Source organism: Anser cygnoides, chromosome Z (assembly GCF_040182565.1).
Source record: "Anser cygnoides isolate HZ-2024a breed goose chromosome Z, Taihu_goose_T2T_genome, whole genome shotgun sequence".
Lineage (NCBI taxonomy): Eukaryota > Metazoa > Chordata > Aves > Anseriformes > Anatidae > Anser > Anser cygnoides.
This window is the reverse complement of record NC_089912.1, coordinates 83,979,743-84,242,883: the sequence shown is the minus strand read 5'-3', so window position 1 is coordinate 84,242,883 and position 263,141 is coordinate 83,979,743. Positions and strand designations below refer to the sequence as shown.

At 38.7% G+C, this 263,141-nt stretch overlaps 6 protein-coding genes and 1 long non-coding RNA gene across 27 annotated transcripts; 2 read left to right on the top strand and 5 right to left on the bottom strand.

Annotated features, from left to right (window-relative positions):
• Positions 1 to 18,630: 18,630 nt before the first annotated feature.
• On the bottom strand, positions 18,631 to 39,706 carry LOC106046391 (uncharacterized). The gene is made up of 8 exons (XM_048050774.1): positions 39,674 to 39,706; positions 38,783 to 38,947; positions 37,456 to 37,570; positions 36,684 to 36,818; positions 34,349 to 34,396; positions 32,053 to 32,150; positions 30,638 to 30,730; positions 18,631 to 27,794 (listed from the first exon to the last, which is right to left on the bottom strand). Exons 1-8 carry the CDS (start codon positions 39,704 to 39,706, stop codon positions 27,615 to 27,617), a joined length of 867 nt encoding a protein of 288 aa, XP_047906731.1. The 3' UTR covers positions 18,631 to 27,614.
• A 21,992-nt stretch (positions 39,707 to 61,698) lies between these two features.
• On the bottom strand, positions 61,699 to 62,039 carry LOC136788935 (uncharacterized). Its single transcript, XR_010827564.1, has 2 exons — positions 61,924 to 62,039; positions 61,699 to 61,839 (listed from the first exon to the last, which is right to left on the bottom strand). It is a non-coding gene; the product is annotated as an uncharacterized lncRNA (long non-coding RNA).
• A 409-nt stretch (positions 62,040 to 62,448) lies between these two features.
• On the top strand, positions 62,449 to 122,077 carry BRD10 (bromodomain containing 10). 3 transcript variants are annotated; one of them, XM_013197366.3, is made up of 8 exons: positions 62,449 to 63,134; positions 65,698 to 65,898; positions 72,492 to 73,924; positions 87,684 to 87,760; positions 94,423 to 94,512; positions 110,418 to 110,533; positions 114,279 to 114,466; positions 117,867 to 122,077. In XM_013197366.3, exons 1-8 carry the CDS (start codon positions 62,683 to 62,685, stop codon positions 121,502 to 121,504), a joined length of 6,195 nt encoding a protein of 2,064 aa, XP_013052820.2. In that variant the 5' UTR covers positions 62,449 to 62,682; the 3' UTR covers positions 121,505 to 122,077. The 3 variants fall into 3 exon arrangements, with proteins under 3 accessions (XP_013052820.2, XP_047906683.1, XP_047906684.1); XM_048050727.2 differs by lacking the exon at positions 62,449 to 63,134 and adding an exon at positions 71,788 to 71,820 and having other exon boundaries at positions 65,793 to 65,898; XM_048050726.2 differs by lacking the exon at positions 94,423 to 94,512.
• An 11,790-nt stretch (positions 122,078 to 133,867) lies between these two features.
• On the bottom strand, positions 133,868 to 138,422 carry MLANA (melan-A). The gene is made up of 4 exons (XM_013197371.3): positions 138,301 to 138,422; positions 136,619 to 136,715; positions 135,092 to 135,193; positions 133,868 to 134,135 (listed from the first exon to the last, which is right to left on the bottom strand). The coding sequence occupies exons 1-4, from the start codon at positions 138,372 to 138,374 to the stop codon at positions 134,067 to 134,069; spliced, it is 342 nt and encodes a 113-aa protein (XP_013052825.1). The 5' UTR covers positions 138,375 to 138,422; the 3' UTR covers positions 133,868 to 134,066.
• Positions 138,423 to 141,844: 3,422 nt separating this feature from the next.
• Positions 141,845 to 151,980, bottom strand: LOC106046378 (monocarboxylate transporter 13-like). Of its 2 annotated transcripts, none has more exons than XM_048050719.2 (4): positions 151,501 to 151,980; positions 147,370 to 147,513; positions 145,427 to 146,227; positions 141,845 to 143,665 (listed from the first exon to the last, which is right to left on the bottom strand). In XM_048050719.2, exons 1-4 carry the CDS (start codon positions 151,709 to 151,711, stop codon positions 143,439 to 143,441), a joined length of 1,383 nt encoding a protein of 460 aa, XP_047906676.1. In that variant the 5' UTR covers positions 151,712 to 151,980; the 3' UTR covers positions 141,845 to 143,438. The 2 variants fall into 2 exon arrangements, with proteins under 2 accessions (XP_047906676.1, XP_047906675.1); XM_048050718.2 differs by lacking the exon at positions 151,501 to 151,980 and adding an exon at positions 147,636 to 148,014.
• A 13,940-nt stretch (positions 151,981 to 165,920) lies between these two features.
• ERMP1 (endoplasmic reticulum metallopeptidase 1) lies at positions 165,921 to 215,314 on the top strand. 14 transcript variants are annotated; one of them, XM_066987664.1, is made up of 19 exons: positions 165,922 to 166,322; positions 166,568 to 166,869; positions 170,625 to 170,752; positions 171,097 to 171,202; positions 172,090 to 172,236; positions 173,751 to 173,843; positions 177,117 to 177,329; positions 178,261 to 178,481; positions 181,130 to 181,304; positions 181,533 to 181,723; positions 182,329 to 182,481; positions 183,051 to 183,253; positions 183,991 to 184,106; positions 184,595 to 184,758; positions 185,812 to 185,941; positions 204,957 to 205,052; positions 207,904 to 208,008; positions 208,276 to 208,504; positions 208,616 to 208,752. In XM_066987664.1, the coding sequence occupies exons 1-17, from the start codon at positions 166,006 to 166,008 to the stop codon at positions 207,966 to 207,968; spliced, it is 2,820 nt and encodes a 939-aa protein (XP_066843765.1). In that variant the 5' UTR covers positions 165,922 to 166,005; the 3' UTR covers positions 207,969 to 208,008; positions 208,276 to 208,504; positions 208,616 to 208,752. The 14 variants fall into 14 exon arrangements, with proteins under 14 accessions (XP_066843761.1, XP_066843760.1, XP_066843765.1 ...); XM_066987662.1 differs by having other exon boundaries at positions 208,586 to 208,721; XM_066987665.1 differs by lacking the exon at positions 208,276 to 208,504 and having other exon boundaries at positions 208,586 to 208,697.
• On the bottom strand, positions 192,792 to 241,600 carry RIC1 (RIC1 homolog, RAB6A GEF complex partner 1). Of its 5 annotated transcripts, none has more exons than XM_048050722.2 (26): positions 241,202 to 241,598; positions 230,645 to 230,752; positions 225,484 to 225,560; positions 216,555 to 216,662; positions 215,718 to 215,860; positions 215,284 to 215,420; positions 214,100 to 214,188; positions 212,765 to 212,853; positions 211,669 to 211,813; positions 211,140 to 211,188; positions 209,870 to 210,022; positions 209,358 to 209,561; positions 207,985 to 208,023; positions 207,589 to 207,699; positions 206,994 to 207,083; positions 206,283 to 206,443; positions 205,127 to 205,265; positions 201,300 to 201,416; positions 199,722 to 200,450; positions 199,243 to 199,401; positions 198,999 to 199,132; positions 197,808 to 198,094; positions 196,818 to 197,012; positions 195,399 to 195,588; positions 195,067 to 195,255; positions 192,792 to 194,709 (listed from the first exon to the last, which is right to left on the bottom strand). In XM_048050722.2, exons 1-26 carry the CDS (start codon positions 241,340 to 241,342, stop codon positions 194,424 to 194,426), a joined length of 4,269 nt encoding a protein of 1,422 aa, XP_047906679.1. In that variant the 5' UTR covers positions 241,343 to 241,598; the 3' UTR covers positions 192,792 to 194,423. The 5 variants fall into 5 exon arrangements, with proteins under 5 accessions (XP_047906679.1, XP_047906678.1, XP_047906677.1 ...); XM_048050721.2 differs by having other exon boundaries at positions 214,100 to 214,191; positions 215,284 to 215,417; XM_048050720.2 differs by having other exon boundaries at positions 214,100 to 214,191; positions 241,202 to 241,597.
• Positions 241,601 to 263,141: the final 21,541 nt, after the last annotated feature.

The following is a 263,141-nucleotide window of genomic DNA, read 5'->3' as shown; positions in this document are numbered from 1 at the left end:
GATTCCTGTACTCTACAATCGGCTTTGAGAATTCTCACTGCTGTTCTGAGCGATGAACTTCAGTCTTGAGTATGTGCAAAGGCAGCTGAAACAATTAAAAGTTTCTTAACTGTTCTGAAAATCCCTTCCTTTCCTTTTTATCCTTGCTAGTCCCTTTCCGTTTTTGTGATAGCATACAACTTTCTTTTACTTGTCGCTCCCACAGCAAATTGCCAAATTGCCCTTTACACAAATCCAGAGTTTGGTTTATAGTTTGTGGTTGTAATGCAAGCTCAGACTCCACTGATGAAGTATATGCAATCGTTTTGAATCTTTTGGCCCCAGCCTTCTTGAATTCCCTGAAATATTAAATTATTATTTAACACAGAGGTTGAGTGTGGTTTTTGAAATAATAATTTAAAAAAAAAAAGTTGTCTTCAGATTTACCTTAGTTACACACCACCTCTGCAGTAAAAGAGTCTCATTATAAATCCATTTGTAGAAAATGGTCTTTTCAGTTGAGGTAGGCACTGAAATGTGTCTCTCTTGCAACAATCAAAAAAGATCTGAAAGAATTCTGAGATGGGATATGTTTTGCCACATTAGAAAGAATAGTGCCAATTTGTTCTAGAGAAACTCTATGGAAAGCACTTGATGGACATTTTGGAACAGAAAACATTTTTTCTTATGGAGAGAGAAGATGAAAGAGGATCAGTTTGTTAAAACTCTCTACCTGGAAATATACTATCTGGCAGGGATTGCAGAGAAAAGCAGATCAGGTTGCTGGCACAGGAGTTACTGATTAGAAAGAGTCCTGTTTTATAATACGTCCTATGGACTGGAGAATATAATATAAAGGGAAAAATGGTGAGTAAATAATATCTGACTGGTAATCTGCAAGTCAGCGTGAACAGGGGCAGTTACTGAGAAGGTTAGAGTAAAGGATGGTAGTTTTTTAGAAGTCAGTTATGTCCTCTCTGAGGCATGGGTATGCTGATGAGAAAATTACATAATGGTAAAGCAGAAAGTGACTGAGCAGCGCAGGACAAGTGATGGACCGGAGTGACATTGGCAGAAGAATGACTAGAATGAGCAGAACAGAGAAAAAGAGTCAAAAATAAGAAAATAAAACACGGGGTTAGTGAGGAAAGTGCAAAGATCTAATGGGAAATTAAACCAGAAATTAGTAGCAAAGAAGCATAAAGGTGTATAGAAAAGGAAAATTTGAAACAAGAATTTAGGAGAGAAGACCATGCTGTTTTTCTCAGGAGAAAACTGAGGAACAAGAGTGAGAAATTAAATGAAGATTTAATAAATTGATAACTGTAAGCATGAATTTGTTTTGAAAAATTGAGAATTTCTTTACCATGTTGCCGGTGATTTTTGGTGAGATAAAACAGCCAATCGTTTAAAAGTATAATGTGAAGTTTGGGAGTTATTAGAACGGGCCCTTTGCATATGTTGGCATTTTCATATTTTTCCTTAGGTAGCTTGCTCTAGAATGTAAATAAAGATAATTAGTTGCTTGAAATTTGCTTTGTTTTAGTATTTGAAGTCCTTTCTAAAATAGTAAAAATTCTGGAGATTGCCCTATAAATTTTATATTTACCTGTAGGAGACCGCTTATATGGCTGAATGGCCTTAACAGGGGTAAAGTCATGGGGATAAACAGGAACACCCAGAGATGAGCTTGACAGAGAGACAGATGTGTGAGACGTGTGAGGCAGGGTTGGAAAAACAGAAGTGTAATACGAAGCAAAGGAAGCAGAAAGAAGCCAGCAGAAGAGGGAAGCACATGCCACTGAGTTTCAAGGAGAAGCTGTGTGAGAGGAGCAGCAAGCCAGGAAGGAAAAGACAGGAAATCTTTTTACAGGCTTATTTTTCTAGCAAACTTTACACCTGGGTGCCTTCCAGTGATTTGCAGGCAGTGCAATAACCTGTAGGGCTTCTTCATTACTGTTTTGCTCCGACATGCTCATCTGTCTTCCAGGGAAGAAGAGCAGAAGAAAATTGAAATTGTCCATCAACTGAACTTAGTAGAAACGTATCACTCAGCTCCCATGAAGTCAATGTGACTATTTTGGCATAAATGTGTTGGGGGAGAAGACCAGGCCAGCTGACTTAATTAACCTGATTTAAACTCGATGAAGAGAGAGCAAATCAAATGCAATATATTTTGTCACAGATAATGCAGCACATACGCATGGGAATGATAACCTGTACATACATCTGACACTTCTTTCCGTCAATATAAAGGAAGTTAGCAATGTTGCGAGTAGGTATTCCTAACATAAATTCTCTTATTGGATTATGATAGGGAAAAAACTGCTAACACATCTGTCTTACTAAAGGTGATACACCTAACAATGTTTCTTCTCTTCTGCCTGAAGGGCTGAGACATGAGAAAGCGTGGGTTCTGTGGCAGCGGGAATAAGAGACTTACCCTAAGCAGGAGTCCTGGGCAACAAAGCAGTGAGTGTTTTGTCCTCACTGAGAAAGAGCAAGCGTATATTTTTATTTGCAGTGGGAAAAGTCCCTGTCCTCAGAACAATACAGCCCAGTGCAGATTCTACCTTTTTCTTTAATATGTTGTGCATGTTTGTGGACGGAGTTACTTAAAGCTCAGTGAAGTGACAGGAGCCTTAAATTATACTTTATATAATTTGTATTTATATAATTTTATTCATTTTCTGTTGTGAAAAAGGTAATGAGAACTAAATATAAGGATACTATGTCATTTTAATATTCCTAGCTAGAGCCAAATTGGAAGTCTAAATTGTTTCCTCACATAATTCAGCTGATTCTAACAAAGTTGCTTTAAGAAGTAATTTATTTTATATGATTTTGTCTTTTAAAAGCTATGTGATTCATTTTATTAAGATTGTCATCCTGTGTTTTTTTTCAGGTGTCAGTAATTTCTAAAGTGAAGGTTAGTACCTGACAGGATCACAGCCTGTACGTGATTTGATGCTTTTTCTTAGTTTGTTTTCTACAAGTTGGATATCAACATGTGAAAGCAGCTGATTTTCTCATGGCAATGCAGTGATTTTATCAAGACTTATTGTACTATAATTGTGTTACAAATCCTACATTACTGAAATGAGACATTATGTTTTAAGTTTTTATTTATCAATTCTTTGTTATTTTTTCCACATCTAAGGTATTGCATCCATTATGTGCATCCTTCTAAAAAGATACTTAGCTTATGAGCAAAACAATGGTGTTGAATATAGTGTTTATAGTTACAAGGCTTATAGTTATGATATAGATAAATATTTTATGTGCATGATAAAAACAACCTTCTATAGCTAGAAGAGAAATGTTAAATTATTTAATAGCTACTTGAGAAATTTAAATGCTAAGTAATGCTACAGATGCTCAGTTGGGCAACCAGGGGTTTAGAGGTGTGAAAGATGAACTCCCAACTCTTCATATAAGCATGGAAGCTTGAAAATCTAGAGTAGACCTGATCAAAAACATTCACATTGTGTTATGCAGAAAGAGAGATGCTTATCTAGTTTATGCTTTATTGTCCTTTCTTGCTCTGACTCGGAAGTGGCACTCCTCGCGGGGTTCAGCCTCTATGCTTTTTGAGAGGATGTCAAAGGAGGGCACTTTTGGGGCCATTTAATGCTTTCAGTAGTACTGTTATTGCTTAGGCACGTAGGGATGTCCCTGTAAAAGACAGAGTGGTGTAAACACAGTGTTATCTTAAGTTGTATCCAGTCCTCAAAACTTCGAATAAACGTTAGGAATAAAACAAAGTAATCAACAAATAAAACTTTAGGGAACAACAAAGCCTTGGGCTTTTTTAGGAGTTTGTGTGTTTTCTCTCCATGGCGTTAGCGTTATGAGATTTTTTTTCTTACAGTTCTTCTTACATATTTTCTTAATTTTTTCTCATTGTAACAGACTGCCTTCCAAAGTGATAAAACTTTAGAAAGGAATAAACAGTGGTAGGTTTTTCTTGTTGTAGGTCTGGAGTTAGGGCAAATAAGTTGTCTTGTTTCCAAATAACGTGGGTAAGCAATGCTATTTGAATTTGTAGCTGGTGGTCTTATTAGATATCTCAGCCCAGCAAAACAAATAAATAAATAAATAAAAAATCATAGCAGTTAATAAAGTCCTCATGTGACTAAAATTTGAACTTTACTGTAATCTATTGTTCAATTGCAGGATTTATTAAAAAAACCATTATTTTCTTTATAAACTCCTATTTCCGTTTACATTTGAACCTATATGATTCGCATCATGGATTTTCATTTTTCTACTACATATTTTGCTTCAGGTGAGAAGCTCATCATCTTGTGGTACCAGCAGGGTATATGCCACTGTTGTTGACATTACACAAGTAGGAGAGATGCAGTTGTGATAACATAACTGATTCAGGAGTATGAGCAACAGGAAGTAGCACTTGTAAAGCTCATAAAAGTATTATGAATCAAGTTTTCCATTGGTTTTGCTTGAACTTTTCCAGTAAGTCAGGAATTAGGTTATTGTGTTAGGAATCTTCCATTAATTTAAAAGGAAAATTGTATTGCATCTTAGCCAAGGAGTATGGAAAAGCTCATGTAAAATTAGTAGAGCATTCATAAAGCTGTCTTATCACTCGATAAAAGTCCTTCTTGTAAACCATTCAAGGCATTCCTATTGAATTGTCACAAGTAGCACATCTATTGTTCATCTCCTTTAATTTCATATATAGGCTGGGTAAAGCTGGATTCATGAGGCAGAAGAACTTTATAGCTAAATTCGTTATATATAGGACATGTAGAAAAGTGGAGGTTTGAGCTTCAGTTTCCCAATTGTTTTAAAAGATCAGTCCAGATCTTTAGTTCAGATTAACGAACTACATCCTGCAAAATTGCGTGGAAGTGATCAATAAAACCTTTTATGGTCTCCTTTGTGTTTCTGACATGCCATTCAACTCTTGTATGGCTAATGAAAACACTCATCTTGCCTTCAACAGCTCTGTCATGAACTGTACTTCAGATAGTTAGTGAGTTGGCAGAAATGGGGAAATATATTTCTGGTTTGAGAGTATGTGTAAAATAAGCACTGGGAGAATTTTTACTGCAAAACAAGAAGCCTACACAAACAGGCTAGCAGTAGAAACAGCAAAGTAAATGTAATTGGCTGTAGTGAGAACCAATGCTAGTGTTATTTCTCAATAAATTTTAAGAATTTATCTCTTATAGGCTGTTGCAGACTTTGTGCATAATTACTGTTTCATGCATGTAATAGGCGACCCCTGCATTCTTCTATGCTCCTAGTAATGCAGAAAAAAAAGTGTGCTTTACCAGTTTTGCAGGTAACTTCTAAAGAAACAAGTCAGAAAATAATCTTTTAAGTGGTTATATTAACAAAAACTGAAGCATGGTAGCACTGTCACTTGCACTGCTCAGGTAAAGTTTCCAAAGGTTGGGAAGGCATACTTGTAATAAATAAATCTTACCTTTTCTGATAGAGCTATTTTTCCATGCATGCAAAAGGACTCAAGTGGGGACACCACCTCTAAAAAGCTCTTACGAAACTTTATCTAAAATACTGTTTACCGTTGTCAGGAGAGCTTAGTTTGACTAAGGAATAGGTAAAGAAAACTGTTTCTAGAATACTGTGCAGAATAGAGGACCTGTCTTGGAAGGCTGGAAGGGTTGGCTTCTTCAAGGATAAGCACAACAGGTAAACACAATGAACAAATGATAATTATGTGAGTTCAGGTACAGTGTTATACAAGAACAAATAAAAATTTCAGAAAAATTTGTATCAATTATAGGCTGGAAACTAAAAGGTAGTTTGTAATTACCGGAAGTTGGAAGTGCATCTGGGCTTTATTTTTAGATTATCATACAGCAGTAGCATTCAGTATATATTTTTTTAACATCTGTACTTTGCCAAGGAATATGCGACAACTTCATCTGGAAGCTAGTTGCATGATTGGTGGCTTATTTACATCAAACAACTGGATCGGCTATCAGTAGATAATCTAGAAATTTATGCTGGAGCAAAACACAAAATCGAATCATTTCTTCATGGCAAAACACTTCTCACCAGAAAATCATTATTTCCACTGACTTCTGTTTCATTTCTAGTCTGAAACTGAAATGTTGCTTTTTCTTTAAAAATCTTCTGGTAGGTTGAATGAAGCCTTACTACAAAGATACCACCATCTCTCTATGAAGTTATCACTGACTGCAGGACTGAAGCTGTCCAAACTCAGCATAACTCAACATTGTCAGTTTAGAACATTTCAACCCCCCACCCATTAAATTCAACATGATAGCACCACATTTAACCCAACTCAGAAATTCCGTGTGGATCCAGGTAGGAATGTAGCTCAACCTGGTCTTTTCAGCCAAAACTAAAGTTTTAACCCTAACTCCCAGTAAACCAAGCACTAACCCTAGCTCCCCAGACCCAAACTCTATTCCTAGATTAATAGTACAATAACCCTAGTACACCAAACTCTAAGTGCAAGCACTAGCAGTAACACGTCAGGAAACCATTTCTGGGTCTAAACCTCAGCCTAAGAACATGCTTCAGTAATTTTTAAATACGTAAGGAGACTGTCTTAGCATGGATCACATTGGTCTAATTCTAGGTCTTTCACTAGCTCAGCAACGCCTGCCAATCCTCCTGAATCCTCGGCCCAGCAGGGTCAGCTTCCAGCCTGACTCAAACTTTCATCTGTACCAGACCCAGCCTTAACAGTACATCATCACCATCCATTTCCTAATGGAAATGCTAACCCTAGCCCTCATTTTACTGCCTTAAATTGCATCATTAGGAACAATTGCGTATGTTCTGGTTTTGCAATTACATTGGTGCATATCTTCATCTGTGAAAATTAGTGCTGCTGTTCCAAGAAAAAAAATATATGGACTGAAGATGAAGTTTATCAAAAAATATTTTCAACATTTTACCAATTTACCTGGAAAAAAGCGTACAAATACAGGAAAAATAAAGGACTGATTCTCTCATCCTGTTTGTCTAGCAATTTATAAAAGTAAAAAGTGCATAAAGGAAGACTATTTCAGGTAATTATGTCCTAATTATAAAAATATGTATTTGTGAAAGCTGAAGCAATTAGTCCTCATTAGGAAGCTCATGTTTGCCAAATTATAGTGTTTTTTTTTTTTAAATACAGTTATTTTTTAGTTGCATAACTAAACACAAGACTCAATCTGCTGAAATTATATTCACTTATAAGGGTCTATTTCTCCATATACAGTGGTCAGATTATTAATAAAATGCCAGGGAGAAAAGTTTTTCAAAGCTGAAACCTTGGGTACCCAGGCCAGAAAAGACTGTTTGTCTCAGCATTGTAAACTCCAGAAAATGTAAGTTACTGTAACGTCTTCCATAGTCAGTTTGCTGCTACTGTGTATTGTTTCAGTATAAGGAAGTGAAAGGCAACCAAAACGAAGAGGCTGTATACTGAAAAAGACAAAGTACTGCAAATCTGAAAACTAGCAGATTATAAAGCGTAAAGAATCTGTATGACTCTCTACCTCCTAATAAGATTTATAATTTTGTCAAGTAGTTTTTAGTGGCAATAGTGGCTATATCTTTCTATTAATATTTCTAATCCTGACTGTCCATCACAGCAGCGATTCATGAACTATACACAACCCAAACATACAACATTCTTGTACATTGTGGCTATCCTAGGGGCCTATGAGCAAGTTGGAGGCCCCTACTCTGCCAGTAGTTCAGGAACCACTGAACAGCACAGAACGCTGGTTAAATGTAGCTAGACTTTCATAATGACTTGTGGGGTAAGTTGAAGTATTCTCACAGCAATGCAACACCTATCACTTCTGAAGTAGAACCTAGACCTCTGAGTGAAGTATTTAAGTTTCCTGCACATCATGTGCTAAAATTAGATGTCCTAGTTGGACATCTGAAAGAGGCAGCATGATGCATAGGGAACTGTTTAAATTCTGTGTGGACAGTTTGTATCTGTCTAGAGTTAGGAGCACAGAAAGAGTAAGGGAAATCTTAAATACTGTCTTGCGGAAGATATAAACAACTCAAACAGCTACTTCTGGATCCTCAGTTAGTTACTGGAACTGATTTCCAAAATCAAAGGCTGATTTCTTTTTTTTTTTTCCCAGACATGGACAAAACTCACCTTCTTTAAATATATATATATATTACATGCATATATTAAAATATCTATATACACATACTAGGATGGCAAGAGATGCTGTTGTTTTCGATATCATTGTTCTGAGATATATTTTGCAAGATAAAATTTCCTCATTATCTATGTAATGAGTTTTTATGTATATATACATGTGTGTATTTTATGATCTGTTCGTTGTATCCAACTGTAGACCAGTATGAATTTCCCTCATTTAGTTGCACAATTTTTGCAGCTGTGAGCCAAAGAACATACCTTACATGCAAAGCCAAGAATCTACTGCTAGTCCAGGAAAAATCTTAGTGGGATGATCAAGAATTAATATTATCAGTCCACTTAAGTTGGTACCAGCACTCATAGTTTGGATTACGTACAGTTAAAATTGATAAATGCACATTTTCTAGTATACCTTTCTTTGACAGCATCCTAATGTTTCTACTCGCCCTCTGAGTCTGAAACATTAATGGCTTCAGTCTGGGGGCTTCATCTTGAGTCTATCAGTGAGAGTGTTTCTTCCTTCTTGCTAGCGGGTGTGAAATATTGATGCTAATGGTTCCTTTCTCCTCACCTTAGGGTGTGTTTGGAATAACTTTTTATGTTTGTTAACATTCAATGCATTGCTTTTTTTTTTTTTTCATAAGAAAATCCAAGGAAATCCAAGGTAGATTGAAATTTAATACAAGGTGTATTTTACATATGTTGGATACTTATTCTTTCATGGCCATTACTCCTTTATTGATCAGTAATAGACTAGTGACTTGTTTATATCCTGAGGACCCCAGTATGATTCTGTGACCAGACTTTCAAGGTGTCTGCTCTCGTCTGATTTTTCTTCTTCACTATACTGCATTTTATTGTAGGCTCTCAAATATTTCTTCCTACAGAAAATAGCTACTTCCTGTTGCTACCTATTAATTCCAGAAGGCAACAATTAGTTACAAGAGGCATTACAACACATGACAGTGCAAAGCTAAGCAAAAGGTAAAATATAGTGCAATAAGAGGTAGTAGGGTAGTCATCATCTACTTAAAATATAATAATAGGGAATAGTCACCTATTACCTAATACTAGATAATTACCAAAACAGTTAGGTAATTGCCTATAGTACAAAGCAAGCTAAAACAGAACTTGAAGTAGACCAAGATAAATCCAGAAGACCTAAGGCTGGAGTTCCTAGCTTAACATGAAGTCTGTGTCCCATCACAAGCAATGGGACATCACATTTACCCAGCTTTAAGGGTGTAGCTTGGATGTAACTGAAAGTTTAGGCGAGTACATGAAACAGTGCACATGAATTAGAGTAACATTCACAGTTGCTCAGACTAGAGTCAGCATTAGGTGAACCTGCAGGCCTCACTTCTGCAGGAGGCATGTTTTCAGTCAAGAAGTAGGACGAGGATCCTCTGCCATGTTCATCGTTTGTAAACACACCAGTGGCCATGAACATTGAGTTGGGCATTATCTTTGTCTGAAATGGCAAATATAATTGAACCATATTTCTTAAATATTTAACTGTCATGGTATTTACAGCACATTGCCATGCCCACCATGACAGTCCATTTTAATTCTGTGAGAGAGAAAATTAAGCACCCTGTTTTGTGTAACAAATGACTATTCTGATGTCTGCTTGCACATAAGGTCACTGTACTTAGTTCCACTATTGGGTTATAAGCTTAGATATATGAAACTTTCATAGCTGTTATATTATTTACATAACTGGTATTCATAGCTAGAGCCACAACAGACCCAGCCCTACAAAAAAAAAAAAAAAAAAAAAGGTGTAGTATAGTTCATAGAATCACAGAATCGTAGAATATCCCGAGTTGGAAGGGACCCATAAGGATCATCAAGTCCAACTCCTGACACCGCACAGGTCTACCCAAAAGTTCAGACCATGTGCCTAAGTGCACAGTCCAATCGCTTCTTAAATTCAGACAGGCTTGGTGCAGTGACTACTTCCCTGGGGAGCCTGTTCCAGTGTGCGACCACCCTCTCGGTGAAGAACCTCTTTCTGATGTCCAGCCTAAACTTCCCCTGCCTCAGCTTAACACTGTTCCCTCGGGTCCTATGACTGGTGATTACGGAGAATAGGTCACCTGCCTCTCCACTCCCCCTTGCGAGGAAGTTGTAGACTGTGATGAGGTCTCCCCTCAGCCTCCTCTTCTCCAGGCTGAACAGGCCCAGTGACCTCAGCCACTAGATAGCCAATAGATATTTGAAGCCTTTGAGTAGAATGGGACAGTATGGGACCATCCTTGGACTCATTCTTGGACCTCCTCTGCTTTTGTTCTGCGTGTGAACCTCTCGGATTTGGTCCAGTTTCATTCCAAAGTCTGTCCACAGTGGAAAGTAAAGGATTTTATTGCCTGTCAGAACCAACGTCTTGCCTCATATGTCTTCCCCTCTAGGCCCTTCACCATCTTTGTTGCCCTCCTCTGGACACTCTCCAACAGTTTATGTCCTTTTTGTACTGTGGTGCCCAGTACTGCACACAGTACTCGAGGTGAGGCCGCACCGGCACAGACTAGAGCAGGACAATCACTTCCCTCGACCGACTAGCAATGCCGTGCTTGATGCAGCCCAGGATACGGTTGGCCCTCCTGGCTGCCAGGGCACACTGCTGGCTCATATTCAACTTGCTGTCAACCACAACCCCCAGATCCCTCTCTGTAGGGCTGCTCTCCAGCATCTTGTTGCCCAGTCTGTACGTACAGCCAGGGTTGCCCCGTCCCAGGTGCAGGACCCAGCATTTGCTTTTGTTAAACTTCATGTGTTTGGTGATCACCCAGCTCTCCGATCTGTCCAGATCTCTCTCCAAGGCCTTTCCACCCTCATCCAAGTCCACAACTCCTCCAAGTTTGGTGTCATTGGTAAATTTGCTCAAAGCACCTTCTAGAACTACATCCAAATCTTTTATAAAAACATTGAAGAGGACTGGCCCTAAAATGGAGCCTTGAGGGTCCCCACTAGTGACCATCCGCCAGCCAGATGTGGCCCCATTTACCACAACCCTTTGAGCCCTGCGCGTCAGCCAATTGCTCACCCATTGTATGATGTTTTTATTTAGCTGTATGCTGGACATTTTGTCCAGTAGGATCCTGTGGGAAACCCTGTCAAAAGCTTTGCTGAAGTCCAAAAAGATCACATCAGCTGGTTTCCCTTGATCAACTAGATGGGTGATCTGATCATAAAAGGAAATCAAATTTGTTAGGCAGGACCTACCCCTCATGAACCCATGTTGGCTGGGACCAATGACTGCATTGTCCCCCAGGTGCGCTTCAATAACTTCAAGGATCATCTTCTCCATAATTTTACCAGGCACTGACGTGAGACTGACAGGCCTGTAATTGCCAGGGTCTTCTTCCTTACCCTTCTTGAAAATTGGCACAACATTTGCCAGCTTCCAGTCCGATGGGACCTCTCCAGATTCCCAAGATCATTGAAAAATAATTGAGAGAGGTCCCGCAATGATGTCAGCCAGCTCTTTAAGCACCCTGGGATGAATCCCATCCAGACCCATGGACTTGTATGGATCCAGGTGGAGCAGCAAATCCCGCACACGTTCAGGGTCGATTGGGAGTTTGTCATTCCCACTGTCATGGTCCTCCAGCTCAGGGCACCCTGGGTCCCGAAGCCCATCATCAGTGTTGAAGACAGAGGCGAAGAAGGCGTTAAAGGTCTCTGCTTTGCCATGTCATTGTCTGTGAGGAGACCCTCCCCATCTAGTAGTGGACCTATGTTTTCTTTGGTTCTCCTTTCTCTGTTCACATATCTAAAAAAACCTTTTTTATTGTCTCCCACAGACATGGCCAGCTTCAACTCTAGTTGGGCTTTAGCCACACAAGTTTTCTCCCTACAAACATGAACAGCATCCCTGTATTCCTTCCTCATCGCCTGACCCTCCTTCAGTTTTAATGACCTTACATTGCTTACAAAAGCCTTAGTTACAAGTGCAAGTATCATATCAGTCCCTTGCACCAAGATAGATATTTGAAGCCTTTGAGTATGGCTTCATACTCAAGCTTTGAGTATGGGACCATCCTTGGACTCATTCTTGGACCTCCTCTGCTTTTGTTCTGCTTGTGAACCTCTCGGATTTGGTCCAGTTTCATTCCAAAGTCTGTCCACAGTGGAAAGTAAAGGATTTTATTGCCTGTCAGAACCAACGTCTTGCCACTGTTACTGCAGCTGTTCTGTACATGCATAGACTAAGATATTACCTCAGTTTGTATTCAATATACATTGACAGAACAGTAGGCAGGTAGACAAGATTTTGCCTTTGTTCATATTATAACAACATTGACCTTCTGTTTCCATCTTCGGTGCTTTTATTCTATAAATGATCCACTCTGTTTATAAGGGAGCTGTGAAGCAGGCTGTAGTGGGTTTATGTGGCAAGGTTTTGGTAGTGGGGGGCCATAGGGGTGGCTTCTGTGAGGAGAATCCAGAAGCTGCCCCATGTTAGATAACGGCCCTGCTGGCCAGAGCCAGGCTAATAAGCAATATTGTTTGTGCCTCTGTGAGAGTAGATTTAAGAATGGAAAGAATAAAAACCTGGTGAGGAACAGCAGCTAGGCGAGAGAGAGGAGTGAGAAGCAGCCCTGCAGCCTCCCAGGTCAGTGCAGCAGGAGGGCAGGAGGTGCTCCAGGCACGCAGCAGCAGTTCCCCTGCAGCCTGTGGAGAGGCCCCTGGTGGAGCAGGCTGTCCCCCTGCAGCCCACGGGTCCCACACGGAGCAGATCTCCACGCTGCAGCCCCCCCGTGGAGGAGCCCCCGGTGGAGCAGGTGGATGTGGCCTGGAGGAGGCTGCGGCCCATGGAGAGCCCCCGCAGGAGCAGGCCCCGGGCCGGAGCTGCAGCCCGTGGAGAGGAGCCCACGCAGGAGCAGGGGGTCTGGGGGGAGCTGCCGCCCGTGGGGGACCCGTGCTGGAGCAGTTTGCTCCTGGGGGATGGACCCCGTGGTACGGAGCCGTGTGGGAGCAGTGCTTGAAGAGCTGCTGCCTGTGGGCAGCCCCCGCAGGCTCAGTTCGGGCAGGACGGCATCCCGTGGGAGGGACCCCGCGTGGAGCAGGGGCAGGGAGGGACCGTGAGGGAGAGGCGGAGACGAAGCGTCAGGGGCTGACCGCAGCCCCCATTCCACATTCCGCTGAACTGCTCGGGAGGAGGGGGGTGGAGGAGGGGGGGTGGGGAGGAGGTGGTTTTGGTTTCTTTCCTTTGTTTCTTACTTCTCTAGCTTGGTAGTAATAGCCAATAAATCTTGCTGTCTCCCTACTTTGAGTCTGTTTTGCCCGTCAGGATAATTGTTGAGCGATCTCCACGTCCCTATCTCAACCCTTGAGCCCTTTGCATCGTATTTTCTCCCCCTTTCCCTTTGAGGAGGGGGATTGAGAGAGTGACTGTGGTGGAGCTCGGCTGCCCACCTGAGTAAAACCACTCCACAGGCTCAGCCTAACTGTAGCTGAGCTGGCCCCTCAGGCAGCTCTTCTCTCTTTGTGTGGAATCTGGCAGTTTGCAATAAATAAGTTGAAATTTTATTCAGCTAAACTCTCTGCCTGAGTACAATCAAGTATCAATTCCTAAAGGCGGTATAAGACAGTTCTATCTGATAAATTGACCTGGCACAAATGATTATGACACAGGAATTGTTTTAGGAGACATTTAGGAATTTTATGACACATAGGTGATTTTATCTGGTAACAGACTTTGCAATAAAATCCCATTAGAAATACAACTAAAATGCTACTGAAGTGGAAAAAAAAATGAAAATTACTTTAGTTTTACAACAGAGAGGATATGGGTTTATGCTACACTTTACCCACTATAACTACAAACTATCGCTTGTGATATATTGTGGAGATCATATAGTCAGATTTTACCATCTGATCTAAAACTAGTACATCAGAAAAATTCGGTCTAATCAACCTGTTGATCTGACATATCCTGCATATCTAACAGTTGTTAGATCTAACTAAAGAAAGGAGTAAGCAGGGCTGTCTGTTTTGGGGTCAACCTGCTCTTACAAGCAATGTGAATCCACAACTGCACACCTGAGTGGCTGCAAAGAGCGAACTGTACGCTGACCCGTACCTCTTTCTGTCATTCTAGACGCACAGAACCCGAGCGTCTTCAGCATGCCTCCATTCCAGATTTTTCTTTGCTGTATGGCCTTTACAACGTTTTCTCAGTGGGAAGGATTACGTAGTGGCAGGATGACTGTGTCTGTCCTTGGCTGTAGTGCATTATAAGAGCATGGTAGTGTCAGAATCTACCCCAATTCATTTTAATTGTTTTCCAGTATACTCCATGGGTAGTTGTTGTTGTTAAACATATCCGTTCCAGTTTTATGTAATCAGAGATTTTCAGCTCATCTTTTTTATTTTTATTTATTTATTTATGTTTCCCACAGGAAACTGAAGTTTATTGCTTTGGGAGAACACCTTGCATTTGCAAGTTCGTGGACCACAAGTGGAGATACTTTTTCATTTGTTCTAAGGGAAGTTTCCTCGGGCCGTATAACCTGCCTCATGGTCAACATGGTCAATGAAACAGCAACACACAGTGGTACGGGAGCCATCCAGTGGACTACTGTGAAACACACAGCCAAGACAAATTAGAAACCATCTTGGAGGTTTTTCTGCCTTTTTGATTTCAAGATGTTGGGTTTTGTCCCTTTTGTTCAAAACCTGCTTGTACTATTAAATGCCAAATTCCTTTACTTCTTGCATTCATTTTAAAGAACTAATTTTCCCAAAGATGTGAAATGTCTTTAGTTTAAGATAGTCATAATAGCTTAAGTTATGGAGCTGCATTTTTTACAATACTCGTACAACTAAATTGTGAACACTGGGCTCCATTTTTTTCAGTTTACACAAAGGAAATGGAAATGTACAGTATGAAAATGAATGATCGTGAAAGATACTCATTTATCGCCTTGATTTCTGTTTTGAAATAAAGTTTAGTCGTAATGTATTTTGTTTTAAATGTGTGATATTTTAACTGAATTTTAAGTGTTTCCAAATTATTAATTGGAGATTTATTTATATTTTTATCACAGATACTTACAGATGATTTATGGATGATTTAAATGTGTTTTGTTCACTCACTAGAGTAAAATGAATAGCAATGGAAAATTAGCCTTTTTATGCTTATAGCAGCACAAGATTTACAATCCAGAAAAGTTTAGATTACAGATAAAGGAGTAAAGAGAAATTGCCAGTCATTCCAAGGCTTGGAAAAAAATGTTAATTGAAAATAAAATGAAAATTTATCATTATTCCCAATAACATAGCACTTACTGGATTTTTCCTATCATTCTTATTGATCATGGATTGATTTTCAGTAAAAACACTTGACTTTGTTTCTTAGTAAAGAATGTATTAAGGAGTTGTGATATTAGATATAATCAAAAATTCAGCAAAACTTGCAACTGAACAACTGTTATTTGAAAAGATAAGATGAATTCAGCACAATACCAAGGATAGCTTTCAAATTTTTATTCCTTCCTGCATATTATGGTCCACTGAGATGTCTGTCACTCTTCTGTTTACCATTAAAATTGTCAGTACCATTAAAAACTGGATCTTTAGCTGAAGCTCACCTGACATAGCAGCAGATGTAGTTTATGAAGTAATCATGTCCTTTTCTTTCTATATGAGGCAGCTTCAAGTATTCTGCTGGGTTTTTATTCACCTTTTACTAAAAGGTAGACTACGCAAATTAAGGGTAATTTTCATGAATATGTAAGTATGTGAAAAAATGGATTTAGTGAGGTTACAATATCAGAATATTGATGATATTACACAGTGTATAAAAATGTATCAAGATCTTTTCAATATATTTAACATTGGATAATGATAATTATTTGATATTTAATAAAGATATTGGACTATTTTCAGGGCACCTGTTTAGTTTATGAAAGAGTGTTTGCTTCCGTTGCATTCAAAGTACAGCTAGTTACTGCTGGTTAAATGTCAGACAGGAAAGGAGAGAAAGACTGGATTGAATAGCTATTTTTACTTATGGTAACATTCATAATTACATTAATAATTTGTTTTCAGTGAGAAACTAAAGCTCTTGAAAGTCATATTTTCCAGAAGAAACAAGTCTCCTGTTTACCTTTTTACTGTCCTGTGGTTTGGGGAAGGTTGACTGGTAACAGAACTGAGCAGGTGCTGTTCTTAAAGGAAGATTGATCCCTTTTCTTTACGTGACCACCAAAGGAATTCCATGTCCAGCTCAGGTGGTTTGCTGGTACTCTCTAAGTCCAGGCTGAAAACTGCCTTCCTGTAAGAAAGCTAGAGTATGTAGGCTGATCTCTCTGATCAGAAAAAGCAATGCCTTCTAAACTGTTGTTCCAGTAGGTATGGATTGTGTTTGGACAGTTGTGCATCTGTTGATGTGGACAATCCAACCCTGTACTGAATTCTCTAATTTAATTTAAACAAAGTGAGGTAGGAGTCATGGATCAGGATCCTTTACACCAGGGACAGCCTCCCATAGTTATCTAACTATACTGTTAATCCAGGATCTCTTGAAATGTGGTGCAAAGTGGATAAGCATTTCATTGACATTTTATCTGACAGGAAGTCCAGTTCTGTATTTTGAGTAAAACAGTACCATTTTATTTTGTTATTTCTTTCTGTTAGTCCAACAAAATCCAGTTTATGCTGTTTTAAAATATGTTTTCTGCTGTTTAAAATGTTTTCACTTTTAAAGCAAACATTAAAGAATTTTGAGTACCAACACTTAATTAAAAGGAACGATTTGATAATTTAATTAATGCTGGCAAAACAGTTTATGCTATAACAAGATATGAGGCCATCAGACCTGGTATAGCATACATTGCTTGCCACATTTCCTACTAATTCAAACCAGATAGAAAATGGTGCTTTCTCTTTTCTCATGATTGGTTGTTTGGTTTAGGGCGTTGTTTTTTGTTTTGGTTTGGGTTTTGGTTTGTTTGTTTTATTATTGGCTAGAAGAATATAGTTTCTTGCCAAAGCTGGGCTTTTTGGGTTGAGGGAGGAAATATCAATGAATAGACTTTCTGTATTGGTTTCCAGCAGAACTGAGAGGAAGTAATCCCAAACCCATCCCTATTGCATTTGTTTGTAAAGGTCTAGGCATGGTGAAGAAGTCTGACTGTATTGTAATAGTTCATAAAAAAATGGTAATTTAAGAACATATAGTCATTTTCCACAATGGAGCTGATAAATCAAATGCTCAAAATAAAATGACTGCTCTGTTATAGAATACATTTTGTTGGCCTTGTTTTACTATCGGAAATATATCAGCATAAGATTCATGGTTACTAGTTGAGCAACTCCTGTATAGAAATTAAACTCCCAGATAAGAATGTAGAACCCGTCCTTCTTATAGTCTTGTCCAGCATCTAAAGCAAAATTGGGCACATGTTTCCATCTAGGAATTCAGACTTTGTATCATCTCCCTGTTCAGTTGTTAACAGTGAGGAGGAATAGCCGTCTTTTCCTAGACTTTAAGTGGCAGTACCAAGCTGTGTTTGATTCACCCATTTGCTGAATTTACCAGCTACTGGAGAATACGAAGCATGTTTATTGTGTACCTTGAAAAAGGGACACTTTATTTCTGAGATTAAATTTGCAGCCTGTGAAATCATATTCCACTTAGGCATCAATTTTCAAAGAAAACTGATTGCAAAGCAGCAATTAAAATTGCTGTCAGGTTTTACATCTGCCTCTGACCTGCTGCCAAATAGAAGGCTTTAGCATTGTATTTTCTTGTTTTAAGCAAAGTTACTCTCTTGTTGCTGTATTAGAGATGCATTCAGACAGAAGAGTGCTGAAGTACAGTGTTCATTCTGCAGCTGAGCTGGCACAGCGTTTAAGAAACAGAGCGGTTACTAGGAGATCTAAGAAACCGTAATTCAGAGCAGTGCTTAAGCCTTTCTAGAGCCTGCCTCTGCCAACATTAGCAGGTTGCAAGTGGAAAAACTCAGAGTTGCTTTCTTCTTAGAGCCAATTCCCAGCCCTGCGACCCTACCCCTGGTCACTCTCAGGCAGTTGTACATTACTGTTGTGCACTACTTGTTAAGAAGTGCAATTGGTTTAAAATATTTAGGCCAAAGTAAGAGTAGCACAAAAAGCAGCAGTGTTCAACATTCAGACCGAAGGAAACTGGTGGCAGCAGTACCACTGCATTCAGCAGCAGTGCTGGACTTGGTATCTTTAAATGTAGCTAAACTGTGCAGCTCAGCAGCAGAAGGTAGAGGATTCAGTGGCAGCTCTTCTATTACAGACAACGGAGTTTGTTACAACCATGATTTTACCAAATGTCACCTTGGTAATATCTTTATTTTCTTTGTGCTGAACGTAGAGAGAAGCAGTCCAAATGCTTGGCATCGTAACCACAAAAAAGTACTGTGCTGTAGGCCTCTGGGAGGTGGGGACCAGCTAAAAAGCATCTCAAGTGCCACTGTTTCTTCTCAGATTGCAGATCACATTGGAATCTCTCTGTCTTCACCCCCAAATCAGCTTTCATCTACAGATAAGTAACTTGCATGATAAATTTTTGCAATAAGATTATTTTAATAACCGTTTATAAATTAGCATCTCATTGTACAGCCAATAATTTATTTTCTTTGCCGACTGCATATCCCAGTATGGTATTACTGGGTTTAACAATGGAGTTACACTAGTATTTCCATGGTTTCTGATATTGGCAACTTTTTAGACAAACAGTAGCTGTTCTGCTCATTAGCGCTAATACTACAGGATTGCCATAGAAATATTCCTGCACTAACTACATGCTGGGAGTGGGAGAATTGCTTGTCAACAGCCTGCTTCAACCTTGTTGTTAGAAAACATGATTAGAGTTCCAAAACCACTAAGTAGTTAAATTTGTTCTTTGTATTTATTTAGTAGTTAAGGGTCTGTAGTCAGAACTGGAACCTCACTGAGATGTTATTCAAGCACATTTTGTTTGGATTTCTGTGTAAGGCTACATTCTACAAAATGGCAAGAGAATACAACAAATGATAAAGAGATTATGGGCAATAGAGGATAAGAGTTATAGTGTATTTCTCTCTGACCTGATCTTTTCTGTAGAGCCTTATACTTTCTGCAGGTTTTGATGCGTTTTGTGATTTAAGAGAAAGCATAGGGAGAAAAATCCTTCTGGGCTAAACATCTAGAAACTAAATGTCTGTTGAGCACAACCAGACTTTAAAACTCAGCTGATCGCTTCCATTTCCATAGATGTCCTATTTCCACACAGCTAGTGAGTAACTTTCAGCAATCCGTGATAAATTCCCACCCCACTGAAATTCAATTGCAAAGTCAAGTTAAAGTCATGCTACTAGGTTTATGGTATAACCAGACAGAAGCTGAAAAATGATGACAAATACATTGAGATTAATCTTAGATTATAATAAAAAGATTAATTCATCATTATGAATTAAAGCAGTGCTTTCAGAAACTGAACAGATGGCTAAAATAAGACATTGTCATATTGTCTATTTGCCCATAAAAACACTAGAACCTGTCCTGCCATTAAGACAACAGGACTGAAGCATAAGATACACACACTTCATTGTGAAGCTAGTATACTGACACTTAGATTTCCAGATGGTTTATAATGAAGACATGATGTGTCTTTTTTTCTAAATTGTCAATTCAAAGCTATTAAAGCCTTAAATGTCTTTTGAGTAGTCAAGAGGAAAGCTGCATAAAGTGAGCTCATTTTTCGCTGTCACCTATTAAAAAATCTACTGGAACAGACTTAAATATATGATGGTTAAATCCTACGGCTAAAATTAAAGCAAAATAAGATTAAGGAAATAGAAATATGTCTAATAATACAAAATGCATTAAATATGCTTGCACATAATCAGCTAGCTGTTTTATAATAAACCTTTTCTTTGTTATGTCTCAGTAAGGAAGATTGTGGCAGGGCCTTGAACGTACCAGCAGGCTCTAATTCCCATGAGAATCCTGTAACCATCTCTCTCTGTAGCTCCCCTCTGCAATCTCTTTCTTTCACTGAGTGCTCGACTGCTTTCATTTAAGGTCAGCTCATTTTCCCAAGCAGAGCAGACAACTCTTGCTGCTCATTGGTAGGTTATCAGCCATTTCTTCGTCCAAATATCTATATTATTAGTGCCTCAAAATTGTATCTTCACTTTTTAATTAAAAGTAAATTTATATTCCAGCAAGTTCTTTTGTAGGTCTCACAATCAAGTCAACCTAAATGAATCGATCAAGATCTTTCTGAGTAAAGGACTAATGATAAAGTCTTGCAATAAGTTCTTAGTCTCTGAAACTGAAAGCTACATTTGAAAAGAGAGATCAGGTTTACTTCAATCGTGTTTTGCTGAATTGCTGAATAGATTATAATTAGAACACTGACAAACACTAATTTGATCGGTTGCCTTCTGAAAAACATTTGTGAATCTTGTGTTAAACTGTCCAGTTCTCTGGTGTCTGAATTTTTTATATCTTAATTTCTGCATTACAGGAAAGGTAGACATTTTACTGGCTTTAAGCTGTTTCTGACAACTATAATCTGTGAAACCTTGCAGTACAACGTTGGCAAGTCCACGTCCACAGTTAAAAGTTACTAAAGTTTAATAAGTTAATTAAATTAATAAAATCTTTATTGATATTTCTGTAGTGCACATACACATAAGCACTCTATATCATCTCATCCATTAAAAATCAGTTACAAAAAACACTCAGGTTAGAATCATTTCAAGCTTCCTATCCACAAGTTGTTACATTTCATTTAGGGAAAAACAACAAAAAAACCTAATTTATTTCAGTTTTGAAAAAATAAGTAAATACTAAAAGGTCAAACTCGATCCTGATCAATACATTTGCAAGGCACTTAGCTTTGTTTTGCAGTTCATATCTGAAGTGTTCATACTCTGGTAGGCATGGAAAATACGTTGGTGTCTTACTTTATTCTTATATTTTTTAGTGATGAGAATGTGTACGGATGTCAGACATACCACAAAGCTGCCATTACCACAATACTGGAGGGATGTGTGTAGGGCTGGGAACCATGGTTTAGAGTTCTGGCTTTGCCATTTGCTATTGCTTGGTTTTGGCTAATCCTTGCTCTGTCTAAATTTCTCTGCTCAAAACTTACGCAATCAAAGTTGCATTCATCTTTACCGCATGTAAATGTTTTACAGAATTTTGACTTTGTAAAGTACTTTGGGAAGGTGAAGTGTTATTGCAGGCTATAGCAATGCAAGCTGCATCACTCTTCACAATACCACACCTTCAAACATTTTGCTTCTTGACGGTTCTGTGATATGGAGTGAGTAGAAAAAGCACGGTGGTTTTCCACCTAGTCAGCACATTTGAAGCATGATATGTATCTGTGGTAGGTTAACCTTCGCTGACCAGCAGGTGCCCACCCAGCTGCTCTCTCACTCCCCATTCTCAACAGGACAGGAGGAAAAAATACGAAGAAAACATTGTGGATCAACATAATGACAGGCTGATGATTTACCAGTTACTGTCACAGCCAAAATAGACTTGACTTGCGGAGCATAAATAACTTAGTTCCAATTAGTAACCAAGTAGAATAGTGAGAAATAAATACAAAACTAAAACCACCTTTCCCCCAACCCCACCTTCTTCCCAGGCCCAAATCTACTCTTGATTTTTCCACCTCCACATCCCAGTGCAGGGGGTGGGCAATTGGCACTGCAGTCAGTCTGTAATCCTTTTTGCTGTTCCTTCATCATCACGCTCCTTCCCCTCCTACAGCATACACTCCTTCACAAACTGCTCCGCTGTTTTTTGTAAACTCTAGTTTCAAAAAACATTGAGCAATTATCCCGGTTTGCTATCAGACTCATTTAAATGATAGCTAATTGATAAGAACAAATACTGTGCAGATGTTGAAATGCTTTTTGACTTTTAGTTCTTTAAAAGCATAGCTGGTTGCTACCATCTCAATAACGTGGGTTTAGAAAACAATTTGCAGCAAAAACACCTCAGTATGACATGATAAAATACTGAATATACCAATATTGGAATTGGTATTATCTAAGATCTTAGTTGGTGACATGGACAGTGAGATCAAGTGCACCCTCAGCAAGTTTGCTGATGACACCAGGCTGTGTTGTGCAGTTGACACACTGGAGGGAAGGGATGCCATCCAGAGGGACCTGGACAGGCCTGAGAGGTGGGCCTGTGCGAACCTCATGAGGTTCAACAAGGCCAAGTGCAACACCCTGCACCTGGGCTGGGCCAATGCCAAACATGAATACAGGCTGATGAGTGGATAGAGAACAGCCTTGAGGAGAAGGGCCTGGTGGTGCTGGTTGATGAGAAGCTCAACATGAGATGGCAGTAACCATATTCTGGGCTGCATCAAAAGCAGCATGGCCAGCAGGGAGAGGGAGGTGATTCTCCCCCTCTACTCTGCTCTTGTGAGGCCCCGCCTGGAGCCCTGCATTCAGCTCTGGGGCCCCCTGCACAAGAAGGACATAGAAATATTAGAACAAGTCTGGAGGAGGGTCACAAAGATGATCAAGGGATTGGAGCACCTCTGCTATGGAGACAGGCTGAGGGAGTTGGGGTTGTTCAGCCTGGAGAAGAGAAGGCTCCAGGGAGACCTTATAGTGGCCTTTTAGTACTTAAAAGAGGCCTAAATGGAAGGTGAGGAATGTAGTGACAGGACAATGCGTAATTCTTTTAAAATGAAAGAGGGTAGATCCAGATCAGTTATAAGAAATTCTTCACTCAGAGGGTGGTGAGGCCCTGGCACAGGCTGCCCAGAGAAGCTGTGGATGCCCCATCCCTGGGGGTGTTCAAGGCCAGGCTGGATGGGGCTTTGGGCAACCTGGTCTGGTGGGAGGTGTCCCTGCCCATGGCAGGGGGGGTTGGAATTAGATAATCCCTTCCAAAAACAATTCTGTGATTCTGTGATTAATCTCTCTACTCATAAGTTTCCAAACCCACAAAAGTGATGCTTAATAGTGATGCTTAATCATCAGCAAAGATTGCCTAGCTATAGCTAAAAAAAAAAAAAAAAAAAAACAAACATAAAAAGAACATGTATTTTGATATGCCACTTTAGAGAGTTAACATGATATCTTCCAAGGAGCTAAAGCCTGCAAACAAAAGGCAATAGATTTACTTTTTGTCATGTCTGAGCACATACCTGCTATTTCACAAATACACCACAGGGCAGCATTTCAGTTATTTGATCTTATTTGCAGCTCCCTGTAGAAATGTAGAATAACCTGAGTCCAGAGTTGTGTATCAGAGTAAAATAAGATGTTTAAACATACCCTTATGACTTCTTTGAACTGTGGTTTGCATTCATCCGGGAAAGTATTGGTGCTGTGATGAAAGGGCCTAGGGTCTGATCCAGAGATTTTAAGACATTGTCCCTTTCTCCTTCTTTCTTAAAGTGGATGTCTTTCTTCCTTATATCTAAAAGTATATTGACAAAATCTAAAAATGGGCATTGTATAATCACAAATCTTGTTCCAATTCCTACATATTCTTGTGATTTTTTTATTGCAGACAGACAAAATTTCCTTTGCTACAACTTCTGATTCCTGCTTATTGTCCTTTTTCTGCACACCTCAATGGAAATTTCGGTTCCACATTCTCTTGTATCCTGTTCAGCCAGGTGCAGACTTAACCTTCTCATATCCAAGCCTCTCCTCCTTAAATGCTCTCTCGCCCTAGGCATACAGTGCCTCTCCCTTCTCTTTATTCCAGTTTGTACTGGGAAGCCCAAAACTGAACAGAGTGGCCAGATGTGGCCTTGCAAATGCAAAATAGGGAGGAAAAATTCCTTCCCTTGACCTGCTTGACTACAAGTGTACGTCTGCTCGCCCGAAGTCCACTAGATGGTGCTGGAGGATAATGAATTACAGTGAACGGCCTGTCGGTACGTTAACAGCTGCTGTCTTTAGCACAGGAAATTTGGCAGAAAACAATGAAGAAATGAGCTAATAGAGAATCTGCTCATCTGCAGGTGTTCCCAAACGAAGGAATATGAGGATCAGCGTTTAAAAGACAGGAATTTGGCCTGCCTATGATTTCTTCGGTAAGACAAATTATGGACAAATAGACACAAAACCAAGTTGACATTTAAAAAAATCTCTATTAATACAAACATAGTTCAAAATACATGCCACATGTATCTAAAAACAATGTGGAAGATAGAATAGTGTTTTGTCACAATAAGTAGAGAAATCTGTGGTATATATACTAATATACTCATTGTAATGGTAATGTCATGAAATCATTTTATCTAAGAAAAAGGGTGACTTCAGACAGGGAATGACTGGAGGGGTACGAACTTTACACCAGAGAAGAGCTATGAGAGAGTCTTTGTCTATTGGTTTATTGTATCACTAAATAGAAAGAGTAGAATTAATAGAAACGTAGTATTTAATAGATTTCATTTAATATAAAATGGGTAATGAATTACAAGTTTTAGCACTATAGTAGCTGCATTCAAGCTAGGTTGTTATATTTTGTTTAATCTCTAAAAGCGTTCATTAGACTAACAATTTCTAATTTTGATTTCTAGTTCTTTTGGTTACCCATAATGAAGTTGGTATGTAACAGCATTAGACGGGCACACACTTCATGTCTAGCAAGGTTGGGTATCAATCTCCTGCTAGAATATACAACAATTGTTCCTAAACAGACACTTCAATGCAGTGACTCTTTTACCAGTCTTCAGTGTTTTTTCATTGTAAATGACCATTCCTTTCTCCAAGGATGACAGAACTCTGCTCTTTGGAAAAAACTAGCAAATAGATCCCAGGAAGATATGGTCACTTCTTTTGCATACATTATTTGGTTAGATTTTCTCAGATTAAATAGCATAAGAATCACTTTCTTTAGAGTTAGTGATGTTCTTTTACAAGTTTTATTCTAACAATTTGCAAATATGGTCAAAATAATAGAGGTCCATGAGACTACATATGAAGAACACTTGCATTAAATTGTTCCCCATCAAATAGAATGCAGTATTTTATTTAGAGAGCAGCTTTAGAAGAGCAGAAAAAAATATATATATATATTTCTGTTAATACTGTAATATTTATCATATCTTCAAAGTAAAATTTAAGAATATCAGTACTGTTTTGAAAATAAACTACAAAATTATATTTCATATTCAACTGTTAGACACCTTGTATAAATGTTTTTCATACTATAAAGTGTTAAGCGGCTATATTTCAAAAAACTCACTGGCTTTCGTTTCCTATTTCTTTTTAAATAAAACTCATATATGCTTTCCACTTCACAAAATAAAAGCTCATCTGCCACTCATTCAGATTAGTGGGAATTTGAAAATGTCAGTTTACAGATTTTTGTATGTGCAAAATAGGAGTCCAGAAAAGATTAGTATCCATAACCTGTCAATCTGATTTTCTATATGCTTTTATAGTTACAGAGCTGTCTGAATTTACCGTTTTCTGGAAAAAAAAAAAATCAAATGACCTTTTTACCACTTATCTCAAATCTAAAACTTTACAAAACTACCACTGCTACTTTCCACAAGGGCTTCAGAGTGTTAAAAAGTTCCTACTTTTAAGGTAGATGGTAAAGTACAACAATCTGCATGTAACCATAATTTCAGTTAACTACAAAATAGATTCATTGTTCACTGAGATCACACTTACTTTTTTGCTGACGTCAGCAATGATAACGTATTTGCTCAGTATGCTTTGTACACGTTTTATGATGAGTTGTAGTAGTTTAATCAGCATAACATCTGGAGGTCATGTTCTGCAATTGAGTAATCACAATCATCCATTTACTAATTTCCAAGTGTTAGTATCTCAGCTAGTGAAATTATTGTACCTGATAGACAGTTCAATTTATTCTTATATAAAGTAATAGATCATTCTAAAATAGCTTAGTTCTAGTGTAATGTATGCTGCAGTCAATACCTGGCAGTCGATATCTGGGTAGGTTTTTTTTTTTTTTTTGTCGTTGTTTTTTCCCACCCACTTCAGTGAACACTTAACAGATCCATAAAAATAAGTATTATTTAAGGAATATTCAAAAGCTCTCTTTTGTCCAATCAGCACTGGAAGCAGCAAAAGGATTTTCACTATTTCACTATGAGTATATGAGTCCAGCACTGAAATTCTGCACTGCTATTGACAAAAAAAAAAAAAAAAAAGAAATTGCCTTGCTGTAATGTGCATTGGTATGATTGACTGACATTAGGATTCCTATTTCAGACATTTATCGTCTATTATAGTTACACATAACAATTCCTGCAATTGTAGTATTGTGTAGATTGTACACTGTTCCACTGCAACTTCTTGGCATAGGTGCGTAGTGCCTATCATTCGTACACATACATTCACAGTATGCATCCATCACAGATGCAGTGCATCAAAGAAAAATGCCACCAAATCACAGTGTGACTACATGTACAGCAGTGGAATACCACATTTTAAACACCTAGTAATCCTGTGCATAGTTTTGGCTTTATTTCCTCTTGTACTTCAAATGTTTTGTGCCTTGCAGAGTACAGTGTATGAACTTTAAGGGTCAACATCTTTCCTTTCACACTGACAGAGCCCATTACTGCTCCCTCAGTGTCCCTGATGTAAGCACCCAGAGGTTTATTATTATTATTATTATTATTTCTTTAAGTCACTTGGAACACTGAATTACTTTCCAGATGTTGTTATGCCTCTGCTTTGCAGCTGAAAACTTGACGGCATTTCCCCCTAGGACTCAGTATGTCAGCCAGAATAACTCTTTGCCTGTGTCCACAGGCATCTGTTTTGCCCAGTCAGTTTCACCAGTCCACCGTGACTCCGATGCTCCGTGCTCTCAGGGAGCTGCTCTGCTGCACAGATGCTGAAATTGCAGGGTGGAGTAGGGGCTTACTGCGACCTGCAGAGGCAGACACGTCGCCTGCCAAACCGTAACCTCCTCCTTTGCTCTCCTTTAGGTGAGAGATGCCTTCCTCACTGCCTTCCCACAGTCAGTCAGTCAGTACATGTATGTATGCATTTAATGACTTCCAAGTGTTTTCTTTTCAAGTTCAGGCAAGCTCATAAAAGACATATGTTTTTAAAAAGTAAAACTTTTACAATATAGAAAACTAGCTGCTCTTTATATTCCATGCCTGTGGGCTTTGTATTCCATGACTGTGCATGATTCCTTTTTCTCCTGTCTTTGAGATACGCCCTGTGTGTTTTTCCCCTTCAGGGAGAATTCAGCTCCCTAAAACTATAACTATGCAGGTAAGATATGAAGAGACTAATTATTTAGTATATTTTTCAGACGTCACCATTCTCTCTTCCTATTATAAGTACAGAAATATGGGATATTACTCATGCAGAAGGGTGATTCAAGAAATTACCCCCTCCTCCCCCCCAAAAAAAGTGAAAAATAAGGCAAAATGGAAATTAGTTTGTCTCAACCTTTCTTCTTTCCTGTTAAATTATTGTAGGAGCTGTACGGACACTTAGACCACTGAAGGGTAGAAGAAATATTTTCTCTATAAGTATGACACCCTGAAGAAAAAATTTTTCTCTCCATTGGGGTCTTTGTGATCTGGCTTGCGTATATCAAGTGAGTCATCATTCACATGCAGAAAGTAATTTGTGTCTTCATAGCACTGGAATTTCACTGACTCTCCTTCACAATGCATGATGAAAAAGTGATTATCTTCGCTCAGCTATGAAAATACACAAAGTAAAGAACATATGTTATTTTTTAAAGCCTCTAAGTTATGTTAGAAACATTCATATGTTAGAAAAATTCAGGGATATTGCTAGCCTTGTATATTTTGACTATATTTTCCATTTTCTATGATAAATTTTTAGGAAGACCTAATCATTTTGGGACAGATTCTATGGGGACTGTAAACAAAATAATACCTGCCTTCCTCAGAGGACTGACTGCTTCCAGACCCATAGCTGTATTCTCTTGCTTTCCAAAAAGACCAGTACGGTTTTGCTCTGTAATGTACCTGCTACTGGGATAATTTAGGATTTTCATCTGGCTATTTTCTTCTCTCAGACCTTCCAGGTCAGCTGCCACTAGCAACAAAATACGAAGTCACAGTTTCTGTTGCCTATGTTGGAGTGAAATCAGAATATTGCAGTACTGAGTACTCTTAAAAAAAAAAAAAAAAAAAAGGCCTGTTACATACAATTTTCTGTACATCTCAAGTCCACAGTACACCTTCTTTTAAGATCCATCTTTGGGGACCCTCCGAAGCAGGGGAGGACCCTCTGCTCTGCAGTGAGCCGCTGGGGCTGGGTAACCACCGCGTGGCATACTGTGTGGGCACGTGCTGCGCGAACAGTTTTCTGCTATTACCAGCACAGTGTTTTAATAATTATTGGTTGTGAACTGTTACCCTCCCGATTCAGTTCCCTATCATTATAAGCTATTACTATAAACCATTATTTGCCGTTACAAGCCGTTACTATTTTATTGCGTTAATAATAGCCTAATTAATAAAGGATCTTTTAGTAAATGTTGATTGTGAGCTGTGTCTCCGTAAGCTTTGGTTACAGAAATGGAAATTGACAACACTGTATGCAACTCTTTCTGATGCTGTAACAGCAGGCACCACAGATTCTCATGTTTCTGGTAATTCTACCAGCAGTCTTCCAAAACTAAACAAAAATTCCACCTTTTGAGACTTCTTGTTAAAAGCTAGCAGACAAAATATCACACTGCAACACCACATAGTTTTGTGATTGCCCATGAGAAGTACTTCCCCACCTCAGTCAACCCCTCCCACACTTCTTTGTCCTGTGGACAATAGAGGCTTAATTAATCACACCAGAAATTATTTCTTGTTCACTGCATTCTTTCTAGAAGGTTTATAAGAATCCCACAATTCAGGCTTGACTATGGTTTTGCCTCTTTGTCTAATCGGATGTGACGCAAGTGCAGGCTACTGATTTCTCCTCACTGAAATGAGTAATGTATTATTTTCTACTTAAAGGCGTCAGCAAGAAACTACGGTGAGTAGTTCACTAGTTTCCTTGTTAGGTTTGTAGCAAATAGGTTCTCAGAATTAATTTTTAATTTTAACGATCTGTTTAAAAACCCACAGTGATGACCAGGTCTTGACAGGCAACAGCTACTTTTTTTTTTGTTTGTTTCTAACTATCCCCCAAAACTGGGATCTATCAAGACTGATCCTTTTCCTATGAACAGCTCTATAGAAAAAAAAAAAAAGGCATATTTCTTATAAAAAGTTTATGATAAAAATTTTAGAAGAATGAAAAATGACTCTGATATTTTTATCATATAAGGAGAGGGGCTAGAAGTTGTCCTAAATTTTCTAAGCCTCATTGCTTTCTGCTTCTAGGTAGAGCCAAAGAAATTTCTGAAAGGTACCTCAGCAGGAACATAAACTGAAGGACCCAGCTGGATTTTCCAGGTTCATAATGCTAGAGACTGGTTAATAAATTATACAATAAATAAATAAATAAATAACAGATGTGTAGCTCATACCTTTGAAAAAACATTACAGAATGACTTCGAGCAAGAAAATCACTATAATTTCAAATTACCAGAATTCCTTTCTGACTTAGGAGAAATGTTAGAAATGATAGAAGTATGAGGCTCTGAATTTTAGGTTTTTAATGTTTCAGATCTGATATTATGAAGTTGTGAAAGCCATCTGATCCCAGATAGTTTTAAATGTACTTCCTGAAATAGGAAATACTGTCTTTTTAATCAGTCTTGAATAGTATGTTGGCTGGAGCATAACCCTAACAAAAATGATTTTCTCAACATTTTCTCAGTTCTTTATTTTCTGTGGGTTACAGTATCTGTTTAAAACATACCATATAACAATTAAAGTAATTTCCTTCCTGTGCTCACAATGTTTTGTCATTTAGAGAAGAGCTAACAAAATCAAACTTTGGTCACCAAAATGTGTGAAGAATCAACCTGGCTACCTGTATTCAACACACAATACATTTCTCCAGAATTATATTGGTTTGCTGATACAGAATTCATTCTGAAAGTACTTCTGGGACTACTTACTTTTAAATTCTAATTTATATTAAATGTTTAGTACTCTATACTTTGTGGTTTTATTAATATAGTAAGTTTTTGACTGATGGATTCACTATTCTTTAAAAACATCATTATTCTTGTAATTTGGCTCTGGATCTGCTAATATACTCATAAAAATTTTCTAGATCTTGTCTAAGGAGTTGTACCAGATAAAAAGTACTTCGGATCTCCCTGCATTTTACAGAAGCACAATAATGCTGGAAACATATCTCTGTCTTTCATGTTGTAATGTAACCTCAGGTATTTTGCCTGTAGACTGCAGGATGTACTGGTGTACACAAGTCAAGTCAAAAGCAAGGAAAGGTTTTTCTTATTTTTCCTTTTCTGAGAAACATACTAAAAATAAGAATGTAAACAACTCATCATTTAACAACTAACAGCAGAACCGCATCTAGTTGCACTTTTTGTACAGCTATGTTTGTATCTACTCTCCCTCGTAAATACGTTCCTATTTGGTTGATCATGATTGTATACCTGTTTGAAGTCAGGATCTTCGTGCTTGCATGTTTTCCTGTTGCGTCTTCTCATTGAAGGATAATCTGGCTCTGAACAACATCCTTTTAAGACCTGTGTTTACAACCACACAGATTGGTTATTTTGTCTTCACATTTTGCACTTTTAATCCACCAAATGTAGTACTAATTCCAAAGAGAACTTCCTTTGTTTACAAAGCCCACTAATGATTAAATTTGTGTTATCTGAGACGTCTAAATTGTTATGTTCTGCGGTCAGTGATCTTTCCAGATTTTTTATGTATTTTGGACACAGTAAATATGTGTCACCTCATTTTCAGAAAAATTGGTTTTAAACATGCCAAGAAAAATAACCTTGTATAATCCAGCACTTTCAAAATAGGTGATTGGGAAGTAAAATCTATTAGGGCTCAACACTCTGTTCTTTCTCTGATTTGGTGGAACACCTTTCAAAGAATTTATGAAAAAATAACCTCTGAATCATATAAAATCTTTAAAAATAGTTGTTCTTCCAAGGGCAGTAATGAAAACTCCAGTGAGATAATGTACTGTAAACATAATATATCTTACAGCACACATTTCCCCAGATAATTTCAGGAAACTGACTCTGGAAAGTCCTGAAAAGAAAAATAAATGAAAAATATGAAAGACTTAATCTGAGGAAACATTTAGTGATGCAAGGCCAAGATTAGATAAAGTCATTCTTAATCTCGATATGACTTGTTGAAACAGAGCAGCTTGGACCTTTGCCCTATTTTAGAGGGTGAATTCCGACATAAAGTTCTTCCTCAGACAGATAGTAGTAAAAATGTTTATATATATATAAAAAAAGTTATATATTTTACATATATATAAAATGCCTATCACCATATTGATAAACACTCTTTGGAACCACTTTGATGCTTTGATGGCAGGGGTAAGAACAGGAAATTGGCCTGTTAGTACCTTAGCACTTCTGTTTCCAACCAATTTAGAAAAAAAAAGGGGGGGGGGGGGGACACTGTACGAAAATCTACCCTTGCCTGCTCTTTCCACTATAAACAAACCTTTGCAAGAATGTAGAAAATGAGAATGTTCTGACAACAGATGCAAATATTCAGAGCAGGTTAGTACATTCAGCTGTAATTTCTTTTCATCACAAATATTCTTTCATTATCTTGTAACTCAGATTGAGGAAGAGTAAATAATTCCCCTCTTAAACTCATTTCTTTCCATGGCAGAAGTCAGCTATGTAATCCAATTTTTGCAATAGCTTATTTTAAGTTTTTCCGTGGACATCATAGAGGGAGGCAGTCAGAATTTGTGAAATGTGAAATGTGATACGTGATGAAAAATGCATTTGAAAAGGGCTGTCGGGAATTGTTCTCTAGTGGGAAAGAGCACCCACAAGTTACAAATTAAAAAACTAATTCTTACCTTCAGACAGAGCTGCTTTTTACCCTTGCACAACAGGACAAATTCGTTATGCTTTGATCTCTGTGTGAGGACCACCACATTTTTAGAGCATGTTTTTGCTAGAGGAGAACATTGTAATAAAATTTGTATCACTTTGTAAAATGAAGCACAGCTAAAAGTATTTTGTAAATAGACAATATTCAGATTCACTTTACATTGACAGGCATAGGAATAGAAGCAAATATACTCACTTGATACAGATCTCTTCTGCAAACTGTTTAAAATCTATGGCTTTTTGATGATTTAAGTTACTAACAAAATATACCAACCTATATTTTTCTATGTATATTTCTGATTATATATGGAATATCAGATATACATGAATATATATAATATGAATGATGAATACATATGTATTAGTACTTAGACATACATGTAACGCACATGTTAATATAATACAGGAAATACAGGATTTTTTCTATTTTATCTCCTGTGTGCTTTGTAAATCTTTCCGCTGTCAATGGGTGCAATGGATTTAGTCCCATTGGAAATAATATTGTTTTTTCATCTACAGGAAATAACAGTATATAACACAGTATAATGCTCAGCCTGATAAACTGAAAATAATCATCAGTTTTTGGTACTTTGAAGCCTCAGACCCATGTAAGCAAAAAATAATTAAAGGTACCTCTTGTCAATTAGCATGGTATACAAGAGCATCACCTAGAAGAGCCATTGGTATTAATAACTATCTAGTGATGCCATATCTGACCGCCTTGCAGATTTATTTCAAACAATATCAGCTGTGCTCTTGAAAGTATTTCAAGGGTACAGATTAAGACAAACAAACAAACAAAAAAGTAGCAGTTCATCTATATGCCCACCATTGCAACAACTGAAGACAAATTTAACAGAGGTTAGGTAATTGTTCATTGAAAGTTGCAGTTGAAGATACTTTTTTTTTCTTATTACCAAGGGTATCTTTCAGCCTTTGAAGTACGTTATGAATAAGCAGAACTTACTCATTCCATCTGGCTGTTTTCGGGTCCCTTGATCCTGTCCCTTATTTTAGTTACCCTAACTTATCCTATCTATAATGCTTTTGTGGAAATTTTTCAAAAAAAATTTGTCTGAGCCAGCTACAGCAAGAAAACAGCATAAAAATCCATATTAAAATCCAGCATAGTGTGCTTTACTGTTTACATATTTATTAATGCATCAGATAAATGTGGTAGAATGCAGGAGGTTTACAAGCCTTCATTTTACCTGTGTTATCAGTTCATATTGTCTCAGCTGCAATTGTCCAGCTTCAGCTGTAGCATGTAAGCGGCACATTAGTGGCAAGAGATATTTCATATCTCAGTCATAACACTGTGCTGACTTAGGGGACTCAAACTTTCCAAATCACCTCTGAAAAATGTGGCAAATGATCTGTCAGGCATGCAATTGCTGGTAAGGAAAGTAAGGAACCTTTCCATGTTTTCAGAAGTGTTGCTTCTACTCTTTGATAGCCTTTGGATGAATTACCTGACCTCTTGGCTTCTAAAACCAGAGTTTCAGGGGCCTTTTTAGACATTCATGCAAATGAAATGTTTTGACATTAATGAAATACAAGATGCCACTTCTTGTTTGGGGTGTCCCTGAAATGCAAAGTGTTGGGATTGAGGTAAATATTGAATGATCAAGATTTTATACTCTTCTCTATAAACCCCCATTTGACTATTGTTCAAGGTACAATCCTGGACCTTGCAGCAGCCCTTTCTGGTTGAAATTGGACTAGATTTGTTTTTTACTGGAATATCTTAGACCAACATATCTTTGTTCCCACTCATTTCTTATGCTTACAATATGAAAGTTCCAAAAAAGCGTCTCCTCTTTCTTCACATCCTTTCTTTTTATTTTCTCTCTCCTGTTAAAATAGGTCTTTTCTAACTAAGAGCCAAATGCCAGCGATATAGCACATATGCTTTTCTTCAAAAAATATTGGTTCCAGCTTATATAAACTCTACTTCCTCATGTACATTTGTCTTCAGTCCAAGACCTTACTCGTAACTTGCTAAGGCATGTTTTGTGGCTTTTAAAATCTCCTCCTGTGGAACACAGGAATTCACAGATCTTTCATTCTTAGCAGCCTGTCTAAATTGTCCATTGTCTAGCAACATGATCTAAACGAAAATTTGGTGTTAGATATCACTTCTAATATGATGTATATGAAACATTACTAACTTCTTTTCCTACCTTCAAAGACCCCTTCAAAACCAGACACTAACAAAGAGAATGATATATTTTGCTCCCACATGAGTCATGCAAGTCTTACCACTAACTGCTGGTTCATTGCTTGTGAACATGCTTAACCACGCGATATCTAAAACAGAAGACATTTAACAAAGATTTGGAATTAGACAGTAACATTCTTCAAATTAAAAAAACTTCACTAACAATTTAACGAATTGCTTTAAAGTATCATCTGATAAAGAGTGTGTAATAGCAACTGGCGTCAGACTTCATTTTTTTGCAGGTCTCTGAATTCATGTGATCCTACTAAGACTGTACAGTTAAACTTGTATATATATACCCTGAGGTCTGAATTCTTAGTCTAATAAATGTATTGTTTGATTAATTATCTTTTACAAAAGAGAATTCACCTGCCAAAATAGAGATGAGTAAGGAAACATAAGATATTAAATGCTATCAAAGAGAAGCCCCAGAATTGTTTGGTAACAAATGTGAGGACCCTGACACAAAATAAATCAGACTGGAAAGTAACAGGCAGCCACAGCATGGATGTTCTGGCTTTTCTCACATCAACCTGAATTAAGTAGTCAGCTCTGTTGAAAGCATTACTCACTTCAGCTCAAAGCCACAAACATGCAGACTAAAGCTGGCTCCTAACAGGATGCCATCTTAACTGCATCATCACGAATGTATGTTTGTGTGTGGTACTTGTGTTTATGAAATAGCATTTCCTTTTTTTTTTTTTTTTTTTCTCTCTCTAGGAACAGCAGTATCTTCTATATCAGAATCTATTGATATCTATGAACCTACTTACAAATTGCTTCTTCTAAGCAAAACCAATAGAGATTTTGCTTCTGTTCACAAATTAGAAGCACTAATTGTCTGGGTTACTTAAAACTCAATGAAGTTATTATACGTGTAAGAGTCACTTCAAAAGATATCACTTAAATATCTTAGTTATCAGTGTAGCTGTCATTATTCACAATTTAATAGAATAAAAATTATATTAATCTAGTTTACAAATATATCAACCAAGCCTTTCTATGTCTGAAGCATACATATTAAACTTCTAACTCCTGTAAAAAAATGAGTTTCTGTAAGAAAGCTTCAGTAATTTAATAGTTATCCTACAAATTTCTTCTTTTTCCAGTATTTTGGTTAGAAGTATTTTATCTGTTTGTTTTTCTCCCTTCTATCATGTCTTTGGAAAATATATAGCCCTAGGATAACTGCAATTGTTATTTGCCTCTTATTCACCAAAAAAATACCCTCTAATGACGATTTCTTTTATGCTAGTTGTGATAACATTTGGGAAGTCAATTAGAGAAGCCCCACTTGAAATAAGAGAAGAGTTACATGAAAAAATAGAATAATTCTACAAATTCCTAAATTTTATCTATTTTTCTTCATTTTTCCTTGTCTCTGATGGTTATCTTCACAAGGTGCTGCACCTGGGTTGGGGCAACACCAGACATAAGTCCGGACTGGGAGAAGAACTCATTGAGAGCAGCCCTGCAGAAAAGGACTTGGGGGATCTGGTGGACGAAAAGCTCAACATAAGCCAGCAGTGTGTGCTTGCAGCCCAGAAGGCCAACTGCATCCTAGGCTGCATCAACAGAAGGGTGGCCAGCAGGTGGAGGGAGGGGATTGTGCCCCTCTGCTCTGCCCTTGTGAGACCTCACCTGGAGTGCTGTGTCCAGGTCTGGGGCCCCCAGCACAAGAAGGATGGGGGGCTGTTATAGTAGGGCCATGAAGATGATCAAGGGGCTGGAGTACCTCTCCTAACAAAGAGAGGCTGAGAGAGCTGGGGATGTTCAGGCTGGAGAAGAGAAGTCTCCAGGGAGACCTCATTGCAGCCTTCCAGTACCTAAAGGGGGCTTAAGAAAAGATGGAGAGTGACTTTTTACATGGTCATATAGTGATAGGACAAGGGGGAATGGTTTTAAACTAAAAGAGGGTAGATATTAGGAAAAAATTATTTATTCAGAGGGTAGTGAGGGACTGGAGCAGGTTGCCCAGAGAAGCTGTGTTCAAGACCAAGTTGGATGAGGACCTGGGCAACCTGATCTAGTGGGCGGCATCCCTACCATGGCAATGGGATTGGAACTAGATGATCCTGAAGGTGCCTTCTTACCCAAGCCATTCTATGATTCTTTCCCTCTAATAACAGGCAAATATCTAGACTTCCCATTAACTCAAATTGGAGTGAACAAAATAATCTTATTTTTGTTTAAGTATAGTATGTACCTACTGTAAAGCAGAATACAAGTCTTCTTATATCACTGTCAATATATTGAGAAATATGCAATAAAGTGTTGTCTCTACTTGCTGATGGACGGAAAACATAATAGTACATTCAACATGTTGTATGGTACTATACATGCATTTGGTGTGGCTTGGTATAAAAAGTACACTACCTTCATGGGACTGTGAATCTTTGGTTGATATTTCATGATGACCATCTTCATCTAAGTCAAAATGCACTGTTTTTGAATCTTCAGTCAGTAAATAGCACTTCACTGTTTTTCGCAGTCTAAACACTGGCAATTTTACTGGCAACAGAAAAATGGTAAAATTTCATAATAAAAATAAATCAAGTGTATTTTTATATCAATCTTTGCTTGATAATTACTGTATATTTTACAGAAAGTAGATTTACCTTAGAACGGTATAAGCAACGTATAATAGAAATTATACAGTGGGCTTAAGCTGCTGTTTTGGAAGCTTGGTGGTGGTGTCAAGAAGGAAAGCAAAGATTTCTTTGCTTAGAAGGTTACCTCAGTGAGAAGATGAGATTTATCCTGAGCCTTCTGCAGAGTTAGCATGTGCAAAAACTTGATCTTGTAAAAGTGGCTTCCAGCTCAAGAGGTGCGTGTAAGCCTGAAGGGTGGGGTACAAATAGGGGTTGTGGACAACCTGCAGATAGCTGTGTTGGAAGGAACTAATGGGGAAAGGAGGAATTTGGACAAACAAAAAAAAGAAAAAAAAAGAAAAAAAGAAAAAAGAGCGGACCTGAGTTAGCAATTGGTTGGTGTAGAGGGGCAGAACAGAGCAATGCTCTGTACAGAAGCCTGCACATGGAGAGAGCAGCAAAGAGCACATGGTTAAGCTATAAGTTTTTGAAATAGGAGAAACAGTTCTGCAGCATGCTGTTTCTAGATTAATTTCCTTCCTTTCATAGGTAAGTACCTGCCTGTCTCCCAAATTTCCACTTTGAAAATTGGATCTGCATACAAACAAGAGTTTTAGGGTCCATCTGTTTACCTAAAATAGCAGCCTTCTGGGCGATACCTGGCATCTCTTGCTGGAAAACAACAACAACAACAAAAACAAACCAACAACCCCCCTCAAAAAAATAAAAGCCAACAATAACAAGAAAGCCACCACCAACTACAACAACAAAAAAAAAAACAACAGATATTTGTAGGTAAAAGGTGTCAGTAAGGAAGTTGAGCCAACTGGGTGTCCAACACCTCCAGAGTATCACTATAAAGCGTAATTTGGATTATGCTAGACTGAGCATTGTTTTCCTGGAATGTGTTTTCTGCTTACGAATTCATTACAGAATTCAAGACATTCCTGGAACAACACAGACCTCTAGGATAAACAAGTGCTGTAAGACAAACAGTCCTTTCTTGGCCAGAAAACTTAGGCAAGCAAATCAACAGGATACTCAAATGCACTAGCAATGAGATAATACTCTGGAAATGTTTGACCTCACTGAAAGACTTTATTACTCCTTTTATGTTGATATAGACCCTCTGAAAAATCTGTTTCAGCAGACATTTTGAAAAATAGAGCTGTTTTGGGGAAGCTTACTTTCTGCCCCGATTAAGCTGCGCAGAAACTCTGCAAGTTCAGTGAACAAAAAAGATAAAGGAAACATCCTTGACACACCCTGACCCAAGTCACACATTCCAGCACTGGCAGGTCTGACACATCCTGTATTGGACCTTTGGCACGCACATGATTGACCCATTCATGGGCAAAGGCCTTCTCTGCACAGGTCTGGCAACCTGGGCTATCAGACCTCCAGAAAAAAGATGGGTTTTTCTAAGAAGCAACAGGACAGCAACTATCATAAGTAATGGAGAAAAAAGTTAAAAACAAAACCAAAAACATTATGATATATCACAACACTTACCTTGTAACAATTATGGTATATTATAAGAACTAGTACAGTACAGAAAATAAAATGGTTGGTAGGCCTGCTATGACATTCACTGTCTTCAACGGACGCATACATGTAGTTTAGAAATTGCCAGTCTGCATTTGGTCATATGAAAATTTTAATATTGCTCCTTTGGGAAGTATTTTTTGCTGGTTGTTTTAAGCCAGCTTTTTTTCTTTCCTTTTTTTTTTTTTTTTTTTTTTAAATTCCTTCAGGTATTTTTGTTTTTGAGCTTATTATCTATTAGCTGTTCTAGATACTTGATTTAGTTGAACTCTGCCTTGGGTTGGCATCATTACCTTCCCAAGATTACAACCACACTTTTCAGTCACAGGAAGGAGTTACCTGACTTTTCAGAAGCTGCTGCTGTATTGCACTGCAGAGATTTGCCTTTAGCCAGTTGCCTTCCAGAGGCAAGCACTTCGTACGGCTTTTGGCGGCCTGAGCGGAGCAGCATTGTCGAAATCCTTGAGAAAACCTGATAACCTGAGTTGCCTCACCTTCCCAGTCCTGAAGCAGGAAATAGAATTAGTCACAAAACTTCATAATTCAGTTGAGAAACAGGTTTACAAAGTGTATCGTTCTGATATGTGACATTCAACAGAAGTAAGATAAACTCAATAAATGTGTGATTGCGTGCATGATTCAAGCCTGTGTCTTGAAAGGCAAAAATGATGTGTTTCCAATGGGGGCGATTCAGGTGATATATCTAAACTTAGGCTAAGATGCATGCATAAAGTTTTGTTAAAGGAGCACATTGTAAAAGACTTCCTCCTAAATAAAACATAAGGAGTTGGACTCGATGATCCTTATGGTTCCCCTCCAGCTCGGGATATTCTATGAGTCTGTGATTCTATAACTAGTTTAGGTGATTACTTTTTGTTTATTATTTATTTATTTACACTTCTCAGTCATAGGAATCTAGCCATAGTTTGCTAGCTGAGTTGAAAAATCATATTCTTTTTCTCCCTCAGAAGTCCTTCAGTTGACAATTATTTTTGAAGCATTCATAAATGATAGAATATGATGCTAACTTCAACACAGTGTAACCCGGCTTTCAGTAAAGACATGCAGATGCAGCCATACTGTAATCTTAAAATGAGGTTCAGGAATGAGGACTGGAGTTTGCAGATTTGAGGTGTATATTAGAAATATTCATTCATTAATGATACAGGTGACTAGAAAAAAATCAATCCCCAACCAGTCATATTTTCAGATTACAAATGTCTCATTTACAATTTGATCATTTGACTTCAATGTGTTCTTCATTTTTCAAATGATGCTGCATTTATGACCATATTTACAAAATTCATAGAATCATAGAATTATTAAGTTTGGAAAAGATCTTCAAGATCATCTGGTCCAACCATCACTCTACCACCACTATCACCCACTAAACCATGTCCCTAAGCACCACGTCCAGCCTTTTTTTAAAAACCCCCAGGGATGGTGATTCCACCACTTCCCTGGGTAACCCATTCCAATGCCTGACCACTCTTTCTGAGAAGAATTAATGCTCTTTAGTTTATGAAGGCTAGATGAGTAAAAGGATAGATATCTAGGCTAGATATCCTAAAGAAAGGTTGCTGACTAAGAATGGGAGCTACATTGACTGATGAACCACCTGGCCAGCTAATAAGATATACTGAGGACACAGCTTAAAACACTGCATGTCAGAAAAGCTGAGGACAAAACTTTGGTTTGAAAAAAGGGAAACTGGACTTCTTATGTCTAAGCACTCTCCTAAAGTCAACCATTTGTAACAAAGTGCAGATCAAAGAAGACACCTAGCTTCAATTTTTTCCAGTACGCTGGGTGAAAGAACTAAGTGAAGACAATTATAATATTGGCCCTATTCAGCTTTGCACAGAGTAACTGAATATCAGCTAGGTCAGAAAGATCATGGCTCTCGTATGTGTAATAATTTATGAATGAATTTGGGAAGGGGGGTTCTGTCTTCTAGCTTGATTCAGTTCTCTAATGCAGAATTTCACATTAAATATTTATGTGAAATGGTAGAAATGAATGACTTCTTTCACTGGCAATTCTCCTGATACTAATTATGAAGGCTAACTAAGGCTCTTTTTTGCTTTCTGTCCCAGATAAAACTGAATGTTGAATTAGGCTATTGGAAAGTGAAACATCTTTATTGAAAAGAATTAACTTTTTCTAACCTACTAAAGTTGTTTCATTTTTCAAATGTCTGATAACTTGTAGTCAGAAGGTAGAAAGTAAAGGTAGGGTCTTCATCTTGCTGACACTGCTTTATCATTGAAGCAGGCTAATCAAAAGAGAAGACTCTGATTTTGTGCAAAGACCTAACCGGGACCTGACCTCTGCAAACTTCTAACCAAATCAGGCTCTACAGAGTATGTGGGAAATAATACTAGCTTTTGGATCTTGAGAGACGTTAGTGTGCAAGGTGTTCAGCATTAATAAAGCATTGAGACTTAGACCTGGGGATCCTCAAAAACAGGCATTTAATCTCTTATTGAACATTTCTGAGGAAAATATAAGTACAATTCTATTTGGCTGCAGTTGATCAGAATTCAGAAGATCCAAATTCCTGATTTTTGTATCTAGTGAAGCAGTCAGGGAATTGTCTTCCCCTGTTTCTGCCCTTCATATACCACAGTTACTAATGCTACCTTATGTTCAGTTAGTCCTAAATGATTAATGAAGTGAAAATTATTTTTATAGAGAACCAATATGGTATCATGCAAACCCCCAAGATTCAGAGTCCTGCATCTGTGTTATTTATACCCACCATCTCTGTAAGAAAAGAAAGATGATTACAAGCTAGGACCCTGAGGAGGGCAGGGCTGTTCCAAGGAATGTTCAAAAGCATTTCTAGTAAGTGCACAAATTCTTAGAAAACTATCTTAGAAAAGTTTTGAACTTAGAAATAACTTTTCTAAGTTCTGAAGGACTGTACATAAGTTCAGTTATTTTGGGCTATTTTAACCAGCAGACACATCTAAAATGGAGAAAATATAAATGCTTATGTTAGACCTTCATGTTTGTTAGCTCTCTAGAAAAAATACAGCTCTCTACAGTAAATTAAAAACACACACTTCCAAGCTTCCTTAGTTTGAATTTCCTCACGTGACCCCTAAGATTGTGTGCAATATAAACACTCCCATTCTAATACCTTTCCTCTCCCACCATGTTCTTAGGTACATGTCACCTGCTCCTGCTTTTTACATTTTTACTTACAGTTGTTACTGTTGCGTGTTTCTCCCTGTGTCTGTTTCTTTGTTTTAATGTCTTTTCATGCCAATTTCTTCAGCTCATTTCTCTTCCTCTTCTGTAAGGTATATGCAGCTCGAAGAATGCTAGAAAGAACAGCATAGTGTTCTTGGCTGCAGACCTGGTTAATCACTGTTTGTTTTGGAGATTTCTGTTTCTTTCATTTTGTTTCACATCTACGCTAGGTGCAAGGGAAGTGGAAAAGTTGAGCTCTGGCTCTTTACACTGCTAAAATCAGATATACCTGAGTACGCTGCTGGTCAGTTGTAACAAGATCACCCTGAAAGCATACAAGGTCAGAAAATTTTTCCTGTTCCATAGATCATATCAATTTATTTACATGAAAGCAGCAGAGAAAATCTGTTTTTTATATATATACATATACATATATAAAATCTGTATAACTTTTTTTGTTCCCTTAGTGCTCTCTTTTGTTCTTAGCCTTTATTCACTCTTCCAGCTGTCCCAGACACTTCTCAGTACATATAAACAGAACTTTAAAAATGTGGAGTTCATTCACACAGCAGTATGATCCATATATTATCCCATTCTGTATTGGTACATTCACAGCAAGCTATCTCTAAAAGATCAGATCTGTCTTTATTGAGTGTACTGGGTTGCAGCTGACAGTCCTGCTTCCAAACAATATAAGTAACTCCTCAAAGAGTCTTACATGTTCACAGTAGATTAAAAGGAACTGCTGCCATCCCATATAGCTAATAAATAACAGGATCATCATTTCTTTCAAATCAGCCAGTCTTAAAAAAAATCTACAGACTATAAACTAGATATAGGAATATATGAAATAAGATGTAAAGTAGACTAAAGGAAGAGCCCTCAGAAGAAAAATTTAAAGTCAACTGAAAAAAAATCTGTATTTGCTGGACTCTAAACAAGCAGCATGATAAATAAAATCTTAATTTGAAGCATTGGAACCCATTTAAAAATCTGCTGCAATCTTCCACTCTTGCTTACCTTGTTGTGCCTGCTACCGTCTCTGTTGGGATACTTCCACCCAGCTGAATGCTAGAAGCAGCTCCGCTACAGCCAATTTATTGCCTGAACACATGGCAGGAAGCCAAACCTCATAATAAAAGAGAAGTCTGACGTAGACCCAATCTTTTAGATCTTTACATCCACTCAATTAAATCAATATTTTTTCTGTCTTTCACTGGAGAGGTAATTCTAGGACTCTGGAAAACAGCAAAAACAAATTTTTAAACTTTTATTTCTTTAAGGTGCTGTAGAAGCTGTCTTTGCTGAAACTTCATGCAATTTTTTAGCCAGTATTTCTGCATAGTGCTTGAATATCTCCATAAACACTGTTCAGATGTTCTATGTCACTGGTGTTGTTACTATCTACTGTTCCTTCAAGGGCTGACTGAAGGGCAGATGGTGGGTTTCTGACAATATTGACATATTAAAAGTAGGAGTGAAGCCTCAGTTTCAGGCAGCTTAAAACAAGTTAACTGCTTAAATATTTTCCCAGCTATTAAAACGGATTTGCAGTTCATTGTGCCAACTGCAATAACTGGACTGCTTCCAACATAGGAGTGAACTTGCTTAAAGCGGATGTGCTGTGTTTATTTGACCATAAAATCCAGATATTTTTTGTCATCAAAGAATTAGCTCTATCAATTGTCACATCAGTTACGTGCAGTAAGTTTATCTTTCTACATTCCTATCCCTTCACTCACCTATCAGTCCTCTCTATCCATGCACATATATTTTTCTTAATGTAATCCTTGCATTTATAAAGGAGTGAATCAGACATTTATATATGTCACTGAAGTAATGAAACTCGTCTAAAAGCAATTGCTACTTCCTTTTTGGCAGTTTTCTTAAAATCAAGATTGAGCAAATCTGAACAAAGCTACTCTTTTCATCTAGAATTTGTATACTGTGTCAAGAAAGTTCTCAATTTTACCTGTATTTGGTGTAGCAAATACCTTTCTTAGTTCATTAAGCCCCCACCAGACTCTGTAACTATACCAGGTCAGTAGAAAGAATTTGCTAGAAGATATACTTACAACAAAGCAATGTGAAAATTCAAAATCTCAGGTCTTTGTCTATCACTCAGGCAGACATAGAAATGTAGGAATGATTCTAAATGTTATCACGTAAGACCATCATTTCAGTGCAGGGTAAACACAACGAAAAATATAGTAAATGCATTTTTTTAAAAAATATGGTTTTTTCAGAGGCTGCATTGTGGCCGGATCTGATGAAGCTTGCAGCAGCTATGTTTGTTGTTATAGAGTAGATGGATCCAGGTTGCAAGATGCAGACTGTATGTCATGAGAGCTGTTCTGGCAGGCTGTGTCGGACTCTGGGCCCCAGGGAAACGTTATGGGTCCAAGTGAAGTGTTTATGCTCTCTACAGCCACGGAATTGCCAGAACAAATCTTAATTTTATACAAATGAACGTACAAACATCATCATGCAGTACACCAACACTATTGTAGAATAACTGAATAATAACATATGAGATCAGCAGCCACTAAAAGAAACTATTTTAAATTACTTGTAATTGATACAAGGTAGATTAAGTCATATAGATACTAAAGATGCATCAACATTGCAGCTGATCTTAGCCTTTGCAATTCATTTTAAACTTCTTTTTTCTTGTTTAGTCTGTAATTGGCAATGCTATTGATCATTTCTGGATCTGAAAGACTCTGAAGAGACTTGCTAAGTCCACATCAGTAAATGTGTTTAACAAGAAACTAAGGTTTTAGTTCGGTCTACCCCAGACCTTTTGCAACAGTATTTCTGCTGTGCTGTTCTTATGCTCTTGTTAATAATCTCAGAGACTTGCAACTGAAAACCCCAATACTGATGTTGTTACAGCAGGCCTCACAGAAAGCAATTGCCTTTCATGTTGGAAACAACCCTTCTTCTCCTCCCTTTACCTGTCATTTGGCTGCAGCTTCTGCTTTGCACTGCATGGCCCAAAAAAACACGTTTGCAGGAAGCTCAGCAACGAATCTGCCCTGCAGAACCTTTCCCACTCCACACATGCTTCCATCAGCAATGACTATCATATCATAACTACCATACCAAATGCAGAAACACCAACAGGGAATTTGTGCAGATCCTGATGAAAACTCTTGAGTTATTGTGGGGGAAGTACTACGAGGAGAAACACCTGCTCCAGTGGGAAGGGTGCATAGGGCAGGATCGTGCAGGATAGTGCAGAATGGTCCATAGGGCATCTGGGTAGCCCCTGGGGAGCATTTTTCTATTCTCTCTCTGCCCTTCCTCCATCTCTCCCTCTTTCTCCTCCTTGGTGCCCATGTCCCTCCCCCTTCCTTTCTGTCATTCCATCTCTCCCTCTTCTTTCTTGTTCTCTTATTTTCTCACAGCTGTAACTTCATCATTACAGTCAATGTGGTTCATCAGCTGTGGACCCCGCTAATAAATCTTCATTCACATGTACTAAGAACACTTTTTGTATCCCTACAGTTGCAATACTATGTCCAGTCCATCACTAGACATATCTTCAAATTCAAATGAATACTTCAAATTAAATTATATTTGAAAAAAATAACCTTTAGTAAACAGTTCATATTGAGGCAAAACTTCAACAAGATTACTATAGAGTCAATATGAGTCAGTATTAATACAGTTATTAGCCCTCCCCCCCCCTTTTTTTTTAAAGTCTTTTAACAAAAGTTCTTATAAAAACCTGTTAAAACTTTTCACTATAATTTATGTTATTAGGCCAGGTAATGCTAACTTTTTTATGGTTGCCTAAGACAGCCCTGAAAACAATCTACTACTTTAGTTTTAGCTACATTAATGAGATAGAGGAAGACATAGGACGATAGTATGATTTATTTATTTATTAAGGTAAAAGGGCAATCATCTACAGAAAGTCAATATTTGCTGTAATAAAAAGGAGGAAAAAAATTCTTGCTACATCATGCTTGAATAATACTGAGCATAAAGTAAATATCAGCAACTACATTTTAACAGCCAATAAATTGCAAAGAATTTGCAGGTGAAATAACTCAAGGTCTCTCAAACAGCAACAAAACTGAAACATAGCCAGTGGACTGTACTAGAAAAAAAGATCAGATATAAAAACTTATTTTTAAACACGACTATAGTGTATTGACATATTTACACTGGGGAAAAGTTTGATGGCAAACAGTGCCATTCTAAATAAAGCCTATCCTAAATATTTTCAGTGAAAATGATTGAAAAATTCCAAATAGATGTGAAAGACAGCAATTTCAGATTTCGGAGACAAGAGGTTAAAAGTACTAGCTCTAGTTCTGAACATAGAATTTCTAATATAAAACTTAGTGACTTATCAGAGAATACAGGTTATATTTTCATTATACTAGGACATATTAATATTTGTATCAAAAGTCCATGTTTTTCTTCACATTGAAGTCTTTTCTCCCCCAAAGTCATGAAGACACCAAATTCAATATATTTAGCAGCTTACTGAAACAAACTGACAGAAATGTAGAAGTACATTATTTTTTTCTTGGAAACTGTAGTTTTTTTTTAATATTCTAAGTACATCTTTGCATTAGCATGTAACAGTCAATTTTATCTTACTTCATATCCTGTTCACATGGCGTGCTAAAGACATATATAGGACTTAACTGAGTCTACTGTCTCCTATCTATTGGTTCCAGTACTTCCAAACTGTCATTAAGTAATTCTGTTTTACTCTACGGTGAAATTTTCTACTACTCAAAACTTTAGGCACTTATTTAAGCCTCTGTGTGTTTCTCAATAGAAGAAAAGACTACAGACTTAGCAATACCTACACTGAAAACTGCTACAGAGAAAACTCTGTTCTTAAAAACACACAAAAGTGAAAAACAGCATGGTATAAATGGAAGCTATTTTTGCTCCAATGCCATTTTAATATTTTAAATATTTCTCAAAGTCTAGAGTTCTTGTACTGGATGTAATTGCAATTGATTTTTACTCATTATACATTATTATTACATCATTTTTGGTGCTTTCATGAATTATAGAAGGCTGACATCGCTTGAATGAGAGATCATGAGAACTACACTCTAGTCAATCCTTAGGGACACACAGGTACACAGATGGGTTTGAGCAAAAGTGGTTCATTGCACAGTAATGTGCTGCAATACAGAGCAGCGAAAGAAGCCACATGCTTTCATTGTAAATAGAAAATGTGGAGGCCGTCAGGACATCTCCTTGGACCACAACAGGTTCTCTTTCATGAAGGCAAAATTGAGTAACATCAATTTTGGCTTTAGCCATTCTCTTCCTAAGAACGCTGAGAGTGGCAAAATATTAAGGGACTTTCCAAAATTTCGCATGTTCATATTAAATGTTACACAAAGGGAGACCATGTTGCATCTTTAAAAAAGGTCAGTTCTTGTTTACATAGTTCTCTTGATTTCAATGAGGATTTTCAATGAGCAGCAATGAAGACTTCTCCTCAGTACAGAAGGAATCCAGCTGCGGTACTTTTAAAACAACAGGATATAAAAAAGACATTTGGGAGCCAACAGGATGCATCCAAGAGTGCTGAAGAAGCTTGCAGATATCATTGTGAGGCCATTCTTTATTCTCTCTGACAAGTCATGGCAACTGGGAGAGGTTCCTGAGGACTGGAACAGAGCAAATACCACCTTCTACCTCCAAGAAAGACATGAAGACAGATCCCGTGAAGTAAAGAACAGTCAGCCCCATGTTGATCCCAGAGATACTGATGGAGCAAATAATACTAGAAACCATTTCTAAACTATGAAGGACAAGGAGATGATTGGGAGTAGTCAACATGCATTCATGAAGAATCACAGAAATCACAGAATGGCTGAGGTTGGAAGGGACCTCTGGAGATCATCTGGTCCAACCCCCCTGCTCCAGTAGGATCATGTGGAGCAGGTTGTACAAGACCTTTCCAGGTGGCTTTTGAATATCTCCAAGGAGGGAGACTCCACAACCTCTCTGACCAACCTGTGCCAGTGTTCTGTCACCTAAACAGTAAAGTGCTTCCTGCAGACAGAACCCCTTGTGATCCTGTTTGTGTCTGTTGCCTCTTGTCCTGGCACTGGGCACCACTGAAAAGAGCCTGGCTTCATCCTCTTTGCACCCTCCCTTCAGGTATTTATATAGACTGGTGAGATTCCCCCTGAGCCTCCTCTTCTCCAGGCTGAACTATCACAGCTGTCTCATAAGGGAGATGCTCCAGTCCCTTGATCATCCTAGTGGCCCTCTGCTAGACTCTTTCCAGTATGTCCACGTCTTTCTTGTACTTGGGGACCCAGAACTAGTCATAGTACTCCAGGTGTGTCCACACCAACACCGAGCAGAGACGAAGGACCACCTCCCTCCACCTACTGGCAACACTTTGCCTAATGTAGCTCTCTTTACTGCAAAGGCAAGCTGTCTCTCGTTCAGCTGGGTACCCAACAGGAACCTCAGGGCCTCTTCTGCCAAGCTGGTCTCCAGCTGGGTGCCTGGGGTTGTTCCTGACCAGGTGCAGGTCTTTGCACTTCTCCTTGTTGAATTTCCTGAGGTTCCTCCTGTCAGCCCATTTCTCCAGCTGTCAAGGTCCCTCTAGATGGCAGCATGACCTCTGGCATGTTAACTGCGCCTCCCAGTTCTGAGAGGGTACACTGCAGCCATCATCCAGATCCTTAATGATGATGTTGACCAGTATTGCCCCCAGCATTAACCTGTGGTGTGTACCACCAGTTACTGGCCCCCAAGTAGACTTCGTTCCGTTGGTCACCACCCACTGGGCCTGGCCATTCAGCCAGTTTTCAGTCCACCTCACTGTCTGCCCATCCACCCCACAAATCAGCAGCTTGTCTCTGAGGACCTTCTGGGAGGCAGTGTCGAAGGCCTTCCTGAAGTCCAGCTCGACAATATCCACTGCTCTCCCCTCATCTGTGAAGCTGGGCATTTTGTTGCAGAAGTTTATCAAGCTGGTCAAGCGTGACTGCCCCCTAGTGAATGAATCGTTGCTGACTACTCCCAATGTTTTTTTTTTTCTTCATGTGCCTGGAAATGGTTTCCAGGATTAGCTTCTTCATTAGCTGCCCAGTGACCAAGGTGAGGGTGACAGGCCTGTTATTCCCCAGGTCTTCCTTCTTGCTCTTCTCAAAGTTAGGAGTGACATTTGTTTTCCTCTCATCTTTGGGCACCTCTCCCAGCTGCCACTATAAATCAAAAATAATCGAGAATTGCCTTGCAGTGACATTTGCTAGCTACCTTAGCGCTCACAGGTGCGTCCCATCAGGGCCCATGGACTTCTGTATATCTATTTAAGCATTCTCTGGCCTGATCCTCTTCCCCCAAGGGCACATATTTCTTGTTCCACTCTTTCCTCCCACATCTCTGGGACCTGGGATTCCTGAAGGCCAGTCTTGCTGGTAGACTGAGGCAGAGAAAGCACCCAGTATGGCAGCTTTTCCCCTGTCCTGTGTAACCAGGTCCCCTGTATCATTCAGCAATGGGCCCACTTTCTCCCTAGTCTTCCTTTTGTCATTGAGATACTTACGCAAGCCTTTCCTATTGTCTTTGACATCCTTGGCTGGATTTAACTCCATTAGGGTTTTATCTTTCCCAGCTTCATCCCTGGATGTTTGGGCAAAGTCTCTGTGTTCCACACAGGCCTCCTGGCATTTTTGCCTTACTTCCTCTTTGTTGGGATGGATCTCTTGTTCTAGGAGATGATTCCTCAACATTAACCAACTTTCTCGGGCTTTATCCGATGGGAGTCTTCCAAATAGATCCTTGAAGAGGCCACAGCCTGTTTTCCTGGAGTCCAGGGCTGTGAGCTTGCTTTTCACTCTCCTCACTACCCTCAGGATCCTGAACTCCATCATCTCATGTTGGAGGCAGCCAAGGCTGCCTTTGACCTTCACAGTCCCAACATGCCCCTCATTGTTGATGAGTATGAGGTCGGAACACTTCTCTTTGACTCCTCTAGCACTCAGAGGTGGAAGTTACTGTCAATGCATTCCTAGATTGCTTGCACCCTGCTGTATTGACCCTCCAACAGATATCAAGGTGGTTGAAGTCCTCCATGAGGTCCAGAGCCTGTGAACTTGAGGCTGCTCCTATTTGTAGAGGGTCTCATTCACTTGTTCTTCCTGGTCAGGTGGCCTGTAGCAGACAACCACTATAATGTCACCTGTACCTGACCTCTCTTTAACGCTAACTTTTAAGCTTTCAATCAGCTCCTCATCCATCCCCAGGCAGAGTCCCATGTACTCCAGCTACACTCTCACATAGAGGGCAACTCCCCAGATCGTCCTTCCTAATGAGCCTACACATTGCAACACTTCAGTCATGGGAGCCACCTCACTAAGTCTCTGTGATCCCAACAAAATCCCCACACATACTCCAATACTGCTCAGGGGCAACCCAGCTGGAAAGCATCTTGGCAGAATTGGAACAGGTTGTCTAGAGAGGCTGAGGAGCCTGCATCCTTGAAGATACTCAAAACTCTATTGAACAAGGCCCTGAGCTGGCCCTGCTTTCAGCGTGGAGATGTTGGACTACAGACCTCCAGAAGTCTGTTTCAACCTCAGCTATGCAGTGGTCCTGTGAAATCAATATTCCAGAAATTTTTAATTGTTTTATTTATCTACTCGAGGATTTCTTTGGAAGTAACTGTATTTTTTCTCTAGATATAGAGTCAAAACAGATATACAGACAAGATGTGATTGGATGAGACTGAAGATTACTACCTTTTAAACAAATTTTACAGGTTGTTTCCTACAACTTTTAGAAAACACACCAGAACAAGCAGCAATAGTTGTACTTATTCAGAAATAAGTATCTTCATTTTAGTTCTTACCTTTCAAGCATTGTGAATTCTGTCCACAACCCTTCATTGACAGCCTGGTACAATAGGGATAGTGCCATCTTATACTGATTTTCAATGTGTCAGGTGCCTAAACACTGCCACAGCTTCTTTTGTTTGATACACGCCACCAGATAGACACAGTGACATAGAGTGCACACTGTATAATTGTTGATTTTGTGAACATTTTGGGAGTTCTCTTTTCCCCTAATTGAAGCAGACATTCATATCTAGGCACATGAAGTTTTAGCTCTGGTGCATAAGTGATATGTCGTCTCAAACACTGTAGAACGTGATCTTTATAGCTAATGATTAAAAACGAACGAAATGGCCAGTGAACAGATCAAATGTTTTAGTCATCTAAATATTACCTTTCTGTGCACATTTAATGTCCTTTCTACACTAAAAATTATATCTTTTCTTTTTTTCCCGTTGTTCTGTTCTCTGCTCTTCTGCAATAGAAAAGGGAAATGACTGCCATTCCTATAATACCAGGACAAACAAATTTCAGCTCTGCAATAAGACATTGAAAGTAATAACTGTAAAAACTTGAATATAAATAAATGGTGTGTATGAAGCAATTTTGTAGCTACATTTCTCATATTGCACAGTTAGAGTGGAAAGATTCAAAATGTTGGAGATTACTATTAATAAATTCCCATTAGCCTGATTTCCTAAAGAACTGAGGATTAGGCAATTGTGCTGTCTGTCCTTCTGTGGTGGTTTTACCTTGCTAAGCAGCTGAACTCCACCAAACTGCTCTCTCACTCCTCCTCCTCCGAAGAGGAGGGGAAGAAGAAAAGGGAAGAAACAATTCACGAGTTGAGATAAGAATGATTTAATTAAAGGAAAAAAAATAAATATTAAGGAAGAATTATTATTAATTAAATAATTTAACTAAAGGGAAAAAAGGGAAAGCGGCAAAGGGAAACAAACAAACAACAAAAAAAAACCAACAACAATCAAAGGCCGTGTGGAAGTGCAGAGGAAAGAAATTACTCTATACTTCCCACCATTGAGCGATGCTTGACTGTGTCTTTGAAGCAGGGCCTCAATGCACGTAGCTGTTGTTCGGGAGGACAGACATTTTCACAACAAGAGCCCACCCCTCCCCTATTCTTTCTTTTTCTACCTTTTATTGCTGAGTGTGACACCACATGGTGTGGAATATCCCTTTGGTTGGTTTGGGTCAACTGCCCTGGTGATGTTCCTTCCTCACCTTTTGCCCACCCCCAGCCTGCTGGCTCTGGAGGGGTTGGAGGAAGTCCTGATGTGGTGCCAGTATTGCTCAGCAGCAGACACAACACTGGTGTGATACCACTGCTGTTCCAGCTACAGGTGCAGAGCACAGCACTGTATGGGCTCCTGCAGGGAAAGTTAACTCCATCCCAGCCAGACCCAGTACACCTCTCCAATCACTTTTGAAATGCCTGGATTATTTTGACCAGGTTTGGTGAGAGCACAGAAGAAGGAGCAAGCTTAACTGAAAAAAATGCACGTTCTTTCATATTTTATGAAAATTAGAAGCTGAATAGCTGAGAGGGAGAGTCTGAAATGTATTGCTGAATGAAAAACCGCAGTCTGATCTCAACAGGCCTTCTCTCTGACTAAGGAGTTAGTTATTCAGCTTGTATGTACTGGCTGGCCAGGTGCAACAGTAAACGACAACCCACAGAGGACCTGAACAGTGAAGGTGATTTCAGAACCAAAGAGATTAGAGCTTCTATGTTACTTGATCATCTGACATACTGACTCACTTGCTCCCCTTCAGCATCACCATTCCTAGGTCTCAACTTGTTTTCTCCACAGAAAGGTCTCTGCCATTCCAGGATGATTTGGCAGAAAGTCATGTTGGTTCCTGCTGTTTTGTTTCTCACAGGTTTTGGATGTCACTGCCCAAGGTTTAGTCCAGCTACTATCAAAATTTACAGCCAGCCTCTATCAACTGCAGTGAGCAAATAGCAGGCTTGTGCTTCAGAATTTCAAAGATCAGCCTCATATATTCACATACCCCCAGCACACAGACATTATCTTCTGCCTTTTAGCATGCACAACGTAAACTATTTTTTCATCTGTGATGCCAAGGCATGTACATGCCTGTACAAGTCACAGCACTGGGCCCTCCCTGTCAGTTGAAGGTATGGGAGGGAATGAGGATGCTGGAACAAACCAAAGATACTGTAGCAGAGTAACTGGGCACTGCTTACCAGTACACATCAGCACACATGAAACCAGCTGAGATTAGACTGACAGCTCAGAAGCCATTGTTAGAGCAACATGTCTGTTCTGCCCATCACACACTTAAAAAATAATTCTGCTACGCTGCTACGGAGAAAGAACAGCTGACACTAGGTAATTGAATTATAAAATGTAGAAGTATATAAAATTTTTATCTTTCATATAATATTTTGTATATTTATATAATTTTATAATTAATATTATACATTTTACTAAATATATATTAAAATTATGAAATTATAATATTTTAGCATAAAGATGACAAGTTCCATCACGCTGCTCTTCAGGAGGAGCCTGGTTTAGCAGTCTAACCAGAATTAGATAGCTCATGGAATAAGCTTCAAAGGTAATCTGGAATCAAGAAAAAAAAATATGAAAAACAATAAAGAAAAAAATTATTTTGTTCAAATGTTTTATTCTTTCTTTAGTTCTAGGAAGAGATCATAATGGAAACTTGAATCACAACACTTCATATTAATAAAATTAAATACTTATTCTTGATCTGTTTGTGAGATAATGGATCTTTGGTGTATTACAACACATAGTAAAATTCACTTCTGCTTTACTTTGAGTTGCTGAAAAAGACTTACTTTAAGGATAATTGTAGTTTTTCAGCCAAATATGCTGCATAACTTTGTGTGCAAAACAGCTTACAGCTTTGAGAACTCAGAAAAGGAGAATGTCTCTAAAGCTTAAAATTCAAGGACACATACTCTGTTTTCTGTCAGCTTATGTAACTAACTGGCAATGAGGATAGTATTAGCAATAGACAGCAGTACTGCATCCCTAAAATGTAAGGTCCCTAATGGTGGTGTGATGTGTGAGAGGATTAAAAATCAGGATTCGTCTGGAACATTTCAAAGATTGATTATTCTCCTCACGTGCCAGTTCCTCAATAATTCTTGCACAGCTGATGGAAAGAAAAACTCAGGCGGCAGATCCTCAGAAGAAAAGACCTTTGAGAGTGCTTTCCAGAGTTTGGTGTTGTTTTTATTTACCATTATTTTATGTTAATAAAAGGAGAATGTGATTATTTGGGCACACAGCTTAACTGTTTCTGCTGGTAGTGTTAATTCAGTCACCTCACCACGGACCCTTGGTGTGTGGGTTGTCATTTATGTCACTGTGGGGATCATCAGTAGCAGAAAATTTAATTTTTTGACCTCTGGATTTAATGTATGAACTAGAAGAAGCAGAATTAAAGTAACAGTAAGATAATCTGTCACTAGTTATGACACTGCCACTATAGAAGGAGAAGAAGAAAATGATTCACTCAGTGGACGTGTGCTATATGAAAAGTGGATTTTTTTTTTTTTTGACATGTGGAGATTTTTATGTTCTGGCATAACATAAACTTGAAGGTGAGGGATAATTTTAGATTCTCCTTTCCTAGAAGCAAACAGCGTTATATCACAATTTGGAATGTCAAGGGATCGCTCAGAAAGAAATAGAAAACTTTACTCTTCTGCCTGACCCGTTTCTGTATTGCTACTGTAGAAATCACCCTTCTTTCTTCATCCCACGCCCTGACACAGGCAGCTTCTGACCTGCAGCACGATCTCCTGGTGTCCTTATACACGTATTTTAATTCTGCCAGCCTAAATGATGCTTTGACTGTGGTGGAACAGTGATATCATACAATCATGGAATCACAGAAAGGTTTGGGTTGGAAGGGACCCTTAAGGATCATCTCTTTCCAACCCCCCTGCCATGGGCAGGGACACCTCCCACCAGACCAGGTTGCTCAAAGCCCCATCCAGCCTGGCCTTGAACACCTTCAGGGATGGGGCATCCACAGCTTCTCTGGGCAGCCTGTGCCAGTGCCTCACCACCCTCTGAGTGAAGAATTTCTTCCTTATATCTAATCTAAATCTTCCCTCTTTTAGTTTAAAACCATTCCCCCTTATCCTATCACTGCACTCCTTGACAAAGAGTCCCTCCCCAGCTTTCCTGTAGGCCACTTTAGGTACTGGAAGGCTACTGTAAGGTCTTCCCAGAGCCTTCTCTTCTTCAGGCTGAACAGCCCCAACTCCCTCAGCCTGTCTGCACAGCTGAGGTACTCCAGTCCTTTGATCATCCTCATGGCCTTTCTCTGGACTTGTTCTAATAGGTCCACGTCCTTCTTGTGCTGGTGCCCCAGAGCTGAATGCAGTGCTCCAGGTGGGGTCTCACAAGAGCAGGGCAGAGGGGAAGAATCACCTTCCTCACCCTGCTGGCCACTCTGCTTTTGAGCCCAGCATACAGTTGGCTTTCTGGGTTGCGAGCACACATGGCCAGGTCATATCCAGCTTCTTGTCAACCAACACCCCCAGGTCCTGCTCCTCAGGGCTGCTCTCAATCCATTCTCTGCCCATCCTGTATTCGTGTTTGGGATTGCCCCAGCCCAAATGCAGGACCTTGCACTTGGCCTTGTTGAATCTCATGAGGTTCGCACAGGCCAACCTCTCAAGCCTGTCCAGGTCCCTCTGGATGGCATCCCTTCCCTCCAGTGTGTTGACTGCACAACACAGCTTGGTGTCATCAGCAAACCTGCTGAGGGTGCACTCGATCCCACTGTCCGTATCACCAACAAAGATGTTAAACAGTGACAGTCCCAGTACTGACCCCTGAGGAACACCACTCGTCACTGATCTCCACTTGGACATAGAGCTGTTGACTGCAACTCTGTGAGTGTGACTATGCAGTCAATTCCTTACCCACCAAGTAATCCATCCATCAAATCCATGTCTCTCCAAATTTGAGACAAGGATATAATGCAGGACTGTGTCAAAGACTTTGCATAAGTCCAGGTAGATGATGTCAGTTGCTCTTCCCCTAGCCACCAATACTGTTACCCCATTGTAGAAGGCCACCAGATTTGTCAGGCACAATCTGCCCTTAGTGAAGCCATGTTGGCTGTCGACAGTCACATCCTTATTTTCCACGTGCATTAGCGTAGTTTCCAGGAGGATCTGATACATGATCTTGCCAGGTACAGAGGTAAGACTGTGAGAATAATTTTCTTCAGACAGGATCTTTTGTGAAGCTATTTTATTCATGATTGCAATGGTGGGTGTCCTGCAAATAGGAACACCGCATAGAAAGCATATCATAACCTTATATTCGCTATTACCCGACACTTGATTTCTCCTGTTTTCTCATTGGCTGAGTACTACAGGTTCACAACCTACTCGACACCCATCTATACCATACATGTACAATTTTATTTGATCAATCCTTTAATTTCTCCCTTTTCTTTTCTTTTTTCTTCTGTTTTCTTGTGATTAGAGAACTTGTGATTTTCGTTTTTTACTGTTCTTGCACTGCTTGTCCTGTTTTTCGCAGTCTTCCTCCTTACTTTGGAACAGTGAGGCCTTCTACTGTTCACTTATCTACTTAGCATTTCCCTTTGTTATGACTACACAACTACCTTTGAATACAGAAGGTTGGTTTTCTACTGCAGAAACACATTCTACTTCGAAAACCTGTTGTACTGCAAAAACACAATTTGGTTCCTCACAAGACTGGCCTACAGTTCCCTGGGTCCTCCTTTTTTCCTTTTTAAAAAATGGGATTTACGTTTCTCCTCTTCCAGTCAGTGGGGACTTCACCAGACTGCCATGAGTTCTCAAATATGATGGATAGTGGCTTTGTAACTTCATCTGCCAGTTCCGTCAGGACCCACAGATACATCTCATCAGGTCCCATGGACCTGTGCACCTCCAGGTCGCTTAGATGGTCTCACACCTGATCTTCTTCTGCAGAAGGTGGTTCATCATTCTCTGCCTTTGCCTTCTGGGGCCCAGGCTATGCAGCTGGAGCTCTTGCTGGTGAAGACTGAAGCAAAAAAGTCATTGAGTACCTCAGCCTTCTCCATATCCCAGGTGACCAGGTCTCCCCTTTCCTTCCAGAGAGGGCCCACATTTTCCCTACTGTTCCTTTATCACTGGTGTACCTATAGAAGCCTTTCTTGTTGCCCTTGATGTCCCTCACCAGATTTAATTTTAGCAGAGCATTAGCTTTCCAACCTGATCTCTGGCTGCTTCGACAACTTCCCTGTGTTCCTCCCAGGCTATTTGTCCTTGCTTCTACCCTCTGTAAACTGATAACTTCTTTTATAAAAAGGCTATTGTCCATTAAAAAGGTTAGGACAGACAACAATTGGAGCTGGAGAGAGCCTGTGAATTCACAAGGTTTGGGGTAGTTTTTATAAACTATTTCACATATTTTCTGATAATTATGTATAGATCTGTGAGAGTGTATGCATTATCTGTCATTAAAGACAGACAATGCCAGCAAGTAAATTAGGGAGTTAAAACTTTTTTCTATGTGTCTTGCAATTCATCATATTGTACAATATTAATAGCCACTAGGTGTTCATTCAGTTTGAGACCAAATTTGAAAGCAAAATATCAGCTTAGGGCGCACAATGAATCTTTGTGATAACTCCCAAATCAACTTGCAGAAAGTGCCCTTATTTCTAAAGAGACCAAGTATATACACTGTCAGTGGGTGTCTATAGAAGTTGTGGATCCTTTCACACTCTGCCTAAAATGCTCTCTTAAATTCAGATCCCTGAATTTGACCTACCTGACTTGCTATGGTTCCCTTACCCAACAGTTATACCACAGGTAGGGGACATGGTCACGTCTGATAGTTGCCTCTGTTCCTTTGCAAGATTATCCTATCCTTTGTGAACTGTGTATGGAAGATTATTCCTTCCCAAGCACATACCACATTTCTCCCTTTTATAGTATACCTTTATCCACCGAATATTTGAACTTTTCCATAACAACTTCATGCACTGTGGATAACATTGCAACTGCAAATGTTCTTGCCATCTTTGTATGCATGAAGGTAGACGGGCTCATTTAGTGTGCCATTCTGTCTTTTACAGATCATCCAAAGTCACATTTTCAGTTTTTTTAATTGTTAAAATTATGTAAATCTACATCACGATATATTACAAAAAATGTATATGTAATTGAGATGTTTTGGAAAGAAATCAGTATACAGCCCCTTCAAGTGTTCAATTTATAAGTGTTATTAAGTGTTCAACTATATTTATTCTGAACTATGTTATTTTCTGTTATGTGGGTGATAGCCCTTATTCTTAATACTGGATGTGGCAAAACACAACTCCATTTTATCACTCTTACGTATTTTCTACAGTTTTTGTTTGCTTTTGCTGGAAATGGAGTCCCAAGTCTAACTTAAAGTAGACAGAGGGTGCGGTTTTTATACAACAGTGCACTCATGTGGCAAGATTTTCAAGTGCATTGATGGTCTATTTTGTGATTCTTTGAATGCAATATATTTTTAATTACAGAAGACAAAAACAACACATTAAAGTTGTTATGGGCAGATACTATAATCTGTTCTCCAGTATAATTCATTTCAGACAGCTTTTCACAGAATCACAGAATCACAGAATTGTAGGGATTGGAAGGCACCTCCGGAGATCATTGGGTCCAACCCCCCTGCCAAAGCAGGTTCCCTAGAGCAGGTTGCCAAGGTAGGCCTCCAGATGGGTCTTGAATATCTCCAGAGAAGGAGACTCAACAACCACGCTGGGCAGCCTGTTCCAGTGCTCCGTTACCTTCACCATGAAGAAGTTCTTTCTCATGTTGGTGCGGAACATCTTGTGATCCGTTTTTTGGCCATTGCTCCTTGTCCTGTCCCCAAAAACCACTGAAAAGAGGTTGGCCAAATCTCTGTCTCCCACACTTAAGATATTGGTAAACATCGATAAGATCCCACCTCACTCTTCTCCAGGCTGAAACGACCCAGGTCTCTCAGCCTTTCCTCATAGGGAAGATGCTCCAGGCCCCGTATCATCTTTGTGGCCCTCCACTGGACTCTTTCCAGGAGATCCCTCTCTTTTTTTGTACCGGGGAGCCCAGAACTGGACACAGAACTGGACACTTTGTCACTCTTTTATCCTACTATGATTGCTTACTCTGAAAAATTTCTCTTTTAAATGGTTTTGGTTATAAAAGTCACTGTTCCCAATAAAGGGTACTATCCTGATTTGTGATCTCTGCTTCCTTAATCTGCCTCCGTTCTTTACATCCAATTTAACCTCAGACTGTAATCTTGACATTTATATTTCACTCACCACCACAGACTAAATATCAGTTTTCTAAGTGATACTTGACTATGGTTGAGATGTTATCACACCACAAATGGAGAAAATTACTTGTTGTGGCATGGTATTTGTTCATGAATTAAATGTGAAATTCTGACTACAAGTTCTCACAGCCTGAAGGCAAGGCCAAATGTGTAGCTACGAGCAATAACTTTTATTAGGTTACCTGGTATTGTTGGAGAATGTATAAAGGAGCTTCCAGGCAAAAAAGCCCTTCTTCAAATCCAAAAACAAAACAAAACAAAAAAACAACCAACCAACCAAAAAAAAAAAAAAACTTACAAAGTTGAAAGCTAAACATACATTGAAAAAAACTGCTCTTATTTACTTAGACACACAGAATATGATATAACCACCCAATTTTGTCTCAGTCCTTACTCCCAGGACAGACCTACCAAACACTTTGAGAGGAGAAGCATTGAATGAAAATTTATAACTTGTAGGAATACAAAAACAAACAAACAAACAAAAGTGGAAAATACTGAGTTTGTAGTTCATTACAGTCTCTCTTCCCAACACAAAGATGCATATTCCTTAGCCTAACAATTCTTTCTTATTTCATTAAGAGAGACAGCCACCTCAAAGAAATCATTATAGGCACCTGGGCACTGAGATGTTTTTGGCAGCTGGAGAGATGATCGCTGATTACCAGAAACAAGTCAAATTCACTTTATTTCTAGACAAGTTTATCTCCATTAGCTTTACTTCTAGTCTTTGTGAAGGCATTATCAAGCCAGGAAGAAAGTAGCCTTTTGGAGCACATCTGCCACACTTTGGGCAATCACAAGAGGATATAGGTTGGTATAATGCAAGAGCCAGTGAGCAGCAGGAGTGGCAGCTCCACAGCAGAAAATTAGACAGGAATCGAGACACTGCAAGGCACAAAGGGCAGAGCCCTCGCCAACAGGGGGTGCAGTCACACAGTACCCTAACAAGAGGAACATGATTCATAAATCCCATACTTTTATTTTTTTGCAGTTGATTTAATCTCCATGTATCTTGCCGGAAGACCTTTACCACTTCTGTCCTTGTGATGCTGACCCTGCACCTGCAGCTTGGAGTGGGAACTAGACATGCTGAGCACTCTTACCAAGTTAAGTTATCAGAGAAAACATAAAACAGCATTCCCTCCATTTTTCACCGGGACATGCTGGTCCATTATGATATTTATTACAGTTAACACTATAAAGTAATAGAGAACAGTAATCTTGCAGCACTTCACATGCTGGGAACCGTGATTAGGGTAGCCCCAAATGGGCTCCCAGTTAGAGCACATCACACCATGCAGTCCCTGTCTGTGGAAGAGTTGCTCCATATTTGGTTATCCAGGTTATAACAGGATTTTCTTACAAGAAAATATCTCTATACAGCGTTTCTGTTCTGAAATAAGATACTGGCATGGGAACTTGTTGCTGCAGTTTTAGACAAAGGCAAGGCCATGCAGGTGGCATAGCAACTGGTACAAAGTAGGAGCTGCCAGCCGTTCTCACAACGGGCTGTCTGGGTTTATCCTCAGGCGATGGGAAACGCACAGCACAATGCAGGCCCCAACACGGCACTGTGCATGGCTACGCTCACCTTATCTGATCTGTGGATTGCTAAATGCTTGATGAAAAAGGGTCTTCTCGTCAGGGTCACTGCATCGCCCTCCATGTTGGAGGTACGCCACTGCCTCAGCTCCACTACCACCTCCTGAATTTGGGGGTGTCTGATCTCATTCCATTCAAGTTTTTAATTCAAGAGGTTTTGGAGGATAAAGCTACATAGCTGTAATATCAGCTTCCATAAGTGCTCAGGAGAGATGGAAGGACCGAGGCAAATCAACCTCAGTGCACAGGTTGTACCAGAGCTTCACAGACTGGGGTTGGAAGACAAAGCTAGAGGGGGCTTTTGCTCATCTTCTCAGTCCGAAAGTCCCATCCTGTAGCCTAAACCTGCATGTAAAGTACATCAGTGTGAGCTGGGTGCTGTACCTACTGCTTCAGTCCTTCTAGAAAAACAGCCTGACAGGAACACTTACGAAAGCTGGCTCTGACCAAACACGGGTGAACAGAGGGAAATTTCTTGGTGTCCTTAGAATGGAAAGGGCAATAATGATAGAGGAATGGTGCTGCATTACTTTGTCATATAGCATGATTTATTCCTGTCAAGAGTGTGTCATGAGCATGGTTTCTGCAATGACCTCTGCAGAAAGTTACCATTCGGAGAAGACAGTAATGCCCTAAAGGTGCAGTGGGCTGCACACAGTAAACATCCTTGATTTTTTTTTTATTTTTGTGCAGTCATTTTCTCTCATAACAAGGCACCCTAAGCTTTTCACATAACCATTTATGTTGGAGGGGATTATCCTGAAACTGTGAGTACAGTAAGTTTCTCACAAACACTTGATAACAATACTGCAGGGCCCGCTGGAGCCCAGGCAATGTTCCTCAGTAAGTTGCTGCCCATCGTTGTGGTGGAGTAGGACTGGAAAGTGTCTAAGGGCAAATATGAAAAGATCATAGAATCGTATACTCACTGAGGTTGGAAAAGACCTCAAGGATCATCTGGTCCAACCATCCCCCTGCCACCACTGTCACCCACTAAACCATGTCCCTAAGCACCAGGTCCAACCTTTCCTTGAACAGATCCAGGAATGGTGGTGACTCCACCACCACCCTGGGCAACCTGCTCCAGCGCCTGACTGCTCTTTCTGAGAAGAAATGTGTCCCAATTTCCAACCTAAACCTCCCCTGGCACAACTTGAGGCCATTCCCTCTAGACCTGTCACTGGTTATCTGTGAAAAGAGGCCGACCCCCAGCTCCCGACACAGCAACCGGACCCTTGGGACAGTTCCATCTTTCCATTTATTGTTTCTAGCAGCCTCTGTTCCTGAAGCCGCAGCTGTTTCACACAGCATCTCTTCAAGTACTTCCACACGTGGAACCGAACGCTTTTACAAACTCCAGCTCGCTTCAGCTGCGGAACACCTTTAATGAGACACACACAACGTTAACTCGGGACACGCGCTGGGAGGAGGTGGGGGGGCGTCCTCAGAGGGCGTCTCTGCACACCGCTCGCTGTGGAAGCCGCAACCTCTGGCAGAGCCCGGGGCTGCGAACCCAGCGGAGCGGCGACGCCCCCGCGCCGAGCCATCGCCATCGCCACACGCCGGGACCCGCCCCTCCCCCTCCCCTCCCCTCCCCTCCCCTCCCCCTCCCCCTCCCCCCCCCCCTCCCGGCGCGAGCACGCGCACCAACCCCCGCCGCGCGCGGTCGCCCTCTGATGACGCCACCTCACCTGGCGCCCATAACACATCCCCCCCCCCCCACCCCTCCCTTTTGCGGCTGGTTGCGCACGCGCGCTAGGCGAGGCGCCGCGTCCCTTTCTCTCGCCCCCCTCCCCCCCCTCCCGCCCCCCCCAACGGCCGCGCGGGGCCGTTAACTGCCGGCGGTGCGCGCGCGGCCTCCCCTCACTCAGCGCGGGGCGGGGCCGGGGGAGCCCCCTCGGGGCGGGCGGGGGCGGCCGCCGAGGGCGAGGGAGCGGCCGCCGGGCGGGGCCGTGCGCGGGTCCGGGCACGGCAGGGGGAGGCCTCCCCCCCCCCCCCCCTCCTCCTCCTGCTGCCGCCGCCCGGCCGCGGCTGGGGGCAGGGCTGAGGCCGCCGCCGCGGGGGAGCGTGGCGAGGGCCTGACGCGCGTCTCGGTGCCTCGGTGAGGCCCATGCCGCCCCTCCGCCCGGCCGGCGGCCCCTAGCTGCCCCCCGGAGCCGGCCCGGCGCTGGCGGCCCGCCCCGCCGCAGCCGCCCAGGCCCCGCGCGTGAGAGGAGCGGGAGACATGGACCCGGAGCGGCCCGCCGCCGAGGAGCGGGGCGAGGATGGAGACGGTGCGGGAGGGAAGAGCCTGGGCAGCGGCTGGGAGCAGAGCCTGAGCCCCGAGCTGCAGCAGGGGTACCGCATCCTGCGCGAGTTCCTCCTGGAGAAGTACCGGCCGCTGACAGCACCGTTTTTAAAGCCGCTCGCGGATCAGGCGTCCATAAAGGAGGAAGGAGGGGGTGGCTCCCTCTCGGGTCCTTGTAGCAGTCAGTCCTTGCCGCCGGCTGGAATGTGGCTGCTGAAGATGGAAGAGAAATTCCTCGGTGGGCAGTACGCAGGGATAGCAGATTTCGTGGGTGACTTCCGGCTCATGCTAGAGACATGTTACCGGCTGCATGGAGTGGATCACTGGCTCTCCAAACAGGCCCAGAAGCTGGAGATGATGCTGGAACAGAAACTGGCGCTGCTGTCCCGGTAGGTGTAGAAAACTCTATAGCGGCTCTGGCATCTGCCGTATGCATAAAGTAGAACAGGAGGGTATGGTGTTTCTTTTTTCTTTTTCTTTCTTTTTTTTTTTTTTTTGTAGAACATAACCTTCTGTTTCTCTTTATGTAAAAAAAAAAATACTATCTGAATCGCTTATTTAAAAACAAACAAAAAACATTTGAATGGTTCCCGGTAGGATCAAACATTCAAGCTTTCAGCACTTCTACAAAGAGGAGTGGTGCCTACTGGGACCATTCAAATATTAAAAATGTTTTGGAAACACCAAAGCTGGACATGCTGAAATGCAAAATAGGGGTTAGCATTTCCTGACTAAGATTTTACTTCTGAAAGAAGCCTTTTAAGACTATGGAGACACAGTTGTTTGGACAAGATGTCAAATGCTCCTTTCTTTCCTTTATGCTGGTAAAAGCAAGTGACGCTGCCCAAATTCTGTATGACTGTCTCTTTAAAATTAATACCCTTCTCAATTTAAAGTAGATGATACATTTTATATAGTTACTGTAGTCTGTGAATTTCTTTCTGCCTTTGAGTAAGAATAAAATGCTGAGCTGAAGCGCTTTCGTTGAAATAGATAACTTAGTGTCAGAATATATTTTGGAAATATACATGATAAAACAGAAGGTAACACCTGGCATATTGTAGTTACAGGCTTACATGGCAAAATGGAAATTCTGATATGTTTAAGCATAAATGCCTGGCAGGAGCTTGTTTCTCAGCCAAAGCAGCTGACCATGGAAGGTTTTCAGGCCATATTGTACAAAGCCCAATTAAAGTCACAACTGAAATACATGTTTTCTCTTGAATTTGACATAAGCACAGCTTAGTCTCATTAAAAATATGGTGGCTTCTTACAGTGAAAGGTCCAGTAGTCTTGCATGTAACTTAATGTTTCTCACATTAAAGCTGAGATGTTTGTTTTTTTTTTGGGAGAGGGTGAAGGTGAACAAGAAGGAATGGTATTAGGAAGTACATAAAGCTGTCCATGTCCATCAAGCTTAAACTTGCTAGCAACACAGAGCCTTGCTGCCAGCTGGTAAGAAGAACCTTGTCTGTACAGTGGGAACACTTGAGTGCTGTGCAGAACTCAATTGAATAAGACTCTGTGAACATGTACTGTACTGCTGTTTCAGCCACCATGCTTTTGCATAACAGTAGCTTTGGGACAATTTGGGAGTAGATGCGAAGAGCTGAACCTGTGATAGGATGTGAAGTTTTACCTGAGAAAATTAGCAATATCAATTTTTAAAATGAATAAATAAATCCTTGCTTAAAGGAATTACTGCTGGAAAATAAATAGCTAATCAAGCAGAGCTTGAAAGATTCGCCCCAAGTTCATTTCTGTGTTGCGTGATGGCAGTGTCTCAGCTGTGCTGAAGTGAAGGGTGTTTTGTGGAAGCCTTTGTTGAATGAAATGAATACTTACTGGACTTGATAGGACATGAGAGTGCTCAGTGCCTTTTTATTAGAAATCGCATAAGTCAATTTATGTGACGTGCCGTCAAATAGCAATATGTATATTTACTGAAAGAAAATTGCTGTTGTCATTCTTTCACAAAGACACATTCTTTTGTTTTAATCAACAAGAAATATTAAACAGCCTAAAGGTTATTCTACCTTGATATATAGTGAATCTTCTATTAACATTTCAGGGATTTGTAAGGAGTGCTTTTTTTTTTTTTAAAGTCTGTGTATACTAGCTTGGAACAAGTCTCTAAGAACTGTAGGAAATGGAAAGGATTATGGAATCTAGAAGTCTCAAATTTTGTATCAGACAGATTTGTTTAACAGAATTGGTTTATTTGTAAAATGAAATACCAGAAGTAGTTCTTGTGATGATCATCTTTGCTTCCTTTCAGATCAGTGTTTCACTCAATGTTCCTTAACAGCAATAATGTTGATTGTATGATTCTCAGATATTACAAACCACAGAAAATTACCTCAGAGGGGAGGTTGATTTTTTGGGGCTGGATTTTATTTTTTTCCATCCTGTTTTCAGAGACTATGTGGTAGTGTCACTTCTCATAATGGCTGTGCTGCTGTACTTTGAAACATTGTATAAGATGAAGGGTAATTGCAGAACCAACTTTGTGGTGCGGTGGCCTACATCTTTAAATTTTCCAATTGAAATAAACTGTTTAAACAAAGCAACAACAATGAATGCATACATTTTCCTCAGTATTTTTAGGTATCTTCTGAAAATTCTAGTTTCTTATCTCAAGTCTTGCGGAAGTATTTTCTTTCCAAATATTTATGGCTTGAAGTGGGAAATCAATTTCCAAATAATATTTGGTTAATTGAGATAGGTATCCATCATTCTTAACAGATACGAAAATATCTTGTTAATTTATTCGTTTTAAGGTTTACAATTTCATAATGGAATTTTCAAAGTCAAAAAATGGCAACTCTGGTGAATGGCGGGTGAACAATAACTGTTTTAGTCCTGAGTAAATATGTTTGATCTATGGATGACGTTGAAGTACAGTTGGTAAGGGAAACAGTAATTGTGAATTGACTTGTATTTCTCTTGTAGGCATTTAAGAGAGAAAACATCAATAGCAGTAACATCTAGAGGATGCTATGGGCAGGAAGATGAGAAAGGAACACCATGCACTTCAACAAGACGTCGTTCCACACCTCGCAATTTAGTAGGCTTGTCAGCAGGCATGTTCGAGTCTGTGATGGTTCAGGTTCTAAGGCAAGAGGAACAGCTGAGAGCAAAAGAAGAAAAAAGGTAAAAGGGAAAACTATTTTGTTCCGTCTTGAAATAGCCATATCATCTTAATTCTCTAACAGAGGCAGCTCCTCAAGGCGCCTTTACATCACTAAACTTTGTAATGTTCTTTGTCTTTAATTCATGAATGAACCCAGACTTCAGCACAATGCATCCACAAATAAAGGAATTTGTTTTTGGCTTATTACCTTGTTGAAAAAAAATAATAAAGCAATATAATCTTTAACGGTGCCATAATATAATCTTTAAGGGTGCTATTATTTTCAGATTTTGATACTTTAAATAGTAACTGAAAGCATCCACAGCAATATTTCTGGTTAGCTCAGTTGTGATTTATTGTAGTTCTTCAGCTGTTTTACATGCAAAAATTAGATTAAAAACTACCAAAATGATCACAGAACTAGACTGTAGCATGTCAGTGCTTCTCTCTCTGATAGCTGGAGGCAAATTATCTTTGCAAGTGCCATTCCTGTTATGTCACCAATGTGGCACTTCACCTTGCCAGTTAGGTAGCAAATTTACAGTGTGTACATAGTAAACTCTGTGGGATTTTGCAGTTTTCAAATCTCTTAAATTTAAGAGGTATGTAATTCAGGCAGTGTTTAAAGTTGTTTGTGGCGTGCTTTGCTTTGAGAAGCTCATAAATGTGTATACCTTAATAGTAATTTGACAGACTGTTTCTGAATGTGGAGCGTGATGATAACTATTAGCTTTAGGAAGCAAAATGCTCCAACTATTTCAAACTTTACAGTTTTAGAGATTTTTCCCATATATAACCAACGCACGCTCATTTTGCAGGCAATCATCATTTTCAACAGATTTGAAGCAATACAGTTTGGCTGAGTTGAGTGTGAGACAGTACTTCTTTCCTAGATACGATAGTGTCTTTCTTCTAATCTACCTCATGCTTTGTGAAAAGCAAAGATCACTAGGGTTGTTATTTCTCTGGTAGAGTTCTCGTGAGCTGTGTTCAACTTTGTGTTCAAGATATCTGAATTTGGTCACACAGCAATGAAAGAGGACATCCTGATAGGATTTCAGTTAATCCATACAGTCAATAGAACCTATCTACTTACGTTTTTTCCTTTCATACACCTGTTTTAAGCACATTCCTACAAAACTGTAATAATTACTGGTTACATCCACGGATCTGAATATACTCAAAAGTCCCAGATCCTGTGGGAAGGATGCTCCATGGCACTGATCTTACAGAATCTTCTACAAGAGCAGAAGAAGTTCATAACTAGCTTGCCTCCTTACGCCTTATGATTTTGCACTATGGCACTTACTAGTAAGTAAAAACAATGTGTCAGTAAATAGCTGATTGGATATTACTTGGAGTATATTGATATACTCAAATAATCATGCTTTGGATATCTTTTTTTTATTTACTAACAGGTTGACCCTGTAGTTACTTACACCTCTCTGTACCAGTTGCTTCTCAGCTCACCATAATGCTCACCATAATGCAGGTGTTCAGCAAGTACATTGTGAAAGTGTTTTATGAAAAAAGATTTGGAAATTGTAAGGCCTATAAAATTAGCAGTACATCATTTATATCCATGTACTATTGACAACATGTGTAATTTTCCTTAGTATTTTTTATATGTAGATGCACATTCTTGCAACACTAAGGTGAGGCACTGTTTTCCTTCAAAAATGTATTGCAACTTCCTAAGCGTATTTTGGATTATTGATAAAATAATGGATCATGTTGAATATATTTGTATCCGTTATAAGGAAAAAACGGTTAATCAGTTTATTTTTTAGAAATCTGATACACAAAGGTTAGTACAGAACAGGTACTTTTCAAAACAGCATGCAAGGTTGCAGCCTTGGGTAGCTTACTGGAGTTTTCAGTGCCTTCCTTCTAGTTAACCCATGCCAGCATTCCATAGAGCTACAGAGTTCGTCGGTTGGCAGGTGCCCGTTTTCTTACTGAATTTGCCTTTCAGTCTCTCTTCATTTTTTGTAATGAAGTTGAAGTTTGCTGAGCTGAAGTTATTTTCATCTACTTAAAGCTTGTCCTAAATTAGCAATGAAAACTTAAGCAAAAATATGTGATAATTAACAATTATCCACCTGTTCTTCAGGCCACAAAATGTTAATGAAGAATTTATAGTTGTTTTAATGTATTGCAGTAATATTTATGGTGTAAACTATATTCTTAGAAGTAAAGCACTACTTGTTTGGATGCAGTTTATTTTATTGATTATTAGTATTGGTTGTTTCATTGAGTCTTTTATCACAGTTCCTAAAAAATGGAATGTCCAAATCTATTGCTGTAATATAGGCTATCCCATGTCTGAGTATAGTTATGAATGAATGTGATGCTCAACTCAGGTGGGTGAAGCATTTAAGTTTTTAATTTCTAATGTACTGAACTTTTCTTTCCTCCCAGTCTTCCTGTGCTGATAATTTTTTCCCATAATATTGTGTGTAATATGGTAGTATAACTTGTTTGTGTGTTGGCAAATTGGTTGTGTTTGGACAGGAACACCTGTTGTTTACCCCGTTTGAAAGTGGGCAGCTTGGCATACAAAAAAAGTACTTACTTTCTGGCTATGCAGCTGACTTGTCAGCATACACATGCTTTTTAGCTAATAAGCGTCTTATTAGCTAAATAGCTTAGACTATTTAGCTGCCTGAGTTACATACTTCTAGCCCCAGGTAAGCAAGGTTGCTAATGCTGGAGCCTTGCTATAGAATTCAGCCTTGTTGGTAAAGAAATTGTCAATTGAGGTCCATATTAATATGTAATCCTTTGCTTTAGATACTTCCTCTCATAAGGCACAGGAATCTTATGATGGTTTCTGTTGTTGTTGGGTTGTGTTTTTTTATATAGCAAGCTTTTCTTCAGTTGCATGTTTTGGAAGAAAATCCCAAAGTGTGATTCTTCTGTTCTTTTCTGTAGTTAATTTTGTACAGATCCTGCTCTGAATCTTTTTGTTATTTCTTATATAGGTATACTTTGTAGATAATTTTTTTTTCTTGTTGTCTATCCACTTCTTGCACAGTTTTAGTTATTTATTTATTTATAACCTCCCCCAAATGATACATTCATCATGGTAGATCCAACTTAGAAGATGCCTTTGCATTTCACTGTTTTGCAGCTGGTAGTTTCTATATGGCAGTAAAAGCACTTTTTTTCCAAGTACAATTATAAAAACGTCTGATTTAGTTTTCTTGTCAATCTTACTTAGGAGCTATCTTTTTGGTAAATTGTTCTAATGATCAGAATATCAAATATCTTCTTTGAATTATTAGTTACATTTCTCTGAGGTTCTACTCAGCGGCTTAGTTACATGATACTTTAGTAGCATATTAATACAGATACTGACTTACATATTATTTAACAATAATTGAGGAATTACTACATAATTGGAAATGCTTGCCTCTTAAGGGGCACTTATATACCAAAGCATAGGTATGGGTTCTTACTGAAATAGTTTAAAAACCCTAGTGAATAATAGAAAGTAAACTGGTTTATTTCAATGGGAATTAAGTTTCTGTTTGGCTTTGGATTGTTGAAAATTATATGAGGCACCTCATTGTCTTTATCACCTCTGAAAATGTTGTCCTTAAGTTTCACACGTTTGCTAAAACATTTGAAGAATGCAATTTAGGTTGCAGATCAATCATTTAAATTAGTAAATCTTTGAATTAGGTGTACTTATACAGTCTCAATTTTGCCTTTTATGAGGATGTTGTGAGCAAGGAATGAACTGGGTCCTGTGGAAAAATACTGAATATGTGATAATGTGATGGAAGACTTTACGGGTGTAGAATTAAAGTAACAAAGGCATCCCCATATTTGCGTCCTCCTAACCATTAAATGTTAATTTAATTTAGAATAACGCCTAATATTACTATTTTGCTTTTACCTTACTAGTTTGTTTTTTAAAAGAATGTTTGGAGAAACTAATTATTGTAGAATTAAAACAACTTCCTGTACCTTGCCATCCAAGTTTGAATGCGTTACCTTTTAGCATAAAGCAGTACGTTTACCGTGTTTGGAGCTGTCAGACAAATAATATGGATTCATAACCGAAAAGAGAGTTATGAAAAATGATTCAATTTCTTAGTGGTTTTAGGAGTAAGTGGGGGAAAAAGTGTATCTATAATCTTGCCTTCTTTCACATCCAAATGAAATTTGTTGCAGGTGAGAATTAATTAGCTGTTGAGATGTGTCCGCTGACTTAAGGTAGAAGATGGTAAGAAATGAGGGGAGTTGTATCTGGACTCTGTTATAGGTAATCCCTCTACTTAGGGAGCATGACTGCTGAGTTTTAAGGTCAGGTACTATGCTTTTATCCACTCAAGAGCTGCAAAACAACTGCTGCAGATGTGTTCCAAGAATATTTTGTCTTCTGTTCATCTGGAAATGTCAGCCTGACCTTAGGATGGTTTGTGTTATTATTATAAACACAGTGTAAGTCTGCAAACATATTCCTGATAAATGTAAATAAAACTAGGAAACAACAGTTTATTAACAATTGCTGTCAGCATAAAAGCCAAATGTTTGTCCAGAGGATTTTTCAATGTAAGGATGTTTATCCTGCTAAATATCAAATGTTTTTTTCTCTCTCCCCCCTTGCCCCCCCTTTTTTTTTAAGGTGCTCACTTTACCGATGCAAGTAGTATTGTTGACTTTACTCGTTTATACACCTAAAATGGCAAGTGAGATTTCTGTCTTTAGGTCACATTCATTATATTTTTAAATCAGTACTGCAAAGTGGGATTTTGCCTTTAGATACCATTAGTTATATGGTTTGATTAGTAATGTATTGGGAGAGTGAAGGTGGGAATTTACTGACCTATTTGCATTTTAATTTTGTTTTACATGAATCCGTCTTAAGCATTTGATTGGTACATAAACAACAGGGATGCACATAATTCGTATTAAAAATTTCTGACCAAGTTTTGGTAACAAGTCACTTGAATTTTAATTATTTGTAGTAGATAAAACTGTTAGTGGAATCTTTCTATGTCACTTTAAACACACAGAGGATGAAAATTTTTATAGTTTGTGGTCATGGCATATTTCTCCTGCATGACACCAAAATGTGCACCAAACTAGTTTTGTCACACTACTTCAGATTGACATGTTTAGATATTACTTTGAATGAGAATATGCTTATTCTTCATGCTAGAAAACCACTAGTAGGTTCACATCAAAAGAAGGATTTTAATATACCATTATTCTTTGGCTGAATTTGGAAAGCATTGCTGCTTTAAATGGTTACATGACATTTATTTGATACTTACCTATGAAGAGAAGTAATTGGAGGTTAGCAATCTGGAAATGAGGACGTGAATTCCAGTATTAGTTCACATCAGTGATATGCATAGGTGACTGTTGCTAGCAGTGGACAGTGATAGAAGCTTTAGAGGAAAAGATATGAGAAGTTTTGGAATAGCTCTGAAAAAAAATATCCTGAAAGTACAGATGTATGCTAATCCTATCTGCTCTGGTCATGCCTTGGGGCAGAAATGTTTGTTTACCATTTAAACACGGAAGTAAAATTCCTCCTATTACTAGTAATCCTTGATACTGTTACAATTAATGCGGATGTCCTATTTGTCACTTTGGAACTAAATTAACATATCCTGTGTTCTAGTAAGTTAATTACCTTTAGCTTACTATCTGAAGTGGCAGCATTTTTTCCTCTTAAACTTGTTGTTTTTGAATGTCATGATGAATTTGCAAATAAAAGTAAATAGAAGTGCTCAATTAGTCTTTTCATATTAGTTTTGTATATTGCTGTCATGTTTCCTCTTGCTAGTGTTTTGTATAGAGTCCAAGATTTTTCAGAAGTTTTATGGGACTCTGATTACCGATAACCTCTTTTTCTGAATACCCACTATTTCTGCTCTATCCTTTTTTAGATAGGGGGACCAGAACTGAATACAGTTTTTCAGGTGAGGGCAAACCATTTATTAATGTAATGATGTTTTATTTCTAGTGTTATTTTCCATCACATTCTTCATGCATCCTAATATTTGTTTCCTTTTTGACCACCATTGCACACAAACTAGTAACAAGCCTATTCCTTGGAGAGAAATTCACATTCTTGTGTTTGAATGAAGCACTTAAGTTAGGCATTCATATTTGTATACTGAAGAAGGGAGTTAAAAGGTAGGTGACATGACACAAGCCATGGGGCAATAATTTGAAAGTAAGTTATCTGGCATTTGTTTTAAGAGATTTTTATATGGGTAGGTGACTACTAAAATACTGGTTTTTGGTGATACTGAATCCTGGCAAAAAGGAGAGATGTGGGGACTAAAGGGGATACATGTTAAAAATAGAAAAATGAATAAATAATTCAGCACATCCAAGCTGTTGCTATCTACCAGTTTTTTCTTATGTTTTCCCCTTTTTAAACTAGTGGTGATGAGAAATAAGGGTCTATAATTTCCCATTTTGGTGCAGTGGTGCATTGTGTAATACAAAACTAGATGAAAATTTTATGTATTGTGTTCTGTATTACTTTAAGATGTGTTTGTCATGCTGTAGTTCTGATCTGTTTTTCTTCCAGTTTCTTTTAATCCACCTGATACCTGAATTTTTGTTAACTTTCTCCTAATAGGATGAGAGAGCAAGAAAGAAAAGAAGCAGAAGAAGCTAGTCAGAAAGAAATAGAAGAATGGGAAAAGTCACTTTTAGCTCAAGCAGCACCTACAAGGATGGAAACAATGTGGGAGATTCCAGCTATTGGTCATTTCCTTTGTTTAGCACAACAGATTTTAAACCTACCTGAAATAGTGTTCTATGAATTGGAACGTTGTCTTCTGATGCCTCAGTGTAATGCTTTTTTATCTAAAATAATGACTTCTTTGTTAAGTCCTCCTCATCGCAGATCTACATTACATCGCAGGCCAACACTTTCTTACAGGACTTGGGAAGCAGCACTTAGACAGAAAGTTCAACACTGGTATAATGTTGTAGGGCAGACTGACAATCCTAATGGCTCTGCAGAAAAACTTGGATTGTGTCCCCAGTTTTTTAAAGTCCTTGGAGAAGTTAATCCCTTACAGGAAAAACCATTTCACGAACTACCATTCTACCAAAAAGTGTGGCTGCTAAAAGGTCTCTGTGATTTTGTGTATGAAACACAAAAGGATGTTCAGGATGCTGTTCTAGGACAGCCTATCCATGAATGCAGAGAAGTAATTCTTGGTTATGACTACTTGGAGAATGCTTATGTTCATTTTCCACAGTTCTGTGGTGCAGATGTTCGGATTTACAAACAAAAACCTTTTCGGGCTCCTGAATTCCCATCTCCTCCCATCAAAGTTAAAAGAGTGCCACGTATTAAAGTGGAGAAAGCAAAACATGAATATGTAAGGAAAAGCAACGGGGATGTCAGCTCTGGTGGTAGAGAAGAGCTGCTACCTCGTTCCAAGACAGAAGCAGGGAAATGTGTGGATTCCACTGTTAGCTGTCCAGAAAAAGATAAACGTTTAGATAGCTTTAGTGTCACTACAGAGATCAAGATTAACTGTGAAATGAAGACCTCAGGAGTCAGTGACATCAAAAAAACTGGTTGTTATAAAGAGAACTTGAGGAATTTAATTAGTTCAGGAGAGATTGTTGGCATGGCTGGTGACTTTAGTTCAGGAGAAAGAAAGCCTGCAGAGAATGGACAAGGTTGTGCTGAAATGGCCAGAGTAACAGTTGAGATCAGTCCATTCAAAGAGAACACGCTGAAAGCTTGCCAAATGCTTGTCAATGGCACTCATAATGACAACCAAGAAATAGATTACCACAAATCTGCTAAAGAAACAATGCTGGAGAACTCACTTCAAAAAAATAAGAAAATAAGTAAGTTGCGGGCAAAAAAGAAGAAAAAGAAAAAAAAGAAGTTGAAGGATATTCTAAATGAAAATCTACAGAAAAAAATTGATGATTTGCAAAGAAGGCGTGAAGTTCATCTTCATCCATTCAAATCTTACAAATCTGAGATCCAGAGCAAGTTGTTCATAATCAAAAAGAAAGCAAAACACAAGAAGCACAAGTCTGGTAAGTTGACACTTTTTACCCGTAATAAAAATTAGGGGGATACTGATTTGTTTTGAACTTTCCTTCTTAGCAGATTTGTCAGTATTTTGTTTTGTGAAATGGGACAGCATTATTGTGTGATGTTGTTCTGATATTAATTTTAGTGTGAATGCTTCCGTTCAATAACACAAGCATATAAAACAGGCTCATAAGGTAATTAAACCATGATTCATTTCTATAATTTATCTAGAGAGAACATAACTCATTGGAAGAGCTTCAGAGAGTAGTGTCAAGTTATTCTATATTATGTTATATCACATCAATTTTGGCAATGTCCTTCCCCTTTCTGATATTAGTACTTTATCCAAGTTACAGAGAAACGTAGAGTAATTGCATGAGATCATGATTCTAAAGTTGTTACTGCTAGAACTGTGCAGTCTTAGGTCACCAAACAACACTGCGTTGACTGTGGGCCTGATAATATTTCTGCTAAGTCAAACAATTGAGATTAAAATGCTATTTGCATAAATTCTCTATGACTGATGTGGACAGTATCTTGTTAAGTGTTTTAGGTGGGTGATACATAGTCCAGATTTCAGTTAACTTTAAAACAAATAGTAAAGTCATGAAGTTGTTGAGTCAGTTTAAATTGTCTGTTAGCTGCTGTGTTTTTGATGTCATGTGAACCACCATAAAGCTTCATCTGCTATCCTCTTGAGTCATGGTTTAAGCTACCTGTTTAAGGTTTTAGCAGACTGCTTCAAACACTGTATTTTAGGATGCAACAGTCCTGGTTTCAGAACAGTGTAGACTGGAAGGTGAAATACTGTTTCTAGCTGTAGAACAAAGAGACAAAAGCAAAAAACTGTACTTAAAAACCGTCTTTTAAAGAATAAGATAATTCAGTGAACTGTTGCCAATGCATTTTAGCTAGAGCATGAGTGGAAATTTAAAGCTAAGAAAACAGGTTATATTTTAGATGTCAAGTATTTGTGCAGAATACCCAAACAACTGTTTTACCATCTAAATCATGAATTCCTCCTTCCAGAAAATGTCAATGCCCACATCTAAACATAAATTTTAAGAGTTACAATTTATTTTCAAATATGTAGTATTTAGGAAAAGTAATGTATTTTGTATTCAATTTTGTGACTGTTAGCTCTCCAAATGTATTACTGTTTTCATCTTAAAAACAGACAGCAAAATAAGTAACAATCCAAATTGCAAGTAAGAGCCTTTTCATTTAGAGAACTATTTAAAGGGGAAAAAAAGGGAGGGGCACCATTTTTTTTTTCTGAGGAAGTATTTAAATCATGTCACCTTCACTGGAGGCCTTATTATATGTTGCATGCTTAAAAGTCTACTTTCTATGAATTATGCAGTCCTGAGAACAAATGGAATGTTTATTTTTTTAATAGACTATGTTTTGAAAGACTACTACCGTTAGCAAAACAATGTCATATTTGGAAGGAGCTTTTGAAGTTAATTGTTAGAGGTGAGGTTTACTGTGATAACTGCTTTTCCTATGTCATTTACAAAAATATGGAAGGTTCAAAAAAGGTTCCTGTTTTCCTCAGTCTTGTTACCTGATATACTTAATAGCATGTTAGCAGAATTCTTTTATAGTTAAAAGGTTTTTTGTTATTAAGGATGAAGAGAAAAAAATTGAAGTGCTGCTGTTGGATGAACTGTAAATGCTGACATGACTTTTTTTAAAGAAATGCATAATTAACAGTTCTCACAGAACAAATGTGTTTATATATCTGGTATATATTCGACGATGTAATTTCTGAATACTTTCTTATTTTAACTTCTAATTTGTGGTCTCTAACATTAAAGAATTCTTGGTCTTGAGTAGATCAAAAACTTAATCTTGCACTGCTGGTGGAAACTGTAATGCTAATTCTAATATAGTGAATAGCAATTCCTGAGTATAGACACGTCTTTCAGTTCTAATTTCTGTCTTTAACTGATACTCTCTCAAAAGAGAACCTTCTTCCAGTCAGTTTTCATTTTTGTATGTTGCGTTTGCTGCATTGGATAGTAAAAGTAAAGATGGAAATCCCTGGCTTTTCCTTAATCCTTACATATATTTACCAGTATAGCTAGAGCTTGGATTTTACAGTTTCTTAATTCCAAGACTTATCTAAAGTTGGTCTAATACTGGCTTGTAATGGAGGTGATTTATCCAATTGTCATTTTTGAGCTTTGTGCTGAGTTTTATTAGAAAGTATTTTCATATTCGCATTTCACACACTTTACACCACAAAAACTGTGTGAGTTAAAACAGTTGTTCTTTCAATTGTAATGTGTGTCTTTCATGAATGAAGAGTAAATTCAGAGGTAGGATGCTATGTGCTTCGGTTTTTCCAATTCCATATTTTGTCATAAGGAGCTTAATGTCACCAGAGGTAACTTAATGCAGAAAACAATTCCTGTATATTTTAAAGTTTCTGTAACAGTAGACCAGTATCTACTGAGAAATAATGCAGTTAGTCATCTGAGCTTAGGTTTTAATTATATGTATTTTTGTTGTCAGAGAACACTGTGGTTGTAGAGTTACTCCCTTTGATTGTCACTTTCAGACAGAAAGAAAAGTGTGTTAGTACAGGAGGAAATCCAGAAGAGATGAGCAAAGCTTTCTGCCATGTGTTCTTACGGTGCTTGCTTGGAGTTTCGCAACCTTAACACAGAGCTCTTGTGTCATTGAATGACAAATGATGGAGATTCCTCTTCTCCACTTTGACTTTTCCTGTCTAACGACTTGATACACTGTATAGTCCCAAATTATGCTGACATGACATCTTTGTTTCCATTCCAAAGCAGAATGTGAGACATTGTTTGTCATCTGTAGGTGACAAGCAGTTCTGAGCATGATACGAAAGGTCCTACAAATTTGGTACTCATTTGTCTTTTCTCTCTTAATCTTCGGGGGATTTCCCTTGTTGTTCTGACCTTGCAGGAGGAAAGTTTTCTTAGAGGATTACGGATCTATGTGATAGTTTACCTTCCTATGCTTGTGAAATCTCCATTAGTCCTACATGTGTTCGGCTGAACTGGATAGGAGAGGATTAGGTTGGAGGAAGGAACTCATGATAATGCCATGCAACAGAAATTGCTTCTTACTGTTTTGTCATTTTTAAGGTTAAATAGTATTCCTCAAAGCTCTTCTAAAACTTTTGTTTTCTTTGACAATATTCTTTCAGTGTAGAACAGTGAAAGTAACTTGGTAAAACCTCTTCTGAATTCACAAAAACACTGATTTAAATACACTCATAGCAATCATTGCTCTTTTTTCTCTCTTATACTTTTAAGGAATATAGTACAGATCATCAGGAATGGGGAAGTGAGTACCTTTCCTTAATTTTTGACAAGGTATTTTTTTTTCAGATGGATTTTCTAAGGCAGCTAAATTTGAATTACAGTTCATGTTTCAATTAACATGATTGCCAAATTACTGGCTTGCTGTAGCAGTGGTAAGGGGATACCCAAAACATGGTGTTTATGAATATAGATTGGCTGGGTAGTTTTTAGCTGAAAACTTTTCATAACTACTGTGAGCAAAACTTACTGGAGAATATGACCATGTTTTAACTGTTGCCACAGATATGGAACTTCTTTAGAAGTTATGAAATGGAAGATGTAATCATGTTACTGAATCTGTATCTTTGATACAAGGTTGTGATTATTACTGTGCCAGTGTTCTGAGTCAGTATTGCAGACAGTAGTACTGAATATGTGAGGGGATGTGTAATCAAGGTCTAACCTCAGCATAGATCAGAGTGTTTAGTGTTCTGAAGTCAGACTTTGACTTCCCACATCTTCACACCTAGAAGGTAATAACATTCTTCTGGGAAGCTCAATGTTTGTCTTGCTGTACATGTAGACAAGGAGTGAAAAGGCATCTGAAGAGCAAACATTCTTATCTTTCAAGAAGGTGATGAGTTATAAACGGTTAAGAAGTGAATGTCTGTGATAGAAGGACAGACTCATGTGAGGGTAGTTCTGTAAGCAACTAGCATACTGGATATCCATTTAAAATAGATGTTATTACTGGATTTAGATGAACTAGGATGTAAAACCATGATTCGGATGGTGTCAATTGTAGTAGGCTTGATGGATCTTAACAGCTACACTGAAGCAGATCATGGGGAACAGCAAAGTTTGCAGTGCAAAGCACAATATAAAAGTACAAGAATTTTAACTGTGTACTTGAAACAGGGATTGTATGAAATTCAAAACATCCAGGGGGTTGAGAAAACAGGAGGGATGAGAGGCTGCTTTGATGTGCCTGAAGCAGATGTTGAAGTGTAATTTCAGTCTCTTATATTCCAGTTGGTGTAGAAAACCCCAATATAACACACATCTGCTGTAATTTCAGCAATTTCTTGAAAGATTATCCTTTAGAAGAACCTTCATGAAAATTCTATACCCTATACTTGTGCTCGAAAAGGTTAATAGCAATCTATCTGTTTAAACTTTATTTTACAGTATTTTTATTTCATCAGAGTATTTCTTTAAGTATTTGGGTATTTTTTTTAATTTATTTTTTCAGTTTTGTGTATGAGATAAAGCTCTACCTGAATGTGAATGAATGAATTTAACAGCCTGGCAGCAGTTTTGTAGTATCTGGTATACTGTCCTTGGGGGTTTTGTCTTCACCTTTGTCTTCAGAGTGGAAAAAACTTTGTTGTAATGGTGTCTTGCCTCTGTATCTGGAACAGCCCATTAACAATGTTGAAAACTTTAAAGGAGGTGTTCTACAAATATTTGTGGTTTCTTTTCTTTTGCAAGTTGTAACAGTGTTCTTGATGCATCAAGCCGCAGTGTCTGTCAACTTTAATAAACCTGGAAACATGTACAATTGGATTTACTTCCATTGTTCTGTAAGTCAGCATTGTTAATGCACTTGTTCAGACCTGCATTGCTGTTTTAACTATATAAAAGTATATGCAAGGTCAATGTGGAAGATTCAAAAGTTTGTAGTAATGCTTCATTTTCCAGATCACTGCGTGTTACGTTTTATGAAAGGAGAGATGCTGGGGTCAAGATAGAAGATCAGGAAAGCAATAAGAAAGCAGGACATGTTCAGATCTTGCCAAACCTTTGAAAGACGTGATATTTATTACAAATTTGCAAAGAGGAAAACTCTTGCTGTTTTCTTGATTTGGGAACAGTGGAGTTGCATCTAGAATGCAATGAAGAAGCAGGAATTTTTGCAGTTTAATGTTAAAACCACCTTTCTTTTTCTGGGGAAATAAGGCTCTGCTGCATATGCTGCAAAAATTGAATTACTACTCTATGATATTGTCATTTTATAATTTGAAGCACTGATTGACGTCTTCAAACAGGAGCCATAAGGTCTTGAACATTCATAATGAAGTTCTACACAATCTTTAGAAATATTCCCATTTTCAAGGCAAGATGATTTACATTATGATAACTATAAATGGGTTGTATTGCTCTTGCTGAGGTAATTTACAAATGTCAAGAGCATTTCCAAGAATTTTCTCAGACCTGGTTAAAGGGCTCTTTTCTAATAAAACGTTGATTTCCAATAAATCTTAAAATAGAAGTGTTCAGACAGCATACTATTTAAAAGGAATAAATGTAAAGGGTCTGTGAACTCTTTTTTCACTCTCAGCAATGACTTTGTTAAACAAATGTCTTGATTAGAAATCATAAATCTGTAGAATCATAGAATGGTGGAGGTCGGAATGCTCCTGTGGAAGACGTCTTTTCCAACATCTGTGCTCAGGTAGGGTCACCCAGAGCAGGTTGTCCAGGACGTTATCCAGGCGGATTTTGAAGATCTACAAGAAGAGAGACTCCACAACCTCTCTGGCCAACCTGTGCAAGTACTTGGTCACCTGCACAGTTTAAAAAAAAATAATTCACTGATGTTCAGGCGGAGTCTGCTGTGTTTCATTTTGTGCCCACTGCCTCTTGTCCTGTCACTGCACACTACTGAAATGAGCCTGGCTGTGTTTTTTTTTGCACTGTCACTTTAAGGATTTATATACATTGGTAAGATCTCCCCTTACCCTTCTCTTCTGTAGGCTGAACAGTCACAGCTTTCTCAGCTTTTCCTCATAGAAGAGGTGCTCCAGTCCCTCCATCTCTCTGGCCCTTAATCTGACTCTCTTCTCCACATCTGTGTGACCAGCACTGGCTCCCACACTCCAGGTGCAGGTTCACCAATGCTGGGCAGAGAGGAAGGGTGATCTCCCACCACCTGCTGGCAACCATTTGCTGCAAAGGCAAGCTGTGTCTTGTTCAACTGGGTATCCAACAGGAACCTCAGGGCCTCTTCTGCCAAGCTGGTCTCCAGCTGGGTGCCTGGGATTGTTCCTGACCAGGTGCAGGTCTTTGCACTTCTCCTTGTTGAATTTCCTGAGGTTCCTCCTGTCAGCCCATTTCTCCAGCTGTCAAGGTCCCTCTAGATGGCAGCATGACCTCTGGCATGTTAACTGCGCCTCCCAGTTCTGAGAGGGTACACTGCAGCCATCATCCAGATCCTTAATGATGGTGTTGACCAGTATTGCCCCCAGCATTAACCTGTGGTGTGTACCACCAGTTACTGGCCCCCAAGTAGACTTCGTTCCGTTGGTCACCACCCACTGGGCCTGGCCATTCAGCCAGTTTTCAGTCCACCTCACTGTCTGCCCATCCACCCCACAAATCAGCAGCTTGTCTCTGAGGACCTTCTGGGAGGCAGTGTCGAAGGCCTTCCTGAAGTCCAGCTCGACAATATCCACTGCTCTCCCCTCATCTGTGAAGCTGGGCATTTTGTTGCAGAAGTTTATCAAGCTGGTCAAGTGTGGATCCCTGCTGACTGGATTGCTAGATGAGGAAAGTAGAAAGAAATGAGAAAGGTCAAGGGAGGTGATTGTCCCGCTCTACTCTGCGCTGGTGCGGCCTCACCTCGAGTACTGTGTGCAGTTCTGGGCACCACAGTATAAAAAGGACATGAAACTGTTGGAGAGTGTCCAGAGGAGGGCTACGAAGATGGTGAAAGGCCTGGAGGGGAAGACGTACGAGGAACGGCTGAGGTCACTGGGCCTGTTCAGCCTGGAGAAGAGGAGGCTGAGGGGAGACCTCATCACAGTCTACAACTTCCTCGTAAGGGGGTGTCGAGAGGCAGGAGACCTTTTCTCCATTAACACCAGTGATAGGACCCGAGGGAACAGTGTTAAGCTGAGGCAGGGGAAGTTTAGGCTGGACATCAGGAAGAGGTTCTTCACCGAGAGGGTGGTTGCACACTGGAACAGGCTCCCCAGTGAAGTAGTCACTGCACCAAGCCTGTCTGAATTTAAGAAGAGATTGGACGGCGCACTTAGGCACATGGTCTGAACTTTTGGGTAGACCTGTGCGGTGCCAGGAGTTGGACTTGATGATCCTTAAGGGTCCCTTCCAACTCACGATATTCTATGATTCTATGATTCTATGAAGTAATGATGAAGGAAAATCAATAACAGTCAGCACTTAACTATCAGTTAGAAATCATCCTATCTATTGGAATTGAGAATAGAATAGATGATAGCTCAAAACAGAAGTAATTCACAGAAGTTGTATTTCTTCTGCTTCATTCACTCTGATGATCACCATTAATTTAGAATTTTAAATTAAAAAGCAGTGATGTAAAAATTGTTCACTTTTGAGTTATTTTTGTTCATTTATTCTGTTGGGGTTTTTTTGTTTGTTTATTAAATACTGTCTTTACCTAAGGGCTTGAGTGATACATGAAACCAGGAATACATTGTTTCAAGCAGTATTTCAATGAGTGCCCTCCCATAGAACATTCAGTTACTTTGAAATCTACTTTTCAGAGAACAGCATTTATTTCATATTTACTTTATTGCTTTCAGCTACCTCTGTTACTGGCTTATGCTGATACTCAATGTACAGGTTTCCTTCATCATCCTTCAAACTTCAAAACTTGTCTAGTGGGACAGGTATCTAGTATCCAAGTTAAGGTATCCAAGTTGTCCAGTATTCAAGTTAATGTTACTTGTGTGTGTTTAATACAGTTTGAAGCTTCTAGGGGTGAGCAGGGGCTTGCTCTGTGGGGAAAAAAAAAGGTATTTTCCTGCATTCCTGCTACAAGATGGAGTTTGTTTTTATTTTTAAAAAAAAAAAAGGGTGTAATAGCTGAAGTGTTACACAACTGCACTGTCCTTTAACGTAGATTGAAAGCATATTGACAGTGTACTTGTTTCAGTTTGATATTCAAGTCGTCGTGTCAGCAGGTGAAGTCAGGAAATGTACCAATTCAGCTTTTGTGCTGTGATGCCACCAGCCCTGGATGTAGGTTGGTATCACATTATTGGAGAGAAATACTATCTCAAATTCCTAGAGTGTTTTTATTTTCTATCCATAGATATCTGAATTATAGTTTAATTTAGGTTAATATGTTGCAGTTTGCTTGAAAAATAAGATGTTTGTTTATTTTTCCCCTTTATTCTCTGGTAGAGAATGAAAGGAGCACTCATTTGTTGCACATTCTTGATGTGTTCACTGAACACGGAAGGGCACTTGCCTTAGATGTCTGTAGTTGTCCCTTCCCTAATCTCACAAATGGCTTAACTCTGGAAATGGAATACAAAGAGCTGATCCTCTGCTGCGGTATGGGAGGGGAAAAGAGATGAGAGTTGCAATTTCTGTCCAAGTAAGATGTCTCATATCCTCTTTTCGTCTGAACTGAAACCCAAGTGAGATATGGAGCCTGTTGGAAGAATCAGTGTGGAGACATACTTAGTAATCATGGCACACTTGAATCTTTGTAGTGGGTGAATAAAAGTTTATACAGGAATAATGTAGGCTGACATTTCCTAGCTTTAGAATACTTCCATTTGTAGCAAAGTAGAATTATTTTAACGTATTTTTGATCTGTATATATTTGAATACAAATCAGTCTTCCTTATTCAGTAATGTTATGGTATAATTCCATTAAGGGGAAATAATGCTTTTTTTTTTTTTAAAAAAAAGGAAGTGCTGACTTTATCACAGAATCACAGAGTCATCTAGGTTGGAAGAGACCTCCAAGATCACTGAGTCCAACCTCTGACCTAACACTAACAAGTCTTCCACTAAACCATATCACTAAGGGCTACATCTAAACATCTTTTAAAGACTTCCAGGGATGGCGACTCAACCACTTCCTTGGGCAGCCCATTCCAATGCCTAACAACCCTTTCAGTAAAGAAGTTCTTCCTAACATCCAACCTACACCTCCCTGGCGCAACTTTAGCCCATTCCCCCTCGTCCTGTCACCAGGCACGTGGGAGAATAGACCAACCCCCACCTCACGAAAGCCTCCTTTAATGTACCTATCGAGAGCGATGAGGTCTTCCCTGAGCCTCCTCTTCTCCAGGCTAAACAACCCCAGCTCCCTCAGCTGCTCCTCTTAAGACTTGTTCTCCAGACTCCTCAGCAGCTTTGTTGCCCTTCTCTGGACTCTCTTGAGTGCCTTGATGTCCTTCTTGTAGCGAGGGGCCCCAAACTGAACACAGTACTCGAGGTGAAATTGAAGTTGAACTTTATATAAAAGAAAAGTACAGTACAGTGTTAATCTTCATTATAAGTACTGCCATGTAGCAGAAACAGGAATAAGACTACGCTAGTATCTAATTATTAATCTTTATAAAACATTTATTGAGTACTTGTCCAAATAAGTATTTCTCTACCAAACAAAAAATAACTTGTAACTATTGGAATGGAAGGCCATTGTTAGCACCTCCAGATGGTAGGTGTAACAGTAACTTCCTTTATGTAGTTGCAACTACTGAAGGAGAAGACCTCCTCAGTATTTCAAGATCATCATCTTCTTCAGTCTTCTTGTTTTGGTTTGGGAAACTCTTGGTTTATTTTGATGGGCAGTGTTATCATTTCATTCTTATGTGATTAGGGAGGAGAAGCGTGAACAAATAGATTGGGTGAAAGCATTGTCTGATTTATGTTCCATCTCTGCAGTGCAGCCTAGAGTTACTGATTACTATGCGTTTGTTACTAATGTACGTATACCCTGCAAGGCAGTCTTTCAAAGAGCCCCGGGCATAGAAAAGTTGGTTGGAAGGAACCTCTGGAGGTCACGTAGTCTGGTTCCTTGTTTAAAGTACTACTGTCACAGATGCCAGATCATGTCAGCTGTGACTTTGTCTAGCTATGTCTTGAAGACCTCTAAAGATAGAAATCTATTTATTGAGCCACTGTTCCTCTGTTCCCCTATGAGAATTTTTGTACTGAAATGACTGGACATTCAGTGGCACAAACTGCCCAGAGAGGCTGTGTAGTCTCCCTCCTTGGAGATAGTCAAAATCTGCTTGGACACAGTAGTGGGCACCCCACTCTTGGTGTCACTGCTTGAGCCAGGGAGGTTGGACCAGATGACCTCCAGAGGTCCCTTCCAGCCTCAACCATTCTGTTATTTTGTGACTACTTTATCTCTGTGTAGAACTACTATTGAATGGTTTCTAAATTACAGTTAGTAAAAACAGGAGACTGAGAAATGGGAAACAGGCAGGGTATGTTGTGTCAGTACAAATAACATGAAGAAAGGATGCATATCAGCTTCTTTATTAGGATTTATTTTTTATTTATTTGATTATTATTTTTTGTTGTTGTGTTTTTCTGGGTCTGATTTTTTTTCAGCAATTAAATGTGTACATTGAGTATGCTCTGAAAGGTACAGTGGGCTATGGTTCAAAATACATCTAGTTGCTCTCGGTAACGTCACTTTTTTTGTTAAGTGAGTCATTTAAGCCCTTTTAAACAGTCTCTTTACCTAGGTTTATGGGCAAGAAAGCTCTAGCAGATTTCAGTGGAGTGGTTTGAGAAATTGCCACTCACAGGGTGCCTGTTCAACCCCTTACTCTACATACAGGACTGGCGGTTTAGCTTAGTGACTGGGCTCTGTGGAGGTAGGGCTGACGTGTTCGCATGGCCGTGCTCTGTGTGACAGGGCCGGTACTAGGCAGCTGGTGGAGGCTGACATCCCTTGCCATTGCTGGTTTTGCTGAACGCGTCTGCTTGTCATTTTAGAATCTAAACTCCAAGATCTCAATAGATGTTTACTGTAGAAATCTAATTCTTCATAATTTTATTAAAAGACATTCCCACTTAAAACTATTCAAATTCACTTACTTGTAGGTACCAAAGTTAGTCTGGAAACTGGACACAGGTGAGTTTATCCCAGGAAGTACTAAGTAAAAGTTTCTTTAAATCATTCCTTTATCACCTTTGTTTTGTTTTGTTCTATTTTGAAGCAAAAGAACTTGGTGAATGAGGAAAACCATGAGGAAAAATAAAAAAATTACTTTTTTTTTAAGAGCTTATCAATACTATTGCTATAACTTTTCTTCTTTTGAATTTAAATATGTTATTTTACAAGGATGTTATTAAGGTAGAAGATGAGTTTCCCAAAGTTAGTTTGCTATATATATATTAATTCTCTCTAGTAGTGCAAATACGTGTTGTTTTCTTTTTTTTTGTTTTGTGATATGTGGTAGCACAGGACATAGGACATCTGGTGTGTGTATAGTGTTAAAGTGGGAATGAGACTGCAGTGCTACACTGTACACGTATATTATTAGTTCAAAGAGGATGTCAGCTAGGGAGCTAATTATGTGGGTCTTATGGTACATATATTCTATTAGCCATATTTTGATAATTCATAGATTGGTCTATATTTCATTTCTTTTTTTTTTACCACTTTCTTTTCTAAAAAGACTTTTTTTTTTTTTTTAAATCTTGATTCAGATTACACTGTAGATTGGGCTCAATTTCCTTGTGCTTCTAATCAGTTTTTCTGTTCTTCTTGTTCTGTCTGTTACCCCGTATCTTTCCTACTGCATGTACTTTAGGTGTTGCTGCAAAGGAAGAAATATTTACTTAAGCTTTTGGCTATTAATTCTTCATTTTTCTGCTGTTTCAGAAGGGAGTACTGGGGCAAAGAGAGAACACGTGTCTGTTATCTACATTACATTTTTCAAACTACACTGCATCATACAGCACCTGAAGCTGAAAATATGAAATATTTGTTTTAAAATATGTTGAAAATACTGAAATAAAATTTTCATTTTAATTTTAATCATATTGAGATTAAAATTCTTTCTTTAAAGATGAAGCAGGATAGTATGGCAGTCCCATGTTTTTATTTCTTCATGTTCTTGCCAGATAACATTGTTTTATGGTTAAGTAACCACCATATGTCCAGACTTCTTTTTTAGTCAGTTTGTCAAGAAAGTTTGTATTAGATGTCTGCTTTAGTTCATTTATGAACAGCATTATTCTTAATCATAGCAAATATGTTTTGAATGCAGCTGATTCCTTAAAATATATAATAAAAATGTTGATAATTCATTTTTTTCATGTTGTCAAAATGTTTGGGTCATTGTTTTAGTAAAACATGTTTCTTTATTTTTATCACTTTTCCTGTAATGTGAAGTCTGTGATCACTTATTTTTGGTAGTTGAGAGCTCTTTAAATTTTGTTACGTGTTCAGTATATGGAGTTTCAAATCAGGGTTGACACCAGCAGTCCATCTATCCCTGTGCCCTGTCTTAACAGTGTTTTATTTCAGATTCAGGTACAATGTTCAGGAAACCTCACAATGTAATAAGTGGAAAATAAAAATTTGATTCCTCCCCTCCACCCAATATTGGTTAATGATTGATTTTCTATCTTGAGATATGAAGAATTTCTCAATGTGTTTTGTTTAATTATACATGTATAATTGTGTGTGTGTGTATGTACGCACATCTTTGCACACACAAACAAGCATCTATTAGGAAAAAATGCAATCCATGCCTATTTTTCATAAATACAAATACCAAATCTGACTTTATTTGTGTTAAAGCAAGTAGTCTGTGATGATTCTATTTGACAATTAAATCAGCATAGTTTGTATGACTCCTTAGGTTTTTAATTACTGCTTAGGACTCCAGAATGTGAGTACTGGAATAATCTCATGGTGATGGTTTTAATCTAAATGAATAGGTCAAAGTTTGCCATAAGAATGTAGAAATAACTATAAGAATCTCCATTATCTTGAGTTTATATAAGACTGGGTGATGCAGCCGCTTGTTTTGAGAAATGTGTGTAATCTGTTAATCCTGGTACTTTAGGCAGTTGACCACTTGCTTTGTCTTCAGGAAGTTTTGTTGTTACATCCATATACAGCATAATATAGCATAGCTAAGTTGGAAGGACCTTAGTAGGAAGGTGTTTTTTTCTGAAAACTTTAGGCTTTGCCACTACCAGAGTAACCATATCAGTAATCCGATTTCATTGGTAACTAGCATATCCGTTTAGTGATTTCTAGATATTGCTTGTGCTTTGAGGGTATTTTTTACTGTAACATAAAGAGGTCCCAGACCCTAATACGTAGTTCACTTTGCAGTGTCAGAGAACATACCTTGCAGGTAAGATACTGTATTTCTTAAGTTTGTGGCATTGTGCTTGTTCCAGAACACTGATGTGAATGTTTATTCTGTGAATTAAATTTCTTGCAGTGTTACCTTAATTTTTTGGTGGTGTATAATGAGCATTGTAATGGATTTGTTCTTTTTCTTTATTTTATTTTTTTTTGAGAAAAGACTTCCCCACAGATACTTGTAGTTTAATGTTTGCTATTGCTGCGTCTAGTTCTGATTCGTCATGTTTACGTGACTCACCGTCAGCCATCTGTTAGTTATAGTTTAACTTTAAAGTCTGTATGTAATTTGGTTTTATTAATGAAGTACAACAGCATTATGAAGCTTTTCTCTTTTAATCTTAAAAGGAAAAAAATCGGTATCTAAAAAAGCAATCACAAAGAAGAGGAAAGGTGTCACAAAGTCTGCCATACCAGAATTTCAGGTAAATGATTTTAATTTTTGTTTTAAATTCTTGAAAGCTGAATGCCTATATATTAAGTCCTTTACTGTCTTACACAACTTGGAAATCCTAATCAAAGGTAAATTTCCAGATTAAAAGGTTTAATTTAATAATGTTTTTAAACATGCATTTCACATTTTCTGAATAGAAAATATTTCAGCATTTTTTATTCTATGCAGCTTATGTAGTGTTTCACAGTATTGTTTAAGGTCCCAGATAAATATGATGCAGGACAAAACATGGAAAAACAGTAGTTGTTCATGGAATTTATAAGGTAGATATAATTTTCCAGGATAAAATTACTTGTGTTATTTTTTTGTGTTGTCATTGTTTTTTGTTTTGTTTGTTTTGTTTTTGTTTGTTTGTTTTTTTTAGTGAGGTGTTTCATTGTGATCCTTGAATTGAATTCTAGCTTAACTTACTGAAGGCTTTGAAAAAAAATCTGTATGTCCATGTGTTCATCCTGTTTGTAACTTTTACCTCTTATCTGCACATGACCTTTAGACCAGAGAGCACTATGCAGAGAGTGGTAATTATAATAATGTATTTTTTATGGTACTGTAACAGAAGTATTAACATAACGTAAGTTGTAAGTCACCATTTATGTATGCATACTTGCTTGAATTGAAGTTCTCCTTTGGTTTTAAGAATAAAACTTTTTTTTTTCAGAAAGCAGTCTGTGCTTTTCTGAGTCAATAGAATCTCATTAAGCTACGACTGTTCTGTAAAATCCTCACAATAAATTATTTTCATCCATTATGACAATGTGTTTCAGGTGGAGTTACTAGAATATCCGGTGATAAAATTGGTTAGTAGTCAATATTGATTAAGGACTGATATTTAAATGTATTCTGACTTTCCTCTGTGTATCTGTGGTAGTGGCTAAAATCATTCCGGAGAACTCCAAAAAGTAGGTAGTGTCTAAAAATTTCTGTTTTTTCTCAGCACATGTATTGCATGCCATGGATGTACATAGTTAAGTTAGAAATGGGTTTTACATTATTAAACTATTGCATTTAAATAGCCCATCTAAAGCATTATAAACTTAACCTAACTTCTTGTCTAACCAAGGTAAAGTGTGTGTTTCTGTATCTATTTAAATGCAAAATTAACATTTTTACATTTACCTATGTAAAATGTTAATTAAAATTTAACAAAATAATCCCATCTCTTTTAATCAAATCTAGGCTTTAGATCTGGTTTAGGTGAAGGTAAGATCTGTCAGTATGAGCAGTTTAATCTTATTAGGGAACTTTTCAAACATTTAACTTTCCTTTTTCAAGAGGACAGGCGGGACTATTCTGACTGTGTTACAAACACTTGCAAATATTAAAACATTTCTATTTGCAATGCTCCTAAAACATTTAGAGCAGCGTAAAGCATGTGTCTTGATACTTTGCATACATAGATTGCCAAACTTCATAAGATCATGTAAATATTTGAAGATGAGACTATATTTTTAAATATTTGATAAGACAAGTCTTTACAGTGAAACATGTAAGGGAGGGTATAACCATAAAAGATGTTGCAATTCATATCTAAGCGTTAGCTCTTTTAAGGAAGAAAGCAAAAAAATGAAACCTTTTTGAAAATTTATAAGGGGTTTTACGTGCCTGCAGTCTACAGATGTAAGAAAGAGAAAAAAGTAAAAGCCATAATGTACTTTATTTCGTAGGAATAGATCCCGCACCTTAGTGTAAATCCTTTAACTGAAAAATAAAAAAAAAATCAAATCTGAGAAAATGAATCTTATTACATCTTTTAATATATGCAGTCACAGAGACCAAATGACCCAAGTTGTACATTAAAATTAACAACAACAAAGAAAATTAGGATATAAGTGTGTTTAATAATCCTAATGTTTATAATGCCAGTTTTAACCATCCTTTTGAGGAAACATCACACAGATTTTCTATTCTCTCATAGTTTGAATGTCATGGACAAAACAGTGAAAGCACAGATTAGTGAAGGTCAATGAACATCACTCACTACTTATATGTAATTTCAGACCTTATACCAGGTTTTTAAGGCTGTTCTTAAAAAAGCAGTTGTCAATTAAATTCTCTTTACCAAATAAAAGCACACAAAACATACGCTGTTTTTAATATTTTGTTAATATTTTTAATGTTGTTGCACTTCTTTTAAAATAAATTCTGATTTACAAGGTTATAGTTACTGTTTCTTGTTAATGTTTGAAAGAAATGACAATAATTATACTCCTGTACAGCAAGGATACTAAGGTGTTTTTTTTTCTACCTCTGTCCCTGTTACAAAGTACCTTTATGTCCAGTAGTGTTTCCTCCCAGTCTTTTCCCATCCCTGTATACACATGTAGCTATACAGACCTGTGTGTACCATAACTAAAGAAGGAACACATGTTTCAGGGAACTGGGCTAACACTTTGGCTTTTCTGTAACTGTGTCTAACAGTTTCAGCTTTCATCAGCAGTGGTCTATATTAAATACAGAGCTCAAAAAGGAGGTATCTAGATATTTTCCACTTGGAAATTGTGGTAAGAAAAGAACAGTTTCATGGGAAAGTAACTTAAAATCATGCAGATAACCTGAATTTAGGCACAAAACCACACTGAAGTGTTCTATGTTTACAAAGCTTGGCTGAAGTTCCAACTGGTTAAATAGGGTCAAGGAGGGAGCATCCATGATCCAGGGGAGCACACTAGCTGTGTATTTATGAATAGATCCGCAGATTCTTTTTTTTTTTATGACGACAAAATTCATGTATTAATTCTGAGGGATCACTGGAGAGTCCCAAGTTGGAATGGTGCTTGTCTTGCCTTAGAAAAATCTGGAGAGATTTCTTATTCCTGTCTTTCCTCCTTGGGGTTGAAGGAAGCAGTGAGGGTCTTTGAGAGATTACCAGGATCTGAGATTGTATCCTAATGGGAGAAGTTCAACACTGAATTTGAAAATTTACTGGAAAACTCAAAATGTAAAGCTTCCTTTGTGTTCAGTTGAAAAACAGAATGCTTATTGCCTGTGAAAGTTCAGCCCATATGTAGTAAGTCCCATGCCTGATCTGAAAATGCCTGTGTATAGTGAACATGTACATGACTGATGTACGTGACTTGTACATTTATGGAAATACTGACAACCCAGATCTTTAAGTCACTGTGTAATGTTTTAGAGAGTAGGGAGTAATTTTTCACTCCCTTTAAGTCATGATGGAAATGTTTTTTTTCTCTTCAGATTCTTTTTCTCGTGATAGATAATTAGAACGCGTGTTCCTCAAGAGCAGTGTGTGAAACGACAGTGAACTATCAGAATGTGACAGGAACATTAGATTGTAACATCAATACCTTTCTTTTTGCATTCACTTTCATGTAACCTGTTTAAACATATAAACCAATTTACAAAGGGAGTATTGCTTGCAGAAAATTGAATTGCTAAGTTCATGCAGTTAACAACCATAAGCAAAGAACCCTGAAACATATATTAGAGTCTCATTATGAGAAATACCTGCTAGATTATATATCAAGATGATCTAAAGAAAATTTTCTTTTATTGTGTTTACTGACAGTCCGTAGATGTAATGCAAAAGAAAAAGAAAGTTTTAAATTCTGTGCCTAAAACAATAATGATGTAAATAATTGAAAAGCATTATTTTTTCTCTTGCAATATATTGCAAAATAAATGAAGTCATAAGCTAAGCTTGTTGAAGTAAGATAGTAAATAAAGGCTGAAATAAGCTATTACTTATTCAACACAATTTTAGAAATTCTTGATAATTTTACTGATCTTAATACATCCTAATGGTTGAGTCATCCTAATGGCATCCTTAAAAGGCAGAGAGACCTGGGGCTGTTCAGCCTACAGAAGAAAAGGCTCCAGGGTGACCTCATTGCAACCTTTCAGTACTTGAAAGGGACTTATAAAAAAGATGGAGAGCGACTCTTTGCACAGTCAGGTAATGACAGGACAAGGGGGAATGGTTTTAAACTAAGAGAGGGGAGATTTAGATTAGACATTAGGAGGAAATTCTTCACTATAAGGGTGGTGAGGCACTGGAACAGGTTGCCCAGAGAGGTTGTGGATGCCCCATCCCTTGGAGGTGTTTAAGGCCAGGCTAGATGGAGCCTTAGCCAATTTGATCTAGTGGGTGGCGTCTCTGCCAATGGCAGGTGGGTTGGAACTGGGTGATCTTTAAGGTCCCTTCCAACCCAAACTATTCTATGAGTCTATGATGAAAATTTGACCGTAAGTGCATTAGAATTTTTAGGCCAGTTGTCTAAAATTTGAGAAATTCCCAAACTACGTATCTTTGTAGCTTTAATTCCCTTCTGTTTTACATACAGAATGCACTCCACTCTTAAATCACTGTTCTTCTCATCTTTACTTCAAAACGCTGGCTTCATTATGTAAAAAATGTTGGCCAAATGATAGAATTTTCAGAAATAGCTCCTTCCCAAGCAGTGTATATCTTTAATATCTTATCTCAAATCCTGCTTTTTATAAACAAATACAGATTTCTTCATGAATGCTTTTGTAGTGTTTTTCAGCATAGTGTTGCAGTGTTTCAGACGCTAAACTCATTTTGACAATAAATCCTGTAATCTGAACTGGTGCCACCTTCATTGTTTTACCAGTGGATAAGTGGTACGCAGGTATTAGCCTTAAAGTACATCTGTTCTGATGCCAAATTGAGACATAGATTTGATTACTCTTCCCTGTCACTACCAGCCCCAAGACAACTAATTTTTATATATTAGCTGTGTTTTTTTTTTTAATGTTGATGTAATTTGGACTGATACACACTGACCATTTCGCAAATCGGATTCTTATGTCTCAAGTGACTGTTCTGAAAATGAGAAACAGGACTAGGACCTGTGACAAGTTTGGCAACCTGAATTGTCCGATGACATGTGGAAGCTGTATGGTAAAGATAAAATCGGTATTTCCAGGAAAGCATTCAACTAACATGATACTGAAGGCATCCTTCTTAAAAAACTCTTGCCTTACTACAAATGATCTTTTAGAGAGAAGTTCATACACTTCAGCAAATGAAGTACAGAGTTAAACGGATAGTATCTTTCTTTGGCTCATAGTTCTTGCTTTGTCTTTGATCAGTGAATTAAACACATTTGATATGAGAAAATAAAAAGCAACAATACAATTCAAAAACTGAATTGTCAGTTACGTATGGAGTTGTATGTGGTTATAAAGGAGTGGGTTATAATTGTGTAAAGGGAAATCTCTACCTATGGCTTTTTTGAGTTACATCAAGGGCTTGATGTGACAAACTTGCACATTTTTGGATAATAATGCTGTATCATAGGTTTGTTTGCAGGCCAGATGGGAGAAGAAAAAACATTATTTGGCTTTTCTTTTATGTAATTGGAACTTCTTTACATGTAAAACAGATGTGCAATATTGAACCTCATAGAGTTGCCCATAGCAATAATATTTTCTGGATCAAGAGAGAAACGGTCTGGAAGTTAATTTTTACACACTTCGTCTACAGCAACACAGTGAAAATTTCCTTATTCATTCTCGATTTTGAACTTATGAATGTGAACACTGTAATCTTTTAGTTGAAGTTGCTCCATTTCCCTAATGCTCTTAAATGTACACAAATACTGTGAAAATAGTTACATGTATGATACTAGAGGCTTCTGAAATTTGTTTTGCTGAAATTGTCTGTTCTGTGTTAAAATAATGAAACAACTTAGTGTTTTTTGTATGAATTTACTCCAAATCTAGAACATCATGTGCAACTGAAGTAAAGATGTATTGTTGTGAATTACTGATTTGGCATGAAAAAATGATAGCAATTTTATCATAAGAGTGTATTTGTGGGCTTCTTGTGTTTAGTTTTTTCCTACTTTTTTTTTTCCTACTTGGATTTAATTTTTTTTTTCTAAAGTTACTTCAACATGTTTTCAATAGTAATGAAAACATTTCCACCTAAGGGTGGAAAAGTCTTTAGATGCAGTGGCCTGAATGAATCTAATAGCTTAATCATTTCCAGGTTAGTAAGCCTGTAATTGCCCTAAGTGACAGTAAGCCAAAACTTAAAGGTCATTTGTGTTTCTTTGAAAATTTGTTCAAGCAAATAACATCCATATTGTGGAAGGAAAAATGTAAAAAGCTGTTTGCTAAGAACAGGAGTAAGAAGGAAGTCCAGTGCATTAAATATAGTACCTTTGCTAAAACAAAAGAGATTTGATAGACATAGATAGGTTTTCTTTCTGGAATACTTCATATAAACCTACAAGGTTCTGTGCATAGAAAAGTTGTAACAAGTGCAATAATATTATAACCACAGCATAGTCCAAAGCTAGCACATATTAATTCACCAGGTTATTGTTTGGTACTCAAGCCTGTTCTGACTCATTGCTATGCTTGAGATAAATTTGGTAATTTGTGTCATTCGCTGCAGTTTTGAGAAAATACCTACATTTTGGAATGGAAGCTCACATGCAGAAATACAATTTATATCTGAAGTGAAGTACTTTCTTAGTAATTTGATTTGAAGAGGTCCTGGTTTTTTTACATTAAATAATATAAGAAAATAAAAATCACATGGTTGGCACCAAGTAATAGCATGTGCTTTTAGATTTTATTTGACTTCATTGTGCATTTTCTAAGTCCCACATTACCAAGTGTTTATGTTCATTTGTTTTTTAGCTTATTTGCACTAATCTTGATGAACTCAGGGAATTAATCACAAAGATTGAGAATGAACTCAAAGATCTGGAGGACATTAAAAAGAAATCGGTATGTGACATAAAAAGTTTTCTCTTGTATGAGTATAAAACTATGCCAGTTATTTGCTGAGGCCTGTCGATTGAAGATTCTATGCCTTTTCAGTGATTGCATGAAACCTCATAAGGTCGGAGACCATAATCTTCATTTTTTCTGTGTGTAGTGCGCTGTTCACAATGTTCTTTTGATAAGTAAATTCGATAACTAATTGTTTGCACTTTTCACTGCCAGAATAAAATGTGAGTAGTGGTAATACCTTAGAAGGAGCAGTTCATTTCTGTTAAATATGTTCCTTGAGAACAAACTCTTGCCAACAGGCAAATACAGGGCAGGGTTCTCTTATCTGTCTATGCAGGACTGATCAGATCTTCTTGTGCCGTGACTGTCAAGATGTTTATTAGGATTCCTAACTTTTATTTTGCAAATAAGTTACTAAAATTGGCTTTGCTTATGTTTTGTATTCAAGTAGGTTGTGCAGGAAAGCATGCTATCTGGGTTTAGATACAATATTGAGATAGAAATTTTCCGTGAAGTACCCTGAGAGTCTATGCAGCTGAAAAACTTAAAAGAGTAACCATTAGAAAGAGAATCCACTACGTTTGGGGTTTCATTAGGAGGCACTGATTCTCCCCAAGCTGCGGGCTGGCTTTAAATACATAAATTGTGCTCATTTAAATGTCCCTGAACAGCCAACTCTTGTTAGTAATGATTTTTTCACTGCAGTTTTCTTTATTAAACCTTTGGTGGGCATTTCTGTGTCTTTCCTATGAGCAGTAGTAGACAAAATTGTTGCTTTTTCTATACTTTAGAAATTAGGATGATAATTTATGTGAATATCCTTAGTCTCATGCAGAAACATTCTTTCTTTCTAATTTTTTAAATACAGGAGAGAGACACGGTATAGGAGAGGCACTGAAAGACAAATTTCAGTGAAGACACTTAACATAATAGTTATCTGTCTTTCTTTCTTTGGATATTGTGACTTCACTTGAAGTTATTTTGTAGTTGCTAAATTGCAGATTGGTTTTAAGATAAGAATGTCAAGAGGTTATCAGAAAGGCTATGTCAACAATAGAAGAAAAAGCCAAAAATGAGAGTACACATCAGCATATCAATAATCCTAGTATAGGTGAGACTTTTTGTACTAGTAAAACCATACCAAGACTTCTTCAAGGGTAGACAAATGCTAAATATGTCATAATTGCTCTTTGAACTGAAATCTGATAATGTCATTATGTAAATAAGTTGCATGACTTCAGCAGGAATACTATGTTTAGTTCTAATCACACCATCTTAAAAACCAGACAAACTCTCAAGTACGGGGGAGTTGAGATACAACTCAATCAGTGGTCAGAAGTTGTGAGGTAAGGACAATCTTTCTTTGTGCTTGTATAGCTCTATCTGATTATGATTCTGGGTCTTTAAACGCTTGTGATATAGAAGTACTACATAAAGAATAAAGACTAGGATTAATTGCTGAAGAAGTGATCATAAAGAAACAGTGAAGTATTGATTTAAAACATTGGGAAATTGCATACTTCTAAAAAATACAAATAAAAAGATGTTAAGTTAGCAAACTTGGCTAGACAAAATGTGGTTTTACTTTGCAAGGGAAGTTATTAGAGTTGCATTTTTGATGCCAGTAATGCCATGCATAATTAAGTTAGATAACTTTAGAAGAGAGGCAGACTTTTGTCTGTCAGCTCTGACACAAATGGCACTGGCAGTTCCAGAAGCATTCACAATTTCTTTCAGTTTTCTGTAGGGTCTCACATATTAAGTGAAACTGATTTGACAATGCAAATGTGGCCTAATGTGAAAGCTCATTTTAATATGATAAATGATGATAATTTTGAGGCTGTTCATGGCCTTTTCTTGTTTGGAACTGAAGGTGGTGGAGATGGTGGTGTTCTTACTACTTCATGGTATCTGTCTTGATGGCTTTTTTTTTTTCATGTTGAATCTTCTTCATGACTAGCTGTCTTGGTAATACCAGTTATAGTATTTGTTAACACATGTTACTGAGTTAAACTGTCATAGAAATCTTTAAAGCTCATGGTAAATACTAACATGTATTAAAACTATAGCTTTTCTAATTTACATTAAGACTTTAACATACAACCTTTTTCTTTATCCTAACTGTCCTTTGTTTCCAAGGAAATCATTCTAGACTACATAAAAGGAATTCCTTTTCCAGATTTTGGAAGTACTGGAGTCTATAATGAAAGAGCTGAACTATAAGACTTCTTTAACATGAGTAAACATACTGTTTGCTGGCATTTTTATAGATAGTTGGACTCATATCTGACACTTTTCAGAACATCATCTTCAGCCAGCAAATGACATGAGAGATATTTAGCTCAAACAAATTTCTTTGGCAAGTTAAAAGCAAATTAGAACAGGGTTATGTAAAGGAAAGACATGGATAATTTTAAATGTAGGCATTACTACCAATTCCTCCCACAACAGTGAAATAATAAACATATTTGAAAGAATTTTCACTACTCTTTTGTACATCTGCAATACCTTTTGAATTAGCTGTGAATAGAACTTATCCATTTCACTTCTGCATCATTACTGTTGAGTTTTTTATAACAATGATGAGATTTGCATTAGTGCGAGTTTGCAGTAACTGTTTGGAGAAAAAAAATGAAATTTGACCTCAATTCTTTAATGCTAAACTAAAATTCAGTCTTAGTATTACTTCTTCCCAGACTGCTCTCCTGTTGAACGCTAGCCACAGTTCAGATGTGAGGCTGCATTTTCACACATGCTTTCAACTGACATAAGCAAAAACTGCTGCCAAAAAATAGTTCCTATTCTCCATCACTCCGGCAGCTTCTGTTTTCTCTGCCACTCCATAAGAGAGGGCAGCAAAATTCTTTGTTCAGCTGCATAGTGAGATGGAGTCTGCAATAAACCAAACATTCTTTTCTACAGCTGGTGAGGTGGTTTTAACCCAGATCATTTTCCTAGAGCAACTTATTGTGCACTTGCACAAATACCTCTCTGCTTGTCTTCTGCCACAGCTTGAAGGGTTGCTGTAAGGACAAGAGTGAGCATCTGGGAGCGAAAGAAATGGGACTGCTTTTGTCATGAGAAGTGCTCTTTTGTGGCAGCTGAAGTTGTCAGGGATATTACAATCATCTGAGGCAGGGGTGCTCTAAAATTCTCTATCCGTTCAGCTACTAAATAATTCATATCCTCACGGCCTTATGAATTTCAAGATGGAGAGAAGAGAATAAGTTAGGCAGATTTGTTATTTATAGAATATTTAGATGGAAAAAAAGAAAGCTGGAGACGCATAAAGGGGAGTTGAGGGATTTGCATCAAGTGGAGGAAATCTCATCCCTGTGCACCATCTTGTAAAACGATGGTGGTTAGCTCCATCAAGAGTGTCTAATATAGAATGACTTCTGGCTCTGGTGCATGTCCTAAAGCATGTGTCCTGGCACATACATTGTGTGAGGAGCTGTAGAAGGAAAACCAAAGGGAATTTGGCATACTGTGACTCGAGAGGAGACTTCAGGAGGTGACATCGCCTTAGGTGAAGTCTCCTTTGTACCTTTGAAAGGGATGGAACCTTTCCACAAGGCACCTCCTGCAATCTGGGCAAAGAATCTATCGCCATTTTCTGAAATTACGTCATTGTAGCTGTAAAGAATTCTTTTTTTTGACTACTAAAGATATTAGTCTTTATTTCAGTCTGTCTTTACAGGAAAGTACACAGTGCTAAATCTCATTTTTTCCCCCTCATTATTCATGATTCTCAGAGAATGTCTTAAAGTTTTCATCAGAAGGTCAAATGCAGCATACAGTGTGGAAGTGTCAGAAAGGTGCCAGCACTCAAATAGTACCTGCCTCTATTCAGTAGCCTTGTGTGCTGCTGAAATATAACTGTAATTTGCATCTGTCCTCTATTGCATTGAGTGCTGGGTATTGTCAGAATAGTATCTTAGATTTCTAGTTTGTAAACTGTTCTCTGATATTGCTCTATTTGACATCATGGAGCACTATGTTTTTTAATTATGGAGTTACAGTAGGCCAGACCCTGATGGATTGCCTTAAAATTGTCAGTGTAATCTGAAGGCTAAAGTTCTTGATTTTATTTTGCTATGTAGAAAATTTTATATCCTTAAAGGAAATCTAAGATCTAAAATCTGAGATAGGCTAATAGGAACCAAAAAGAAGCCAAGTAAAAAATGGCAGTTAACAAATGACACCTTTACAAATTAGCATATGTGAAGAGTCAGGAAGTAAGGAACTTGTTTTAAGTGAGGAACTTCCATTTTTTTAAATTAAAAAAAGTGTTACTCATTTTTGTGTATTTGTATGTGTGCACACTCATGTACATTGCACATATTTTTAAAAAGTATGTTTTGCTGTGCTTCTTAACGTTTCTGTGTATCACATTTGAAAAGTGATGTCCTTTCATTTTAAAGCAATATGAATAAAAAGTAGAGTAAAAATGGAATGAATATGAAAAGAAAATTTACAACAAGAAAAATTAGATTTTAATAAAAATTGTCTGTTTTGTTGCTAATACTATCATAGGTAAGATGCAGGGAAAGTCATCACTAGTCAGTAGACAACTGTGAATCTGAAATAGAGTGTTGGCTAAAAATCATTCTCTTGACATTTTACTCCATTTTTATTTCATGTTTGCTGAGAATTTGTATATATAAGCATGACAGTTCATTTGAATGGGAGCTTTTAGACATTTGCTCTAACTAGTAAATTGATTAAGAAATGCAAAGTAGCACCTTTTATCCTGATCAGTATGCAAGATAACAACTAACAGTCTGAAATTTTTAATCAAATTTTTTTTTGTTTTCTGCTGTGTCAGGTAAAATGAGGGAGAGTTGCAGAGTGAATAGAAATTTCTTTACTGCCATCCAGATCATCGCCTTCTTTAGTCATCTGAAGTCATTTTTGCATGAAACTGTTAATTGAGCTATTCTTTAAGTCAGTTGTATGTATTTAACTGTTGTATAGTACAGCAGAACTTGAGTATTTTTTAATCTCTTCTCACCGTTGTGTAGTATGAAGCTGTGACAGGATTGTAGATGCTTGTATCAGATAGTAAATTTGGGGCTTTTCTGCAGATGTTATTTCTTAACCTGACTTTATAGTGAGCATATTTGTTGTAAAGTGAACTGGGTTGCGACATGATTAGTTAACTCTAGACACTGTCCTATGTCTATGTTAGAGCTTAGGTCATCCGAAGAGAGCATAAACATTCAAAGATTCTTTGTTTATTGAAATGCAATACTTGGTTGTTAGTGCCATTGGATTTGAATCATTGCATGCAAGTCTGATTGGTAACTGCATAGATGTCTGCGGAGGGAGAAGAGAGACTGGAGCCCAGGATTCCTGAAGTTAAGTACACAAGGTTAAAATGATAAAGGGCAATATGTTCCAGAGTAGGAAGCCAGACTCTCCCTACAGGAAAAGTCAGACAAAGGTGAGGGGAAGGAGAGTTAGCTAGCTATTCAAAGGACACTAGCCAAGTTTACAACTAACTAGGGTTTGTAGGAAAAAGATTGAAAATTTAGCTGTTTTGCAAAGGTGTGTAACACTTTAATGTTCTTGACGTGATAATAAGAAAGATAAAAAACTCCTTCATAAAGGTTTTGGATTTTGCTGTTTTCTAATGTTGTTCCTGAAAGTTTAAATTAGGTAGCTGTGTTTCCCAACCCAGGTGAACATCTTGGTCTATTTTTAGGGGTGGATATATCTTCCAGGGCAGTATGATGGAACAGTGTCTTTTTGTTGTTGTTAAATTTGTTCATAGGAAATGGAAGTATCCAAAGTAAGAGAAGAGACTGACTTTTTTTCACTGCCACACATTAATTAAAAAAAAAAAAAAGAAATAATGCAAAATGGCTAATTCACTAAATATGTTTCTAAAATACTTCCTCTGTTTATAGTAAAGAAATGGGCAATATTGCCATCTGTTTGAAAATGTTTGGTAGGGGAACTGTGTTTGAACAAGACTGAACAAGTATTCCCAAGAATGCTTGGCAGAAACATATGCAACCACCAAAAATAGATTACAGCTTTTACTAATATTTCAGTGATTCAGACACCAGCTTTACAAATTGTAAACTGGAAAAAAATACAGTGTCTTCTCATTTGGGTTCTGTGGAAAATTTGTTGGTACCGGGTTAAATTTTCTTCACTTGTTAGCATGAGGTGGACTTCCTTCTCCCAATTCTTCTATTCCCTCCTCAGTGAAATATGCACTGTGCTTGACAATTTGGGATGTAAGGAGTTCTCTGTTATACATATTTGCATAGTATTAATATACATGCAAACAGATAATTCTACAGTCTGAGAAATCTGTGTATGCTTTTGATTTAAACTTCAGATGAGGAGATCCTTATCCTAAATCTTTAATGGAATAACATAATTTTAATAGATCTAGTCTTGCAGCTGAAACATAATATTTTAATTTCATCCCAGGTTCTGTATCACTATGCATCTTCTTCTGCAAAATATCTAACATACTCTTTTTCCATTCTTTGTCCTAAAAACTTGATTTGTGCTTTACTCATTTTCAAATAGTCTGTTATTGCTTCTTTCTGGCTTGTCTGCATCTTTAAAAATACTGCTATGATTCCAAAACATAGAATTTGGAGTCTGAAATAAGGTTTTGAAATTCACATTTATGTTTATGCTATTTCTTATACTCCTGAGGCAAGAATGAGCACATGGAGCTTTTGGAAATCCAAGCAGCTAATTAATTGCTTGCCATGAAGGAATATAGCCATTTATAGGCTTCAAATTTTGAAAGATTTCCTGCAACAATTACTTCTCTGCAATTTCTGTCTTGTGGTTATTTCATTAGCTTTTCATATTTTTGTCTCAGTCTTGAGTTTTTCATAGCTTCTCCAGTACTTCTTTTGCTTCCTATATCAGGTGTATTTTTTCACAGCTGTTTTCTCTTAACATCCCTTGATTTTTCATGCCTTTCCTAGTTTCTAGTCTAGTCCTCCAATAAATGTTTGCTAAGATGTTTCACCTAAGCCACTTCTATCATATATGTTTTAAAATTCTAGATGTGAAGGTGTGAGTTCTGCATCAAAGATATGAATAGATACTCATACATTTAATATGGAACGTTTTCATCAAAGAGTTACTGCTGTGTATTCGGGACATTTCACAGTGCTTTGGATTTTGGTCAGTTAGTATGTTATTTTGAAAAAGCATGCAAGGCATTCCTGTCAGCACACAGAGTTGAAATAAAACAGTTGATTTTAAGGTGTTAAGTTGAAGAATAGTGAAATATATATATGTATATATATATATCTCCAGAGTTAAGAAAGATGAAAAATTCAGCTATATGAAAGTCTGATGAGATAATTAATTAAAAAGAACAACAGCTTTTTTAAACAGTTTAAGATACTGCATACATCCCATTTCTTCATGAGTTACAGAAGTATAAGTTAATTAATATCTTGAAGTTCTTATAATTAACAGCAAAATGTGACAGTTCAGTGGTATATAATTTGTCTTCTGAGTTAGTCTGGCAAAGATAGTAAGATAAATACTTAAAGGGGTCTTATAAAAAAGATGGAGGAGGACTCCTTACTCAGGTAGATAATGATTGGACAAGGGGGAATGGTCTTAAACTAAAAGAGGATAGATTTAGATCAGACATTAGGAGGAAATTCTTCACTATAAGGGTGGTGAGGCACTGAAACAGGTTGCCCAGAGAGGTTGTGGATGCCCCATCCCTTGGAGGTGTTTAAGGCCAGGCTAGATGGAGCCTTGGCCAATTTGATCTAGTGGGTGGCGTCTCTGCCAATGGCAGGTGGGTTGGAACTGGGTGATCTTTAAGGTCCCTTCCAACCCAAGCCAGTCTATGATTCTATGAACATGCTGATAATAAACTTTATCACGCATTTTTGTGTTTTATAGCTTTAAATGTGGGAAATAATCGATGCAATGATAATCATGTAGTAATTTTGCCCAAGGAAAATTAGGACATGGCTGAATGTCTGAAGAGTCATTTAATAGTAATGAGCTAAATCATGAGATAAAGACACATCCTGTAGCAAGAAACTTATTTTTGTGCTCTTGGGTTGTTGTGGGCTTTTTTTTTGTTTTGTTTTGGTTGTTTTTTGTGGTGGGGTGGTGGTTTTGTTTGTTTTTGCCAGTCCATTTGTTTGCAATGTTTAATAAGAGCTTGGGGTACCATTTCAGGATATAGCTTGGTTTGATTGGATTCATGTCATGGAAGTGCAAGTTGAAATCTTACCCAAAAAAAAGCCACAAAAGTTTGAGGGCTGACATAAGGTGTTCACCAGTCTTTTAATTAGTTACATGTAAATGCTCAAAAAGATAATTGATAAAGAGATGTCATGAGTGAATTTGCTTTATGATTTACTAGCAGTCATTCTTCCTGACTCCATCCCAGTTTTCTAATAAAATCAGAGGTTAGCAGATGATAGATAAAAAATTAAGAATGACATTGCTTAGGGTAAATACAAATTATTGGCTTGCAGGAACTTCAACCATAGAAAGTAACTCCAAGCTTTTTCAAAATGAAAGCACATTCAATTATAGATGAGTTTGTATAGTATGAGTGATCTCACTATTCATTCTTATTTAGTCAAAGCTTCCACTCAAGTGTCTGAAATTCTAGTAGTCGGCCCATAAGTTGGTTAATAACAGCATTCAATATCAATCCATCTCTGAATTGAAAAAGTTATTAATCTCTTTTCTTTAGGTATCTGATGTCCAAAGCAGCTGCAGATCATCAACTCCCTCTCCGTGTGACATCACTAGAAAACGGTAGACTGGTGATGTCACACATACCACAGAACCCCGCTGCAGAATGGAGCAGGCCTATTAAGGGTAAGGTAAGTTTTCTCCCTCCACCACCACCCCTTTTCAACAATATTGCATGGTTTTATAAGATTTCTAATTTCTTTATTTTATATCCCCAGGATATAAAGTAAAGACTAAAGAAAACCTTATAAAACTGCATAATATTGTGGTTGTGTGTGTGTGTGTTTATTTAAAAAACGAAACAAAAACTCCCTTACGAAGTTCAGTCCTTACCCCATATACCAATATCCTGGCTCCAGTCTGCTTTGGGGTTCCATGATGAATATGCCAGAATAGTGTATGTTGGGACATCACGGAGAGTGGAGTCAGCATTCCCTGGCTGCTCTGGATGTCAGAAACCTAATTTTAAAAGGTAAGTTTTCAGCCGAGAATGTGTTGAATGTCTCTCTTTGCTTACGTAGAAACATTCAACACATTTCTGATTTTTTTTTTGTTGTGTTTGCATTTTTAAAATTTAGTTGTAGCTTAACACAGCTTCAGGTAACATTTTGTACTCAGCCTCAGTCTAGGCCTTTTTATCTCATTTGCTTTGTTGTTAATACCATACGTTGTGTTTGCATAAAAAAATAGTGTTTTGTTCATCACTGCCTGAAACAAGACCATAACTAGCAGTCAGATAGTCAAATAGCAGTATAGAAGCAGTGCTATTGGGAATGTGAATTACCAGCAATGTAAGAATGTAATTCTGCACACATCCAAGTTAGTTACTGGATATTTCTGCATAAATAATCAGTTTGGAGTGTAGGCAGTAAAATCGTATCGAACATACAATTAGCTCAAGTAAATTGAAGGGGAACAACTCCTTTGTATATGTGTTAAGAGCAAGCCTTTCACTGATAATGAAAGACCTTTTTTCCAATAAAGACTGTCTTGGGTTGAGGTAGTTGTGTATTTTTATTCCATGTGTACTAATAAAATGCTGTTGAAGTTCGTATACACCGGAAGGTAGTACATCCAGATCTCCATCCCTACGTACCCCTCATTGATGAGAGGACTGAACTATGGAGCTGTAATAGCTACTCAGTTGTGTAAACCCTGCTGTTCGACTAAACCTCTCACCATGGATTTTCACGGGCAACTGTATTTTGATTACTCTGAGTAGAAAGGTCATGGCTATTCTGTGCTGATAGGCAACTTTTTTACCCCTGAGATCATAGAATCGTAGAATATCCTGAGTTGGATGGGACCCACAGTGATCATCAAGTCCGACTCCAAGAAAGTCAAGCAGAACCATGAAAGCAACACAATGCTGCATTCTGTTCATCTGTTGATCCCGTTAGCACATCAGTTCATATTCAGAGGCTTTATCTTTCACCTTAAGAAATCCTCTAGTCCGACATTTGAAGAGATACCTTCAAATTTCATGGACCTTGAAGCAGCAGTACTGCTATTGCTGCAGTAAGTCAAGCGAGGCCTGCTGAGTTGAATTCTGAAAACATGAAGGAATGGCGACTCAACAGCTTTTCTGGACAACCTGTTCTAATGCCATTGGTTTCTGATAAAAATACATTTTCTAAAGTCCATCTTAAACCTCCTAAACTTCAATTTGTGGCCATTTTCCTGAATTACACATAAATATTTGTAAAGGGAAGTTTATGTTGTATAGAAAGTAAGCTGCTACATATTGCTGAAGTAGGGAGCTAAGTCATAGCTTCATCAATCATTGATTTGCTTTTTTCTTGGAAGATCACAAGACTGTGTTGTAGTTTAACCCAGCAGGCAGCTAAGCACCACACAACCATTCACTCACTCATGCACACCAGAGGGAGAGAAGCATGGGAAAAAAAAAACAAAAACAAAACTCGTGAGTTAAGGGCAGTTTAATAGGAAAGAAAGAGGAGAGGAAAAAAAAGAAAAGAATACACAAAATAAGTGATATACAACACAACTGCTCACCACCAGCTAACTGATGCTCAGCCAGTCCCTGAGCAATGGTAGCGCCCTGCCCTCAGGCCACTACCCCAGTTTTATTGCTGATCACGATGTCATATGGTATGGAATATTCCTTTTGCTGTTTGGGCACCTGTCCTGGCTGTGTCCCTTCCCAGCTCTTTGTGTCGCCTCAACCTCTTTGCTGGCAGGGCATCATGAGAAGCTGAAAAGTCCTTTTTCCAGTAAGCACTGCCCTGCAACATCTAAAACATCAGTGCTTTATCACCACTATTTTCATCATATATCCAAAACACAGCACCTTACCAGCTTCTATGAAGAAAATGTACTCTATCCCAGCTGAAACCAGGACACTATATTGGAGAATTAAATTGCGTAAAAAATGTAATGCTAAATTTTGTAGTGATGTGTCTCAAGCTCATAGACATTTTTTATTTCCCTTTTTATATTTTAAAATTTAAGGAACAATAGCTGATCGAACAGAACTACAAACATTGAAAAAATAAGGAACTTTTTTTCAAACTTTTTGGCCCCTATATGTTCTGTACTTTGGCTGTTTCTGAGGGAAGAATATTCTTTCTGAGGAAAAGATATTCTAATTTGTGTGTGTTGTCACTACTAGATTTACTGCCAACTACTAAACCCCAGTAAAAAAGTGAGTAGTTGAAATACAGGAAAATAATTTACAAATTTGTAATTATGTAATTACATAATTGCGTAAAAATGGTTGGAAATCAAATTGGGTTTTCTAGAGATGGTAAGTAGAGGAGAATAATTTTCATTAGAAAACTATCACTAGAATTGTGTGTATTTTTTTTCCTTTTTTTTAAGCAAGGAGAAATGTGACCTGTTAAAAAAAAAAGAAAAAAAGAAAAAAAAAAGCTTTCCTTGAAGTGATAATGAAGGCGGTAAAGTTCTGAGGTCTATTCTTGATTAAGCCTTCTACTTGTGTCCGGCTATTCAATGCATGATACAGGTATCACTTCAAAGTTTACTCAGTGATTCAGCTAGTATTTATCTGGCTCATAAATACAGCTTTTTTTCAGTGTAAACCAAATCTTATTTAACAATAAATGAGTTTCTTAGAAATTCACAATGTCTTGTTGTTTTTACTCTGTAGTCATTTTAATACTTTTTTTTCACACATCCCATTCTTTGCTATATCAGATCATGTACAGCATTTCTATATTCTGACAGTAATGATATAATTTATTTTTTGTTTTGACATAATCCACTGATACTATGTAGTATATAATCAATCACTTAAAACTCTGTAAAATGTTTTATATACTTTACAAGAAAGATAAATCTGTGCACATAATTCTCATAAATAAGCAATGAATTCTGTTGACTGCTAATATTAAGAGGTGATAATGATTGCCTTTGGTAGTCTGCAGTATACACAAAGGCTATTTCCTGTTGCAGTGCTCAGTGGCAGGTTTTATGCTGCAATGTGTTACATGTGCAAATATGACTGGTCACAAGTGGGGAAAATTAGAGCAGTTTCCTGGCTTGTCTGTGGGCTCAGCACTGTTATATGGTAATGTGGCATAATTTCCTAGTTAAAACCTTCTGATTTTTTTAATTTTAATTGAAGAATTTGAAGGAGTAGCTGCTCATTTTGCTGTGTAACGTATAAATGATTACTTATAAATAAGATATCTGGTCTTGAAACAAGCATTCAGCATGATTGGCCCTGCTGCACATTGGAGAGACCAGCTGAAATTTGTAGAAAGGAATTATTCCACAGTCCATAGAAAAGTCATTATTACAGACTGCTGGACAGCAGACGAGTTGAGCTTCATCCAGCCTTTCCTGCCGTAGGTTTCTTTGTGTGCTGGACCACAGGAAGCTGTTAAGTATATGAACTCTATCAAAAGCTGAAGATATGTATCAAATACATAGGTTCCCAAGTCTTGCTTCTTTTTCTTGCAGAACTGTAGTCTCTTTAGTTTCGTAACATCTCTGACAAGTCAACAGATGTAATTAATCCTCATTTATGTAAAATGCACTGAATTAGTTAGAATGGCAAAAGTACTATGGCATACCACATCTTTTTGTAGCTGTTCATATATCACTAAATCACAGAATGTTCTGCGTTGTAAGGCAACCACAAAGATCATTAAGTCTAAAATGGACTACCTAAAAGTTAAACCATACATCTGAGATCATTGTCCATATGCTTCTTGACCTCCAGCAGGCTCGGTGCTGTGCCCACTGCCCTGGGGAGCCCATCCCAGTGCCCGACCAACCTCTGGGTGCAGAACCTTTCCCTAACCCCCAGCCTGACCCTCCCCTGTCCCAGCCCCATGCCGTTCCCTCGGGTCCTGTCGCTGTCCCCAGAGAGCAGAGCTCAGCGCCTGCCCCTCCGCTCCCCTCGTGAGGGAGCTGCAGGCCGCCATGAGGCCTCCCCTCGGCCTGCTCTGCTCTGGGCTGAGCAAACCGAGGGACCTCAGCTGCTCCTCACATGTCTTCCCCTCCGGACCATTCACCATCTTTGTAGCCCTCCTTTGGACACTCCTGGACACTCCGGTAGTTTTATGTCCATCTTAAATTGTGACACCCAAAACTGCACACTGTGGTTGAAGTAAGGCTTCACCAGCACAGAGCAGAGCAGGACAATCACTTCCCTTGACCAGTTAGCTTGATACAAGTACTGTGCTTGATACACCCCAGCTGACTCACATTCATTTTACCATTGACCAAAACCCCTAGATCCCTTGTGTTGGGGCTGTTCGCTGGCCTCTCAACCTCCAGTCTGTATATAATCAAGGATTGCCCCAGCACAGGTGCATAATTTGGCACTTGCTCTTAAGTTTCATACATTTGGTGATTGCCCAACTCTAATTTGTCAAAATCTCTCTGCAAGGCCTCTCAACAGGTCCTAGTTTATTATCATCTGGAACTTACTTAGTATGCATTTGAGTCCTGTGTCCAGATCATTCATAAAAGCAAACAAACAAACAAAAAAAAATGGCTCCAGAACAGAGCCCTGCAGAACCCCACTAGTGACTGTCCATCTGCCTGATGTAACCCATTTGAGCCCAACCTGTCAGCCAATTTTCATCCATCACATTATGTAATTGTCTAGGTGTATGCTGGACAGTTTATCCAGAAGGATACAGTGAGAGACAGTATCAAAAGCTGTGCTGAAATCCAAAAAGATCACGTCTACTGCTTCGATTGGTCAACTAAGTGGGTGATCTTGTAAAAGGAAATTAAGTTAGTTAAACAGAATTTTCCCGCTTGAACCTGTGTTGGCTATGAGAAATGACTGCGTTGTCTTTCAGGTGTTTTCAGTAACTCCTAGAATAATCTTCTCCATAATTTTACCTGGCACTGAACTGAGACTGACAAGCCTGTAATTACCTGAATCTTTTTTCTTACCCTTCTTAAAAACCGGGACCACACTTGCCAGCTTCCACTCAACTGGGACCTCTCCAGATTCCCAGGACTATTGACAAATGATTGAAAGAGATTTTGTGATGACATCAGCCAGCTCTTTGAGTACCCTAGGTTGAATCCCATGGGGCCCCATAGACTTGGTGCATTCAGCCGGAGCAGCACGTCCTGCAGAAGTTCAGAGTTAGCTGGGATGTTACTGTTCTGCAGTCATGGTCCTATAGCTCAGGGCTCCAGAGGTCCTAGGGCTCAGCATCAGCGCTAAAGAAGAGATGAAGGCATTAAGTGTCTCTCTGCCTTGCCTACATCCCTATTTGTGAGGTGACCAACCTCATCTGGTATGGGCTGATACTATCTCTGGTCATCCTTTTGCTGTTAACATACCTTAAAAAAGCCATTTTTGTTGTCCCCTGCACTACTGACCAACTTCAACTCCAGTTGAACTTCAGGTGTGCCAAATTTCTCCCCACAGTAGGAAACAGCATCTCTGTGTCTCTGTAGTCCTCCTGTGTCACTTGATCTTGCTTCCAATATCCGTACACTTTCCTTTTCCACCCAAGCTCTAGAAAAAGATCCCTCTTAGCTGAGCCAGCTTTCTGCCCTGCTTGCTTGACTTCCAGTACGTTGGAATTGCCTGCTCCTGTACTCTTAAGAGATGGCTGTTAAAAAGTGACCAACCCCAGTTGGTCCCCAACTTGTTGGACCCCAGTGCCTTCAAAAGCAGTTTCCCAGGGGACCTTCGTAACTAGTTTCCTGAGCAGCCTCAAGTCTGCTCTCCCCATATCCAGGATTGAAATTTTAATGTCAAAATATGCATTGTTCATTTGCTTATGTAATAAACCAGAGAACTGCTACTTGGAAAAAATACTTAAGAGGAACATATATATATCTAAGACTGTTAAGAAAGATGTTTTGCCATATTGTGACCACTATGCAGGTTTTTTTCCCGTATCGTGTTTTGCCTACTTAAATGAGTAAAAACAAAGATAGTGCTGTGTATATACACTCTGATTGTTTTTTTACCATTATCTTTTATCCTCATTCAGCCTTTCCAGACTTAACAAACAATTCTTTATGGAAGATCATAAGATGACATATTTCAATTTGGATAAGAAAATAAGTTTTAATTACATGAGTTAAAAGCTTAAAGCTGTAGAGATAGGAAATTGCTGTCCATAGTCTGTTGTTTCATAAACAACCAATTTGCAATGCATTTCTATTAAAAATACTTTTATCTAAAACTTTGAATAAAATACAAAATTATAATGCAAAAACTGTGATTTTTCTCCCTGAAAGTTGTAGTAAATTGTTTTTGCAAATAATAATATAAATAGTATCATTTACTTTAAATGAAATTATTCTAAGATCTCCTGTAAGAATTTGGTTTCTACCTACTAAAAATGTAAATACACGTTTGGTATGAAATAGACTACTACATATATTAGTTAACAGCATGAATTAATTTAAAAACTTAGTGGTTTTGTAAGATGCTGCTTCGATTTTAAGTTTTGGCTATAAAAAAATAACATCTTTACAGTATTACTTTCTTAACTAGTATATTATCTCTCTGTAGCATAAAAAATGTGGAAATACTCGTTCGTCTTACATATGCTAAGGGTAGATAGACTAAGTGAAACTCACTAGTATTTTCTTTCAGTTGTTTTCTTTCTATATTGTATTAACATGTACCATGATTATTTTAGGATTAATACAAGAAAACAAGGTTCAAGTCTAATGCAATGATAAATAAATGGTGTTTATGTTTGCAGGGAAGATGGTACCACCGGAAGCAAGCAGTAAAGGAATTGCATGGTACGTTGATACGACTGCTTAATGAACTGTTACCATGGGAACCAAAGCTAATGAAAGCATTTCAAAGGAACAGGTAATTAGCTGCTCTTTTTTTAACAATAGTGCATGGGATGTGAAACAGAACAAAATGAATCTTTTTAAAGCTAATTAATATTAGTTCACTTCTCAAATAAACTAAGTGAATATACTTTGAGGATAGGAGGGAAGCATTGTCAATGCTTTAGATGAAAGGATTATTTTATGTTCCAGACTAAGTGTCTCTAAGTAAAGTTTAACTCCTAATTTTTTTCTTCTCTAAAATGGTCTAGAATCCTTAAGTATGCCTATCTCAATAGTTGTACCACAATCCGGCTAGGATTTGTATTGCTGTTTATTTTGCTAACAGATTCTGAAAACCTGTATCTACATAACTGGACCAGGACTTCTTATGACACTTTATGTCTGACTACATACTGTCTAAAGCTACCAAAACATGTTGCTTTTGAATTCTCCACAAAGCAATTCAAGTCAATTCTTAAAACATGGTTGTATCCCTGTGAATTTAGAATGCATCTACAATTATATTTGTCAGTATAGTGGAGACAGATAAGTAAAGGTGTTAATAGCAGTGAAGATTCTTTGAGGTCTAGCACCCATATTCTAAGCCCTGGAGAGATCTGATACTGATTTTATGTCATTTGGTATTGAAGATTGGTGCCATTCTTGTCTGTTTTAGGTATAGGTGTTGACCTACAGACACACAGGTATTGCCCTATATATGTCCGTTTTGCCACATAGACACTGAAAGGGTAAATATAAGTGTGTGTTGAATTTTAGATATAGCTGCTTATATGTTGAGTGTGAAGGAAGCAACTTACACAGTTACATGGTGCAGAATTAATTCTGAAAAGCATAAAATATATTACATTAAAAAGAAACAAAACATATACACCAACGACAGTAAGAGGTGGTTCCTTAGTAGGTCACTTTATGGGTATCATTCATGAATGAAAGACCTTATTTCCTTATTAGGAAATTTAGGATATTTTTGAACACTTCACTTTAAACAATAGATCAAACTACAAGTTCTACTCATTTCTATTCTTTTCTGTTTGGGTTTCTATTCATTTTTGTCACTGTTCTTCCTGTCTGTAGCAATTCAGACTCATTTTGGAAAGTGACAGGTATACTGGTAGAAGGAATTTCAGCTTCCAGTATAGTGGCTCTCTAGTTTATCCTTTATGTATATTATCCTTTCTGTAAATTCTGCTGTAGAGTGGTTTTCTGCTTAGTACTAGTTTTTGTGTATTAACTCTGGCACTTATGGAAGTGGCTTCATAGTGTAAAGTGTCTTCACAGAAGTACTGTGTATGAGGTAGGCCTAATATGAGGGGTTTTACTCGTGTTGGTGGTGATTTTACTCATACTGGTAGCTGAGGTCTGGCATATATGTGTGCTGGTAGAAGCATGCATTTCAAGTAGAGGATAGTTTGTGAGGTGAACTTGTATTTGTCATATGTAAGCTCTGTATTGTAACCACAATTTCTGCAGCAATACTAGCCTTGGCATTTCTGTGACAGAACTTTTTGGACAGACTCACAGTACACCAGGGAAAGCTCAAGCTGAAAAACAGTCTTTACAAACTGGGTGTAAGGGAAAGAGAGATGTATGGGGGGATTCTATATCAGTGTCTCACTGTAGTTCATTATGCAGCTGCAAGACAGCTGTGTAGTACCAACGACAGTGGTAAAAAAAAGGTGTCATGAAAGGGAAAAAGCAATTGAGTGAAGACTGCTTATGATAATGTAAGCAGCAGCACTATCACAGTTCTAGCTGCAGTTGTAGTGTCCAAAGGGCATGTCAGCCAGTTAACTTCTGCTAATTGAATCACAGTGTTGGCCTGCTAGGTTTTCAATTGCTGGGCAGAGCTCTTTTCAGCACTGCAAGGCCTCAATATGGATTAAGAGTCTGGAGTTTTCCTTCCTTCCTTTTTGTTGTCTTTAATTAATAGAAGTACTCTTTATGACTGAAATGCTTTTTTCCCCTTCTGAGAGGTACTCTATTCCTTTCAAAATTGTAGAGTGTAGTGTTGAATGGTATTTGAATAGCAGCAAGGTTTAAAAGGAAAAGTCACTTGTACCTGCTGATCGGATTTGTTTACTGGCACCACGCCATAACTTCTGCTGAAGAAATGAAGGAAATTCCCATTCAGAAATGTTAATACATGTTAATACAGTAATGCTTGCCTAGTATCCTGCTGTAGTTCCCCAGTGTACTTCTGTAGTTCTTCCACACCTAGACTTAAAGCTCAAAATCCTAATGATAAGAGTTGATGAAGTATCACCACACTACATCTTCACACAGTCTTCAAGGTTGTTTTCGCTCAGTGAGTGTGTCAAAGCTGAGAGTACACAGATAGGTCTTACCGGTCCTGACGAACCTCACCCGGGTCTCCATCTACATCACATGCCTATGGGCCCAGGACCCCAACTTCAGGTCATTACGCAGCCTTCAACCTCTGCCATACAAATGTTAGTTTCCAGCTCAGCTACAGCACTGCCCCTGTCTGGTTATGGGTCTTGCAGATTTTGGCTGACCCTCAGACTGAGCTCAGTCCTGCGTCATCATTGGGTCCAACAATGACTGGACTGGGTCTAACCCTGGCGGCCATCACTGGATCTGATCCTGACCTGAAGCTGTGAATTGACTTCCCAGCTTGACCTCAGACCTGCCTCATCACCAGGAACTTGCCTGTTGATTTGGGCTCATGGCTGAAACCAGATACCATCTCCAGGCCTGCCCTGTACCCCCACTCAGGGGCAATAGGGTGGTGTCCTGGCTTGTGAGTCTTCTGCCCTACCATCTTCAATACTCAGCTCAGCTCCTCCCTTCCCATCCCTTTGGGGACAGCTAGTCATTGCTGCACTCGATTCAAAAAATTATGTTTTTAACCTATAAGAATGGGTAAAATTAAGGTTTTATTCTTACTGTGACAAAGGCTTGAGTTTAGGTCCAGACTGGATTCTAGATTCTGTTCCACACAAGGTGCTGATTGCTATCACCTTATTCTTTTGCTAATTAATCCTCCTGAATATTGTATTGGTTACCACCAGGTGAATCATGCAGTTCACTGTATTTGTATGCTAAAATATCCCTCGATCTCATCTAAACAATTGCATAGAAGAAGGGACAATGCAAATACACAGCAGTTTAGGAGTGTCAAGATAAGTGTGCTATAAAATGGATGTGTTTCTGAAGAGTGTTCAAGTGAGTAAAGCAGCTGTGCAATTCCATCACATGCACGTTCTTAGTGGAGTGTGAACCTGTGGAAATGACAGTGGCAGCTGTTCTAATGGCCCAGAGAATAAGAAGTCCTCTTGAAGGAGAAAGGTACATTAAGGTCCCGTAGCTGGGCCAGAAGCATGATGCATTCAAGAAAATAAAATTTACTTAATTCTCTAGTTGACAGAGTTTTCAGAGGAGGAAGTAGACTTGTTACAGCTAATACTCAAGTTCATACAGATACGTTTGTCACAGTGCAAAATGAAGTAAGAAGCAGAAAATTAATGCAGTTCAACATTAATAGTCATAACTGACTCAGTCTTTTTGCTTATAGTTAGAGGGCTTAATGGCATACAATTCATTTTTTTGGTGAGGAAAGAAATATTACTGTTACTTCATATTTATGGGGTTTAGAGACTTGCAGTGCTACCCTGAAAATTTTTGAAGGGCACAGGTGATTAGTTCTACACCAACTTCTTCTGTGGCAGCAAATACAAACAAAAGAATGTTAAAAGAAAGTGGTATTCTTTGGTAAAGTTAGTTTTGTTACTTTCAAGGTCTAGATTGAAGAAGGACTACGATGACTTTAAAAGACATCCAGACCATGATAAATTTACCAGAGAATTGTGGAGTAATGATGAAAGTGAGGTTGATGCTGGCAAAGATTCTTTTGCAATAGTAAGCAGTAAATCTTCAGAGTCTGCAGAACATGTGGAAATTCCCAGAAAAGATCACCCAGACAATGGTAAGCATTTAATGGAATTCGATAGCCTGAACTTGATCCATGAGCTGAATCAAGTTGATTAAGGAAATGAATTTCTCCATGTGAGCTTGCATCATAATTTTTACCTTAGCTAACATTTTGTTAATATTAAAATAGATTTAGACATACATCTGACAGGTGTAGGCTAGAAGGGGGCAGAACATGACCAACATGAGAGTTCTGATTCATGCAAGCTTTCGCCACTTTTAATGCTTAATTATTTCTGTGATCACATAATGTGCCTGCTCAGAATTTAATTTTGTGGTGGATTGACCTTGTCTGGCTACCAGATACCCACCCAGCTGCCCTCTCATTCCCTGTCCTTGGCAGGACAGAGAAGAAAATAAGATGGGAAAAGATAAAGATTGGTCGAGATAAAGGTGGGGAAATCATTTACCGATTAGTGTCACACACAGAACAGACTCAATGTGGGGAAAATTAATTTAATTGATTGCCAATTCAAGTAGGATGGTCAGAAACAAAGACAAAAACTAAACCACTTTCTCCCTACCCAGGCTGAAATTTACACCATTCCCAACTCCTCCACTTCCTTCCTGCACTGAGTGGCATGAGGTGGGTGGGGAATGGGGGTTGTGGTCAATTCATAGCAGTTTGTCTCTGCTGCTCCTTCATCTTCACACCTTTCCCCAGCTCTAGCATGGGTTGTTGCCGTAGGTAGCAGTCCTTCAAGAACTGCTCCAGTGTGGGTCCACAGGCTACACTCCTTCAGAGTAAGACTGGTCCAGTATCAGTGTTTTCCACAGCCCCTGGTACCTGTGAGGGGCCTGCTCCAGTGTAGGCACTCCACAGCCTGCAACTTCTTTCAGGCCGTGTACACCTGCTGTGGTGTAGGGTTCTCCATGGTCTGCAGTGTGGATATCCGCTCCAGCATGATCCTGTCCGTGGACTGCAGGAAAATATCTGCTCCATGCCTGGAACATCTCCTTCCCCTCCTTCTCTGACCTTGGTGTCTGCAGGATCAGTTGTTTCTCAGACATTGTTTTCTCACTTCTCTCTCACACACTTTGATGCAAAAGTTTTCACCCTTTCTTAAATATGTTTTCCCAGTGGTGCCACCAGCCTGGCTGATGGGCTCGCTAGTGTCTTGCCATGGGTCCATTTTGAAGCCACCTGGATCCAATTGTGTTTGGTACTGGGGCAGCCCCTGGTCTTTTCTCTGTTAAACCAGCCCTGCAGCTCCCCCACTGCCAACACTTCACTATGTAAAACCAATATAAAACTAAATTGGAAACAACTTGTTTAAAGAAAAATGAGAGGTGTAGTAAGGCTGATTAACAGTCATCACTTCAGAGACTGCTCTTCACAGTTGTCACAACAAATGCTTATTTATAAGGTTTAGGAACAGAGCCTCCTCCTTCAGCAACCCCAGCCCAGGAGTCCTTACCAGGCCACTGAAGCCCAGCTCAGTATTCCCAGGTGCCCGGGGTCTCTGATCAGGCTGAGGGGTGCAGCTACCGCTGTCCTTTAGCAGGTTCAGCCGGTGGCGAAGCTGAGCACGCATCCCAGAGAGAGAGATGCGTACGCACACAACACTAACAGTGACACAGCCTGTCACGCAGGCTGCCACAGACAAGGTGCTGCCTTCAGCAGCACCTATGTTAAAGACTCGCGTAAAACATAATCACACAGCTGAGTCCACTTTCCTTTTTGGCTGGTAGAGATAGAAACCCACTGGTGAAGGTGCACACACAACACGCTCTAGGTTCACAAGCACGTGCAGATCCTCTCGGTACTAGTGTGGCCCTCTCTGTCCACCTGGTACCCCTGCCCAAATCCCGTGCTGCCTTACTTGCTTCACACATCCCCGTTACTCATTGCCTCGTCCAGCTTGGTGCTTGCTGCAAACACAAAGCACTCACACCCTCATCCCACAGGCACTCCACACTTGCAAATTCCCCTGGATGTACCAGCACAAACTGTCCACCCACCTGATACCCCAGCCAGGACCTCAGGCTCCCCTGCTCTACAGCTGGTCCAGCCTGAAGTTTGCCAGTGAATTATATGTGCACACCCCTACACACACCCAGTCTGGGGAAGATTAAGAGCCTTGGGCCCTCTTTTCTAGAGGCTGGCAGCAGGCACACTATCTGTGACCCACATTACTTCTCCAGCTGGCAGTGCTGAGTCCCTCATTCACACCAGTCCCCCCAGCAGCTGGTTTCAGGACACACACACCATTCCCACCCCACTGGCTGGAGGCAGAGACAACCTGCCGCATTCGCTCCAGTAGCTGGCACTGCAGACCAGGAGCGCCTACACCCACAGTCTGACTCCTGTAGTTAGCCCCCAGTCTATCACCCAGTGTCCCCAGTAGCTGGCACTCCAGGTACAAAGTCTGCAGAACACCTCCTAGATTCAGGGCTCTGTGCCCCCTGCAGCTGCTGATGCTCAGGCCCCCACCCACCCCAGTAGCTGACACTGGGTCAGGGGCACCTACTGCCCTGTTTTGGTGCTAGTACTGGCACCAGATTTCACTCACCAACACAAGTCTCACCAGTAGCTAGCACTCATTCCTTGTAGCACAGACGCACATGGATGGGGTATGAGATTACACAGAGAGATCATTAGGAAAATATTTAATAAGAAGATGAAAGGTGAGACAGACTGTGGTGACCAGACAGAGCGCTCAGCCAAAAGAGAGAGTACTGACTGGCCCTGTTTTACAAGTTATGAGCCTCTTCTACTCCCTTTTCTGCCCACCCTTGCACCCCCACCCCATCTTTGTTACTCACAGCTGCCCCTTACCTTGCATATCCCTTCATGAATTTGTCTAGCTCTACTGAATCCCACACTTCCCACAAGTCCTCTGTCCATGATCCCCCTGGTTTACAGTCTAACCAGTTGCAAAGTCTGTAAAGTCCTTTTTCTCCTGAAAGTGGCACTTGTAGTTTCTTGATAGCCCATCAGTTGATGGGACCAGTGAGACTGTTTCTTGTCATTGTCTCCATGTCTCTTTTGTTAGGTCTGTGCCTCTGTATATTTTGTTTCTGGTACCCCCTTTTTCCATTAGTGTCCCAACTGGCCAGGTCCCTGATTAAGTAACTTTGCCTGAATCAATTCTCACGTGCCCTCATCAATTAGAATGTCTGACCAGGTTTGGTTTTCCTCACTTTCCCCAGTGCTGATCAGGTTTCTGTCCTTGTACGTTCTTGTTTATGGCTTCCTTCTTTTCTTGTTATCCCCTTTTTGCATTGAAAAAGGTCCTTGACCAGATACCCTTAAAGGAGCAGACATTCTGCTTCCCCATAGCCTTACACTTAAAAACTAGCATTTTACCTTCAGCTAAACACTATAAAATTGTTGTATAGAGATATCAATTGCAAACTTGTAAAACACTGTTTCTGTTTTAATATCCTTGCAGATGAAATGAAACTACTAGAGATGAATTTACCTGCAGGAAAAAGCAGACTTCTGAAAAAAGAATCAACTTCTAAAGAGATACAGAAGACACTGCCCAAATCTGTTAAACGACAGTCCAAGCAAAACAGTTGTCTGGATCAAAGCACTAATGAGCTTTCACCAAGGAAGAAAGCTAAGCTAAGCACTAGTGAGGCTGCGGTCCAGAGTTCAGAAAGTAGCCTACAGACAGACAGTTGTTTGACTGAGCTGAAACAGTTTGAAGGGTCACCTCCAGAATCATTTTCTTTGACAGATCCTGCAACATCGGTATCAAGCTTTCTGAAAGGGACCAAACCCATCCAGGCCTTGATTGCCAAGAATATTGGGAACAAAGTGACCTTAACAAATCAGGTGTCACCTTCACCAGGCATAAATGTATCTACTTCTGAAAAGCCAGTGTTATCACCTGTCGAATCATCACTGATAAAACCAGCATTGCCCTGTCAGACCAACTCAAAGACTCCTTTACAAGTGGTATACAAAATGCCAAATGGTCATTGTGTACCAATAGACCTTAACAACAGCTCTGTGAAAATTCAAATGCAACCCGTGATTGACCCTAAAACTGGAGAAAAAGTCATGCAACAAGTTCTTATTTTACCTAAGAATTTTCTTATTCAACAGAAAGAAGGAAAAATTGTGTCCAAGGACATGAATTCACTACAACAAAAGACTTCTGAGCTGCACTGTGCAACTTTACCAGAAATAACAAATGTCAGTGTTTCTTTAACACCTGTACTGGTAACAGCACCGGCAAATGTTGTCACTCACTCACCAAATACAATTTTTAACAAGAATACCACCAACTCGTCACAAGGGACTGGTCCCAAGAACAGCCTACAAACGTTGCCTGGTGTAACTTCAGCAAGTAACTTATTATCAACAGTTAAGGTTTGCCAAACTGAAACTGACAAAATCAAGACTACAGTTTCAACTACCACATTCCCTGTGTCTTTGACTTCACCTACTATTTCCACAGCTAGTCAGTCTTTGATATCAACAACAACATTAAGTACATCCACAAACACTGCTTCTGCCTTGCATTGTCTTGCCTCACAGCAGACAACTGAATCCTTTGAAACTAGGCAAGAATTGAAGACTGTGTGTATTAGAGAATCACAATCTATTCTGGTCACAACACGATGTGGAAACACAGGAATTGTAAAAGTACAGACAAACCCAGACCAGATTTCATCTACTAGTGTATCTTCTAGTTCAGTTTTCACATATGCACCTCAATTTCAGGCCTTTTTGGTGCCAAAAACTACAGCATTACCATCTTCTACTCTTCCATCTGTAGCAACAGCCACATCTGGTCTCCCACATTTTGGACAAACGTGTGTTTCTGGATTTACCCCCCCAACAGCTTCTTCTGTTAACATTCCATCTTTCCCAGTTGATTTTAACCAGGCAGTGGAGAAAAATGTCAAATTCACAGTACAGCAGCCTGCTGTTGGGGGCACTTTGGGTCAAGTAACAGAGAACACCAGCCAAGTGTGTCCTTTGTCCTGCATTTCATCAGCTAGCAGTTTAACATCAGCAACTCCAAAAAGTCCTGCTAGTGTGACTAGTGCTGGACAAAATAACACCATCATAACTCCAAATTCTTCCATGCAGCAGCAAGGTGATGCTAAAACTAAAACAAATTCTGTTATACAATATGAGTCTAGTTCTAGTTCAGCAACGAATGGGGATTTAATCAGTGGTACTCCAGTCCAGAAACTTGCCTTAGTCACAAACCCACCTATTTTATCTCCCTGTGGGGCATCAGGAGTCAATGTTATACCTTCTCTAGCATCCACTGGTATTAGTGCTCAGAAGTTAGTTTTCATTAACACTCAAATTCCCAATGGCCCATCAGTTACTAATATAGTTGCAGAGTCTCTGAAACATAACCTTCCTTCTTCCCTCAGCAAAACCTTTGATAACACCACAGAGCAACCACAGTTGGTTCTGATCCCGACTACAATGGGCGCACCAATAAGAATACATTCATCACCAACTATTGCTCAAGTAAAAGATGTGAAGATTGGACTTAATATAGGCCAAACCATTGTAAATACTAAAGGCAATGCACAGCAGACTCCACCAGTTAATATATTGCACTCTGCCATTTCTAAGGGAGAAGACAAAAAGAGCATGGGTTTGGCTTTATCTGTGACAACTAGTAGTAGTTTGGTTCCTGTGTGTTCAAGTTTTGTGAGTCAAAGTGCTGTGTCAGTTAATGAATCTGTATGTGTTGCAGCAAAAGCTGCAAATTCCTTTTCAGTAACAACAGCAAATGCATGTACAGAATCTGTTTCAGTAACACCAAGTGGGACTTCTTCTGGGACACGGCCTACTGTCTTAATTGGTGGAAATGATCCCTCAAGAATAAGGCCAATTCTGGGTAATCGACTGTGTACAGCAAATATTGGAAATACTGTGGGTATATCAACTGTGAAAACAGGACATCTTGCTTCATCTGTGCTGATTTCAACAACTCAGCCAGTGGTATCTCCTCAGAACTTAACACCTACTTTGCAGTTTCCAGTCATTAGCTTGTCTGGATCTGTAGCCACCCCACAGAAAGTGTTACATACAATTCCTCGTTTGGCAGCAGTTTCAGCTCCTCCTCCAGTACCAAAAAGCCAGCTGCCCACACTACTTCAGTTCCAGTCACCTGGAGTTTCAGCTGCTGTGCCAAGTAATGCAGGTATTCATAAACCTCCAAGTGTGTTGACCGCTGCATCTGCAAATACAGGTAAAGTCATTAGTTTTCCTACGTTTTCGTCACTACAGTGCCAGCAGGTGCCTCTCAGTATAGAGAAACAAAGTCGTGCTTACACTTCCACCATTCAGATATGTGCAGCTTCACCGGCTGTAATGAGCAAGGCAGGAGGTCAGCCAAACGAACCTAGCATTCAACAGAAAATAGTCATTAACACCTGTATGCCTTTGGCACCCGGAACTCAGATAATGATTAATGGTACTTGTTTTGTTGTGCCACCACAAGGCCTTGGAGCTGGCAGCCACGTTCTTCTTCTGTCTTACAATACAAAACAGACTCCTCCTTTAAATATTAACCATGGCCAAGAGGCTCAAGGTATACCAATTGTTAATTCAATAACCTCGAAAATCATGCTAGCACCTAGTAATTCACTAAGTTGGCAAACATCAAAACATCCTTTGAAAAACTCTACAAAAATTGTGAACTCTTTTGGGTCTGCAGATGCTTTACCCATTGTTCATGCAACACCCCAGGTATTAGCTACTCCAGCTAGTACATGTACTCCACTGTCCACAACAACACTGTCTGTGTCTTCAGTGATAAAATCTCCAGCTAATGTTCTAGCTCCATCTTCTGTAGTTTCTGCTGTTCATCCTCCAAATTCTCATTTACCAAGCAACACTTCAGTGTTTCACTTGGACACTTCTATCAAAAAACTGTTGGTTAGTCCAGAGGGAGCCATTCTGAATGCTATAAATACTCCAGCATCAAAAGTTTCTTCAGTGTCTTCATCACTGCCCCCTGTGGTTGTGTCCACAAGCAGAAATCCTACCGTCTTCCCAACATCTCAATCATCTTGCCTTGATAAACCTGACAAAGCTGCATCCTGAATTTAGAGCAAATGAGCCACTTTGAAGTTGCGGGGCATTCTTGACTTTGGAAGTTATAACTGTCAAATAATTTCTTACATTGTTCAAAACAGTTGATTACTCAAAATTACTCAAGATTACAATTCTTTACAGTTTACCTATGGGGATAAGAAGAAAAAATATATTTAGTTTGTCAGAGAGTTGTTTAGTAAAAAGGTCAGAAATGACCGATGATTTCATTAAACATTTTTGAAAAATCTAGCTTTTTGCACATGTTCCATCTTACAGTATGGACTGTTTGGCAGTGTGTTTATGACAGTATGTGTCTTCTTTTTATTTGTCAAATTTATTTTTGATTTGTTTCTGTATAAAATATTTATGCATTGTAAAAAAATGCAGTCTATGTTATAGAATTGTACATATTCACGAATTCCTAACAATCTGTACTAAACTGTATGTACAAAGAACTATGCTGTCTTATTTATGTTTTGTTTACATAATGTATAGTTTTTTAAGTATTTTAGTAACTTTGGACCAGTGTACTGTTTAGCAGCAATGCAGAAGAATCTGCATATAATAAATCAAGTTGCTGTACTGCATTGCGTTGGCAGTAGTTTAAAATGTGTCTATCTGTTAAACCATGGCAGAACACACACACATATATATGTGTGTCAAATCTTCCTAGTGCAGATGCATCTCAGTTTTTGGAATGTGGTCGAATGAAGTTATTTAATATCTTCTGCTCTTCTGTGTGGCTTTCATTTCACATGGGTTGGTGGGCGTTGGAAGGAAGGCCATCTTGTTGATCCACCGGGCACAGAGGCATAGCCCATACTTCATCCATTCCTGATAAATGTTTGATTAAATTGCCTAAAATCTCCAGTGAATGGGTAAGGCTAGAAATGGTTTCACAGACACCAGCCTAAATCACACTGTCTGCTGTTCAACACTACCTTGTTTTACATTGAGCTCTTGGATTTCTTGAAAATTCATTATTGCCTTTTTTGCAACCTTGTGTTAATTTTTGTATATGTGGTAACAGTAACAAGCACACTCATGGGTCTTCTTCAGTCTAGTGGAACTACCCATTTTTTTTCCACCAGTTTTGATGGTATGTATGTTTTCTTTAGCTTTTCATTAGTCCAAATCTTTATGAAAGGACAATGCTAAAACATCACATTAAAGGAGGCGTAAATGCTTTGGGCATAGTTCACCTATTGCATAAACCTTCCCTTTTTATGCACTATGTTCAATATGTTGGCTTAGGTTCAGCTTTTGGTCTGATAAAACCCTTGGGTTGTTCTCTGCAGATCAGCAGAGTTCATAAGTGCCTGCTGCAGTGCATACAGAAATGGAGAAGTTTTTTGTTAACTTTTGAGATTTTGGTGGGACAAAGAAAGGTTTCCTTTCATGAAGCACTTATTTTGTGGAAGATGATAATTTTAGAAGTGCTGTTTTTTTTCTGTTGATTGCTTGGAAGCCAGACTGAGGCCAAATATATTTGTATATGCAGGATTTTTTGATTTTATTTTATTGGGGGGAGGAGGGGAGGTGTTATTTGTTTATTTTTAGAAACTAGGAAACTAGAAGGGAAGATTCCAGCACTCATGAATGTCAGTTATCTTTTTAATTGTTGTAACTCCAAAGGGGGGGGATTAGATATCTGCCTTTAACAGCATTCTTAGACTTATTTTCGTAAAGATGAGGCTTAAGCTTTTGCTCCTTATCCTTTTGAGTTTTCTCCTTCCCCTCTCCATTTGCTGTATACAGTTTGGATCCCATCTTGGTTAGAAGAATAAAACTGCAGCTTCCTTTCTTTGTGTCAGCTGCCCTTCATACTGTTCTGAAAAGCGGTTTGGTCACTAGTTTACTGGAGTTCTAGGGAAACAGCAGTAAGAAAAGCTTCTACCTTCCATAGGTATCTTCCCATTCTGCACTAATTTAAAAAAAAAAAAAAAAAAAAAAAAAAAAAAAGCTTTTGTGGATCAGCAATCTCCATCTTATCTCAGGGCTGTGAAAGACAGAAATTGTCATTTTGGGGGGGTGTGTGAGAAGGTTTGCTTTTATTTTAGAAAAAGCTCTCTGATACACCTTACCTGCTTGTCATTACAGGCATTCTGTAATCTATTTTGAAAATGCCTAATTGCAAATGGTGTCTGCATGCTGGAGTTTACAAAGGCGTTTTAAACATGACAACATTGTACAGTTGAATGCTATAGGTGACTTTCGTCTTTAAACAGAGAAGGGTGCTAGAGGGTGGCAGTTTCTTCATGGACAGATGAGGTACTCTAAAACCATGCATTCCAGCCATGCATTTTATTTATGTTTCATGGTAGAACCTTAGGACTGACTTTCATAGATTTTTCTTTTCTCTTAGAGTGTTGTTTTTTGTTGTTGCTCTTAGTTTGTTTTCCTCTTACATTTGTAGTAGAGTGAATACCTACATTGTTAGGAAAACTTAAGAGTAGGTTCTACTATTGCAGGCTGTTTGGATGGAAAAACAAGTCTTGCCTGACATTTTTCTGTGCCAATGTCATAGAAAGATGTCTGCTATAATTCATGCTAAGGAAGAGCAAAATTACAAAAAGCTTTACTGTGGAACTGAGAACTCAAGTTACTTAGTGACTTGTTAGAAATTTTCTAGATGGTCTGATAAAGTTCTGTAATTTTTTTATAAATATTTTTTAATTTGACAAGTATAAACCTTACAACATGCAAAGTTTGACTCTGGAATTTTCATGGACATTTATTCTCTGTTGGGCACACATTCAGATTCCAAATACTATTGGGAAAAAGATGGATGCTACTGTATTTTGAATGGTTTGAATGATTATTTTGTAAAAAAAAAATCTGAGTCATTTTTTTGTGAATAAAATTCCTCATCCCAGCACTCTTCACTGATAATATATATGTTGGTCAGAGGAAGACTTTCTTTCAAACAAAAGTAAGTAGCCATTGAAAATTTGGAATATATCATGTCTTCATTGTACCAAGTGCATTGTGCTACTTACAGCACAAAAACAACTGTATAAAGGAAGACTGTATTCACAAGGGCAATGAAAAAGCAGAAGTGCATGCTTTTTTACTTGAAGAAAAAAAGACGTTCACTTACATATATAAACTAATAAATTATATAGAAATCAATCCGTGAAGAAAACATGTTCAGCTTTTCAGAGCTTGTAAAATGCCTTGCATTTAGACCACTTTAGACGCTCAGGTATTACATACAAAATTTTGTTTTTATTTATGACCTTCAATATTTTGGATGGTATCTTTGATTTTTAATTAAATGGACATATTTATACAATAATTTTGCTTTGCTGTGAGTAGAAAATTATATTCATTTTACCTCACTGTTCAATCCAAGTATTGATGTATACTTATCCATGCATGTGTGTGCTGCCATTTTCTTCTAGAGATTCTGCTTCTAGAAGCAATTAAATTTCACCAGTCTTGGCATTCACAGAAGTGTCTTTTGAAGCTGAGTGTGTTACTGTCAAGTCATTCAAGCCCAGTCTGATTTGACTGTAATATAGGTAGGAGTTCAATGGGAAATGTAAATGCAAAAATTCTCCTGATAAGCAAGTGAAGAAAAAAAAAGGCCTCATTTAAGTAGGTCAGAAAATTACTGAATGCTGATATTTGAAGGGATGCCACAGGATCAAAGTATTCGTCACAGAGATTGTTTCATAGCTGTTTTTGCTTATGTTTTGTGGTAGTGCAGAACAGTAGTAGTCCTAATTGGCTTTAAAGTAAACATATAATTGCTGATTAAAGTATGAGTGTTTGTTATAATGAGGCTGTTTTCTTTAAAGAGAACAGCAGAGGTGCTCACAAAGGCTAAAATTCCTGTAGCCTTTTCTCTGAAGCTGCACATGAAGTCCATGGAGAAGAGAGAGTCTTTGTCAAAGATGGTTTAGGTGAAGCAACTTGTGTCTTCTTTAACATCGTATTTCTGGAAGATCCTCAGTGTTCATTAGCAAGGCCAATTGTTCTTAGGGTACCCAACCCCCTGATTTGGAAGATGGAAATGAGGAGCGAGATGAAACTGGGAAACTGTAAGTGATCTCCTACGTTTTGAATATTCCTAAGTCTGTGGGGCCAGACAGGATTCATCCACTGAATGAGCTGGTAGAAGTGGTCACCAAGCCATTGTCAATAATTTACCAGCAGAAAGGCGGTGGATGTTGTCTACCTGGATCTTAGTGAAGTGTTTGACGCTGCTTCCCGCAGTATTGTCCTGGAGAAACTCGCTATCCCTGGAGGTATTTAAGAGACATGGACGTGGCACAGGGTTTAGTGGTGGGACTTGGTGAGACAGCTTAGGTTGGCAGTTGGACTTGATGACCTGGAAGGTCTTCTCCACCCTAGATCATTCTACAGTTTTATGAAAATTCTTTTGCTCTGTATTGAAACACGGTGGCTAGCCACCCTAAGCAAACATGTGACTTTAGTGATGGCAACTAAGAGTGTTAGTGCTGGATCAAAGTAAAGGTCCATCTTTTCTCGGCATCATGTCTTTTGGAGCAGTCCAAATTAGTATAATAACAGGGCAAGCAGCTAGTGACATATTTCCTGAATAGTCTTCTAGTATCCAATAATTTGTGACCCAGCCTCTCCCTCAGCCAAATGTGTTTTTTTGGTTGGTTGGTTGTGGGTTTTTTTGTTTGTTTGTTTGTTTTTGTTTTATTTTTTATTTTTTTTATTTTATTCAATGGCTCTCAATGTACTTTTCATGATGAAATCGATCAATCCTTTCTAGAATTCTGCCTAAACACAGGTAAGCTATTACCATCCACGGCATCCTGTGGTAAAGAGCTTTCCACATAATGTGTAAATAATCAGTTTGTTTCTGAACATGACAGCAGCTAATTTCATTTGATGCTAGTAGTATTTGTAGTGGGAGACAATAAACCTTCACTCTTTATTAATTTTTCGATGCAGCTTATGTGGACCTTTGCCATGTCTCTTGATGTCTCTTTTCCAGAATAAAGAGGCATAGTCAATTCAGTTACTCTTGAGATGTGGGATCAGAATAGCGCACGTTTCTAAAGATACAGGAGCACTATGAATCTGTCCTGTACTGACCTCTTCATAGAAATACCAGTTACAAACCAAACACACTTAATTGTCAAAGTAGATTTAGCTTATCCTATAAAACTACACTCACTTACAAAACATGATTTTAAAGACTTGACGTTTAAATGAGATTATTAAATCCAATGCACGTCTGGTGCTCTCCTCTCTCTCTGTAGTCCCTGCTTCCATTTGGTTTAGCTCCTTTGAAAATGTAGAACAAGCTAAATTCTGTAGTGATTTAGAACATGATGATTTTTGGACTCTGATGATTTTTGTGCTTAAGCTTTTGGACACAATACAAAGTTAAGTCTGTATATTAGGTGCATGATCACTCTATTCACTGGAACCCAAATAAAAGTTTTTGAGTTAAGAGGCTGCTTTTACAAATGTGACAGATTATGTTCTATTTGAAATATTTGCCTTGAAACATACAATAATCTTTAAGATCTTGAAGATCTTTCTTCCTTTCTCAAAATACTAAATTTGCTTACAACTTTCTTTTTCACACTAGGGTATCTGGAAAACAGAATACTTTGTTGTTTCATATATGATTGGTTCAGAAACTGCAGGAAAGTGGTGTTCTTACAGTATCTTTTATTTCAGTCTCAGCTACACATTAAATGGAAATGTTACGTAAAAGCTAAGTAAAGGAAATGTAATGAATTAATTATATTGCTTATGATGAAATTTATTACACAGAAAGTATATTAAAATGTGCATAAATATAACTTTCCACCTTTTGCAAATGGTGAAAATGAAGTACAGATTTCTTCCTGACTCCTGTTCCACTATCCACTATTTTTACTATCCACAAGTAAATATTAGACAACTAGATTATTGCTCTGTTTTTCCCTATCCTTGCTTTTTTACCAAAGAAGAAAAATGAATTGGAAACTTAAATTGTTTTCAAGAATGTGAGTGGCACTGACAGTAGTATTTATAGAAAATAAAAAGTACAAGAAAACAAGGCAGGAAATGAGCCACTGTAACTGATTTTTGTGATTGTCCTTAAGCTTTAGAACTCTGCTTGTCACTATTGGTGTCATAGAAAGAAGACAAGATTCTTCACTAATTACTTGTTCACACTGGTTCCTTCTAGTAAATGTACAAGTGTAATATCAGAATATTTTTGCTATCTGTAGCCCATAGGCACCTACTGCCAAGATATACATTGAGATCCTGTCCACTTATGTGCTGCTGTTGACACAATCGTTCCTCACTCCCCTTTTTTATAACTTGCAGCAGTAAAATAGAGTTTCAAAGAAGGATTAATGACTGGGTATAATGAAGAAGTCATAGGATGTCTTGGTTATAATGATAAGAAAAGCTGAATTGTGATGGAATCAGTTTATGCAGTATAATAAACATACAATTTTTAATTACTGGGGAGAAGGAATTGCTTACATCTGTTTAATAAAACAGACTTGTGAATTCACATCAGCAACATGTCAATACTAAAATTATGATAGTTTGAGGCTTGTCTAGCCAGTATGCTGCCGTTCAATTACACATTATGCCCTCAAAATACTGTTTTTACCTGTAGAGTGCAAAGTGATCTTGGAATAATCTTTGATAGAGAGACTCAAAAAATGGAAGAGGCCTGTCCTAAAGATTTTCCCTTAGATGTCTGCATTTATTGGCCCAAAATGAAAATGATAGTTCAGATCCCCCAAAACAAACAAACAAAACTCTTCAGTTGGTGTTTCTTTGAATTTCAGCTTGATTCCAAACCCGTGCATTTATGAGAGAGAGAGATCTTCAGTACCCAAATCTGGCAGCAGATTAGACAACTATCTCTTCCCCAAGTCATGAGAAAAGTACAGTGTAGGAAGGAGCTGTAAAAGCTCCTTCTAGAAAGTTTTCTTTCCCTCTTTGGCCTAGTAAATTGATGCAAAATCATAATATTTTGTTCGAAGAACAGCTCACACTTAAACGTGAGTTTCTTACTTTGTTCCATGGAATACCAGCAACATGGCTGGTGCAGCAGCCCAGCCCTTGTGAAAGATGTGGTTTGGGCTGTGCATTTATCCCAGGATCCTCTCACTGTAGTGCCCAGTAGAGAATACTTAGTGGAAAGGACCAAAAATAGATTAAGAATGAGTTAATTTTCCCCAGTATGCATACATAGCCTCCAGCAGTAATTCCAGCAAAATTATATGAAATCAACCTGGATCGATCTGTGTCATGAAAAAATAGACATTGCAGCCAGAGAACTGGGGACTGGCAAAAGGTGTGTAGTAATTCAGAGAAGCAGAGCAGGAAAAAAAAGTAGGCATAAAAAGCTAAAACTGCTTCTTCAGCTAAAGCAATAGTGGGAGAGGCATATGAATGCCTGCTAAAAAGCACAAGTTCTAAAAAAGGAGTTGACTGTGAAACACTGTTGTTGCCCTTCTGTTGGTGAAGCCAAAAGCAAGAAATGTAGCATACATGGAGTGCATATCCTGGGGATTACCAGTGCTGTAAGAAAGACAGCCTTCTTAAGCTGTGCTGACACCAGAAGAGTTCAGGAAAAGATTGCTGGAAATGCAGAAATATGAGTAACTTATTGCAAGACAGGCATCCTTTTAATCCTTGCAAGGATGACTCTATTGGAAATTAAAGTTGAGGGAATATTCACACATGCTATATGACTTTGCTGTTTTACCAAAAATTCTGAATTGGTTTAAAAGTTTTGTAAACAGGGTTACCAGATGAACAACAAGACTAAAGCTCCTACTGTAAATGACTCTAGACAGAAAATCTAGCACTGAGAAGTGTTAGCCTGGACTTCAGTAAGGTCTTTGACACAGTCCACCAAAAGATCCTCAGGGAGAAGCTGTTGAAGTATGTGCAAGGTCAACACTGTGTCCAGTCTTGTTTAGCATCTTCATTAGTAACGTAGATGATGAGGTAGAGTGCACCCTCAGTAAATTCACTGATGACACAAAAAGTGGTGGGAGCGGCAGATTCACCAGAGGACTGTGCAGCCACCCAGAGGGACCTCAACAGGTTGGAGAGGTGGGCTAAGAATCTCATGAAGTCCAACAAGGAGAAGTGCAGATACCTGCACCTGGGGAGGAACAAACACAGGCACCAGCACATGCTGGGGGCCACCCAGCTGGAAAGCAGCTTGGCAGAAAAGGATCTGGGACTCCTGGTGGACGCCAAGCTGAACATGAGCCAGTAGGGTGCCCTTGCTGCTAAGAAAGCTAAAGGTATTCTTAGCTGAATTGGCAAAGTGGAAGCACCACTGGCAGGTTCTGTCTAAACACGGGGAAACACTTCTGTACTGTATTGGTGGTGGAGCAATGGCACAAGTTGGCCAGAGGAGGTTTGGAGTCTCCCTGCATGGAGATCTTCAAAACCTGACTGCACGTGGTTGTGGACAGCCTGCTGCGGATGTCCCTGCTTGAGCAGGGGGGATTCTGTGTCTAGGAGGGGCAGCTGTTTTTATTTTTTCCTGACGGTCAGTAAACTTACGTGGGGCATAAGTGATGGTATACAGAAACAGAAATCAATTATTTCTGCCACGGTAAATGGTAAAGGGCAAACTGACATATATTGAAAGATTAGACCTTTCATTTAAAAATACTCTCCATCAAATGTGAATGAGTTCTTTTCCAAAATAGCTACAAGAATGCAGCTGATGATTACAAGGTAAATTCAAATATAAATCAGGAAGGAGGAAGGCTGCTTTTCTGCGTAAGCAGAGAACACAGTGAACACGATGTTCAGCACAGAAGTCTGTTTCTCCCACCCTGAAATGAGAGCTAGCTGAGTTGAAAAGACCTGTCAAAATTAGTAGTAAAAGGCTAAAGTATTTGTATTAGGCCATCACTCCTGGTCCCATGATGTCATTTACTGATACAGTGTACCTCCCAGGGAAGGAACAAATAAAGCATGTGGTCTAGGCACATAATGGGGGCTGTACCTCTAAAATGGTTTAGAAATGTGAGAGCACATCTGATGCTCAAGCACTGATGCAGTTCTTGGGCCCTGTGAGCACAGAAAGAGTGGAGTGCATTGCTATCACCTGCTATCATTATTGCAGGGGAACAAGAGAAGTCAATAACTGTATCTTGTGGCTTAGATGTCAATAGTTAAAAACGTGTTGTTGGTGGATTCTGCATTGTGCCCTTTTTCTCTGGTTAAAAAAAAAAGGGGGGGGGGGGGCCTGCAGTCTCCAAGTCTCGTTTGCTGAAGGAATTTGAGAAGTGATTCAGACTTGCCATGAGCACAAGGCACCTGGGGACACGGCTGCCCCAGTGTTTTTTGCAACGTCTTTTGCACTGGCCCAAGAGTGGCACATATGTGGACAAAATTTCTTGAAGAACTACAATCTTGCAGTAAGAGAAGTAGTTCTTTCTGTTTGCTGGAAATCGAACCTTCTTTGAGCCATGGATTTTCTGGGGAAAGGAACTACAGTCAAATCAGATGATTGTGTAAGGGTGTGGAATACAGAGGGTCAATTCCAAAAAGCGCACAAGGGCTGGATGTTAACTGTTAGACAGTAGCTGTAGACATCTTGTTTAACTTTTGCACTGCTACTAGTTGATCTTTTTTACTGTATGTAAAGTTCAGTGCAGAAGTAGGGCCAACGGACAACACTGGAAGCACCTGTCAGTTCTACTGGACAAAAAATATGTTCAACGAAACGGTGTGAACAAGTCATTCTTCCAGCTTTGCTGCACAGCTCAGTGTGCAGTCAACAGAAATACACAACTTATTAAACACTGCTTCTCCGAAGCACAGACAAACTCACTAACCTTTCCCTTTACATACAAAGTGAAAATGTTTGCTTTTAAAGGCAAGAAAAAGTATGTTCCTTAATGGAAACGTTGTATGTTTTGTAAATATATGGACATGTATCAAGAGAGTGATGGATCTTTTACCAATATTAGGCATGAACATGAATCAAGATATGTTGACAATGTTTTACTTAACTGAAAAGTCACAGGCAATATGGTTAATGGCTGCAGCAGGTAATAAGCCAACGGAGATTACTGAGGTGAACATTCCTGTATTGTCCTGTCAACCGGCTGCATATGCCCCTCCTGTCCCCATAGATCTGTGAGACTCTCAGAAACCAAGTGCTTCCTGGGGAATGTCCTCGGTGCTTTCTTCTCCTGGCTCTCTGATGTACGTGGTATATATCCTCTGTCTCTTGGCACAAAGTCCATGTTTGTTGAGAATTATAGTTGTATTACAGGTGGTTTGTTTGCAGCCTGATTGCAAAAAGGATAAAAACACACGGAGCAGTAGATCTTTGACTTTTACACCCTCCCTCTGCATGACCATATCAGGGGAATTCTAAATCCAAATTTTGGAGACCAGTTATTACTAACATTGTGCAACTATTCGTCTCACATGAAAGTCTTTCCTGGACATTTGAAAACTCCATACCACAATCTCCATTTCTGCTAGTTGTGATGTTTCTATATATTTATCTTTCTCTATAAGGGTACAAACTTCTTAGAATGTTTCAGCTTGTCTTTGGGCAAGTGCAGAGCGTTTGGGTGCAATACAGAAAGCACATAACAGCTGGTTCTTGCAGCCTGCAACTTGGGCAGCTACAAGTCTCTTGCTTTTAAGTTCTGCCCTGTTCTTTACTGGTACTTTTTAATGGTTTGGCAGCCAGCCTCTTAATCTGTATATATTGAGTATAATATTTCACAGCAATTACAGATATTTATTATATTTGAGCAAGTATATAATTTACTAATCTATATAAAAATATTAAAAAAGAAACATTTCTAAAACTCTATGTCTTATTATGAGAAGAAGTTATTGAGAGCAGCCCTGCAGAGAAGGACTTGGGGTTTCTGGTGGACAAAAAGCTCAACATCAAGCCAGCAGTGTGTACTTGCAGCCCAGGCGGCCAGCTGCATCCTGGGCTGCATCAACAGAGGGATGGCCAGCAGGTCGAGGGGAGTGATTGTCCCCTTATACTCTGCTCTTGAGAGGCCCCACTTGGAGTGCTGCATCCAGGTCTGAGGCCCTTAGCACAAGAAGGATGTGGGGCTGTTAGAGTGGGGCCATGAAGATGATCAGAGGGCTGGAGCACCTCTCCTAATGAAAAAGCTCTGAGAGAGCTGGGGATGTTCATCCTAAAGAAGAGAAGGCTTCTGGGTGACCTTATTGCATCTTTTCAGTACTTAAAGATAGCCTAAAAAGAGATGTAGAGCAACCTTTTGTTCAGTTGGATAATGACAGGACAAGGGGGAAAGGTTTTAAACTAAAAGAGGGGAGATTTAAATTAGAGGTTAGGAGGAAATTCTTCACTCAGTGAGTGGTGAGGCCCTGGCACAGGCTGCCCAGAGGAGCTGTGGATGCCCCATCCCTGGAGGTGCTCAAGGCCAGGCTGGATGGGGCTTTGGGCAGCCTGGTCTGGTGGGAGGTGTCCCTGCCCATGGCAGGGGGGTGGAACTGGGTGATCCTTAAGGGTCCCTTCCAACTCAAACCATTCTGTGATTCTGTGATTCTCTATCATTATCACCATAGGCTTACTTGTGTTTAAAACTTTTGTTGTATTAAGGTGTTTGTGTTTGCCTGTTTATTTACTGAGAATGAATGGGGTTATTTACTAATTGCATTTAATAACTGTTCTGTTAAAATAGTTTTTTTCTGTAACTGCTTTCCTGTTTAATGAATATTGTACAGTTTTAGCTGCCTCCTATTGTAAGATATCAGGCCTTGGCTATAAACTTGCTGATCTGTGTATAATATTAAGTAATAATCTGGCAATTGTTTAGTTAAAGGCTAAGTAAGCAATAGCTGCCAAAGTAATGTACTTTAATTTACATGTATCACAATTCTTTTTTTTCTGTTATTACTCTCCTTTCTTGCCAGGACACCGGTGCGATCATCTTTATACCCAATGACAGGTGTGAAATAATATGGCCTGTGAGCAGAAATTATTAAAATGCCTGTGTCATATTTTATGTTACATGAGGAATTGTTTCTTTCCAGATACCAGTGATGTGATGCTGCTGTACAAGGCTTCTGTAACATATAGTCTCCTTGGGCAGGTTAATTTTTAGAACTGCTGTTAGGGAAAATCATTTGTTTTTTTTTCAATAGGACATGTAGTCAAATATTTTTTTCCATCTTCTGACAGATTCTTGTACATTACTTTCTAGGGAATAGTTTATTTATGTCTTTTTTAAAATAAAGGGGGAGTAAGTGCGGAAGATGTAAACAAAGTTGCCAGCACTTTCTATCTGGCTTATGGTGTATATTTACTGTTGGTAGATCTGTGAAGGAGGCAAGAAGCCCACAGTTCAGCACAGTGAAATAATCTGACCATAGGAAATGAAGAACTTAAAACAAAAGCACGTTCAGCTTTATTGAGGCATTTTAAGAACTAGTTCTGTAAACTATGCAGGAATAATTTTCAGCAGTTACTTTTGAAAGCATGTGATTTTTCTTACAGTTTTATCTTTAAGAAAGTTAAGCTTGTACAGGGAATTAAGAGGGAGCATGAAGAAATTGTATTGATGTTCTCAAAGTTTAAGGTCTGTTGCTATCATGGTGAATAAGGTGGTGGTAACTGATCTGCATCAATTTTTTCATAAGCTGGTGGAGCACCGGGTACCTATGGTAAGAAAAGTGGTGTGAAAGATTGAAAAAACAATTAGGGTACAAGAAAATGACATTAAATATGCAAGGAAGTATTTGCTTTCATATCAGGAGTTGTACTATAACTTAAAATAGCTGAGCTAATTCATTATGTCTTTATATTATCTAAGTTTATTTTTTTTTCTAACATGTTTTCTGGTTTTGCATCAGATTAAAATGATTTTGTTTGTATCATTCATCCTAATAAATAATTTTTAAATTTATTAAGTTAGAAATTTTATAAGGAAAGTGTTTTATATGTTAAGATTTCAGACTGATATATAAAACTTTAAGAGTCTCAACACATATATGTTATCTTATTTGCAATGTTAACAATTTGGGAAGCTTATTTAAAATTGGTTATAAATTACCCTTTTCACTATTCTCAAACTGTTTAAACACAACCATGACTTGACGCATAAATTTACCAATTAAGTTATTTTAACTTCTTAAAAATTATGTGTTTTTGAATGTTCTTCTTTCTTTCCACAGTGATTAGAGTAGCTAAAACCTTCAAGTGGTGCTCCCTGACAGGTTGTAGTGTACCAGAACAATCTACTTGCTGTCAGTCAGCACGGAGTAACATGTATTAGGAGTATCTATTATGTATATTTATTCAGCGTATGTTAGCATTCACATGCTACATCATGCTATTAGATTGCATAATTATCAGACAACTTAGGAAAGGTAGGTGAAAGAGATTTTTCTTTAAAAAAGAAGAATTATTAATAGTATACTTTAAATCTAAATAGTAATTTAAAAATCACAGTAAAAATTTTACAAAATACTACTTCTTAACAGTTATTGTAGTCATTGAAGACCCAACCTAGAGAGCACAACCAAAGAAAGAATTCTTTGAATGACTGTTTACCAAGATTGTCTTACCATATCTTACTATGTTTTAAGTAAATAAGGCCCCGAGTGGCAACTTACCACAGAATCAGAGTTTCTGTACTCCTGCAGAGCCATTTTGCAGTCCATTATTCTTCCTTCACCTACCACGGTTTGTATTGTGCCCATACTAGTGCTTTTGCTCTGTGACAGATCAAGAAGAAACATGGAGAAGGTGAAAGAAAAAAGAAAATGTGAAGCTGAAGTACACTAGTGAATGTGTCGTACGGTTGACTTGATGATCTAAAAGGTGTTTTCCAACCTAAATGACTGTGATTCTGTAATCCTTTAATATTTGACAGTATATTTACAGTATTTATTAGAATCTAGGATTAGGTACAACAACATAACAGCAGCAAGTAAGAGAGGCAATCTATCTAGTACTTCTGCTGTGTCTGCCAAGACATATTCTCCCTCCTATCTCACCAGTTATATTGCCAGCAAAAACGAGGATCTCGTTTTTAGGTCCATGGCCACTGCAGGGACCTTTTTTTCCACACATTTCTGTCTTTAATCTCAAACTTTTTTTTCCATTTTCCACCATGTTTTTTTTTAATTCTTTACAAGTTTTCCCCTTTCCAAAAATCCTAGCAAAAATAAGATTTCCAAAACCAGAAAGTATCTGCAGTGAAATGGAATTGAAAAAGACATTGTGTTATTTACCATGATGTGCAGGCATGAAAGAAACCTGTTTATATGGCAGTTCATGTTTTATGTGTTCTTCTAGTTGATGTGCCTACTGGATAGGTCACTGGAAAGGTAATAGGGCAAAGTTGTTGGGAACATCAAGGAAATTGATTTGCTGACAAGAGTTATGTTTTTTAATTCAAAATGTTTGTCTTTTTAGAAATATTAGGGTAACTAAAAGATAGTTACCACTTACATGTTTAAAAACTGCCTCTTTCTCACAGGAGAGAGAACAGAGCTTCAAAGATAAAGCTTTGAGACTTTCAACAACAAATTTTGTGGGATGGATCAAATATAATTTTTTAAAAATATTTTTGAAGAAGATAGAAAATAAAATTTTAAAGTAGCTTTTACAAAGCAAATCTCAAACTCATCCTCCTTTTTTTTTTCAAAATCTGAAAATTGCAAGTCAGCTTTTATATAATTGTCTTCTTCATCATCTATATGAATGCAATACTAACTTAGTTCCTTAAAAGTGTCATTCGTCTTCTCTGCCTCCTAGACTTACTTTAATCATATCTGCCCTTACGTAGATGTAAATCTTATGAGTAGTGGAGATGTTACATTTACTCAAACAAAAATTCCCAGAACACAACATGGTTTTATGTAAATTTAAATATATTGCTTCCTAGAGATCAGTTTTTCCACTGGTGGGTTGTGCAAAGCTGGGCAGTCGGCTTCACATCCCTGTGCTTCAGTTTCCTCTGCCTGACTTGCAAGTTCTGCAGGGTGGGTAGTGCTTCATATTGCATAGTATTACCCATGTATATGTTAGCCTGAAACAATGATGTCCTATGACAGGTTTGATGTTCTCTGCATTTATGTACTGCAAATAATGATAATATGTATTGAAAATAATAATATGCAAGCTGCCATACTTACCCGTAGACTTTTATAGCCACTACGTCTCTTGTAATACCAGCAGCCAAGGATAAATAGCATGGCCAGCACCAAAATGAAGATTCCAATACCCAGGGCTCTGTTGGGAAAGAAAACCAAAATAATTAACAGCAGAACTAGATGTATTATTTTGGGAGCAGGAATGGTTAGCACAAAAGCTTATATCTATATCCCGTTATTAGAGGAAGGCATGAAGCAGGATTTGCCTTAGAAAACAGACAAAGTATCAGTAACTTCAGCCAGTGTCTGGAGATTGAGAAGTTTGTTCTCTGCCAAGATTGTAAACATTTTAAAAATGAGGAATATATAGCTTCAAAAATAATATACCTGTGACCAGTGCTTCTAAAAAAAGTCCATGCCTGTAAGTCCAGCAAACGGCATTGTGATATTGGAAGAGAATGAGAAATAATATAAATGCCATACGCGCAGAAACACATCTCATGTTTATTTGTTAAATTTCTCCAGGCGATAAGTATTGAGAAATGTATCCTAATTGCATCACTTTACAACAAATTCTGGTAGCAGAAGGTTGGCTTTTGTTGTTTGTTTGTTTGTTTTAGATACACAAAACACTACACAATCCCAAAAACGTTGTCAGAAACTTTAAATTTTTCATAAACAGCTCTGCAATTCTTTAGTTCTTGTTCCCTGTTGTACTAGGCGCAGTATTGATGTCAATGAGTCATTTTAGGGAAGGTAGTCTTTGCAAACTGTGCTGAGAGACATCTTTCCCACTGCTTACCAGGACTTAGGATATTTGACATATTTCCACATAGTTCCACATCAGAAAGCAGGGTGACAAGGTAATTGCATATTTCCTTGTCATAAAAACCTCTTCCTCCTGTGCTAATTTGCTGTCTGTTAAGGCACAGAGCCTTCGATATGGAGTGAAGAGAGTGTCTTTCCCTTTGTTTATTCTCTGTGGATGCACATATAAAAACAAACATGTAGCAATACATGTGTGTATGGTACAAGTCACGAAGTTCGGAGTCCAGTGAACCACTACTAGAAGTACATTCCACATAAAGATATCCCAAGCACATTGGAAATATTTGTCTAAAGTAATAACACATCACCAGTGGGATAGTTTCTCTAGTAACCCAAGAAGCAACATATTTTATTGTAAGCCAAAGATCACAAAGTATTAGCTTGAATTAATTCTGCTTAACCAGAGCTTCAACCAGAAATGGTTTAATGAGAGACACATTTGTATGGCATTGATGTCTCTATCTGGTTTTTGATGGTGTTTTACCATTTCACTGGTGTTATTCTTTAGGGTGAGACGATGCCTTTTTGAGATTCTGAAGGGAGATGTGTAGACCTGGAGGTAAATCTTACTGTAAATATCACATTGCACCAGACTCAAAAGTGTAATTCTAAATGATCCTCAATAAGCCTGGCAATTTTATTGTAATGGCTGATTACCGGTGATCATATGATCAAACTCCATATGCTTGAGTTCTGCAGTTCTTATTTTTCTTAACCATTGAGTACACTTTTAGGTAATGCAATGACAAACGTTACAGAGAGCTATAAAACAGCCAAAATGCACTGCATCTATATACAACAGAGATTTTTTTTCTGTTACTATTTTGTAAATTTCTTTTCAATTTAAGTGTTTTTTTTCAGCTTACATGCTAAAATAGGTTTTGGTTTATGCTTACTCTTCTACTGCAAGATAGATGTGTCCTTTTCCTCTGAAAAAGTTGCCATCTAGATGGTGGTTTCTTCTGGGCATTTTGAGAGTTTAGTCTTGTTCAAACCCACAGGACAGAACTATGGCCCTAAAGTGCAAGAAATAATTTGTTATCTTTAAGGTATAATATTATCAACTTTTTCATTGAGTATGATCATTTAAGAGAGATAGGACAGTCTGTTATTTTCAGAATGGAGTCCATATAGATCCATATATATTTGCAACTGTCCCGATTTAAGGCAAAACTCAAAACCGTAACTATGAACAGTTCCACTGTCACCAAGTTACTTGCATCTGAGTGCACCAGACAATGATTTGACATGGTCTCTTTAGGCACCAACTGATAACAGACTTCTGAATTAAAGTCTTTTAGGTATATAGGAAAAAGAAAAAAGGTATTTTGCCTGGACAGGAAGAAATATTTGGAAAAAATATACATATAGTATTATGCCTTCAGGGATGTGTTTCTTTATTTCTATTACTCTCTATAAATGTTCAAAGGCCAGATGTTCAGTCAACTTAAATTGTCAAAGAGCTGTTGATTTCAGATAGTTACTAACTTATACCTGCTAACAAGCTGTATTTAGGCATGCAGGGAAGTTATAATCTTAATTTTCAATTTTAAGAGAGTAATCTTCCAACTAAAAATAGTCTGAACAGTTACAAAGGAAAAATCCACAAGTAATCATGTTTCTGTCGTTTAAGCAGCACAACAGATCCTACTTGACAGTATCTACCACATCTACCTACCTTACTGGGGTAAGTATAAAAACTGGTGACCTTGCTGAAGAGAATTATAGCCAAGGAAGCAAAATATTTTTAAAATTCACTGAGTCAGTTAAGTCTCTGCTGAAACATAATTTTTAATCAAGATAGAAAAGTTTCAGTAGAATAAAAAAAAATGCAAATCTTACCTCCTTCAGACTTGTATTCTGTCTGTTGACTAAAAGCATGTACAGCTTTCTTTTCTTTGACTTGGTCTGTTTTTTTTTTCTTCTTTGATCTGTTCTCTTATGACTATCACGAGTTTAAATTCCTTTCAGTACAGCTTCTGAATGCATTAATTAGCGTGAAAGGGGCCAGTAGACAACTTTTCACTTTCTTCTCATAGTCTGTATCCTTCCCTCCTCACAAGCAGCTCAGAAGCCTGTTATTTCTTCAAGTTATTACATGCCTTCTTAGAAATGGCTCAACACTATTACTTGCCTAAGAAGAATGACTTCCTGAAGTGGGCAACATACTCCTAGATAAAGACACGTTTCGATTTTTGGCTGATTTTGTTGCTGAGGGTTGATGTAAACAGAGTTTTTTATCCATGCTTTTTGTACCATTGTAACACCAAGCAGAAAGTTCTGTGGAGCAGAATTCAAAGATGGATGCTCTTATGCCATGATCGAAGTGTCTTAGATTAGAGCAAGTAAGGTTTAATTCTGTACTGGCAAGCAAAGGCTGCAACAAGAAGAAACTGTCTTCCATAGGCTGCACAACTAATGGGGCCTGTTTCTCCATGGATTTTGTATGAATTATCATCGTCTCTATTTTTATATGCACATACGCTAATTTTGTTCATAACATCAGACAAGAAACAACAGTCTTTAATTAATCCAAAGTTTCTGGGTTCTATGGTGGGCCAGAAGTGCTGGTAGCTGCCAAAACAAGATACAAAGACCACAAAGGTCCGTGTTCTGTTCACCCTTTTCCTCAGTGAAGCAATAATTTGGACCTCTCTCTTCTATGACAAATTTTTGCTTAAGTTTGAAGGACTTTGGTTATCTTTGAACGGATGAACTTCGCTCTAAATTTGGTTGACAAGTTCAAAAAACAATAGGAAAGAAGAGAGTGTGAAATTAACATCCATTTCCTTAGGAAATCAGATGAAAGTCTTAACATCAGTATTTTCAGTGAGCATGGAGCTGGGAAGAGCCAGATCATTTCTTCTGCTTATGTGTTCCCATGCTTTTTCCTAATGAAGGTAAAAATCTTATCTTGTTTAGATAGGATATTTGTTTGGATTATTTTCTGTGGTCGTGCCCAGTGCCAGGACAAGAGACAGTGGTCATGAACTGGAGCACAGGAGATTCCAGCTAAGCACCGGGAAGCACGTCTGTGCTGTGCAAGTGACCGAGCACTGGCACAGGTTGCCCAAAGAGGTTGTGGAGTCTTGGAGACCTTCAAAAGCCACCTGGACATGGCCTGTGACAACCTGCTCTGGGTGTCCCTGCTGGAGCTGGGGTTGGAGCAGGTGACCTTCAAAGGTCCCTTCCAACTTCAGCCATCTGGGTATTCTGTGATTAACACCACAAGACCCATTAAAGTCTGAAACAACCCTTTTTTTGCAGAGGGAGTAAAGGGAGGAAGAAAAACGAAAAACAGCGAGGAGCATAAATTTGCTTATTTACCTAAAATGATTTGGTGTTTCTTTTATAGTATTCCAGATGAATTTAGTGAGCATTTCAAGTGTGAATGAGATACAGAGAAACTTTCTGTAGATACCTATGTAAAATGGTAAATATACACTATCAGTCTATCAAATTCCCAAAGAAACATGCTGGCCCTTGGGTAATACTTTAAAAATGTCACAGAGTTTCTTATCAAACCATGTGTTTTGCTGAAGAAAAGCTTCACTTCTGGGAGGGAGTTCTGACTGAAGAGTATTCTTTGTTCCAGGATAAGCAAAGCTGACAGAGAAAATCCATGTGATACCAAAAGCAGTGGTTTCTGCTCCTTCCTTACCTCAAGCAGTGTTGGGGGGGGGGGAATTTCAACTGATCAAATATTCTATGTCTGAAAGAATTTCTTGTTAACAGTAAAATAAAGGGGGTGGGAGGGTGGGATGGGGTGGGGTGAGGTGAGAGGACAACTTTGTCCTAAGTATGCGGTGCTGCTGGTATGTAAATGCACAATGCTGCTATTGAGAAATCGGATGGATGAGAAGGTGAAACACCATGTTCTAGTTCTGATCTTAGTTTCCTTACAAAACCCCATTTCTCTGAGGTGATGTTGCTGATGCCTTGAGTATACAGTCACTTGAATTTATGCAAGGATTTCACAGGTGTTACCTTTTAATACATAAAATTTAAGAGCAGAAGATGGAAGAGGAGGTGTAATTACAAGAAACCCCAAAGAAATCCAGACCTTTTCTCAGAGCCAGCAGTCTGTGGCAAACCTATACACTGATGAATCTTGATGATAGGTATGGTAAGTATGCTTCCACTGTAACTGAAAATAATATACTTGACCTTTTAAAAAGAATGGTGGTTGTTTTTATTCTGCTGACAGTGTGATTCCATCTTTCTAGATGAGATTTTTATTAATTTGTTTATTTCCCTTAATTGATAGTCTTTATTTTTCACTGGCATTTAAGGTTTTCTGTAGTAGGCAAAGCAAAGAAACATATGTACCTTGATAAAGGCTTTAGTTTTGTGTTTACCGGGAATTTCAGTAGAACCACTTCAGTATTTCAGTGCTGAATCTACTTCAGCAACAAATACAGTACATTAAGTGTGGGTAAGGGGACCTTTCAGTTATGATGAACATCCTCATCCTGATAGCTTGGGGGGGGGCAGAGGAAGCACCTCCTTTGATCTGACTGCCCCTGTGCCCACAGCCACAGATGCTGCTAGCTTTCTGTACTGCCCTTGGCAAATGTCAAGATGCCTCAAAACACAGAAATTGGAGACAGGGATTGTAAATAAAATATAGAATTTTAATTGAAAATGCAGAAGTTTAATAGAAAGGAAATGGCCTGTATTAAATGTTTCTCCATTCGTTCCCCCTCCAACAATTCCTCTTCCAATTTAAAAAACGAAGGGTTATTTTGAGTATCAGAACACTGCAGTGACTTAGACTTCTACAGAAAACTATGTTATTAAATTGAAATGACTGAAACATGTTTTGCCAGAAATTTCAAGTCCTTGCTACAAGTCTTCGCCTGGCCAGTTGTGTCTCTCCCACTGTGTGTTCTGTAATCCAGCCCTCACAGATAGTTAGTTTACTAGTAGCTCAGCTAATTTCCTGTAAAATAATTAAAATTTTGAAATTATTATTATTTCTATGTTATGAGAAATAATTATTGTAGATGAGTGATTGATGTTAAACTTGGCTACACAGATAAAATGTTTCAATGAAAAAACACTCTGAAGTTCATAAGTAAGGCAGCTATAACATTTGGTGTAGTTTGAAAGCCCTTAAGTGCTATGTTTTTTCCTTCTACTGTTTTTTTTTTTTTTTTAATGTGATCCAGTCCTTCCTCTCTTCTCTTCTATTACCTCTGCCGCAGATAAAATAAAATTACAAAAAAGATCTGATTTGGATACAGACTCTTTTTGTTCTCATAAATCAAATACGTGCTCAAAGAGCCTTAGGATAATTGCAATGTAGAACTAAAGAGGAACTCAGGAAATCATCTAGTCCATCCCACTATTCTGAGGCAGCACTGGGTATATTTAGATTCTCTCTCTTGTCTCATCTATTCTCTGATATCTCTATGCTATTTTATTCTCCCTATACTCTCTTTCTATGCTTAACTGTCTATAATGAGATTTATGTTTTTTTGTCATTGTTCTTTTTTTCCATGAGATAACACCGCCTTGCTGTAAATTATGCCATTTACTGATTGCCTAAATAAGAAAAAAAAAAATTTGTTTTCTTTATCTCAGACTATTACAGATTTGAAGGCTGTTTTCGTACTCTCTAAACTTTTTATTTTCTAAGCTGGACAGCCTTTATTTTTTACATTTTTTCTTTAAGCCTTTTTTTTTTTTTTAGCATTTCTCATTCTTGTTCCACTTTACACTTTTGCACTTTATGTATGTCTTCCAGTTAAAGCCTTGCAAGCATTTAGTTTAGATCATAGATTCTCTAGCTTGCTTATCACAGCCTTATGGGACTGTGCTGAAGACTTGTAAAGTTAAAATGGAACTTCAACATCAAAATAATATGGCAATGGTTACAGGGATTGTTTACTTGTAAATGACTGACTTTCTTCCTCTGTTTCAAACATTCCTACCCAAAACATCCACCATTTTAAAAATCCTACTAATATTGACTTTGGAGAAAATCAGACACTTTCATAAGTCCTGAAAAGTTGTAAGATGTCCAACGTAGTCACACCACTACATCATGTTCTTGATAACTTCTGTTCTGAAGTTTCAGGAAATGGAGAGAAGGGTATGGTAATGTTGACTTCTCTGGTTTAGTATTAGTCTGACTTCCTCTTTCACTTCTTTGTTGAAATTGATCTAAAATAACTAAAAATACAGCTGCTAGGACAAGAGTGGCTCCTGCCATGTAGAAGCCTGCTTTGTAATCTCCAGCCATGTCCACAATCAGACCTGGAAAGAAAAAAAAGACAGTAATGTGACTGATAGAAAATAGGCTAACGTGAATTAGCTCATCAGTGTGAACATATCCTCTCTTAAAGGGAGTATACTGGCTATATAACTGTGTTGCAGCTTTCTACACCATGAGTGCATAGAATATTGGTCCATTATAGCATTTTAAAACATAAAACACAATTCACTTCTCATTTACTTTATATGTGAACTTTAGCAAAACATAATGCTATACAGTTTGAAACACTTTCCAACCCAAAATATGATGGACAATAAAGGCAATGGCAGAAAAATAAACAAATCTTGCAGCTTTGTATCTTAGTAGCCCCATATTCTGAGGTGTAGCTATCATCAGATGCTGTAAATCAGACTTCAGCTGTAGACCAGGAGTTTAAAGCAAGAAAGGATATGCCCTCTGCTGATAGGTTGCCTATAGTGCTGCTACTGACCTCTGCTCAACATTTTTCAGTCTTGGGCATTACTGAAACAAAAGACCCTGTTTTTTTAGGTAGCTTTAACCCAACTGAAACACCTAAGCCATTGTGCACCATGCAGAGGAAATAGTAGCAGTGCTGTAGCAGTGCATGCACTAATAATACTGGCTGCTTGGTGGGCACAATGGCAGTTCTCACTCCTATCTAACATCAGTCCTGCTAGGCAGAGGAACTCTGAAACCAAATCTTTGCGTTTTACTCTTAAAGTAAGAGAGAAGAGCTAGTAAAGCACTAATGGTTCCCTCTGCTCTTGTACCTTCTTTTTCGCTTGCTGCATATATGTGAAAGGGATCACACTGATCCCCAGGTAATCAGTGTTTGTGATCAGGCACAGTATCTGTAAGTCCTGTTATTGTTGTAGTTTTTTAAGATCTTCCTGGCATAACTTTGATACTATTTCTTCTGAAGTTCTCCTTAATCTTCCTTGTTTCTGTATCTTCAAAAGAAGATTAAAATGTTACAGTACTTACTCTGACCCACTTGCAGCCTTTTATGTGGTGTCATTACCACAGAAGTCATGGTAGTCTGTGAGCAGTGTCTCATTTTATTCAGCAGTCTTTGGATGAGGGCTCAGATCTACTTTTTAGATTGGTCATTTTTCTGCCATATCACTTCGTAAAGTCCCTACAGCCTGCAGCTGTTTTTCCTCACATTTTTCCAAGATGACTCTTGGTACTGCCAACCAATATCCTTGTGCTGTCTCATTGTCTGCTTTCTCTTCCCACTGTTTTTTTATGCTGCCTCCCCATTTATTATACTGATTACCTCAAATACTGCCTGAAAACAGCAGGCATCTCTGTGAATATTTCCTCGGGGTTCACATAATCTATTGTTTCAAGCTGTTAAATGTGACCTTCTGTATAAACCTTTCCAACAATACCAGCATTTATGCAACACCATTAGTATCAAAGTTCCAAAAATCCAACAGTATCTCCTCGGCAAGTATGGATCTGCTGCTTGCTCCAAAGGTACACTTTCATAACAAGAGAATGGGAGTCCATCAAGTGTGAATCAGGAAACAGGAACACCATATGAACCCTGCCATTCTTCCCTGCTTTCATGTTGAAGAGGTATCTCTAAAACCACAGAGAAGAAAGGAAGCAAGATATTTTTAGAGAAATTAAACTGACTCTTTGTTTTATTTACTTCTTGGTCCAGATACTCCTGAGCAAACAGAGGGCAAAATTTGGTCCAGATCCAGATTTTTCAGTCTGGGTTACCACTCCTCATATTCTTGTAAACTGTATTTAGCAAAGTATCAACTTACCAGCAAGAGGAGGCCCCAGAAAACCTCCAGTGCTTCGAATGAGCATGAAAAGCCCTAGAGCACTGTCAAAATCTGACATGCCCACAACATCCGCTAGCACTGTAATATGAACGGCGACTGTTGTGCCAAAGAAGAATCCATAGAAGCCAGTGAATATTGCCAAGGACAAGTAATTGTTAGCCAGTGGCAACAGCATCAAGGAAGTGCTGATCAGTGTAATTGTCATTGTCAGTAAATGAATAGTTTTGGTAACATGGAGATTGGCATACCACCCACATAGCAGTCTGCCTGCAAAGTCCACCATAGCCAAAATGGATAGGAGGGAGGCAGTCCAAGATTCATCTATTCCCAGGCTGTAGCTAAGTGGAACTAAAAATAATGGAGGAACAAAAAAGCTCATAGCAGCTAATATGCCAAACATGGCATAAAGAACAAACTCCGGTCTCTTCACAAGCATCCAGTTGAAGGTTTTGTGGGTGGTAGAAGACTTTTCTTCTTTTTCTATCCTAGATGCACCACTGCCAGGTGGTGTTTCAGAATGGCTCGCCTCAAGGCAGCAGTTGCTTTTCAAGGGTCGCATCAGCACTCCGCAGACACAGATATTGAGTTGGATGCCACCTATGATCAAGAGGGCACCTTTCCATCCATATTGGCCAATCAACCACTGGAAGAATGGCCCAAATGTAAATGCAAATGCACATTCTCCAGCACTGGCAATAGCATTAGCCAAAGCTCTTTTCTTGGAAAAATAATGGCTAACAATACTAATGGCTGGTGTCCATGAAAAGGAAATCCCAAGTCCTGAAAAACACCAATACAAATAGTGCCAGTTAGAATCTGATGAGGTATTCTGTGAAGCTGGAAATTAAAATAGTCAGCACTCTTACATTTACAAAGTTTAAAAGTGGGAAAATAAAAATAATTTTTTTCCTAATGGGAGCATCAGTTCAGCTGTACTTTGTGTAAGAATGTATTTTTAGCATTTGTTCTGTAAGAATAGGTTTTAAGTTCAACTAAAAAAAAAAAACGAGTATGATGTATACACAACTGTATTCTCACCATGGGGGGGGGGGGGGGGGAATAAAAATAAAAAACCCACTGTTTTGACAAATTTGCCGTGAGATTAGAAATCATATGACTGTGGAGTTGAAACAAAATAGACTAATAGTGTTCATTCTGACCTAATTGAGGATGGTCCTAGATCAGATCTTTGGATTAAGTTGAGTTCTGTTCAGGGTTAGAAGCTGAAGGAGGATGTGAAGGAAGCTGGTGTATTACCTCTACTTTTCATTGTTTTGCCAGACTGCTTGGCTTCGATCCTGCTTTAATTTAATTTAATTTTAATGATTCTTTTGAAAGTACTTAGCAGGCTCAGGACTGCCAAAGGACTCAAATTCCAGACATTTTCTCAGCTATCCAGCATGGAACTGGGAATGGCTTATTTTATTCCCTGCCAGCCTTGCTTCCTGTTCCAGGAAAATCCTAGTTGAAAATAAATTTCTGGCCTGTTTTCACCTGGAGTGAAGCAAAGGATTTCAATCAACTGAAAGCCAGGAAAGGTGTTCAAAATGTAGTATTATGTGATAGAAAGTAAAAAATTTGGGATCTTTAGGTCTCTGTGCTTCAGCATTCATTAGGCTCTTCAGACCTTCACAGAGCTCTCAGCTCTGATTAAAAAGATAAAACACTTTTCATTTGCTGGTTGCATATAATTAGAAGGTAAAAATTACTAGCATCTAATTATTACTTTACCATGTCATTCAGTTTTCTAGCACGAATTCTAGAGTGGAACACGAGGGGAACAACTTTTAAGGATGGTTAAAGGTTCTAGATGTTTATAAAATCAGAATAGAAATCAGATCTTTAGAACTCCTACCATTAGCATCCACAGGTAAGGGCTCTGAGTTGCTAGTGAAAGAAACCTGTAAAGCCAAAAGTCATACCCTGTAGGAAGCCAGTTGTTGCATACATCCAGACCATGTTGAGCCCAAGAAATCCCAGTGCCATTCCTGAAAAAGGAAGGAGTCCTCCAGTGACCAGAACTGCCCGATGGGAGTATTTTACACATAGTGCGCTGGCAACGGGGGCTAGATCAGCAGCAAAACAGGAGCAAGATAAATACGTTAGGAACATTAAGCTGATTGACGTGACTGAGCAATCACATAAAGCACTCAAAAATGAAATAGCTTTCATTCAAAGAAGCAAATACCCAGTCTTCTGTTCTGTGGGGCCGTGGTGCATGTGTGAGACAATGCCACAGCCTGAATTCTGCTGTATTCTCCTGGACACGAGGGCTCATCAAGATCCTGCCTCATAGGGAAATGACAGCCCTGGCAACACAGATTCAAAAAGAAAACACACATATCTATTCAAAAAACATTAAGTGGATTTTTTTTTTTTAAATGGAAAGAACATTTCACTGTTTTCTTTGTGGAACGGTTCTACTGGATATAAAGACACAACCATGTGTCTTTTCTGCATGACAGAAATTCGTGTAGCCTTTTAGCAGAAAGGGAAACCCCATCCTCAGAATCTCTAGGTTAATCTATAAAAATGTCTATCTTAATCTATAAAAATGTATTATTGTGAACATACAATTTATATGGCTGGCACAAAAGGTTTCTGGAGAACATCAGCTTTTTACCCTCTACACTTTGCAAAATCATCTGTTCATGAAATTGTGAGAAGTTTTATAAAGGACAAAAAGTTGAGGTTTATTTTTAGGTAATATTTTTCCAGGAATTATGCAGTTCATTTCTTAAATTTATATTTGACTGGTACAGTTCCTCTCAGCAGACTGTAGGAACTCTTCAACACAGAGAGGAAAAGGTGCGTGAAGTACAGATCTGAGGTTTTTTGCCTCAATCTCACAACTTGGTGCTGCAATTCCGAAAAAAAAAAAAAAATGCCAACAAAGAAATGTTAGGAATGTTTTTTGCTTAATCAAGGATCAGTTCTTGCCTAGTTGTTTTTCCACCAAGTTATAGTTGTATAGTATACTTTACGTGTATTTTAAAGGATACTTTATGGTACAGTATACATCATATAGAATATAGTATATGTAGTATATGGTATACCATAAGGTATACTTTATGGTATACCTTAATAAGACCATACCTGTCACCAAAAGGCACTCTCTGTTCTGTGCGGATGATGTCAAGTGCACGTAGTTATGAAATAATAATGGCCACTAGATGGAACCGAAGTAACACGGGACAAAACCCGTTGTTCGGTATGGTTTCTTAGAGAACACAAGTAAGCTTCATGAGAGTTATAGGTATTTTGGACTCTGGAGTTCCGGGATGTAATGAAACTCAGTTAATGAAGGCTGTTGTTATAAACTGAAATAAGCGGTAAGACAATGAAGAGAGGGCAGTCAGCAAAAGAGGTTTTATAGTAGGTTGTAGGGGCAGGCTGTTTTCCATTCCCCCCATTAAGTAAGATACGAAGAGATTCCGGTAACTAAGACAAGTGAAGTAAACCTGACAGAGAGATATTAACAATCACAAAGGCTGCAGGATGCATGTTATCTGAGAGAAGCTGTACAAACCCAACATGTCCTATCAGCATTTACAACGAAAGTAAAATGATTTGATAAGCACGTACGATTGATACTGGAATTCAGGTGTGGTTTGTAAGATGTAGTGGAAGGGATGAGATAGGATGAAGTGTATGCATTTGGAGAATCATACACATATGATGAGCAAAAGAAGAGAAAAGTAGGCTGAGGGTAACAAGAAAGATCCATAAAGTGCTTAATGATGAAAGATCTGCAATTGGAACAGAGCTACTACCACAGAGCAATTTTTTTAGTAGAGAAAGAGAAGAAACAGAAATTGAAGCCAGGATAGCAGGAAGAAGAAAGGAGCTAGTCACAGAACTGGGAGTGGAGAAGACAGCAAGGGATCAGAGCTTGAAAGGATAAAGGGCAATGCTCAGAAAACTTACAAGCAACCACAGTGCCAAAGAGAAAGGTGACGGGAGATACACACTACTACCAGGAAGAGGCCTATGCATGTGATGGAGAAATCCCTGCTCTGGTAAATTGAATGGCCTGTTGCAGACGCAAACCCCCAGGCAGAAATGTGCTCTCCTTCCATGAAAGACATGGAGATTCTGAAAAGATGTTGAAAAGATCCAAATGGGAAAAAATTAATAATTCACTGATCATCCTTCATACTGAGCCAAATGACACTGAAGGTTTCCCAGTGGGACATGTTAGGAAAGACTAAGCCAGGCCAGGAAAGATGCTCAAAGAACTGGAGGCTCAGATGATCTTCAGCAGAAAGTCTTCTGGTCCCTATAAATGAAGCAAAGGCAGGAGAAGAAGGAAAATTAATGAGTGATGCAAGAAATTGTGAATAGCTATACAGAAAGGTTTCAGAATATTTGGCCATCAAGCTGTAAGAGGCTTATTTTAAAAGGATTTCGAAGGCTGAAAAACAATTTCTGCTGAAAATTACAGCTGCTTTCTTTGAAGTACACCAGCCTTACACCTGCTAGACAAATGTAATTTTGCTTGTTTATACATTGGCAATTTCATTTAATCTGTTCTATCCTTGAGACATTCCTATATAATGTAAATATATTTTAAAAATAAGCAAACAAACAAAAACAAACAAACAAAAAACCAACATTTTTTTTGAGTTCTTTTATCCTCCTTTTTTTTTCCCTACACTAAATTCATATGCATGAATGACAAAATAGTATCACAATTAGGTCAGTGATAAGTGTAGTTTGTAAAACAAATTGTTAGATTCCCATTTTTTTATTTCTGTAGACCATGAAATAGATGGAAAAGCAGAATTCTCATTGATTTTTCTATTTCAATTATTTCTGTCAGATTGAAACAATGCTGCGAATAAAGCAAGGATAGCAGTTTATGGAACTAACAAAATCCTGTCAATCCATATTTTGCTTTATCTTTTGACTTTGATTTTGAATTACTGTTTTGTTCTTCTTAATACACTTTACAAAGATAAATCAGTTGATCTTTGGAAGTAATGCAATGATAAGCAATAATATTTGCAAGTAGTATGATAATACTGGTAGGTGTGGACTGAGTAGGAGGTATATAATTGTACAGCATCTATGCAATGAAACCTCTTCACAATGAAAATTATGATAACATTTCTTACATAAGGATACTTACCTGTTGCAATTAGATACCCATTTGAGAATATGTATAGAGGACCTCACCAGTTCTATGCAGTTTCTGCCTGCCCATTTGTAATCTTCATTATAAAGGTGAAGGATGATCCAGTTTACAATGGCACAAAAGACTCTGTAAATGACTAAGTGAAGAGCCAAATGCAGTATATCTGATATTCTTCCTTCTTTACTTTGGTGAAAACAGGCATTTGGCCTGACCCAATAGCTCATTGACTGCATTTGACTGGTCTAGTTTACTCTCTCTTTCCTTACTGTTTGTATGGTCTTGTCTTCCCTTTCCTCTCTATAGGTAAGCTGATTTTTTATTTTTATTTTAACTTCATGAGCTTTCTCTCAGATCATTGACTTGGAACCAGTCTTGGCAAGGAGAGCCAGAACTGGCATTAGGCAAAAGGAAAGGGGAAGTTTGTGAAGTGAAAAAGGAGAAATGGGGAGGAAGCAGGGCTGAGAGTCACCATTTTGGCAGCAGATGGCTTATCTGATAGGCAGGGTCACAGTTCTTGTCATCAAGCACTTAGAAAAAGTGATAGTCACTGCAAAATCAGTGAATTTGCAAACTGGTTTAAGTGCTTGATCCAACAGGCTCTGAAGTTCTTAGGATTTCCTCCACTGAGTTTGATACGAAGCCTGTAGGAATGTTGAATCATGATTCTAGGTACATAAATTCTCTGAGGTCAACTGATTTCTTTGTATACACAAAGAGTCCTCACTAACATGGATACCTTTTTTTTTTTTGTAAGAGACAGAATAAGGTAGCATCATCTTTACATGCTTTGGTTTTGCATGTTTTGTTGTTGTTGTTGCTTTGTGTTTTGTTTTGTTTCGTTTTTAAAGAACCTCTTCAAAGTTTCTTGAGTAGTTAAGACCTTAAGACAAAGTGCTAGAAGATCACTTTTACCTACCTCCTAAATGAAAAGTGGCAATAGTTACTGACGTGATCCAGGAAATGGTGCTTGCAAGCTCATCAAAGTGCTCCTGGATTTCAACAAAGAACAGACCAAAAGTCTTGAGAACAGCAGCAGTCAGGCCCATCACCATGAAGGCTGACACCACCACAACCCATCCATAGCCGCCATCTGGTGGACTGCTCTCTTTGGCATGCACCTTTTCCATGTCTCAAATCTTCTCTCAGTTGTTGGTTGGTGGTTTTTTTGTGTGTGTGTTTGTTTGTTTGTTTGTTTCAGGAGTGGTGGTGAAGATTTTTAACAGATCTGCAAATTAGTAGAAGGCCCAGTGTTAAATAAATGAATTCAAATACTCTTGGAATGATTTATACAAGTAATTACCTAATGAAAATGCAATATGCATTTCAGTGGTTTGATTGAAAATATTAGCTGGGAAACAGATGCTCTAGGAGACAGAAAGAAAATTAGAAAGTAGAAGAAAGAAAGTAAAAGAGGAAAAGAAAAAAATGAGAAAAACATAGGCATGGGGGACAGAAGAAAAGAAGCAAGAAGAAATGAAAGTGAGAGGGAAGATGATCAGAAAAGAGATGGTTCTCAAAGACAGGTCCAGGATTCTTACTATTTTAGTTAACTTCAAGAGCCCTATCCCACACATTTTACAAACAAACACTTTACAGCAAGAAGGAGAAAAATTAACACCTGAGAGGATACCATGCTTCCTCATGTTCTCTGAGCAATGCAATAAACTTTACAAATTTTAAAATCATCTAGGCAGTTGTTTGTACACATCAGCCCCTGATCGTAAGTGTGTATATGGATGAAGCATAATTGTAATTTCTATGTTGCTCCTATGAGTCATACCTATGAGTCATATGAGACGTAAAAATGTGCTGCAGAAAACTTAAGGGTTTCTAAATGCTTAAAAGTGGTCTCTGGCCCAGGAAGTCTCCAAGCTGCAAGTAGTCAGGAACTGGGAAGTATCACTTTATGCTTATTCTGTTCCTAATCGTAAAAATCCCCTTTGGGCCTAAACCAATATATTGACAGTGTGAGTAAACTTTCAGGGAACCATAGATAAGAACTTCACAGTGATCTTTGTAACACTTGAGCATTTATAAGTCTTGATGTTTCCAGCACTGCAAAGCATTTTTATCAGAATGCCTACTTGCGAAGGCATCTTTAAAGGTACAAGAATATCTTATTAAATGCAGTACTCAAAAAATGCGTTTCTCCTTAAAATTTTGTAACACACTTGGAGTAATCATGAAGTGCATGGAAGACGTGTGATCTGGCTGAGAGAAGGACATTCTTACTTTTTTCTTGCTTCTTCATGGACAGTATAAATGACTATGAGTGGGTATATTGTACTAAATGCAAGAGACCAAATAACACAGACATGGCATAGGAAGCAGCTTTGTTCTAAAAGTGAAAATGTGAGCTAAAAATGAGTTTAATATATTTATCTTCCATGTGTGCAGCTGAGAAAGATAAGGGTACCACTAGAAGCCATCCAGTACGAAGCAACAGTCACAAGTTCTGTGATTTGCTCCACTGAGGTACATGACCTCAGGGGGGCCTAAATAACTGAGAAAAGGAGGGGGAAAAGAAGCCATCAGACCCTTGTGGGGATCAGAAGCAAAATCATCCCACTGCCATGTGTCTGACTCAAACTTCTGGCTAACATATGGCACTGGATGCATTTACATGACAGACATAGCCAGACAGATTCATCAGTTGCAGAAGGTCTCAGACAACATCCTGAATATCTTAAAACTCAGACAGAAGAGAGGAAGGAATGCCTTGTGTTTGAGGTCTATATGAAGGAACCTGGTTTTCATTTTCACAGTTTGTGGGTGATCTCCAGCAAGTTATTTGATCTTGCTGTGGCTCTATTTTCTCAGTTGTCAAATGAAGCTAATACTTTCAAAGATCATGGATTTTGAAAATGTTACCACTTGTGTTAGTGCTCAGATACTGTAAGAAAATTCAGAAACTTGATCCAGCTGTAGCCATATCTTATATTCCTGGGCTCAAGTGCCGTGGTTGTAATTTGTTCTGAGGTAGTGAAGAACACTAAAAAAGGTGCAACACTCAGGCTAAATAAGCCTTCATGGGCAGAACAATACTGATATTTCTGCACTCTGCATGGATATGCTTGTGAAAGGGATTTTGATTTTTGCTGCAAGACAGATAGAAGAAATCCTGCTACTTACCAAGCAGCACACCAACTAAAACAAGCATGATAAAATCTACTTCCTGATACTACCCAGGACTCTTCACCTTCATTAAGCAAACTCTGCCCTAGGAGGAGTACAAATCAGGCCCCGCTGCTCACAAGACTTAAAGGAACTTTTTTTTTTTTTTTTCTGACTACAAATATTACTTCATGTCAAAGCTGAGAATTCATTCTCCAGACTGTTTTAATGATCACATTGCTACATGCATCTCCAAAGAGAAATGACTAAACTCAAAAGGGAAATGACTATTCCAGTAGCTTCCCAAATGAAACAACTATTTTAGTTGCTTGATTAATTAATGAAGTTATCATCTCCTGTGAGCCTTACAGATGTGAAAGCAGTGCAGCTACATACCGCAAGGAATTGCTGAAACGCCTGAGATGAGTAGAAGAAAGCTTAAATGTTGCAGTTGGTGGGCATGTTTCTGACACCATACTCTGCTTTCTTCACTCCTTCACTTGTAAACGAGAGCTGACTAAAAGCACGTAAATGAGACAAAACTCATCTGAGAAAAACATTAATGATGTCTTTTTACTCTTAACTATTAAGTAATGGCAAAAGGTATGTTTTTATGTCTTCACTTTTCCCCTTGCCCCAGAAAATGTGTTTTTAAGAGTAAGGGGGAAAAACCTGGAGGGAAACTGCTGCCGCACCTCCAAATACAGCAGTTGTGTTAGTTAATGCTCTTCAGACACAAATTCAAGAATATCTTTTAATAAATTATCCTTTTTTTACTTCATTAACATAATCTTAGTCAGAATATCTCTAATGAACATGATGTACAACACAACTTAATGACATATCATAACAGGATAGGAAAGAGCAGCTGAATGCTCTAAGCAGAGAGTTTGAAGTAATAAAAATGAAGCACTGCATAAAGAAATTACCTTATTCAGATAACCCAGATTTGTATGGGATATGAAGTTCCTCCTTTACCTTCTAGTGGTATGTAAGTTCTTGAGTTGTGCTGCAAACCACTGGGTCATCTTACTCATTGTTCCTTGTATGCACAGTCTAGATGAACAAGCCAATATCTCTCACTCAGGATGTGCAAATCGTCAGATTTTATAAGGATTCCCTCCCACCTCTACAAAAGTCATTTGACTCCACCTACACTCAGAAAACAAAGTTCTGTCCTGACTAGAGCTCAGAGAGAGCAAAATCAGGAATGGGTGAAAGGAATGGAGAAGGAAGGCAAATTTTATAATGTATCTGAATTGTACTGGTACTAGACTTGGATTACTCTCCAAAGTTTTTATTGAACTCAACTATTCAGCCAGTCAAAAAGTTAAGATGTATCAGTCAACTTCAAACTCCCTAGTATTTTGGGGCAGTTACTGCCAGTGAGTTCAACCATTAAATTAATTTGTCATTTCTCTTCCAGTTGTGCTGTTGGCCAGATGTTGGCTACTGCTGAGCATCACATAGCCTGCAGCAGCCACAGAAATGATAGGAAGGCTGAATATGCTGTCCAGATCTCAAGCCTGCAATATGCATGGTCAGAATGTTTTGCCATATCATTCAGGCATATTCCCCTTTGTTGTATGATTTTTTAAATTATTATTACTTTTTTATTTTTTTCAGGGATGTCATTTTCCTAAATACTGCACTTTTCTGCTAGATTTCGTATTGCTTTTATCTCCCAGATTCCACTGCTAGTTTATGGTGACTGTTTCTGTATTTCCTAACCCTTGGCCTTGTACTATGCTCATGCTGGCTATAACCTGTTATTGTAATACCTTGTGGCAGGGAGCAGGGTGAGAGGTCTGTTGCAGTAGTTTGTCATTTTTTTTGGTAATCTCTTTATTTACATACCAGTGTACTTATCTTGTGACTTGACCAGTAATCTCTGAGTCAAGGGGCAGGACAAATGTATGGATTGGTTAGTTGACTTTGCATAATTAAGACAGAGATGAAAAATTTTGGTTTTATACTTTTTTATCCTCTGATGTACTGCATGAGAGAGAGCTATTGCCATAGCTTTAGGACTGACTTTTGAGATGCTGAAGCAGTTCCAGCTTTTATCCAAGGATAAAACCTTCCAGCTGCCTTTGGACAGAACGGACAGCACAGAAAAGTTAATTTCTTGTAAGAAAGGATATGATGAGCTTCTAAGCGCTCAGTAGAAGAAAGAAGAAAAGAAGGGGCTACTATAGCCATTCACCCAATACAATTAATCTGAGTATATATTCAACTTAAGTTGTATCCTCTTGCTTATTTGGTTTTACAACTGAAATAAAAAAATAAGCTGGAAAATAGAGTTTAGTTCTATATGACAAGATTTCATGCAAGATATTGTTTGGTAGTATGTTCCTGTTGGTGCTGGAGAATCCTTATAACATGCTTCCAGCCATGAGGGATTAACTGCATCTCAGAAACGAATGATACTACTGGAAATTTCATATAGGGCAAGTAAATCGGGTGAGAGCTTATGTGCAGTTAAAGAGGTATGTCAACGGTATCACCTCACACTTGCTTCGGTCCAGCAGGAGAAACAAAGCCTAGGGTGTCTAATAAAAACTTCACAGCCTGACATTTAATTTCTTTACTTCATGATAGTTTCAATGCAAGTTGGTTGAAATATATAGAATGTAGGTTATCAAAGTAGACCTAGTAGTTAAATGTGTTAATTCACCTTGTGCTGTTCAAAGGCAGGATGGTGCCTAGCCTTTAGTGCCGTAAATTACTGAAAACTAAACTCAGTGACAGTCCTTTTTGTGTGAAATATTTTGAAATCTATGCAGCTGATGATCATTCTTTGATAAGCTCATATTTTCGGCCTTGGGATGTCAGCAAGTCCCTGTATATAGTGGTGACATTCTAATTTTCTTTCACTGGGATGATTCTCTATGACTGTTTTTTGGGGCTAGAGAAGTCAAAAGAATAGCAAAGAAAAATTATGTGTGTGTGTGTTAAGTGTGTGTAAGTGTCCATTGCTGACAGAAATGTTGCTACCATCCCTTCTTTGCCATGCTGCTGTCATGTGGTCTTTTGCACAGAGAACCACACTGGTAGATTGGTGAACTGATCCAGCTGGGCAAAACTCTCCACCGGGGTAGTTCTTCAATTTGGAGAAATTTATTCTGTGCCTTCAGAAGGCAGAAGACAGAAAAAAAGTGGACAAGAAGAAAACCTGAGCGATGAGGCTGCTTAATCCAGAGGAGAAAATCACATGAGAATTGTAGCACAATTAGTATATTCACACAACTTGGGAATCTATGATCCTAGAAACTCTGCTTAATAGGCAAAGAAAAGTATGTGACTCCAGAGGTATAGGTGTAGATTCCCAACTGAATTGCGGACTAATTTTAAGACAAAGTTTCAAAGTGACTTGTCAGGAATGATGTTGTTTATGTCTCCTTTCTCCTTCCTTCCCTTCCCATGTTGGAGGAAGCTATATATAATATTGCTGCACAGCTTCTGTCTGAAAAGCCTGAGAGGCCTTGAGCTGAAGACATCTTTATGCCAGATTTTCTTACAGCCTTATATATATATATATATATATATATAATATATATACATAAGGTTGTGTGTGTGTGTATATATATATATAGTGGAGGACTTGTTAGTGTTAGGTCAGAGGTTGGCCTAGGTGATCTTGGAGGTCTCTTCCAACTTAGATGATTCTGTGATATATGTGCTAGATGAGTAGGTCTGGTTCTTACACAGAAGAATGTTCTTTCCATCCTAACTCTGTAGGCTTACGCTACCTTCTGGAGTCTCACTGTGATAAAATAAACCACCTGTATGTTTACAGGTGGGTGAAGCTAATCTGTGTTGTCCAGACAGCTATGCACATGATAGATGTTGGACCAGATGATCTGAGAGGTCTTTTCCAGCCTGAATGATTCTATGATTCTGCGGTGAGGACTGTGACAAACAAGACTGTATTTCTCGCTTAGAGCTATAATCCAAATGGAAACAAACAGCAGAACAAATGGATATTGTTCATCATAGCAGAGGCTAATATTCTGTAGTCTCTCTGGAAAATGCTTGCCAGTGTTTTACCACTCTCGTGATTTTGTTTTCCTCTGCATCTAATTTGAATTTCCCTTGTTGCAACTTATGACTTTGCCCGTTGTCCTTTTGCTGTGCCATTTAATACATGCCAGTCTGAGTCTGTTATTCCTGAAGAACTGTCCATTATCCCAATACTGTGTCATTTTTTAACCATGTAGGTTCAAGTCTATACACAAAATAGTGATCTCAGGAATAGTGCATCAGTCAGTCAGTCTGATTATTATTTTAATATTCTACTCACTGAAATTATAGGACGTTGTTGTGGCCTGTCATGACTGTGACTTAAAACCAGAATGTTCAACCTGACAGCACACTGAATACTCACTTTCTACATTCCATCTTACTCCATACTTTTCATCTTTAATCATAATCATGTAATTCGGGTTTCCCAAAACTGCTCTTACATATTTCTATCACAGTAAATTTTTGCTCAGTTGATCAGGATAAAAATCTATTTTCACAATTTTTTGTCAATATATGGAATGTTTATACTACATGTGCAGCTTTGTAAAGTACTTCTCCCTAATCGCCTATTTTTCCTCTTTTTCCTCTTTTTTTTTTTTTGAAATTCCAACATAAAATCTAAGCCTCCCTTATTTCCCCTTAAGAAATAAGAAAAAAAAAAAAATAGACTCCAGTTGTATAAACAATGTTTACACTTTTTCTTGTTTAGAATTTAAGAATGTAATAATACTCTAAGAGAGCTTTCAGGTTTCCATTCAAATATTGAAGAAAACACCTTTATTCCAGGTGGAAAGAAGATTCTCTTCTGTACAGATCTGGTTTGTCAGCTCAGATTTCACTAAGTCTGAGTACTAGTTTATACTTAAAGTGTTTGAGTAAGCACAAAATATGTTCATAGGTAGACTTCTACACAAAGTATTTGATGTGAAGTGAAATGAGAAACTGCCTGGAACATCTGTACTTCAGGAAATAATGGTGATTCATGATCAGAAGAGATTATGATTAAATTCTGCCCAATGAAGTCACAGAGAGTTATTTAACCATTCAGGATCTAGCTGGTGTCTTGATTTTTACCATTAGACCTGTAGAACAAAATTAGCAATGATTTAATCATATGTGCCTTTCAAAACAAATTTTTCCTTCTAATCTGGAAACTGAGATAAATGGCTTAATGGCTTTGCTGCTGTAAATGGTTGCCGTTCCGTCGATTTCAAAGATATTTAATCCCTTTCACCATCAGAAAAATTCTTCATTAATTTCTCTGTTGGAACAGGGCTGCTTTCATAGAGGATAGAACATACCTTTCTGTCTTTTTTATTATTATTATTATTATTGTAGTAAATGAGAGATGAGGTAAACAAGTCTCCAAATTGTAGTTCTTATTTAAATAAACTGGACAAACTTAAAAGGCCATCTTGCTATAAATACACAGAGATACACAGAGTCTGGCAAAGTCTCCTAACAGTCAGCTGTTCTCAGATGGAAGGGCTGACAGCTTATGAAAACATGTTTCCTACGTTCAGCAGCCCTTGGTGATGATCATGCTCATCCCTCCAACTCTAACTACCAGCTCTTACCATGCACCCAGTCTTTTTTTTTTTTTTTCCTGGCCAAAACCTTTATGAGAGCATTACATAAACAGACAGCAAGCCAAGATAAAATATTGCAAGGCCACATGATTTCTCAACTAAACACAATGTTTATCGAAATGATTGAATCAAAAAGCCTTTGCCTTTGGTTTGTGGTGTTAAGTGATTGTTAATGCAGTATGAGTAGCCTGAATATGAATTGTCTGAGGACTGTGTGTAGGGAGATGTTAGCATGGGAAAGGATTAGGAGACTATTATGGAATAAATAAATAGACTGACATTGCTGACAAAAACAGCTACGTGGGATGCAAAACCAAACTGGGTAAGAAATATAGGTGATCATGGAGTGGCCTGAAGCCTTGAAGGAAAAAAATGAGATAAATCTTGACGTGACTGAAGGAGAACCAGGGAGGTGATTTAGTTGCATAATGTTGTTAGGTTGATGGATGAAGGTGGCAATTTCTGTGCTTGTTTTCTTGTGTAGATAGGGTTGCTGGCAATGAGATTGTTGGAGAGGTGAACAGCAGAAAGAGGCAGCAATCAAGCTATTGAGTGAACAGGGCTTGATAGAAGCTGTCAGACTGTACAAGAAGGTGAGATACTTAATAGACACTGGAAGAAAAAAATACTTGTATTTAGAATGTGTTCAGGTTATCCTATTATCAGCTTCACAGAATCACAGTTTCATAGAATGGTTGATGTTGGAAGGGACCTCTGGAGGCCATCTTTTCCAAAACCTCTGCTCAAGAAGGGACACCCAGAGCAGGTTGCTTAGCTTATCAAATGATCATTAGCTTAAAATTGAACCTTTCCAGGCTGGGAGCAAAAGAAGAAGCCTTCTGTCCTGAAATCAAGCAGAGGTGTCAACACTATCTCCCTGCCCCCGCCCCCTCTCCTCCAGCCATTCTCCTCCAAAGCCCTTGCCTCCCTTCAGTAACAAAGGGAATGCTGAGCGTGAATTAAAGAGTATCCTACTCACAGAGTGACAAAGAGCCTTAACAGGTTATGAAGGGAGTATATGTCTATCTGAAGAAAGGTTGTTTGGGTTTTTGACAAGCAATAATCAGTTCATTTTCTCTAATTATTGGTTATGATTACAGCTCCCATTACAAAATAACAGAGTAAGGGAGAGATGGAGCACAGAAAATATGTATCTTTACACAAGAGGGAAAAACACTATTTAAGTCTATCAAAACAAAATGGCTAGGTACAGTGCTAATGCAAACAACAATCCACCTGTGCCCTATCAGTCTGGAAGCTATGGATGGTTCTTCTACTTGTAGTTGCTGAAATGTGTGACATGGATTCATCTCTTCAAAGTACAGGATGATTGTAGAAATGCCCAGTTCCTGGGGGTGTCTCGGGGGTTAATGAAGCATCTGCTGTTCTCATATCTTGGGAAAGAGATGGACATATTTAGTTAAATGAGCTCTGAATGACCTCTGGGTGATGTCTGGGAAAGATTTTTACACGGATTCAGCTGAGACCACAAACATCAAGGGATACAGGCTCATCTTCTTAAACTACACTGCCATACTCAACGCCATCTATGGACTAGATGTGGAGCTGTGTGATACAGTGAGACAATAAAGACTAAGAAGAAGAAATGCAGACTTCCTTGATGCCATGAAGTGTGCCTCTGAAGAAGACTTCTTAAAGTGAAGAACATCTGAGTTCAAAAATTTACCAGCAGTTCTGGCTAACTGGGGAGGTCCCAGTTGACCGGAGGTTAGCAAATGTGACTCCAGTCTACAAGAAGGGCAGGAAGGAGGATCCAAGGAATTACAGGCCTGTCTTCCCTGACCTTGGCACCAGGGAAGGTTATGGAGCAGATCATCTCGAGTGCCATCACACAGCACACACAAGATAACTGAGTGGTATGAAATTTCCAGCATGGGCATGAAGGGCAGGTCCTCCCTGACTAACCTGATCTCCTTCTATGATAAGGTGATTGCCTCAGTAGGTGAGGGAAAGGCGGTGGTTGTTGTCTACCTGGATCTTAGTGAAGTGTTTGACACTGGTTCCCATGGCATTCTCCTGGAGAAACTGGCTGCTCATGGCTTGGACAGGTGTACAGTTCGCTGGGTGAAGAACTGGCTGGATGGCTGGGCTCAAAGAGTGGTTGCAGATGGAGTTCAGCCCTAGACTGATGGGCTGAGTCCAGTCACACAGCATTCAACAGAGCCCAGTGCCAGGTCCTGCACTTGGGTCACAACCCCATGCAGTGGTACAGGCTGGGGGAAGAGTGGCTGGGAAGTTGCCCAGCAGAAGAGGACCTGGAGGTGCTGGTTGACAGCTGGCTGAACATGAGCCAGCAGGGTGCCCAGGTGGCCAAGAAGGCCAATGGCATCCTGGCCTGCATCAGAAATGATGTGGCCAGCAGGACTAGGGAAGGGATTGTCCCCTTGTATGTGGCACTGGTGAGACCGCACCTTGAATATTGCATTCAGACTGGGGCTCCTCACAAGAGGGACATTGAGTTGTTTGAGTGGGTGCAAAGGAGAGCAACAAAGCTGGTGAAGGGACTAAAGAACAAGACATGTGAGGATCAGCTGAGGAAACGGGGGTTGTCTAGTCTGGAGAAGAGGCTGAGGGGAGACCTCATTTCTCTCTACAGCTACCTGAATGGTGCTTGTGGTATAGAGGGTGTTAGTTGCTTTTCTCAGGTAAGAAGTGGTAGGATGAAAGTAAATGGTCTCAGGTTGTGCCACTGGAGGTTTAGACTGGACTTTAGGAAGAATTTCTTCACAGAGATGGAGGTCAATCTTTGGAATGGGCTGCCCAGGGCAGTGGTGGAGTCCCCATCCCTGAAGGTATTTAAGAGATGTGTGGATGTGGTGCTTAGGGACATGGTTTAGTGATGGGACATGGTAGATCAGGTTGGCAGTTGGACCTGATGATCTGGAAGGTCTTTTCCAACCTAGGTAATTCTATGATTCTATAATTCAATACAGGCTACACAGGACTGCCCTGTACTATCACTAATGTAGATTTTTACAATATTATTTCTGGTTTCAAGACTAGGATAGGTACAGAAGAAGACCACTTATCAATTGAGTGCAATGCTAAATGTTTAATGAGTTTCCCAGATGAGCATTTTCAAGATTACAGTACACAGACACAGAGGCAGGCCATAGTTTAGGGATGGGGATTGAACAGCAGGAGGTAATGACCAAAAAACTCGAAGCCATGGTAGAAAATTGATCCCATATGAGCTTCCAGCTACAGCACTGTGGCTATATGAGTAATGTAACTAATGGATGTATATGATCAAAAAGAGGATAGATCCAATGCCTGAGGTGTGGTGGAGGAGAGAAGAGCTAGCTCTATCATATGTGGGCAGAGACACTGTGTGAGATCAGCAGTGGTCCAACGCTGGCTGCAGCACAGGGAAGTAAGATTTTTCCAAACCCACAGCTCTCACTGGGAAGGGCTGACATCATAGTCCTTGTAAACTCGGGATGTTAGATCTAGTTTCTCCTCTCTGTGGGATTCCCTGCTTCCTGCTGAGTTCCATTTTCACTCAAATCTGATCTGGGGGATCCTGTCTGTCAAGCCATGTAACACTGAGTGGCTGACTGGGATATGCTGCTGTGACAGAAGTAGATTCCCAAGCCAGCTGGACAGAATCAACATTTTGACACCATGACCGTGTGCCCATGTTAAAGCAAACAAACAGCTCTGCCTGCCTGCAGAATGATGATTTTACCTTTATATTTGACACAGGTGCAGGTGCTGGAATATCACTTCTACTCTTGGTTCATCAATGCAGGAAAGTTAATGAAAAATTGAAAATAGCCAGACAACACTTAGGAGGATGGAAGAACTGCAAAGGTAACAGATTGAAGAGAAGTGTAGAAGGACACTTCATTGTGATGTGCTAATACATACACATACATACAAGATCAAAAATCTTGTAACAAAGGGATTTTCAATTTATCAGTCAAACATCCAATGGATGGAAAATTGAAGCTAAGAGATTAGTGATACAAATAAGTCACACTTTAATGAGGAGGATGTCTGATTATGGGAACAATTTACCAATTATTTGATGTATGGTTCATCATTGCTTATTTTTAGTCAATACTAAATGCTTTTCTGAGGACAGTGTTCTCGATCTCTTTTCCCTAAATAGGTGATTATGGCCTTAACCTATAAAACATTTGCATTTGTATTTATTTGTTCAGAAGAAAAAGTAATCCTGCTACTGTCTAACTTGGTTTTGCAAGTTAGAAAACAAAGCAGGCTCTAAGTCCCTGCAGATGAGATACTGGGTTTTTAATTTTTCTGCTTGTAAGCAGAAAAAAAAAATCTGCCTTTTTAGCTTATAAGTCATGCCCAGTGAACAAGGGATTTCCCTCTGTTTTGAGGTGAGAAAATGAAGCAGTGTCATTTACAAGAACTAGGTTAAGCATCAGTCTTCTTGACATAAAATCAAACTGAATATATGCTGAATCATTCGTTTGGAAATTAAATCCAATTATCTTAAATCGGTCATTCCAGACTAACAGAGCAATGACAGGCACTATATTTGTTGATGTATTTGACTCCGACGCTTCATTCATGTCAAAACGTGTATGCACTATACTTCCAGCTTAATTCATATTGCACACTGCCCTCCCAAATGCTGTGCTCAGAACAGATCATAAAAGGGCTGTCACCACTCCAACTATCAGAAGACTTTCCAATCTAAATGATAAAATTACTTCTGAATTTTGCATTGATGGAGCATTAAAAAATGTTATGTATCTGGGGAGTGTGACTGTCACTAAAGTCGGTAGAGTCCGGCCTGCTTCTTAACTGAGGGTTCTCAATACCCAGATGTTGCCCAAACAATGAAAGAAAAAATGACCACTGGGGAAAGAACGAAGTTCTTTTACAGCTCTAATCCTGAAATATACATAGAAACAAAATAAATGAATAATGCTTAGCTGCTGTTTTCTCACAGTGTGCATTACCCCTGAAATAAAGAATGCAGAGCCTGTTCTAACACAGTCAAATTGAGATTCAGCAACAGTTGTTCCTGGAGAAGAACAGTCCCTGCATAAAGCTGCCTAGGTGAGTTTTTCAGGACTGGTGGCCCCCCCGTGCTTTAGCACTGATGGTATTTTACATGAAATGAAAATACAAGATGAAAGTCCATACTTAATTCCTTGTCTGATTTCTCTAAACAGATTTAGGACTTACTTAAGAATTTCAAATGAGAAGTGCAGATCTACACTGAATACCTGGCCACATCTTTCTTTAACATCACATCTTTTTCCTTATATTAGTATCTTATCATCATGCAGGTTATTAAGATGACATTTTCAAAGGGCAGCTTGAATATTTGTGTTGCAAGCATTTCCCTGGACTGATTACACATTTGCGTGCTTGAGAAAACATTTACATTGGAACTTTTCAGAGTAGAGCTGTTTCTAGTGTAAAATCTTCTTCTGAGAGCCAAGTTTGGGCGTTTGTTTTTCCTCATCACGTCTAGTTGTGAAGAGAGAGGTAGCAAGATAAGTGAAAAAAATGAAGCAGGAAGAAAAACTGAACAAAAAAACTGAACAAAACAGAAATCAAACCTCTCGGCCCAGAACTATATTACTGGGTCTCAAATGTAGTAACAATCTAGGGTTGTAAGCAATATCCTTGTCCTTGATGAATTTGCAATGAAGCGAAGGAGAAAGCTCAGTAAACCAGAATATGGAAATTTACAAAAGCACCTGAAGACAGCAAAGAGCATAGTCATCACATTTTAACGCACCACTCCTTCAGACTTTTTTTTTTTTTTTGTCCCGAAGGGTATCACTACTGCTAGGAAGCTCCCTCCACGCAGCAGCGAGGAGGCAGCGCAGAAGACGGCAATGCTCAGAGTTTATCCGTACACCCAAACAGCCGTGCTCTGCTTCCTGAGCGCACCACACGGCACAAGAGACACATCTTTCCCTTTAGTGCCAGCCAGGTGAGGGGCTACGAGGTTATGACTGAAAAAAACGGCCATCCGCCCGCTGTTTCACGGCTCGGAGCGGGGCACGGCGGACCGCTCCCCACAGGTGCTCATCCCTCGGCGTTTCACGGAAAACCTGACAGAAGACCGTGCCATTTCACCCCGGGCTCCGAGCAGTGCGGTGCCAGGGCCACAGCATGCAGTCAGTTAGTAACACACTGAGGGACAACGCGACGCGCAGCAAGGCTTCGTGGCGCCGCCCCTCACCGGTTCGTGAGGGGACCGAGCCCGCGCGTGTGGGGACCGAGCCTCCCCTCGCGTCCCGGTTTTACCGTCGCTGTTCTTAATGTTGTTATTGTTCTTAGTGTTTTTATTGTTCTCAATGATTTTATTGATTTAATTTTTTTTTTAATGCTTTTAATGCAAGACTTCCACAGCTCCGCCTCCACCCCCGCCTGGGACAGCCGGCCCCACCGCTACGGGACGGACACCACCTCAGAAGCCGGTGCCGGGGCGAGCAGCTCGGCGACCGCCCACCGCCGCCGACATAACGGCCCCAGCGGCCCGCCCCCTGCCGGGAGCCTCCGCTCCTCCCCGCGGAGGGTGGGCGCCGCGCGCTCCGCCCCCCACGTGAGTCCCTCCCGGCCCGCGGCTCCGTGTCCCGGCCGCCCTCCCCCGGCGCCGGTCGGGGCGGGCGTTGGGGTGCCGCCGCGCTTTTTGACCCTCGGCCTCTCCCGTACCGCAGCGAGCGCGCGGGGCCATGGAGCGGAGCGCGGCGGCGGCGGTGCGGCGGCTCCGTGCGGCCGGCGGGGAGCGCGATCGCGACCGGGAGCGCGATCGCGACCGGCGCCCTCCGGCACCGCCGCGAGAGGCCGGCGGCGACGGCGCCGCCGCCCCGCCGGGGAAGACTCGGGACGGGTCGCGGCGGCGGCCGCAGGCGCTGTCGGAGCGGCGGGCGGCGGCGCTGGTGCTGCTGTACCTGCTGGCGCTGCGGGGCCTGGCGCACGTCGCGCACCGGCACCTGCTGAGCCGCCCGCCCCGCGGCGGGCACCCGCACTTCAGCGCGCACCGCGCCAGGTACCGGCCGGGACACCCCCGGGGCCGGGGCACCCCCGGGGCCGGGACACCCTCGGGGCCGGGCCAGGGGTTCTTGTTTCTCTGTGGGTCCACGCTGTGGAGGCGTAGTTGGGCGTAATTGGCATCTTTAGCCCTTTCTGCTTGTTGCGAGCCTTGAAGATGTACAAAAATGTTTAAAGTTTTAGGTAAGCTGTGCACTAAGTATCAAATGCGTTGGCTCTGAATGTGTAATTTCTCTCTTACAGGGGATATCTCGACAACATAACAGCGATTGGGCCCAGGACTGTTGGAAGTCCAGAGAATGAAGTTCTTGCAGTTAACTACCTCCTAGAACAAATTAGGGCAATAGAAACTGAAAGCACAGATGCTCACAAGATAACGGTAGACGTACAGAGACCGACAGGCTCCTTCAGCATTGACTTTTTAGGAGGCTTTACTAGTTACTATGCAAACATAACCAATGTGGTAGTGAAGCTGGAACCCCGAAACGGAGCTGAGCATGCAGTCTTATCCAATTGTCACTTTGATTCCGTACCGAATACCCCAGGTAGGTCCACATGCTCCTTTTCCATTCCTCTGTGTTACGTGAGCCACTGAGCTTGGCTCAGTGTTGTCTTATACCAAGTGCTGTCATAGCCACATGCTAGGACACTCTGTGTGTCAATTACTCTGTGCTTGATTTCAGTAAAATTCAGTATTTAGAATGGCAGGTTGGTCCTGTTAAGTCAGCATGTTTCAGGTTTTAACTCTTGTTTTCTGGTAGGCTTCAAATTGCAGATGTTATGTTTGGATTTCTAGGAAGTTCGGTTAAATCTACCTTTTTTTGTAGTTCATTTTCTAGGCCTGTGCTCCTGCTGCCTGTTGTTCAGGTCTTTCCGTACTTCTGTACTGATTAAACCTGGCTTTCCTTTAATAGGATACTTTGTGCTGAGGACAGTTCCGACCCCCACTAACCAATCTATTATATTCTCCTTTTTCCTGTGTCAGCTGGTATCACACTTATCTCAGATTTTTATTTTTGTACCCTTATGCTATACATTTTCTGCATTCAAAGCTTCTGACTAAAAAATCACTGCAGTGGTCAAAAGTTAAGTTGATATGTATGCTTCTCACTGCTACTTTCATTGTTGTGTGTTTTCTCGTTCTTGTCCTACTGCATTTTTATAAATCTAATCATGGTAAATAATTATTGCAACATGGGTGTAAACAGCTTGGTAAATACATGGTTTAACATTGCCAGGAAGGTATGGAACTGGAAACCACACAAAAACATTTGTTGTAACTCATAGCCACAGGTATATGCCAATTATTGCAGCTGAAAAATATGTATAGGTTTCAGTCACTGACAGTGCTGTTTTTACTTATGATTTTTCATTTACAGCCTGCACTGCATTTTTATTTTGGAAGGCAAACTTTCTGGTCTTTAGCACACAAAAGTAATCACTATTAAGGAGAAAACTTGAGAATTAATGAGTTGAGTGTTAGAGAAACAACATTTGCTATACTCTTTGTGCCTTTTTTCTGTTAACAAGTAGTATACAGGACTTCTCTTTCTCCTCCGGTCATGTTTAGGCAAGATGGAGTTCCAATTAAGTATAACAACTGTGTGATTGTTACACATTCACTGTGATTCAGGAACTGTATTGGTGGTAATTACTGCACTTACGGTCTAAATATGACTACCTAGACTTAAAGAATACTTCACAAGTGTAATGTAATGATGAATGAAAACTGTTTTCAGATTGATGCCTTGTATAAGTGGCATGTCTGTTTCTTTGGGTTGTTGCACAGGGTTATGTATCCATCAATTACTTTCATTCAGGCAATGAAATATTTCAGTAGTCTTGCACAGAAATGCCAGAATATTAGTGATTTGTATAGTATTGGGTTGTACAGAATATGTGGAGGAGATAGAAAACAACCTGTGTGCTTGCCCTCAACCAAAAGCAGCCCCTTACCACAGCAGTGAGGAAATGCTCTTTCATTTTCCTTCAGTAAAACTTTTATATAGTATAAGCAAGAACCTTTTGTTTTCTATTTATATTTTGTTTTCTATTCTCCTGTATTTCTATAAGTTCTTTGCTTACAGCTTTTTTTTTTTAATTACTAAATATGTGTAGTTTAACCAGAATCAGTATGACTCATTGATACTTCAATGAGTAGTATACATGACAAATCAGATAGAAATAGATAATCTGATGTTGATGCTTATAGATGTGCTTTCCTGGCATGATTAATGGCCAATGAGCCCAATTGTGTGCTGATGGAATAGATATCAAGTCTGTATAAAATTTTTTGTTTCCTTTGGGTGTTAGTATTCACACCCTTACATTAGTTTGGGCGTTAGTATTCACAAACTTATCCCCCAATTGTTTTAAAGTGTTACCAAGTATTTTGGTATTCAGACATTTAAATTATCTTTGTTACCTTGAACTGATGTTCCTGTGTACTTGTTTCTTGGCAAGCAAGGCAAATACTTTTCACTTCTGCTAATAGTACAGCACAGTGCAGTATTAGGGAAACAGTTTAAACAACAAACAAAAAAAAGGAGTAAAGATAGCTCAGTAAACTATCTGAGCTTCAATGTTAGAAAGCTTTTGTCTCTTTTTAGCTAAAGAAGCATGTGAGGAAAAAAGCTTGTGAAGGAAACATGTAAGCTATAAGCTCCTAACACATTTCTCTTGTTCTGATAGGCTATCTAAATGGAAATTAGTACTATTTGATTCTTCTCTAATAAACCTGGAGGTGGAAACACCCTTGCAAGTATTGGTATAGATGTAGCTTGTGGCATGGGTTTTTTGTATTACTGATATTTTCCATAAAATCTGTTTTAAGTATGACTATGGAGCTGCTTCAGTCTGATGTAAGCGTGTGTGTGTATTTTGAAACCAGTAAGTCCTTTACTTTTCCCAGCTTCACAGTAAGGTAGACAAGTGATTACTTTTCAGTAAGGCTTATCACTTCCTTGTTGAGTTCTCATCACAGTACCAAGTTAGATAAAGAAGAACTTGGTGAGGCTAAGAGTAGGCTACGGATAAACTTTGGGAGTAATATAATGAGGGGTTTAAATCCAACATTTTTTTGGAGCTTTTTGGAAAGCCTTTGGCAGAATGAAGTATTCTGAGAACTAGATTAAAGAACAGTGTATTGGAAACATTTTCTTTGTGTACGTGTTTGTTTATTCTAAAGTACATATATATAATAGACTAAGGCTGAAATTTTGACTGAGGTTTGTGTTTATATCAGGAATACTCACTTGTTTTTTGGAAGGGGCAAATGTCTTTCTCCAGGTTATGAGCTCCAGAAAAGCTACTTTTTTATATATACCTTAAACAGTTTCAGCAGCTAATGAGCCTTCCTAATATCATGCTGGAACGTACTGTGGCAAATAATGCTGAACAAACTGTAGTCATCATCTCAGTGCAAACTGGCGTTACGTATGCAGCCCAGGCCAACAGGAATGATGTTAAAGTTCTCTGTTTGCTCCCAAGTTTGATTGGTTGGAGTGGGGTAGGGGTATGCTATGGCTTGCACCAGAGTGAGGGAAATGGGGCAAGGGAGACCTAGGCTAAAAGATGGATACTTAATCACAATGAAAAACTGGTGGGCGGTGTGTTGGGGGAGGTGTGAGGAACTGGGTGCAAGTCTAGGGTAGTGTTGGATGAGGAATGTGAACAAACCACTGAGGTCAAAGCAAAAAAGGTCTTTCTACAAAGAAACCAGAAAGGTGGCAGACAGCATCCGATCATGAAACTACTGCATTGCAATGTATACTTTCACTTTAAGAATGTTTTAAAGGTGTGAATTCTGATATATGCTTTAATTTGCGATCTTCTCCTTACGTTACTTGGAGGATTTGTCCAGTTACTGAACTGCATTGTAGCAGCGTAGAATTCCTTTGTGTGAGTAGTGTGGGAATGTTCAATTTTTGTAACTGGAGTATGCTGTAAGTGAAAGTTATGTCCTTGTTTATTCATACTGATCTTAAGCAAAGTGATCATTATCTATTTTTCTGTTTAGCACTTAGCCTAGTTTTTGTGAAGAGTAGTACTGAATTTGATACCCTGTACATCACTTGTTCATCTTTTGAACATTAGTTTTCTTTCCACATTGCTTCTACCTAGCATAAGCACCAGGTACAGGCTGTAGCAGAAAATATGCTAAAGTTTGACGTAATCATGCCATGGTTAGATTAAATGATTGAGAGGACACAAAGCTTTTTTTTTTTTTTTTCCTCCTCAGGTGTTAGTTGCAATTCTGTGCATTTGTTGTAAACCATGCTGTTCTGCTGGTTGTTTTTAGGTGCCAGTGATGATGCTGTTAGCTGCTCAGTGATGCTTGAAATACTTTATACTCTCTCAAAATCATCAGAACCCTTGCAGCATGCTGTCATATTCCTGTTTAATGGAGCAGAAGAAAATATTTTGCAGGTAAGAATATACCAGAATTATAAAATGTGTGTCAAAGCTGTTAATTAAGACTCTGTCAAAAGAAAGAGTAACTGCAGGTATGGCATTTATTTAATCTGTTGCTGTATTAGTTAAATGCCAGTGTTAACATTCTGAGAAAAATATATTTTCTATAAAAGGGAAAAATAGATTAAGACTGTTTTCTATGTTAATTTAATTAGAATACTTTGATGTTCTGTTTTGTTTGTGTTGTGAGTGATCTGGCTGCCTTGTCTAACCTTGATTTATAATCATACATGATGGAAAATAACTCTTAGATTGGTATGGAAAAGATTTGACCTGTATTTTCTTTGTTTCTCGTCAAGGCTAGTCACGGCTTCATTACACAACATGAGTGGGCCAAGTCAATTAGAGCTTTTATTAACCTGGAGGCAGCAGGTGTAGGAGGAAAAGAACTTGTTTTTCAAACAGGTAGGAGCACGTATTGTGTCCAGTTTCTACACTGTGATAATTTGATCATGAGCAACGTAGACTTGAAAGAGTATTGAAAGTCGCTCTCAAACAAAAGATAGAACTGCTATGCCTCTTTATCAACCCTCCGTAGCAAGTAAGTTGCTCTGCATCTTTACATGCATGTAGGGTAAAGCACTGCAGCAGAAGTTCCCTTGTAGATGGGAAACCTGTGTAGAACAGAACTAAGGAAGTTTTATTTCTCTCCTACATCAAGGTAATAAGGAAAAAACATTTCTTTATCTCTTACATACTCATACTTTCATATGCTTTTTTTTTTAATTTTCACATGGCTCTTCCAAAATCTTTGCAGAGAGATGTTGGCAGTAGAACTCCATTTGCTGCTTGGAGAGCAGCAAAACTTACCACATACACTGCTGTTAAACTTCTGCTCCATCCTAGTTGGACTGCAGACTTCCTTCTACTAGTGCGGCTGCTTAATTTTTTACTTGCATTGAATGCTTTGATGGAGAGACTGTTCAGTAAAGAATTTTTATCTATGATGAAGAATGTTGTGTTTAATTGGATTTATCATCCAATTTTGATGATAAACTGGAAATTCTGCTAAAGGCTGTGGTTTCTGCTTGGTCTTCGGTAGATGGTGTATCTACCTTGCCACTGAACACTCAAAGCATTAATGTTTTTCCCCTCAAAGTGTGACTGATTATCTCAAGTATGCGAGTGCTTCAACTGACACAAATGAACTTAGTACACCTTGTGGGGCAACAGCATTACAACTCTAGTGAGTTCCTATGTGGTTTTTTTGTTGTTATTGTTGTTACAATAAAGTTATTGTAATTGAAGTTCAAAAAATAATTGTTCTGAGCTTTCTGCTCATCTTTTATTAGGACCTGAAAATCCTTGGTTGGTACAGGCATATGTATTTGCAGCCAAACATCCTTTTGCCTCTGTAGTGGCACAGGAAATCTTTCAGAGTGGTATTATCCCAGCAGATACAGACTTCCGGATCTACAGGGACTTTGGTAATGTTCCAGGTATGTTATCAGAAGGCATGTCTATTTACCTGAGTATATAACAAGTAGACTGTTCTGTTGTTCACTACTGTTCTGTTGTTCACTATGTAAAGGTCCTCAAATTTGGTTTGGGTTGTAGTCTGGGAGCAAACTTTCCTGTCTTTTTCCTAAGGCAATAGCCTTCAGCTTTCCTGTGTCATGTAGTTTTTAAGAATGTTTTCGGAGACTGCTGTTTTCCAGAAAGAAACTACATGGTAGAAAATTAGTCTAAAAATTAGGGAAATGCTCCAGGAAATAGCAGTACACTTAAATACTTTGTTTTTAAACACTTTAGTAATGGTGCTAATAACTTGCTTGCAGGAATTAAATAACTAATGAAAAAAAATCTAATGAATAAACCAAAAGCAGCTTGTTTAAGACAGTGACTTAGTAAGTAATGCATTTTCATTATTTGGGGGGGAAGGAGGGAGTGGAAGGCCAGGGGATAATTAAGCACAAGACAGTGAAGGAAAGTTTTTTGGTTTTGCGGTGTGGTTTATAGAGTCTTATTCATTCTGCAGAGAATTGCCAGTGGAAAAAATGTGGAACACAAAATGATACCTGAACAAACGTAATTCAAAAAGAAAGTAAATGTCTGTTCCTCACTATCTGGCATGAGTTGCCATTGGAGTTACTTCCAAGAAAAGTGATCGTTCTGAACTGGTTCTCAGAGAAAAACTTATTCTAAACTGTTCTGAAGTACATTTGTAGCCTGAAAATAAAATAGCTAATTTTCTACAATTTGTTCTGTTACTTGTTTGGAATTGTACCTGGATCATAAATGGTAAATGAATTCTCACTAACCTTGTCTTTTTCTAAACTCACAAAAATAATTGAGCTAGAAAAGTAATTTGTAACACTTTATCCACTGGCAGAATTGAGGTGTGATTTGTTAAACCAGTGCAAAATCTTGAGGAGTCAGATTGCTGACAGGAGTTTTTTGCATATGCAACTGAGTGTGTGCGTGCTTTGGATGTGCTGAATATATATATACTTTTTTATCTTTACAAATTATTTGGTCATCTGTAGAGCTTTCGGACTGGCCATCTGAAAAGCTGTTTACAAATCCATAGTAAAAAGAATACACCTGGCATTTTGAGAAAGTGTTCCACAGTACTGCTTTTTATTGTTTTTCACAGTGGATCCCTACTGATGTTTTAATAGTAAATATTTGGAAAACAAACATGTTGTTTCTTCTGAAGCTGACATGACTAAGAATTTCCATGTGTTTCTCCAGTAAAGAGATGTAAATTTGAGTACGGATGTCATGTAATCAATAAATTAGTAAGCACACATTTTTAATTTGCCTTTTTTTAAAAGTAGGTGGAATTCTGGTTAGTCCTGCTTCCATAAAGCGGACTGTTTTGTTCATTTATGAGGAAAGTACATGTGTTACAAAGTAGACCAGTATTTACGTGAAATTTATCTTGAGTGTTTCACATTTGCTTTGTGTTTTTAGGTTTACATAATTTCTCATGCTTTTCCTCTTTCTGTAGGAATAGACCTGGCTTTTATTGAAAATGGCTATATTTATCATACAAAATATGACACATCAGACAGAATTTTAACAGATTCCATTCAGAGAGCAGGTTGGTATTTCTAAGATTTCAATAACTTACTTGTTTCAATGACTCACTTGTTACTTTCAAGAATTCAGTAATAGTTACTAAGTCTTAAAAAAGGACTACATAGTTTTGTCTTCATTTTGATGTATGGCTACCATCAATAAATTTATAATGTTAAGAACTGCTTGACCATCTTGGTAAGAACAATGTTAACTGAACTCATGCCTTTAAAATACATAGGGAATATGTTTGAGGAGCTCTGAAAAGTAAACTTTACCACCATCCAATGATGTTGATTTGAGAGTAATTGTGGAATCTAATTAAGGTTATAATCTAGCCATTTGTGTAATTTACATTCATTGATACCTGCTTGTTCAGCATTTGACATTCCTTTTCTCTTGGTAATTCCCCTTATTGATTAATGTTCGTCATGAGAGGCTTATGGTTAAGTAAATAGCATAGAGATCAACTTGCCAGTAGAGATTTTTCTTTCAGAATAAGTCTCAATTGACCTAACATGGCAGTATGCTGACTGGATTGTTGGCAAATAACATTCATTTTCTACTAACAGATTGGATGTGTAACAGGTTATTTCACAGATTTCAGTAAAGAAAATTACAGTAAGACTCTACCTAAGTAAGTTTCTCAGAAAAACTAACACAATCCTAAGCAGCTCCAGGTTTTTGACCACTGTCTTCTTTAAGCTAATAGAAGTCCACTTAGTGGTCCAGCATCAGTAAGAGCTTTAAATGCTTATTTGCACCAACACAGCTGTAAGACAAAAAATAACACTTTCCTCAAAATTCCTGTTGGAAAGCGGATTTTACTGCTCATAGTGGTTAGGTAGACCATTTCTTGGTAAATATTTCACAGTTTTAAAAAAAAAAAGACAAACAACAACAAAAAAAACCAAACGTGGTTTGGGCTGTATTATGAGAGACAGAAAGGTGGTTCGTACCTGTACAAAAGAAAACAACTTCCTTGTTTACTTACATTACTGTCATCAAGGGAAAGGAAGGCAGGTAATTCATAATGAAACATGGAGTCAACTACTGGGGGCAGGGACAAGAGGAAGAAGGTAAACAGAAAATTAAACTCCTCTCCTGGTGAGGCCTGAAGTCTACTGCTTATGGGCTGAAAGAGACATTGTCCGAGCAGCCAGGGATCAAGATAGGAAAGCCAAAGCCCTTTTGGAATTAAATTTGTCCAGGGACATCAAGGGCAACAACAAAGGCTTCTGTGGGTACATCGCTGGTAAGACTAGGGAAATTGTGGGTCCTCTCTGGAAGGAAAAGGGAGACCTGGTTACCCGGGATAAGGAGAAGGCTGAGGTACTCAATGACTTTTTTGGCTCAGTCTTCACTGGCAAGAGTGAAGACACATAGCCTTGGGCCCCAGAAAGCGAAGGCAGGGACTGTAAGAATGATGAACCACCTGCTGTAGGAGATCAGGTTCAAGACCATCTAAGGAACCTGAAGGTGCACAAGTCCATGGGACCTGATGAGGTGCATCCATGTGTCCTGAGGGAACCGTCTGATGTAGTTGCTAAGTCGCTATCCATCATACTTGAGAAGCCATGGCATTCTGGTGGTGCTCTCACTGACTGGAAGAGGGGAAACATAACCCCCATTTTTAAAAAGGGTAAAGAGGAACACATGGGGAACTACAGGCCAGTCAGTCTCACCTCTGTACCTGGCAAGATCATGGAGATGATCCTTCTTCAAAAAAATATGCTATGGCATGTGGTAAACAAGGGTGTGACTGTTGATAGCCAACATGGCTTCACTAAGGGCAGATTGTGCCTGATAAATCTGGTGGCCTTCTCCAGTAGGGTTATAGCACTGGTGGATAGGGTAAGAGCAACTGACGTCATCTGCCTGGATTTGTGCAAAGCACTGGACACTGTCCCACATAATATCCTTGTTTCTGTATTGGACAAACATGGTTTTTATGGATGGACCAATTGGTGGGTAAGGAGTTGGCTGGATGGTCACACTCAAAGAGTTGTGGTCAATGGCTCAGTGCCCAGGTGGAGATCAGTAATGAGCGGTGTTCCTCAGGGGTCAGTACTGGGACTGGCACTATTTAACATCTTTGTTGGTGACATGGACAGTGGGATCGAGTGCACCCTCAGCAGGTTTGCTGATGACACCAAGCTGTGTTGTGCAGTTGACACACTGGAGGGAAGGGATGCCATCCAGAGGGACCTGGACAGGCCTGAGAGGTGGGCCTGTGCGAACCTCATGAGGTTCAACAAGGCCAAGTGCAAGGGCCCGCATCTGGGCTGGGGTAACTCTAAGCACAAATACAGGTTGGGCACAGGATGAATTGAGAGCATCCCTGAGGAGAAGGGCCTGGGGTGTTGGCTGATGAGAAGCTCAACATGAGCTGGCCATGTGCACTGGCAGCCCAGAAATCCAACCGTATGCTGGGCTGCATCAAAACCGTGGCCAGCAGGTCGATGGAGACGATTCTCCCCCTCTGTTCTGCTCTTTTGGCACCCCACCTGGAGTCCTGCATTCAGCTCTGAGGCCCCCAGCACAAGAAGGACATGGATGTATTAGAACAAGTCCAGGGGAGGGCCATGAAGATGATCAGAGGGCTGGAGCACCTCTCCTGTGAAGACAGGTTGAGGGAGCTGGGGTTGTTCAGCCTGGAGAAGAGAAGGCTCGAGGGAGACCTTACAGTGGCCTTCCAGTACCTAAAAGGGGCATACAGGAAAGCTGGGGAGGGACTCTTTGTCAGGGAATACAGTGACTGTACAAGGAGTAATGGTTTTAAACCAAAAGAGGGCGGATTTAGATTAGATATTAAGAAGAAATTGTTTACTGTGAGGGTGGTGGGGCACTGGACAGGTTGCCCAGAGAAGACGTGGATGCCTCATCCCCAGAAGTGTTCAAGGCCAGGGTAGACGGGGCTTTAAGCAACCTGGTCTGGTGGGAGGTGTCCCTGCCCATGGAGAGGGGTTGGAATGAGATGATTCCTAAGGTCCCTTCCATTCCAAACCATTTTATGATTCTCTGATTCGGAAGATCCGCTTCCTCCCTTCATTGATGCAGTATTTACATATATGAAGCTTTCCAAGTATACTTACTTTAGGGACAGCTGTGTAGATTACCTCATGAAAATGCTGTGCAGTTCTTACGATCAAATAGATATTCAGAATAATCAGTTGCATGTTCATTTTTCATGTTAAGGATGTTTCAATACAATTTTGTTTTTAAGTACATAGAAGAATGCTATGTGCTAATTCATCAACCCTGGTATAGTTATGTTGTGTATCTGCTTTTTTAACAGGTGACAATATTCTAGCTGTCCTAAAATACCTAGCAACATCAGATAAGCTGGCTAAATCTTTTGAGTATAGACATGGAAATGTTGTATTTTTTGATGTACTTGGCTTATTTGTCCTGGCTTATCCTGCTCGTGTTGGCACCATCATGAACTACATAATAGCAGCAATTGCTTTTCTTTACTTAAGCAAAAAAGTATTACAGCCCAAAACCAGAGGTAAGTCTAGTATTTTGTTTTGTTTTTGTTTTTAAGAAATCAATCACATTATTATTTAATAACAATTAGTAGATCAAGAAGTACTCAGGAGATGATGGCAAATGATCTCCATAGGTCCGTTCCAACCATAACCTTCTGTGATAGTTCTCTGATGTGATAAACTTAAGGAATAAATTTCAGGTGTGCAGGAATTGTTTTTTAAGAGATTAAAATTCTGTTGTGAATATTTATGATGATGGAATTACAGGCCTAGATGTCTAGCATTTATGAATTACAACTATGTCTTTTATCCTTTCTTGAAGATTTAAACTAAATCTTTTAAAGATTTGAATATGGAAAAAAAAAGTTTACCTACCATCTGTATAAACTCTTTGTTCTATTAATACGGGTAGGGCTTCAGAAACGTGGTTCTTGAACTCCTGGCCATAGGCAGGAGCAAATAACAAAACAAACAGGAAAAATTGTATCAATACTTAATAAAGGGTGTAAAAACTTAAATCCTCTAGTTACACATTTTCATTTGAAGCATAGGAACATACCTTAAAATAAAATAAAAAATCCAGAAAACATTTTTAGAGTACGAAAAAGTTACAAGAAAAGCAACTCTGACATTTGTTGAGACTTTCTAGATTGTAGTCTCTTCACTGATTCCTTAGACAAATTTTTATTATCAGGAATATGATAACCTAGGAAATAGACTAGTTCTCTGGGAATTAATCCTGTAGTGAGGAAGACTGAAAAGGACTTACAAGGGGAGTAGGCTAAGTGATACAAAGACCATTCTGTAAAGAAATCTGCAGAGTGCACTTCTCATCCAGACTTCATTTGGTCATTACAGCCATTATACAGAGGGTGGTTTTAATATTGATGATAATATGCAGAAGAATAGATATGACTGTTGAATTAAACTTTTTTTTTTTCATCTTCACAGCTATTAATAACCTGAAGAAATTCTTTACTGCATTTGGCTTAATACTATTAAGTTGGATCTCCACACTAGTAACTGTGCTTATTGTGGCAGTGTTCATCTCTCTCATTGGACGGTCTCTTTCTTGGTATACCCATTTCTATGTTTCTGTGTTTCTGTATGGCACTGCAGCTGTAGCTAAACTCATCCTTGTGCATACTCTAGCCAAGAAGTTTTACTACAAGGTAAGCCTAACTTCATTGCCAGTTTTGAGGGGTGGTGAGTGTAGTGTTTAATCTCATTTAAACATTAAGATTAAGATTAACTTAAACATTAACTTAAACATTAAGATTACTGCTGTGTTAAATGAGAGTTAACAGCCCCTTGATTTAAGTCTTTGGCCTTGGTAATGATTTGTAGCAATTGCTTTTTGGGGCTGGGGGTGACAGACGAGCTTTGTAGAAGACAATGTAAGGTATTGTTTCTTTCCTTCTTTTCACCCTCCCTTTCTCCTATCGCTTCATTGATAAGAGATCAAAGTAACAGCTGGATAATTGAGTTTTTTGGTATCTTCCAATGTTCTTGATACTTACAGAATCCACATCTGTTCTTTGAATCTGAACAGATGCTTGTTTCTGAATGTACATGTATAACTGAATGTCCCTCAGTTTGTTTATTTTGGTACTTTTAATGAATGTTTGAATATTTTTGTTCTTTATTTCATCTAATGTGCCATGTAAACTTTTATCATGAAACCTGGGATACCTGCTCTGTGTTGTATTCTACCCTGTTATTGTGCACGTTTGTTTGGTAGGGCCATTAGTATTCATTGCCTTCTAAGCAAAATTTTTTCAGATTGTTCATGTGAAAGCTTTTTTCTTACAATCATCAGAATCTCTCATTCTGTAATACCTTTTTGTAATGCAATAATTTGTGCTGTGTACAGCTTTCTAAATGAAGCTTATGTAAAAATTTGAGTTTTCAGCCTGCCATCTATGGTTATTCTGTATGATTATTCTGATATTTGTTACTTGTTTTGACCACAACTGGACCTGAAAGAGAACTCTTTATGTTCCACATTCTTTTCTGCCGTAGATAAAGGTCCTTTAGGCCCCTACAAAGTTTGATTTAGGTTTTGTTATGTTACCTTTTCATTGCTCACATTTGTCATAATTACTGCATATCTATCTTTTTTGTGCAAAATTCTTCTGTGTGGACTAACCAACACAATGTAACTTGCATACTAATGTCATAATTATAGTTCATAATAATCCCAAATGCCTAGATGATGGTTAAATTGTTTTGTATTTCTGTTGTGCCTTGAGGTATCTGGCAGATGGTGCTCTTAAAAGGTGGAAGTCAACTGCTTGAGCCTGTTTTAGATTTACAGGTTTTAGACATTATGGTGTTTAGTCATTCAGCTTACCATTACTTATCCTTCTCAGCCGTTTGTACAAGCCTACGGTGGTGGAATTTAGGAAACCGAAGTTGTCAGTCAAATTCAACTTCATCCAAGTACTTAAGTTTAAAAACTTACTGATGTTTTGCTTGACTGGTGTACATTCTGAGTGTATCCATCATTTCTTCATCTGGAAGTTGATTGTTTGTTTTGTGGAGGGGATATTGTGTATGAATACTTAAAAATAATAAAGCTAGTGACTTTTTATTGAAAAGATGAAACATAAAATAGATGGGACATTACCTTATTCTAGTCTTTTGGAATAGAGGTTCATACTGACAGGAGAGCTTACTTTACCTAATCATTCAGCTGTTTCAGGTGCTGTATCTAGTTCTTACCTGCTGATTGTCTGAAGAACAGATCAGATGACTAGATACCATGCATCTCTTAATTTTCTTGGCGCGCTATAACTTGCAGTATTCCCCACTTTATGCTGCCTCAGTAATTTACATTGTCCCTAAGAAGTGTTGCATAAAAATTTTGGAAGCTAATCTGTTACTTGGCTATTACAGGCAATGCCTAGGTGTTGATGAAGCAGCATGTTTTCTGTTACTGGCTCAAGAACTTGTGACGTAATAGCTTTTTGTTTTGAAATATGTTTGGTAACCCAAAAGTTTCTTATCCCTACTGCCCAACTTTTTTCACAGCCCAAAACTCAACTAAGTGCTTTCTGATAGCTGTTATAGCTGTTCAGGGAGGCAGTCCTTCTTGCTGTTAACAGCATTCACGATTAAAAATCTTGTACTGCAAACAGTGCAACACTACATTTAACTAAAAAAAAAAAAAAAAAAACAAACACATTTTTAAGGGTAAGCGTTTTTTTTTTTTAAACTTATCTGGTATTAACTCAACCATGCATGTCCTCTTCAAAACAAATAATGTGTTAAAAGAGCAGAATTCTGAAGTGACAGCTGTGGTGTGACATAAAAAAGCACCAGTGTAGTATTTATCCAGTAATAACAGTACTTGCTTAAGTAGTAGTATATTAACAGCTGCTATTCAAAAGCAGTTCAGAATTTCAGGAGGTATATGTAATTCTTTTCACACATAAGTACATAACTTGTTGATATGCTTCACAAATACCAGTGCTTTTTATAAAAAGACCTTACTGCATATGTACCTGAAACATTAGCCTGCCATCTTCTTGGTATTGTAATTTGTACTCCACTCCTACTCTGTCCATCCCATGCCATGTAATCTCTTTTTCAAACTAAGTCAGAGCAGACGGTTAAGAAAAGGAAAACACCTGCAAATGAAAACTGTCATGAGTAACTCTAAATGGCAGAGAGAATCGTGAGATGGTAAATGTTAAAATTGCTTTGTCCACGTCGAACAATTACATACAAGAAATCGGAATTTTTGTGTGTGTTCTTATGAAACGTGATACACAAAATATTTCTGCTCGGCAATAATTGATTCCCTTTTTTGTTACAGAATATGAATGACCTGAACCTGGGAGATGTGTTTTTTGATGCCTCATTGCTGATTTGGACTATAGCATTGGCTGTGATTACTCAGATGGGCCTTTGTTCAGCATTCATTTGTACATTGTGGGTGGCATTTCCATTACTCACTAAACTGATGATCCATAAGGAATTCAGACAAAAAGGTATGAGTTTGTCGGGGGAGGTAATTGCAGTGTTTGGAGCAGAAAACCTGTTAATTTCTCTTGTAGGAGTAGTTTCGCAGTGGTTTTGGAACAGTTATATTGGCATCGGCTATGTAAAATGGGGTCCTTTTTCCCTATCCATCTCAGGGGTGAGGACCAGTATTGTACATTGGGCCTTGCAGCAGTGTTTGGATATATTATTAATGCTATGTGTTTTATGTCTTGTAGGTGCCACAATTAAGTTTGTTGTCATGTACATGCTGGGAATGTTTGTTCCCTATCTATATATGCTGTATCTTAGTTGGACTATATTTGAAATGTTTACCCCTATCATGGGACGAAGTGGTTCAGAAATTCCACCAGATGTAGTGTTGGCAGGATTTATTGTGGCCATCACTATGATTCTGTCATCTTATTTTGTAAGTAGAATTTTTAAACGTTGTTTAAAACTTCTAAGCTTTCTCTAGAGTTGAAAAAAAAAGTTTTTTCCATACTGCTGTTTGAAATTAATGTTATTGTACAATATCTCAAGTGTTAATAACAGGAAATTCTAGGAAATATGAAGGATCCCATGTTTTATGTTAGAGAGAAGTAATTAAAGCAGGGATTACAAAAATTTATCTGCTCAGTAGTGATGTAGTAATAATTGCTGTAAAATACAAAAAATTGGTGATGGCATTTGAACAGGTATCCATTTTAGGTGAAGTGTGGTATGTGGCTGAATGAAAAAATGTACTACATTTCCAAAGAAGAAAAAAATGCGATTTTTTTATGCTGCCCTTGCTGCAAAGTTTTTAGGACTTTTTTTGGCAGATGTTTTTTAAAAATTAATTTTTTGAAAGTTTTGGAAAGTAGTCACTTTTTTTTTCCGTTTGGTTTTAAATATTGAGATTGTGAAGTTTTCCTGTGTCATGTAGCATTTGTAATATACCTTCAATTTCATAAGTGAATTTTAGAGTTACACATGTGTCTTTCGTTTCTCAGTCTTGTAGTTTTATAACTGGACTGTCTCTTTGTTCTCTAGATTAACTTCATTTACCTTGTCAAAAGTACAAAAATGACGCTAGTAAGTTCAACTGCTGTGTTTGTAGTCACTCTGATTCTCGTTTGCAGTGGAATCTTCTTTCCTTACAGTTCTGATATGGCTAATCCAAAGCCTAAGCGAGTCTTTCTCCAGGTAAGAAGAGTCTTGCATGTCTAATTAACTCTGTGCTGCATGCAAGAGGGTTCTTTAGTTGTTTGGTTTTCTTTGTTTTGTTTCTTGCTCGTTGTTACTGTTTTTAAAAAACTTAAGCCCTTAAGTAGTCAATTCTCCATTGCTTGCTTGATTTAAATTCTAACATTTTTTTCTGGATTTGAAAGAATTGCTGTTGTTCCCCGTGTTTAATTTGTGTGTTTAGTTTTCTCAGAAGAATAGGTATTTTTAGGTGTATTTAAGTATGAGAGTATTCAGTTGTATTTAAGTATGAGCAGCGATCGTTACAGAAGTGAATGCAATGGGAGATATCTAAATATTTACAGGCGCAGACATCTTTTCAATTTATATGTTTTTATGGTGTTCTGTTTAATCTGTGTAATTGTATTCATAAATGTTTACATCTATGTTGAGTGCATACTGAGAATGCATTAGACATCAAGGGTTGATATGGTGGATATCTCAGAATTACGTCTGACTTGTAAACTGCACAGGAATAGAGGTTCCTTAGCATCTTTCTGTGTATCTTCTTTTTCTACTTCTACTTCCAGCACACAAGCAGAAGATTTCATGATCTAGATGGAAACCTGGTTAAAAGTGACTCTGGTATATGGATTAATGGATTTGATTATAATGGAATATCTCACATAACTCCCCATGTACCTGAAATCAATGACACCATTAGAACTCCGTGTGAGGAGTGGGCTCCTTTTTGTGGCCTGCCTTGGATACTACCAGTGCATTTCATGTTCCGGTTGGTGCTTAATTTGAGCATTTGCTACAAAGCCCATTGATTATGCAGTTTATGCAATCTTACTTGCATAAGGGACAAAAATAAGGCTAATATTGGCCCAAAAGTAAATTATCCTTCCCCTTCAGCAGATGCTTGTGAACTTCTGTGTAGGTATAGTGTCATCTGCCACAATCTATGAGAGAGGTTGCTGGGTGTGCTGGAGGACTTCTGGATGTTGATGTGTGGGAAAACAGATGTTGGCACCAGTGGAGAAAAAAGTGAGGGGGAGCTTCTAAAGGGCACTTCATAGTAGGAGTACATGTGTTTCTTCCCTTCTTCCTTCCACCTCACCCCAGCTGATAACAGAGGAAATCTAGAGTAGCTAGTTTCCCCAGAAGAAAACTAGCTGCCGTGCCTAATTCTCATACTTCAGGAGTCTTGTGAACAGAAATGTAGAGTTTTATATTTTTTACTTCTTAGTTATTTTTTTACTTATTGTTTTGTAAAGTAAGGCAGATCAAGGTAACGGATAAAAACACCGGTGACTTGTTCTGTTACTGTGTCCTTTAAATATTTGACTGGCTGCAAGCTGTTAATTTTTAACTGCTTTCTGCTACCATAAATAGCTTTTGAGTATTTTATTTATTAACAATGCAGTCAGCTAAGCTATACAAAAACTTATTCTTCTCATATTTTAGTACCTCTGGTTGTTGCATTGAGATAAAGTTATAATCTTATTTATTTATTTATTTAAACAGGAAAAACTGGTATCTTCCTGCTCCAGAAATTTTTCCAAGAAGTCCCATTCACTTCAAAGTTCTGGCCAAAGAGCTAATGCCCTGGAACTCTGTGAGGTTAAGCTTTGAAGTATCTGGTGAGTGACTGAAGCTTCTATTTTGTGATTTATTTTCATGCCCATAATAGATCAGGTTTTAACTCCAGTACTGCAGGTTACAGTGCCATTCCTAAGATGGTGAGCTTTGTGTGATTGGCATGAATTAATTCAGTTTCATAACACACTAGAAGCTTTGGGTGTTGTGTTGCAGTTGTTATTTGGGGGACTGATATCTTGTCTATTTTAAGTAAGCTTTGATCATTTTTAGCAAGTCCCTTCTTAAGGTTCATTTTATACCTCTGTCCATTCGTTACATCATCATCTAATTGGTCTCAATACTTAGAAATAATTGAAGCTTCTCTAGAGAAGACAGTATAGCTCTATCTTGTTTTGGAAGATATGGGTAGTAATACATAGGTTACGTGTTACTATTCAGGGAAATATGTTATTGGAATGAAAGGAAGCAGGGCAAACGTTTTTTCCCCTTTCAGCTGTTCATACATCTTGATACGTTTCCCTGTCTACAGGTCCAAGTCACATGTCACTGTATATTCGGCCACACGAAGGGTCAGCTCTGTCCACCTGGTCTCTTGGAGACGGAACGCCAGTTGCTAGCATAGGAGGAGACTACTTTGTATTTTACTCCCATGGGCTGCACGCTACGCCATGGAACTTCTGGATAGAGCTTACAGTAAGTATGCTGCTGTTGGAAATGTGGTGACCCCTTGGTCTTCTAATTTGTCCCTCTACTTTATGTATCAGCTCACACATACTTTGATGCTTTGTCTTCTAACTTGCCATTAAGTCAAAAGGAGAACGTTTTCCTTGTTTACACAGGCTTAGGCCTTAAGCTTGGATTTCTCTCATTTGAACTCATAGTTCTTGAAGTTTTGTCTTTATTGCTGTTATTTCACAGATCTTTTTCCTGTTGTAAACAGTTTCCATGTCGTATACTTTGTCAGGGGGAAATTACAGGGAGTCCTTGGTGGGAAAGTTACCCGTCTTGATGCTGAAGAAAATCATAAAAATTTTGTCTTCTGTACTTTACTTCTGTTTGGAAGCAAGGCTTCCAGCATTCCGGTTCCAGTGGGATTTACGATCCCTCGTTCCCACTGTTAAATTGCCAGTGAAGATTTTTTTTTTGCAGATCTGTGAGTTACTATCATGGTTTTAACAATGAGGCTTATTATAGGTTTAATTTTGAGGAAATATTACCAGAACCTGTGGAAGTTCTGAAAGTTTGTTGTTCCTTCCTAGGTCATACATTATAAACACGTAACCAGATAATCCTTATGAGGGTACTTGGTAAGGGCAGACAGGAATCTACAGCATAACAAGTTTTGCAAGATCGATAAGAACAAAGCCTAGGCATAAAAGGCTTTTCATTCTAAGGGTAAACAGTAGAAAGATCAGTAAAAATACCATGTTAGTGTCCATGTCTTGATTTATATGTTAGCAAAACATATAAATACAAATGTTGAATTTAGAACATGCAAGTTTAACATGTCATAGGCCCTGCGATGTAAATACCTAGTTGCGATTTCCATTTAAATTTAACTTCTCATGATACTGACACACTATCATGATAGGAAGATAGGAAATGCTTTAACTTACAGAACAATAACCTGTGGGATGTAGTTTGTTGCATAGATAATAAGTCTGTAGAAAAGTATATCTGGACTGGATTTACGTTTTAAACTCCATGAACAGTCATAAATACCATGTTGCCCTTTCTCACTTGCAGGCCTCAGAAAAGCATTCTGATGGAATAGTCTCCCTTGCCATAGCAGCACACTATTTTTTTGGGGAAGATCAAAAATCACCTCAACTCTATGCCTTACTGGAGAGATTTCCAAACTGGACGTTTTCTTCTGGTTGGTCCTGCACTTACGACCTTTTTGTATTTTAATGTTAACAGTAATGCAACGCTGATAGGGTGATCTCTCCAACATAGGATGCTGTCATAGCAAACATCCTAACAAGATAGCACAGACTTTCACAGTAATTTAAAATACGTTGGCTGAAAATGGTGTTTCTTTGGCAGTTGGGCTATTTAAAGGCTACAGCTGTCTTCGGGAAAAGGTGATACCCTGTCAATATAAATACAATTGAGCTGGTTCTTCCACTGAAATAGCAGTTTGACTAGTGTGTTTCTGAACATGAAAACTGCATTTTAGGAAGTAACGTTAACATAATACAATGGGAACTGTAATGAAAGGGCCTCATTAAATTATTTTGATGTAACATAACATATGACTGTACTTCACACACACCCTTCGTCCACTCAGGGGAGGTTCAGACTGGACATTAGGAAAAATTTCTTTCTTGTGAGTGTGGTCGAACCCTGGAACAGGCTTCCTAGAAAGATGGGCGATGCTTCATTCCTGTCAACGTTCAAGAGACATTTGGATAATGCCCTTAATATGCTTTAACTTCTGATTAGCATGGTCAGGCAGTTGGACTCAATGGTCTTTACAGGTCCCTTCCGACTGAAATACCCTTCTGTATGGGTAGTATCATGTGCCAGTCCTATCCGTCCTGTTAAAGTAAGGCCTTCAGACTTACTTACAGGTGGTTGTTTACGTGATGGGGGAAAGAGGCAGCAAAGTCCTAAACACTACTTCTGTCACTGGATGAAGTCACTGAAAGCTCTGATGCCTGTAAAGGTTGCAAACGTACAATGCAGAAAAGCCCATATTCTGGAATACGGTAATTATTTATCCAGATTAACTTTTCCAATTAATACGTTTATTTTAAAAATTTGGTTCCTACCTTTTGCCTGTCTTTTCGGTGTTGAAACTTGGGTGGGTAAGTTTGACCTGTCTCCTTGTGCAGGTGTTCTTTTAGGATCTTTTAGTATCAGCATACAAGCATATGACTTGCTCTTGCATGTAAGACTGCCAAGAAACCACTCCTTTGAGTGGATGTCTTATAATTAATCCAATCTAAATTTCAAGTTATCTTCTAATTTATTAGAATTAGTGAACTTTTGGTATCTCCTTTGGAGAGACTTTTACTAACGTGACAGTATTGCACTTTGCTGATACATATAACTGTTTCTTTCGAATATGGTTTGCTTTCCATGAGGAATAATAGCAACGGTCATCTTTAAAAGAATGTGTGATATCTCTGGGTTGCTTTTCTTGTTTTTATTTCCACAGGATGAGTTTATAAATGTCTAAGTGATCTAGAGTATCTTCCAGTTTTAACAAGCTTTGAATTCTGAAGCCACTTACCTGTTGTTGTTGTTTTTTTCCCTTTACACCCTACAGTGGTTTTTTTCAGTGCACTTAATAATTGATGCTAGTTTCTGAAATTCAAACAGCTCTGTGCACTTGAAGAAACTTTATATTTTTTTTCCAAACTAAATATAAAACATTGTGACATCAACACCATGCTGTGAATTATACAGATTCATGTTTTGCCTCATGAGCATTGCCAAATAGCATGCAAAGCAGATTTTGTGCATGCATCAGCATTTCAAGTAGAAACATGCTAGTACTGGGAAGCTTACAGGGCATATGGAAGAAATTTGTGACACTTTAATTTGTGTGAGCTGTGATAGATAGCAGAGCAGTTGCCCATTCAGGTATCATCCCTTCAGATTGGCCTGTAGTTGTGTAGGTAAGTGGCAAGAAACAGTTATATTTATTGCAAGGTCCATTTGCAAAGATTGTTGACTGATTCATGGAGTAGGGGCAGAGGTTTAATTACTGTATTTATACTGAACTGGACATTGGTATCTTAAAACCAGTGTCATCCTACATTAACGTGAATTGATCATCACTCGCTTGATTGTATCTGATTTGAAAGTACAGTCTGTATACTATGCATTCATATGTAAAAAACAAACTCGTGCTATTAATGTTTTGGGGAAAAAAAAAAGCTTCAGAACTGTTAAGTGTCTTGAATCTCAACAAATGTTGTGTGTTGTGCTGTAGCCAATGCACAGCTGGTTAACTAAAGGTGCACTGATATTTACTGTCTTCCCCTGATTTGATTTTTATTCTGTTTTGCATCTGATTTATAGCTTTTTAAAAAGTGCTGTGTGAAGAAGTCATACTGAGAGCCAAAAATGTCAAAATGCCTGTTAGCAATTTCTGGAACTTCCGTGAAGCAATAACTGTTGCTAACTCAGGATTTAACCTTTATTAAATAATTTAATTATGAGGGATGTCTAATTTGTTGTAAATCTCTGGATTTATAAATAAAAGTGAACCTTAATCAGTAAAACTTGATGGTAAGCATGATTGTTAAAGACATATTTGAGTTGTCTTTATTTTTTGTGCTAATGTATTTTTGTTTTGAGTGGAGGTATTCCTAAGTGATGCTGGAAACATCTAGAGTTAGAGCTATGTGGAATACGTGCATGGCCAAGGAATGTAAAAAATCATCTGAGCTGAGGACTCTGGCCCTAGTTGCTTGGACAGAAAAGTTTTCCTTGAAACAAGATACGTTTTGGAGGAGGAATTGGTAGCAGAGTTGCAAATACTTCTCAAAACTGGTAGTTGAGAACAAACTTCATGTTGTTGATCACAGGCAGAAAAACACTGGAGAAAATTCTGCTGTCTGTGTGTCTGTTTCCCCATTTAATAAAAGCAGATTAGCCTGCTGCTGCTGTGGTTTCTTAATTCTCATACAAAGAACTGCATGTCTTACTCCGTGAAATAAACACAAAGAAAGCAGGCGGTGATTTTAAGGATAGCAGGGCATAGGAATAGAAAAAGGTTTTATTCTGAGTGGGGCAATAAGCAGCTAGTTGACTGGAATTCATCTATATTAATCTGAGATAGTTTACATGCACAGCCTTTTCTAACCTGCTTTGCTTTATGTTAATACTGGTTCTCCCCTAATTTTGATGTCTTTAATAGTCTGTTACATTATTTATTAACATACATCATTCTCTGTTACGTATCTACAGGGAAAAGGGCTTCAGAAATAAGTTGCTTATCAATTTAAGCATGTGTTTGCAAAGGAGGCCTGTGTTTGTTGTGATTGTGCAATCTAATGCAGCATTAGAATGTGTCATGGTGCCTTCAGATTGCATGTCAAGTAAAAGTATGCATTTGGAGAAAAAATGTTGGGATAAGTGCAATGAACAGAAGAGTTTCAGGCACGATACATAAAAGAACAGGCGTCTGAACTAGGTGGAGCTGTTCTGTATTAGCAATACCTCTTTTAATGTCTGTTCAATTTAGGTTGGGTTGTAAGCCTGCTGGAAAACGCTAATCAAATAGACAAGATCTAACAAGTCTGTACAGACCTAATTGTAGCATATAGGACAGAGCTGCTGAAGAGTGCTGGATGTGTTGTAATGTTGTTCAGTAATTTTTTTTTCCCCTTTTCCCTTGGGCATGGAGCCTAATTTGGTGCTTGATAATGATCTGGAAGGAGTTGGCAGGATGACCCATCTTAGAATCTGATATGCAGCAGTGAAGGATGGTTGTAAAAAAAACAAACAAAAAAAACCCATGGAATATCAGTAGCCCTAAATTATGTCACAAAACTGTGTGGTTAGAGCATACGAAATTGCTTAACCAGGGCTTTTATTTTGAACTCAGAAATAGTCCTGAAGGTTTGTAGTAGTTAGCCTAGAAAGGAATCATTCTGTCAGTCTGGTCTGAAACTCTGGGACAAATACCAATAGGTTCAAACGACTTTTTAAGTAAGTTAATTACCCAGTAATAAATGAAGCTTCAAAGCCAATAGGTATGAATGGATTTAAGTAAGTGTTTTAGTTGTCCATGCATGTTTTGTTTGGGGATGTTGGTTTTCTGTGTGTGTGTGTGTGTGTTTTGTTCCGATAATTGATCAACAGTAGAGAACTTTGTCATTTAGCTTCAACTTTCAGTTCTGGGTCTCTATAAAACCTCTTCTTGGTGTTACTAATTTCAGATGGTACATGGTACATAAAGAATTCAGTAAGATTTCAGGTTGCATCTTTCTTTCAGAGCTAACTTACAGTCATATGAGAAAGATGCTTGGAAGACAAAATTTAAGGTGTGTAGATACACAGTGGATTTACGGTCTCTGTTCTGGAGACTAAAAAGTAGCTTATTTAGTACTGAACTTTGATCTGTCACTTTCACCTTCTGCTCTTTTTGTTTGCTGCCTGACTTTGGCTACAGATGTGTTTGCTACAACAATGCTGGGGTTGAATTTTCCTTTTCTTAGTGTTTAATTTTCCTTTGCTTTTTTTTTTTTTTTGTCTTCCTTTGATTTGGTATGTCTATAAAGAAAAAAATCTTAGCTCTTCCTACCCGTTCTTGGATTGCATTTCCACATAGGTATTCGCATTATATTTGTTACATGCCCAACTTTCTCTTTACGTGATCAAGAGTTGCCTGCCAGGTACGGATGAGAGAGTATCCATTGGTATCTATTCCTAGTTCGAATAACCCATCTTTAGAGTTTTCTGCACTTTAACCTCATTTATGAAAATGTAGGTAATTAATAGTATACAAATACAGCAGCACAAAATCAGAAGGTCAATACATGGTCCTTCCCTACCTGTTACGCGTTCAAGCACTGGGGTTATTCTTGCCAGTCACTGTTAGCTAACATTCATCTCATTAACCACCAGAATCTTTCAACAGTCTTCAGCTCTCAGCGATAGGATAAACTATTATGAGACAGTAAGTAGTATCTGTGGCCTTTTTTTTTTTTTTTAAGGCTTTTTGTCCCTTTGGTTGTTGCAGCTTACTGCCCTAAACAGTGGGTGACTATCTATTGTTTTATAATCTTATTGTAGTGGTAGACAACTTTTTTTCCTCAATTTATAAGAAAAAAAAAAGGCCTCTTTTGTACAGGTCCGAGCTAGATTATGGATTTATATATTCCTGTCTACTTAGCAGTGGATCTCAACCTATAGCTTATAGGAGCTTCAGCTTTAAAACCAGCTTTTTAAATTTGTTGCTTTGCAAGTGGCTAAAACAGTAGTAAAAAAAAAAATCAAAAAAAAAATTAATCTACTTTAGCTGACCAAAGTGATGGTGAAAACTTTCCAAAGAAATATTACTTGAATCATTCAGTTTTGCAAATATACTATGTGAGATTTTCAGTGAGCAGCAAGGAACCTAGCACTGTTGCTCTTTTTCAGACACCATGAGTGCTGTACAGGATGAGACCCAGATCAAGAAAAGATGCTCATCTGCAAATGCTGATGAAGGATGAAATGAGTTATCCTTAAATATAGACATTAAATAGTTATGTAGGCCAAGCTGGCAAGAACTAAGGCAGCCTGCTTTATGTTAGCTGGGTAAACAAAGTGAGAGGCAAGACGGAATGCCACGGAAAATGTTAACGCTTAATGCGTTAAATAGGTATTTTCTCCCCTGTTTAGGTTGAGGTAATAGCTCTTATTTGCAGAAGACTAGATGTGTGGGGAGTTAACCTGGGCTGGCATTCAAGCTGCTTTCCCTCTCCTGAACAGGATGGGGGGAAGAACATAATATGAAAGGGCAGGGAGATCACTGCTGATTACCATCACAGGTAAAACAAACTCAACCTGGGAAAAATTGATTTAATTTATTCCACCCCCACTTTCTTCCCAGGCTCAGCTTCACAACTCCCTATTCCCAAGTCCTCTGCTTCCTTCCTGGCAGCACAAGCCAGGCTGGGGCAGTTGCTGCTGCTCCTTCCTCTTCAGACTTTTCTCTTTCACCACTGTGGGGTCCCTCCCACAGGATAGGAGAAGGAACAGCTCCAGTATGGGTCATATTCCTCCAAGAAAACTATCATTCCCCCCCGCCACCCCCATCTAGGCTGGCAGTCCTGCTGGGAGCTTGTGCCTTGCATGGGCTTGCAATGCACTGCAGCTTCCTGCAGGGTGTATCCACTGCAGTGGGGGTGTCTGCTCAGATATGGTCCCCCCAGCCTGCAGGAGAGAACCTGCTCCCCCTTGGTCCGCTCCCCAGGCTGCAGGACACCTGCTGCTGTAGTGCCTTGGTGTCGGTGGGGCTATTTCTCATTTTTTCTTCTTCACACCTCCCTCTCGCTCACAGCTGCTGTGCAGTGCTTTTTACTCTGTTAAACGTTACCACAGTGGTGCTCCCAGCATCGCTGATGGGCTCAGCTTTGGCCAGCAGGGGTGCTGTTGGAGTTCGATGGAAGTGGCTGTCTGATAGTGCAAACAAGGGGCTCACCTCGTAACAGGGGCCACCTCTGCTACCACAATCTTGCCAAATACAGCTAACATCTCTTTTCAAAACAATGGGTGTATTTAACTTCCAAGATACACTAATAAAACAATTTTCAACTTAGAAGCCCAATACCTTCATTCTGTGAAACAGGTAGGCCGCATGGAGACAATGCAGCAAAGTAAAACAATTCATCTGGTATTTTCTGTGAGAGTTTAGTTTCTCCAGGACAACATGCAGGAATTCTGGTAAAGTTCACTACCACTGGCTTGAAGTGTGATCTTCCACAGCAGTAACTTCAAGTAAGGTTGAATACATTTGTCTTTTAATTACAACAGCAGTGGGATTGAAATACAAAATTAGCACATATAATTTGCATAGAGATAATTACTACTAAAGAAGTACAAACTTCTAAAATTTCAGAACTAAAAAGATTTAACTGCTAAACAACAGCACAGTAGTAAGATGTTTAATATCAAGAATCTTAGTATATCAGTTAATGCATGTGTTCACTTGTACAGATCCAACCCTGAACAGCAGGAAGATGGCTGGGCTTACAGCATTACCACAGAATCACAGAAAAATATTAACTTGGAAGCAGTTTTTATTTGTTTTAACATGAAAACTTATAGATTAAATATTTTTTTTCCATAGAAAAGCTTTCTAAATATCCCCTTAAAACAATCGATTCTGAAGTCAGATCACAACAGGCTCGTAGGTACTAATTTGGAAGGAAGTATGATAGACATTATCTGTAACCAGTAGCTATAATGCATACTAAACTTAATGCTGGGACTCAAACTGGATTTCTTTGCTGTAAAACTTTGATATTAGTTTCAACTCTTAAGTGGAGATCCGAGCTCCATTCACTAAAATCTCCAGCTTTCCAAGTAATACTATTATTGCACTTGTACTGGTTGTATTGGCTTAATAAAGCCATTTTAAAGCAACCATTTAATATTTGTACATTTTAAAGCACTTGATCTTACCTGCAAAGGAAATAAAGACAATAAAACCACGATTTATTTTAACTTCATTGTGAATGTTGCTAATTTTTAGAGTTTAAATAGATGTGCGTTTTGTAACTATGCTATGAAAGCAACAGATGCTGTAACTACCTTTTGACGACTTGTTTGGTCCATGTCAGTAATCAAGTGATGTTATAAAAAATAAACTAGTTTATTTTGTATAAAATGAGCAATGTTGCATTTTTGTTCAGATTGCACAGTACAAACAAGCTAATATCTAAATTAATACTGTTACAGGTAGTTATTACATAGGGACAGCAGCTAGAAAAAATAAGGTACCTCAAAGCAACAGACTTTTGCAGCCAGCTTTCCATAACATTGTATGAAAGTTAAATAAGTCTTAGTTACATGTATATTATAAAATGTTTGAAAATTGTTTTAAGTATGAGCTGTTAAACTAATTTTTCATAGCAAGAGTATATGATGAGTATTTACATTTTAAAAATCCATTTTTTTTTTCAGAAAAGAATTTACAATGAAATAAATAACCTTCAGCAATCCCTTAAACCCAACTATAAGATCTGTAAGTGGCAGTTAAAAACAAAAGAAAACAAACAAAAAAACAGATAAGCCACCTTGTGTCACTGCTAGGTCAGTAAAGTATGCCTCATACAGAAAGAAGTGCAACTCTGCTTTGTCTTTACTAGGAATCTAGAAACATGCACGTTACATATGGGTACCTTCAAATATGGTACAACCTTGAATATTTGTACAAGAGTATTCACAAAAACATACAATATATTTTACACTCCTTTCATACAAAATATTGATATCAAACCAATCTGCATTGATCAGACATTTCTTAGGCAGGCAAGGTGGGAAGGAGAACAACTTTTAGTCTCCACTTTACCTTTTAAACTCAAGCAAGAGATAAGATTGTAGCTTCTCCCGAGTATGCTGTGATGTAGAGGGACTGATGAACATTAGCTGAACCTGTATACATATGTATTTGCTGTCTCTCAGCACTATTAAGTATCAAAACCTAAAGCTGCAGTCTGAAGATTGCATCAAAAAAAATCTTGCCTTCTTCTGAAGTTGTTAGATGAAACTGCTTCTGAGTTACATTATCCCCAATATAGATTTGAAAGATTAAAATATAAAAAAAAGTTCAACTCCAAAACACGGAAGCATGTCTAGAGCTGGTTTGCTTCCTTTCACACCTGATGTTTGGGAAGTAGTTCATCTTTCATTTAAGACACAATACAGTCATAACTGCCCTCTTGGAATGAATCCTCATCCTCTGTCTTAGACTTGTCCTCTTCGTGTCTGCTAGCACTGCTGTTGCCAGCATCACTCTGAGGATTAGTGCCGTGGCTAATCAAAGTCCTGCTTTCTTCAACTCTGGTGTTTGCTTGTTCTGTAACTTTAGAAGGATTCACTGGCTGAAAAGCTTCAGGCTGTACTTGCTCTTCTGCTATTTCACTTAGCTTCTGGATCTGTGGTTTGATGATATTTAGAAATGGCTTGTACCCAGGGCTAGGAAAATAAAGGTATAGAACATCTTTAGTGAATTAGCAATGGTACTTTTGTCAAATGCCTGAAAAGCAGAATTTCTTGGGAGATACTTGTTATAAAGAGGTGTGTTCTAGCATCCTTCTTGTACAGAAGTTGTCTTTTTTTTTAAATTAAAAAAATCAATCATAATTGAACAGTAGAAATTGGTGGTGTTTTTTTCAGGTTGACCCCAACTGTATTAAGTGACTGTCCATAAATTTCCTGCAAGTGTATTAAACAATTGTTTTAACTTGGGGCTGAGATGACTCCCAAGTTATTTCTGTGGGTAACTAAGTATCCACAACTGGAACAGAAAGGAAGGTGGAAAATAACACTTACCAGTCTGTAGAAGCCCATTTATCAACAGCATATAGACCAGCCTTGATATTCTGACAGATTTCTCCATCAATATCAGAGGATTGCATTACACTGAAAACTTGGTTGATTACTGAAGATTCTCTGAGGATAAGACCTATGATAATACACCAGTCCAGACATCCTGCTTCCATGAAGATATGTAGCAAGTACCTGTATGAAAAAACACTACTTAGTTCTTTTCCCCCCATCGAGACAAAATCCCAAAGTGCAAGCAGTATAGAAACACTGCATACTGTTTCCTTCTCATAATGCTGGGTACTAGTCATTCCAAGTTTCAAATGCAAAATACTTACCGCAGCTGGACTTGTGACTTGTGTGGCCCTTTACTGGCCAGTTCTAGAGAGATATGTTCAAGCTCTGACTGAGTTAGACTTAGGCTGGAGAAGTTCTCGTCCACCATGGTCCAGTCACCATCCACCATAGAACTCGTTTCAGTCAGGTCTGTTGCTGAACCAATGCTGCATTCATCACCTATCAAAAACACTCAGAAACATAAGGGGAAAAAAACTACTCACTTTACTAAGACTCAGAATTTCTTAACTACTTCCTACAGAAATTGATTAAGTACACAGCAGTTACCCACTGTGATGAGTAATTAGATTAGTAATTAAATTATTATTAGAATTCACCTGGCAGTATTTCAAAGATTATTAATTCACTTTAAAAACAAACTGCTTCAAAATGCTTATCAAAGTCCATTGACCTCAAAGGTCTTCATTCAGCTCAGAAAAAGGTGAGATACTTGTCTATAGAAATAACAGTAGTGGCAGGCAGCAGTACAAGTGCAGAGAGATTTTTTTTCTCATTCTGTTTTTTTGAGAGTTGTGTGACAATTTAAGTCCAATACATTTTTGCAGTCTCAGAAGTAATAAATACAACAAATAGTAATGAAAGTAGGAAAAAAAAAGGAAAGAAAGGCAGTGCCCAAGGAGAGGTACAGAACCTCATCCTTCATTTTTTAGAGCCCATCAACCTGTTAAATAGTAGCTCCAAGTGTTTTTTTCTCTTACAGGAGGCCCTAGCATCTTGGAGAGATTGTACTTCACACAGTCTTTGCCCTAGTAAAGAGGAAATCACAGGATATAGACACGGTTGAAAATGTTGCTCAGTGCTTGAGGACAAGAGGGAGTAGAAAAAAAGATGAGAAATCTTTCAGTCTTAACAGCTGTCTCTTACTGGTCAGAAAATGCACAGATGATCTTATTTCCTCCTGTTTTCTCGAGCTCATTATACATTTGAACTTTTACAAAAGTGATAAAAACGAAAGTTCTTGGGAAAAAATGAACTATATCAGACCATAATTTCCTCAAATTCCTTATTAAAGAATGTATCTAACATCTTTCTAAAGAAATCCAAAAGCCCAAAGTTAATGCACTAAAACACTGCTGACCTGTGCAAGAGGCAAAAATAAACTTCAAACGCTCTTCTCAGACAGACCAAAAATATTAAATTGCAATTTACTATCAGGGATAGGAACACTTCAGGTATGAATTTCATATTCTACTTCAGGTACTCACAGATGTATGACATGAGTATATCTCTGTTGTAAAAATTTCAGGTCAATTTTCAACAGGTCCTCTATTTTTTCACCTGCATTATGGTATCAGCCGTCGAGAAGCAACGATACAGCAGTCACATGCAAATACCAGAACGCAGGTGCTTATTTCCAGGTGTATTTTTCCAATAGGCAAGTAGAGGGAAGAGTGACTAACCTTTACTTAGCAAAGGAGACAGGAATGCATCTTGCATGTGTGGTCCATGGGATGAAGCAGTGTCAATTTCTCTCTGAGAGGAGCCGATAGTGCCAAGCCAGCTGCGACTCCTAGGTGTGCTTGAAACCCCTGTGTCCACTTCCATATTTACAAAGGTGTCTGCAGACTGAGATTTTAGCAGCTGTTCCCCCATGGCTTAAAAACAAACAAAAAAAACACACCAAAGGACAGATCATGTAAACATCAAAAAGGAAGTTTGGAAAGTTCTCTCCAGGCATTTAGGAAAGCTAAAACTTGTAACTAAGTCAATAGTCAATTAATTTGTTGAGATCACCAAGAGCAAGGGAATGCAGTAAATTTTGGTATTTCAAGAACTTCTGGTCAGCTTTTTATGTCAGCACTAGCATCAACAAAACATCAGCTAATAAAGTATTAGCATCAATAAAACTAAGTAACAATGCTGCTACTACTAGGCAGAGGAAGACTTGGCAGCTACTATCAACTTTGCCCTAAGAAGGTAAACTAGAGACTAATAACGCAAAGAGGTTTACAGCAAGCTTTCAAAATTCTAGTCCTCTACCACATGGGAGAATTTCAAAGATTAGGAACGTTATTTTTTTAATATAAAATAATTAAGCAAATTACTATCTAAAAACTGTACAAGTTTTGATTTTTTAATTTTCCATAGCTATACATCAACAAGCAGTATCCCAGTTCAACTTACTACCTGCACAAGTCATATCCACTCCAGTGCACCTAAGAAAGTAAGAAACCTCAGAAGAAACAGTAGTGTAGTCAGACTGTACAAGAGATGAGGTCTATGCTAAACAGAATCCCTTCAAAAAACACACCCTGTATGAGAAGGCTGTGCAGGTCATAAGCCTCAGCCTGTTCTTTGCTTGGCTGAATTGAGGAAGGAGATATTCAGACTGATGGGTGTAGGATTGCAGAAGAGAAACCTAGTCCAAATCAACTCAGATGTTACAGCACCTGTCTTGTACTTTCCGTTCTTGAAAGGTGAATTAATGGATGAAGCCGGTATGACTGGGAATGGCCAGAGGAAATCCTTGTGTAGCTTTTTCAAAGCGAACACAAAGTCTTCGACACGAGCAGCTCTGGCTCGCTCCTTGCACAGCCAGCCAATCAGCTCAAAGCCCAGCTGTGCAGCAAAACAACCAAGGTCTTTGAGCTTGATTTCTTCTAGCAGACGCCGAGCATGCCGCCAAAGCATCATGTCAATGTACATGTTCTCAGCACAGTCACTGTCTTTACTCCACCTATGGACAAATCAGGGAACAGTCACATCAGGTGCTGGACTGAATTGTAAGGACTGTTGGCCACAGCCACAGTACAAGTGGCCAAAGCAGTTTCCACCGTTCCTTCCTGCTTGTGTTCTCTAAAAGATCCCATTGCCACAACTGACAAGTGAAATAAAGGAAGAAAATTATAGCAGCAAAAGCATCCATAGAGTATAAAACCATTCAAAATGCAGAAAAAAATAAAGATAAGAAACCGATGCCATTGCAAAGTGACTTCTGAGATACAGGTTTAGAAAACAAGACTTGCATTAACCCAAGACACTTCCTTTCAAAACTCTTCTGACAGTACTATCTATGGAAAATTACTATCCAAAAGAATTACAGTTGGTAATGAGATTGTTTTGAAAGTCTTATATAGGAACAAAACAAAACCAAGATAATAATGAATCCTACCTCACTGCTTCTTCTAAACATTAATACTCATCAATATGAATTCTATGTACAGCAGTTTGAGATAGATCCACCCAAATGTATAAAAGCCTTCATGGCTCATCAACACGCTGCTAGATCAAGATACATACAACAGCACTGTGCAGTGTATTTTATGAAACTGTGAGGTCTTAAAGACATTTTTCAGCAGAACAGATCCTCCTAATATGAGGCATGCGTTCTCACTAGCTATTTAAATTACTACAGGGGCATCCGCTGGATTTTGGTGAGCAATATCCATTTAAGTGTGTCACTATATAAATACACACATGCACACATGTGAATATATCTTCTCCGAGGAGCATAAGGCTGTGGAGGGAGGTGATGACAAATTTGTCTCTAGAATACAATACACTTCGATAGCTTAAACTGGGAAGAGAGCTAGTACATTACCAAACAAAGTAGGGAAGGAGAGAAAATTACTACCAGTTACCTTTTTCCAGATGGGCCAGAGGGCATACTCAGTGTTTTTGTCAAGTTAAATTTGCTGTGGAGATTCTCTGCTGATTGGGATAAACTAATGCTGCGATGTCTGAAGAATTCAAAGCCACTACTTGAACTGGGTTCCTAAAACCAAGAAAACGCAGACTTGAAGTCAACTGAGTAAGCATGCTACATGATAGCAAGATTAATCATGCAAGTTTTGATGCATAGTATTTACTACTTTCACCACAGACCTGAGTTGTTGGTGTAGCTGGAGGTGTCTCTGTTTCTCCAGAACCAATGGCTTTAAGAAATCTGATCATATGACGACAAAGATCCCACTTTCCCTGCTCTAAGGCAGTGTTAAACAGGAGAGTAGCATGTTGTCTGCTAACTGCTGGAACTTCCATATTCTGCAAATAACAAATAATAATTAAGTCACTTGCTTTTACCGTCCCATTGTTGAGCAACAGAAAGATCAGTAAGTCAAGTCATACCATGTCACATTCAAAAATAAGAGAGATTAGAGGAAAGACCTTGCTTTCTGCCCCCTTTTTTTTTTTCCAGCCCTAAGCTAACTACTCACATTGCCTGATATTGCCCCCCTCTCAACTGGGCATAGTCATTGAACTTAAAATGTGTTTAACCTGTGTAACTTTGGAATGACAACAATTTTAAAATAATATAACCTCAGTGAATACCACCTCTCTTACAATATACGGGGTACCATTACCTGTAGGATAATAAGATAAGAGGCAGCTGTGTCCAAGTCCTGGGCCATTAAGCACTCTTCAAATAAGTCCTTTGGGTTTCCAACAGCAGCAAAAAGGTAATTCCACAGGGCATACTCTGTCTTCCTAGCACAATGAACTACTGTCTGCAGGAAGAGGGGGAACTCTGTAATGAACTTCGCCACAGTGGGAAGCAGAGGGTCGGGAATGGGTTCCCGCGAGGTAGCTTCTTCTTCCAGCACTTCATGAAGCATCAGTTCTAGTACATGAGGAAAGTATGGTAATGTGGCACAGGAGTGAGCCAAAAGCAAGGCTTGTTCACCAAGGTTCCTAACCAACAGCTGGCGTAAAATGTGATGGAGGTAGATCTGAGAGGTTCTCTCAACAATGGAGAAAGGAAAAAGAACCTCTAAATGTTCTCTAGCACTGGTTTGAGTGTATAAACAGTCATAGAGCACAGTGTCATTAACAGCACCAAGAACCAAGGCATCTTCAAACAAAACAGCCAGTGGGTATATGTTGATGTGGAAAGGCAGCATGATCCGTCTTGACAGAAAGGAATGTGGTTTTCGATGATCTCTGGGAAACAGGGGAAGCCAGACTTTCATACCTGCCCCACCACAGCTGAGCCAAAGAGCTTCCAATAAGTGGCGTTTCTGTTTGTTGATCCTGCAAGTAGTCCACACATTTTCAACAGACTGGGCTAGAACAACTGGAGCACAGAAAGGCAGCTATAAAAAAAAAAGTCATATTTCATTGTACCTTTTTTTTTTTAAAACCCTTCACAAGAGCTCTTCTTTCAGCTAAGAACTGTTCTCTCTCTGCAAAGCACCTGTAATATATTACTTATATTAACTCAATAGACACTTCTTTCCTTTTTCTAACCACCTTATAGTAGTCAGGAAACCTGAGGGGCGAGGATAAGGGAGTAAAGCAAAAACCTGCTCTCCGCTTCTTCAGTTACCCAGAAGTCCAATGAAGAAATGACAGAATTACTACAAAGAGAAAATCCGCTAGTGTTTGATTGAACTAACAAATGACTCTTCATCTAAACTTTTCAAATTTCACTTTCCTGAAGTCCTTGTTTCATGTAACCAAAGGGTTTTTCAACAGCACAGAAAAACTAGTACTTGAAAATTCAGTATGTGGTTTTTATTATTGTTGCTTCTAGAAATTTTGTATATGTAGTCTGCAAAAACAACAACATTCCATAAACATATAAAACAGTTTCAGATAGACTGGACACTTTCTGTTATTACTGCATACCAAATGTTGCACAGGACCTTTACTCTTAAAAACTTACATCTTTCATTGCAACACAAGTAGTAAATACTTGTAGTAAAAACAAGTAGTGAGTACTTTAGTTAGATATTTACATAAGTAGTAACTTTTCATAAATTCTTAGAAAAACATCATGGGAATTGTAATGTATTTCCAGCTAGCAATTAAGCTTGTAAGTGTAGACACTGCCTTGTGTAAATACTTTTTTTTTTTAAACTCCTGTACTGCTTCCTTTCATAAATTCTCCAGTCATTGACATCTTTGAAGCCATACACAATATTACATATAAATTCACTCACATGCTTCCTTTGATTAGGATTATTATCCTTATCCCGTATCTGGGGGCCAGATCGATCCCGTTGCAACATGATGAGTTGTCCTGCTAAGTTTAGCATAATACTTTCAGCCTCACAAGCCTAAGGATAAAACAGTGTTATGCAAATCACTTGTTTAAGCTTTTTGCATGGATCATTTTATCCATAACCATAATATAAACCCAGAATAGAAAGAATAAATTAACTGCAAAGCCTCTGCAAAGAGAGCTCACAACTATTATCCATGGACTATAAGATGCTACATTTTTAGTTACCCTCCAAGAGGGATTCTGACCAGAAAGGGACTAGTACAGTGCTCAGCTTCTGCTTCTCAGGAAAAAAAAAAAAAAAAGAACACCAAAAACAAACAAACAAAACCCTATCGAACAGGTTCCCTGCAGATTTGCTTTCCAGAACTTGCATGCATAAACAGGGCACGTCTGAACTCCACACACTGCTTTCCTTGGATGTTTTATACCGGGAGCTGACAAGTTACAAGACAAGTTGGTATGTAAACTTACAAGACATCAGTTACCTAGCTGTAACTATGTTAAAGCCAACAGCCACCCCCAGTAAACTTAGCACTCTGTTCATACATGCCCACAGTTGATCAGATACTTCACTAGGTAGATGTAGACATGTCTCAACAGTTCTTAATCTGAATTACATAATGCCCTATTTAAAAAAAATAAATTCATACAAATTTTTTTTTTTTTAAACACACATCGCACATAGGGATGCTGGCTTCAACCTAGACTGCAGCAAAGCCTTTGACAGGGTCTCCCACAGTATTCTCCTGGAGAAGCTGGCAGCCCATGGAGCTCTTTGCTGGGTTAAAAACTGGCTGGACGGCCGGACCCAGAGTGGTGGTGAATGGAGTTAAATCCAGCTGGTGACCGGTCACCAGTGGTGCTCCCCAGGGGTCAGTGTTGGGGCCCATCCTCTTTAGTATCTTTATTTATGATGACGATGAGGGAATTGAATGCACCCTCAGTATGTTTGCAACTGGGGAGAAGTGTTGATCTGCAGGAGGATCGGAAGGCCCTGCAGAGGGACCTGGACAGGATGGGTCAATGGGCAGAGGCCAATGGGATGAGGTTCAACATGGCTAAGTAACGGGTCCTGAGCTTTGGCCAGAACAACCCCATGCAGCACTACAGGCTTGTGGGAGAGTGGCTGGAAAGCTGTACAGAGGAAAAGGACCTGGGGGTGCTGGTTGATGCTCACCTGAACATGAGCCAGCAGTGTGCCCAGGTGGCCAAGAAGGCCAACGGCATCCTGGCTTGTGTCAGGAATAGTGTAGCCAGCAGGACCAGGAGGTGATCATCCCCCTGTACTCTGCTCTGGTGAGGCCACACCTCAAGTACTGCGTTCAGCTTTGGGCCCCTCACTACAAGGAGGACATCAAGACCCTGGGGTGTGTCCAGAGAAGGGCTACAAAGCTGGTGAAGGGCCAGGAACACAAGTCCTGTGAGGAGCAGCTGAGAGAACTGGGGTTGTTTAGTCTGGAGAAGAGGAGGCTCAGGGGAGACCTTATTGCTCTCTACAACTGCCTGAAAGGAAGGCATGGGGAGCTGGGGGTCAGCCTCTTCTTGCAGGTAACTAGTGATAGGACTAGAGGGAATGGCCTCAAGTTGTGCCAGGGGAGGTTGAAGTTGGAAATGAGAAGACATTTCTTCTCAGAAAGAGCAGTCAGGCATTGGAACGGGTTGCCCAGGGAGGTGGTAGAGTCACCATTCCTGGATCTGTTCAAGGAAAGGTTGGACCTGGTGCTTAGGAACATGGTTTAGTGCGTGACAGTGGTGGCAGGGGGATGGTTGGACCAGATGATCTTGGAGGTCTTTTCCTCTAGGCAAACAACACTTGAAAGAACTGTTTTAATTGGTTTTGGTTTTCTGTTTGTTTTAACACTAGGCCTTTCTGCCCAAGTGAACTCAATAGCTTCTCAATCCATATAGAGATGGCTAAAAGTCTAATTCAATGCAGAAGGACTCAGAAGACTCAAGCACAACTAAGTACCTACAGATATATTCATTTATACAGGTCTTGTGCCAAAGAGTAAATACTGGAGTTTCTGTTTACTAGAATCCATGTTTATTTTCTATTGCCTAAAAGTAAGAGGGTCTTATGATGTCAGCTAGGCCTGTTGACATGGGTAAGCCACCAGTATTTTAAGATAAATAAAGCTTTGCATTCTTATCAGTATCACCACTACATGCTAGCATCTTACAGCAGATTAACATTGGTAAATGTGCCAAAAGAAGTTTAGCCACAGTTGCACAGTATCTCGAACCTAAACCTTCTAAAAGCTACTGTTGAAGAAAAATATTTTTAATTAGGTGTATCAAGAAAGCAAAGTATTGTTTCTACAGATTTATTTACCTGTTTCATGTTAATCTTAAACCAAGTCACTGGAGCTTCTACTAGGCTATGCATTAAGTTTAATCTGCATGGATAGAGGGCCTGCATGGTAAATTTGCAGCACCAGGAAATAGGCTCACAAATTGTTAACAACACTGAAAAGGCTGACATATTAAGTCAGGCTCACTGCTTTGTCCAAAGGGCAGTGCAACTTCATATTCAGTGCTAACATTAATGCTTTTATTTTGATCAGTACCAACTTTTAATATTAGTCTCTGACATCATTTGCTGGTATAAATATGCTGTGTAACTACTGGCTTGACTGTGTACTTGCCAGTCTGGGTTGTTTAAATCTGACCATTTGACCACTCTGAGAGCTAGTAAGTCTTCCCAGGACTTACTAGACAAGAGGTAAAGATAAAAATGAAACAATTTTGGCACAAGGACATAACCAAACAAGTGTAAGGACACACAGCAAAACAGACTAGAAAATCACAAGTATGTTGCCTTTTACACTCTTGTCCAAGATCACATGAAAGTCTTAGGATGCATGTTCAGCACACTCAATTAGAATACACTGGAGAAAGCAATGCAAACCTTTGGATTTTACATCTGTGCTAGTGCTTCGGTATCTGCCAATGGCTTTGCTATGTGAAGAAAAAATACATGTCTTACATATCCAGGGCCCTAGCTCACAGATAACACAACTTCAGAACTATCTTAGAGTAGCTGCTGTGAGGTTGTGACGTAATATGCTTCATAATGCAGCTAACCAAAAAATTAAGCTTTATTTATTTATACCACAGACAACAAAAATCCAATTTCACTCTACACTGTGCTTTCCAGTGGCCTTAATTATTTCCTAGAGTTAAGACAGAGCATCAACTTCACACCGCAGACATCATCTGGCTGTTGACCTATCTCCTGACAACAAGTAGGAACAATTATCTTACTTATCTTAGTGTAGTATGAAATTGACTAGAAGTAACCTTAAGGTGATACGCAATCTTTTTTCTATGTATTCTCTTGCAGTTGACTTATTGCTGTAGAATAGGCACTTCCTAGTGCCATGCATAGCTCTGGTGTGCAGCGTTTAATACTTAACTAGTATGTTTTTTTGTGTATGTTTATTTATTATTAAGTTATTATATTTATTATTAAGTTGTTAAGTAAACATACTAGCATAGTTAATTTTTCCCCCAATATTTGGTCCCAAACTTTACAAGATGACAAGAGAAGACATGAAACAGAAATAAGAATTTACTTTTTTTCCTCTTGCAGCTCACGAAGTCTTCATAATAAGCACCAGGAAAAAAAAAACACATCTGGCATTTTACCACACAGAAGAACCACTGACTTATGATTTTCATCAGTCAGGTAAGTGTTGAGAACTAAGCTAACAAATCCAGGCAACAATTTCTTTTGAATTTTGAGCACTATAGTCTTTGTACCTGCTGAGGCATCTTCAAGCTGATGCCAGTCTCTGTCCTCACCGATGTCAACGTAACAGACACTACAAGAAAAGGATGGGGGATGTATCGAGACATGGACACTTCTTGAAGAACTTGGACACTGGCAGTAGGGTTAAGACTGAAATAAAAGATGACAATGGTTAGCAGTTGTTTAATAGTATTTAATATAAAATCAGTATTATGAAGCAAAATGAAAATAATCAACTTAACTTAGCAAACGATTTACTCTACAGATCACAGTTACTTCCCTTTAAGCAGAAATCTCATAGGCCCAGATACCAACACTACCTAAAGTTACCAAATAAACCTACCAAGCTAAGCTCCTGTATCTTAATAGTTTTGGGGAACGGAGCTGTATGCGCGGAGAGAAGACAACATCAGATAATTCAGAATAAGACTCTAGTCAACTTCCAGTTTTGAGTTTTTCTTTCAAAAACATTGCAAATATTTTCTTCTGAAGTGGGTCAATAGCTTACTTTCTGCTAAAAAAGTCCTTTCTTGCTGAAACCAAAATACCATATGGAAGAAAAATCACCTGTTTTGACACTCAAAAACTATCTGGGAATCTGTCTCTCGTCTATGGTCACTAATCTTACCTGTCTGAAAGTATCTGGCTCTTTATTGCTACTAAAATAGCTTCCCACAACCACAAAACAGGCCAAACTTTTTTTCTCTCTTCATCTTTGCTACTCCACCAATTCCTACTTCTAATGTTAGAAATATTTTCTTGTTAAAATATTCAGATACATGGGTGTCTTTCAGTACCTTTTTCTTCTGTTTACATTCAGTTTTCAAGTTATTATCAAGTAGAAGCAGCCACATGTTTCTGCATACATAGCTGGGAATATGCATGCCCCCATGCATACCCCCACACCTAACATATGTATTTGCATATATCCGAGTGACAAGACTCATGAATTATCACTTGTGCATACGAGTAACACTTACTTCTCTGACGCTGTATTTAAAATTTTGACTCAACAAGTTGTCAAACAACTTTATATTGCTGAATATAAATACATATATATATTCATTTATATATATTTATAAATATATACATATATATATGAATTTCTCAGACTGAGAACCGATTTACAAAAACTTTACCAGAAAATGTTTAAATGCTAATACTCACCCTTCAGGCCTTCTCTCAATACTGTAAAGGCAAATGGAACAATCTGCTCTGAACAATATTACGATGTCCCGGAAGACACTCAGTAGTAACGTGTTTGCTTGCACTTTGGTGATGTGTGCAAATGCATTGTCAAGGTTAGATGTTCGCAGGTAGATTCTCAGCTACAAGGAAAACTAGTAGTGTAAATATAGGTTCTGTTTACTAACAAAGTAGTAGCACTTCCACGTTTTTTTTTGTGGGATAGTTGTCATGGATTTCTAGCAAGATACATTACTGTGTTTGTTTTAACAGATGTTTTACGCATTGCATTATACTATTGCATCCAAAGTTGTTGAAGAACAGTACAGCCAAGTCTGAAGTACTGAACAACAACCACAGGGGAGTTTCATTCATTAGTTTAAAAAAAATTTAAATATTACATAAACTCTCCCTCTTTCTGTAATGGAAACCTCAAAACAAGCTTTGTGTTAACATTTAAAAATACCATAAAGTTTTTATATCAATGAGCAGATTCACGGTTCTCAGCAGAAAACAGTTTCTAATAGCAATAATAAACTTATGTGCAAATAATTATTTAAGTATTAATATATAATTTTTGAAGATGACCTGAAGTCATCTATAACTCAAGTTACTCATATTTATACTACTGCTTTTGAACAGATCTAATATTCTAAGCAAGATTTAATAATTTCGAAGAAAAAAATACCTCACCTCTTCCTGATGATCATTTAAATTGTAACATGCAAGAACAATGAAGTCATTCCACCATGCTAAGCCTCCTGTAACAATCATATTTTGCTCCTGAAAAGAAAAAAAAACACAAGGCAAACTTTATTGATAAGAGTAAGGCAATCTATTGATACGAAGTTTTGGCTGTTTGAAAATAACAAAGTACTAAAGAATAGTATGTGAAGGACAAGCTTCATCCTATGAGACACAGCTCTACTGTTCTCTAGTCTCCTGGCATCCCTGAACTCTCTCAACTTAGCTTTCTGCTTTGGGCCCGAATTTAAAGCTTAACATCCAAAGCTGGGTTTCACACAAACTCTCAGATAGTATGTATGGTAGCATCTGACTAAATGTAGTCATATTTAGAAACAATTAATAATCAGACATCAACTATTGCACCAAAACCACAAGACGTTTCAGCTATTTTATGGAAAATGTGGAAAATCAACTACCCTAATCCCAAGTGCATCATAAGGTTGTTTATCTGGAAAAGATACTTTTATTTTTTCTCCAAGAATCACATTCCAACAAATTTATTCTCCCCAGTATACCCAAATAAAATTCCATAGCCTCTCACCTGGGTAATGTTTCCGAACAGCTTCCATTTTTTGGTGAGTAAAGAATAATGTGCAAAACCAAACTTGCCAACAACAGCTACATTCTGCCCAAGCTTGTCAATAGCTGAAAACTGGTCAAAAGAAAACAAAACAAAAAAACAGAACCTCAGCAGAGAAATAATCTAAATGATATATCCTATCCAAGTACATTACAATATGACAATAAAATGTCAGAGTCAAAACTTGTGAAGTATCTTGTTTTTATCAAGTTTTCTACTTTTCCTGCCCAACACATTCTTCTTACTGTAACTTAAAACAATGTTTTCATCTTTCAGAGGTCATCCAACCCTATAGGACAGTTGTTAAGAACCCCAATACCTTTAAGAAAGCGAGAATATAATCTTAAAATCACTCACCCTTATAGGCCAGTTGCTCTCTAGGTAAGTACTATGTATCTAAAAAAGAAAGAACACCAAAACAAAAAATTACCATACTCAGAACCATTGAAGTAGTGATATAACTTTTCAATGTTGTATTTCTTTTAACTACAATTACTTTTTTTTTTTTCCAATTATGTTCCCGAATCATACATGTTAAATTGTTTTTAATACGAGAAGTGTATTAACAACATACAACAGGTAATACAACATCACAAATTAACAGTCAAAATTTGCTGCTTCCCCCCCCCGATACGTCTCTTTCATCAGAAACTTTCATGGGAAAGTACAAGCTTTAACAAACACAGCCGCCAAGAAGGACTTCCAGCGTTGCAATGAAATTTCTAATCCAATCAGAAACACACACCAGCATGGTCAAGAGCCCTGTTAGGAGAACACTGTGATGTGTCAAATTAAATCTTGATCCTGGACTTGTCACGTAACATGGGATGATACAAATCCAGGATCAAACTTGAGTCCCTGGTCTAATACAAAACAGGTAAGCGCCTTCATTGTTCACACAGGTACGCTGATTCCCACAAAAATTCCAGTTGTCTTAATTTTTTTTTTTCCAATACAGAAGGAAGACTTAGACCTTTCTCTGTTTCAGAGCACAGAAGTGGTATCTGGCCAGCTAAACTGGAAATTCAGCAGTATCCAGAACCTGATATACATGCCTACTGTAACATGCTGTTTAATAATACTAATTCATGCACTGTGAAAAACAAGATGTTGGTACATATTTTTCTGAATAAAGGTTTTTAGAAGGTCTAAAATTAAAGTGTGGAAGATTACAATTGCATTTCAGGTTAAACGTTATTTATTTTTTCATCTGTTGCAGAGAAAAGAGAATCTGTGCTATGATTACCCCTGTAAATAATTTCTTCTTCCCAAGCTTTATATTGTGATGTTTTAATTACATGCTTAGACAGATGCTGTCTAAGACTGCTTGAAAATACAGCCAAGGTCCTAAGGCTATATTCATCAGCTGAACATGCTTAAAGCAATCTGCAAAGAACAACAGAACTCATCCCTAAAGTGTTTCTTGCATGTCACACTTGCTTTCCCTTTCAAAGCACAGGAAAGGAAATTAATTACTTGTTCATACAGTCAAAAGACATTTTGATTTTCCTATTAGCTAGACTGCAACACAAGGTTGAGATGGTCAACATTCCTTTACCATTTGGCAATAAAAAGAAGCTGTACCAGTCAAAACCCAGAACGAAATAAAAAGGTAACAATTTCACCATCGAGAAAAAAGGTATGGCAGAGAGTGGTAAGATTAGCTGCAAATTCCAGCCCCATAAACTCCAGCAAGCTCAGAACACACAGAGGCAACCAGTAAGAATTACCTGTACGACATGCCAATGCCGGTGTCCTAGTAAAGTGCTTAAACCCTGAGAATCTAAATTGCCATCTGAAAATGGACCTCTTTCCCTGGTAGGCTTATGTTCAGAGTGTGCTGAAGTATTTCTGGGGTTCTGGGTCTGTGTTGCATCTCCACAGTTCAAATACAAGCGATCTTCTCCTTGCAGGAGGACTTGTTCCTGGTTACTCTTTTAAAAATAAAAGACCAAAAAATGCCAAATAAACCTTCACCTCCATGTACAGGGAAAAAAAAAAAAGAAATTATCACTGTATTAAAAGTTAATTTAAACAACATGAAAAATAGGTATTAAGGCAGTTTTTAATCTTTGTATCGCTGTATACTGACTGATAGGTTTTATTACATTAGTGCATGCCAATATTTTCAAAGTACCATTTTAAGATTTTATGATAAAATCAATCTAACAAAAATAACTAAGAAAACCACCACTAACAACAACAGAAAGAAAACAAACAAACGAAAAAACAATACCCTTACCATACAAGGATTAACAGTGAGTGCACTCTTGATGAAATGAAACTGCAGAATACCAAACTGTTGAGGTTCATTTTTTGCATCTCTGTCAGGCTTAGTGTTTTGAGAAGAATTCCCATCAATGACCCACAGATGATACCCTTCTGAACCCCAGGTCTGAAAGCAAAATAATAAAAAAACAACAGCATTCATTCTTAGTATTACAAGCAAGGCCAAGAAAAGGCTTTGTGTGCATACTTGATGATCAGGCATAATACGTGTAAATCATCAGCTGTCCCCTCTTCCCTTAATACAATATTTGTGTTAGGAAGAATAGTAAAAGCATCTTACTCATTAAACGCAATAAAGCCAGTTTGCTTTTCTGAAAATCTTTCTTAGAATGGGTTGGCTTGGAAGGGAACTTAAAGACCATCTAATTCCAACCTCCTCCCATGGGCAGGGACACCTCCCACCAGACCAGGCTGCCCAAAGCCCCATCCAGCCTGGCCTTGAACACTTCCAGGGATGGGGCATCCACAGCTTCTCTGGGCAGCCTGTGCCAGGGCCTCACCGCCCTCTGAGTGAAGAATTTCCTCTTAATATCCCATCTTAAATTTCCCCTCCTTTAGTTTAAAGCCATTCCCCCTTGTACTATTACTATGCTCCCTGACAAAGAGTCCCTCCCCAGTTTTCCTGTAGACCCCCTTTAGGTCCTGGAAGGCCACTGTAAGGTCACCCCAGAACCTTCTCTTCTCCAGGCCGAACAACTCCCAACTCTCTCAGCCTGTCATCCTAGGAGAGATGCTCCAGCCCTTTGATCATCCTCATTGCCCTCCTCTGGTCTTGTTCTAGTAGGTCCATGTTCTTCTTGTGCTGGGACCCCCACGACTGAATGCAGAACTCTAGGTGGGGTCTCACAAGAACAGAGTAGAGGGGGAGAAGCACCTCCCTTGACCTGCTAGCAACACTGCCTTTGATGCAGACCAGGTTTTGGCTGACTTTCTGGGCTGCCACTGCACACTGCTAGCTCATGTTGAAATTTTCATCAACCAACACCCCATGCCCTTCTCCTCAGGGATGCTCTCAAGCCATCCTCTGCCCAACCTGCAATTGTGCTTGGGATTGTCCCAGTCCAGATGTGGGACCTTGCATTTGGCTCTGTCGAAAATCATGAGGTACACACAGGCCCACCTCCCAAGCCTGTCCAGGTCCCTCTAGAATTATTTTACTAAAAATAATTTAAAAAAAATAACAGCTACTCTCCTATTACAGTATTTTTTACATTTATATTTACCATAGAACTGATCTTTAGAGGGTCCTTTTTAGTACCATCAGACTGATACCTTAAAAACAGAACAAAAGTTTGAGTTTAGTACTACTTCAAAATAAGAAATTATCTTCCTACCTTTCAATTGTCATTTGATGCCATATTTTTACCCAACCTCTAACTAAAAAGCATAAAAGGCAAAGCAATTGTCAGGTGTCTAGAGTAAACTGTCTGAATTTTGATTTGTGTGTTGGCAATTTTTCAACAAATACATACTGGTACTAAAGGAATTTTAATAATATTTGCCTGTAGAGGCCTAGCTTTAGGGTAGTTTACTTTTATGGCCAAAAGAGATCACTACAAAAAGAAGATAATACGATTTTGTTTATTTTCAAATGATCTCTTCCTAAATATCATTCATTGATTCATACATCTACAGAATTACAATAGAAAGAGATAAAAAATCAGTTAATTTCTAATTATGTATATTTTAATTAGAAAAATAACTTTTCCTAATAAAGCATTTTACAATTTCATTAGAGAAAGATATACTCACGCAAAATCACCTCCTAAAGTACAGATAAGCTGAGCACCAAAAACACTCCATAAAGACAAGCCTCCACATTCCCAGGTCACCATAACAACACAGCTATCAGGTGACCATCTGATTAGTTTAACAGGTCCTGTTTTATTCCAAATATCTGTTTAAAAACAGACAGTAAAATACCATGTGAAAAATGTCATGTCCTTCAACTGCGCTCATCTTAAGAGTAGAAACAAAAATATACAGAAATACTTGATTTTTCAATAACTTTTTGCTGCATTCATTGAAATGAATAAGCAGCAAAGTAAGAATTCACATTTTCTTTCAAATGTTTGGTTTCATAGAAAACTAAAAGCACATGAAAGCAGGCCAAAAATACACTGTGCTGTAACAACTATGTAACTGCAATTCTGTCAGCACAGTATTTAGGGGAAAAATTTTATAGCCACTCTTGAAACCTCTTACTTTGGCAGTTTGCTGGACTATAAAACTTTTATTTACTGATTTTTATTTATTTATTGTTAAGTCACAGATTTTCAACTGAGGATGAAATTTACCCCTTTATACATTCCTTGCTCACAAGTCAGCAATACTTATCACTACACTACATGCAAAATTCACTGAATTTTTGTTCACTGCAGTTCAGGCAAGGGATTGATAGATTACTTTAAAACACTTGTAATTTTGGGACCCTATACATAAGTTGTTTCAAGTTGACTACTGCCTATTTTAAACCTCTATTACACTCATTATCAGTTTTGACAATCATTTTCCTTGATAAATCATGGAAAAGTAATCCAAAGACTATATGTGGGAACTACAGAGACCTGCAACATTTAAATAGGCACCACATGACAGCAGCACGACCTGTAACCTACTAACTCAGATACAGAATCAGACCAAACCAAAACACTCACACATGAAACACATCCAAATGACAGTTAAAAACAAGCAGCAAAAAGAGCAAATGTACAACACGTGCAAGAGTAAACAACTAATGCTGTCAGTGATAATAGAAACAACAAATAGTTGTTAACTGGTAAAAGAAAGTTGTTCTCTGTTCTTCCCCAAAAACAGCTGGAAAATTCTAGCAATAAAATTAGCTCACCAGGATATTGTTTTGGTGTCAGCTCCAATTTATGAGAAAATTGCATGGCTCCAGTGGTGGTATCTATTGTATAAACCTGCACAGAGCCACTGAAAGAGATTACGCATGCTTCAGATTACAAACCATTTGGATTTCTCATCAGTTTCAAGATGTTAATAAAAGCTGTTACATATTATCTGAAAGCAGTGTTCCCACTCTCAGAACACAGTTCACTCTTTATATACACACACGTTATAAAAATAATTTTAAAAATTTATCAATGCAGATAACACAACTTTTAGGCTGGATTGATTTTGATAAAAGCCAAGGACTTTTATAAATATCCACTTGTCCTTCTAAAATAGGAATAAAAAAATTAATACCTTAATTTTTACGTCTGTTATTTTCTCACTTGTGCAAAACTCATCCAGAACAGACATACTATGCCAAGTAATACTCATAGCACTTTACAAAACATATTTATAAGATGTATTTAATAAGGCAGTGGAGGACCTGAAAAGCCAATCTTATGATAACCAAGACTATATTTTCTGAAAACATCCATGTATACACAAACCACGTATTTCATAGCTTCCAACCATGACAATCCACATAAGCAAACTCATTTTTTACTAGGTGCTAAAGTTTCATCAGGAGCATAGAAGTAAATAAAAAAAATTATTACAGTAACTATTTTTCAAAGGCAAACACCAGCATACTGTGTTGTTACTATAACTGAGAATACTATTTCATCAGACAGTTGAAGACTAAACCACGTAGATCATCACATCTTATGAAATGCTCTGAAAAACAAATAATACTTTTTAAAAAGCTGCACTCAAAACTATCTGGAACACTATTATATAGGAGGAAGTGTCTTGAAGGAGCAGTAAATCAAACACTAAAACTACATTTTTTCAAGTTTAATTTATAAATATTCCTAGTTATTCAAATAGGCATAATTTTTCCTGACCAAAAGAGATCATTCTGTCAGCTGTGCACGAAGTGCTACTTTTTGTCCAGTATTATTATGATTAACGGCTTAAAATTGACTTATAATCCTGCTTTGAAATTAACTGGGACAGTAACACATTTCCAGTCCTCGCTACTGGTCCAACCACTTTTTTTTCCTCCTCCCCTGAGCAGAAAAAAAAAAATCAACTGCAATTTCAAGCAGGCATTTAAAAAAAAAAAAACTTCCCTTCTAATTTCTTGGCACAGCATATCATCCTAGGAAGACTGACCATTTTCATCTTTAAAGCTTTTGCAACACAAGTTGGTAAGAATAAATTAGTACTTGTGTTTTACAAGGAAAGACTTTTTTACCCCCCATTGAACCAGTCTTGCAAAACTTACTTGGCACATCCAAACGCCATTAGTCTGTATTTGTTATTCACTGCCACACAAGTTCCATCAATCACATCTTGTGCCCAAACACCATGGAGCTGCTGTAAAGAAAGGAAGTCAAAAAATTTGGGGTTCAACAGTGCTTTTACTCATGCTAGCCACTTTCTATCCACATGCTACCTATGCACACGATATAACAGATTTGCCACTTGACCTTCATCACTGGGGTAAATTTCAATTTCAGATAACAACATTAACTGACACGCTTAAGAAGAACAGTTTACCTATGTACTCGCATCCTTCTCTTTTTTTTTTTAATTATTAGAAACAGTGAAACCAGTTTTATATGCAATAGTTTTTGTTCATCACAGCTCTGAATAACCAAAGCAAGTCAATATTTATAAGGCAAGTGTATCCTTGTACCATCTAAAAACCGGTAGGTGGTACCAAGGACAGAGGCAAAACAAAAACCAGAAAAATAAAATTTCCATCTCCAACAAATGAAACTGCAGCATTTTAAGAGTGTGAAGGAGTTTGGGACTGAGTACACAAATTCTTACGATTTTTTTTTTTGTAATTAAAATAAATAGAATGGTTCAGTTGGAAGGGACCTCAAGAGATCATCTAGTCCAACTGCCTGACCACTTCGGGCGTAACCAAAAGTGGAAGAGATTGAATGCTAAAATGTAGTATGGTTTGTAGGCTGAATTACAGGTAAGAAAGTGCTTAGCTTAGAAAAGTTTCCATCAAAAAAATTCTGAAACATGCTTGTCACTATGAGAAGAGTAATTACAGCTTAATTACAGCTGAAAGCTAGAAATAGCACCTATGATACTTTGCCATAGGAGGAACCACTTTGTATAACTATACCAGTGGCTGGTAAACAGGAAGTCTGTCACAGAAATAGTAGTAAGACCTCAGAACTATGATGACATTCTGAGACAATGAACAATTAGAAATTAAATCTACTACTAATTATGTTCTCCCATAGACATGTACTAGCCCTAAAAGAATCTAGTTCAAGCTATGGTATGAAATACAGTACTGTTTCTATGTTCTCTCAAACTTTTGTTATCTTTTTTTATTTCTTTGTAGCTGAACATAAGTTAAAATGGAAAGCTAACTGGAATGCAGAGACCAGGGGAAAAATATCTGTTGAAGAATGTGTGCTAGAAATACTAAAGGAAATATACCTCAGCAGTGAATCTACTTGACATTGGTGTAATGAAACCAACTCTGCCATCATTAAAAACAACAGCAAAACCATCAAGTGTGGCACAGTATTCCATATCTCTGATGTAAACATCTTCAAAGCCCAAAAATGAACCTGCTGAGAAAATACCAGTAATTTAAAAATACGTTAACATCGTGATATTGAAAGCCAACAGACTTCTGAGTTGTTTACATGCTACTTCACAGCAAAAGCTAATTTAAACTGGCTACTTTGTCCACATTTACAAAAGGCAATTTTTTCTCATCTCTGTTTGAGAACAGAGTGGATTTTATATTACACAGTATTTGTCCAATAGCTTAAGATCACAAAAACAAAAAGCCACAAACCACCAAAGAAACCACAAATGGCCACAAAACAAACAAACCAGAAAAAGAGAACAAAACACAAACCTACCTCGAGAAGACTGCAGATCCACAGAAAATGGAACTGTACACAGGTTGATGGCCTTCCTTCCATTGGTCATACCATCCCAGTGAACAAGATGGAGAAATCCATCAGCAGTAGCAACAAGTAGATCTTCTAACATGGACTGCAAACTAACAAATGTATTTGTCACTCTCTAAAAATCTCTATCTCAAACCCGTATCACAGATTTATCAATTAGCGTAACAAACACTACACAGCTGCCTTTTCTACAATGAATAACTTGAGAAGTTACACCAAATAAGTTATAACTTAAGCGCGTAAACCCTTTATACAATAAGGTATCAAGCATATAAAATACAGTGCGTCTCTGTTTTTCTCTAGGAATCAGAAAATCATGAACAGGTCTGTATTGTCAGAATAATTGTTCAGCTAGTACACAAACCACTAAAGATCATTTTCATGCTTTTGATAGGGAATAGGGAAGGCAATCACCACAAAAAAATGAAACTTTTTCAGAAAAAAATGGGGATCATCTGCAAACAGCTGGAGAAATGTTAAAATTCTGCCTACAGTTTCGCTCTGATGTACCTATATTTCCATGAAATCTCTAATCCATACTTTGAGCCCAAGTACAGTAACATTTATAGTAGTATAACGTAATACTGAATATAAACATAGCCTCTTCTTCATGCTTCTACATACAAACAGTACCAGCACAGGCAAACACAAAGAAATAATTCCTAAACAGCAATATACTTTCTCAACTTCTTAGGCTTATGAGAAGGTTTTTTCAATCCCCTTCCCGTTTTTAATGAGAAACTTCCGTAGGGAGATATATTCTAAACACATGATTATTGAGCGTACCTTGTGATAGAAGCTTGCAGATCCAGCACTTTCTTCATTTCTAGATTTAAAGAAGGAGCACATTGCTCTTCTTTATAATGTGGTGTTCCCTTGAGATGCGGGCTTCCTCTAAAAACAAGGAAAATATTAAAATTGAAACAAGATGGCAGTCAAAAAAGGTAAGCGTTAGTTTTCCATTTCTCACTGACTGTTTACTTTATATTCACCTACAACCTGCCACAAGGAACACTTGATATATAGAACGTAATCATAGTGGAAAAAGCTTAATCATCCCATATGCCTAAATGGAGTAAGTAAGCAAAATAAGACAATGAACTAATCTAATGCCCACAGATGGTACACTTGCCTTAAACATTAAATTATTAAAATGTTTGGTTTGCATTTCAAAAGAAAATTCATTGCAAAATACAATTGACTTTAAAAAAAAAAAGCCTTCATGGAAGCTAGCTATCATGGAGTGACAGAAGGCCTGAAATATACAAAAATTGAGTAGTTAATACCAGCACTGTGGGTCTTTTTCTAATGGCCCTACATTTCTTCTAGACTGAGTCCAGAGGAAGGCCATGAGGATTACCAAAGGGCTGGAGCACCCCTCCTACGAAGACAGGCTGAGGGAGTTGGGGTTGTTCAGTCTGGAGAAGAGAAGGCTCCGGGGAGACATTACGGTGGCCTTCCAGGACCTAAAGGGGGCCTACAGGAAAGCTGGAGAGAGACTCTTTGTCAGGGGGTGGAGTGATAGGACAAGGGGGAATGGCTTTAAACTAAAAGAGGGGAGATTTAAATTGGATATTAAGAGGAAATTCTTCACTCAGAGGGTGGTGAGGCACTGGAGCAGGTTGCCCAGAGAAGCTGTGGATGCTCCATCCCTGGAAGCGTTCAAGGCCAGGCTGGATGGGGCTTTGGGTGACCTGGTCTGGTGGGAGGTGTCCCTGCCCATGGCAGTGGGTTAGAACTGGGTGGGCTTTAAGGTCCTTTCCAAACCCAACCATTCTATGATTCTGTGATTCTTGTACATTTCTGAGACCAAACCCATCTGATCTGGCTTGGCATCTTCTAGAATCAAGAGCTTTCTCAGATTAAAAATATAGTATACAGAATTAATTTCTCCACATCTGTCACTATCTGCAAAGGTATCATCCTGAAGGTTGGAGAAGGGGACAGAACACACCCAGTAACCCCCAGGTACTTGAATGCATGCCTTTCAGTCTATGCAGACATACACGTCCAGACAGTATAGTCCCAAGCAACACAAAAGGACTGCAGCTTATCAAGAGTCATTGTTACAAATGAATTTTGTAATGAAACCAAAGAAGGTGAGAGAAAAGCGTTGTGTAATATTTCACTCTTACTGTTATGTATATGTAACACACCACGTAACACGAATCTTGTAACTCACTGAGGTAGATAATGAAGTATAAACTCTGTTTCTGAAGAACACAAATTATAAAACCAGAATGGGAACACCACAGTTCAAGACATTTTTTGCTGAAAGAGAAACTTCCAGGGGGGCAGGGTTCTTTTTCTTTAAACACCTTTGATAAAAATAGTTTGTAAGACTATTTGAATGTTTTCAATTTCATGCGCTAGTTTCAGCCAATTTGTTACTAGCTGCAGAGAATATCTTTTGCCACTGTGCCCCTATTGTCACGACTGAAACTCAGAATGTCAGTATTTTAGTTCATTACCTATGATTATGTCAAATTCATCAATTCAACCTAAACCCTTACTATGGGTTCAGGGTGTATACAATCCAAAGTACACTGTGTTCATACAGTTCACATCTGCATGAGTCAGCCTTACTAGTTAAGCTACTTTGACCTTTAAATGAAGAACGTGCTCTGCTGACGAAGGCAGGAAGGAATGTTTGGTCTGCATTGCCACATCAGCATCTGCTACCGTTGTATCCAAATTTTAAGTAACTCTTTTACACAAGAATTGAGAGGAATGGACACATCAGGGTGACCAACTAGCTGCATGTTGAAACAAATGTAATTATTTCACTTCTTATTTCAGTACCTATGTAAAAACACTGTCATAAAGGTAATGCGATTGTACTTGAAACGACAGGGAAGAAATTTTAAGTGAAAAACCTTTTGTCTGTCCCTTAGGTTCAGAGTTCATTCTTAATTCCCATATGCAGCTGAAGGGTTGTCAAAACCTCATGTTTTGATACTTCATTCATTCAATTTAAAGATATTGGCCACATCTGTTAATATAACTAAACATTTGAATAGGTCTATTCTCGATTCTGAGTGCTAAGACTGTCCCATTGCACCCCGATCCAAAAAAAAAACATTAAAAAAAAACAACCAAAGATCATCAGTTCCTACTATTCAACTTAGAGATGCTTGGGAAATAATTGACACTCTTTATTGGAAAAGACGTTAACAGCTGAAAGCACATTAAAATATATTAAAAGATAAAAACATGAACAGTTCTGAAACAACTTTAAAAAAGTTGCACTATGAGCTCTGACTTCCTTACAACTTTAGCCTTCTGACCTCTAAACGTACGTATCTCCACCAGATATTGCAGCCAGCCACGAGCAGAAGATGAAATATGTCCAGCTTAATCCATAGCTATATGCACACAGATTACCAGAAGCTAGACAAAACTTTAGAGAGAGCATATGGAAACAACTATAAAGAATGAGGAAGGGTTTAAAAAGGTAATTCTCTATACAGCCTTTTCTACCAAAATGAGTAATAATATGTTTCTGTGGTTTGAGAATAATAACCAGCTAGCATATTAATCAACTATTCATTTTCAAAAGTGAAATGGTTTAACAAATTATCCAGTTTCAAAGATTTCTTGATGACATTTTAATCCTCCTGAACCACATCCTGGGCTAGTAAGTGCCATAATGTTTAATAAAAATTCTGCAACTAATCTAGTTTTAAATATACATTATCCAACCAAAGCCAAAATCATCTTTGTTGTTTTAATAGGGAAAAACCACACAGTTAATTTTAGCACAAAGTTAACTCCCAAGAAAAATTATTTAGTAAGTTAATTAACTGTACACCTCATCAGTTACCCATGCAGAGTTGAAAGTTCAAAACATTTGTACACTCTAATCTTAAGTCCACTGAATCCGGAAAAAAAGTCCTCAACTGATTAGGTAATTTATGGCACCTATAAACAGACTTATTATAGGAAAGAAGAAAGGTTTGAAAAATGCCAAAAAAAAGTAGGACATGAATACTCTAACCAGACGCATAAGCAACAATACAAGAATGTAAACTGGCATATGAACACTAACTTGTTCAAGTACTCATGGTGGTTAGAATACAACATCTATTTTTAAGCTTATTAGCCACATAAAGTTTGTGGGGTTTTTTTTGTCTCTTTGTTTTGATTTGTTTGTTTGTTTTACGACAAGAATATCCTCAGCATTAAGCGACTGCACACACTCTTCACTGAAAATCTTACATAAATCTCTTTGCCAAAATTCTAAACAGAAGTAATTAACAGATCAATACAGGGAAGCCTCTGTTGTGATGCTGTTGCATATCTCTTCCCTATGAAGCAATTTATGCAGTATCTGTACAAATTCCTTCAGGAACTCCTCGAAGAAATATTACCATACCTTGCCACAACTTAAAATGTTACAAACATCCTTGTGTGCACTGCCACTTTTCTTAAGTGTATCACATGTGGACATTAATGTCCACGTTATATTTTACCATTCTATTATTTTATACTTATATATTCTTCATGTTTTATTTTGTTGTAATTTTAGTAATATGGTGATAAAATTAGAGTGAACTAATTGAAGCAGGACTTTGTACTTGTGTTCACTGCAGGGAAGCATCCCAGGATGTGGGCTAATAGCCAATACTTGATTCTCTTCCAAGTCTGCTATGAACTGGAGCAAAGATTTTAAGAGTTGGAATAGTTGCAGACTATTCTGGCTCAATTTAAAAAACAATTATTGTTTTTTTATCTGTTTTTAGTGTCCTGCTTGATTTGTTAGTCTAAGTTTTCACTAAGCATTCACTCCAAGAACAAGCAAGTCCTAGCCAAATACAAGCAGAGTCAGAAATATTCCCTTCAAGAGAACAATTTCAACTCCTAACACTCCTAAAAATCTTAGGATTTGACATACAAACAAACAAAACCAATAGTAACAAAAACAAAACTAACAAAAAAAAATACAAATACCACCACTATCAAGTGACTCCATCTCAAGTGTAAAAAGCTTCCCTTTTAATCTGGAAAAAATACTCGGAATTCACGCAGAACTCTGCATTTCTGACATATTACTTTTAAGACATTAAACTAATTTTAGCTTTTATATAAAATGTGCATAACATTGAACCAGTCAGTTCCTTAACCCTTACATCATCTACATCTAGATACAATACAATATCAAGTACATTTGAAACCAGTTAAACTTCAAAAGGTATAACACACCTAAAATTTAAAAAGAATTGCTCATTCAATCATCTTAAAGTATTTAATGAATTCTTAATTTCATAAGATTTATGCCCTCAGGTATTGACAGAATGAATTTAGAATGCTTTGTAGGCTCCAGCTTCTCTAATCTTGAATTCCAACACTTTCATTAAAATGCCAAATGTCAGAATATAAAGACCATTACAATAGGTTGATAAGAAAAGGAGGAAGTCATGCTAAATGGGCATTTTTCAACAGGAAATCAATTTTCCTAGATTCCAGTTCCTGTCTGGTTTTAAACAAACAGTAGCAGCAAGGAAGTTTTTTTTTCTCCCCAGTCTTACTTTCCAAAAATCTGGTTATTTTTACATGACTAAAAGACATGGGAAGGCAGAGATTCTTGCATTCATACACGAGATTTTAGTCCCAATTCACACTAGCTCTTCTACTAAGCCTGTGTTGATTAAAGTGGAAGAGAGACTTGGCCCTAAAAAAAAAGTGTCATAATCAGATATACTGCAATGTGTATTGAGGTATAAGCAGCAGAAGTGTTTCTGTCACTTCCCACTACTTCCCATGCAGCTTTTTTTTTTTTTTTTTAGGCATTTGTTCAAGCTGTACCAGCAAAAAAATTTTGCATGCATAATTATGGTTTACACAATAACTGTATGCTGGAGTAGTTCTGTTAACATTTCAATTACAGACAAACTCTTCTGGATTATCTTGATCAACAGCCATATATCATAACAATTTTACATATAAAAAAATTAAATTGTAAGGACTGTATCTCTCTCCCACAGGGATGAAAGACGTGATTTTTATTTTCAGTGACTCTTTTGGTCCATTTCTTCAAGCGAAGGCTAAACCATTATTTGGACATTTCAACTATCAAGTAAATTCTTAAGCAATTCTTTCAAAAATACTAATGCTGTAACCTCACTGCACCTATCAGTGTCCTAAAACAGAGGAATGCAAAAACCTAAAGTTGAGAAGGTTTATCGTATATATTAGCACCTGTTTTTTGTTGTTTTTTTTTTTAAATTCTTTATTTACTTTCAGTAAGATGTGCGTTTTTTTATATGAGAGCTAAGCTGACAGAATAATTTGAACACAACATTTCTTACTTTTTTTCATCTGTATGGGATCAAACGTAAACACAAGCTCAACTTCAGAATACTGCTTAAGCAAGAACATCTTGCTTCAGGATTCTGGTGAAGAGCTGAGGATGTTGCTGGTATGTATTTCCAGTACACCACAATCTCATTATGGTTAGCTGCAACACATAAGAGTTCTTTTCAACATGAAGGTGTGTTAAGAGAGTTTTGCTTTTAGCTTATTTTTTTTTTAGCCATGATGTTCATCCTCTATGACTCAGTCAGAACTGGCCATTATTACTTAAAGAAAGAATACTGAAAATCTGGCGTCATTCTGTTTACAAAATGTTAGTAGATATGGACAGATCATCAACATTAATCAGATTTTCAGAATTTTACAAACTACAGCAAGTCCATCTTTTAGGAGCACTGACACAAGTGTGCCCATTAGCTAGAAACAAAACAGAACTGATAATATTCTGTAACATCACTTAACTTTCTAGTATGTTGTGGAGGTAGCCAAAGAGAAAATGGTAGAGGAAAAGGAAAAAAAACACTTTACCTAATATATGCAAAGTGTGTGGACCTACAATTGAACCTGTTTTTCACCCATTTCACTGTTTCTAATGACTTGTTTCTAGCATCTGATAAGACACAGTCCTATCATACCCATAATATAAGGACAGCCTTAAATCTTCTTTATACTTTGCAAAAATCACCACCCTTCCACTCACAGATAACTTATATAGGTAACTATGTAAGACAGAGCTGGACAAGCCAGAATTAATATCTGCATGACAGATAAAACAAAACAAGCAATTCCTTCATCATGAACTAAAGAGAATCATCACTCAAGTATCACTGCTAAATCCTGCTAAAAAACAAAGCTGTAATGACTGCTTCCTTGCACTCATTGCTACTTCAAGGTCACCAGTTTCTAATACCAGCCCTCTATTATATTATATGAGAGCCTGTAAGCTAAGCTACTAGAATCTGGGGAAGGTAAAGAGAGAGGCGGGTTTAGTTTCTCCATGGGGTCAGCAACCTAGCTTGCCTTAAGGCTCAGCGGCATTATGACTACTGCCAACATAAAGGAAGGAGCCAAGAACACCCTGCTACAGTGGGAGAAAACAGTAAGATGACCCCTTTCATACACCATGCAAGTCACGTATGAGCCCTTACAATGATTTTTCATCATTTCAAAGTTAACAGAATGCTTTTTTTTAATACTGTTTGGTCCAGTAGAAACAAAATCCAGTGTTTCAGTGAAATAATCTACTCTTTGGAAAACAAACGTATCCCAAAAGAAAGTTAGTTTCAATCCAGAGATTTTGGATTTGTTAGTCTGTTCTTTTTTTCTTCATTTGTTTAATATTTGATATACAAAAAAGAAACTATGAAGAACTACTGAAACTGTCTACAGACAAAGCAATGCAGCTGCACAGAAAATTCAACCCCTCATAAGAGTTTATAGAAATTTGAAGTTAATCACAGCAGATAATTTACACACAAACGCTATTGGGTTTGTGTCTTTCTTTTGATGAATATAACCAGAACAGTAGTAATGTTAAGTAGGTTTTCAAAATTGAGAACTAAATATAGACAGACTAGTAATCCCAGTAAATTCAGTGAGATCATTCATCTTCTTAAAGTTAAGTCCATGAATTAGTCTTAGGAGGTTGTGAGCAACCCATCATAAACACTCTAGGGACATTCACCTTGTTCTTTTCATCCGTGGAAAAAGCCTTATATCCTTTTGGCTAGACAAACACATCTTAAATATATTGCCATTCAACACACAGCTCAGCTAACAGATACTTTTTCATAAAACATACACTTTTAGGTTTACAACAAAAAACAATGTTTTTATATGAAAGTTAAAGTGGTTAGTCATTAACTGCTTAATAGGTATTTTGAAACCCGCCTTCATGTGGCATGTCTAAAATTTTCTAAAATTTCTTTCTTGCTTACTGTGTTTTTTATACAGACTTCCATTCAGTTTTAGATTTTAACAGTTAAAAATTACATTCCCAAGAGCATACCATCAATTATTGTTTAGTCTTCTGCTTTATGTGCAGCTGTAGATATACTACTATTCCTTTATTCATTTCAACAGGTTTTTATGAAGTTCAATTTCTCTTTTTTTCCTTCGTTTTTTTCTGATGACAGTAAGTCAGATGTGAAAAGTCAGCGTGAAAATTTGACCTACAGTGTCAACATTTGTCTCAGAAAAGGCAAGTAATGTAATATAACTTCTCTATATTAGTCTTAAATTTTTGGAAAACAGACAAATATGGAAAACAGTAAACTCCACTTAATTCCAGAGCTTTGAGGGCTGTTTCAGAGGCAAAAAGATGCATTACAGTATTGTCACACACACAATTTTCCACTTACTGAAGCAAGAACTAATTCAGTTTGAAATCATCTACTAGCTGCTAAGTCATTTCTTCCTATAAATACTTGTAAATGAATTAAGATTAAAAAACCCAGATCTTCACAAAAATTAAAATTTTAAACATTAATGATTTAACAGTTATTTTTAAACGTTTTCTTCTTATATGACATCATAAGTTACCCAACGCTCTTCACAAATCTCTACTTGCAGACACCTACCCATCAACTTCGTATATAACTTGTTATATAAATATGAAAACATACATAAACCATAAAAGAGCATTTTACTATTCCTCTGGGCAAATTTGATCCTATCAATGACTACAGATTCTGCCTATGTGAATATATAAAGACACACAAATACACCCCTTAAGGTTTTAATTTCTCCCAAACATTTTCCAATTTTGCCAAATCGTATTAGAACTCAAAGAAGTCAACCACAAACATATGCAATGTGATCTCACTTTACATTTTAACACAAGAAATGTATTATGTAGTTCAAAATAAGGAAAATAAGATAATGACAATATAACACATTACAGCTAAAATATTTGTATATTCTTACTATGAACAGTTCATACTCTTTCTCTGAGAATTCCTTCCCTCTTTGTTTCAAAAATCTCTAAATTAATACAAAGTTGGAGGGAGGACAGGAACTTTTAAAAACCCGTACCCAAGTAATTTCTAAGAAACATGATTTATTTAATTGACCTATTCTAAACTAACTATTAAGGCTTGTGACAAATCAGAAATTCAACAGACTGCTTTAAATCAATTACAAAATTAGGTGATTTCAACCATGCTATTTAGAATTTTGAGAGCTCATAAAATCAACCTAAGGAATCCTACCAGAGAACAGCAAATCAATTAAATCAGCTTCCTTCTGAATTGACTACAACTCATGAGAATGATGCTCCGTATACTTATCAATGTTTAAAACACACACTGGAAGAATATGTTTTTAATCATATTGTCTGCCTACGACTTGTCTGGTTGTGTTTTTCCACATTGTGGGGATGCAAAAGAAAGTTTAAAATACTTACTTTGGATACATTGGCTCATAAAGATACTTGTCTCTTGCTGATGGGATTTCAAAAAATAAGATGTATCCATTTGCAGTCTGAAAGAGAAATACTGATAAAACATACATCTGGTCTAGAAGCATGAGTAAAGTCTATACAGATTCTTTTCATTTCTATGTATGTCTCACATATATTAGGCACAAACATACACTTGTATCAACTTTCAGACATATTGAAAAAATGGTACTTTGAAATTAATTCTAGTTAAAATCCATACTACCCCTTAAAATCCACTGAATGGATCACTCAGTAGAAAAAATATGAAAAAGACATTGTGGATGTATGTGTCCAACAGAGATTTTCCCCTGATTCATATAGATCTAAATACATAAGACTAGACAGCTACATCAGATATTCAGAACTGGGGCACCTAATTCTCAAAAGGAGAAATGAGCCTGTAGAAATGGCAACTTGTGCTTTGAATAGGAGAGAATGAACTATGCTTTTGCAAACAAGAGGGTTAATGCAGTAAGCATCTAGTAGTATGTATCAGGCCTTCAGAGCAAAACTTCCATCTACTTGAACGCACATGGACATTACAGAATCACAGAATGGCTGAGGTTGGAAGGGACCTCTGAAGATCATCTAGTCAAACCCCCTTGCTGAGCAGGATCACCTAGAGCACACTGTGCAGGACGGCGGGTTTTGAATGTCTCCAGAGAAGGAGACTCCACAACCCCTCTGGGCAACCTGTTCCAGTGCTCTGTCATCCCCACAGTGAAGAAGCCCTCTCATATTCAGCCAGAACCTCCTGTGCTTCAGTTTGTGCCTGTTGCCTCGTCCTGTCGCTGGGCACAACTGAAAAGAGACTGGCTCCATCTTCTTGATACGCTTCCCTCATAAATTTGGACACAACAATGAGGTAGGTCTCCCCTCAGTCTTCTATTTTCCAGGCTAAACAGGCCCAGCTCTCTCAGGCTGTCCTCATAGGACAGGTGCTCCAGTCCTCTAATCTTTGTAGCCCTCCTCTGGATTCGCTCCAGTAGCTTCATGTCGCTCTGGTCCTGTGGAGCCCAGAACCGGACACAACACTCCAGGCGAGGCCTCACCAGGACTGAGTAGAGGAGCAGGATCACCTCCCTCAGCCTGCTGGCAACACTTTCAAATGTAGCCCGGGGTACTGTTGGCCTTCTTGGCCACAAGGGCACATTGCCGGCTCATGGTTGCCCTGCTGCCCAACAGGACTCCCAGGTCCCTCTCTGCAGAAGACTGCAAAGAAGGTAGGCACAGCCTTTCATTGTTAGTCATCCAGGTAAGTTTTGAAAAATTCTCCTGTCAAATAGTATCTTTAGTCATCATAATGCCTTTTTAAAACCTTCCAGTGCCTGAAAAAAAGTTCTACTATAATCTAATACCAAGACATATTCTGTTATTCTGGAAGACTGACTTTAAACTACAATGCTATTCAGAGAACGAATATAAATCATTTAGTTATCAGATGTTCCAGTCATCAGTAGAAGCTGATCAAGTGTTTGTATAAGCACAAGACAAGCAGATGACCAGTAAGGTTAGTTGTTTGAAATTAATATATAAGATTTGTTTAAAGCACAAATTCGTCCTTCTGGCAAACACATTTCAGTTAACCGGTATTTCCATACAAACATTTTAATGAGCTAGGCATGTACCTAGTGCTTTAGCACTATTACTAAAAGACAAGACGCACTGAAATGCTTAGTTTCAAGTTGCTTTGCAAGGTTGGTTTCCTTTTCCGTGAATAAAGGAAACAGCAATACTTGTTAGCTTACTTTATCAGTTCACAGAAGCCACTTTTTACCCACCCAAATATTTTGCTTTATTGCAAAAGAAATTTGTCTTTCAGCTTCATCAAAGTCAAGAATATAGTTAAAACACAACTGTTTTCATTCAAAGCAAATATTTTTCTTATGCAAAACTAAAATCCAAATGATAATGGTCATCTTGAGACAGGTTGAAATTAAATGGAAGATTTTCCACATGCAGTAATATCATGTTCAAGCATTATGCAGTAAAGAAACATGCTCATTTCTAACATCTTTACAAGTTCTTTCCATTACATCATTAATTATTTAACCTGTAAGTTACCTTATACTGGAAGGTAAAGTAAAACAATACTGTGAAGTAATCTTTATACTGATATTAAGGGACAAAGGCCCTAGCTGAATCCCATTCAAAGCACAACTTGCTATTGTTACAGCTTCATTTCTAGATAGAACCTCAAATTCCATGAATAGTTGGCTGAAATGCAGAAGCACTCAACCATGCACTTGTTGCAAATTGATTAGGGAACGTGTGACAGTGCTGGTTACTTCAGTGAGTTTCACTGCAGCACAAACATTTCTAAAGCAATATAAAAACCTATCTGAATGAAAATGATCAAAGTATAAACATTCAGTGCCTCGCAAGAGACTTCACTACACAGTTTCTCATGTGCTACAGTATTTAATAGAGCTCTGCTTTAGCTGTGGGAATGGACCTGAAGAGTAGCTTGTATCAGAGGACTGCCCACACCAGGGGAAAGACAAAATACCAGGCATTTTATCTCTACATTGAAGCATTTTGTTTCACTTCACAGGTTTATTAAGGTAGTAGAATTAGCTACTATGAGTGTATATACTAATCTAGACAGAGTAACACTAGAAAAATTACAAATACACCAATATGAGAGAAGAAACTTCAAAATACTGGGGGGGGGGGGGGGGGAGTTCAGAGTTTGATCCTAGTCACTTTCTACGAAAATCAACAATATATGAATAATGATAGTGAATATGTGATAGTTCAAAGCAAGACAGTCAGTTTAAAAATGTGCCAAGAGTTTAGCACTAAAAGATACTATTAGTAATAGAAGCTAGAATTTCTAGAGGATGATGACAGTGTGGGAACTGCTTAAGCTTGTTTAACTGCATACCATTAAAGCTACCTGAGGTATTTTATAATGCCTTACGTGTTAGATCAAAGTTTGCCTTTAGTACAAATAATAATCACCTCACAACAAACGCTATGAAGTAATTTTTTTTCCGAGACTCTCAGAACACTTTGGCAGAAAGAAAGAAATAGCACTGTGGATCACTGCTCCTGACTCCCAACTCCCCTGCTCAGCATTATGTCACTTAAAAAGCTTTCAAATTAAGATTTTTAGCTATAGCATAGGACTACACTAATAACTTCAACAAAACTAGAAGTACAAAATTATTTATTAGCTAGCCTTGCTATCGGCTCCTTCATTTGTTCCTATTCCTGTTCTCCTTAAGGAAATGTCACGAAGAATAGACACAGTACTTTTTCTGTTGGAAAGAAGTTCATAGTTTTACTTGGGGACAAGATTACCATGTATTAGCAGAAACACCTTCTTAATTAGGCCTCCCAATACTGCCTTTCATCCACTGTCTCTCTATAACAAAAATATCTGCATTTTCAAGAGTGGTCTTCTCTCTTTTAAATTAAACCTCATATGTGTTTCAACAGCTTATTAAAAAAACTTGATACCCAAAACTGGTGTTAAAACTAGCATAACAAACATGTTTGCCTACACTATTTGTGTGTGTAATATATATACACACACACACACTCAGGAAATGCAATATTAACATAAGAAACATGAATATTAGAAAAGTCATGACAGTTATTTTTTAAACTGACCATTTTGAGTTCTATTTTGTGAAACTTAAGTTTACAAACAGACTTTAAGATACAGGCATGTACAACCTGATGTCATTTGCAGAAAAGAACACAATGCTTTTAGCTGCAGAAAAACTTAAAAAGTGCAGTAACTGAATGGGCAAAAAATAAAGCTCGTCTGAATGTTAGCTGAACAATAATGTCTCTTCAGCAAATTGATCCCAATATCGCAGAAAAAATAATATACAAGCTAATTAAATTTTAAAATCTAAATCTCTTCTTAATTCCGGCATAAAGACGTAATTGAAATGGGTAGTTTACTTGTGATTATATTCTGTGTTTTAAAAATCAAAGAATTATTTGTTTTTTCACTGTAAATGCTACAGAATTCTCATTTTTTCCCTTTAGTGGTAACTATTAGCATATAAGATCTGAGGATAAAAAATTACACTAATAGAAACACTTTCCTGCATTGGTTTCATCGGATCCTTTTAGGCAATTTAAACATTCTAAATCAACTACTGATAAAAGTCTACCCCAGCATTACATGCACAAAAATGTTATCACCAGAAGTTTAGTTGATTTAGAGTCATGAAGGTAATGGTAGAGGCAGGAGCTATTCCATAAACCATCTGATATTTTCCACTATAACAATGCCTGACTGATTTAAAAACTCCAAGACACTACAGGCATCATTTTAAGTACAAAGAGTGGTTTATATCAGGACATTAAGCTACTGTACCAAACAATTACAGTAGCTACTATCTGATTTGCAATTCCACATGCCCATCTTCTGATGGATCATTTTAATGATTTCAGTCTTCCACACCTTCTCACAACAATAGCCTTGATTTAAAAAGCTATTAAAATTAACACATCTAAACTTAAGATCTGGTACCAACAGAAGACCTGGCCAAAAGTTGCAAGATACTGTGTTCTGACTTCCAAAATTTCTGCTCCTACCTTTGCTGTGTCTACCTTGCACCTCAAAATTACTTCTGAATACTGGCGCTCAAATAGCCCACTGAACTTCTGTGAGCACAGCACTAGCAATGAAACATGACTAAATATATTTTCATATGCAAGACAAGATTTCATCTTTCCATGCACATTTTCATCCACTTAAGACCCATCTTTCCGAAATATCTGTAAATCCTATTTATCAAGCTACACATGCTTATGTCACCTAATTCCTTAGTTATTTCTTTTATTCACATGCCTGTAAATTCCCTTGTTATTTGTGATCAGTTTACTAAAATAAAGTGATGCTGTATCAGCCCTAGCAAATACATCACACGTCATTTTAATACAAAGAACCGCAGTTCATTTTTCAGGGGAAAAAACGCACTAAAATTACTTAAGAAAGCTTCTATCATCCAAAAACCCATTTCGTACTATTACATATTTGCACACAATAAATTATCAGTTAAATGCACATACCGTCTACAGATCTCTGAAAGGAAACTGGTAATACAGAACTCTCTTTGCAATAGTTTAACGCCAATAAAAAGACAAAAACCCTACTTACTGAAACAGCTATCATGGTGCTGTCAGGCCGCCATTCTGCTTGTTTGTACGGTCCAAACTGAGAAGCTGCTTTTGACAGTTCCTTGTAACTCACAATTAATACACTGGGCTGAAAGGAAAAAAAAGAAAGCAACACAATAGTAATTACATCTTCTGTCTAGAAGGAATGGAAACTATAAACAGTTATGTTTCCTTATCAGTATATTTCTCTTGAAAAGGGAAGTTAAAAGATTAATGAGTATTTGACAATGCATAATACAGTAGCGGTTTCAAAGAGAATCTATGGTGAATTCTTGCCACACTGTCATTCCTAATCTCAGTCTTCTAAATAAAGGGTACTTGAATAAAATAGTTCATTTGCCCAGTCATTACAGAGTACAAAAGTAGATTCAAGTTACACAAAGCATAACTGATACATAAGATGAACAAAAGTGTCTCTAGCAGGTTCTAATAATGAAAAGGACTGTCAAATTAGCTAAGATGAAACATTCTACATAGAGGACTTGGTACAATCTATCTGTATTGTTTCTACTAAATGAATGGACCATTGTATTAAATAGAATGATAACCAGAGAATTTGTTTTATATCTCTTCAAGAAAAGGTTGCCAGAAATCATGCAGAAAAAACACATCTCAAGTTCACTGCAGAGATTTTGCATATGAGACGCAACTGTTGGCACCTTTCTTCTTGGGAATGGAGAAGAGCTCTGGAGTCACGAGGCCCAAAAAATGCTACCAAAGGCACCAAGCCTTCATTCCCTTTCTTGAAAACGATTTGGAGCTGTGACGTAAAAACCTAATGGAAGGCTATCTTCTCTTGCTCCTATGCTTAGAAACAGATCTTAAAGATATTTATGGAGGAAGAATGTTTGCACTTTCTTGCTCTTGAACCAATAACAACTTTCAGCTTAGATAGGTATTCCCGTCTGCTACACTCCACCACTGGGAAAGAGGGAAGCAGAAAGATATGTGCTTACACATTAGTCGGATCACAATTGTACATCCTCAGCTTTCAGCTAAATTAAACAGGCCATGCTTTTCGTAAAAGAAACTCCTCCCCAATGTTGCAGGAGATGAACTTTCCCTAACCATATGAATGCTGATTTTTCTTCAGAGCTTTAGCAGCAAGCTCTGTACCAACAGGAGCACACTTCTCCAGCTGCTGGAAGGGAAAGAAAAGGCTGAGTAACAAACACTCTTTTTGCCGAAAGGAGTCACAGATCCATCTGGCAACACTCATCACCTGCCATGAGGTCCAGAGATGATGGCAATTTACTACTGTTCTTCGTCTACTAGCTCAAATGGCAAAAGCTGGCACAACAAATCTAAAAAGATTAATTCTACCCCAAAATCATGTCTGTCTGCACCATACCCCAGAATTAGGGGAGTATCTTATACCATCACATTTGGAACCAATTGCTTCAGTTTCCCTTCAGAATATGCAGAGCTACAAACAAATTAGCGTGAAATTAAGTAATCAAATACTTTCACCATGCATATAAATTAGGAGTTTAATTAATGGTACATAGGCCTTGGTAAATTTACAGTATAACCTTGTTTTCTGTAAACAGTACCATCACTTAAATTTTAAAGCTACACAGAACCGAATTACCACAAATACAGTTCAGTATTTACACTGGAAAATATAACAAGCAAATTAAATCTTAACTAAGAACTATTTACACCGGCTTTTTCAATTCAGATGGCTTCTTTTGCCGCTAGTTGTGAATCAAGTAAACTAACGTTAAATAGACTACTCTTAGCAGAATCTTCTTGCTTGTTCTTCTAAGTACATAGCCTTTCACTTAAACCCAGGTCAAATGCCTTAGATAAAGTGCCTTGTGACAGCACAATCGTGGTAATCTGCTCTAGTGATTGAGAACAACCTCTGAGCACTCCTGTGCTTCAAGCATTTTAGCAGCAAGCAAAAAATATTTCAGAACCTCATTAATGCACAATGATTTTCTTCCTCTATTCTTACTTTCACAAAACATAATGACAGTATTTATACTGTAATGTTCTTGTGACATTTATTTATGAGAAAGCTGCTATTATACCTCAGAATCTGGAAGAACATTCTACTTACATAGCAGCTGTAAAATTTATACAAAATAGACATCTAGATTGATTTCATTTTGTGTTTTGCAGATGAAGAGTAAAGGAGTTATCATTAGGAGTACATATAAGCATTTTGGATCTTTCTGCAGATTCAGTAGCCTTCTTTCTTATTAGCAAGCAGTTCCGTTTCTAATTCAATAGGTCCAAAAGTCTACCTAGCTAATGGTTAAACTGTAATTATTTCACTAATGCAATTTATTTCCACATACAGAAACTCAAAAAAAAAAAATCAATCTTCCTCTGTGAAGAAAACACCTGACTCATAGACTTTCACTCCACAGGTTTACAGCACAGCTACAGGGCAACCTGCTCTCCTGCTCTGCTCTTGCAGAAGACATAGAAGCAGCCATTTTACATCTGAAGCCATTTCTTACTGAAAAAAAGAGTGACCTAACAGGTGTCAGAGCACAGAATTCTGTTTTATAAACAGGAGTCTATCGGCCTAACTTTAAGTATTTGCCTCAAGTGAAACAACCCATTCAACACACATTTAAACAAAAAAAAACAGATGGGTCTAGTTAGTACAATGCCTTTCTCTGGTTAGTATTAGATAGTTAAGTCATAGTCTGTACAGAAGCAGTAGTTATTTAGATTTCATTACACAGAGTTTTTCCTAAATTTTAACATTTGTTTCTGTTGTGAAAACCAACTCCCTATAGCACCTTCATAACAAACCAAACCAAAAAAACACGTGGAGTTTTGTCCTCTTCACATTTCTGCACCACCTATTGAAAACTAAAACAAATCTAGTTAAGCACAACTGTAATGAAACAGTCTCAAATAAGTCAAGCCATTGATTCTCCTTCTTTGCAATGCTTAAAATTTCCTTTCACTGAAGTTTTAATGGCTGAGTCCCAACTTTTGAAGAAACTGATGTTTCAAGAAACACAGGAAGTGACCTAGCAAAAAAAACCACAGTTGTTCAAAAAAATTGTCTACTTATTGAAAATAAACACCTTTGGTTTTTAAGGAAGGAAAAACTGAAGACATTCTGTGCAAATATTAAGTAATTCTTTCACTCAAACTGCAACCTAAAGCTAGCAAAAGCTTTCCAAAATAGATGAGAAGCGTATCTGGCATTTCACAATCTGCTGCAGAGAATATCTAGCATTTTGATATAGCATGCTTTGCCTCTCAGGAAGGAATATAAGGTCAGCCAAAACAGAAGCTGACACTCACTTATGAATAGAACAGCGTGGGTGGATGCTCAAAGGACAACAAAAATGAAGGAGGGGGAGGAGGAGGGAAAAAGATAACCTTAAAAAGAATATACTAATATCATCACCAAAGAGTAAACAAATTCTCCAGCGTGCTCCAGGATTAAAAAGATGGCAATACAATACAACTTCTTGTTCCCATAGTTCAATATATTTTATTTCCTTCCCTTCTTATCCACCGCTCATCTATCTTGCTTCCATCCTCCACCCTTTCCACAGGTCCCCTACTCTGAAATCTTTATGTTTCTCAATAAATACTTCCCGGCTTAAAAAATGCCTTTTTAAAATTACTTATGTCAGATTACGACAGCATTCATAGCAGGCAGATGAAAGCAAATATGATGACCAATTCTGAAATACAGGAGCTACATCATTTATAAAACAGTAATGTAGCAAACCAGCTTAACAGGCAAAGACACCTAATTCAAAAAACTACTTTAAAAACCCCCTTTTGTTTCATTGTAAGTTGCTGAAAGATTATTCAATAAGAATTCCTTTGGACTTCCAACTCAGAAATATGAACTCTTCGTCAACATCAGGCCAAAACAAAACAATACTACAACAAACACAAAGTGAAAGTATTTTAAAATTGATGGGTTTATTTAACTCTACCTGCCAGAATATACCGTATTTTCCATATCCTTTCTTTAAGCAATAAATAGTCTCATAAGACTGCATCATATGAAGTGGCTTTTGCAAAGAGATCTATCAAGATATACAAACCCTCCATCAAAATCTCTCTGCATGCTAGACGTGGGATATTCCTGGTTTACTTCTTCAAACACAAGCATTCCACAATATGTGATGTGAATGCACATTGAGCAGACATTTAAATCCCAAACTAAGATATGAATGCTGCTCTGAACTGGCTCTCTTTAAATAGCACAAGTAGCACAGACTTGAACAGCAACCCTCACAGGAACGAGCGACTGTCTTTAATCGAGGTGTTTAAAAGCATTAAAATATAATAATACATTAGGCAACTGGAGAGAGGTACAGTCATTGTTTGACAGAATATACTATAATGAAAACAAAGGTTTTCCTTAATTTAGATTCTGTGGTTTGACTGCTGCAGGCTAACAGCAAATTGTGCATGTAGTACATTTAACAAGTTAAGTAGGTCAGCAAATACAGTGTAAAACTACTGCACAAAGTCTGAGAATTAAACACCTAACAGCATCTTTGGATTCAGATCCTGAAGCCTGTTAGTGTTCCTTAATTTTCAGTCGCTCTCTTAACACTAATTCACTTGAACCCAGAAGAAAAGAGAGAAAGAGCAGGACAGGAACATTGCCATTTATAGTCATCCCAAAAATTAATAAAACCATGAAGTAACACGTTCTCTCAAGCTTGCAGATGTACCTGTTAGACACCAGCAGACTCTTAATTTTTACACAAAACAAAGAAGTAGTTATTACAGTTGCATTAAATATGAATAGCAACACTGTGTCCTAGGCAAGGATAGCAATGTCTTAAGCAGTTTATAAACTTATGCATGGCAAAAAAGTTACATGAATTCTTAAAAATACTGATAAAGTTTTACAGAACTATGTAATTTCTGTCCAAATAATACTTAAGAACTTTGCAAAGTTCTGGATGTTTTGCCTAGCCTATACACATCCAACATGTTCAACTCCAAACCACATTTTTCTTCTGCCCTTTTTATTCTAAACATAAATCCAGAGGAACTTGAATTTTTTTTTCGAACACAAGTTATGCAATCCTTAATACCTCCTTTTCTTTCTTTTATAGGATTCTACTCATCAGTTCTCCTCCATCAATTCACTTCTACCGATTTACTTACGGAATAATTTTTTGCATTTAAATTATAGTTGCCAAACACCAAATATCTGGAAGACAATCAGTCTTCTCACAACTGCCATGTCTAGGAAGAAATTCTTACATGTGCTGAGAGCATGCAGTGGTATCAGCAGCTAACAACATAGTATTATGTACATTTTTTTCTTCTTAACAGAACTAATAAGAATCCTGCATGGCCACAGATAAATGTAAAAACCCTTACATTCTCATCTTTTAACAATTCAGTATTCTAAACATTAACATTTAATCTCACTCAGAATCAGGAGGCAATTTCTTTCAAAAAACACAGATGAACTGTTTTGTCTTACAAGACAAATCTTTCAATGCTGTGTTAGGCTGTAAGCACAAGACAAAAATCAAACGTACACTGTTCTGATGAGCTTACAGTCTAAGTGACAGGCTGCAAGAAAACAGACCCAAGGGCTGGTGAAATTGCACATTGTATTTTGTCATTAAATGGCTTGTGCTCCACTTTTAAGGTTGAAGCTTCATAGGTTTATAAAGTTATAAAAGGTTAAATCGAGAAAGAAAAAGTACACCAGCGTAAGAAAGGAAGATTCATTGGTACGGACCACAAGAAGAAGAAAAGAACACGGAGTATGAATAGCTATTTTGTAGTTAACACAAATACAAGGTAGTGGTAAAAAAAATATTCTAAAAATGTGGTTAATTAGAAAAATATCGCTTAAAGCTTTAATTGAGTTTTAAAATACAGCAGAAAGTTTAGAATCAGCAGAGTATCCATCCAAGAAGCATAACACGCACAACTTCCAATGACATGCTTCACATAAGCTGCTGTGAAAGAGCAAAAACTGAAGTGCATCAGAACCATCTAGCAGATGACAGTCACTGCCTCTCACAAGCAAAGGTTTTCAGTTAATCTACTGCTCAGAAACGCTGACAATATGAAAGGTCATATTCTGTAGTTTTTTGCTGTTCCGCAGACCCATGAACTATAAAGTGCTTAAAGTTTAAGTTAAATAGAACTCTGAGATGAAGACCAGATTCACGAAAGCTCTAACCTCATCTCTGATCTTGTACTGGCAAAAAACTTCAAGAGCAACTGCTTGCAAAGTCAAAACCCACAGCTGAAGATGTTCTTCTCTTCATTCACGTAATTCTACAATTTTTTTGAAGGGTCATCTATTTGATATTAAGATAGGATAAAACAAAAACTGTAAAGATGTACTGAATATTAACATGAGAACTTTATATTTCATGTGACAAACTCATCCATCTAATAGGTATTTTCTCTCTCTTTTTTGTTAATTACCTAATCATAAATGCAACTTCATAATAGGAGCAACAGCACACCCAGTGCTCTTAGTAAAGTATAGATAGAAATGGCCTTCTCAGACCAGTACCAGATGGGTATCTGTAAGAAGTCAGCATTTCAGAAGTTAAATTACCATGGAAAAAAAAACACAACAGAAGAAGCAAGACACGGTAGTTTGCACTGATGCCGTCTGTGCCATACTGTTCACAATAAGCAACCACATGCGTCACTATGAAGATGTCTGTTGTCCATTTTCCAATCAAATTTCAGATAAAATGCTACAGATTGTATCTCATCCTACCTAGGAAAAGGCCACATACAGTAATTCAACAGTTATTTTGCTTAGAGTTTTGAGACGAATGCATGATCCTGAAAGCATAACCCTGGAAGCCTAGTTAGTTTTTTCTTTTAATAGCCACCTGTAATAAATAAGATTAGAAAAAAAGTGCAGTTGTTTCTTTTAAGTGTCTATTTACATATCACATTAACTATAAGCACTGGTATTACAAATAACCTCTTTTATACTGTGCCAAAATTCCAGGTTGGAGAGAGCATTTCTCTAAGGGAAGCACAGATCCCTGTTTTCAATTTGTTTCAAGCATGTAACAAGCTCTACTCTAACACTGAACCAGTTAGAGACTGAAAAGCACAAGAAGAGTGCATTAGAAGAGTTGCCTGAACATAAACTAATTCAGCATTCAAAACAAACAGATTATTCTGTCATCTAAGATTCTGATATGTACGTTTTCCCATAAGCTTATAGTTCATTTGAGTGATCTCATTCTATGTCAGATTACCACAAAAACCAGGAATATTTAAACACAAGGGTAGATATAAATACTAAGTTGGTAAACACCTAGGCAGTTAGGAAATTTTCCTCAAAATGAATAATTGAGCAAGCTATTTGGACACCAAGGAGCTTGCAAAACTGGTTATGACAGGCAGTCCAACCACCTCCAATAGTTTTCATTAAATATTCAGGGCCAGTACTTATTACTGTCACGAGTCTGTTAAGATTAAAGAAAGGAAACACTGGACTATATTTGTACATACAAGTGTGCCATCAGACTCTATTTCTGTTCCACTTACTTTGCTGTTCAACATTTACAGGGGGAATTCATCTCCACACCTCTGTCACATCTCCTTCAGCTGCACACAGCTTCCCTCAGTATCTAGTGCCCTGTGGGTGAATATCTAGGATTCACTGAACTGCCTCAAGTTCTTAGTTCATGAGATAACCAAACTGATCTAAAATTAAAGGCCACTGCTGTCAAAGGAGTAATGCTTTCAGTGAGCCAACTACAATGCTCCTTTGATCCCTCCATGAGCAGAAAAAAGCAGGTTTCTATTTGTTCAGCAAACTGAACAGCCTCATAAAAGCCAATACCAGCTCCAAAAATACAGGTCTAAGCAGGAAAGATGACGACCCTTCAGACTGCACAACTGCCTCATGAAACCCTCACCTGCAGTACCCAAGCCAATTAACTGCCTCCTTTTAACATTTCAGAAAGTTTCTTTCATGAACTGAAGTTTCGCATTTCAAACGCCCCAGTACTTAACATTAGCAGAATAAAAAACCCTCAACAAGCTTTCCACTTCTGTCAATGAAAACAGTTTCAGCGGCTTTCAATGTCAATTAATCTTCTAAGGTACCTAAGCCATAAATTTCTTATGAAATACTGAATAAAACCACTTAGATCAGCTGTCTGCAAACTGGGGCATGTGCCAGACAATACACTGGAGAGCAAGGAAAAAAAAAGTTTATGCCAACGACAAATAAAAATTAAAAGTATTGTTTATTTCATCTTTATCTCATTCTTTTTTAAATCCTGTTTTGTGTCTGTTTTATAACATACAAATAAGTATACTACTAAACATATACAGTTTGTAAGGAAATACACACACATTGGGCGTGCATGCCCAAACATCTTTTATCAGTATCAGCATGCAGTCAAGTAAGTTCACCGCTCATCAGTGGTCTTTGTATCCACAATCCAGTCTCCCCCTTCAAAACAAGTTAAATTGTCTAGAACTTTTTGGCTCAAAGTCACCAGGAGAATTCCATCTGTTTTTACACACATCATGTAAATCAGCTTCTAAGCTTATCACCTATATGGCTTCCAAACCAGAAAACAATCCACACTTCGGCATAAACTTTCCCTAATGTTCGCTCTTAACACACAGTAGATGAAAAGGAGCTTTAAACATTACTACTTCACTTGAAAAACACACAACACTGAATATAAGTTCACAAGCCTGAACGTATTTCAAAGGGCCCCTTGTTCTTGAAAACCTCAAGACAGTTTCGCCAGCCTCACATCCTTATTCTTACAGGAAACCTTTCATATATATTTGAGACAGTAATAAGTCTTAACAAGGACATTAGCCTAAAGGCTTTTCCACTTCGCAAAACTGAATTAGTTCAACCTGACCAGAACTTAGCCTTGTTCTAAAGATACTTCTGACAAATGGTAACATTTTCTATAATGTAAAAATTTTTGTTTGTTTCATAGAAGTTCAACATATGACTTTAATATTCACCTGTTTAAAAAAAAAAGAAAAAAAAGAAAAACAACACACTATGTTTAACAATAATGCAAAAGATTCTTATAAAGAGATTACCACATTTTATAGTCTAAACTCAGTTACTGACCAAGTCTGGCAAAGTCAGCATGTTCCTTAAAAACACCCATGACACACTGGAACCAAAACGTGTTGAGAAATTTTTAATGACCTGTAAGTTTGCTCAGCCTTTTTTTTGCAACAAGTGAATTCTTCCAGCGTTCTGCCTCCTGCCAATTATACCTTGTTTAACATTTCAAAACAAGTCCAAACTTGTAACGTAATGAAGGCAGTCCTCAGGAATGGACCATAAAGTAAACTGCCTTCTGGACAATAGTACGCATCTACAGAAGCATTCTACAAGCCTGTCCTCATTTATGCATTTTCCCAGAAAAGGCCATCAATTATGCTTTGTTGACAGCTACAGCTACAGCTTTAACAGCTAGAAGACTGTGTAATTTACCTACAGTAGGTGCCATGAAGCTAAGGGACCGCAGGCCACGCGATGCTGTTCACACAGCATAGTTACTGGGCTGACACTCCCTGGCTGGATACTTGTCGAAGTTAAAAAAGACAGCCACAGCAGCAACCCACCCAGGAACCAATTATCAGCCACACAGAGCAAAGCAGAAGGCAAAGTGATGAAACCTCCGCATAAATCAAAAGAGGATTTTAAGGCTGTGACTGTTGTTTGATACCTTTCTATACCGGCTTTCTAAAATTGGATTTTTACTTTTCTCTGTAATCCGAGATGAACTCTGAAAATTATCTGGAGTCGCAGATATTTTTAGACAGAGAGGGAATCTAATTAAGGCAGTATTTAAGAAGATCCAGCATCAAAATTTAAAGTCAATACCCTAGTTGTTTCATAAGACTGCATCAAACCAAATTGACATGCAGCACTTTTATGTCACCAAACTAATTCAAAGCTCATTTAAAGCAACGCATTTGATGTCAATTGTACACGGTTTCAAAACTGGATGTTGCTAGAGCAGCAACTTCCATTCAAAAGCCGTGTCAATTCTTATGTTCACGGTCACAACGTACCTGACTTGTAATGGTAAAAGGGAAAGTCATTTAACTTCTTATGGGTTATGTAATTGTGCAGTGTTACAGGTAGTTCTGCTTTGCAAAAGTAGGTGCTTCGTTATGTTTTGTTTGTATGATCTCTTACGTAAAACGCAAAACATACGAACAGAAAACCCATGAAGCACACTTGCAAAACCTGCATTGCTACGAGCACCGTCCGCGTTAAGTTTGCCTGCCACTTAAAGTCGACGCTTAAAAAAAAAAAAAAAAAAAAGTTGGGCAGAAGTCTCATTTTTGGGAAGAACCGATGCCAGCTCCGAGCAGATTTACCTTACGCGTCTTCGCAACGCCACAGTGCTACTGGTAAACACCTCGGGTTAACGGCACGGGTCCACCCCAGGGGAGGCCCACCCCAGGGGAGGCCCACCCCCGGGGCCCTGGGGAGCTCTGCGGGCTCCAGCCCCAGGTTTCGCGACCCTTTTACCGACGAGGACGGAAGAGGGGGGCCGGGGCGGCCGGCCGGGGACGCACTCACCCTGCAGTACCAGACGCTGAGCTGGGACGGGGCCAGCACGGCGAAGAAGGCTCTCTGCGGGTCGGTGCGGATGTGGAGGGGCCGCTCGGGGCTCTCCAGCGGGCACAGCAGCCGTTTGGGCCAGCCGCTGAGGAAATACATGGCGGCGGGCTCGCGGGGCGCGGCTCTCGGCGGGCTCTAGCCTAGGCGGGGGGCGGCGGCGGCGGCACCAACCGGGGGGCGACGGTCACCTGCAGCCGGTCACTGCTCGGAGCGCGGCCGGGGCGGCTGCGGGGCCCCCCGCTGCGGCTCCTCGCTGCCGCCGGTGCCTCGCCCGCCCGCTGCCGGCGTCGCTGCGGGGCCCGACGCGGCCGCCTCCATGTCCGTGCCGCCCGCCCCCCGCTCCGGCGTCCGGGCGCAGCGCGGCGGAGGAAGGGGGAGGGGAGAGCAGGGGGCGGGGCCGGGCCGGCAGCCGCCCATTGGCCGCGGCGGCGGCACCGCGCGGAAGTGGCGTCAGCGGCGGGCGAGGCTCCCGCCCCCGGGGGGCTCCGTGTGGAGGTTCCGGGCGGAAAGGCGCGCGGGGAGGGGGCAGCGGGGGGTTGCGCAGGCGCCGAGAGGCGCGGCGTGTGCGCATGCGCGTGGGGCGGCGGCGGGGGCCCAGAGCAGAGCAGGCTGAGGCGGGGCATGATGGCGGCCTGCAGCTCCCTCGCGAGGGGAGCGGAGGGGCAGGCGCTGAGCTCTGCTCTCTGGGGACAGCGACAGGACCCGAGGGAACGGCATGGAGCTGGGACAGGGGAGGGTCAGGCTGGGGGTTAGGGAAAGGTTCTGCACCCAGAGGGTGGTCGGGCACTGGGACAGGCTCCCCAGGGCAGTGGTCACGGCACCGAGCCTGACAGAGCTCAAAAAGCAATTGGACAACGCTCTCAGACACATGGTCTGATTTTTTGGGTGGTTCTTTGGGGATCCAGGAGTTGGACTCGATGATCCTTGTGGGTCCCTTCCAACTCTGGAATCTATAGTTCTGTGAATAAATAAACGTGAAGGCATCAGTGCTGGGATGAGGCTTCTCTCCTGGTTCTGCCACTGACAGGAGGACAGGAGTACGGCTGCTTGCTTGCACTTCAGCCCTGCGAAGCTTTGGAGTGCCTCAGGACACTGAACTGCAAGACGCTTTGCAGAAAGTGGGTCCTTTCGAAGCAAGCCTGCAGCTTAGGAAATGAAAAAAATCATTTAGTGACAACGGAGATCCAAGAAAGATTGTAATTGCTGCTAAAGATAGATTTGGGTAAGAAAGACAGATCTGTGAGTTAATCAGAGAAGGTGGTGTCATTGAAGCTGTGTTTTGGGGTTTGTGGACAAGAGGAGTACAGGTGGAGGGAATAGTCACACTTGCAGCGTGTGTGCAGCAGTGTGGTTTTGGCACTGAGTTTCTGCCAGGTGCTGTCACAAGTGTTTCTCCCACCAAGTGATGAGTTAGATTAAGGAGCTAACCCATCTGGAAATTATATACATATATATTTATATATATATTTTTTTTCCCCTCTAGGTTATTTTTCAGCCAACACCTGTTCCCTCTTCTTGTTTCCAAGATTGTCCAACTGTTTTTATTCACACGTTAAGGAGAGAGCAGGAGCATGTGGTGAGAAGAGTGAAAAGTAGAAACTGAGCGCAAGGCAGCTTTAGATGTAGTGACAGAGGCTGATTAGTCTCTTGTAATTGGAGGAAAAAAAAAAGACGAAGGAATATCATAGAGGATGGAAGAGAAGTGACAGCGTTTGTGCCATTGCAAGGTCAGGTCATGTGTTGCAAAGATACAGCTACAGATAGAAGTAATTAGGGAAACTTACTGAACAACTCTGTCTGTTCAGTAACTTACTGAACCACTCTCTCCTGTTGCAGCAATTCCTCTGGACTGTGGTGTACAGGTAAACATGTCTAACTGCCTCGGTATTACCTAGTTCCCTTTAAAGAATGTGGCTTGTCCCCACACCTAAGCTGTGTTCTCTCCTAACATCTTTTCTTGGTAATAAGTCAGAGAATCACAGAATGGTTTGGTTTGGAATGGACCTTCAAGATCATCTCATTCCAACCCCCTGCCCCGGGCAGGGTCACCGAGAGTTGCGGCTTGTGCTTAGCAGAAAAAAGAGGGTTTATAATCTTTGTAAAAAGGGCGGGCCACTGAGGAGGACTACAAGGATGTAGCGAGGCTGTGCAGGGAGAAAATTAGAAAGGCCAAAGCTCATCTGGAGCTCAACCTGGCTACTGCCGTTAAAGACAACAAAAAATCCTTTTACAAATATATCAACGCGAAACGGAGGACTAAGGAGAATCTCCATCCTTTACTGGATGCGAGGGGAAACCTAGTTACTAAGGATGAGGAAAAGGCTGAGGTGCTTAATGCCGCCTTTGCCTCAGTCTTTAGCGGCAATACCGGTTGTTCTCTGGATACCCAGTGCCTTGAGCTGGTGGAAGGGGATGGGGAGCAGGATGTGGCCTTCGCTATCCATGAGGAAATGGTTGGCGACCTGCTACGGAGCTTGGATGTGCGCAAGTCGATGGGGCCGGATGGGATGCACCCGAGGGTACTGAAAGAACTGGCGGAGGAGCTGGCCGAGCCGCTTTCCATCATTTATCGGCAGTCCTGGCTATCGGGGGAGGTCCCAGTTGACTGGCGGCTAGCCAATGTGACGCCCATCTACAAGAAGGGCCGCAGGGCAGACCCGGGGAACTATAGGCCTGTCAGTTTGACCTCAGTGCCAGGAAAGCTCATGGAGCAGATTATCTTGAGGGTCATCACGCGGCACTTGCAGGGCAAGCAGGCGATCAGGCCCAGTCAGCATGGGTTTATGAAAGGCAGGTCCTGCTTGACGAACCTGATCTCCTTCTGTGACGAAGTGACGCGCTTGGTGGATGAGGGGAAGGCTGTGGATGTGGTTTACCTTGACCTCAGTAAGGCTTTTGACACAGTTCCCCACAACATTCTCCTCAAGAAACTGGCTGCTCGGGGCTTGGACTGGTGTACGCTTCGCTGGGTTAGAAACTGGCTGGATAGCCGGGCCCAGAGAGTTGTGGTGAATGGAGTCAAATCCGGTTGGAGGCCGGTCACTAGTGGTGTCCCCCAGGGCTCGGTACTGGGGCCGGTCCTCTTTAATATCTTTATCGATGATCTGGATGAGGGGATCGAGTGCACCCTCAGTAAGTTTGCAGATGACACCAAGCTAAGTGCGTGTGTCGATCTGCTCGAGGGCAGGAAGGCTCTGCAGGAGGATCTGGATAGGCTGGAGCGATGGGCTGAGGTCAACTGTATGAAGTTCAACAAGGCCAAGTGCCGGGTCCTGCACCTGGGGCGCAACAACCCCAAGCAGAGCTACAGGCTGGGAGATGAGTGGCTGGAAAGCTGCCTGGCCGAGAAGGACCTGGGAGTATTGGTTGATAGTCGGCTGAATATGAGCCAGCAGTGTGCTCAGGTGGCCAAGAAGGCCAACAGCATCCTGGCCTGCATAAGAAGCAGTGTGGCCAGCAGGTCTAGGGAAGTGATTGTGCCCCTGTACTCGGCTCTGGTGAGGCCGCACCTCGAGTACTGTGTTCAGTTTTGGGCCCCTCGCTACAGGAAGGACATGGAGGTGCTCGAGCGAGTCCAGAGAAGGGCGACCAAGCTGGTGAGGGGTCTGGAGAACAAGTCTTACGAGGAGCGGCTGAGGGAGCTGGGCTTGTTCAGCCTGGAGAAGAGGAGGCTCAGGGGCGACCTTATCGCTCTCTACAGTTACCTTAAAGGAGGCTGTAAAGAGGTGGGGGTTGGTCTGTTCTCCTACGTGCCTGGTGACAGGACGAGGGGGAATGGGCGAAAGTTGCGACAGGGGAGGTTTAGGTTGGATGTTAGGAAGTACTTCTTTACCGAAAGGGTTATTAAGCATTGGAATGGGCTGCCCAGGGAGGTGGTGGAGTCACCATCCCTGGAGGTCTTTAAAAGACGTTTAGATGTAGAGCTTAGCGATATGGTTTAGTGGAGTACTTAGTGTTAGGTCGGAGGTTGGACTCGATGATCTTGAGGTCTCTTCCAACCTAGAAATCTGTGATACTGTGATACCTCCCACCAGACCAGGTTGCCCAAAGCCCCATCCAGCCTGGCCTTGAACATTTCCAGGGATGGGGCATCCACAGCTTCTCCGGGCCCTCACCTCCAGTGCCTCACTATCCCCTGAGTAAAGAATTTCTTCCTTATATCCAACCTAAATTTCCCCTCCTTTAGTTTAAAGCCATTCCCCATTGTCCTATCACTACACTCCTGGACAAAGAGTCCCTCCCCAGCTTTTCTGTAGGCCTCCTTTAAGTATTGGAAAGTTGCTACAAGGTCCCACTGGAGCTTTCTGTAGGCTAAACAACCCCAACTCCCTCAGCCTGTCTGCATAGATGAGGTGCTCCAGCCTTTTGATCACCTTCATGGCCCTCCTCTGGACTTGTTCTAATACATCCATGTCCTCCTTGTGCTGGGGGCCTCAGAGCTGAATGCAGGACTCCAGGTGGGGTGCCACAAGAGCGGAACAGAGGGGGAGAATCGCCTCTGTCGACCTGCTGGCCATGCTTCTTTTGATGCAGCCCAGCATATGGTTGGATTTCTGGGCTGCCAGTGCACATGGCCAGCTCATGTTGAGCTTCTCATCAGCCAACACCCCAGGCCCTTCTCCTCAGGGACGCTCTCAATTCATCCTCTGCCCAACCTGTATTTGTGCTTAGAGGTAACCCAGCCCAGATGCAGGCCCTTGCACTTGGCCTTGTTGAACCTCCTGAGGTACGCACAGGCCCACCTCTCAGGCCTGTCCAGGTCCCTCTGGATGGCATCTCTTCCCTCCAGTGTGTCGACTGCACAACACAGCTTGGTGTCATCAGCAAACCTGCTGAGGGTGCACTTGATCTCACTGTCCGTGTCACCAACAAAGATGTTAAATAGTGCCAGTCCCAGTACTGACCCCTGAGGAACACCACTCGTCACTGATCTCCACTTGGAAATTGACTGCAGCTCTTTGTGACCATCCAGCCAACTCCTTACCCACCGAGTTGTCCATCCATAAAAACAATGTTTGTCCAATTCAGAAACAAGGATATTATGCGAGACTGTGTCAAATGCTCTGCGCAAGTCCAGGTAGATGATGTCAGCTGCTCTTCCCCTATCCACCAGTGCTATAACCCAGTTGTAGAACTCCACCAGATTTGTCAGGCACAATCTGCTCTTACTGAAGCCTTGCTGACTCACCAATCACCTCCTTGTTTCCCATGTGCAAATGTTTGTTGTTCCCATACAAATACCATGTTCCAGCTGAAGTCAGTCTGAACGCAGACGTGAAGAGAAGTGAGTTTTCATGATGTATATTTTAGAGCCCAGAAGAAACTAAGGTCTGTTGAAAAAATATGTACTAAGGAAGCAAAGCATCAAGGTATTTCTTGTCCTCGATCTCTAAGTAGGTAACCTGGAAATTGTCATATCATCAAATTCCCATCTCTCAGACAGATGCCAATCAGTGCTTCTGCTACAAACATCTTGTTTGATATAGGTTCTTCTCTGAACCCCTTTTGGACTGCTTTTCTGATAACTAGCCTCCTAAATTAATAAATCGGATTAATTAGGAGCATAGCAGCAACTCATTTGTTAACTTCCTTTCTATTCCTTATATTAGGAAATAAATGCTATGAAATACACCCCGAAGAATAGGTATGACTTTTAGAATCATCTTTCTTCTGGATTAATTACATTTTTTCACCTTACTTAATGAAAGGAAAGTACAGATAAACTTGACAAAGAAAATTCAAAAAAAAAAAAAAAGAAGAGACCTGCATGTCTTCTGCAGCTCCTCGTAGCTTTCTTAGTTAATGCTACAGCGTTGTAACGCATATGTATACATAGGAGGCAAACATGCCTCCAGATCATGCTGTTTCTGGTGAACAATACCAGGTTGTATGCTGAGAACAACATCAATGAAGGAAAACTACTGCAGTCAACAGCAACTAGATTTTAGGATTTTGTTGTAACAGTGCAATGTCCAAAAAGTAAAGGCTGAAGTCTTCATAATGTTTGCGTGATTGCTGTTGTTGCTGTCTGTGGAAAGGCATGGGGCACACAATAAAATCATAAATAATGATGGTGCATTCACTGGCACAAATGGTGCAATGTTTCGTTCTAAGCTATGTCATTTTTGGTACAATTTGTGGGCTGAATCAAGAACATACTTTGATGCCTAGGATGGTAATTTGGTGACAAGGTAACAGACTTGTGAATCACAGGCTGTTTGTACTTGAAGGCAAATACGTAAGCACATTTCTCAGTGTTGCAGTACAGGAACATAAGTCATACTGCCCTGGGAGGTAAAAGATTCGTAGAAATGACAAGCGTGCAGACAAACAATCTCACAGAACTTCTTCAGCAGATCCGGCGACGGCTGCCAAAGCACAATGACAGGATGTAGCAGAGAGACTATGATAACACGGCTGGACGGAACTGTGAAAGCCCTTCGTGCACAGAGATCCAGTTGTCAGTTGTCATCAAGTTCACCTAGTTAAGATAAGATACACTTGCTTGCAGCTGCCTACACAATGACAGTCATGTAGTTTTGGAAACTGCACCCTTGAGATAACTGTCCTGAAAGGAAAGAGCACATGCAGAGGTGTGGGAGCATGCAGGGACGCTGAAATATCATAAGCCTAGATAGGTCTCCATACAAGCAGGCAAGGAAGGAGGGGACACTGCTGAGGCAGACCAAGGGTGAAAACACTGCAGTGGTGTAGGTGCTCTGCACAGCTGCCCCTGTTAGACTCCTGGCATTGAGTTACCGCTGTTGCCACAAACCGTCATGTAGATTGTGCAGTGAGCTCTCACCTAAAGCTCTATCTGCAGCGGTTGTTACAGCATGCCTGCGTGAACATGGAGGGTCAGTCCTTGCATGTGGGGGGAAAAAAAACGCACCACAACCACCGCCAATATTACCACTACCAGCAGCATAGCTTAGGCCCAAGAAAGACTTACAGAAAGACTGGTAATGAAGTGTGGCCATAGTCAATGGCATGAAGCTTTTGCCAGTCTGCTTCGTGATGTCGCATAAACAACAGACGGCATGTGACAATGTGTGAGCATCTCTGTCATGTACATCAAAAGGTACTGGTTTATCTTGGCTTCTTAAAGCTATTCGTGGAACAAGTCGTTCACCTTGCAGGAATCTGGTGCAGAAATGTGAGAGCTGCCGTAAGCTAGCCTGTCATTTAAACTGCCTGTTCTGTTAGTCATCCCTTGACCAACCAAAAATGTTTGTTGGTTTTTTTTTTGTTGTTTTTTTTCATTATCAGGAGATCCATATGAACAGAATGAAGCAGGGCAAGTATTCAACTCACTTTCCTGTAGAGCATCTACTGTGATGATTTCAAAGAGAGTTATCATGGTTGTTACCATCCTTAAAGACGAAATCTAAAGAAACATCAAAATGTTAAAATCAGAAATTTAAGGAAAAAAAACACGCTAAAAGGGAAGTTATTTGCTACAAAATGACAGGAAATTTTAATATACTTTTAAGAGGAAAAGAAAGCTATCATAAATAGAGGGAGTTTCTTGTGAATTATTAGTGGCTCTTAACCTTAATTTCATCTTCCACATCTCTTCATTTTAGGCACTTTTCTGGACTGAGAAGTACACTAAATAATCTGTGACAGGGTATTAATTTGCACTTGGCATTGGCAGTGTCTTCTGCGGGCTTTTATCTAGTAAGCGAAAGGAGCTGTAGTAACCACGCTTTACTTTGATTACGTATTTATTCTGGTTGAGCCAGTTCTTTTAAAATATTTTGCTAGTAGATCATCATCTGAACTTTGGAATTTTATTGCCAAGACTGCCCAGGAACAAACACAGTGTTTTAAGTGAACGTCCATAAAGCATTAAGCAAACAAATTGCGGTCTTGTTTGAAGAGCCTGTTTTCCTATCAGTTTGTGTTTTACAACTTCACTGCACCCTGAACAACAGTAATTCCAGTTCCCGTCTCTTCTCCCTTTAGGAGCTTATTTCTGTCTATACTGAACTGGATGTGTCTGAAAGAAATGGCTAATCAATTCAATTTTTAGTTCCTTGTTGTCAGTGACTACACTGAAAAAATAGTCATCTTTTTTTTATAAGGGCTTTGCATCAGATTCAGCTAAGTTGTTACTGAGGGATATCTGTCCCAACACTGCTAGAATAGAGCTGCAAGTAAAACTGAAATTGTTTTTGTCACTGTCAGAGAGGGTATCAAATTTTAATCTGTTTCCTGTTCAAGTACAATGCAAAATAAATGATATTTGAACTCTGTGGTTTTTGCCTTTTTTTTCCCCCATTTATTACCCATCACAAACTTAAAATATCTTCCAGTTGCAGGAGAAAATTTAGAAATCGATTATGTCATGGTAAATTACATGAAAACGGATTGCTTATCCCATGCCATCACTGATTAAAAGTTAACCCAATCAACACAAGAATATCAGCAGCATAAATTAAAGCCCTTTCATTATTGTAGTAAATTGTTCTTCTTTGTCCTTATCTCCTGCACATTAAACAAAATAAATAAGGAGGGTCAGAACAGTGAGGACAGTTATATGCCAAGAGTTCTGTCTTTTGCTCTAAAACCATACAGGGACATCTTTGTGGTCTTTAGGAAGTCACCTAGGCCTTTTTTATTAAAATCTTGCTAATAATGCACGCTGTATCAAACTGTACTGTATGCAAATTAATTAAAGAGCTAGGAGTCCAAGTTCTTCGTCAAGCAAAAGCTCACATTTGCTTCAGATGAAGATCTGAGGGGGCAAAAGACGCAGTATTATGCTTAGCTGGTAATATGCATACGCATGAGAAGAGTGAATGTTGTCACTTATATTCTTAGATGAACCTCGTAAATATTAAATAACCCATCAGAAAAATAAAACCATTAAAGAAGAATGCAACAGAAAAATTCTAGAGAGTTGGTTATCTTTATCCACACTTAGAAAAATCTTCAGCGAACGATCCTGTGGCCTACCTAGAGGTTTGAAGTTATAAATAAACACTGGGTGGAGCTATAGAGCTTGTTCTGCTGGATTTGTAAATAGGCATCAGAACAGCAAACTAAAAGAGGAAGAGCTATCTGAACTTCTGCTTTTAGGCTACATGCCAGTAGTCACACGTTTTTTAATCACTGAACCATGCCAACCTTTCAGCAGTTCCTTGACAGAGTTAAATAGGCATTTTCCTAAATGTAATCACAGCATATGCTTTCAGTGCTATGATCTTAAAAAAAAAAAAAAAAAAGAGAGAAGTTGTTTCAGTTTTGTAGGCCATGCCCACAAAACTATAAAGTGGGAAGCAAACTGGATGAAATGCTGGCAAAACAAAATACAGTACTTCATATCAACTCTTACTTTTTTTGGTAACTGTGTTATGTATCGGTGGAAGCCGTATGTGAGTTGAGGGCATGCCTATGTTTCGCTATTACCCTTCAAGCATGATCAGCCGGAGAGAAGGAACTGGATCAGGTCACCTGCATTATCCATGCTTATGTGAGCATGGTTTGCATTTATGCAGCAAACATGGAAGGCGCTGTTTTCTGTCAGTGTTGATCTTTGTGGCTGGCCATGTTTGTATTGTGTGTGTGTGTTTGCAACTTCAGGTTACATGCTCAGCCTTGTTACCGGCTGGACCCAGGGCCTTGCCAGTCTGGTCTGGAGGACTTGGCAGCAAGCAATCCCCTATATCTTAAAAGTCCACTGCATTCAGCTCTGCTTAACATCAGATATGGAATGACTTCCTTACATGGAACAGCTGAACAAACTAGGATTATTTACCATTGAAAATAAATAAGGGGGGAAATGGCAGAATCTGTCAAATTGATTGGTGTGAGTAAGGATCTGTTTTTCATGGTCTCTCCCAGTATAATACCTAAGGAGCATCCAATGAAGCTTCCCCTTTTGTAAGCACTGAACAAACAGGAGGAAGTCAGTGGATCCACTACATGTGTAGGCAGAGCAAACACTAGTGCTGTTATGCTGCAGATTTGTTTTCTCCTCATTTTATGATTTTTCCATCAAAAGGGTCAGTCAATATCTATTGTTCCTTGAAGAGCAGGAAGAGCCTTTAATATAAGGGAAATGAATTATAATGCCATGAACCAAAATTACTGTCATTTCTGTGCCACCTCCATCTGGGCTGTGTAATACAGAGTCCAGGAACAGTCCCCAACATTAAATGAGAAAAAGCTCGTGTGCTGCATCCTCACTACCCAATGGTCTTCCTTCATTTATTTTTTTTGTTTACTTGTTTTTGGGTGTTTTTTTTTTTCACACAACACATTTCAACATGTCCTGTTTGTGTTCTTTGACAAATTAGCCTTTTTTTCCAGAAACCATGTACAAGTAGTAGAGAGCATTCAAATTAATCTCTGTTGAAATGAAAAAAGCAAACCTTAGTGATTCAGCAATTCCAAATTAATTTTTAATTTGCAAAATTTCATTTTCAGTTTAAAACTGAAAGACACCTGAGCATGTATGGGAAGGCACACAGACAAAACTGCTCTTGCAACACTTGCTTTTTCAACTGGAAAAAAGTCCAAGCTTGCAAGGCTTGTAAGCACAGAACAGGTATTACTGAAGTCAGTAGAAAAACTAAGCTTATAGACCTTGAAACTGTTCAGTTTTTGCAACTTCCACTGAACATAGATGGTCTTGTAACTGCTCAGTGCCTCTCAGGATTCAGCTCTATGTATACATGAGAAAAACAGATAAGCCATTGCTCAGCAAAAGCTGGAGAAAATCTAGGTTCAATAGAAGTGCTTGGTCCTGTGCAAGTTCTGCCTTGTATCACATGACATGCTTGGCCTTGTGAGATTTGTCTTGTGATCCTCTTCCCTAAGTTATATAATAGACCTTGAAAGACTGACATTTCATACCACCTTCCTTCATACTCCCACAGATAATTTGTTTTCAAAATAATCTGCCCTTTACTGAGACAGCAAAATAAAATGTCCATGATACACACAGAGTCCTGAACTGTTGCAAGTGTGGCTGTATAGGTCTGAAAAGAAGTTTTCAGGTATTATGTGAAAATCTGAATTACAGAGCTGAAAACTGAGCTGCAGATTTTTGGCAACCTATTTCATAGTTTGGGGAGAACTAGCATCACAGTTACCCTCTGTCATTGTCTTTTTTTAACAGTACTTGCTTTGTTCTTGCACGTTGCCATGGTTTTTTGTTTGTTGGTTTGTTTGTTTTTGTTTTTCTGTAAATGATATTATTATTATGGGATCTTACTTAGAATTCTCCATTAGGTCTTTCTGTAATACTTGAGGTGATGATTTATTCAACTGAAAATCCCTTAGCTCCATAACATAATACCTGTATAAACTTTTATTTAAGTTAAAAGGCCTTGACTGAGCACGGTTGTTGAGCAAAGGCAGAACTAGTGCAAGGAAGCTCTCTACCATCCACTATTATGTTATCAGTCCTACTGATGTTCTGGTCAACAGTGTTGTGGGAAGTTGCAAAGCTGCAAAGTCATGCTGTGTAGCTATCGGAAGCCACCCTGAGATGGCATCTTTTTAGAGAAATTTAACTAAGTTTGCCTTGAAAAAGACAGAAGTGAGTATGCCTATAAAGCATATAACCTATCTGCCTAATGTGAGATAAAATCTGTTAGTAACATTATAGACAGCTGAACAGAACTTAACTACACAGAGCTAGGTCTTCTTGACAACTTTTGTTGTCTTGATGACTTTAATATTTTCAGGGAAAAAAAGTCCATGTGAGTGGATACGGGGATCAAGTCTACAGCATTTCTGCTCAGATTTTTCTAAATCTCTACTCAGAGATCAGGCTATTCCTGTTTTCCTAAGGAATCAATCATGCTGCTGTGCAAAGAAAAGCAACTGGAAGTTAATTGAGTTTTAATTTCTTGTAATGCCGGTTATGTTTCAGTATGAATATAATAGTTTGGTGCATCATCCCCTATTGCAACAAACAAATGAACAAACAAACAAACAAAAAACTTCATATATGAAAATGGGAACATCCAGGACTGCAGTTAAATATCACAGTTAAAGCAGAAGGAGCATAGATATTGCAGAAGTGGTTGCTCTAAGAATAAGTGGCATGGGAGTTTTTCTGCTCTTGTGCAAAGATGATTTCTATAAAAACTAGTAATAACGAACATGTCTTACACAAGGCAACAGACTCCCTACCACCAGAGGCACGTTGTGCAGCAATAAGCTTCAGCTGCTCTGGCCAGCCTCATTGGTGAACACACCACGGGTCCAGGAGCCCCATTCGAGGTCATGCCCAGGCAGCTGAGCCTTGCTCGAGCTGAGCTGTATGAAGGTCTGCTCCCAGTACTGCTGTCCTGACTTACTCCCAGCTTTTCCTAGCTGCCCTGTCTCCAGGCCTGTCTGGCTGCACCTAACCAGATGCCCTGGGTGGACCTCGGGCCTGTCTCATCGCCTGGCTTTGCATGGGGTTGTAGAGGAACTGTGTAAGCAGCCCAGCTCCTGCTCAGGCCCTGCGGGGCTGTGCCCTGCTGGGCAGGGCATGGTGCTGAGGATGCCATCTGTCCCTGGTAACTCTGTCACGGGGCAACCCCACTCTTGCAGCTTGCTGACACTTATTTTGCCTTGCAAAGATAGCTTAACTACCTATATGAGGGTGGGAGTGAAACATCAAGAGATGTGGGTTTCATTCCTTTGATGCCCTTCTGTCTGCTTTTTTTAGGCAATTTATTAGGCATTTTATTAGGTATGCCTTCTCCTCTCCATCAGTACAATTGCATAGTAGTGTTTACAGACACTTGGAAAACACTTGGAGATTCTCAGATTCTCAAATAGGAGATAGTGTATTGATGCTTTAGTAGCTTACACAACCATGAATTCAGCTAATTAAACCCCTTTCTCAGGAAATTCTATGCTTCTTACAAAACAGATCAGATAACAAATAGCAAAATATTGTGCAAAATCAAAAAATAGTCCCTATCTTGAGTCCTCTTTTGCAAACCCATACCCATGATAGAAAACAGGGCTAAAACAGACCTTTATCCTTCTGAGAGCAGTTGTCTGAATTTTCGTTTGCTGTTACTCCTGCTTTTTCAGGAACAAAGTCAACCATTTTGCTACTGCTTTTAGCAGTGACTGTTTGTCAAAGCTGGAAGTTGATACTATGACCATGGAGTGTACAGCCTACTATTCAGGCAGATACTTTATGAAAGCAGGTAAGTAATTCCTTACATTCAGGAAGGTTTTCTGCGATAAGGTCTACCATACTTCAGTGGGCTTCTGCAAATGTATCACACCTGCTTGTCCAAAGCAGCTTACAGCTCCAGCATCTCCAGCTGCTAGTTTCTGGAGGAAAACAAGCACCTTAACCTATTGGCCCAACCTTCTAAAAACCTGAGGACTTTTTTTTTTTTTTTTCATGAACAAAAGAGGATTTTTAGAAGATGCTGTGTCCTGCTAAAACAATAATACAAACAGAACAAAGCAATTCAAACATCCCCCCCCCCCCCCCACTGAAATGGAGAAATTCAAAGAATGAAACTGAAAATACAAACCAGATCCTAACTTGTAGTGATTTTGTTTCTCTTAGCTCCCTGTCTTTCTGTCTTATATACATGTATGCGTATTTTATTTTATTTTTTCTGGGGGGAGAGGGGTGGGGAGGACAGAGAGGCAGGGAAAGAGATGGTATTTAATTTATTTAATTAACAATTTAATGAATTTAATAAAGTTCATTGCCACAATAAGGGTTTTAAACTGGGTTATGTCACTTTTACCCCCTACACAGAGCTGCACAGACTGTCTAGCACTATTTGTTCTGAGCTTATCTTCCTGGCCCAAAACTGAATTCTGCAGGAAGGCATGCTGCGTTGTCTGTCACTTGCATACATGAGTGTTAGCTGGCCAATGCCTGCAGAATGAGAGCAGTGAACAGGTCAGTTATTAACATTTCCTCTGTGCCAATGCTCCTGCTGTCAGGCAGTTATGAAATGAAAAGCTGGCACACAGCAAGCCTGAGCGTCTACCTGGACCTGAGAGTTACTAGCTCACAGTGGTTGCAACATATGACAAAAGAGCAGTTTGCTTTGTTCCTTATTTCTGCTGTGAGACTTGCAGTTTCCCCACCTGCAGCATCATTCTTTACAAGAGCATTTACTTTATGACGCTGCAAGACGAGCGCTGTTTCTCATGACAAATAGAGTTTCAATATATATCAAAACAGTGCACGTGTTCTCATTCTCCTGGGAAAAGCCCAGATTTGAACAAGTGTCTGGCCAGGCACCAAGGGCAATTTTTTAAATTAAAACAGGGCAATTTTTTATTGTTTATAGGCATAAGCAGTCAGGATCTCTGTGTAAGTACTCTGAAGTGGGTGACTGCAGCCCCTATAAAGCGCCTATATTTTGTTGTTGCTGTTGTTCTTCTTTGCCTTGAACAAAGGGAAATGAATACAGGCAACACTTACTGAGTGGGAAACAGTGTCTTGGAAGTTATAACTCCAGAAGACTCATGTCCTCACAAGTACGGACCTCAGCATGTAGCAAAAAAAAAAAGGATTCAATGATCTTTAAGTCAAGGGACACAGAATCAGGGAAGGTCTCTTCATTACCAGGTCCAGGAACCTGATGTCACAAGACCCAAGACCCCTTCCAAGAACTTACCGATCTCTAGCTGTAAACAGGTTTGGGTTTTCTCTACCACTTTCATTGAAAAGCTTCTTCTGAAATGTCAAATCTCTTCACTGTTTTTAGCACAGAGCAACTTTATACCTTTGTTTCTGTGCCAATATGGGCTCTCCATCCTGGTAGACTATGCCTCCCATATCCTAAGTGAGATTTTTTTCTGAACAGCAATCGTGGCCTCCTTCTCAGTCACTACTTTGTTAGGCTAAACAAAAATATCTCTTCTGATTTTCTCCTGTGTATGTTTGTTCTCTCTTTTTCCACATCATCCCTATAGTGAATCTCAGTTTCTGTCCCACTTTGAGTTCAGCTTCACTGACAGAAACAGTTAAAACTGTGCACAGTGTGTCTGGGTGGATTGTAAACCAGCAGGCAAAGTCCAAAGAGTACTTCAAGGGCAATGATAAAAGTGACAGGCTTGGAAACAGGAAGCTTAACTATCACAGTAATAATCTTGTTTTGAAATAACAAATCAAGGAGCAAGTCATACATGTAGCCATCACTGGAGCTAAGTTATATATGCAGATATGCTGCTATAACTGACAGGATACCTGAGTCTGGTGAATTAAAGAATGAAGCTGAAAATGTGAAGGCAAACGAAGGACCTTATGTCAAGATCCAGCACAGAGAAGATGCATAGTTGAGGACCTTGACTTGAGAAAATCCTTGGCCTTCTCTACACAGGACTGTGAGCCCACCTGCCTAGTTAATCTTGCTAATCACTTCCTACAGTTCTTAATAATTTTCCCTAACTGAGTCTAGAACCTTTATGTTTCTGCCTCTTAATACTTCTTCTGTCAGGCAATATGCACAAAAAAAGTATCGACGTTTCCAACAGTAGTCAGTCTCCTGGAAGCACCAGGAATATTAAGCTACCTAGTGCACAGTCTGGCTTCTAGCATAATAGTGCCTTCATCTGAAGGACCAGAGAATGGGCAAGGTCAACAATGACTAACTAAGCAGAGCTGGCTCATGCCCTGAGATGTCTTCCAGAGTGTGTCTTGTTCAAGATTGTCTTGACTGGTGAGAGAAAATTTGTAATAGCCTTGGGTTTTTTCCACCTTCCTCTCCGGTGTGGGGTACAACTGAGCATCTCACTATAACGGAGATCCTGGGAATACCTGACCCAACCAACTTCCTCCCAGTAGAGGGGACTGTGACTGTGGTCTTCTGGTCTGTTGCAGCAATTGTCATACACTTTCAGTTTTGGAAAACTGAACAACTTTGTAGAGGTGAAGTTTGAAGGTTGTTATAAAGAACCTGAATAACACTTCATAAGTGGTAAAAAAGAGGCAATTAAAACCACTGATCAGTGGTCTCTTCAGGATTTAAACTATGTTTAATCTATGTTGCTGATAGAATTTATGGAAATGTGCAAATAGTTCCCATTTGTAGCATATAATAATCTTCATCCATCTCCGTGAAATTTGCACACTCAAGTAAATAATCTTCTCAGCTGGGAATTCTCCAGCATCTCCATCTATAAATTCACTGAATCAGGTCCTGCTCCTGGCTTTGAGCATGTAACTAGTCCAGAAACAGGCTCTATGTCTTACACTTCTCTTTAAAAACAGTGTCTTGTTTTCTAAGGCCTAGAAATAGGAGCCTTCAGGAAGTCACTTAAATATCTCTGACATCTTCACTTATATCCCAGCAAAGGTCCACACTCTGTGGTTTACATTTCACTTCACAGCTCTTTAGGGGCATGAAAGGCATGCACTGTAAACACATAGAAATTCAATGATTTTGCAAGAAGATGTGAATATGTTGCTTTTGCTCAAATAAATTTCACAGGATCAGAGAATGACTGAGGTTGGAAGGGACCTCTGAAGATCATCCAGTCACACCCCCTTGCTGAGCAGGATCACCTAGAGCACACTGTGCAGGATGGCATCCAGGCAGGTTTTGAATATCTCCAGAGAAGGAGACTCCACAACCTCTCTGGGCAACCTGTTCCAGTGCTCTGTCACCCTCACAGTAAAGAAGTGCCCTCTCATATTCAGCCAGAACCTCCTGTGCTTCAGTTTGTGCCCGTTGCCTCTTGTCCTCTTGCTGGGCACAACTGAGAAGACACTGGCTCCATTCTCTTGACACCCTCCCCTCAGATATGTATACACATTGATGAGGTCTCCCCTCATCTTCTCTTTTCCAGGCTAAACAGGCCCAGCTCTCTCAGCCTATCCTCATACGACGGGTGCTCCAGTCTTCTGAGCATTTACAGGTATGTTACTGCTTCAGGTTTCTTGCAAAGTGGAAACAGCTCCCTGGGCTAGGGCTGCAATATTTTGGGGATGTACAGGCACAATTCTCAGCAGTTCATGGCTTATGATATGAACCAGGAAATTCTTTGAGCTGAGAGTGCATCATACAACTTCAGTAGTTCTCACAAGTATTCTGTGTCCCTCTTGAAACAAAAATTGTTGACCTTCTCCTGTTCCCTCTTCCCACCTATAGCTTCTCCTTTCTCACTGATCATTGACATTTTCAAGTGTATGTCTCTTCACTGATATCTGATTTCTTTATTCTTTCAGGTTTTACTTTACTACTCCATGAAGAGAAGGTGGAAAGAGTTATTTCTCCTTTTTGCAGCTTTGCATGTTGGTACAGCTGTTACCAAGCTTTGCTAAGACTGACAACTGTCTATTTTTGGTCGGGGAAAAATATCTTCCTCACCTCATCTGAAAAAAAGTTTTATTTCTTACACAAATGCAGTCATCTAGTAGCATAGGGACCTTCTTGATAGTAATGTTTCTGTTGCAATTAAAGTTCTAAATTTCTGACTAGATGGATTACTCGCATAATCACAGAAAGTCGTGTCTTCACCAGCTGAGACTCATTGTCATCTGGTCCTTCTACTTGAAAACCACATTTGTGTAAGAAATGCACTTAAACCCACTCTTCAATTTATTAATTTTCTACTGCATTTGCCTTGTTTTATTTCCTCAAGTAATGTGGTTTGTGACACAGACTTTGCATGAAAGACATTTCACTTCTCGCTTGGAAAAGCCCATTAAGTAAAGTGCGCTGTGAGTAAACAAACCTCAGCTGCAGGAAAAAAATAAAAAAGGCAGTAAACATAAAACCCAAAAGCAAATACATCTGAGTGTGATTGATGTTTCTTTGAAGTCAGTTCTTAGCAATGTTTGCACAGTACACTTACCTGTGTCAGCTGCCTTTTGCCATATGGCTACACATTCAAGTTGAGTGAAATATTACAGTGCACTAGCTATAACAGTATTTCAGGGCACACTTGACAACATACTGAGGAAAACCAGGATGTCCTGTCAAAACAGATGGCAGTTTGATCTGGGGCTATTCTCTCAGGCCACTCTTTCATCAGAGATTAGGTCATCTAATTACAAAGTATACTGAACCTAATTTGAATTACAAATTTAAAAGTAAATATCACTCTAGGTTAGAAGAGACTTCTGCAAGTCACGTAGTTCGACCCCACCGCCACACGAAGGAAAGCCAACCTTCAGGTTAGATCTGTTCTGTTAAGCGTGATTCTTTACAATACATAGATGGCTTGCAAAACTTTTCTCTTTGCTGTTTTGTGAAGTACAAGAATATTGGCTTTAGTGGTAAACAGCACGTTTCTGTCAGGTGAAGGAAGAAATTTGGTAAGAAAAAATAATTGCACCCTTTCTTTAGGCAAACTTAGGTTTTATTCACTGGCGATCTGTATATCTAAAAGGCATTTCCAACTGCTCCCACTTGGCCATGGTCGGAATTAGCTGGTAGAGTTTCCTTGCATGCAACCATAAGTCTTGTATGTTTCAAGTGCCAAAATAGAATTCCTCTCCTACCCACGGTCTTTTTCCAAAGATATTAACAGTCTTAATGTCAGCCATAGCTTGCAGCCATATCTGTGTTAATGCAAATCAACTAGTTCAGTGATACTATGTCAGTGCCAGTACAAAAGTGAATGTGATAAAGAACGGAGAGCTGGTCTTACTCTCCTCTGTGCTTCTAACCACAGAACAAGCTGCAGCTCACAGACACTAAGACTGTTGCTGTGGTAGAAAAACCTATACAGACCTACTGCAAGTCCTACGAAAAACAGCAGGTGAAGAATGAGCAGGAACATTAGTCACCCAATATGTCATTCAATTCTGTGCTAAAATGGCTAACATCTCACAGTAAAACAATTCAGAGGATTGCAAAAGCAGTGTTCCTTAGCCAGGCAAGAAGAATTCAATAATTAAAAAATATTTTTTGCATACATGTTTGTGAAAAATGGTCATCATTAAAATTCAGTGAGCTATCTATGATTTGAGGAATTCAAACCAATGAGTGGTATTAACTTTCCACCAACTTTAACTGAACCCATACCTTTTTACAGTACACTATCATGCTATTGCTTATGGCATTTTCCTTGTTGGGACAAATTTATTTAGGGGAGTAGACAGGATATATATCAAGAAAGATAACGGAATTGTCCCATGCAAGGCATCCACTACACCACTTTAAGATACAAGCTGAGAGTAAGTTTTAAAGTCTATCCCTAGGGACCAATTCTTGCATAGTATCCAAAAATTTCGCAGTGTTGGTCTAATACCAGTTCTTTACACTGTAAACTTCAAAACTGTGGGGAAAAAAAAAAAAAAAGAAAAACAACAAAAAAAACTCTTCAAGCATTTTGCAGGCAGTTTATCTCTATCCAAAAACTCTTGCTTCAGCTGATTCAAGATAACAAGCTTGTAAAGTAGCAGCTGAAGCAGAAAGAACAGAGACTCATCATATCACATGCATATCATATGCTCAGTGGCTTACAGTAAAAAACAACTCATGCATGAGATTGTAGACGCATATAGATGGATCAGGCAGCTGACAAGCTAACTTTCACTTATTAAGCTGTGAGAACCATCCTGATCTATTTTTCCTGTAGTTCATAGGTGTCCAGTGAGAGCTGGGCATTCTTAGGGGTATTACAGTAAGTAGTAGTATTGCTCCTTTAATATGAAATGGAGTGGATACGATACCAGATTGTTGTGCAAAGCTGAGATGCCTCTGCCTAGGGATGTCAGATGAAACCATTCAGTGTTAAGAATGGTTCCCATTAAGAGGAAAAATAGGGTTGTGTTTGTTACGCCTGTAAAACGTGCAGGAAGTACTACCCATACATGTTATTCTGCACCCACCTCAAGGCAAAATTTATTCAGCAGAGTAACATGATATCAGGTTGACTTTCATTTCAAATAAGATCAATGGTTACCACCATAATGGTAATCACCATAAGGGTTATCACCTCAGAGACAGAGGTGAGTGGAAGCAGGTTCCTGTGCAGCGCAGCAGGCAAATCCAGCAGGCGAGCCCTGGTGTCTTCAGCACCACCGATGGGCTCTGGGACCCCAGCTGCCCTGAGCTGGAGGACCATCACTGCGGGAATGATAAACTCCCAGTTAACCCTGAACTTGTGCAGGATTTCCTGGTCCACCTGGATGCGTACAAGTCCATGGGGCCTTGGATGTGTACAAGTCCATGGGATTCATCCCAGGCTGCTCAGAGAACTGGTAGATGTCATCACAGGACCTCTCTCAATTATTTTTCAACATTCTTGGGAATCCAGAGAGGTCCAAGATGACTGGAAGCTGGCAAATGTGGTCCTGGTTTTGAAGAAGGACAAGAAAAAAGATTCTGGCAATTACAGGCCTGTCAGTCTCACTTCTGTGCCTGGTAAAATCATGGAGAAGATTATTCTGGGAGTTATTGAAAAACACCTAAAGGACAATGCAGTCATTGGTCAGATCCAACACAGCTTCTCTAGCAGAAGGTCATGTCTAACAAACGTAATTTCCTTCTACAACAAGATCACCCAGCTAGTTGACCAAAGGAAGCCAGTCGATGCTATCTTTCTGGATTTCGGTAAATCTTTCTATACTGTCTCTCACAGTATCTTTCTGGATGAAATGACCAGAATACCATATAAAAGCATAGTAAGATGGGTGAACAATTGGCTGACAGGTCGGGTGCAGAGAGTTCCTGTAAATGGGGTTACATAAGGCTGGTGACCTGTCACTTGTGGCATTCCCCAGGGCTCCATTGTAGGACCAGTCCTCTTCATTGTTTTCATAAACAATTTGGGTGAAGGACTCGAAGGTTTTCTGAGTAAGTTTGCAGACGGTACCAAATTGGGTGGAGCTGACTCCATGCCTATGGGGAAAAAGCAAAAAATGGAAAAATGTGAAAAAAAGCAGTCCTTCCAGGAGCACAACAGGCTAGAGTTTTCAGTGTGGCTAACAGAAGAGGTTTATACTTCCCAGCAGAGTACAAACCTGGCATGGGAAGAAATCACCTGATCTTAAGCACTTAATTTTTACTAGATGGTGCAAGTTAGGGCAGCCCCCAAGCTGCTATACATTGCATGTGAAGCTAAGCACTGCATCACAAAGCTGCTTCTGATTCTCTGACATCTATCTGATTTCGTATGTCAGCAAGGTCATGGCAAGCCCTGTGTGGATTCATCTTAGCTGAATCCAGTGGCTATGACTGTGTATTTGAAGGTACAATACATAGATACCCAAGTAGATGTGATGTTAGGGAGATACTTTGTTTTCTCTTTCTCAAGTAAAACCACTGGCAGCCTTGTTTTTATAAAATCACCTGTCACGGTGAAACAAAAGAGGTTATAAAAGGTTATAAATGCTGTACGTCAGATCTCTTAGCAGCAGTAAGTCCATTTTGTGCTGGGGGAATTAGCTGCAAGTGGCACTGGAGAGGCAACTCCCATCTATACCCAAAGTGCTATGATGAAAACCTTAACGTTACTGATAAGATGTTTTTTGCTGAAACAGCACTCTTCCAAGAGCAGAATAATGACAGAAATAGTTTCCATGTGGGCACCTCTCTTTAATCTTGTTATGCCTATCTTAGTAGAGAACACAGCTCACCAGAGCCAGTGCACTTTGAAAAGAATATGCCAAATTCAACCCTGTGCCATTACTTGGCTACGTGATGACTATCTCAGATGCGAAGTTGTTGCATTTTTTGAAAACTGGCATTGTAGAAGTTACACCCAGCATGCAATATATTCAGAGTTAAATAAGGTATTTTTAGGCATTCCTGTAATGGGAAGTAAAACAGATAAGTGCCTGGAATGGAAAAGGCTCATCTCTTCCTCTCAGAAAAGTTAAAATTACTGTTTAAATATAATCTGCAGGGAAATCTGGCTGAACTTCATTTTCACTTTTGCTTCTAAATTCCTCCTAAAGAAAATTCTGTTGAGTAATCAGCTCAGATGTAAAACTCCTTATTGTCTTGTA

Excerpts from the sequence above, each read along its gene's own strand:
- LOC106046391 (XM_048050774.1), bottom strand. The coding sequence starts at position 39,706 with ATGAAGAACACATTGAAGTCAAATGATCAAATT. Across the intron at positions 34,397-36,683 it reads AGATTCACAGTCCCATGAAG|ATATCGCGTGGTTAAGCATG; the intron begins GTAGTGTACTTT and ends CTTCTGTTTTAG. Across the intron at positions 30,731-32,052 it reads AAAAGCAGCTCTGTCTGAAG|GTCTTAAAAGGATGTTGTTC; the intron begins GTAAGAATTAGT and ends TTGTAAACACAG.
- BRD10 (XM_013197366.3), top strand. The coding sequence starts at position 62,683 with ATGGACCCGGAGCGGCCCGCCGCCGAGGAGCGGGGCGAGGATGGAGAC. Across the intron at positions 73,925-87,683 it reads ACACAAGAAGCACAAGTCTG|GAAAAAAATCGGTATCTAAA; the intron begins GTAAGTTGACAC and ends TAATCTTAAAAG. Across the intron at positions 114,467-117,866 it reads AAAAGATCACCCAGACAATG|ATGAAATGAAACTACTAGAG; the intron begins GTAAGCATTTAA and ends ATATCCTTGCAG.
- MLANA (XM_013197371.3), bottom strand. The coding sequence starts at position 138,374 with ATGCCCAGAAGAAACCACCATCTAGATGGCAACTTTTTCAGAGGAAAA. Across the intron at positions 136,716-138,300 it reads ATCTATCTTGCAGTAGAAGA|AGCCCTGGGTATTGGAATCT; the intron begins GTAAGCATAAAC and ends CTTTCCCAACAG. Across the intron at positions 135,194-136,618 it reads GTGGCTATAAAAGTCTACGG|AGCAAAAGCACTAGTATGGG; the intron begins GTAAGTATGGCA and ends GATCTGTCACAG.
- LOC106046378 (XM_048050719.2), bottom strand. The coding sequence starts at position 151,711 with ATGGAAAAGGTGCATGCCAAAGAGAGCAGTCCACCAGATGGCGGCTAT. Across the intron at positions 146,228-147,369 it reads AACAACTGGCTTCCTACAGG|GACTTGGGATTTCCTTTTCA; the intron begins GTATGACTTTTG and ends GGTGTTTTTCAG. Across the intron at positions 143,666-145,426 it reads TCTGGGGCCTCCTCTTGCTG|GTCTGATTGTGGACATGGCT; the intron begins GTAAGTTGATAC and ends TTTTCTTTCCAG.
- ERMP1 (XM_066987659.1), top strand. The coding sequence starts at position 166,006 with ATGGAGCGGAGCGCGGCGGCGGCGGTGCGGCGGCTCCGTGCGGCCGGC. Across the intron at positions 166,323-166,567 it reads TTCAGCGCGCACCGCGCCAG|GGGATATCTCGACAACATAA; the intron begins GTACCGGCCGGG and ends TCTCTCTTACAG. Across the intron at positions 178,482-181,129 it reads CCAAGAAGTTTTACTACAAG|AATATGAATGACCTGAACCT; the intron begins GTAAGCCTAACT and ends TTTTTGTTACAG.
- RIC1 (XM_048050720.2), bottom strand. The coding sequence starts at position 241,342 with ATGTATTTCCTCAGCGGCTGGCCCAAACGGCTGCTGTGCCCGCTGGAG. Across the intron at positions 214,192-215,283 it reads CAAGTAGATTCACTGCTGAG|CAGCTCCATGGTGTTTGGGC; the intron begins GTATATTTCCTT and ends CTTTCTTTACAG. Across the intron at positions 208,024-209,357 it reads GGCATTGGCATGTCGTACAG|ATACATAGTACTTACCTAGA; the intron begins GTAATTCTTACT and ends TTTCTTTTTTAG.